Consider the following 243,672-nt stretch of genomic DNA (forward strand, 5'->3'; position numbering starts at 1 on the left):
CTACAGGGAACCACAGTCTGCAACCAAAGAACCTTCTATGTGCTCCAATTTTGCACGTGGACTTCAGATTTCTACTACCAGTTACAATTTCTTATGTTAATGAAGTTGACTTCGGGAAGGTATGATAGAATTCAGCTGGAAGAAAAGAGACTTCAAAGCTGAAACACTGAAAAGCTTTACCCATCACGCTTCTCACCTTTTCCTATGAGAGAGCCAGTTTGATGTAGTGGTTAGGAGTGCGGACTTCTAATCTGGCATGCCTGGTTTAGTTCTGCACTCGCCCACATGCAGCCAGCTGGGTGACCTTGGGCTCGCCTCAGCGTTGATAAAACTGCTCTGACCAAGCAGTGATATCAGGGCTCCCTCAGCCTCACCCACCTCGCAGGGTGCCTGTTGTGGCGAGAGGAAAGGGAAGGCGACTGTAAGCCAGTTTGAGACTCCTTCAGGTAGAGAAAAGCAGCATATAAGAACCAACTCTTCTTCTTTGCCCCAGAATGTGCACATACAGGTCTCCTTATGAAGGACTTTCTTCCCCCACGCCCAGAATTAAGAAATTGTTGCTGTTATCTGATTGTGCAGCAAGGAGATGCCCTTCTTGAAATGTCCTCAGAGAAATATATTCAAGGGAACACTGAAGGAAGCTTTCTCAGCAGTGGCCTCCAGTTTGTAGAGAAGTTGCTGGCTGTCACTTATAAAGCTACTCCTGTCACCAAAGCTTTTGTGAGACAAACCAGTATGGGTCAAAAACTTTATTTAGGATTTGAACATTCTGTCTCTATGGATCTGTGTCTCACAAGCACAATACTATAGCTAATTTGCACAGCAGTTTCTCATTTGCAGGAGGGGACTAAGTTAAAATTACACAGATAAAAACTAATGCAATATACTTATTTTGATGCTAAATTTATTTTTGTTATATCATATTTCCCCCTAAGTGGCCTTCCTACATTTTCTTGAAATCACTCTGTGTAAATCTGTGGTCCATAAGATTTCACAGATCAGATTTGTCCTTAGTGTAATGCTATTAACTTGCTTGCCACTACAGAATGGAAGAATTGTTCCAGTATAGTTGCCAATCGATACCCAGCTACCTGACCTAATGAACTTAAAAATACACAAATATAATTTTTATGTAGAGAAAGCATGCCTCAATATCATAACAGAGCTGTAATTTTGCACTAATGTGTGTTAACATTTACATTATCCATTATAAAGTACAGTATTTATTAGTTTTATGTCTCCCCTTCACACATAATAATCTTGCATGTCAGCAACAAGAAATATCATAAACTTTTTTAAAGAGTGTTTTTATAATAAGCAAACCAGGTATAAATAAGATTTTTATAACAGTTTATAAATTTTAAAGTATGCATTGAGGTTAAGTAAAGGGGGAAATGTGCCAGTTATAAAGCAAATAAGGTGTGTGTGTGTGTGTGTGGTGGGGGGTTTATACAATTCTGTGCTGTTTGTATGTCTCATGGTAAAAATATTTAAATAGTTACACTTGGAGTATATAAAATAATGCCTCAATTTGGGAACTCTTTCAGTATTCCCAAAGGTCCAAAGGCATTTAATATTATTGTTGCTTCATCTTTTAAATGTAGGGCTTTTAAAAATGTAGCCCTTCCAGAATAGAGGGGAGAGGAGCTCACACAATTCATCATGCCTGAAAATGAATTTGAAGACCGACTAGCAGCCTAAACTCCTGAACAACATACCAGTGTACTTATGTATGTGAGGGTCAACAATTTTAGCTTCTGTAACATAAATCAGGAGAGGGTAAATTTTATACCCCAAGGGCTCAGTTTTAGTTTCCTCCCACTTTTGAGGGGTCCAAGTGAGATGCCAGCTCTTCCTGTTCATGGCACCGGCAGTGCCATGTCATATCTGGAAAGTGTGAGCTGCTGGTAAGGGAGACAGACTGTTGGCTACAGCAAGCACAGACACAGGCATGGTCTTCTCTCCCACTCTGCTGTGGTTTTACAGGCTGATGTTCCTGAAAAGCAGCTTGAGGGTCTGATAATAACTTCTCCTGGAATGGATAGGTCCCCCTCAACCCAACATGATTTCTCCAGCTCTTGCATATAGTACATGTGATTTTCACTCTCCCCCCTCCCCGCTTTCCTCTTTCCCCTTAACCACTTCCCTTTTCCTGTTGTCTCTCCTTCCTGTCAACCAGCCAAACCTTTAGTTTAATACCCTATCCTACCATTAGCACCCTTTTCCCAAGAAAACTCTGTCCCAGTTGGGAGATGTTGGTTGCCAGGAAAGGCCCAGCTGTGAAGTGAGCAAACAGCAAAGGCTTCCCCGTTTCACCTTCCTTCCACAATTTCTTCTTTCCCTACAACTGGCAGCCCCCATATATTGAACCCTCTCTTATTTCTCTCTCTCTCTTTGCCACCTACCCACCCACCAACCTACCTTTTATCTTCTCCATCTTCAGCTATATTATTTACTTCATTTATAGCCCGTTTCTCTCCACAATGGAGACTCAGTGTTGGCATAGTTTAAAAATGCAAAGAAGTGTACAGCACCAAGATGCTTAAATGAATAAAATAGTTTTATAAAGAAGAGGGGGGGAAAAACTTTGTACTGAAAGAAGAGAGAACCCTGTCTACTTATTCTGTTGCCTTTGTTCAGTCTGCTGTGGAGGCAAGCAGGGAGGAAGTGTGCTCAAAGGAGCAGGAAATCTTCAAATAACTAATCAAGGAATTGGAGATTTGAAAAACATCAGGAAGTTCCTAAGCTAACTATGCTAAATATATATTTTCAATGTTCCCTGCAGGACACTCTTAGAATCATAAAATCATAGAGTGGGAAGGGTCCATACAGGGCATCTAGTCCAACCCCTGCTCAACGCAGGATCAGCCTAAAGCATCCAGAATAAGTATCTGTCCATCTGCTGCTTAAAGACCACCAGTAAGGGGACCTCACTACCTCAGTAGGCAGCTGATTCCATTGCTGAACTACTCAGACTGTTAATCTTTTCCCCTGATATCTAGCCAGTACCATTTTACACAGAGCCTCTTGTGGCGCAGAGTGGTAAGGCAGCTGTCTGAAAGCTTTGCCCATGAGGCTGGGAGTTCAATCCCAGCAGCCGGCTCAAGGTTGACTCAGCCTTCCATCCTTCCGAGGTCGGTAAAATGAGTACCCAGCTTGCTGGGGGGTAAACGGTAATGACTGGGGAAGGCACTGGCAAACCACCCCGTATTGAGTCTGCCATGAAAACGCTAGAGGGCGTCACCCCAAGGGTCAGACATGACTCGGTGCTTGCACAGGGGATACCTTTACCTTTACCTTTTTACCATTTTACACATACTTTAAAGGCATTACTGCAGGTCCTATCCTTTGCTGCCAACTGCGCCCTGCCCTCCTCCAAGTGAATATCTTTCAGATACATAAAGAGAGCAATCATTTCTCCCTCAGCCTCTTCTTCTCCATGCAGAACATCCCCAAGTCCCTCAACCTTTCCTCACAGGCCCTGGATCATCCTCATCGCTTCCTCTGCACCCTCTTAATTTTGTCCACATCCTTTTAGAGGTGAGGCCTCCAGAACTGCACAGAGTACTCCCGGTGTGGTCTGACCTATGTGATATACAGCAAGACAATGTAATCTTGCGATTTCAATGTGATTCCTCTTTCGATAAAGCCCAAGACTGTTCTTCAGATTCTAATCATGCACACAGCAGATTTGCATATTATAAAGCACCTTACTTAATTCTCCTCTCCATTTTATTCTCAGAAAAACCCTATGAGCAGAGACAGACAAAGAGTGAAAAACCCTAGGAAAAGGCTATCCCCCAGTCTGCCTTGGCCCCACTCTCAAAGAAGGGAGTGACAGAGAAAGAGTCACTATGTCTGACTCTGCCACTCCCTTCTAAAGGGGAAGATGGAGGGAGGGAGAAGCAGTCTGTCTAACCAATTGGTTGGATGATGCTTTTCCCACCTTAGGCATGTCTAGGATGGGCTGCCACCCCTTTCCTCACATCACATAGGCCAGCCATTGCCTCCTTCAACTTGGCCAAGTACCTCCTTCCCTTTGTATGGGGCTCAACTAAGCTGAACTAGGATTTGGCCAGGGACAGCATGCAGGGCTCACCCAAGCATTGTCCTAGCCTTACCTGAGGGTGGCTGACCCAGGTGAGGAAGGAAGCCATTGGCTCACTAGGATGCAGCCTGATGCAATTAATGGTCAGTGTGTCCCTGCCTGCACAGTAATTTGGGCTGAGAACTGACCCAGTGTCACCCAGTGAGTTTCAAGACCGAATGGGTATTTGAGGTTGTACTCTGACATTCTAACCACTACCCCACACTGGCTTTCAGGGGCTCACTGCTATTGAATGGTTGCTGTTTTGTTTAGTATACATTTCCCCTCCTTTTTCCTGAGACTTGTTTCACCTCCTTTTTAAGGCGAGTGACCTGACTTGAGCTCCTTGAGGGTGGGATCTACAATTTACAAATCTAGTGTCCTTGCAATTTTGAGCAAGCAAACGGTGTTTTATGTGGGAATCTGGCAAGGGATTGCAGTAAAGACTGGACCACTTCCTGTATGGATCAAAGTAACATGGCTGATGAGGGAGCTGAGGTAGTGAGTAGGGATGGGCAACTTGAATAAGCTGAAAAATACCCGAAACAATCCTGTTTCTGGTACTCCTTGGACCTATCCAAGCCAAATCACCCATTTCTGTACTTTAAACTGGATAGGAGGCTTTTAAATGGCTTCCCTCCCCCTGGCATGTCAGTTCACACATGCTTCTTTACTGCTGTGGGCACTGAAAATTTATTTTGACTTCAATATTTTTGTGAAGTTCTGCTTTTGGAGCTTAACAGTCGTTACAGCTTTAACTGGACATTTATTCTTCTAATTATACTGTAGCTGTATGATGATAAAAATCAATGCCTGATCAACGCTGTTCTGAATCGTGATTGGCTGATCAGTTTACCCACAAGTTTCTGACAAACCCTACCAACATTTTCTTCAACTCCCCCCTTCCTTCAAAGATACATGAACGAAGACAGGGTTTCCCAATGTGGTGCCCAGACTTTCACCATGTATTTCAGGAAAGGAGGCAGTCTGCCTGCCTTCACACAAATAAAGGCATTTTTCTTTTGGATCCTCCCCACCTCTCAGTGGAGAAGATCCAGGACACTATGGATCTGCTTTGAGGCAGTGGGGAACACCAGATCAGCCTTTCTTCTTTTGACCACCTCCTCATTATGTGTATTTTATTCTTCCTTTCCCCCACCAGTCATTTTACTTAGTGTGCATGTTGCCTCTCCCTTGGGCTTCTCCTCCTCGATGTATGAGTGACACATCCACTTGTGGTGGCCATTCTGTAATGGCACCCACCACCCTGCCTTAAAATAGCAAACACAGCCTTAGAAAGGCTTCTCATTCAGAAGCTCACTGCATGATCTTAGGTACTCACCATCTCTCAAGGTTTCATGCATATCTGGCTTATTTCACAGCCATGTAAAATAAGGAGGAATATCTCCATATGGTTTGACTATTGCCAGTTAGCAATTAAAGAAATTCAGCTACGGAGTTTCAGAATAATTATTTGGTCTAATAACCATTACTTTACATTTTATGTAATAAGAGGTACTCCTGAAAGCAATGTATTGAAAATGGACACAGCTAGGTTTTATTTTATAGTTGAAGTCAGTTCCCCTGCTCATCATCTACACATTTAATTTTACCTTCAGTAAACAAGCTTTGAAGATGTCCCTGTGTTTCAAAAGACTGCAAAGAAGGGGGCTACATTCAGTCAAAACAACTGACATGCACTATTTGAGAAAATTTTAGCAATAGTTTTAGCAATAGTTCTTAAGAACTATTGTCTACTCCAGACAAACAAGTTAGCCTAGCAATGCTCTGATCTGAACAATTGCATTCCACTTTCTCATCTGGCGAGGAATATTTGATTCTCAATTAGGATGTTGCTGTATTAAAGAAAAACCTAATGCCAAATCATTAATTTCCGCATTGGAATAAATTGACACATCACGTGAAAGAGGCAAACACAGGGAGTTTGAGGGCTAGCTGCTTCACTCACAAGCCTGCCCTGAGGATGGTCTGCTACGAATGATTTGTCAGCTAACAAATCAAACCAGTTTACACCCTTCTAAATCTATTAATTTCCATGGGCTTAGAGGGGTTTAATTCTTTTTAGGATAGCACTGCTAGTAAACTAAGTAATTTTGCATTGTTATATTTACCATCAGATCCATTTAAAAAATGTAGTGTAACACTTTTAAAGAAATGCCTGCTGCCAGCAACTAAGTGCTTTCCCAGCCTGCTAATTTCTTGTCATTGCTCCCCGAATCCTTGCCACTGACCCAGCTGCAAAATGTATCAGCATATACTGGCAGTTCCTGATGTGAAGTTAGAATATCTGTCTGCATAATGGATTTTTAGTCCATAGACACTCACCTCTCATGGAACATTGGTAAGGCAAACTTGTTGCACTAAAGATGCTCAAGCATCAATCATCAATTTTAAACTGCAAGCAATAAGCCATTTTGAGAACTCTTGATGAGAAAAAGTCTACTAGTTGCTATCTTTCTGCTCTCTAGTATATGTAGGTACTTTAATATGGACCTTTTAGCTCTCTTGTAACACTTGAGTTGTGCATGCAGTGTAAAAGCCTATGTATAGATGCAAAGACGATTGCTGACATTACCCAACAAAAGGGGTACAAGGGCAAGGATATTCACCAAGGAGTAATTACTAGCAACAGTCTGTCCATCTACCTAAATGGAAATCTATATTGTACTTCTGTGACAGGAACAACACACTGCAATAATAATCACACTTTTGTGCCACTTGTTAGATAATAGGCTTATATATTCGAAGAAGCAGGTGTTGGTCAAAGAATGTTAATCTTTTGCAAAAAAAAAAGAAATTGTGACAAGTTAAGAGACTGCTATAGTTATCCTTTCATACAAGTTGTATTTGGTTAGTAAATTTACAGTACTATTCTGAAGTTACACACTTCTAAACCCACGGAGGCCAAGCTTAGGATTGCCTCATTGATCAATATTTGAAAAATAATTATTCACCCACATATTATTTGATCAAGAAAATTTATCTTTTATTTAGTTTAGGTTCAGCACTTCTGAGCAACCAGCACTGAGTTTTTCAAAAACTCCCCAGAAGGAAGAGATTTCCCCAAAACTCTTGACAAGTATATTGGGGGTACTTTTAAGGTTGGAACCATTTCACATGATAGATGAGCAAACATATGAACAGGAACAATTTCACAGGACAGAGGTGTTGCAATTAAACGTCACCAGGAAGACTTGGTTCTTATATGCTGCTTTACTCTACCTGAAGGAGTCTCAAAGTGGCTTAATCACCTTCCCTTTCCTCTCTCCAACAACAGACACCCTGTGAGGTGGGTGAGGCTGAGAGAGCGCTGATATAACTGCTCAGTCAGAACAGCTTTATCAGTGCTGTGGCGAGCCCAAGGTCACCCAGCTGGCTGCATGTGGGGGAGTGCAGAATCAAACCCAACATGCCAGATTAGAAGTTCACACTCCTAACCACTACATCAAAGTGGCTGAATTTGCTTTGCATTCTACAATGAATTTGGTTAGAAACTGATAACCTTTGGATACTTCAGTGAAATTCAAGGTAAGGCAGCAGGTGTGAAGGTAAATGAGGCAAGGTGGAAGAAAAAAAGTTTGCCGTCTCAAGGCCAACTAACAGTAAACCCTATAGGTGTTCTGGAGAAGTTGGGATAAATTTCAGATGACAAGATTAAAATGTGTAACTAAAGGAAATATTAACATGAGAATATTGTATGCACTCAAGAGGTCATTCATTCCATTGATCCAATTTTTATTTAGGATAGGAATGCAGAAAGAATTTTATATTAGAAAAGGAGACTATCATTGAGGTTAAAAATTGATCTGACATTGAAATCTATGTAGAGATTTAGATGGCTAGAGTATACTCAAATAGGAATATTTCCATTTTTTTCAAATCTGGAAACTATTCTAAATATTCTAAAAACATCAGCATACAAGTTTCTTTAAATGTTTTGATGCTGTTTGAAACGTTTTTCTTGTGCTTCCAAGGCAGTGATTCCCATTTGCTAACTCCATGAAGCATTTCCCCTGGTTTTCCCTTACCTCACTAGAGATTCTTTCTTGTCATCAGGGAGCATCTCAGAAGCAGCGGCCTCCACCACACACAATACATGTCTCCCAGGGTTTTGTGCTTTGTCCCAATTCCCACGTCACCCATTTGGACATTGGATAGAATAATTTGCTAACAGAATGGGCATATCTTGGAGGAAAAAACAGCATATAGAGCAGTAATGATTCATTTGACTTCAGTTTAACATGCTATGTGTACTATATTAAATTTATCATAAATAAGAGATGCAGGATTTAGGACTTTTAAATGTATCCTTACACTAGAAGATTTTACACATTTCGATTCTTCATTCAACATGATGTAGAAGCATCCACTTTTTCCAGCCATCAAGCTGCAAACCTGCCAGCACCGAACATGCAAGATGGTATGACAGAGCCTTAAGTTCGAATGTTTTCCTCCATTATTTTTCTGTAACATCTGTCTGGCAAAGTGTTCTAATCTATAGAACTAAAAAACCTGCCATGTTCTGTATCATTTAGTTGTCTTTCTACTTCGCTTTGTAGCTTTAAACACAGGACTAAAACCACAGCAGTAGCCTTTTTGAAGCTGGATAGCTACAATGCTTATAATTCAGTCTTTGAAACTTGGTGCCTTATTATGCTATGTATTATCTGAACAAGCTGCTGTTTATATGATGGTTCACAAGCCATTGAAAATGTGGAATATTCAATGTCATAAAGTTTTAATTCTAGAATTTTATACATATACATATAACCTTTTCCCCTACTTCCCCTGTCCCTCCCATCCACTATTACCTGCTCCGTTAAACTATATTTCATTTATACCATGACTTTTTTCTCAACCCAAAACATCTTACTATCATTGTCCTCATCTACATCTACCCCACCTGAGGTTCCAAATGTGTCAACTGACCCAAGGTTACCCAGCAAACTTCCATGACAGTAGATTCAAACCTGAGCATCCTAAATCCTAGTCAGAAATTCTAGCCTCTATACTGCACTGATTTCCATGTGGCAGCTACGTTTTATAGTAAGGTGCCATTCCTGTGTGAATCAGAGTAGTATGGTATATGATAGTGAGTTTCCCTGTAGCTGCTGTCAGTCCTGGCCAATAAGCCCCCCAAACATCCAGAGTTCCACTACACCCGCTGCCCTTTACTAATGTTAACAAAGATTTAATAGCTGGTAATATTGTTGGTTACCTAGTTACACCAATTGCTACTGAGATAGGAATCCCATGTGCCTCTTTCCCTCCTTCTAGCAACCCTGAAGTGTTCTCTTTTCCTGTGCCCTTCTCTTTCTTTCTACCAAACTTTCCTTTTCCACTTAAGTCTTCAGCTGTATTATTACATGTATACCCTTGTATTACCTTAGTGGGAGCTTGAAAAAGGTACATCATCATTTCTTATATTTATATTTCTCACAGCAACCCTGAGTGGAAAGCAAGTACTAGAGCCAGGCAGGACTCTTCATCTAGCATGGGTTCTGATTGGTGTAATTAAAATGTTGTTGTCTCAGAAGCCAGTATTGGTTTCATTCTTTCACCACCCCACAACCATGTCTCTTTAAAATTAACCACCACCACACACACAGGCTTCTGTACATACAGTTCAGTCTCTTGTGGCAGCCATTTTATGGTTGCACCCACCACCCTGTACCAGAATTGCAACATGGTCAAAAAGGTTAAGGGTCCTAAACCCCCATTCTAACTACTACCCCACACTGTGCTTTCTCATGTTTGCACAAAGATCTACTTTCATCTATAGCCTGCAATTTCTCCTCAGCACTTTCAGAAAACAGATTTTTGTGCAAAACCCCTTAAGGCAGATAGTGTAGAGCAGGGGTAGTCAACCTGTGGTCCTCCAGATGTTCATGGACTACAATTCCCATGAGCCTCTGCCAGCAAATGCTGGCAGAGGCTTATGGGAATTGTAGTCCATGAACATCTGGAGGACCACAGGTTGACTACCCCTGGTGTAGAGGATGGCCAAAACCTTGACAGGAAACCAAAGAATTAAAGAAACTGCTCCAAAGAGCTATCTGAAACTCAGCAAAAAGCAAACTGCCAGGCTCAAAATATTTTATTTGTTCATTTCTTGCATTTGAAGTATTCTTCGATGACATCTTTGGCCTGAGATTCTTTGCCATAGTCCTACAACAAAATAAACTAGTATCAGTACTTCTTGAATATTTGGATACTTTACCTAGTATCCAGGTAAACTTCCTAGACAAACTATACATATACAATACTGTAGCCATTTGCTGGGACCTTAATGACTACAAAGTCTTCAAGGCTCGTACCCTGGCTTTACTATTGCCAGCATATCTTTTAGATTCTGCAAAACACTGAAAAAGTTGAGCAGATTTTAGATTACTGGCAATTAAGTCAGTACAAAAGTTAAGCATACTAAACAGTAATGAGAAATTTAATTATTGGCCCTATTACAAAAGACAGGCATTTCCTAGCTATTAGCAACTTTGTGACTTAAATTTTAATTTGCTTCAAAAAAAGTATTGAGTCAGTATTCAAGTATTCAAACAATCAATTATATTCCTCTATCTCCTAATACAAGAGCCTCTTGGACCCAGGGTGGTAAGGCAGCTGACATGCTGTCTGAAGCTGACTGTGAGGCTGGGAGTTCGATCCCAGCAGCCAGCTCAAGGTTGACTCAGCCTTCCATCCTTCCGAGGTCGGTAAAATGAGTACCCAGCTTGCTGGGGGGTTAAACGGTAATGACTGGGGAAGGGATAGCAAACCACCCTGTATTGAGTCTGCCAAGAAAATGCTAGAGCAGTGGTCCCCAACCTTTTTATCACCGGGGACCACTCAACGCCGGGGACCACTCAATGCCTTTTAATGAGGCCCGGTGGGGGGGGGGTAGTTTACTCCTCTACTCTCAACCACTGCCCTAACGCTCTCTGGTTGCTATGGTAATGTTTAAACATCCCTTCAACATAAGATACAGACACGCCACAACAATGAAGTGTGTTGTAAAGGGCCGGGGGGGGGGGGGGGGAGAAGGCGTCCTTCGGGGCCCACCTCCAATTAGTCAAAGGACCACATGTGGTCCACGGCCCACAGGTTGGGGATAGCTACGCTAGAGGACATCACCCCAAGGTTAGACATTACCTGGTGCTTGCACAGGGCATACCTTTATCTCTACCTATACCTCCTAATACAGCCATTGGACCTACCCATTTTTCATTCATTTACCACATTCAGCACTCATCTGCATCCCACTCTGAAACCACATTACTGGGTTACTCATACCTGCCCTCTTAATTTCTAGTCCAAATCATAAAGCGTGTAATGAATACCTACTCCAGGCCAGTTATAAGCAGAAGTGACCTTAAAACTGTCTTTCTCAACCAGGGTCCCGTGAAACCCTAGGGTTGCTTGACAGCCCTGGAAGGGTTTCATGAATGGGCGGAAGTTAATTTTGATGTATCTTAAATATTTATTAAGCATTTATTGGATGATACGACCATATATGGTCATGTCAACCTGCACCTCTCCTCCCAAATTGGCCAGTGATGGGCCTGGAGGGGGTGGGAGGGATCCTCAGTGGATGTGTACACAGCTATGTTTCCCAACCATATTCAGCACAATTGTGCCACTTCTGGGGTTTCTCAAATCCTGAAGGTTGTTTCATGGGTATCTCAGTGGTAAAAAAGTTGAGAAAGGCTGTCTTGAACACTTACTTTTACAACCACACAACTGCAGCCCACAACTTTGCGAGGTTTTCCTTCTCTGTCGATCTTGCAGAGACCTACCCACTCACCCAGTTTCTTGTTGTCATCAACCTGCCAAAAATATTTGAATTCTATTAGAAATGTGTTTACCGTAACTCAAATAATATACCTAAAAAAGCTGTACACTCAGATATATTGGGTAACAGTTATGGTTGCTTTCCTCAAAGATCTCAGTAGAGGGAGCCAAGTTATCATCATGGTACAGCATAAGTAGTAACAGAAACCAGCAGACCCAAACTTTGGCCTCGCAGAAATCAGCTAAGTGAAAAGGAAAGGTTCTTACCAAAATTGTAAAAGGGAGCAGGAAGTAATTTTAAGCTGATAAATTATTCTTACTCACCTTTATCAGGTTGATTTGGTGTTCAGCACAAAGTGCTTCCACAAGTTTCACATACATGGGTTCGTTACAGTTGGATGCAAGAACACAAAGGTGGGCTTGGCGTCTAAAAACAGTATCAAAGAAGACCATTCATGCAAAAGACAAAGCTATACATCTGCAAGTATAATAACGACAACCATCATTGCCTTTTAGGATCTAAGACAACACAGAATTATCACACTCGAGAATTTTTCATATTTTCCTTTTAAAATAGAACTTAATATACTAGAGGCCCTCTGACAGCAATATTTTACACCTACTTCGTCTTTGTTTTTACTACCAAGAGACCTCAGCACAACTATTTAAAACAGTGGTTCTTAACCTTCCTAATGCCATGACCCTTTAATACAGGATTCTCATGTTGTGGTGACCCCAACTATAAAATTATGCAAGTGTTCTTTCACAGAAATTAAACCAAAACTGACCAATGGTGTGAAAATCCATTGTTCATGATTGTATATACAGTATTTGCTGGCGTATAAGACTACTTTTTCCCCCTGAAAAACATGCCTCCAAGTGGGGGGGTCGTCCTATATGCCGGGTGCACTTCAGTTGGGACAGACATAGCTGCCCATAGTACTGTAATGAAATGTAACAAACTCTATATTTTGAGTGGAAATGTTGGGGGGTCGTCTTATACGCCCAGTTGTCTTATACACCGGCAAATATGGTATATTGGTTTTCTTCCAGGGTTTCTCAGTTCTGTTCTTGTCCCGCCATGCCGATCTTTTTTTTTCACTGTTCGACAAATGTTCTATCTTGATCTACCCGGCAAGGCTGTTGTGTGGATCGCACACACACACCCCTCGCCAAGCTGCTTGCCCTGCCGTGACCCCTTTTTTAAGGGTCGTTCGACCTCCAGGTTGAGAACCACCGATTTAGATCCAATCTCATATCTAAATATCTAGAGTCCAGTAGCACCTTTAAGACCAACAAAGATTTATTCAAGACGTGAGCTTTCAAGTGCAAGCACTCTTCATCAGACTCTTTGTCTGACTAAGAGTGCTTGCACTCGAAAGCTCACGCCTTGAATAAATCTTTGTTGGTCTTAAAGGTGCTACTGGACTCTGATTTGATTGTGCTACTTCAGACCGACACGGCTACCCATTTGAATCTACTGGTACTTAAAAACATCTTTAGGTTTGTCAGACTATTATTTTCACTCATAACAGGAGTGAAGGGGTATCCGACGTTTTTTTTAAACAGTCATCATTCAAACCCTGCTATTAAGGCAATATCCTAGAAAGGGTTTCTTGTAAAAATGCTGGCCTGGAAAATTAAGTTTCCTTAGTATGGAACTCCAAATAACGCTGAGAATAAACCTGTTTAGACAGTTCGTGCCTATCCTTCTTACCATAACACTATTGCACCATTTTATTTCCCCAAACCAAGTCCAAGTATGTTGGGAAAACATAAATTCTAAATTAACAAAGAATCATCTACTTCGAAGACTATCTCGTGTGATATAAAGCACAGAAGTCAAAAACCTACTCCCAATCTTACATTGTCCCCGGGTGTAAGGGGAAGGCCTGAAGGGATTCCATGTACTAACTGGAAGAACCTATATCAACACATCACTTGCAATGACCACTTACTTGTCTAAGGCTTTGGCAGCTTCACGAATTCCACGGGCTAAACCATCATGGATAAGTGCAGTCTTAAGCACTTCTTGAAGCGCGGTGTTAACGTCCATTACACCTCCAGCAGCAATGCTAGGCAATGAGGGGGAGAAAAAACAGACGTGTAAAGATTACATCTCATTTTGCTTTTAACAATGGCCAGCTCCACACCATCTTAAAACTCAAGATCTGGTACTGAGGATCTAAAACTCCCAGATGTGGAGCTTGGAATTCAACTATGATGGCTGAAGACTATACTACGGATTAGAAGAAGGGGACAACTCCAATCCACCTGGGATTAGCATAAGAATGTAACGAATTAGAAGTCTTTCTATTGCATTCTATGCATGGTGAAGAGTAACTGCACATACAAGAATGGGGAAGCCATGTTCATAAGATATCACAAGCTAAAATGTGTTGTAACAGAAAAATACACATGATGGCTCTAAAAACTTTTCTGGATAACTGCAACCTAAGTTTCAATAAAAAGCTAAATACATTTGTCTAAATGCACGACAGCATGCATTCACCTACAGTTTCATTTACTATTCTGCAGTACATTACTTAATGTAGAGAGCCTCCTGCAGCTCTTCAGTATGCTTGTGATTTTATTATCCTGATTAACTCTTTGTTTTTAACCAATTAGCAACCTGAACACTCTTAGGCAGCCACGGTAAGCACCCATGTACATTTGAAACAGAACAAAATTTGAGTCCAGTAGCTTTTTCTTTACTGTACCTTAAGAAGCGTGCTCACATGTTGAAGTTTAGACCTTGGATAAAACTTAAAAGTGCCACTGAACTCAAACTTTGTTCTAAGTATTTGCAGCCTTCAATAAGTAAGGAAACAAGGAAAGGAACTTGTTCAGTCTCTTATTTAGCTTGGAAACCAAAACCAGAATGATTAAAAAAAAGATTTAAGTTGTGAAACAGGCATCATTAATGGGAAAAAAGCATTAGTTGATGCACACTGAATATAAAGCAACACATCCCCCACAAGTTAAGGTCTAGGGAGCCATGGCGGTCTTACCGCCATCTATTTAGTAAACAAAGTGAGAGTCAAATTTGAAATCGGGCCCTCAATGATCAGCCCTGCACATATACTTAGGCCCAGCCACGTGCAGCGAGCAGGAGCCTGCGCTCACACACACACAAAATCCCGTTGGGCTGCCCGCAAGAAGAGAGCGCAAGGCAGGAGGCGGGGCGAAGACGGGGACCAGCCGCGCGGCTCGGCACAGAACGCCGCCCGGGAGCCTTGCCTCGCGGACACTTACCCTTCCTCGGCCATGGTTGATGGTGACGCTCCCGCCCGGGGTTGCTGAAAGAAAACCAAACAGCGTTATTGGCGAGGCGAAGGGGAGCGCGAGACGCGGCTCCTTCCAACCCCGCCCCGTTTCTCTCGCAAGCGCGGGGGGCGGTGGGGGAGACACACAAAAGAACTTTTTTGCAGCGCTCCTCTAAGAACTCACCTACCAGCTTCCACGAGCCAACGCTGGAAAGGAAGGGGCGGAGCGCCCCGCCCGTGTATTTAAAGCTGCAAGGACCCCCCCTTCGCGCACGCGCAACTTTCCCTGTGTATAAGCGTCTATCTTTATCGCCTGAAATTTGCGATCGGGTAGTGCGGGTTCAGGGAAGAAGGTGGGAAAACTGCGTGAAACCCTGTAGATTTTATACACAGCGGTAAATTAGCATGTATTTTTTTTAACTCAAAGAGAGCGATAGGCTAGTTTGCAGAGGTATCGGAAACGCAACTAGAGCACGGCAGGGATAGGTGTCTACCGTGTTCCCCGGCGAATGCCGGCCCACCGGAGGACGAACTTGGGCAGGCTTCTTCGCCACAAACGCGCGCCGCAAAGGGCCTTCAGACCTCGGGGGCACCTGTCACTGTTCTTGGCGGAGTAAATAGTGAAACGTCGGGGAAGACGCCTGGGAAGGCTCGGGGAAATAGATCCGCGGCACGAGTGAAGCTCTGGCTCCTCCTCGCGTGTCCTGAACAGCAGAGATTCAGCAGGCGCAGCTTCCCGTTACCACCGGCCGATGCGTCCAAAAGCATTGCCTATTGAATTTCTGCCCGGACGGATTCCTGTTATAGGCATAAAGGGACTTTTGTGGACCATGCAGAGCTTGCCACAAGCCAAGCGGCTTTTGGGGTTTTGCCACACCGGCCACTGAGCTCAACTCGCAGACAACGCGGCCCACAAAATATTCAACGACTTATATCTGAAAGCGCCTGACGATTGTTCTTGCCCGGCAAACCCAGAGATAAACTGATAGGGGAAGGGCAGAATCCATGCATTATTGGAGCCAATCCAGTGACACATAACTGTATGAGCTTTTGAGTTAATCATAACTCTACAGATGTTGAAGGTTTAGGGAAGGGAGAATAGTTGACATACTGTTAAGTTCTGTTTTTTATAAATAAAAAAATTAATTAGCACCTTTAAATATTAACAACATGTATTTCAATATGACCTTTATGAACCAGAGCACACTTATATACCGGAGATGTCATAAGCAAGTTGGCATCTATTTCCATATGTGTGTTGAACTCTGGAAAAGTATACACAGGGATAAAAATATTAAGAGCAAAAATGTTACTGGTTTTTGGTTACTGGTACACAATTGGTACATTTATTGGTACACAATTTATAACAGTTCATAAAAAACATCATGATATCTTTCTTGTATTACATTTATGAGTATCAACTAGAATGATACTAGCAAAAAATGGAAACACTGTATTCCACCAAAAAGCTATGATGTGTTATGTTAATGAATATATTTTCTATGATAAGAAATAAAACATTGAGGATTGCCGGCTTTAAGTGAGGAAATACCTGGAGATTTTAGGGGCGGAGCCTGGGGAAGGCAGGGCTTGAGAGGGGAGGGACTACAGTCAGGTACAATAGAGTCCACCCTCCATTTTCTCCAGGGGAACTCATCTCTGTTGCCTGGAGATCAATTGTAATAGTGGAAGATCCCCAGGCCCCCACCTGGAAATTGGTAGCCTTAATGAAGACAGTGTTGGAATAGGCAGTTTCTAGTGTACAAAGAAGACAAGAGGCCCTGCAGGGAGCAGCAAGAAGTCTTATCTAGGACAGTGAGGCTAGGACCATCTCTCCTGTTAAGCGGCATTCCTTGTCTGTCTTCAGATTGCTACTCTTAAGGGGCAATTTCCGGCTTCTTGGAAGCCATTGTCAGTCTCTCCCTCTCTCTCAGCTAGACATATAGTTGGCAACTATCTCTGTTTCTCCTCTGCGCTATCAAACATGGTAATTCCTGAATAAACCTTTACCTACTCTTCAGTCAGGGTGTGCAACCTCACTGCCTTATTCACTCTGCTAACAAAAATCAAACATCAATCAATGTAAAATCATTAAAACGATCAGACGAGCTAATGCCTATTGATGCTTCTGGCATCCTGCCATCAAGTCTAGCCTCCAAAGCTGCCATTTCATCCAAGGGAAGTGATCTCTGAAGTACAGAGGTCCGTTGTAATTCTGAGAGATTTCCAGGCCCCACCTGGAGGTGGGCAAGTCTAATTTGTAAAGTTTTTCTGTTTGAATTATTTGTATTGTTTGCCTTTTCTACATTTTGCTACCTTATTCCAAGGGCATTTCCTTCAGCTCATGATAAATTAAGGTATTTGCTTTCTGATATGGACCCATTTATGACACAGAGGGCCTTTCCGCACAAGGACCAATGTTGCCAATTGGTTTCACAAAGCGGAAACGCTATTTTAAATAGTGGAATCTCAGCGTTCTGCATACCTGCCTTTGTAGTGGAATCCAGTAGCGTTTCATTTGTTCCCCACAGATTTCCGATCTCTCAAAAATCGCTAAAAAGGAAGCGATTTTTTCTGTGCTTGTCCCTGCCCCTGGCCGTCAATCAAATGAACAGCCAATGGGCGGTTGTTATCATGCTCTCGAAAAGCCCCTTTCCCTTTAAGCACAGGTTTTTTAAAAAAACACACACACACAGGTTGCAACAAATATGCATTGATTCTTCCTAACGTAGAGACCCATATAGCAGGCGTGTGAGCTGGCGAGTCATCGTTACCATGCTCCCCGAGTGAAAAAAAAATCCCCCCCCCTCACGGGCGTGATTTTCAGCCAAAAATAAAGGGAACTTGCAAACGGGGCTGTGTTGTGCTTGGGGACTTAGGGGAGCTTTAAAGCACTTCGGTGGAGGGGCTGTAGCCGGAGAAGCCTTGCTGGGTGAATGAAGCCTCGCTGGTTTGTTGCTTTCCCCACTCGCTCCGAGGGGAAAAAATGGTGATCGCTTCGCCGGAAGTTCGGAGGAGAGAGCCAGGGGGAGAGATTTTGTTGCAGCCGTTACATTGAGAACGCACAGGTCTTTTTCACAAGTGTCGCAGGTTGTTGGCAGGAGTGTAGCGATTTTCTGAGGGTGAATCCACTTTTCTGGATTCACCCAAAATCGCTACAATGAAGCGATTTTAGCGCTAGTGTTGCAGGACTGTTGCAGATTCTGTGCGACGTCATGCGGAACGGCAAATTAGTAGCGTTTACCATGTGCAAGCCTTCTGCTACATTGAACTTGTGCGGAATGGCCCAGAGGATTACCACCTTTCCTTCGGCTGCAAGATTCGAGATGGTCTTGTGGCAAATACTGTGGGCTAATGAGCAGAATGTATGGGTTAACTAATTTTTATTCTTGTTAAGTGATAATCCGTGTTTGTTTTGAACAATGTTATTGTTATCTGATCTTGCAATAGCCTACGGCTTAGTGCAATAAAGTTTGACTATTGACTATACATTTTGCAACCATTCTAATAAAAAAGAAGAAACCCATAACAACTGATACTGAATTTGCTGAGGACCCTTTAGTATTTGCTTGAACTCTTATGGATCAGGAAGAGTCACCTGAAACTCAACCCCTCCAAAACGGAGGTCCTATGGCTGGGTTGGAAGGTGCAGGATCAGGAAGTGCATCTCCCATGCCTAGATGGGGTGCAACTGACATCTGCGTCCCAAGCTAGGAATTAGGATGTGACCTTAGATGCCTCACTATCCATGAAGGCTCAGGTAACGAAAGTAGCCTGGACGGCATTTTTTTCATCTACGCCAACCGCGGCTATTAGCACTCTACCTGTCTTCAGAACACTTGGCCACTGTGATCCATGCAACGGTCACTTCCAGGTTAGACTTCCAGGTAACTCGCTCTACATGGGCCTGCCCTTGTCTCTGACCCGGAAAATGCAATTGGTGCAAAATGCGGCTGCACAGGTCCACACTGTCATCTTGGAGGGCCCATGTCCAGCCACTGCTGAGACAACTACATTGGCTGCCAATTTGTTTCTGGATCAGGTTCAAGGTATTGGCTTTAAGGCTATATGTGGCTCAGGCCCTACCTTCTTGCAGGACTGCTTGCTGCCTTATGCCCCCCACAGGGTGCTTCACACTGTGGGTATAAATCTGCTGATGGTCCCCCCAAGTGGCATGCCTGGCCTCGACCAGGGCCAGGGCCCCTACCTGGTGGAATGAGCTCTCAGAAGAGCTGCAGGCCCTGGCGGAGCTCTTGAAGTTCTGCAGAGTCTGCAAAATGGATATATTATTAGAGTTGCCCACTCTGGGGTAGGAAATTCTGCCAGCCATTTGGATGAGGTTGTGTGGAGGCCCTGGAGTATATAATCGGGTCACCTCCCTCCCCTTGTGTCTGGGCCTGTTATTAGACCAGGCCTGGATGAAGAACATCTATCCCTTATCCTTTTTCCCATTTATGATGCTAGGACCCTACTGATGCCTGGGAAGAATTGGATGTTACTACCGCCATCTTGATTGTTTAATTGTTTAACTGTTAATTTTTAAATGCTGATTATATTGTTATTTTAACCGTTGTTATAGAGTTTTTATAAGGGTATGATTTTGGGGGGATTTCATTGTATGTTAGGAATGTTGAAATGTTGGAAATTTTATGGGATGTTTTTATATGATGTCAGCCGCTACATGCCAGCTTGCTGGGAGCGGTGGTATATAAATGTAACAAAAAAATAAATTTCCCTTTATCATATGGCAAGATTGTCTTTATCATATGGCAAGATTGTGTAAGCATAAGGAAGCATAGTAATATAAAATCCAGACCCAAGTTGATCACATGGGTATACAGAGAGATTGAACAATACCATTAAATACTATTATTTAAATTTTCAATTCACTCAGTTGCAGTTAGCAAAAGCGCAAAGAGCTCTGTCACATCTAAATAAATAAATAAAATAAATCTCCCTGGAAAGCACAATGGCTACATTCCTGTGACAGATGAAAAATAGCATTACAGGATTATGTTACATTCAAATATGACAAAATGTGTGTGCTATAGCACTGAAGGAAGGACATGCACATGCTTCAGAAACTGTTAAAAACTAAAGCATTTATGAAATACTATTGACAGTTTATTCATATATTTCACATTTTAAAACTGGTTCCATGTGTGCTCATGCACTTGAATAGCACAATGAGGCAATGGTCAGATTGTCAGATACTATCAAACCAAGCCATCAAATGGGTCAGGATTTGTTACCTGTGATGACACAGACACCCTGCAATAGGTCCCTATGATGTCTATGCAATCCCATTCTAAGTGGAATTCAGCTGAAGGGGGGAAAAACATTTTCCCAGTAGCAAGATGTTGGTGATTGTATCCTGGTAATTTGCATTGTTCCCAGAAATGATCCTATAAGCAAAGATGATGACACATTTTGCAACACATGTGTAATATGGTTACTCCTTAAAAAATGTCTAAGGACTGCAACTGGAATGTGGGACTATACCATATAGTTAGCTTCCCTAACCATGGGGGCTCAAACCACAAGAGTTGCATAATTGTTATTTTTCCATCTCCACCAAGCTAGACTACTAATAGTTATTTATTTATTACATTTATATACTGCCCTTCCCCGAGGTGCAGGGCAGTTCACATGAAACATAGGAACAGGTACAAACAGGGAAGTAATTAATCATGAAGCAATGGAACAATAAATAATAAAAAGTAAGAACAATAAATTCGTAACGGGAACATACTGGTGAGCCCATGAATGGCCAGTACAGGCATTACTTGCATGGGAGGGAGGCTCGGGGGGGACAGTGAAAGATGTTGGAACAAGTGGGCCGCAATCAAATGCTTGGCAGAAGAGCTCCCTTTCGCAGGCCCTGTGGAATTGTTCTCTATCTCCTCTGGGAGCTCATTCCACCAGGTGGGGGCCAGGACAGAGAAAGCTCTAGCCCTGATTGAGGTCAAGTGAGCTTCCTTGGGGCCACGGATCACCAGGCAGTTGGAGGTGGTCGAGCATAAAGCTCTCTGAGGGGTGTAGGCGGAGAGGCGATCCCTCAGGTATACTCGGCCCAGACCGTGTGTGGCAATGGAAAAATGGGCAAATGAGAACAAGATGCAATTTAATAAAGATAAGTGTAAAGTTTGCATCTGTGTCAGAAAAATGAAAAGCATGCCTACTGGATGGGGAATATGCTTCTAGGTAACACTGTGTGTGAACGAGACCTTGGGGTACTTGTGGATTGTAAGCTAAACATGAGCAGGCAGTGTAATGCAGTGGTAAAAAAGGCAAATGCCATTTTGGGCTGTATCAACAGAGGCATCACATCAAAATCACAAGATGTCATAGTCCCATTGTATACGGCACTGGTCAGACCACACCTGGAGTACTGTGTGCAGTTCTGGAGGCCTCACTTCAAGAAGGACGTAGATAAAATTGAAAGGGTACAGAGGAGAGTGACGAGGATGATCTGGGGCCAAGGGACCAAGCCCTATGAGGATAGGTTGAGGGACTTGGGAATGTTCAGCCTGGAGAAAAGGAGGTTGAGAGGGGACATGATAGCCCTCTTTAAGTATTTGAAAGGTTGTCATTTGGAGGAGGGCAGGATGCTGTTCCCATTGGCTGCAGAGGAAAAGACACGCAGTAATGGGTATGAACTACAAGTACAATGATATAGGCTATATTTCAGGGAAAATATTTTCACAGTCAGAGTAGTTCAGCAGTGGAATAGGCTGCCTAAGGAGGTGGTGAGCTCCCCCTCACTGGCAGTCTTCAAGCAAAGGTTGGATACACACTTTTCTTGGATGCTTTAGGATGGTTAGGGCTGATCCTGTGTTGAGCAGGGGTTGGACTAGATGGCCTGTATGGGCCCTTCCAACTCTATGATTCTATGATTCTAATAAAGGTGATGTCCAGAACCTTAAGTCTCATCCAGAATGCATCTGAAAGCCAGTGCAGTTGGTGGAGAATGGTCTGAATGTGGGACCTCCAAGGTGTTGCTGTGAGGATCCTTGCTACTGTGCTCTAGACCAGTGGTCCCCAACCCCCGGTCCAGAAACCGGTCCCAGTCCATGGATCAGTCGGTACTGGGCCGCGGCTCCTCCTTGTCCTCCTCCCCAGCTGCTGCCTTGGGGGCTGCCCTGCCACTCTGCCGCCATCTCAGCTTTGGTGCTCTCCAGTGGCTGCCATGGCTGGGGCTCCCCCTCGGCATGGCACTGCGCAGCTGCTGTTGGCAGCGCCCCCCAGTGGGCAGTGGGAAGTCAGGGGCGCCGGTGGGAAAGCAAGTGGAGCAGGGGCTCAGGCGGCGGCAACGTCCCTCAGCAAAAGACTATCCCCCCCCGGGCCTCAGTAAAATTGTCAAGCATTGACCGGTCCCCAGTGATAGAAAGGCTGGGGACCCCTGCTCTAGACCAGCTGTAGTTTCCAGATCAAGGTTAAGTGCAGGCTTGCATAGAGTTACAGAAGTCCAGTCTAGAGGTGACCACTGCATGGATTACTGTGGCTAGGTGTTCCTGGGCCAAGTAGTTTCGCTTGGCGAAGGTGATGCCACCCAAGCTACTTTCGTGACCTGAGCCTCCACTGAGAGGGAGGCAACAAGAATCATGCCCAGTTCCTGGTGGAGTGAGCCACTGATAGCTGTACTCTGTCCAGGTTGAGAAGACACGCTTCCTTGCTTGAGCCCTTCTTGCCCAGCTACAGGATCTCCATCTTTGAAGGACTGAGCTTCAGATGACTTTGCTTAAGCGGCCTCATCACTGCTTCCAAGCAGCTGGCTAATGCTTCTGGGGGAGAATCAGGGTGGTCAGGAGAATCAGGAGGAGGAGCTGGGTATCATCAACATAATGGTGACAACCCAGCCTGAACTTCCACACCAGTTGGGCAAGAGGTCGCATGAAGATGTTGAATAGAATAGGAGAGAGAACTGCTCCCCAAAGGACTCCACATGCAAGCTGGTGGCAGTTTGATGAACTCTCTGCTACTCTCTGCAGTCCCTGAGAAAGGAGGTCAGCCATTGAAAGGCAGTCCCCTGAATCCCAGTACTGGTGAGGCGGGGAGCTAGAAGCTCACCTATCTGATTCCAGAACACCTTGCCACAGTGATCTGTGCAATGGTAACCCCTATAAGAGATTACTGCAACTCACTCACTGTACATTTTAATATTATTTGGTATCATATTCATAAATTTGGGCTCTAATACAAATCTTATTTTTAATATCTTTTGCATCTTATCATGAATCAAATCCCAATATTTCCTAGCATTCTGACAGGTCCACCACATAGGGTAAAATGCATTTGTATCTTGACATTTCCAATATTTCCCACTATAACCCTTAGTAAATCTTGCTATATCTCAAGGAGCAATTATACCATCTATAATACATTTTATACATTTGATGCCCAGTACATTTTATCTCATTAACTCACAATGTCTCCCATTGGTCCATACTTTTATTCTCCCCGAAATTCTGAGACCATTTTATCATACAATCCTTAACTTGTTCTGTTTTGCAATCATATTGCTAGAACAACATATATTTTACCTAGCAAAAGTTTTACATCACCCATTCTCAATTCTTCATAAGCAGTTTTTTCTCTCTTAAATGACCACCTTCTTTTTAAGTTCTTTTCATTTTGAGACTCTTTAATAATAAAGTAGCCAGGATATATCCTTTCCTTATTTCTTGACAATTTGCTAGTCTTTTATTTTCCCTTCTCTATTCACCATGCTCTCACGAGTTAAGGTGTCCGTTTTCATGACTAGTATTGTGACCCAGGGTCTATACTGGCTCTGCCAGTAAACCTCCTGAGGGCATCTGGGTTTGGATCACTGCGTGGCATGTTGGACTGAATGGGATACTGGCCTGATCCACCATAACCTCGCTTCTCTTCTTAAACTCATTGCTGTTCCTTATAGGGCTGCCCGCAAAGTCTGACAAGATCACCGCTAATAAATGGGGCGAAATCCTGTCCCTTTAAATATAAAAAAAGAGGCAAACATTTCTGAGTGAGGTAATTTCCGATTGCAACTTTTAGTCAAGAAGTGAGCAATGCCTGCCCATCAGATGCCACTGAAGAGAAGTTGCTTCTTGTGGGGTACCGGAGGAATCGCCTGTCGGTGTGCCTACTGAGACATGCTCAGTAGCTGTGGCTGAAGCTGCTGTGTCGCCTTTGCCCTTTCCTGTGGAGACTCTACAACTACAGCTCCGCTTTGGAAGCAGAGGCTCTGGGACCGGGCTTCCCTCCCCTTGTTTTCTTTCCCGCTATGGGTAGTCATGAAGCTGCGGCGGTGGAAACGGACCCGTTCCCAGGTGCGTGTGAAGTGATCTCAGAGGGCATCCCGTTTTGCCATAGACGGCCGCCTTCCTTCGGAAGCTTCTCAGGGTCCCGCAGTCCGGCATGGCTCACTTCAGTGGGGCGGGGGCTGCCGAGCAGTCCGGCCGCCGAGCAGCAAGCCGCCTTGGCACCAGCTTTGCCGCTCGGGCGATAGAGCTGTCTGGAACAAGGTGGCCATCATCCACCATGTGTGGCGGGGCTGTGTTAGTGGAACAGGGCTGGGAATGGATTCTTTTGGGGGTGTCGTCTGTGAGGAGTTTCTGCCCTTAATTTGACTTTGGACGCAGTTACAAACGGTAGAGGGGCAGGTCTGCTCTCCCCCTTGGCTGTTTCTGCCTTGAAAGAGACCCTGCTTTTTGAGGAAAGCATTCGGACCGGGAAGAACCCCCGTGGGAAGAGTAGAGCCCATGCTCAGTGTGCCGGCCCCTTCTGTTCGGGTCTGGCAGGTGCCGAGGAAGACCTTTCTCCTCCCGTTGCGTGTCATGGCCGGCGGACATTGTACCTTCAAGGCTAAGTTAACTGGCCGAGAGAGGACACTTTCCTCACAGAACTGGACATATCTCTTTAAGGATAGTGGAAAGGGCTCCCGGGATAGGTTTCTCTTTCCTTGGCTGCTTGCATGTTATAGGAGATCTCAGTATTATTCTTTCTCTTGCCATTGAGAGAGGATTGCCTGTTTTGCTTTGGCTTTAGGAAAAGAATGTGCCAAGCTGTTTAATCCATTCTTTAAGGCAAAATAAATCACTTGACCAGACGCCATCATTAAGCAGATGATTTTGAAATGTTGTTTTATTTTCGCCAAAGCTTTATAAAAAGAATGTGCTAGATTTGTTTACATTAGAGCCTCTTGGATAGGGTGGATGACCAAAGATTACAAAATCTTTTACCTTCCTTGCTTACCTTATCCATTTAGCAATCCTTTCTGATTTCAAAATGGCTCTTGAACATATGTTACACCCACTGGCTTCTTGAAGATCCGGCTAAAATATAGGCTTTAATTTCTTTGATGTATGAGAAGGCACATTTTGGGATATTATTTATTATTGTGACGGGAGATTTATTGGGTTGGGCAAGGACTTATTTTAGTATACATCATTTAAAAAAATTTTTTTTCATATTTGTTGACCGCCACTCCCTGACTACGCTGACTCATGGCGGTTCACAGTAAAAATTTTAAAACCCACATAAAATGCACAAAAATACAATATAAAACAATATTTGCGGCAAACAAATTCTATAACCTTCCCCCTCCCACCCATCCCATCCCATCCCATCCCGCCCAGGGGAGGGTATCTTCTGGTAATGTCATGCCTATGGGGCCAGTACCGGGAGGTAACCCGATCTTCACCTGGCCTCAACTGAAGACCTGGTGGAAGAGCTCTATCTTATAGGCCTGCAGAACTCTGATAGCTCTTCCGGGAGCTCATTCCACCAGGTCGGGACAACCAACTGATTCACATAGAAACTGTTATTAAGTATTGTGGGATATATTATTGAGCTCTGAACAAGCAGGTAATATCTCTGTTCGGTTTCCTCTGTAGCAGAATTTATCCTGATACTTCAGTACTATTTTTACTACTTGCCTGAATTATAAAAGTTGCATTTACAAGTTGCTTGTTTCCTATTTTGAAAGTTGTTGGTCTGAAAGCTCCTTATTTTGCATGTTCTAATATAAATATTTTATTCCTAAGACAATGATAGACCAGAAGTTACCAATGAAGAATCTAGAAGGCTCAGGAAAGAACAGATTTTTGTATTGGCAGCAACAGCATCTATTAACTTCAGTTCAATGATTTGCTACTCAGTTCTGGGACCCTTTTTTCCAAAAGAGGTAAACTGAATGTAATATTGGTGTTCTAACACACAAATCTCAGTGTTAGGAACACATGATGTTTGATCTTCATCACTGGTAACCAAAAAACACATTCCTTTTTCCATTTTTTAAGTTTCCTTCCCTGGACTCTCCCCTTCATGCTATTCCGTTGAGAATATTCATCCAGCCTGACATACACAAGCAATATTATCTTCAAATTGTTTGAATATGATCTGTTATATGGAAACTAATGAAGCAGCAAATAGAACTTGATAGGGTTTGAAGAAATCAGTAACCCAACCGCTCAAGACTCTCAGTTTAACTCTGTGTGAACGTCCAGTATTTTCAGACATACTTCTTCATTCAAAAAAATTGGGTTTAGATTTTCCTCTGTATTGTGAAAAATCTCACTTAATTTTACAGTATCAAAACAGCAGGGGATGGGAACAAAGAAAATAATGTTCATATCTGTTATAAGATGCATATGATATAACTTTCTGAGTTATGCTAAGGATGATGTTACAGAAAACCAAGATTCTGTTTTTGATTGTACAGTCAACTGAATGTGGGCCATTTCATTAACTGTGGGAAGTTAGGTGGAACTGTGGCTTAAAATTAGTGTATTCTCCACAATTAGACTTAATGATATTTTGTGTAACAGACATGAACAGTCTAGCTTATTCCTTTGTGCCACCCTTATTACTATACAGACTAAGATACTAGTTGTGTTTTTGTGAGGGGAGAGTGGAGTGTTGGGAGATCAAAGGCAATGATCTGTGAGCAGCATCTTGGTTTGCCTCAGACACAGTGCATGTAGTTTAATCATGGTCATGCACTGTGTCTGAGGCAAATCAATGTGAAGGAAATAAATCCTACTATCAGAACTCAGTTTTAGCCGGTTCACACTGGGGTTCAGTTATAGAAGCTGTTCTATAACCTTCAGTTATAGAAGGAAGAGAGTGTCTGTAATTTGGAACAAGAATATACTTTCAGATCCGAAAGCACAGTTTGGAAGCAAGCCTGACCACTCAATTGAAAAGTTTATTAAGTATTTAGCACAGTTCCTGTCAGGAGGACTAACAATAATCCTTAAAAATAATTTTAGAAAAAAGAATCACAAGCCAATAAAATAACAGAGGACTTATTCTTCCTTCTACTAGCTATCTACAAAACAAGGAATCTGCCTTAGGAAGCTATCTAAAAACTTGCAGAATAGCTCTCAACATTTTCAGGAATGCTTTTTCAGAGAGTGACATCCACCCCTATCCCCTAAAAGCCTAAAGCTGGGTGGAGGAGAATGATGCAAACTGCTTTGGGTTCCCATAGGGAAAGGTTTGGTATAAATGAAATAAATATGTGCAAGAATGGAGTTGATTACTTGAGTTGCAACATGGGTCTATGTTGGGAGTAATAGTCCTTAAGGTATGTCCCAAGTTGTGAAGGGCTTTAAAGTTTTTTTTTTTTTTTTTAAGCAGCAATATTTTGAATTAACTGACATTTTCAAAATAGCTGCCAAGGCAATCCATGAAGAGCATATTATGAAAACATAGTCTTCATATTACTGTATATAATATGTATAAAGCAAATAAAGCACTAATAGGCCACCATATTAATTTGTTTTCTAACAAAAGAACAGGGTCTAACAGAGACCCTCCTGTGTGTGTGTATTAAGTGAAAAGGGAAAGGGCCTACACCAAGGCAAAATGAAAATGAAAAAAACAAACTGATGTAGAAAGAAGCATTCCTCTTAATAAAACAGTAAGGGGTGTTGGGGTGGGCTCAGTCTGTGATGAGGAAGGGCAACAATTGGTCCCCTGGACTGACAGGCGGAGGGGCCATTCGGAAGGCGCGAAGCGCCTTCCGATTGGCCCCTCACCAGGACAGACCAAAATTCCATCCAGCCAGAGTCAATCTGGAGAAATGGCTGCCAGTCTGCTCCTGACCACCAAAGGGAGAGGAGGTCAGCAGGGCTGCCAAGGGGATGAGAATGGAGGCTTGGACAGGCTGTGCCAGCCCTTTTCACCCCAAGGCTGTCCTAACTGTCATGTCCAACTGCAAATAGCCTCAGAACCCTGACAGAGCTGGCAGGAGGCTGCAGAGTGCTCCCCTTCCCCCCCTTCAGGCCTGCTGCGAAGGAGCCTCTGACAGGCCCTGACTGAGGGGAGGGAGGCCTTTCTGAGAGCAACGCAGGAGAGTCTGAGGGCCTTCCTTTTTTTGGGGGGGAGACTTTCCCTTTCTGCCAAACAGTTGCCTGACAGGGAGGTCACAGAAAAGCCCCTTCTCACTTAAAATACTGCTCTGCCCGGAGGTTAGACACAGCCAAGCCATGTGTCTTTCTTCTTTGCAACTCTCTGCAGGTTTGAGGCCACTGCACACCGTTATTCTGCAGATGAAACTGGTGTTTTTGTCTCCTGTTTCATCTGCACAACAACCCTGTGCAGTAGGCTTCAACATTCAACCCCCATGCCCTTACAGACTGGACAACTCCTCCCCTTCCTCTTCCCACTGCCAAGCTCTAGCACCCGTTGTATTCCTGGATACAACGGGCTTTGCCCCTAGTCTTTAATAATTGTATAACCCATATGTATTTCAAGCACAGTTCAGTCAGGGAAATCATATGAATTACTATATAAAAGATATATAAAACATCTTTAAAAAATACAGAACAGAGCATTCACAGCGTACAGTTCATAACTGTTAATATCTCGACAACTGAACCAGCATTCATATATTCTATCTTCATCATCATACCACATAAAATGTGAAGGGTATTTTGGACAATGTTCTGGCCCTTTGATTGGCCATCAAGGGGGAAGGCACCCCCCCCCACAGCCACTTAGAAGAGCTGGCACGCAGTTGGGAACCACCAGGGGGCCTATGACTGGCCCTCACTGGGAGACATCTCCACATATAGAATAATGGCCCTTCCCCAGTGAGGGCAAATCAGAGGTCTGCCATATCATCTGAATGCTCTTCAGACTGAGGAGGATGACCTGTCACTAAGTGAGGCCGCACCCCACCATATTCCCTTCCTGCCCTTCTGGCTTACCTCCTGACCCTGAAGGGGGGCATCAACTGCTGTCCAAACTGTGCTTTGTGCCACCTGCCTCACTCTCCCTGGCCTCATGGCCCCTGGAAAGCCACAGAAGGGTGTACAGGTGTGTTCTGTGTCACCAGACTCCTGGGCATCACAATATGCCATCCCCCCACCCTGTGCTCTCTGGTAGGGAATTTCCACAAATTAGCAAAAATAGCGTCACACCTGTGGAATGGTGAAGGGCTAAATTATATCGCGCCTCCCAGGCCCTCCTCACCTTTTTGCTGTCTTGCCTTTGTCTGTCTTCTTTTCACATGTCTTACCCTCCTCATCTGCTGCTGGAAGAGACAGAAGAGAGCAACGTGCCTGTCATTCAATTCAGGCAACCAATCCCCTTTCTCCAACAGTTTAAAGGTCCTGCATTTTTTAAAATTTATATGACTCTGTTGCAATGCCTATGCATAGGATCGTAGATGCATAGTGCTTTTTGGACCCCTTTTTGGGATCATGAGTCTTTTGATAAATTAAAAAATTATATAATTCCTGACTTTGGGGGGTGGGGGAGAAAACTTTCAAGAGGTATGCTTTGTTGAATAAAATATTCTTTTATTTCTGGCATCGTCTACACATGTGTCCACCTATTCGTTGCTCCAGGCATGTCACCATTTTAAAAAAGAAATCCCCATCCCCAGGAACAAGGGAGAGGGAGACAGGTGCAAGAGTGGGATGAAGCAGGCGACTTTACCGCAGTTGAGCCTCCATACCTTCTTTCTGCTGGTTGCCTGCTGGTTGCTCTCCTGTAGCTAGCACTTTTTAGGTTGGTGAATCCACTTTATGCGATTCCCAAATAAGCATTTTAAAATGGAGGATGTAGTGAGCTGTCAGCTGGATGTCACCCAGGGGATTGTGTGCAGGGGGCAGAATATTCAGCTTGCAGTCAACTGGCATGACACTACATTTAACAGGTGCGGAAATGCCCATAGATTTGTCAACTCTACTGCATTTGTTCTAATTCCTCAGACAGGGATTCTTCATCTGAAGGATTTGCAATATACATTCCTGGGATGACACTACCCCTGAAAGGAAGAAGCAGATTAACAAACCTAGATGTATTCTCAGAAATAACATGTAACAAGACAGGGCAAAGGAAAACAGTATTTTATTTATTTATTTATTTATCATACTTATATACCGCCCTCCCCGGAGGCTCAGGGCGGTTAGAACTCTACTAGTTGTTAACAGTGGCTCAGACCAGACCAATTCATCTTTAATGGTCCACAGCCCATCTCTCCCATATATAGGCCATAGGTAGCCTTATTTATAGGCAACTTTCTGACCTAAAACTGTTTCTTTTCTATAACAATGAGCTATCTAATGATAGCATAAACTCAAGAACCAGACTCTGCAATAAACCTAGATTCCAGGTCCTCACACGCACAGGTCCTCACACGCACACTTAAGAAACATGATCACAGAACCTAATAACATTAAATGTACTGTTCACTGGATCATCCTCCAGTGTGATGCATGCCATGAGGTGTCAACAGTGCCATTCTACTCTCTGTATTAGACAAGTAGGTCCATCCCTATGAGAAGAATAAATGGACAGTAATACGACATTTAAAAATTGTAGTATTCATAAACCAGTGGGTGAGCATTTCAATATTCTAGGCATTCTTGATTATACTAAGGAGCTCAGCTGTAGTTCTGTAACTTCCTATTTTGTCAGTTTATATCGCACTCTTTCAGACATGCTAAATGATGCAATTTCAGTTCACCTCAGTGACCATTTACAAGTGGATTTTGTCATTTCATACAGTGAAGTCCGGTTGCAAAATGCATTGAAAATGTATTATTTAATGTGCGTGGAAGTTCCAGAAATTCATTTGGTCTTCCACTAGATTCCATGTTAATCCTATTTTGCTGTATAATTTTGCTGTATAATAACAGATAAACATGGTTCCAGCCATTATGAGTGAACTGCTTACTCAGTTGGTTGAATCTGGTTTTAAACTAGCCTCTAACAGCCTAATAGATGCATACACCACACAGCTGAGCATCCAGATTCACAAAAGGTTTGGGTGGTATAAGTTCTGATAGCCTCTAAGGTAGGGGTCCCCAACTATTGTGAGCCTCTGGAATTTTGACAAGGAGCTGGAGCCAACCACAAGATGTCAGGGAGTGAGGTCGTATGTAATGCTGGAGTAGATTCTCAATGTTTTAGATAAGAAGGTCTGTTTAACGGGATGCCTTTTTAAATGAACATACTTCTTAAAAATATTTCCTTGCAGATATGCAGCTTACCTTGAATCATGCAGTAAAGATCCTTGTGTTGTTGTGGCAGGGGCAGCCAAAGCAGTCTTTTAAAAACCTGCACATCGAATCAAATGTGATGCTGGGCTAAAGCCCTACTTGAGCCCACCCTCTTTCTAAAATCTCCTTGTTGAGGACCCCTGCTTTTAAGGTGCTACTGGATTGCTGGTTTGCTTTGGCCCTAACAAAATCCCAGGCTCTTAACTAAGTTTCTTAGAGCAGGATTCACCTCCTCAAGGGCAACACATTCCTATCCAGAACAGCATGTTTGCAAATCAGCGGTGTTCCCGTCTTCCTTAGATTCAGTTTCAGCTTGTTCTCCCCCTGACCCTTGACCATGGCAGGCAAGGCACTGACACAGGGCAGAGATATGAGTCACGGCATTGGGGTGTCCGTGCCCTTTTTTGTAGCAAATTGTATGTGTAGCAGCTGTTATAGAGAACACAAAAGTTGTTGACATGGGTATACAAAAGCCTTGCTGGGACCTTTTCCACACCGGGGGGAAATGGAGCAATGGCCTTAATGCTCCATGAACTTGCCAGCATTTCACACAGAAATCATGGGATTCAGGTGCAGTGCTCCCTGTTTTTTGTGGGTTTGGGCAATACGATTCATCTGGCTTGCCTTCAGAACCCTTCTGATGCTGTTCAATAAATGTCTGGATTCTATTATAGTTGTGCCTGTTTTAATGCTTTCTGGACAACAAAACAAAATCAGAGTCCAGTGGCACCTTTAAGACCAACAAAGATTTATTCAAGGCATGAGCTTTCGAGTACAAGCACTCTTCCTCAGACTCAGAGAGTACTTGAGCTCGGAAGCTCACGCCTTGAATAAATCTTTGTTGGTCTTAAAGGTGCCACTGGACACTGATTTTGTTTTGTTGTGCTGCTTCAGACCAACATGGCTACCCACTTGAATGCTTTCTGGGTTATTATTGAATATTGCCATGTGACTTCTTTCTCTTTTCCTCCACTTATGTAGAAATCAGCTGATTTTTGTGATTGATTTGCTGTTGTATTGCAATAGGCTAGAGCAGTCTTGAATAAACTTGTGTTAAGGGGCAAGCGTAGGGTTGTATTTCTCTGGCCATATAGTAGTTTCCCACATGGCATGAGTATGCTTGTGTTCTGAGCATTTATGTCTGAAACCTTTTTCTTCCCATTATTTAGGCAGAACAGAAAGGTGCTAGTAATACAATAGTTGGATTCATTTTTGGATGCTTTGCCATATGCAACTTCTTCAGTTCCCTGATAATGGGCAAATATGTGAGTATATTCAGTTGTTTCTGTACTATACAAAATTAGATTTGTTGACTTTCTAAGGACTCACAATACTTTATTCTGGCAGAAGTTTTCATGGATTAGAACCTATTTGTCCAGATGCTATGAATATATCCTAACTATGCAGTCCCTTTTTGTAGGAAATTATTTTTCTTTCCAAACAGCAGGATCAAAGAGTCATGAAATGCAGAAAGTACAGTTTTCAATGTAACTGGGTAAACTTCAGATCTGCTTAAAAATAGAAACCATTCACTAGGTAGGTTACACTGGCTAACATCTGCAATGATGGGGAATCATAGATTTTGTTAGGATACTTGCTGTAACAGTGAGATAAAAATGCTAAAGAGGTAGTGTGAAACTTTCTAATAAATAGCAATTCAGTTGCTTCACAATGGAGTCTCCTGAAGTTATTTTGTAAAAGCAGAGAGTTTTGAATCAGAAGAACGTCCTGGTAGATTAAAATATTTTCCTACTGGTTTCTGAATATTGTAACTTTTCATGTCATGTTTGTGCCTATTTATCCTTTAATAAGGAAGGACTGAACTGCTTGTCCTATGTAGTCGGCAAAAGAACATTGTCACTGCAAGGTGACATATCACATTGAAGGCTGGACAAATGGATGAAGCTTAAGATGGTATAGTATAGTTGATAAGGAAATGTGTTCTAGAATATACAGTAATGTTTGATGTTATATATGGGCAGCCATTAGAGGTGAAACTGATCTCCAGGTAAAATTGACTGATTTTGAAGCCATGTTCCCTTGGCAGGAAAATAAACTCCACAACATGGATAGTAACTGGAATGAATACTGTAGCTCTATCATAGAATCATAGAATCATAGAGTTGGAAGGGGCCATGGAGGCCATCTAGTCCAACCCCCTGCTCAACGCAGGATCAGCCCAAAGCATCCTAAAGCATCCAAGAAAAGTGTGCATCCAACCTTTGCTTGAAGACTGCCAGTGAGGGGGAGCTCACCACCTCCTTAGGCAGCCTATTCCACTGCTGAACTACTCTGACTGAAAATTTTCCCCCCTGATATCTAGCCTATATCGTTGTACTTGTAGTTTAAACCCATTACTGCGTGTCCTTTCCTCTATCGAGCCTTCCTACAGCCTAAGAAATCTTTCCTCCTACTGAAGTTATCATTTCTGTTGCAGATAACCTGAAAGATCCCTTGGGGTTTACTAAGATTTTTTGAGCATGGTCTTGCTAGTACTGATACAGGGTGATAGTTAAATATTCACAGTTTCTCTTTGCATTGAAGGGTAAAGTATTTATTTTCATTTTCTGTAAAGCTTCTACTTTCCCTCAATTTTCAGTTTCATTTCTAAGGTTAAAATTCTAGTGTTCATGAAGATAACAGTTTCTTGAAGACTATCATAGTCCTTTTCAACCCCTTGTCTAGTTCTACAGTTTTTGAAATGGGATAATGAGCTAGATCTAAATCTGAGGAGGACCAGGGAAAATTTTTCAAGCTCTTTCTTTTTCTTCTAAAGCTCTGGTATTAGTAACATAACTTCTGACATTGTTGCTTCTGATATTGAGAGCCAGTTTGGTGTAGTGGTTAGGAGTGCGGACTTCTAATCTGGCATGCTGGGTTCGATTCTGCACTCCCCCCACATGCAACCAGCTGGGTGACCAGGCAGTGATATCAGCGCTCTCTCAGGTTCACCCACCCCACAGGGTGTCTGTTGTGGGGAGAGGAATGGGAAGGCAACTGTAAGCCGCTTTGAGCCTCCTTCGGGTAGGGAAAAGCGGCATATAAGAACCAACTCTTCTTCTTCTTCTTGCTTACCCAATACAGATTGTCCAGATTGGAGCAAAATTTATGTTTATTTCTGGAATGTTTGTGTCAGGATGTGTAACCATTCTCTTTGGGTGAGTGCATTTCATTTTCTTTTTGAATATGTTACTAATATAGGATATATTTAAAAGTAAAAGTTTTAAAACTTTGGCTTGCAGAAGTGGTGTTAAGAATGAAAACTGCTTCTGCTAAACTTTTATTCTGTTGAAAAAGACACTGAAATTCCTCCCTCTTCCTATGCTGTAAAATGGCAAAGCCTTTTCTTACCTAGAGTTCTTGTAAACCTGATATATTTGAGGTCAACATTTATTGGTTCTTTCATATTGAGAGTCGATGTGTATCGTACAACTTAAGCTTTCATGGAATAGTGCTCATTAGAAGCATGAAGTGTAACCATCACTTGGCATAAAACCAGGTGAATGTTATTACTTGCTGGGCCCTCTGGCCTCCCTTGGTGTTACATTATGAAGTTCAAATAAACAAGTTCCTGTCAGAAGTGTAGGTGCCCATCTGAGTGGTGTCAGAACATACTTGATATTTCTATGCATAATAAACTTAGGATCTGAATTAATTTTTAATTTTTACCCCCTTAGCTTGTTGGACAGAGCACCTGATGGGCCGATATTTATAGGACTATGTTTTTTGGTTCGATCAATTGATGCAGTTGGGTTTGCAGCAGCAATGACAGCTTCATTTTCTATTCTCGCAAAAACCTTTCCTAACAACATAGCTACAATTCTGGTAAGTATTGCTGCAGGGGTAACATATATGACACTTAACATTGCAGCCACCAATGTAATGATGTCATCAGGGCTTTTATTTATTTTGCTAGATGATTATTCATGTGAACTCAAGTCAGACATGAATGGTTGGATCCCATCTCCATTTTCTATGCATTGAAGTCCTTTTGTGCACAGAACAGTTTCCCTGCCTCCTGCCCACTGCAGCCCTTAATGTTCCTCCAATGCTGTTCATAGAGTTGGGGGATCCCAGGAGCAGCATAACACTATTGACAACTACTCTTTGGGTACATCATGGGGTACCTTGTAAAAAGCCTTACTAAAATCCAGGTAAACAACAACCATTGAATTTCAACAATCTAGTAAGTCTGTCACTTAGTCAAGGAAAGAAACCAGGTTGGTCCCACAAGACCTTTTGAAAACAAATCTGTGCTGACTTCCCTGAATCATCAAGTTGTCCTTCAGATGTCTGCAGATCATGCCCTTTTAATATCTGTTCCATTATCTTCCCCACAACAGAGGTCAGATTCACTGGCCTGTTGTTTCCTGGGTCATCTTTTCTCCCATTTTTGAAGATTGGGATAACATTCGCTCTCCTCCAGTCTTCTGGCACCTCTCCAGTACTCCTGTCAAGCGCACAGGAAACTCACAACAAAACTTATTCAAAAGAAAAATAGTTTTATTGATTAGCACTACACGCAATGGACTGAAAAGTCAAATCTGACTAGAAGCCAGATTTGCCTCAGCTTATCAATACATTTCTCCCGCCCAAAGCTTGACAGTTCCCAAGGGGGGGAGGTGAGTGAGAAAAGACATATGTGAAAGCAAAACAGGATTCCAAACTCCCATCCTTGAAAGAGGTGACAAACAACCCTTTCCGCCCATAACAAGATAAGGTTAACATAACATCACTATTCTATTTTATTGCTTACAAACTACAAGGCCGGGACTAGCAGGCGCCGGGCCCCATCTAGTAATATAACTGACATGGAGGAACTCAGGCTAATTTATGACAGAGATTCTACAATCCTGACATCCCTCCGCATTAAAACTAACTTCACTCCCCCACCTAGCCGGCATCAACCGGGCGAGGACAATCAGGGAATGCTCGATGGAAAGCCCGGAGAAGGCGGGGTGCCTTCACATTCCCAGCCTCAACCCACTCTTTATCCCCAGAGGGGAAATCCTTCCAATCGACCAAATATTGAAGGCGACCCTTATGCAATCGAGAGTCTAAGATTTGGTTGACTTCATAGTGGGTGTCCTTATCGATGTAAATTGGAACAGGCATAGATGGAGGAGGGTGCCACTCGTCCGGGGCTGGAGCTCTTCGCAGCAGGCTGGAATGAAAAACCGGATGCACATTCCTATAAGTTTTTGGCAAAGCTAGCTCCACAGTCACATTATTTATCAGTTTCACCACTTTAAATGGCCCCACATACTTTGGGCCAAGTTTCTTGGACTTCTGCTGACACCTTAAGTTCTTAGTAGACAGGTAGGCTAGGTCACCCACTTTCCAATCAGGAGCAGGTACCCTCTTTTTATCAGCTTGAGCCTTATAGGCATGTTTGGCTTCTTTGAGGCTAGCAACGATCTCTGGCCAGCCCATACTGATGGATGCTGCCCATTTGTTTATGTCAGGAACCTCCGTGGAGCTAAGTCCCCAGGTGGGGGCTGACATTAAATCAGTTCCGTACACCACCTTGAAAGGCGATACCCCAGTTGAGGAGTGGACTCCATTGTTATAGGCGAACTCAGCAAGTGGCAGCAAGGAAACCCAGTCATCCTGCTGGTGATTGATGAAACAGCGTAAATACTGTTCCAGGATTTGGTTTACTCTTTCGGTCTGGCCATTTGACTCCGGGTGATAGCCTGAGGTGAGGGCTTGCTCCACACCTAATAGTTTAAGAAGCTCCCTCCAGAACTTGGAAACGAACTGGGGGCCCCGATCCGTCAAAACACGTGTCGGGATCCCGTGCAGACGTACCACGTGTTTAATAAACAGAGAGGCCAGTTTTGGTGCTGAGGGCACGCCCGTACAGGGGATGAAATGAGCCTGTTTGGAAAAAGCATCCACTACTACCCATATGACAGTGTTCCCTTGGCTGGGGGGAAGGTCTGTAATAAAGTCCATAGTCACATCAGTCCATGGACGTGAGGGGGTGGGCTGTGGTTGCAAAAGTCCCTTCTTCTTGCCCCCAATTGGTTTCGAGGCAATACAAATGGGGCACCCCTGCACATATTTCTCCACATCTTTACGTAAGGATGGCCACCAATACTGTCTCCTGACCAGGTGCAGAGTTTTCACACTCTCTGCACTCTTTATTGACTTGATGTCAAGCGCACAGGAAACTCACAACAAAACTTATTCAAAAGAAAAATAGTTTTATTGATTAGCACTACACGCAATGGACTGAAAAGTCAAATCTGACTAGAAGCCAGATTTGCCTCAGCTTATCAATACATTTCTCCCGCCCAAAGCTTGACAGTTCCCAAGGGGGGGAGGTGAGTGAGAAAAGACATATGTGAAAGCAAAACAGGATTCCAAACTCCCATCCTTGAAAGAGGTGACAAACAACCCTTTCCGCCCATAACAAGATAAGGTTAACATAACATCACTATTCTATTTTATTGCTTACAAACTACAAGGCCGGGACTAGCAGGCGCCGGGCCCCATCTAGTAATATAACTGACATGGAGGAACTCAGGCTAATTTATGACAGAGATTCTACAATCCTGACATCTCCAAGAGGTCCTTAAGATGATGGACAAGGATCTGTAAGCTCTCCAGAAAGTTCTTTGAGCACTCCACTTCCAATAACAGAAGAATCTTGTAATCAGTCTGGTACTACACAGATAGAATAGAGTGTTCTCCATCTTAGATCACACATACAGGCTAGAGAATCTAATGGAAGTGTTTGTTAAGAACTGCACCACACCGGAATTGAAGCTATGTCACATTCTGATAACCTTGGTGTATTCTTAATGCACTGAAACATTTGAGAAAAAATTCAGCAAAGAGCTTATTCTTGGAGGAAGTACGCATGAAACTAATTGGACAAAGTCTTTTTTATTGAGGAGTTGTTATGGCCTATGAAATCATTAAAGTCAAATAATACACATCAGGGTGATGTTTCAGGATGTTAAATGTTTAGTAGCCTCAATACATGTGCTGTGTCATATCCGTTTCTTTAAGAAACCAGTATCTCATTATCTTGAAATGCAGACTGATTATGATTACATTTTTTAAAAAGCATTATCAAAGCTTATGAGGGCATACTTGCATTCTTATAGTTTTCAGTCAAAGGTAACTGTTCTGTTTCCATTCTTTATATTATCCAAGTGTGTCCCCTATCTGTGGTTACTTAAATCCGCAGATTTGGGCCACACTTGTACTAAACAGATTTTTCTGAAAACCTTGGGTGACCTCCCAAGTTTACAGAAAAATCTGTAATTAAAAACAACAACAACAAACATCCACGAACAAATATGGGGCTAACCCCTCCCCCTATAAAATAGTATTCTCTATGCAAGCATAGATAAAGCTCTTACTTCTTGCCTTTTGCATGCTGAAGCAGGCAAGGAAGTGGCAAAGCAGTTCAGGGGCTGCAGTGGACCTGGAGGTAGCTGCAAGAGAAGGTGGGGGCTGCAATGGTGAGGAATTGGGGGAAGTAGAGATGGGATTTTCCCCACACAAGTCTCGTGGGCCCCCACTTTTATAGTGGCAGGTGATTTCCCATGGGAAGTTATCTCTAGTCATTATTTTCTTGATTTTGAGTCAGGCTTGTAATATACTTATCATGGTGCAGGTCTCGGCATCAGGGTCCACCTCCTGAAATTCCTCCTGTTACTTCTAGTACAGTTGATTCATCCCCTCCTTTTCCCCTTCCATTTTTCTTTCTGCCCCATCTCTCCTGCCATACTCTCAGAAGAGCCGTAGGGAATCCATATGGATACATTCACTGTGATGAAAATGACAGCAATGATTGATCTCATGTATGATCTCTGGAATTCAGAGGTATGTTCCTCCAAGGAACTCGGGACACGCATATAGTCATTGTCTCCACTAGTTTTATTCCCACTATTACCCTCTGGTGTACCCAATGAGTTTCATCGAAGAGTAAGAGTCTGAATCCAAGTGTTCCCAGTCCTAGGTTGGACACAATAATGCTACACCACATTTCTGTCTCTAACATTGTGATTTTAATATATTGTTATGAATTCTTTTTTTCAGGGCAGTCTGGAAATCTTTACTGGGCTGGGACTAGTGCTGGGTCCACCTATTGGTGGCTTTTTATACCAGTCATTTGGCTATGAAGTCCCTTTCATTGTACTTGGATGTATAGTGCTGCTTATGGTGCCTCTGAACATATATCTCTTACCAAGCTATGGTGAGTTCCTATTCCTTTATGGTTTCAGGTTGGGTTGGTCAGGAGGGAAAAAGAAAGAAAACCAGATTATTTAACACGAAATTCCTTTCCTGGAGCCTGTTGTCACTCTAAATAAAAATCTGGTATTAGAAACAGATTGTAGCTCAGCTCACAGGCAATGTATAGACATCATTTGGTCACTGAGAGTATGCTTCCCTTTCTATTATATACCCCAATGCCTTCCCTGGCTTCTGGTATCCAGATGAACATATTATGGTCTATGTGTGTTCTCTTTAGAAACCAACTTCAAATCATAGCTTCAACTTCTAATTTGAATTTGGCTGGCAACCTCCAAGTTGGGCTTAGAGTTCTATGGGAATTACAGTTCTATACTACAGGTATCAGTATCCATGGAGGAAATTGCAGCTTTGGAGGCCAGACTCTGTGGCATCACATCCCTGCTGAACTCCCTCCCCAAATACCACTCCCAAATCCCCAGGCATTTATCAAGCCAAGGCTAGCAACCCTATGTTTATAGTTCTGATTGCTCTCTAGGTATGAGCCCAATAGATGCAGTGGTGACACTACCTGCATCAGCTGCTTCTGCCAAGTAGGAACTGAGAAGGATGGAGCAGAGAGAGCAGTGTTAGGAGGGTAGCAGCAGCTTAAGCTAAACACTGGCCTGGAGATCCCCAGTGGGGGAATAATTTCTCTCTTCCCATTCCTTTCTGCTACAACTGTTACGGTCAATTCCTATGGTAAGAGCCAGCATGGTGTAGTGGTTAAGAGCGGCAGCTTCTAATCCAGCGAGCCAGGTTGGATTCCCTGTTACTCCATGTGCAGCCAGCTTGGTGACCGTGGCCTCATCAGCCCTGAGAGTGCTGTTCTTACAGAGCAGTCCTGCCATGGCTCTGTCAGCCTCACCTACCTCACAGTGTGCCTGTTGTGGGGAGAGGAAGGAAAGATTATTGTAAGCCACTTTGAGACTCCCCTGGGCAGTGAAAAGTGCTAAAACCAACGTGATAAACCGTGATAAAAGTGATAAAAACCAACAGTGGGTCTTCTTCTTTGTCTAAACTATGATTTGCCCAAATTTAGGAAATTGGAGAGGAAATTGTAGCATACTGCCGGGGTAGTAAAAGGGATGGGGAGTGCTTGAGCTGACATGACCAATTCTACACTGGGAACTTCACTGCCCCAGTTCCTGTGTGAGAGCAAAAATCTGAGGTGGACAAAGTGCACCAGGCCAAATGCTCCCCCATGTGGAAGCAGGAAGAGGTGGGGCAACCTGCCCTGGCTCAAACTCCAGCCTGCAGTCCAGCATGGAGCCTCCAGTGTGGAAATGGTCTCAGTAGGTCACACCATGCTTCAACATGTATATGAATGTCAATCTCTACTTCAGTGTGCCATGTTGATGATGATGGTCACAAGCTTAAGTCCATAAAGGCATAGTATGTATGCACTGAGATCTATGCATACATAATAGGGGCATTTTTCTGTACATCCTGGCCACCCCTCAGTCCTCATCAGCAGTTCAAAGATCAATTTTCAATAATACAGGAATGGGAAGCATAACAGAAAGGCCCATTGCTTGTTGTGAGTGATGTGTGGGTTTTTTAATAGCAGCATTTGATGTATGCTAAGACTAGGGAAAGAAAATGTTTTCATAATGTTGAAGATGGCATGAAGGAAAATGTCTATGTGCATTCATCGTATTATATTTGTTAATAAGTTGTTATGTTCCAAAAATCTGAAAAACTTGTATGAATTGAGATAATGACAAGGAAGGAGAGTAAAACACAAAGTAGTCTTTAAATCAACAACATTAGATCTGTATGGCCAAGTGCAGCATTGCCATACTTACCCAAAAGGTTGTGTGGTTTACACATAGCACCATCATGGTGCTATGAAAAAGAGTTGTAAATTGACTCGCAGGCAACCTTCCGCAAAGATAACTTTTTTGTTACTGTTTTGTTGCAGATTCAACTCCTAGCAAAGATTCTTTCTGGAAGCTTATCACTATACCCAAAATTTTACTCCTCTGTTTCACTTTATTTTCACTAAGTGCATCTTTGGGCTTTCTAGATCCAACAATGTCGCTATTTCTCATGGAAAAAGTAGGTGCTACTGGGAGAAAAGCTGAAATGTTAGATAAGATTATTAGATTTTATAAGCCTTCTGGTAAAATATCTGTGGGTCATCACTGGCAGAAGCAACTCTATTGCCTCTAACGGCAGCTTCTTGTTTGGACTTTTTTTGCCTTAGGGTTGGATACAGACAAACATTTCCATGAGCGTAACCCATTTACTTTATTTCAACCTATGAAGTATGATTTCGGCCCCCCTTCCTGTGGCAGTGGACAGGGGATACCAAGAATAGTATTTTGTGAACCATTTTGGGCTGGTATGGGTAGTAAGGGTGTTGTACTCTTATGGTCACTAGTTCTTGTGCTCATAGTTCTTCTTATCTTTACAGCAATCCTGGGAGGTAGGTTAGCCTGATAAGTGGTAACTGGGCAATCAATGAAGTTCATGGCTGTGCAGAGATTTAAATCTAAGTCCACTAAGGCTTAGCCTTACATTTAAACCAATAATCCACATTGTATACAGCACCCACAATTCCCTCCAAAATGTTCCCATTCTTTTAATAATGGAACCTAGTATGTGTATGCCTTACTTTCCTTCTTCCTCTGAAAATGATTGGTGTTCTGGGATGTCCTATCAGGGTAAGAATTATGGAGTGGAGGTGATAGAATTTAGTAAGGAATCTTAAAGCATCATTCATGTGTAACAATATGCTTCTTTTCTTCTTTCTTCTTGTAGTTCCATATGCCAGTTGGTTATGTAGGATTTGCGTTTCTGGGTTTAGCTCTCTCTTATTCCTTATCTTCACCTTTGCTTGGTTTTCTGAGTGATAAAAAGCCGGTGAGTACAAAGAGCCCGAGCCTCTTGTGGCGCAGAGTGGTAAGGCAGTCATCTGAAAACTTTGCCCATGAGGCTGGGAGTTCAATCCCAGCAGCCGGTTCAAGGTTGACTCAGCCTTCCATCCTTCCGAGGTCGGTAAAATGAGTACCCAGCTTGCTGGGGGGTAAACGGTAATGACTGGGGAAGGCACTGGCAAACCACCCCGTATTGAGTCTGCCAAGAAAACGCTGGAGGGCATCACCCCAAGGGTCAGACATGACTCGGTGCTTGCACAGGGGATACCTTTACCTTTACAAAGAGCCCTGCAGCCTTGTCCTACTGCTTTTTTTTTTAACGTTGCAACTGAAGCAATTCAAAGGCTGAATGCTATCAATTCCTGTTCTGAAGGGCCGTGCTGAGGAGCAAGTGGGGGCCAATCTGGGACCTAGGTCTGAAAATAAATGCAGCAGGGAGATGGAAAAAGTACATAGAGGGAGAGACAAATTAATGAAAAAGTGGAGACGAGGGAGGGAAATTAAGGGAAAGAGAAGGAAAGTTTGTTATATCTTGCTACAATGCCTTAACTAATGCTTTGTAAGATCTGGCTAGACTAGGTACAAGGAAACGAAAAAAGAAATGCTGGAAATAGTGTAGCAGCCAACAGCCATGCTGTCTTGTCTTGACTTGCTCCAGTGCTGGCTTGATTGATGAGCATGTAAGCAGGATATGTTAGCAAGTTTAGTTCAGTCTTGGAGAAAGTCAAGTCTAGCTGGTAGCTCAAACTTCTGTGCACCACTTGTAGCTGCAGCCAAAACGGTAGTTAAAAATCAATTGAAAGATATGAGCTGACTTCAAGGGTGTTCCAGCTGACCTGTGCCCCTGATTATACCCTGGTGTGGTCCCTCCCCTCCCCAAACTCTGCCCTCTCCAGGTGATTGTATCAGAGAGTGATAGCCAGATGTAGAAGCTTCTACAGGGTGCATGCTCTCTCTGCAAACAGATAGAGATGGAAAAACAGTTGCAATATAGGTTTAAAACTGCTCCTTTAAACTCCATCTAGAATTACAAGAATGATTGGAAAGTAGAATTCTGAGGATGCCGCAGGCTTTGTAATGAACCAGGCCTCCACACACAAATGCAATCTTAAATGCCACCGTTCTTCCTTGGAATGTGGGAAGTTATATTTTTGACACTTTTATTTGATCTGAACCTATTTTGGTCAAGGTTGAGTTCCTCAGCTATCTCTTGATTCTTTGCAGTCTTCAAGGAAGTGGCTGTTGATCGTTGGAGGCTTCCTGACAGCATTATGCTATTTTCTGCTGGGACCAGCTCCTGTCTTGCACATTGAAAGGTACCAAATGCTATGGTGGTCTTGCTGACATGAAGTTATCCTGCAGTGTTTACATTTACGAAAACATCCATTCCAAATGCTTCCTGTTGGTGCCAACTAGATAATTTTTGTCACTTTGCTATTTGTGTTTTTCTCTTTTGTACTGGTTGTTGTACTTATTAGAAACATGCATTTTTAAAAGAAAAAATCTGCCAATTACTTGCACACTTGGAATTAAGTCCTGTTTAACCTGGTGTGACTTGCCTCTGAGTGAACATGCATAGAATTGTGTTGTAAGTCAAGAGATGTATTTTACCTTATTAGTTTTTTCTCCAATAAGCACATATGGGTATCTGGGGAGAGAGAGGAAATTATTCCATTTAATAGTATAAATTCAAATGGACTCATGTGAGTATGTTGCAGTAAAAGCAAAACTTATTAAAGCATAGACTATGATCGACAGCCCATTTTATCAGAAGACCAAAGTAGGGTTGCCAGACACACACACCCCGTGGAGGCGGAGCTTCCCTGCCACTATACCCTACCCCCAACCCCCGATCAGCTGACCAGCAAGAGAGGCTGACCAAGAGAACAAAGAAAGCCTGTCTCATTGCCAGCATAACACAGAAAATGATGTCATCACACCTGCGATGTCTGGGTGACATTCTAGTATTTGAGCAAAAACTCCATGGAAGAAGCCAGTTCTACCATAGAGTTTTTGCCCAAATAGCAGAGTATTGCCTGGATAGTGTGATGACATCACTTCTTGTGTGACACCTAGACCTTTCCCTTTCCCCAACAGTTGCCAGGAGGGACCTGGAAACATAGCCCAAAGTCCGCTATTGAGTTTTATGGCTGAAAAGGGATTTGAACTCAATCTTAGCCCAGCAGTCTTCACTGTAACATGCTGGTTCTCTGGCACATAGTGTCAACATTTAAGAGTCTAAAGTTACTGGTGATAAGCTGCATGAAGCAGTGGACTGTAGGTAGTTTAATTAAGACTCTAGTGAAATATTCTTGCTTCACTGTTTCATTTATTTTAAAATATTTCTTTTGTAGCAAACTGTGGCTCTTTGTGTTAATGCTAGTCATCAATGGTTTTTCCCTTGCCATGAGTGGTATTCCAGCTTTCCCGGAGATACTGTGTTGCGCATAGTAAGTAATATTCTCCTGAAACTTTTTTTTTTGCTTAGACCAGCTTTTTTAATGTCAGGATTGTTTAACTATGCAGCACTGATTACTACAGTCCAGTGCAAATTATGAGGGTGGGAAATTGTCTCTGGGGCAAGAGGTTCTATTAATTCTGTGTTAAAACATCAGCATGGTACATTCTGATTACCATCACCCATGCCTGTATGTGGGACATAGTACACCACAAACCTATTGTTTGCAGGGAGGGCAATAGAAGGAGTTGGCAGTGCCCTTTCTGCTTTAAGCAACGGGGCAACTCTGCCATAGATAATCCCTCCTTGTCGTTATATTGCTAGTTACCAAATATTGAAGCTGTTGCAAGGAATCAATTTGTAACTGTGCAAATTATCTGCTTTTTGTCTTCCCTCCTGCAGTGAGAATGGATTTGAGGAAGGATTAAGCTTGTTAGGATTGATCTCAGGACTCTTTAGTGCAATATGGTCACTTGGGTATGTCATGTCATCTGTCCTGATTATTTGCAGTAAGCTTATCAAGTATGATCAGCATGGAAGAAGTTCACTTCTTTTCCATGCTGCACTTGGAGCTACTAGCTCTTGCTCAGCAGCTGGAGAAAGAAGAGCTGGTTGTCCTGAGCTGAATTTGTCCTGTGATGCATTCTGTGTAGTCATGGAGCATCTGCAAGACATCAGTCAAGTCTTGAGAGTAGCTGAAGAATATTTATCTCCCAATGATACAAAGCAAGCAAAGAACAAATTTAGGTCACTTCTACATGGGCTTACATTATTTGGATGCAGGTGATCAGGAAGGGAGGAGGAGCTTCATGTCCAGTCTCCTTTTTCCTACCATGATTCAGCTGGACAAGCAAATTATGGAGGTGGAACATGGATGAAAAACTACAGAGCAGAGCCTCCTAGCTCTGGGATTCAGAATTTGACTGCCTCTGAACATGACTAACAGCCACTGTTAGATTTCGCTTCCATGAAGCTATCCTTTTTAAAATGTGTCTATGCCTGTGGCCATCATTCTTTGGCAGTGAGTTCTAGATTTTTATTCACTTGTGGTGATTTCATCTAGAAGAAGAAGAGGAAAAAGAAGAGTTGGTTCTTATATGTAACTTTTCTCTATGTGCAGAAAAAGGGCATATAGTTTTGTCTTTGAGTCTGCTAGGAGCAACAGAACACTTTATTCATCAGACTCTTATCTTTGGCTTTCATGAGCTAGTAGTGTGAAGGAGAAAAAATAAATTGATATGTGCGTGGAATGTATTTTTATTTTTTTAAGTTGTATAAAGTATGAAAAAAGATTTGATGCTGCCCACTTAGTAATAAAGAATCCTCTCTCCCACATTCAGCTGTGCCATTTTCTAGATTTCTGTCTGTTAGAGACATGGAGTACAGTACAAGGACTACTGATACTGTTCTTTGGATCCCAAGCAATGTAAATGGATTTTCTCACTCCTGTAGTCAATTCAGCAGTTTTATTCTGTTCTTTTTAGGTCTTTTGTAGGACCAACACTTGGTGGATTCCTAAATGACAAGCTAGGTTTTGAGTCAGCTGCAGCCATACAAGGTGCATGGCCACTATTGAGTGTAAGTAGATCGATATTCTTGACTTGAACTTTTTACTGTGAATCTGAGATGGTTCAAGTGTACTAACAGGCTGTTTTCTATTAAGGGGCTGACTATTGGAGTTTACTATATCTACGAGTCCTCAAGTAGAAAAAGAAGGTACAGTGAATCTTTAAATTATAATCTATTTCTGGACTCATGTTTTGATTTTTTTTTCATATTGCCCACCAGTATCTAATACCAAATGGTTCAATTTATTCTGCTGATTTCTGAAATTTTATTTGGCTTTATTCAAATGCAAACTGAACATGCTGAAATAGCATCATGATTCACTCCAGCCCCACTATTCCTCAAGCTCTGTATTTGCTAGGAGAGGTTGTATATGGGATGGACCCAAAACATTGCTGAAAAAATATTTTTTAATCCTTAATTTATATTGTTTTGAAGCATATGCCTGGCGGCTGGAAGCATCCTACTCTCTAGTCCCCTGTGGGAGGATGATACCATTCGCTAGAGTTTTGCAGGATCCAGGACTCAGTTCAGGTTGTAGGAAAGAGTGATCAGCTCCCTATATAAGCCTTCATTTGATCTCAGGGCTTGGCTCTCCAACCTAACTCACGCTAAGCTTTGGACAGCTCCTTGGAACAAAACTGCTGCTCCAACACAGTCGTTCAGATCCAGCTTGGCCTGTGATAAGAAACCCCATGCCTTCTTGCCTGGCAGACCAGATAGTGAATGAGAAAACCTGTAATGTCATCACATCAAATAACATGCTGTCAATAAAACCATATGTCATCATCACCCAAAATAGCAACATTAATAAATCAGGTAAAGGCAAAAGAGTAAGGCCAAACAATGAAAAATGGCCCTAAGAACAGCACTGTAACAATGCAGGTACTTTTGCCACAAATGCCAAATATCACTGAACTTTGCTTTTCTGAATCCATAAAACATGGCTGAGTGCCATGATGTTGTTTGTGAGCTACCGTCTGTCCATGTCCATGCCCCGCCCATGCCCTTTGGTCAATAACACACATTCAGCTTTGTTAAAGAGTAATGATGAGGATAAAATGGGCATGGATGCTGAGGTCCTGGGGGGATGATGGGTATAAAAATGTATCTGTATTTTTTTCTGTTTTAATAGAGTATGCAAAAACACACTGAAAATCCTGCCAATTTTTTATCTTTTATTGTTTTTAATTCTACATAGATCCTCTCCACAAGATGATCTAGGCACAGAGCAAGAAAGAACTCATCTTTTATCTACTGAAACATAGTTGGAAATATTCCCCATCAGCAGTTTACATCTAATTTTGTGAGGCCTAGAAGCATAACTCACTCATAAAGGGCAGCAAATATCTTTCAGTGTGGAAACCCTGCAAAGAATTTTGAAGCCTATATAACTGTAATGTACTGTTCCATCATTAAAATAACTAATGCCCTTTCTATTTTGGGCATTCCTATGGTGAGTTATTTAAAATGGCTATATCTGGGAGTATTTGTACTGAAGAAATATTTTATACAATGTCTAATTAATATATAGCACAATGTTCCATATGTTTCATAATAATTTACTTTTGTACTTAACACTACCATTGTGCAATTTTTTTTCTAATCTGCTGGTCCAGCTTTTTCAGAACTATAATTTATTCTAGTAAATTTTGTTAATACCTTTTACAGAATACTATGCTGATGATCTAAAGCTATGCATATAATTTAAACACTATATTGAATAAATAAAAATGCTTTTCTCTTTATCTCTCCCCCCTAATTCTGACTCAAACAGCATTTTTTATAGTGGCACTTGTATAATACACCCTAGTTCTTATACTGCATATGCACTCTGATCCAGTACTCTGTGTACTCAGATGTGTGCACACAGTCCTTTCGTTCACTTAGGTAAAAAGGACAGCTCAACACATACATCCCTTTTATATATGTTTTGAACATTTCCCTTCACTTAAATGTGTTGCTTTCTGCTTCTGAGTTGCACTTGTTGAAATGAATTGTGGAGCTTTATCTGCATATGTCTCTGTGATTCAAGAGATGCTGGATAAGTCCTATGAATATTAGAAGACAAGTCTATGGTGAATAGATTAGGAGATTCACAGATTCAGCACTGCTGGTGGAACTCCTGATGGTACATGGGCTTTGGCCCCCACTGTGTAACACTATGTTGGACTCGATGGGCTATTGGCCTGATCTAACATGACTTCTCTTATGACTGGATTTAGCCAGGCCTCTTCTAAGCCATGACTATCCCAAAATGTAGCAACTTTTCACTGCAGCAGTTAGGATATCGTGGTTGGGTAGAGGTTAAATTTTCTGATTGGTTTGGAGAAAAATATAGTTAAAGCAGAAATATTTCCCATTGAAACCAATGGTGGAAGCAACTGAATATCAACACATGTATAATACTTTAAAGGATTTAAAAAAAAAACCTACAACAAATGCTTGGAAAAATTCAGCAAGAAAAAAAAAATGGTTTCCTCTCAAGAATTCTCTCCCCCCCCCCTAAATTTTCTGACAGAAAAATTGAGTGTAGCACTGAGGGGAGGGGAAACTCTTGTAAGCGGATTTCTCTGTAAAAGTATGAAGTTTTTTTTTATTTTTCATAAGGGAAAACCCCCGCAAGTTTTACTTTTTGGAAAAATTGAAATGTTTCTCAAGGCAATGCTTTACTCAAAATACATATTACAAAAATGCATATGTAAACTAATCTACAGGATTGAGTAATAATGTGTGGGGACTGGGGGTATGCAAAAAAATGTATTTTTCAGGTTTAGGTATTTTCAAATATTCCTGAGTCCCAATAACAGTATGGTTTTTAGATTTCTTAAATATTTGGGAATGCTAAATTTGTTTAGCTCCATGAGTACAAGCGCCTGAGATTCCTTTAAATGCTTGTTTTCTCTCCAAAGTAATGGGTTAGAGTGAACTCTAAGGCATTTAAAGTGTGGTGTTGTTAAGAGAGGGTGACTGTAATCTGGAGAACTGGATTTGATCCCCCCTTCCTCCACATGTGGCCAGCTGGGTGACCTTGTGCAAGTCACAGCTCTCTCAGCCTCATCTACCTCATAGGGTGTCTGTTGTGGGGACAGGAAGGGTAGATGACTGCAAGCTGCTTTGAGACTCCTTTGGGTGATAAAAAGTGGGGTACAAAAAAAAGCTTTAAATGCCTTCTGCAAATTGACAGTTCACCCAGAAGGCATTTAAAGGGACTTCAATAACTTTAAATGCCTTTAATCTCCCATTTCCCTGCAAAATCCCTCATATTGCCAGTTTTTTATGGTTCGGGTACTTTAGTAGGAAGACTAGGCCGAGGCATGCCTTGTCAGCGATGCAGTGATGTTACTTCTGAAATGCACTGGAAGTCATATTATAGGGTATCTAGGCATGCAGGGATCCTCTGGTATTTGGACCCAAACTCAGCAGTAATAATGATTTCTACCCTAAAGATTTTGTATAAATACCACTGCATCCCTGTATTCTGGTATCTAGTTGGAGAGGTGACAGCACATGAGTAGCTTCATCTATGTAAATAGTATGACCACAGCTAGATTAGAGCCCAGTAACACTTTAGAGATCAACCAGATTTTTGAGAATCAGTGCACTCTTGCACAGATATCTGCATTAACTCTTGAAAACTCTGACTCTCACTAGTTTATCCTCTGAACATGGTGTTGGTCTCTGAAATGCTCCTGGACTCCAATCTAGTTCTACTGTAGACCAAAACAGCTGCCCTTTAGGAATACCAGGGGGAGCTGTAGTGTATTCTCATTATTTTTCAGGACCTACTGAATGCCTCCCTTGCTCTCTCCACCGTACTCCCGCTTGTGCTTTCTTCTTGCCTGCCAGTTCTTACATTTTGAAGGTCTCTGTTTTTCAAAAGGTCTACAGTTAATTAGTGCTTTTTGAAAATCCTGTTGTTGCAGCAACCTTTATTGTAAGCAACTCTACATATGTGGGAATGGATTATTTCCCTGACTCTGTTAACAACTGGGATAGTGAGGCATTAAATTAATATACTGAAGAGTAGGATTTTATATGTTGACTAATTTATGCAATTAATAATTTAAGTTTTGACATGAAATTATGTATTGCTTCTATTTCAATTCTTCCCAACATTTTTGCCTCCAAAACAAACAATAGAAAAAAGTTTTTTTTCTCATGGCTTCATAATTTCCAGAAATGTCACACCTCGAACAGTGTTTTTAAAAAGAGCCAAACAAAATGTCTGTTCATGTGCCTAGAAATCTACTTCTGTATAACTTCAGAATCATTGCAAAGGTATTTCATCCTATGGCACCTTATTATGAACTTGTAAAGTTTTCATCATTAGGCAGGGTGAATGGGTGATCTCAAGAGGAGGTCACAGTAACTACACACTCTCAGGGCAGTAAACAGGGCTGTCCCCACTGCAATGTGGTTCACCAACCAACATTTTCCCCTTTGGAAGTAACCAGTAGCCATTGGCTTTTGTGGTATGTCCCTATCCCACCCACCCCCAACTTTAAATTCATTCCAGCACACACAGATTCCCAGGCATTTAAAAAAATAGTTAGACCAGCCCAGCATTTGTAGTTAATCCATTATGTCACCTGAGCACTCTAGTACACCTTGTTCAGCCTGTCGGATATAAGCTGTGTTTCATCTGTGACACAGTCCCTTTTAGATACACACATACCAGTGTTAGGACATACCTTCATACTCTTATGCAAGCTCTTGGTTAAGGGAGTACACTTTGCTAGGGTTTCATCATAATGAACTTCCTGGAAATGCAACTTTGTTTCATGATATGGGAATTCCCTAAAGCAACTCAATCAGTACTTACTATTTCAGCATCCCAAGAAAGCCTGAGATTTGTCTCAGTCATAGTTCAGACTCAGTAAGGATGGGTCACTTTCAGCTATCCATTTGCACCATTGTTCTGGTTGGAGTTGTCCTCAAGGCTTCCACCTTGGAAAAGTACACTGCTGCAGTCTATGAGCATGATGTTATACTGACAGGAGCAGTTCCAAAACTTGTCACCCGAGAAGAGGCTCTGCAGCACATGAACAAAAATCTGGATGTTTTAGAAGAAGCCATCAAAACAGCTGCTGCACTGGTAATATGCATTGGTAGTATCCAGCAATGTTTAGATGACAGTATTGGTTCTGGTGGATGATGTGTTCGCGTTGGTATCCTTACAGGGCTCCCACATTATTGTGTTGCCTGAGGATGGCATTTATGGCTGGGTTTTCAAGAGAGAAACTCTATATCCTTATCTTGAAGACATACCAGATCCTCAAGTAAACTGGATTCCATGCACTGACCCCCAAAGGTATTTTCTTTCATCCCTTATGTTTAGTGTGATAATTTTAAGAACTTGGGTGCCTACTCAAAATGATATAATGTGGTTAAATTTATTTGCTATTAATCGCATACATGTATTTTCACGTACTTAACATGGAAATGTAAGGGTTTCTTTCTTGCTACTTTACATACAGGTTATACATTACTGTATAAACATTATGGTGCATCCATGCCTCTGGCATGGTGGAAGCTACCTTTAAGTGAAATGTGGGGCATGTTACAGACATAATTGACTAGATGTTGTTTTGCAAAGCAGGTTTCAGTGGTCCAGAATGAATTATGAAGCCTGTTCTGCATGCAACACCACCTAATTCAATTACATTGGCAACACACCCTGTATTTATTTTCCAGTGAGTAAGGGCTTCTCTACCATGCACTAAAACATTCCCCTTCTTGCAGAGAAAAGGTTAGGTTGCCAGATAAGTGTAGTTTCATGCTCTGGAATTCCACACTTCCTAGATGTGCTTGATCTTGACTTGGGTCAGGACTGTTGTGTACAAAGAGACCACCTCTTAGGGTTGCCAGCTTCCAAGTGAGACACAAAACCCGCACTAAACCATGAGCTAGTGCCTGTTACATTACAGCATGAAACAGGCTTTACTACTAGTTGTTGATTATTTGTAAAGGCAAGTGGAGAAATGATCAGATATCCTGTCACTATGACCCCACCTCTAGGCTGAGAGCAGGATATTCTGTGCTTAAAGCATCCTTTATGATAGAGAGGAGGGCTAAGACTATCTAGAATCCATGTATGTGTCACTTCTCTGAAGTACATAGGGCTAGAGTAAAAAATAAATATTTAAGGGACCTGAACAGTATGATCTGCAACTGTCAGTTCTTAAATATTAAATAGGTATGGGTTGGGAATACAGAAATAATGCAACTGTTTTTAGTTATATAGAACTCTTCATTTTTCATTGAGAAATGCGGCTGGCAGCAGACAGAAATGCTCCCCCCTCCCCCCACTGCTGTTGACGAGGTGGCTGGGCTGGCATGAAGAGGACGCACTGCATCCTCGATCGGCAGGTGGACGGGGCGGGGAACATGTGCGCTGGAGGAAGGTGGCGGATACGTACCCATGGTACCTTATTTTAGGTGCAGGGCAAGCTCAAGCCTAGTTTGGGGCCAACATTTATTGTGTGCAAATAAAGCTGTGGCCATGTTCAAGCTATTAATTAGTTTGCATCCTTCTTGCCTATAAGGCCCTCCTGCAAGTCAAATGTTTAGTATCTAGTGTTGGACTACCTCACAGGGTTGGCTTGAAGATAAATGAAAGAAAGGAAAATCGTGAGCTCTTCGCTGGGAGAGCATGAAAATGAACTAACTAGATAAATAGATTGATTAGAATGAGTTACTATTTTTTTCTCCACTGCTCAAAATCTGCATCATGCATTCCTAAAGTATACCTTCTGAGTGATGATAACTCTTGGAATATATTTTCATTGGTTTGTGTGACAGCAGCTAATGTGATGATCTTTACATGGCATTTCTATTAATTAGTATTTTATTTATTTCATTACATTTGTATACTGCTCATGGTATACTATGCCAGCCGCATAGAACGTAACAGAACAATACATTAAACTGACTGATTACAATATTATAAAGATAACAATAGTAATAACAATAATCCGAGAATAACATTCTAACAGTCAACAATCTAAGAGGTCCATGGTTGGTCAGATCTGTTGTAGGGGTTCAAGGGAGAGAGGATTGGGGGGCCTGTAGGTATTGTTTGATTTTGGTCGACCTCAACCAAATGCCTGGTGGAGGATCTCCCTTTTGCAAGCCCTGTGGAACTGCTTTAGTTCCATCAGGGCCCTGATTGCCTCTGGGAGCTTGTTCTAATGGGCAGGGGCCAGGACAGAGAAGACTCTGGCTCTGGTTGAGGCCAAGCAAACTTTCTTGGGGGCAGGGATCACTAGCCGGTTGGAGGTGGTGGAGCGCAGGGCTCTATCAGAACAGGAAAGTAAATAACCCAAGCCATACTTATCGCAACTTTCACTCCACAAAATTAGTTTTCCTCTTTGTATCAACATGCTTAGAGTTTCCTGCCATGAGTAGGCAAATAAGAACTCTGTTAGTTTCATTATCCCCCGCCCCCAAGAATTTTCATTGCCTACTACTGCTAGGCCAGGTAAATCACCTATTATTGTTGTTGTTATTATTACCTGCCGCTCCCAGCAAGCTGGCTTGCAGCATGTTACAATATTAAAACCCCTCAATAAAATATAAACCATCCTCAACTTAAAACCATTCTACATTCAATGGCAAAATAAACCATCTCCCCCACCCCATCTGTTTGACAACTTCCCCGTCCAGCGCCTCAGGGGAGAATACATAATAGAAGGAGAGCCTGATGTCCCAGCTAAACTGAGGAGGAATTTCCAATCTTATCACCACCTGATCTCAACCAAATGCCCAGTGGAAGAGCTTTATCTTGCAGGCCCTGTAGAACAGCACAAGCTCGGTCAGGGCCCTTAGCTCTTCCGGGAGCTCATTCAACCAGGTTGGGGCCAGGACCGAAAAGGCCTTGGCCCTGGCCTACAAGAATCTCTGATGGTTAACCTTTCTGGCTATTCCTTGAATCCTCAGCGCAGGACAGGATAGGATTTTCTGCAGCCATGTCCTCCTCCTCACCCTTCTACTATCTTAACATCCTGGCTTAGTATCTCTAGATAGGCTTGAGAAACATACAGGTGAGTCCTCCTCAGTCTCTTAAATAGTCATTTACAGGCCTTCCATCCCCTCACTCACTTATTGAAGGACAGCTGCTCCTTCCACACTTGACCGCTGAAGGGCTGGCAACTGGCCCATTGTGGCTGTGAGAGAAACAGATAGTCGCTAGGGCATTGAGCCCATTGATCATGTTTGGCAGCAGCAGGTGGTATGCCTCTGCATTTTGCTCCATGTTGGGAGCCCTTTCTTGATGGGCCAAGCTTTCCCAGTGCTCTCCCATGCAACCCTGAAGGCCTGAGGCTTCATGGGTATCAAACCCCTGACACGATTTAACACCATTTATTTATATGTGTATGTTAGATTTGGATCAACGGAAGTGCAAGAAAGACTCAGCTGCATGGCAAGAAATTACTCTATCTACGTGGTTGCTAATATGGGGGACAAAAAGTCATGCAATTCAACTGATCCAAAGTGCCCCAAAGATGGGCACTATCAGTACAACACAGATGTTGTCTATGATCCAGAAGGAAAATTTTTGGCACGTTACCACAAGGTAAAAATGAACAGGTTGGTTTGGTAACTGGGTCCTCTGAACAAGCATTGGAAATAATATACATTCATATCATTACTTTTATTTTCAAAATTTGTAAAAGTGGCTAACAGCTAAAACAAAAAACCCACTTAAAAGTCAAATGTAAATACATATGAAAATCACATAAAATAATAATCAAGATAGTGATAAGGGAGTAGGCCATCCTTCAATATGGTATTAGTGCTGGTCCCTGGCCGTTAAGTCTTTTAAAGCCAACACCAGAATCTTGAATTGGGTTTGGAGACAAATTGGGAGCCTGTGTAGATGGGCCAAGTCTGGAATGATATGGTCCGTGTGACCCTCTCCAGTCAACATCCTGGCTGCAGCATTCTGTACTAATTGAAGCTTTCAACCAGTTTTCAAAGTCAGCCCCATGGACAGGGCAATTCAGTAATATCCAGAGATAATCAGGGCAGATGCAGCACAGGGACCAGATCTTTTCTGCCCACACCATGTCACTGCAAATTCTTTGGTAACTCCCACCTCTTTGCACTTACTTTCTATTGCGGGGAGGGGGAATAGAAAAGAACGGGGCAGGAAAAACAAGGTTTTCCAATTGAAATTACAATCTATGTGTGTCTCTTGCGTTATCATGAAAAGGAAGCAACAGTGCCCTTTTGTGCCAATTAAAACATGTGCTCCTAAACAGAGTAAACTTGACTCTGTTATTTAATTCTGCCATCAAACTTCAGAACAGATTCTCTCTCTTACCTGAGGAGATGATGTAACAGAAGGGGTTTTGGCTGGTCAAGACTTTTAGGCAAGTAACTTTAATCAGATTAATGGACAGCTATTTCCTTTCCAAAACTCAAGCCAAGATTGCACTACGGTGGCATGGAAAGTCTTACATGAGAGGGCATTTTGACTTGAGAAGGAGCATCTGTGCATTTCTTAGTGGCATATAACTGTCTCCTCACTTAACAAAGTCCTTGTGGGCAGATGGTATACTGAAGATGGTGTACTGCATCATCACTGGAGAAGGACACAGGAAATGAGAGTTGCAATCAATTCTTGCTTTTACACCTTTGTAAAGAAAAGCTAGGACACGTGACATTCTGCCAGAAAATAACACAATGCAAAGTATTGAGATTGATTTTTTCCTGATCACAACTGAACCATTTTCTTCAAAGAATATTTCTTTGTCTTATAAACAGTACAACCTTTTTGAGGTGGAAACCCCCTACTTTGATTTTGCCAAGGACCCACAGTTTGTCAACTTCAACACGTCCTTTGGGAGATTTGGCATTATCACTTGTGCTGATATACTTAATTTCCGTGAACCTGCCATATCACTTGTTGAAGTCTTCAAGGTGGACACCATCCTCTTCCCAACTGCTTGGACAAATGGACTCCCACTGTTGTCTGCTATCCAGTTTCATTCAGCTTGGGCTATGGGAATGCGTGTCAATCTTCTTTCAGCGAATATACACAAGCCTTCCTTGGATCTTACTGGTAATCAGAACCTTAAATGAAAACCTCTAGACTAAGGCCTACATCTGCCAATGCTAACATGAGAATGGGGGAGCAGTGAAAAAATATGGATTTATAGTGTGAGTTTTGAAAAGTCAGAAATTATTTTTGTTAAACCCTCCCAAACCACATTATTGATTTGTATTAGCAATCCAATACAGACAATTTACTTCTTTCATCTCCTTCAGTCTGTCACCTGTATGACAAGACTTTGAGACACATGCCATTGTGACAAGATTTTGAGCCTTGTTTGTACTGCTTGTGGGCTTATATGGATTTTAAAGCAAAGGTGAAAGCAATTTACAACACTAAGACTTTTTGTATTATGTAACAAGATTTATGATAGTGTCAGACAAGTGAGTAAATAGCTTAAAATAAAATTAATTAAAATTAAACTAATTTGGCAAGACAAATGACAGGACAAATGACAGGAAAAATAGCCAAAGGACAAAATAGAATGACTTTTCTTAATGTGTAACATTAATTACCAATTTCACGCTAAATTTGGGACAGAAAGCTGTTATCAGCTTCTGTTGTTTATTTCAATATAAAATCAGCTCAAAATATACTAATTTCAGTAAATATATTTAACAACGTCATTATGATTCATTATGATTCAGCCTTGATTAAAAACTTCACCATCTGCATACGTATGCTGCATGCCCTCATACAAACTTTTGCAGTGTAGTGTGTTATTTTTGAAGAAAGATCAGAGAGAAGCAGAGAGCTTGTAGAGCTGCTCTAATCTTCCTGGGGAGCTTGCTAAGACTAGTGTGATATATTGTGAGTGAATGTCATTATAGTAAGAGCAGTGCAATAGCACTCTCAGTCTTTGACAGGGACAGGGACACACCCATGATGAATGTTGCCAGAGTAACTAACATAGGAATGGTGTACAACCTAATTAAATAGTAGATAAATGATTGTTTAGGAATTAATATACTCAATAGGAAAGAGGGGAGAGAGAGATAACTCTCGATAATATACTCGATAGGAAATAATATGCTTGATAGGAAAGAGATGAGAGAGAGAGGGTAAGACTGAGAGTGGCCCTTCCAAGGAGAAGGAGGAAATTGCCCTGAGAGTAGCAATCTGGAGACCAAAAAGGGATGACACTTAACAGGAAAGAAGATACTGACTTCATTATCCTATCTATTTGTCTTCTTGCAGGGTCTTCTTCTTTGTATACCAGATATTGCCTTTTCCAACAGTGAATAAGTAATACAAATGTATCTGTCTTCCAAACTGGAGGAGGACAGGGCATTGAAGCATGCCAAAGTGTATATCTGTAAACTGCTCAAGGAGCAGTATAAATAATTCGCTAAGGTTAAGGCTAATTCGCTAAGGCTAAGGGGGGTGGGCTGAGTCCAGGATAGGAAACAGGGGCCATTGGCCCCTTGGCCTCAGATTGACAATTGGAGGGGCCAATCCGATGGCACTTTGCGCCTTCTTATTGGGCCCTCACCAGGACAGACCAGAGTTCCATCCAGTCTGGAGGCGCCACACAGCCCAGCCAGGGGCAATCTGGAGATATCACTGCCAGTCTGCTCCTGACCACCGCAGGGAGAGGAGGTCAGTAGGGCTGCCAAGGGGGATGAGAACAGAGGCTGCGCCAGCCCTTTTCGCCCCAAGGCTGTCCTAACTGTCATGTCCAAATGTAAATTGCCTCAGAACCCTGACAGAGCTGGCAGGAGGCTGGAGAGTGCTCTCCCTCCCTCCCCCTCCCTTCAGGCCTGCTGCAAAGCAGCCTCGGACAGCCCCTGACTGAGGGGAGGGAGGCATTTCTGAGAGCAACGCAGGGGAGCCTCAGGGTATGTGGGTGGCCATTCCTTTTTTTTTGGGGGGGGGGAAATTTCTCCTTCTGCCAAATGGCTGACAGGGAGGCCACAGAAAAGCCCCTTCTCACTTAAAATACTGCTCTGGCTGGGGGTTAGACATAGCCAAGACATGTGTCTTTCTTCTTTGCATCTCTCTGCAGATTTGAGGCCACTGCACAGCGTTATTCTGCAGACAAAACTGGATGCTGTTGCAGAGGTACTTTTGTCTCCTGTTTCATCTGCACAACAACCCTGTGCAGTAAGTCTTTCAATTCAAGAAGAACCTGTGTGGAAGGCCTTAAATGTTTTCAGTAAGATATGTTACAGTGGGATGTTGCTGCAGCCTGGCCCTACCAGTCTGAAGGGTCCGGTCCCAAATCCAAATCCATTGTTTAAGTATTCCTTTGGCTGTCTGAAAGCCTAGCTGTATCATGGCTAAAGAGGAGAAACCATACTCTTGCAATTTTTCAATTTGAAGTTGGACAGAATGCTGTAATTATATGTGGCTGCTGTTCAGTGGAGTAAAAATTTCCTGCTTATGGAACAGTGAAACTGAAGGCATTGGACCAGGAGTGTAAATCTATAGAATACAGTGGCTAAAAGAACAAGAGTAATCAAGAGAAAACAGATAAGCTATATGATTCTTCTAATATACAAAAAGAGACAAAGGTGTGAAGTTAGTCTCGGAAGGTAGCCATGTTGGTCTGCATTAGAACAGCTGGAATCCAATCCCTATAGCACCTTAGAGACCAACAACATTTTTGGCAGCATGAGTTTTCAAGAGTCAAAGCTAAGATGGATAAAGAAAGAAGAAAGTGGGTAAATATAATGATGGTGTCCCAAAGTAACTGGAACCTGTTTTATCCCCTAAGACAACTGGTACCAACTAGATATGCCTGATAAAATGTACAGCAGCCTCACAAAGCTACTGCTCTCATGATTCTTTCAGAGTTGCCATTGTCAAGCTATTATAAAATCAATGGCTGACACAGGTGTTCCCAAAGGGAACTATACGCTAGATTACTGCAATTGTGACCTTGCCATAAGCATGTTTGTTTGTTTGTTTTTTGTCACAAGCCATTGCTGTTACCAAGCTAAAAATGTGGTCTTCCTATATTCATATGTTCTGTAAGTAGGAGAAATGAGGAAGGGGAAGATGCAATGATGTGGCATTTTCCTGTGCAATCTGACTACTGCTAGTGGGGAAACTTCCTTTCTCAGCAGAATGTGATTTAAGCTTAGTGCTGTGAGCCATCTGGAGCTGTTTTACCGTAAGCACTTCTTGTGGTAGCTGTAATTAGTTTTGTCAGTGGTGAAAGCTGGTAGAAGAATAATCTTGTTTTCTGTAGAAGCATGGCCAGATTTTTTGTGTTCTGCTTTTCTTGGGGAAATATTTTTAGCTATGCAACAAACCTCTGTTTAAAGTTGGTTGGCAAGAGAAAGTTCTTGCCCAAATTCAATTAAGTTTCAAGGAGAGCATGTTTTTTCCATGTTAGAATGTAACACTAGTCACTATGTGACACTGTTCAGATCATTTCAGAGTCTATAAGGTGTCTTTGCCAGCATCCAGTGCCAAATTGCTCAGCTGCTGTTATATATGTACACTTGCTGAGGACCTGAACTTGAGGTCCGAACCAGGATTGTAATCCTGCAGCCACAACTGGCCAATGTGCGGTCGGATCCAATTACTGGGTCCAGTCAGTTCACAGTGAAACTGACCAACAGCCTGCACTAGCAGGAATCTACCATTGTTCACTGGTGTATATATGTTGGTACTGGGAGGGGGGGGGGGTTCCAGGTCAGTTTTAGTTCTCTGTACATTAGAGCTGGGGTCAATAAAGAGCTGAAATGAATTTATAGCATCCATGTTTTCTCAACCCACGGATTTAACAGCTGAAATCCTGGGAAACTCCCTTGTAAATCTACCCTAAGACTCAGTTGACTTGCCTTAAAGCAAATTAGGGATGGGCACAAACTGACTCATGAACCTTTCTTTGTGATGAATCTTGGCTGGTTCATGGTTCACAGCTTGGCCACAAAACTTCACAAACTTTTAAAGCAGTTCATGAAGGTTCATAGGGAGCAAAAGGCCACCAAAACAGCTGAACGGGATACTCCTGGACACTGAGCTGTTTAGATCAGAAACAGCTGAACCATGGAAGGTACAGCAGCTTTGAGCTCTATATAGCCAAGTCTTATTTTGTGGTTCAGCTGTTTAAAGGAGCTTTCTTGGGCAGCCAGTCCCTGCCTAAGAAAGTCCCTTTAAACAGCTGGGCTGCATGGAACAAACTGCTCAGCGTGGCTCCGCTGTAAAGGGGGCGATCTGGGATCCAGCTCTGGGCCATTTACCACTGCTTTCTGCTCTCCATGGGTCCATACCCCAATTTAGAAAAATACTGAGAGTATATGTTTAGCTCAACCTGAATTAATCATGCCAAGAATGAAGCAGTAGCTTTTCTTTAAGCAGCATAGAGCAATGCCAGCAAATGAGAGGGGGAGCCTCCGGGGAGGGCGGTAGATAAGTATGATAAATAAAATAAATAATAAATAAATAAATAAAACCTGGGTAATCTAATCATTCCTTCAGGGAAGGGTACTGAAGCATATTCAAAGGTGGTCCACAGATGACTTGTAGGAAAAGGCCTTATCATCAAGGGGTCTTCCTTCAGATGAGCACCTGAAAGACAGGAAATGAGGGAAATTAAGTATTGTAATGGATGGGATGAGGTCCCTTTCCTCTGTCCATCTCCTAGGTTGCTCACTAAAATCTTAAGGTGTATTAGAAATAAATATGCAGAACTATAATTCTCACTAATTCAGTCTCAAACCACCGCTTATATCACTGTCTTCTTAGCAATTTCATCCTGTTTGCTTAACTCAGAGTGTCTGGATTTCCTCATTCTGGGAAATCAGACATTATCTACATTGTTTCTTGCCTGTTAAGTTTTGACATAACAGCAGAACATTTCACTTTTCAGGCCTACTTTGAGAAAAATAGTTTCTAGAGAAAATGTATTTTTGTTGGTTTAGGCCTTCTGTAGTCTAACACACCCTTCTCCTCTCTGCAGCTTTTCATGGAGAGCAGAAAATAGGGGGTTAAATAGCTTGGTGTTATTTAAACCTCCACTTTCTGCTCCATACAAAAAGTGGAAGGGAGCAGAAAAGAGGTCACAAAACCATATGAGCTAGTTTGGTTTACAAACCAACCTCCCAGTTCATATAGGTTCATGGTTCAGCAATAAGCCATAAACCTATCTGTAAAAATGTGGTTTGTGTCCATCCCCAAACCAGATTTGATTCCAATCTGTTTCTGTCTGTCATCTGCAGGAAGTGGCATCTTTACACCAAATGGAGCCAAGATATATCACTTTGATATGGAAACTCCGAAAGGTCGTCTCCTCGTTGCAGAAGTTGACGCACATCCCCATCAGTCCCCCACGTATCCTCCCTCTGTTAACTGGAGCTTATATGCTTCAAATCCCAAGCACTTCTTTCCGCAAGCTGAAGTATTCACTGGAGCCATTTATTTTGATAATTTCACCTTCACTGGACTTTCTCAAGAGGCAGGAAATCATACCGTTTGTCAAAATGGCCTCTGTTGCCACTTGAGCTACAAGATGGCTGAGAAATGCAATGATGAAGTTTATGCATTTGGGGCTTTTGATGGGCTTCACGTGATTGAAGGAGAATATTATTTGCAGGTAAAAAAATTGGTGAGATGTAAGCATGGGATGGAAGGCTGCATGGTGTATAGCCCGATATCATCAGATTTTTGGAAGCTAACCAGACTTGGTTCTTGGATGGGAGACCAAGCAAGCAAGACTGAAGAGAAAGGCCTTTGCTTCCCAATTGCCATGATAGCCCCTTGCTGGGCTTGCCATAAATTTGTTGTTTCATTTTGTTAGTCACAGCTTAATATTTTACCTTCCTAATATTATTTGAAGAATAAAGATGATACTGAAATGACCTGTTTATGTGAATTTAATAGTTCCACTGTGTGATCTCAACATAATAAGTATTGGTGTTTTGGAGTTTTTTTTAATCAAGGAAAGAATGTAATCCTTTGTATAGACAAAAAGTTGCCTCATCCTTGTATTTATTCAGAGAGTAATCCCTATGGCTCCTGACTAAGGCAGCACAATACTCATTTTTGTAGAAAGAATTGCCCGCTATTTCCTTAGATGTATTTAAAACTGGAACTTAAAACTGAACAGTTTACTGAAAATAATAGGATCCCACTGGCTCTATAGAAGTATGTCAAGCATTTTTGCCATATCATGTGGATGAGACTATATTTCTTCTTAAAGATTTGTTAAATATTCCCTTTCCCTCTTTTTTACCCACAGATATGTACACTAGTGAAGTGTAACACCACGGACTTGAAATCATGTGGTCAGGGAGTGGATACTGCTCGTACCAAGTTTGACTATTTTTCTCTCAGTGGCACATTTAATACTAGTTATGTGTTTCCAGAAGTCTTGCTGACAGGAACTCAGCTAGCCCCAGGAGAATTTGAGGTAAGAGAAGAACTACAGCTAATTCACCACTAGAGGATTGTTATTCAATTATATGCCAAAGTACAAAAATAAGTTTGTTCCTAAATTTTCAGTATCTGTGTCTTTGTACTTTGTGTCTGGAAAGCCTCTTGCTGTAGTGGGATGTGGTCTCTCTCTCTAGTAGCTTCTAGAGGTAGGTCTGCATTCAGATGCCCTGGTTTGAGAAACAGGTAGCCTGCCATGGTGGCTAGCAAACCAACTGTAGTTCTGCACACCAGTAGAATAATCTTGTGTTTTTAGCATCACATTCCTATTTTTGTAATGTATTTTAATTCCAAAGAAAGAAATCTATGCGAACAGCAACAAAGAAGGAATAAGAGTGCCTTACTTAAGAAGACGGCATTGCTTCTGCATCACGGGTTTCCAAATGGACTCAGGTTGCTGCGTATCATTCCCATTCCTCAAATCAGGCAATTTTATCAGTTGATAAATCTCCAGACATTTTGGGGTCTGTTCTCGAATTGACAGGGTTGTTTCCAGTGTCTCACAAACACAATTCTAGCCGCCATGATGAGGTATAGCATCAAAGAACACAGGGATTGGGGAACATTTAGCATGTAATTGGGCAACAAGGCCTCAGCTGACAATTAGCAGCCGCAAATAAGTGCAGCTGCCCCTGGTGCTGTGACGGGCGCCAATGAAGGGCGATGGCATGCTCGTTGCATGCTGCAGCAGGTCCTGACAGCACACAGAGGAGGGGGGGCATGGCTTTCTATTTATAGGTGCCACGTGCTCCTGCTCTCGGCCTCTCTGCGCCTCATGCTGCCCGAACAGCTTCCCTCCCTCCCACTCTTTGTTCAATGGTTTATTCATCTTGTTTCATTTTGTTTCTGTCCTTGCAGCTGTGGCATAGGCATAGTAAGGAGCCTGTTGGCAGGGAGTCCAGTCTGCAACTGAAGCCACTGAACCTTTTTGAATATATAAAGTGATGTAGTGGTTAAGAGCAGCGGCTTCTAAAATGGCAAGCTGGGTTTGATTCTGTGCTACTCCAAATGTAGCCAGCTGGTGACCTTGGGCTCATCACAGCCCTGAGAGTGCTGTTCTGACCAAGCAGTCTGGTCAGAGCTTTTACAGCCTCACCTACCCTATAGGGTGTCTGTTGTGGGGAGAGGAAGGCAATTGTAAGCCACTTTGAAACCCCTTCAGCCAATGAAAAACAGGATATAAAAATTAACTCTTCTTCTTCTATTCTGAGTCAGACCGTTGATCCATCTAGGTCACTGTTGTCTACTCTGACTGCCAGTAGGTTAGCAGGGTCTCAGGTAAAGAGGTCTTCTCCCAGTTCCTCGCCCTGAGAACTGCCAGAGATTATACCTCGGAGCATGGCCCTGTCCTGAGCAGATCCAAGGGCACTAATGGTTGTCTTTACTTTCATAAAAACTTGCTTCCCCATATACAATTTTCACGTCCTCCTTCTGTTCCCCAGGTATTGTCTGATGGACGTCTGATAAGCAGCCGCGGCCTGTCAAAGCCAGTCTTATCTGTGGCTCTTTTTGGGAGGTGGTTTGAAAAGGACCCACCACATGTGCAGAGTGCCTCCTCATGAGAGATTCCTGTGCTACTTTACTCCCTTTTCATATTATCTGCTTTCATCCAGATATTTGTGTTAAGTCTCTGGTTTCTGACTTCTGGGAGGTTTGTGTGCCAAAAGTAGTAAAGAACAATATCTTTATTCCATTGTCAGACAAAGTAGACTTGTTGTAGAAACATGTGTCAATTATGAAATTTACTCAAAGGGTCTATCCATAGAGCCATTTCTCAGTTCACTCAGTTCAAGCACTTCCATAGGTCCCTGTGTGACAGCTGCCATCTTCACACAGCCATCTGTTGGCTATCCTACCACTAAGGATGGCCTGTCTGGAAATGACCGGAGCCCCCAGGCCTTTTCCATTGTGGCTCCTTCTCTGTAGAATGGGCTCTCTGAAGAGGTGAGGGGAGCCCCCTCCACAGAGGTCTTCAGAAGGCTCTACAAGGCCTCATTGTTTGCCACAGCTTCTGTGGGTCTTGAATGGACAGGTAACTTTTAAGGGGGGATTTGTATTTGATCTCACTTTTGGTTTTAACTGGACATGTTTTTAACTATTTTTTCAAGTTGGTAGCTGTGTTTGTCTGAAGCAGTAGAACAAAATTGGAGTCCAGTGGCACCTTTAAGACCAACAAAGCTTAATTCTGGCTATAAGCTTTCACGGGCATACACACTTCACGTTCTTTAACTATTGTCATAAGCCACCTTGAACCACAAGGAAAGATGGTATATAAATGTTTTAATAACTAAATTAAGATGCACAATGAAGAAAAACTCTTGCATCTCATTATGAATAGGGCTGTAGTCATTTACAAATGAGACCTCCAGTTTAAAACTGGGAAAAATATCTGTTAGCGTCGCCCAAATTCCTGTTTGGTCCTTGAATCTGTTAAACACCTTCATTATGCTGGATGCTAATTTACTGCTCACCCTCAATCTATGTGTATGGACTGGTAACTTCCATTTCATTGTATCTCAAAAAGTGTGTTTGCACATGATAGTTTATACCTTGAATAAAACTTTGTTGGACTTATAGGTACATATTCGAACTCTGCTATCACTCTGAAGAGTCATGGGGACCTCCTTGGAAGTCTTCAAAAGGCTCTAAAAGGCACTTCATCTTCTTTCACTATTTTTGTAAGCCAAAAAAAAGGTGAGATATAAATGCATACACCAATGAAGAAAAATACTATGACTGGGACTGTAGACTGTTACCAGAAACACACTTATGCTTGTGTTCTGTGACACGTGTATATTCAGTAGTGGGGAATGTGCTTAGCAAGAGGTGGTAACATAGTGAAATGAATAGTTTGCCAATGTTTACGAGGTGATTACACTCTCAAGAACTCAAGGCAGACACAAATAGTTATAGTAAAAATAGTAACAATCTGTATTAGAAGGAAAATAATAAAATAGGCAAAATATATCTAGCATACTAGCAATCAGTCATATTGAGAAAAATAGAGTGGGAAAAGAAGTTTCAATATAATTACCGGTCTTAGAAAGTAGAGAGGTAGAGAGCAGCAACACTATCTAGCGTGAAGTATGTTTCTAATGGATCTGAATCAGGTGGCTTTGTGAAGCTGCTGCTTATGTATATATTTTTGGAGAGGGGCTACATGTAACCCAGGTGAGTACATGATGGAATTTTCCATGGAGCAGGACATTGGGCAATGCCTTGGCCACGTCCAGAGATGGGTGCTGATAGGCTTAGACAAAGGAATTAATGGGTCTAAGAAATTGAACCATTATATCGCAATGGGTCTAGCTGCTGAGGTTGAAGAAGAGATTTCCCTCTGGCAGAGGGTCCTGGCATGAGTCATATGTGTGAGACAAAGAAGTTTGTCTAGGGGACCCTGGGCAAACACGTTTTAGCCAGGCCACTGAATCAGCCATACAATGGAGTGGAGGAGAAGGAGGAGAGCAATACATGAGGCAGTACCTTTGATTCCCGACTTATAGTGAAGGACAAGCTGAAGAGGGGGGTCCAAGATGGAGTTAGTCCTAACAGTCTCTTGTCAGGTTTTTACAGGGTCTGGCTTTGGCACAAGCCTAGACTATTGAGCAGTGCTACTGATTGTGGAAAGAACAGTGTGCCAGCCTGAGAGGCAGGGGTCCTGCCATATATAACAAGACATTTACAAATGCCTCCTCCAGTTTATTTATCTGTTAATATTACCCAGATTCCTGTTTGGTGCTTCAGTCTGTTATGCATCTATGTATGGCCTGGTGTAACTTCCATTTCATTGTATCTGAAGAAGTTTGTGTGTACACAAAACTTATAAATTGAATAAAACTGGATTCAAACTTCATTCTGTCACCCAAACTGTATTTCATCAGGTAACTTCCTTGCTTATCAAAAGGAGTCTGACATTTCTCTGCTGATAGAAACTGCACTTTCCAAGTTTAATTGCTAGCAGTCTGGAGGGAAAATGTCCTGCCATCTAGTAGAGGTTTTATATGTGTAAATGGGCAGTTGAAGCTTTTCATGGGCAGTTGAAGCTTTTCATGTGTTAGTTTGGTCACAGCAGCCTTGGGCCTTTCTGTTCTGCCACTGAGTCATCTTCATCTTCATCTCTATTGGCTGTGGAAAGTGATAGCCCAAACACCAGGCAAGCCTAGGCAGTTGCCTAGGGCACCAGAAGGTTAGATGATGAAGGTACACCAAAAGAAACTTGAGCTCCCAGTCCATTTCTCTCTTTCCTGCTCTCATGGAGGAGGGAAGAAGAGCAGATGTTACCAATGGCAACAGACTTTGGATTGTTGCTTCTGACAACAGACCTCATCGTTGGACTGGAATGGCAGCCTTGTACCTCTACTATCAAGACTCTGGGCACTCACTTTGGCCTAGGCAAAGCAAAGTCAGGCCAGTAGCACAATGCACTCTGAAGAGAGCAACTCACCTCTCTCTCACAAACTCTGCATCCTTGTACTGACTGGGAAGCATGTATGCATCTTTGCTCTTCAAAGTGCATCCTCCTTCCTGGCATTCCCCTCTGCCAGCCATTGCTTTGCTAACATTGGAACATCTTCAGAAGTTACATTCTGACTTCAAGAACCCCCTTCCTGCCCCCACCATCATGCCAGCCTGCCAAGAGTTTTATTGCTCTATTCACCTACATATTAGAATTTCAACCTAGATTCAAAGCTTCCCACCATTCCCCTCTTTGATCACTTTGATCTTTGCCATTCTAGATCAATCAAATATTTTTCAAAAGGGCAACTGCACCTTTGGTTAACAGCCCAACTCAGCCTACATGATTTTTTACCATGTACTTGGCTAGGAAAAGCGTAGAAAAACCTTTCATTTGGGCTCCCCAAGCACCTCTCTGGTGACCAGTCCCCTGCTATGGATCCGCGCCAGACATGTGTTGCTCTTATTCCTTCCATCCACATGCCAACTTCTCAACTGGTAATTGTATAACCCTTGCTGCCCACCTTTCCCCCAAACCGCAGTCATTTCCTACCTTATTTCTCTGCATACATGAGTTAGTGTAATTGCATTGTGTTTGTCATGTGTTGTACTTGTTAATGTAGCTACATTCTGTATTTTTGTACTTGTTATCTGCTTTGGGTTCCTCAAAGGGTGTAATCACCTTGTAAAACACTGGCAAAATAGTCTTTGCTAGTCCCCCCCCCCCCTGTATAGCCAAGTCCCCATACTTTTATGGAGCAGTTGGAGTAACACAAAAGGCCACGGCCACTAACATCACTGTCACTGGGATTCCTCACTCACAATGGCCAGGGACACAAATATGCCTGGTTGGCCTAGCAGTGTGTGTGTGTGTGTGTGTGTGTGTGGAATGGGGTTGCCTGTGCAACCTGGCAGGGGTGCAATGGGCTGCCTCACCTCAGGTGCCAAAAGCCTTTAACCAGCCCAAACTGTAGAAAATACAGCCATCATGATTGTGTGTCCACAGGGCCTGCATGGTGCAGAGCAGCCTTTCTCAGCCTTTTTACTGTTGAGAAACCCCTACAACATTCCTCAGGCTTTGAGATAACCCAGAAGTGATGTCAGCAGGCTGTAGTTTCCTGCCATGTCCCCGGAAGACAAATGTCACCAGAATGCTGTTCTTCACCAAAGGGAACCTACAGTGAGCAGGTCTATGCTACTCCATTGCCTCCACCCACGCACGTGCACACACACACACACACACACACACACACACACACCATGCAAGAAACAGGGCTGGGGCAGGTCTCTGCCACTCCATTGCCTCTACCATCCAATGCGAAAAACTGGGCCTGAGAAGGGCCATGCCACTCTGCCCTCCCTCACACACAATTAAGTTAAAATGAGAGTACTTACCTCTATGGCCTCCAGTCACTAATATGGGTGACAAGCCTTGGCCAACAAGTATTTGCATGACTGAGGGCCCTCCCCTTCCCACTCCTTCCAGGCTTATCATTGGCCATTCTGGAAGGGGAGAGCAGGGCAAGTCGACATGTCCTTATATAGTCATATCACACAATAAATGTTTCAAACATTTAAAAGTGTATTAAAAATCAATTAACTCCCACCCAATCAGTGAAATCCTTCTGTGGCCATCACAAAAGCCTGGCCTATACTCTGAAAACTGTGTTGGTCTCAAAGGTGCTACTGGACTCCAATCTAGTTTTATTGCAGACCAAAACAGCTACTCTTTAAAATTGGAAGATAGTCCATTATTGTTCATTTTAGTTTTGTAATTCTAAATAGAAACATAAGATAGGAAGAAACAAATAAGGGTTTTAAAATCAGAAAAGAAACAAATTGAGAACTTTTGCAAATGATTTCATTCTAATGTTAAAAGAACCACTAAATGGGGTTAGAGGTATTAATGGCTAAGTTAAATGAAAAAGATGAAACAAAAATGTTGGTTAAAAACATAAGTATACAAGACCAATTAAAAGTAATGCAAAAAAACTAATTTTAAATTGGAAAGTAAGGTAAAAAATTTGAGTATTACTTTGACAAAGAAAAATGGTATGCTTTCCCAAAATAATTATATAAGAGTAGGGAATGAAATAAAAACAAGACTTGTTAAAATTAAAGAAATTGAGACTTTCCTTGTGGGGGAGAATTGTGGTGATTAAAATTAATGTATTACTGAAAATGTTATTTTTATTCCCGGCTATACCTTTAGTAGCATTGGAAGTACCTTGTAAACAATGGCAAAATCATTTATCAAAATGAATATGGCAAATGAAAACCTGGGTGAAATTTACAGGATGCTCAAGAAAGAGGGGGTTTAGCCCTACCAGATAATATTATGAAGCATTACAAAAGAGAGAAGATCTTGCCCTCTTCAGGAACAGTTTCTCACTGTAACATCACCCTCGAGGGACTTGTTGGATCTGGCAGACCAGGGAGGGAGGGGTGATGGGGGTTAGGATTTGTGGAGGTTATGGGATTGTATAATTTGTGATTGTTTTATTGTGAGTTTTTATTGTCATTTGCCTCCACAAGACAGCAGATCTGTGAGTGGCAGCATATAAATAAATAAAATTTGATATGGTTAAAAGATTGGATAATGTTGAGATTTCAAAGGTTAGAACTGGGTCATGATGTGAAATTTAGATGGCATGAATAGTTATGGTATAATAAAGTCAAAATGAATGTTGAATCTAAGAATCATTTTGTTAGATGTGCCTTGCTGAGAATTTGGAAGGTTTTATATCAATACTCCACTATGGATCTCTATACAAGAAGCCTTCTTTAGAAGAGAAATTATCCTGAAAAACAAGTGGTTAACTTGACAAGATATTTTATATTTTCACAAGGAGAATGTAATATGAAACTAAGAGAAATGTTAAGAAAAAATGTTATGATGGTCAGTGGTTCTTCTATATATAATGAACAGAAAGATTCAAAATGGATAAGAAAATGTATGGTTTGAGCAATGCTAAAAATGTATTTGAAACTGACTTGCATGCAAATTATGATCATGTAATTACAAAAATGTACAATATTTTATTGAAATATGAAACAGAAGATGAACCAGTAAAAGACTGTATAGTTAAATGGTATAGAAATGTTAGTTATAAAAATGCCTACTCTGTGCGTGGGGCCGTGGCAGGAATATAAAGGAAATTTTGGGCCACTACTGCGGCGTGTCATTCAGGAACTGGCAGTACTTTACCAAAAAGGAACTTTACTTGTGGGTCTGGTCGAGCCTGCAAATACATGCTACAAATTTAGGAGTTTGGAAATGCCTCCAGTGGGTCCCTTACCATTAATGGACTTATTAATTGTGCTACCAAATGCTTAATTTATGGTATCTTATGTTTGTGTCAACTTTCATATGTGGGCATGACATCTAGGCCCCTTAAGGTGAGAATCCTTGAGCACTTGTCCTGTTAAAAACTTCACATGAGACGTGCCATTGCAAAGCCACATTGAGGATAAATTGCATGACCTAGAGCAGTGGTCCGCAACCTTTTACAGGCTGTGGACCAGTGGCAGCAGGGAGGGCAATTGCCCAGTCGCGCATGCCATGCATGCGCAGAAGTGCCACATGTGCATTTTCAGCCGTGCATGGCACATGTGTGCATGCATGGCACATGCACACATGCGCAGCCCTGCTTCCCTCTCCCCCCCCTCCCACAGTAAGAAGCTTGCCGGGCCACAAGCTTGTGGCCTGGGAAGTTTCTTACTGCAGCGGGGGGGGGGGGGGGAGGGAGCCGTGGCCCGGTGCCAGGGCCTTCACAGCCCGGCATCGGGCCACAGCCCGGAGGTTGGGGACCACCAACCTAGAGGACCTGAGTTTTTGGGGGGATTGAAGCTATAACCATGATTTTGAATTGGAAAATAGATGTTAGCAAACTGTTGCAATGTGAGAGCTTTTATATTTTTACTCTGGATACATTGATGCCCAATGGTCTGAATGCTAACTGGGATCTTTCTTGTCATCTGTAACACTGTCTCTAAATTATTTACTGCCAGCACATGTGGCATTTAGCACTGCGGTTAAATGGTAGATCATACGGTGAATAGTTGGGGATTTTGCCATCGAGCCTCCAGGAATGTTGATATTTGGTATGTTTGATATTTGGTCAATGATAGCCCTTTCAACTATTTTCCTCAGAAATGCTAAGTGTGAGATGGGTTTGTAGTTGTCAGGCTTTTGTGAGTCAGCAACATGCATACCACTGCCTCTTTTAGCCCTTCCGGAAATTCTCCCATTGAGAGAGAGAGGTTGATTATTTCCTAGAGGGAAATTCTTGTATTCTTGTTGTTTTTAGTAGCCACAATGGGCAGGGATCTAGTGGACAAGTGGTTGGCCATGCTGCAGTTAGCATTCTGTCCACTTCACTTAGTGTGAGTCATCTGAAGTTACTCAAGTCCATTCCGCACGACTTAAATATAGCAGAAGTCTTACCTTTGGTAAGCGCTACAAATTCAAGGTTCCGCATGACATCACACACAATCTGCAACACTCCTGCAACATTCCCACAAAAAGCGCTTCACTGTAGTGCTTTTCGGGGAATTGGGGAAAAGTGGATTCCCCCTGAAAAAACCAGTACACTTCTGCGCACAAGCTGCAACAAACCAGCGAAAGACATGTGTGTTCTCAATGTAGCAGTAGAAAGAAAGTCCCTCCCCCACTCTTGCCCTGAACTTCAGGAGAAGTGATCGCCATTTTTTTCCCCTTAGACCTGCGAAAGCAACAAACGAGCGAGGCTTCTCTGGCTAAAGTCCCTCCACAGAAGTGATTTAAAGTAAAACAAAGCTCCCTAAGTTCCCAAGCACAACACAGCCCCCTGTTCGGCACTGCCCTTAATTTCAGCCACAAATTGCGCCCGTGGGGGGGGGATTTTTTTTTCTACTTGAGGAGTGTAAACAATTAATCGCCAGCTCCTACGCCAGCAAAAAGGTCTTTCCGGTGCAATTATTGAACACAGATTCGTTGCAACGGGTGTGTTTGGTTTTTAAAAAAACAGTTCTTAAAGGGAAAGGGGCTTTTGGGGAGCATGAACACAACAGCCCATTGGCTGTTCCGTTTGATTGACGGCCAGGGGCGGGAAGAAGCACAGAAAAAAATCACTTCCTTTGTTGCGATTCCAGCGAGACCAGAAACCTGTGGGGAATGAATGAAACGCTACTGGGACTTCTATATTCCACTAAAAAAAGGTATGCGGAATGACTAAATTCCACTATTTAATACAGCGTTTCTGCATTCTGTGAACAATTGGCAACATTTGTCCTTGTGCAGAATGGCCTTCTGTGTTCCCTCCAGAGATGGACAAGTGGCCTCTAGTTTGGTGTCTAAGGTTAGAGGGGAGGGGGTCATGGCAGACTGCTGAGATTTTGTCTGTGAAATGACTCACAAATTCTTCACAGCTGATATCTGATTGACTATTATTTCGGTGCCCTTCTTATAGGGCAGTGAGAGACTGAACTATCCTTAACAATTATGCTGGGTGTGAGTTAGCAGACATGATGGGAATCGAGTAAAAGTTACATTTTACTGATTTCACTGCCATCTCATAAGCTTTCATCTGCATTCTATAAGATGTTCTCGATGCTTCATTGTATGTCTTTCTCCAAACTCGCTGTAGTCATCTCAGTTCCCATTTCTTATCTTGGAGCTCCTTGGTATACCAGGGGCTTTCTTGAGATGGGGGCAGAGAGCACATCAGGGAGCCATCTCATCAATGGCAGCCAGCATTCTGTCATTCCAGTCACTGACCAGTCCATTTAGAGAAGTGCTGGGAGGCATTGGGTCCTGCAGAGCTTTCAGGGATTCAGTTGGATCCATAAGTCTTTGCGGGCAAACTAAAATCTGCTTGGTGCCCAACTGGGAGGTGGGGTGGTAGCCTTAGCTGAGCCATCTGGTCATAGTGGTCTGATCATGGCATGGCATTTGCCAACACAAGATCCACGGACAACCCTGTGTTGAAAATGAGGTCCACGGTGTGACCAGCCTGATGAGTACGGCCAATAACAAATTGTGAGAGCCCTAGTATTGCCATGGCTAACACCCGGTCCAAACCATTTTCAGAAGGTGATAGCTCAACATAGACATTAAAGTCCCCCAGAATTTGTATTCTAGGGCAGGGGTAGTCAACCTGTGGTCCTCCAGATGTTCATGGACTACAATTCCCATGAGAAAATACTGGCATCTGGAGGACCACAGGTTGGCTACCCCTGGTCTAGGGAATTGTAATGTCCAGGCTGCCACAGTCTCCAGTAGGGCTGGCAGGGCATCTGGTGGTGTGTTGGGCAAAGGGTATACCTGTGCTGCCATGCTCTCGATTGTACCTCACCCAAGACCAACACATTAAATTCCTGGTATTGATGGTTCAGGGATTACTCTGAAGGAGAAATCCTCATGGATTAGGACTGCCACCCTTCCTTCCCACCCTGCAGTCTGAGACTAATGGAGGATGGAGAACCCAGATTAAGATTTGAACACAGAGAGCATTTAGTCCATATGAATTCTAGAGAAAATTGTAGTACATTCTCGCTATTTTTTAAATACTACAGAATGCTTACCTTCTCGTTCTGCACACATTGGATAATGTATTTTCAATGCACTTTTGAAATGGATTTCCCTTTTTTTGCACAGGAAAATCTAGCTGCAAAAGCACATTGGAAGTGCATATCCAACATGTGTGGAGTTTCCCTCCCCCATTGTGCTTCTCCTTTGCCTGTAAGTTAGTTCTTACATTTAATTAATGCTTTTTGTAAATCCTATTGTTCCAACAACTTTGATTGAAAGCAATATGGGAAAGGATGATTTCCCTGACTCTGGTAACAAAATTGGGATATGCCAAAGGGTAAGATTTTATATGCTAACTAATTTATTCATTTTATCGTCACAACCCTGAGGGGCAGTTCCAAAAACCCTTTAACCTAACACACAGGAGTTCCAGGCATTGGGGGGAAAAAACATAAATCAGTCTTTATTTGGGGGAAGGCAGCATCTACAGGAGAATCAGGAGCAGATAAACATTGTTAAAAACAATGAACAAAAGAAAGCTTGACTAGTTATAATCTTGGACACAACCACCCCCTCCCCCAAACCCACATTCAGGTGGGAAATTCAACATAGTGCCCATGTTGGATCTCATGGGGTGCAAAACAGGAGACAACCAGTCTAAGTAACATGCAGGTGTTAGCTCCACTAGCTAGAGTCTTTCAATAGTGTAGAACAAGGAGAAAAGGGGTGCCACATCAAAGGGGACTCCATCGACCAATTCAACTCTAGGTCAGGATAAACAACTCAGCTGGCATGGGCCAGGGGTGGCACATGACATTTATAATTTAAGTTTTGATAGGAAATTAAGGATTGCTTCTATTTCAATTTTCCCCAAAATTTTTGTTCCCACTACAAACCATTGAAAAAAAAAATTCCCCTCCTGGCTTCATAATTTCCAGAAATGTTACACCTCAAAAAATGAATTTTAAAAGAGCCAAACAAAATGTCTGTTCATGCCCCTAGAAATCAACTTCCATATAACTTCAGAAATATTACAAAACAAAATTTATTGTTGGCTTAAAGGTGCCACTGTACTCTGATTTTGTTTTGTTGTGCTGCTTCAGACCAACACAGCCACCCACTTGAATGTTTCGGAATCATTGCAAAGGTATTTCATCCTATGGCACCTTATTATGAACTTGTAAAGTTTCATCCTTAGGCTGGGTGAATGGGTGATCTCAAGAGGAGGTCACAGTAACTACACACTCTCAGGGGCAGTAAACAGGGCTGTCCCCAATGCAATGTGGTCCACCAACCAACATTTTGCCCTTTGGAAGTAACCAGTAGCCATTGGCTTTTGTGGCATGTCCCCATCCCACACACCCCCAACTTTAGAAGAAGAAGAATTGGTTCTTATATGCCACAAAGCGGCTCACAGTCACCTTCCCTTTCCTCTCCCCACAACAGACACTGTGAGGTGGGTGAGGCTGAGAGACCCCTGATATTACTGCTCAGTCAGTGCCATGGTGAGCCCAAGGTCACCCAACTGGCTGTATGTGGAGGAGTGCAGAATTGAACCCGGCTCACCAGATTAGAAGTCTGCACTTCTAACCACTACACCAAGCTGGCTCTAACACCAAGCTGGCTCTTATTCCAGCACACAAAGATCCCCAGGTATATTAAGAATTAGATCAGCCCAGCATTGGTAGTTAATCCACGCTATCCATTTTGTCACCCAAGCACTCTAGTGCACCTTGTTCAGTCTGTCTGTTTCTAGGTTGACATAAGCTGCATTTCATCTGTGACACAGTCTCTTTTAGATACACAAATGTCAGTGTTAGGACATATGCAAGCTCTTATGCAAGCTCTTGGTTAAGGGAGAACACTTTGCTAGGGTTTCATCATAATGAACTTCCTGGAAATGCGACTTTGTTTCATGACCTCTGAATTCTCTAAAGTAACTCAATCAATTCTTACCATTTCGGTAACCCAGGAAAGCCTGTGATTTTTCTCAGTCATAGTTACAGACTCAGTAAGGATGGGTCATTTTCAGCTTTCCATTTGCACCATTGTTCTGGTTGGAGTTGTCCTCAAGGCTTCCGCCTTGGAAAAGTACACTGCTGCAGTCTATGAGCATGATGTTATACTGATAGAAGGATTTCCAAAACTTGTCACCCGAGAGGAGGCTCTGCAGCACATGAACAAAAATCTGGATGTTTTAGAAGAAGCCATCAAAACAGCTGCTGCACTGGTAATATGCATTGGTAGTATCCAGCAATATTTAGATGACAGTATTGGTTCTGGTGGATGATGTGTTCGCGTTGGTATCCTTACAGGGCTCCCACATTATTGTGTTGCCCGAGTTTGGCATTTATGGCTCAGTTTTCAAGAGAGAAACTATATATCCTTATCTTGAGGACATACCAGATCCTCAAGTAAACTGGATTCCATGCACTGACCCCCAAAGGTATTTTCTTTCATCCCTTATGTTTAGTGAGAGAACATAAGATCTTCTTGTGTGCAGACTCAACATTATGTAATCTGGCTTAATTTTTTAACTGTGTTAATCACTTATATGTACTTATCATGGAATTGTAGATAATTTTTTCTTGCTACTTTTCTTACAGGGTTTATGTTACTGTAATACTCATTACTGTACATCCATACCCAAAGAGTGGTATTTCTCCTAGGCTATCATATTAAAAGAAAATGCACACCAATAGTATGACTGGTAACTGTCAAAAGACATTGCGAAATCCTTACCACTCACTAAGCATTTCTGGTAGATTGGCCATGCATTTTTTAAAAGTTTCTTTTTTTAAATTAAGTGCAGAGTTCTTCCAGGAGTCACAGAATTTTGGAGGGAGAGACTGGAAATCTTCCTGCATCCCAAATAAGCTCATAGGGATTGAGCTACCCAGTTTTCCATCTCCCTCTGCTCTTCTTTAGGTGATTGTCAACAGTTTGAGGCAATAAGCATGCCCAATCATGATCAGGGTTTTTCTTTTTTTTTGGGGGGGGGGAGTCTTTTACAATTCATAGAATCATAGAATCATAGAACCATAGAGTTGGAAGGGGCCACACAGGCCATCCAGTCCAACCCCCTGCTCAACGCAGGATCAGCCCTAAGCATCCTAAAGCATCCAAGAAAAGTATGTATCCAACCTTTGCTTGAACACTGCCACTGAAGAAGAAGAAGAAGAAGAAGAGTTGGTTCTTATATGCCACTTTTCCCTACCCGAAGGAGGCTCAAAGCGGCTTACAGTCGCCTTCCCATTCCTCCCCCCACAACAGACACCCTGTGGGGTGGGTGAGGCTGAGAGAGCCCTGATATCACTGCCCGGTCAGAACAGTTTTATCAGTGCCGTGGCGAGCCCAAGGTCACCCAGCTGGCTGCATGTGGGGAAGCGCAGAATCGAACCCAGCTCGCCAGATTAGAAGTCCGCACTCCTAACCACTACACCAAACTGAAGGGGAGCTCACCACCTCCTTAGGCAGCCTATTCCACTGCTGAACTACTCTGACTGTGAAAAATTTTTTCCTGATATCTAGCCTATATCGTTGTACTTGAAATTTAAACCCATTACTGTGTGTCCTCTCCAGCCAACAGAAACAGCATCCTTCCCTCCTCCAAGTGACAACCTTTCAAATACTTAAAGAGTATCATGTCCCCTCTCAACCTCCTTTTCTCCAGGCTGAACATTCCCAAGTCCCTCAACCTATCTTCATAGGGCTTGGTCCTTTGGCCCCAGATCATCTTCGTCGCTCTCCTCTGTACCCTTTCAATTTTATCTACGTCCTTCTTGAAGTGAGGCCTCCAGAACTGCACACAGTACTCCAGGTGTGGTCTGACCAGTGCCGTATACAATGGGACTATGACATCTTGTGATTTCGATGTGATGCCCCTGTTGATACAGCCCAAAATGGCATTTGCCTTTTTTACCGCTGCATCACACTGCCTGCTCATGTTTAGCTTACAATCCACAAGTACCCCAAGGTCTTGTTAACACACAGTGTTACCTAGAAGCGTATCCCCCATCCAGTAGGCATGCTTTTCATTTTTCTGACCCAGATGCAGAACTTTACACTTATCTTTATTAAATTGCATCTTGTTCTCATTTGCCCATTTTTCCATTGTGTTCAGATCTCGTTGAACTCTGTCTCTATCTTCCGGGGTATTTGCCAGTCCTCCCAGTTTGGTGTCATCTGCAAACTTGATGAGTAGTCCCTCCACCCCCTCATCTATCTAGATCATTAATAAATATGTTAAAAAGTACCGGGCCGAGCACCGAGCTCTGAGGTACCCCGCTACTCACCTCTCTCCAGTCTGATGAAACACCATTGACAACAGCTCTTTGAGTGCGGTTCTCTAACCAATTCCCTATCCACTTAACTATCTGAAAATCCAGATTGCAGTCCTTCAATTTATCCATCAGAACATCATGGGGAACCTTGTCAAAAGCTTTACTAAAATCCAAGTAAATGACATCAACCGAATTTCCCCGATCCAGCAAACCTGTTACTTGGTCAAAAAAGGAAACTAGGTTGGTCCGGCAGGACCTGTTGGAGACAAATCCATGCTGACTTCCTTGGATCACCAATTTGTCCTCCAGATGTTTGCAGATCGCTCCCTTTAATATCTGCTCCATTATCTTCCCCACAACAGAGGTCAGACTCACTAGTTTGTAGTTTCCCGGGTCATCCTTCCTCCCTTTTTTGAAGATCGGAATAAGGTTTGCTCTCTTCCAGTCCTCCGGGACATCTCCAGTCCTTAAAAAGGTCCCGAAGATGATGGACAAGGGTTCTGCAAGTTCTCTGGAAAGTTCTTTGAGTACTCTCGGGTGCATTTCATCCGGACCAGGGGATTTGAACTCATCCAGTGCAGCTAAATGCCTCTCGACAACCTCTCTATCCATGTTAACCTGCCACCCAGACACTATCCTTTGGCTACAACCATCTCTAGATGTGCCTAAACACTCTGACCTGTGGGGAAAAACAGATGTAAAATAGGCACTAAGCCTTTCTGCTTTCTCAATTGCCAAAATATATTTTTCTGCATATCTAGGGAGTCTCCTAACTATACAGAAACCCCAATAGGTAGGCCACTTCCACTGTTGCTGTTAGCATAGGTGATACTGAAATAAGTGGGGCAGGCCTTGCTTGAAATGTTGGAATATGTCTTCAAAGAAGAAGAGAAGATCTTGCATAACGGAGCAGGCTCTAGCTAGGCTGGACTATAGAGAAGGAATTTCTATCTAAAGGGGTTTCTCTTTATCTAGATCAGGGGTAGTCAAACTGCGGCCCTCCAGATGTCCATGGACTACAATTCCCAGGAGCCCCTGCCAGCATCCATGGACATCTGGAGGGCCGCAGTTTGACTACCCCTGGTCTAGATATTCCCAGGGTAGAGGCTTTCCCTTGCTATTTGCACACAATTTGAACTTATTGGTTCTCATTGGCAGAGTGCTCTAACCCTATTGGCAGCTTACCCCTAGAGAGGGCCAATCAGGTAGGGAGTGAACTGGCTGCGCACAACTTCAACTTTATAAGATGTTTAGTGATTACTGATTAGTGATGGGATGATTAGTGATAGTGATTACTGATAAGCTTTCGAGTGCAAGCTCAGTTCTTCAAATACAGTTACTACTACTATCAGGTACTGCAATAAGCAATAGATCTGTTTGCAGATCTCAGTCAGTAGATGGCAGTGTAAGGACAACTTTTCCATATTTAGTGTCTCAATGGCCAGCCTAAATTATAGCGATTGGGTGGCTTTTTCAACTCAGTTCTTTGTTAAAAAAAATCACAATAGTTATATTTTGTATGTGTTGACATATCCCTATAAATACAGTATTACTAAAAATATACCATTATGAAAGGTGTCAAAGATGGTTATTTGATTAAAGGTTATATAAATGGGTTAATATCTACTCAATCTAGTTTTCTTGAGGGGTTTTTACAAGTTCATTTGCTGGATCTGTTTCAACCAGGTGTTAATACAAATGAATCCAGGTACATAAGTCCAAAACCAATTTGTTGAAATTTTCAGATTAATTGGATTTTAGTATCCTGTGTGCACAGCTGCAATACTGATTGGGATTTATTAGCGACCAGTTTATAGAAATGCTAGCCTCCAGGTGGGACCTGGGGATCCCTGGAAATTACAGTTCATTCTCCAGACTACAGAGATCAGATACTTTGGAGAAAAATGATGCTTTGGAGGATGGACTGCATGGCACTATACCTCACTGATATCCCTGTCCACCTCACTTTCCACGCCCAAATTTCTAAGAGTTTTGCAACTTGGATCTGGCAACCTTCAATCAGTTAAGTTACAAACCAAAATATGGTCTCATCTACTTACTGGAAGTTCTGACCATAGAGTTTCTGTCAATTCCTAGAGCCATGTTTGATATGCCTCTAGATTTTGCTCCAGGTTCAGAGCTGTTTCTTGATGGGCTAAACAAACAGTCACCCCCCCCCCCATGTTACCCTGAAGGCCTGGGACTTCATGGATACCAAACCCTTCACGCTATTTAACACCATTTATTTATATGTGTATGTTAGATTTGGATCAACGGAAGTGCAAGAAAGATTCAGCTGCATGGCAAGAAATTACTCTATCTACGTGGTTGCTAATATGGGGGACAAGAAGTCATGCAATTCAACTGATCCAAAGTGCCCCAAAGATGGGCACTATCAGTACAACACAAATGTTGTCTATGATCCAGAAGGCAAATTTTTGGCACGTTACCACAAGGTAAAAATGAACAGGTTGGTTTGGTAACTGGGTCCTCTGAACAAGCACTGGAAGTAATATATACTCATATTATTTTTATTTTTTTTAGAAACATAAAAACCTAAAAACAATTGAAACCCAAATATATTATATTAGAAGCATAAAAAAGAGTAATTGGGACAAAGTGATAAGGGAGTAGGCCATCATTCTGGTAGGCTATTAATGCTGGTTCCAATCCATGTAGGTCTTTTCTCCAAGGCTAGGGACAGAGGGTAATGCTAAGGGAGAGAACTTCCCAGTGGTGTACTCTGCTATGTGAGGTGTTGCAGGGAGTGGTTATCGCCCTGATGTTATTTAACATCTACATGTGTCTCCTCATTCAACTGATCTGGAGTTTCCAGCTTGGGTAATACCAATATGTTGATGATACCCGGCTGTATGTGCTGATGGACAGCCTTCTGTCAATACCCCCAGATACTCTGGCCAAATGTTTGGGGGCTATGATAAATTGACTCAAGTGGAATTGACTGAAACTGAATTAGACCGAAGTTCTCTGGCTGGGCTGGCATGCTTTAGATATAATTCCCAGTACTTGACAGTGCCCAGTTAACACCGTCAGTAATGGTCTAGAATGGAGCATGATTCTAGACCCCTCCTGGATCTATTCCGCATTGAATGATTCTTCCTGCATTCATTCTTACCGATCTCCGTTTGATTTGGGCCCAGACATAATAAGTGATCTGCAACAAACAGTTTCCCCAAACCGAAACAGCCTTCAGTCACTTTTGCCCATCTGCATCTGGGTGGGCTCCCCTACCCGACTCTAGCCTTCCTTAGTGCTTCTTGATCACACCACCCCTCCCCCTGTTTGTGGTGGGCTGCCAGGAAATTTAGCACTCACCCCACCACTTTAAAGCACCCTTGCGCTTCTGGGCCCCCATCCCTCCCTTCCCCCCATGCTCATGGAGGGCCTGCCAGGAAACTGAGTGCTCACTGCACCACTTTAAAGCAACCTTGCGCTTATCGCCCCCCCCATGTGCATAGCAAGATGTAAGGGCCCCAGGGCAGAGTGAGCCTTTGAAATCCATGGCTGAGGCCAAAGGGGGAGGGGGAGTTTGCAAGTATCGCTGAGCTGGAGCGCAGAGGAGAGATCACCAAAAAACTGAGTTTCCATTTAGATAAAGAATATATTATGCCTCAAGTCCCTTAAATAATTTTTTAAAGAAAAAAAGTCTTCATAAAATGTATGTTCAGATTAGTGAGCAAAGAGTGGAGAGTAGCTTAAAACAGTGAATAATGGAATGATATCAATCTCTCAACAATCCCAAGCAAAGGATCCAAAGGATAGCCCTTTCTTTTTGAGTCCGCAACTTGACCAGTCAGCAAGAAACAACTGTGCTACGTCAGCATTGTAAACATGTTTACAGCATTGTAAAAAAGTGTGCGTGTGTGTGTGGGGGGGAGGAGTGCTAGTTAATCCAAAGCCACGGACATCTACACTTCCATCTATTGGGCTTCTGGAGTGCTTTAGTTGTATATCCTGGAAAATAAGCGCTCCCTGATATTCCCGTGAAAATGTAGGTTCAATGTGGGTTGAGGCATGGAGGTTGCAAATGGAAAATTTCCATCGACCAAAATCAAAATGGAAATCGATTTCAGTGCAGATGGAAGGAATTTAATTGATCTGGGATTGCAATAAATGCTTCATGCAGATTCAGCCCTAGTCTGTGGTGGCCCAGGTCACGAATGTTGCACACCTGGTGTTATACCATCTCTGCCAGCCATGACAGCTAGTGCCCTATCTATTGATGTCCAACCTAGTCATTGTGATCCATGCAATGGTCACCTCCAGATTAGATGATTGCAATTCAGTCTACTCAGGGCTACACTTGAAGCTGCTATGGAAATCCTAACTGGCCCAGAATGTGGTCACATGAGTCCTTTTTGGAACATTATAAATGGCACATATACGACCTGTGCTCTTGCAGCTGCCCTGTCTCCAGATTGGAGACTGAATCAAATTCAGGTTTCTGGTTATGACCTTTAAAGCCCTAAATGGTCTGGAACCATCATACCTCTGAGGCTGTTTCTTTCCAAATAACCCCCCAAAGGACATTACAAGCAAGCAGAATTTGCTTAGGGTCCCCGGCCCCAGGGAAATTAAATTGACCTGAGTCACAGCCAGGGCCTGATCTCGCAAGTGAGATCAGAACCCTTTGGGACCTCAAATGGTTCAGCAGGGCTTGTAAAATGAAGCTGTTCCACAAAGTTTATGGTTGAGGTCCAATAAGAACCAATGGATAAAGCTGGCCTCCCTGTCTAAGCCCCATTAATCCATCTGGAACTGTTAAAATCTCTGTCGTCTCCCCTTCTGATGCTGAAAGATGAGAAATAGGCATCAAAGTATAAAAGTGTTTAGCTGTTTTAGAGTTTGTTTATTCTAGATTGTTTTTGTATTTCTATATCTTTAATCGTGTAATGTTGTGTGATGTAACCCTCCCTGAGAAAGGGTAGATAACAATAACAATACAAAAAGCTAGGAGACAAATTGGGAGCCAGTATAAATGGGCCAAGTCTGGATTGATATGGTCCCTGTGACCCTCTCTAGTCAACATCCTGGCTTTCAAAACATTTTTGAAAGCTTCAATTAGTACAGCCCCATGGGCAATTGCAGTAATATCTAGAGATAATCAGGGCAGATGCAGCACAGGGACCAGATCTGCCCACAACATGTCACTGCAAATTCTTTGGTTACACCCACCTCTTTGCATTTACTTTCTATTGCGGGGAGGGAGAATAGAAAAAGAACAGGGCATGAAAAACACTGGAGAAGGACACAGGAAATGACAGTTGCAATCAATTCTTGCTTTTACACCTTTGTAAAGAAAAGCTAGGACACGTGACATTCTGCCAAGAAATAACACAATGCAAAGTATTGAGATTGATTTTTTCCTGATCACAACTGAACCATTTTCTTCAAAGAATATTTCTTTGTCTTATGAACAGTACAACCTTTTTGAGACGGAAACTCCCTACTTTGATTTTGCCAAGGACCCACAGTTTGTCAACTTCAACACGTCCTTTGGGAGATTTGGCATTTTCACTTGTGCTGATATGCTTAATTTCCGTGAACCTGCCATATCACTTGTTGAAGTCTTCAAGGTGGACACCATCCTCTTCCCAACTGCTTGGACTAATGATCTCCCACTGTTGTCTGCTATCCAGTTTCATTCAGCTTGGGCTATGGGAATGCGTGTCAATCTTCTTTCAGCGAATATACACAAGCCTTTCTTCGATCTTACTGGTAATCAGAACCTTAACTGAAAACTTCTAGGTTAAGGCCTACATCTGCCAATGCTAACATGAGAATGGGGGAGCAGTGAAATGAAACCTTTGTGAATTGATGATTAAAATTTGGATTTATAGTGTGAGTTTTGAAAAGTCAGAAATTATTTTTGTTAAACCCCCCAAACCACATTATTTATTTGTGTTAGCAATCCAACCCAAACAATTTGTTTGTACTACTTGTGGGTTTACGTGGATTTTAATACAAGGGGAAAAATCACAGAGAACCAATTTTAAACTAATTCACACTCCAAACACTAGAAGCGTTGCTGTGTTATGTCACAAAATGCTTGAGATACTGAATTTTGTCAATTCAATTTTGTCAGTGAATTGCTTAAAATAAATTAAGATTTAAAGTAGACCAATTTGGCAAGTTAAGATTTTGATTATTACTTAGAAAATAGATAATAGGAAAAATAGCCAGAGTACAGAATGCAATGGTTGTTATTAATTACCAAATTACATTCTAAATATGAGGCAGAAAGTTGTAAGGATATATGGCCCTTGTTCAGTTGGATAATAATTGGGGCAATAACCCACATATGGAACAGTGAATCTGAAAACACTGGACTGAGAGTATAAAACTATGGAATCCAATGGCTAAAAGAACAAAAGAAAGAGAAAGCAGACAAGCAGTATGATAATTTTACAATACAAAAAAGAGATAAAGGTGTGAAGTTGATCTCAGAGGGTAGCCATGTTGATCTGCACTAGAACAGCTAGAATCCAGTCCCTGACCTTATCTGATCACTTATCCAGTGATGGGGCAAATTCCTGGTTCCACGTGAAATCATTGCTGGGCCTGGTTCCACATCAAAAATGCCCCAGGTGGCACAGCATGGCAGAGATGCCTGGAGCATTTTTTAAAAAGAATGTGGTATTGCGTTGTTACATAATACCACATTCTTCAAGCAACAACAACAACAAAAAAATGTCCCTGCCACTCTGCAGTATGGTGGAACTTCATCACCATGGTGTCCTCATCTGGAGGCACAAATCTAGGGGTGGATCAGGTGCAGCAGGGAAAATGCTCCCCTGTCTGGGTCCAGAAAGAGGCGGGCCAACCTGCCCTGGGGTCAGCCCAGCACAGTGCCACCAGTATGGAATAGGCCCCTGTAGCACCTTAGAGACCAGCAACATTTGGGTCAGCATGAGATTTCAAGAGTCAAGGCTGCCCTCGTCTGGTGTGAAGCTGATATGGATAATGAAAGAAGAAAGTGGGTAAATGTAATGATAGTGTCCCATAGTAATTGTAACATGTTTTATTCCCTGAACACTGGTCCTTCCCATACCCCACGACAACAGGTACCAACTAGATATGACTGATTAAATGTTCAGCACTCTCATAAAACTACAGTTGCCATGATTCTTTCAAAATTGTCATGGTAAAATATATGTCTAACTGAGACATACCTAAAGGGAGCTATGGACTAGATTACTGCAGTTATGACTTTGCCATACATTTTTCTTTTTGCCACAGGTTGTGACCATTGATGTTATCAAGTGTGGTCCTCCTGTATTCATAAGTTCTGTAGGTAGGAGAAAAGAGGAAGGAGAAAAGGTACAATGATGCAGGATTTTCCTGTGTGATCCCACTGTTGTTACTAGTGTGGAAGCTTCCTTTCCCAGCAGAATATGATTTAAGCATACTGCCATGAGTCCTCTGGACCTGTTTTACCATAAGCATGTCTTGTGCTAGTTGTGATTAGTTTTCTTGGGGAGGGGGGAGCTAGCAGACAAATTTCACTCATTTCTTGTGTGTGTCCTGCCCTTCTCAGTGAAACATTTTTAGCCATGCAATAAACCTCTGCTTAAAATTAGTTGGCAGTAGGAAGGTCTTGCTCAAATTCTGTTGAATTTCTTGGAGACCTGGATGTTGCCATGGTAGAAGCTAACACTAGTTATTTATTTTATTTTATTTTTATTTCTATATCGCCCTTCCGTATGGCTCAGGGCGGTTTACATACAACATGGGGGATACATAGTTGCCGCGTGACACTGTTTGGATCATTTCAGATTCTATAAAGTGCCTTTGCCAGTATCCAGGGCCAAATTGGCTGAAATCCTGGGAAACTCCCTTGTATATCAACCCTAAGACTCAGCTCATTTGCAAAGATGATAAGCATCAAATCAGTTTCGGGATGGGCACCAACCCGCTCATGATGATTCCTGGCTGGTTTATGTTTCACAGCCTGGACAAAACCTCCTCAAACGTTTGAGGCATTTTATTGAGGTTCATGGGGAAATTCACTTAAACAGCTGTGAAAGTCACTTAAACAGTCCTGGCTGTTCAGCTGTTTATATCAGAAACAGTTGAACCATTTCAATCTTAAAGTGTATTAGATTTAAGTAAGCAAAAATACAATTCTTATTATTTCATTCTCAAATGACTATCTTTTTAGCAATTTCATCCCATTTGCATAGCTCAGAGTGTCTGGATTTCCTCATTCTGAGAGATCAGCCACTATCTACATTATTTCTTGCCAGTTAAGCTTTGACATACCAGCAGAACATTTCTTTTGTCTCTTTAGGCCTACTTTGAGAGAAATGGCTTCTACAGAAAATGGATTTTTGTTGGTTTAGGCCTTCTGTAGTCTAACATACTGCTTTCTGATCTCCACAGCTTTCCAGGGTTTAAATGGTTCAGAGAAGGAAGCAAAAAGGTTGGGTGATGGACACTTACAAACGAGTTTGGTTCATAAAGCAAGCTCCCAGTTCATATAGGATCATGGTTCAGCAATAAGCCACAAACCTAACTGTAAAAATGTGGTTTGAGTCCATCCCCAAACCAGATTTGATTCCAATCTGTTTCTGTCCGTCATCTGCAGGAAGTGGCATCTTTACACCAAATGGAGCCAAGATATATCACTTTGATATGGAAACACCGAAAGGTCGTCTCCTCGTTGCAGAAGTTGACGCACATCCCCATCAGTCCCCCACGTATCCTCCCTCTGTTAACTGGAGCTTATATGCTTCAAATCCCAAGCACTTCTTTCCGCAAGCTGAAGTATTCACTGGAGCCATTTATTTTGATAATTTCACCTTCACTGGACTTTCTCAAGAGGCAGGAAATCATACCGTTTGTCAAAATGGCCTCTGTTGCCACTTGAGCTACAAGATGGCTGAGAAATGCAATGATGAAGTTTATGCATTTGGGGCTTTTGATGGGCTTCACGTGATTGAAGGAGAATATTATTTGCAGGTAAAAAAATTGGTGAGATGTAAGCATGGGATGAAAGGCTGCATGGTGTATAGCCCGATATCATCAGATTTTTGGAAGCTAACCAGACTTGGTTCTTGGATGGGAGACCAAGCAAGCAAGACTGAAGAGAAAGGCCTTTGCTTCCCAATCGCCATGATAGCCCCTTGCTGGGCTTGCCATAAGTTTATTATAACTTGATAGCACTTATAAACATAATGGACAAATATAACTGCATGAATTAATAATGCTGTACCTGCTATCCCTATGGCAAAGTCTTCCTGTGTGACGAATAGGAAGGTGTTGCTTCCTTGGCATTTTCTGAAATCTTATATCACCTTTGGATTTGTTATAGAATTACCTATAGAGCCATGTATGGTACCTTTTGTAGAACATGTTTTGTTTTGTTAGTCACAGCTTAAAGCAGCCTTTCTCAATCTTTTTTACCATTGAGAAAGGCCTAAAACATTCTTCAGGCTTTGAGAAACCCTGGAAGAGGCATGATTGTGCATGATATAGTTGGGAAGCAGAGCTGTGTACAGGGTCCCACCCCTTCCCACCCCCTCCAGGCCCACCTTTGGCCATTTTGGGATGGTGGTGGGTAGGTCAACAGGACCATATATAGTCTTATCACTCAATAAATATTTAACAAATTTAAAATATATATAAATTAATTTTCTTCCACTCATTTGGGAAACCCTTCCAAGACCGTCAAGAAACCCCAGGGTTTCATAAAACCCTGGTTGAGAAAGCCTGGCTTAAAGGATATCAATAATATTTTAGCTTCCTAACAATATCTGAATATAAAGGTGATGCTGTAATGGCCTGTTTAGGTCAATTTAATAGTCCATAGTGCTACCGTATTGTCTCAATATAGTAAATATATATTTTTAAAAATCAGGCAAAGTGCTATGCAAATATTACAACAATATTACACGTCATACCATGTACATGCCATACCATGTAAATGAGGCTATATTTCTTCTTCTAAAGATGTATTAAATGTTTCCTTTTTTACCCACAGATATGTACACTACTGAAGTGTAACACCAAAGAGTTGGAATCATGTGGTCAGGGAGTGGATACTGCTCAAACCAAGTTTGACTATTTGTCTCTCAGTGGCACATTTAATACTAGTTATGTGTTTCCAGAAGTCTTGCTGACAGGATCTCAGCTGGCCCCAGGAGAATTTGAGGTAAGAGAAGAACTAAAACTACTTTAAACTTCAGTGGAGGATTGTCATTTTTGTAATTTATCTTATTTTAATTTCAAAGAAAAAATTCTATAAAAGCAATAGCAACAAAGAAGTACCTTTCTTAACAAAGTGGCATTGCTTCTGCATTACAGGTTTTCAAATGGAATCAGATTGCTGTGGATCTTTCCCTTTCCTCAAATCAGTCAATTTTATCAATTGACAACTCTCCAGACATTTTTGTGCCCATTCTTGAACTGATAAGGCTGTCCTTTATTCCAGTGTTTCAGAAACACAATTTGAGATGCCATTATGAGGTGTAGGAAACATTTGGCTGAGGGTTTCCAGCTCTGGGTTAGGAAATACCTGGGGATTTTGGTGGGCAAGGAACAGCCCTAACAAGGCTTCAGCTGATACCACTTTGTTTCAAGCAAATAAACTAGGCAGCCTGTTACTCCTGGAAAAAAGCAGTTATAAGAATGAACTCCTTTTCCATGTGTGCACTGCAGAGTATAAAGGCTCACATAGAACTTCATGCATATTTGTGGTATCTTAGATACTTTGCAGGGAGGAAGCTAAGCAGCAGCTGATTTCAAGCCATTGAACTTACTTGAATATATGAAACTTCTTCTATTCTGAGTCAGACCATTGATCCATCTAGGTCACTGTTGTCTACTCTGACTGCCAGTAGGTTAGCAGGGTCTCAGGTAAAGAGGTCTTCTCCCAGTTCCTCTCCCTGAGAACTGCCAGAGATTATACCTCGGAGCATGGCCCTGTCCTGAGGAGATCCAAGGGCACTAATGGTTGTCTTTACTTTCATAAAAACTTGCTTCCCCATATACAATTTTCACGTCCTCCTTCTGTTCCCCAGGTATTGTCTGATGGACGTCTGATAAGCAGCCGCGGCCTGTCAAAGCCAGTCTTATCTGTGGCTCTTTTTGGGAGGTGGTTTGAAAAGGACCCACCACATGTGCAGAGTGCCTCCCCATGAGAGATTCCTGTGCTACTTTACTCCCTTTTCATATTATCTGCTTTCATCCAGATATTTGTGTTAAGTCTCTGGTTTCTGACTTCTGGGAGGTTTGTGTGCCAAAAGTAGTAAAGAACAATATCTTTATTCCATTGTCAGACAAAGTAGACTTGTTGTAGAAACATGTGTCAATTATGAAATTTACTCAAAGGGTCTATCCATAGAGCCATTTCTCAGGCTCTCAGTTCACTGCTCATAAGTAAGCACTTCCATGTGTGACAGCTGCCATCTTCACACAGCCATCTGTTGGCTATCCTACCACTAAGGATGGCCTGTCTGGAAATGACCGGAGCCCCCAGGCCTTTTCCATTGTGGCTCTTACGGTTGCCAGCTCTGGGTTGGGAAATATCTGGATACTTTGGGGGTAAAGCCAGGATTGGGTGGGATTTGGGTCTGGGGAGAGACCACAATAGAGTCCACCCTCCAAAGCAGCCATTTTCTCCTGGGAAACAGGTATCTGTCCCCTAGAGCAGTGGTCCCCAACCTTTTTATCACTGAGGACCAGTCAACGCTTTACAATTTTACTGAGGCCTGGGGGGGGGGCTAGTCTTTTGCCGAGGGATGTCGCCGCCACCGCCCGAGCTCCTGCTCCACTTGCTTTCCTGTCAGTGCCCCTGAATTCCTGCCGCCTGCTGGGGGGTGCTGCCAGCAGCAGCTGTGCAGTGCCATGCTGAGGGGGAGCCCCAGCTATGGCAGCTGCTGGAGAGCACTAAAGGTGAGCTGGCGACAGAGTGGCAGAGCAGCCCCCGAGGCAGCAGTCAGGGAGGAAGATGAGGAGCAGCCATAGCTCGTTAACAAGTGATATACGGACCGGTACCAGTCTCCAGACTGGGGGTTGTGGACTGCTGCCTTAGAAATGAATTGTAAAACCAGGGGATCCCCCATTTCCCCCTACTGACTGGAATCCCTAGGTGTAGAATGGGCTCTCTGTGTTGGCAGTTTGAATATACAGAGAGGGCAGAGCACCAGACTGCTTAAAGAATAAAACTGCCATTTCCTGCAACACTCAGCAACCTATTGAAGGCAACTTCCTGATTTGAACAAAATAATGACTGCAACTAGCTAGATAATTAGGTCTCATTTCTCCTCTTTCTATACATAGTTGTTCCTCTTCTAAATAAAACTATTTTATTGTCTTAAGCAGCCTGGTTCTCAACCTTCGTATTCAAAGTCTGCCACACTTTGAAGAGGCAATGGGAGCTCCCCCCTTGGAGGTCTTCAGAAGGGTGTAAAAGGCCTGCTTGTTTGCCTTCTTTTGAGGGGGCTTGAATAGGCAGGCATCTTTTAAAGCTGGGGGGGGGCTGGGCTTTGCTATTTTATTTCTGGTTTTAATTAGGCAAGTTTTTAACTATTGTTTCAAGTTGGTAGCTGTGTTGGTCTGAAGCAATAGCGCTATAGGTATTTACAAATGCAACCTACAGTTTAAAACCGGGGAAAAGATTTATCTGTTGACTTGCAGTAGGGCCTTTTTAGCTGGGATAAGATGTTACACACCAAATGTTGAGTATAAACAACGCCACAGCTTTATTACCTACCCAAGAGAGGGTTGGCACAGCATGGGAGAGGGAGGCTGACCAAGCAGACAGAGGACTGCACCACAACCCAAGGAGTCCAGAGGCGCCCTGGCAATTCGCATTCTTCTCCACTGAGAGAGCAGAGCCCTTTGCCTACTGGAGTCCACTGCTAAGGGAAGCAACCTGCGTGGGGGAGCCAGTTGGGCACAAACCTCAGTTGGTTGTCCTTCAGATCACCTGGCAACAAGGCCCTGACTGCCTTGTTTACATGCCACCTCAAATACCATGGAGGCCTCAAACCCCAGGGAGTCCGATTGCGCATCTGACTCCCTGCCAACAGGCTCCATCCCATGCAAACCCGCCACAGAATGAGGCCATATGGCCCTGTTCCCGCCAACCCTCCAAGCCTATGCCATTCCAGCAGGGTAACCGGAGTCCAGTGCACCCAGTTGCACCCTGGTCTAATTAATGGACCCATCCCTTGAGACCAATGCCTGCAAGTGGACCAAATACTGTGAACCTGCTGTTTACCTTCCAGCCAAAAACTGGGTCCCTTCGCTCCAATGTTTCAGGTAGACATTGCCACAAAAAAACTTTAGGTCTTCTGCCATAATACACAAGGGAACACGAGGCATCACCACTGAAGCAATGTTGTTCGGCTAAACTAAAGTAGCCGTGGGGGACCAGCCCATTAATCAACCTGCCGGGCAGTGCTAAGAGACCGACCGTCTCATGCTGCAATGTCCCAAACAAGGAACACGGATCCAGACCCTGAGACCTGGTGACACCCCCCATACAAGCCCCCTCAGATAAATAGTGTTCAACCACTTGAACCAATAACACATGTCCTAGGAGGTTGTCCAGTGGAGCAATCGGGGAAGCCAAAAGGGGTGTCTGCAGCCCATTGCCTTTGATCATCAAAGGGGGGGGCACCTTTATGAAAAGCCTCCCTCAGAACAGTGACTTGTAGCGTGAGCCGCTTCTTGCTGCAACCTCCTGCCAGGCAACTGAATGTGGTCTCCAAGACCTGGTGGACATCACAGCCTAAGCTTGCAGCATACTCACCTCCTCTAGAACACAATGCCCTGCCCTGTGACCAGCATTGGCAGCTCTGTTGATGACCAACATGGAACCATTCAGAGGAAGAGGCTGACATCAGACTCACATACTATCTCTAAGCCATTGAACACCAACCCCCAAACCTCTGGTCCACTGAAAGAATCATCCTCAAGCTCTAGAGATGCAGCCGTGAGATGGCAACTATATAGCTCGTGAAGTTTGCCTGGATGCTGACTGCCAGGTCAGTTGGGGACCCAGACTGAGTAATCTCACATCCACCACCTGATGAGTATAAGAAACCCACTATGTGTTAATACACCAACCAAGGACCATGAGCCTTCCAGCCATCTGCCTCTAACAGCTCCCCACAACTATCAAAGCAAAGGCTGTCACAGCCCATGTTCATGCCTGAAAGCAGGCAGGGCATGGCTTGAAACTGCACCAGGAGATTTGTAAACTGCCATGATATCATGGGCACCGATGGTAATCTCTACCACCCTGACAAGCTGGAGACATGGACAATACCATGGCTCCAGGCTCCCCATGATGGATAAACTGTGCAAGGCACATAAAAGTGCTCTGACATGCCTCTGCATTGTCCCCTGGAGCGATTGGCACACATAAGCCACTGCTGCACGGGAGGGTTTGACACAACCCGACTGCCCTGCAGCATGTACTTGGCTGCATGAGCTATTATCCAGGAGCCCTTGAATCTATTAGCCTGGCTGCCAGCAGCTAGAATCACCAGCACACAAGGAAGTCACCTACATACCATGACATCCCCTCACAGCCCTTTACCCATTCAGGCCAGGTACCACAGTACATTGAGAAAGCTATCCAGTGATTGAGGGAGGGGGGTCACGAGAAACTCACAGTGAATGGAGGCCGGGACCCTGGATGTTGGATGAAGGGACCAGCCATTTTTAGCTATGGGCTGTGAAACCACCAGTCCCAATCAACCACCACATGAAGCTGAGTGACGGTTGCTGTGCCAACCCATTCCCTGGGTATGACACTAGTTAGAGCAATATACAGCCCCGGAATCCAGAGGCACACCACTTATTCCACCCGGGAGGTGTTCCTAGGCTGACTCACCTTCCATCCCATACCACCCTGCCTGTCTCCTTATCCCCGCCAGAGGACTCACCAGAGGATGGGGTGCCTCACATTATGCGCTGGTGCTTATAGCCAGTCATCTATGGTTACCTCTTTCAGACTCTGACCCAAATTCTCATTATGAGGGGTCCCTGCAGCACCCTTTCCATCCCGGAGGGGATCATCTGCTCAGCAAGGGGCCTATAACAAAATCCCATTAATGTCCCAACCTCCCAAAAGCCACCCTCTGAGAGTGTCCTCGTCAAAAAATTGCTGTGTCCCAGTCAAGAGCCAGCTGTGGGTGCTGAAGACATGCTGGCATAGTGTCTGTTAACTATCAGTGCCACTTAAGTGGGGACCAGGTTCAGTCTTCTAGGTGCAGCTTATTTAGACTCTGCCAACAAGAAGGACCCCAACATGATATAATACCATACAGTCCACCTTCCAAAGTAGTCATTCTTTCCAGAAGAACTGCTTTCTGTAAACTGGAGATTAATTCCAGGAGATCTTCTTCGACCATCTGGATGTTGCAAGGAAGGCAAGTTGGTTCTTTATGTACCATCTGGATGTTGACAACTCTATCCATTAGAGAAAGATTTCCCCCTTAAATGGCAGTTGAATACATTGTTTTTCTTTTATTGAATATATTGTTGTTCTTTTAATCAAAGTTATATTTATTACGTGGCCTGAGAAAATAAGCAGAATTGCACCAATACCAAGCAGCAGAAGAAAAAAGAACACAGAATCTGCTTTTAAAAAGAAAGGGGGAGGGGAGTCTTTTGACAAGAAAAGGAAGGATCAGTCCTGCAACTGCAGTCTAGCACTAGTTCATGAGGTATTCTTTAAAATGCACAAAAGGAAATTTAGATAAGCATAGGCAGAAAAGCCAAAGGCCCACGTTATCATGATGACTATCAGAGAGTGAGAGAAAGAGCACCCAGGGATAGTGTTCTAAAACAGAAAGGAATTGGGGAAAGTTTGCTCTAGGATATTTGTTTATCATCCAACTAATATGTCAAATTGCAACCAGAGTTCCCTCCCCCCACCCTTTCTGAAGCTAGATGTGAAAGCTAGATGTGCCCTTAGGACTTTCAACCCAGGTTGAACATTATTAGATTATCTTTTACACTGCCTTTCAGGGAACATATGAGTGTTTAAGCAGTTCCTGTATATAGACTGGCTCAGGTAAAGTAATGGTGCATATTGTACTTGTTACTTGTTTTTAATAAGTTCATTTTAAGAGCTTGTTCTATGAACAAGACATAGAGCAACCAAGATTATTAGGAGTTTATACTTGCTAAAAGTCTGTGTTTCCATGTCTATTTTTATGATTGATGAACAGTTATTTGGGGGATGGGGTGCTAATTTTGTTTGGTTTAGATATAGTTGTTTTTAATAGAAATAGGACTATGTTTCATTAATATAATAGGGCTATTAAGTTTCTCATTTTATAGGGTTTGCCTTTATTGTTTCCATGCTGATTTTTAAAGTATTATGGTCCTTTAAATACATATGTATATTCTGAATGGTTTCATGAAATATGCTAAGTAAATTAAATAAATATTAAATAAACTGGTGCACTGAGGTCCTAATAATAATCTGAGATCTGAGGATTTCTCTTAGGAAGAAATTAAAGTAAATCATTTTACTTGTTTGTTTGTTTTACTTTGTAAGATGCCTTGATCAGGCTCCCTAGAGAGATATTTAGATATTTATTTAAATAAATAAATAATGGAAATCATAGGTAGTTTCATTAGAATGCATTTGTAGCTGCTGAAACTGATTTGAAGAGGGAAACCTGCTTGTGAGAGAGGAGGAGCTTTGTATCCCTTGACCATCATATTATTTTCCTGGTAAAACTGCTATCTCCAAATTAATTTTCTCTCCAGTTGGTAAAAAGTACATTTAAGAATTAGTTTTGCCCTCTGAAGTAAAAGTTTGGTAGGTATGAGCTCTCTGAGTGAAAAGTGCACAAGGGGAAAGATTAATTATATTAATCTCCCCCCTCACCCTTTCAAATTACAGTACCAGTGGTTGTACATTCTACTGAAACCCCAACAACATTCTGGAAAAGAGCCACAGAACTGCACAGATTACATAGCTCTACCTCAGTTTATCAGATGGGTTAGATGGATGAGAGCCAGCTTGGTGTAGTGGTTAGGAGTGCGGCCTTCTAATCTAGCATGCTGGGTTTGATTCTGCGCTCCCCCACATGCAGCCAGCTGGGTGACCTTGGGCATACCACAGCACTGATAAAGCTGTTCTGACAGAGCAGTAATATCTGGGCTCTCTCAGCCTCACCCACCTCACAGGGTGTCTGTTGTGGGGAGAGGAAAGGGAAAGTGATTATAAGCTGCTTTGAAACTCCTTTGGGTAGAGAAAAGCGGCATATAAGAACCAACTCTTCTTCTTAGGTAAATAAAACAAACCCTAATGGTGTGAAAATCCATAAACATGAGATGATTTTCTCATGCGTGGATGAAGGGAAACAAATGACTTCAGAAAATAATTATTTGCTTCATGACAAACCCGTTAAACATCTGTCTGGATGTACTGATGGATGATGGTCAAACTCCTGCATGGTGATGTAGCCTTGTAAAAGATGTTAACATAGGCTGGAAATTTCACAAACCAGCAAGCTTCATGAAGTACTTAAAAAAATTTCAAGACTGCTCATCTGGGTTTAAATTGATTCTTCTTCATTTTGTACCCATCTACAAAGAATCTTCCTCTCTAAAAAGACCCAGTTGCTACAAACTGCAGCCTCAGAATGCTGTACAAAGCTACCAGACAAAAGGGTTGTGTCGGTTTCATAATACCTGAAGATTCTATTGCACGGCCAGACCCCAAGATCCCACTGTATTAATGTCACACCAAACAAAAGAGTCAAGGAGAGAGGCTTCTGGAGTGTTACCTGCTTTTTTACAACCTGGCCCTTTAAGGTGTCACAATCTGGTGACTCACTGTTGTTCTTGGCTCATCTGCAAATAGCAAGCCTGTTTAGATAGGTGCTTATGTTTAGGTGTAAGCCAAATGACTCTTCCCCTGTAGCTCACAGAAAACATTGAACCCTGGTTGTGAACAGCTGCATGTGGAGAGAAGCTGAGCCTGGGCCACCATTTTATAGAGGAGAGTCAGTAGGGGATATACCTTTCCGTTGCCTGTTGTACATCAGGTAAGAGCTCGCTGTCCTTGTGTTTTTGCTTGCTCAGAGCCAAGTGGGACCTGGGCTGAATCTGGACAGCGCTTTTATTCCAATCCCTGCTGTCTACACTGAATGCAATTTCCATTTTGATTTTGGGTGATTTAAATTTTTCATTTGCAACAAGCATGATTTATCTGGAGTGACCCTACCTTTCCCCCATGATATACTGGAGTGGATATAACCCTTGATATTTGAAAAATCTGCATGAGTAAAGGTGCAGCTCCCTGCTTTTCCCAAACTAACTTGCTGCCTCAAGCCTCCAACAAAGCCCTGATTGGCCAGGATGTAAGTTCAAAGCCTTCCTTGTTCCCAGGTTGCAAGGCTTTTCTTAAAGGGGAAGCCCTAACTTCGCTCGGCAGACGCTCCAGAAACTCTAACTTTTCCCGGTAGAGATTTGCCTCTTGGATTTATTCCCCCTCCTCTGCTGTCTCCAATCTTCTCCTCCCCCACTTCAAGTAAAGAAAGAAAGAGGCTCCTGCTGAGCTTGGCTCCCCCCTCCCCTTCTGAGCTTCCCTAACCACGTGCAGAACACTTTTCTGTTTCAATGAAGGGGGAGGGAATAGAAGAAGTTGTTGTTAGGTGTGAAATCATGTCTGACCCATCATGACCCCCATGGGCAATGATCCTCCAGGCCTTCCTGTCCTCTACCATTCCTCAAAGTCCATTTAAGTTTGCACCAACTGCTTCAGTGACCCCATCCAGCCACCTCATTCTCTGTCGTCCCCTTCTTCTTTTGCCCTCAGTCGCTCCCAGCATTAGGCTCTTCTCCAGGGAGTCCTTCCTTCTCATGAGGTGGCCAAAGTATTTGAGTTTCATCTTCAGGATCTGGCCTTCTAAGGAGCAGTCAGGGCTGATCTCCTCTAGGACTGACCAATTTGTTCGCTCTGCAGTCCAATAGAGGAAGACCCAAGTTCAAATCAATCTGAATTCAGCAGGATTCACAATGGAATAAACAAAGTAAGTGCAGAATCAGCCCTGGTTTCTGGACTTGGAAAACAGGCATCTAGATTGCTTGTCTTTAAGTTTGGTTATGTGTCTCACCTGCTGGGGGAGCTGAAAGGGGGGGGTGTTGTATCACATAAATATGGTGTGGTTAGGGGGAGATATAGTGGTAGGAGAAGAACAGGCCAGGCAAAAAGACATTTGTGTGTGGCTGCTCTTTCAGATTCTTCTTTCAAACAAGGTTATGCTAGTGACCATCTCACCATCATTCTGGGCTATAATAAGAGGGTAAGTCAAAAGGTACTCTACTAGGGTTCCAGTTCCTATGTGCATGGGTTTATTCCAAACAGCGTTTATTCTAAACAAAACATTTATTCCAAACAAAATCATTTTTTCACAAAGGACACAGGACAATCAAAGGGACTTATTATGAAGAAATGTAAAGAAAATTGAAAACTGCATCAATGAGAAAAAGGCCAGGAAAGTTGTACTGAGGAATTTTTTCTAGGTTGTGTTAGGATTTAATTTACTTCTTCCTTCAGATCTCTTCCATGCAAGTCACCCCTTAGTCATCCCCATCTCTTTTTCCTTTAGCTTTCTTGCCAAGAAAGAATATTTTTTCCTGTAATCCAGTGGTTCTCAACCTTTTCAGTGCCGCAACTCCAACTTCGGTGGAGGTGGTATATGCATGCGTGTGGGCAGGCATGCAGCATGTGCGGGCATGCGCGCACATGCACACAACAATCGAGGTGGCCAGTGCCACGACTCCACCGCCTCCACCTGCTGCCTGCTCCAGCCCACCACCGCCACCACCTGCCTCCACCCACTGCTGCTGCCCACCGCCACTGCGGCCAGCAACAGGGTGACCCCGCAGAATGGGCCAAGCGACCCCAATTGGGGTTGCAACCCCAAGGTTGAGAATCACTGCATCCTTTTCTAACCTTTAACACCCTCCTTTATTTTTATAAGGTTTATTACCTTGACTCTGCTAAAAACAGCTCTGTCTTTATGCACCTTGCATTCCTAAGGGAGAGGAGTGGTGGCATTGAAACTACCCAGGGTTTTCTTTTAGTCATTTATGGTTAAATAGAAACAGAGATGGAGAGCAAATGAAGGTGAAAGGGAACACGAACCTGCCAAATGGCACTGTCCTTTTTGCCTTTGGAAGACTTTCCTCTCCCCTACAGCTACTGGGTTGAAAGTCTGTGGGTGTAACACAGGGATGACCCAGCCTTTCCTCCTAACCCTTTCTTTCCCAGTTTGTTTTTGGCATCATGGGAGGCACATAAATTATGCAACTATGTGCCTTGGATGGAGACTGCATTGTGGAGGGGAAAGATTATCCAGTAAAGTGCTCCTTTTCCTTTTCAAATCTAGGCTAAGCCAAACTGGTGCCATCTGCTGGATAAAAATATCAAAGTACAATTTTGTCAGCCAATTTCTTTGCAGGTCTCTGAACAACTCATTTGTTTTCAAAACTACAAAATCACCAGGAGCCCCTCTCAGCAGGCAACAGCAGTGAACTTTGATTATACTTTTTCTTTTCTTACTTTACTTTCTTGGTTCTCATTTGTTTCTGGTTTTCCTTTTCCCATCAGGCAGAGTGCTACCAATGATCTCTTTTCAGTCTTTGCTACTTCAGTCTATTTTTGGGGTCACAATGATCCTAAAAAGCTCTGCTTTGGACAAATACATTGCAGCAGTCTATGAGCATTCAGTCTTATTGCCGGAGGCTACCCAAAAGCCTGTTTCTTCTGAAGATGCCTTCAAATTGATGAACAAAAACATGGATATTTTGGAAGACGTGATCAAAACAGCAGCAGCTCAGGTAGTGATAATTATTTTATGATTTTGTATGTTTGTCAAGATGTGGCAGGAAGAGCTTTAATTCTTCTTTTCTTGATAGGGTGCACACATCATTGTGACTCCCGAAGATGGCATCTATGGCTTTCGTTTTACCCGAGAAACTCTTTATCCTTATCTTGAAGACATTCCAGATCCAGAAGTTAATTGGATCCCATGTAATGACTCACAAAGGTATTTAATTTTTTTATGGGATTGCTAAACAACGATAAAACAAAGAACTGTGCAGGGCTCTGGTTTCATAGACTCCTGTGGTTCAGTACTAATTTTTGGAACATGCAGTATATAAAGGGTCTTTGAGCTGATACTTTTCAGTTAGAAGCTCTGGGGTGGATCCATACTAAATTTGTTTATATGATGGCCCTCTCCGGATAGATTTGGGTGGCTTACATCAGCGAATACAAACTCATACAGCATGAAATTTAAAATACATTAAAACCAACACATCCTAACTCCAGCACCCGTATGAACCTGGCCGTTAGGGTATCCTATTAGTGGCCAGGCACAGAATGGAGACAAATGTAAGCTGCTTTGAGACTCCTTCAGGTAGAGAAAAGCAGCATATAAGAACCAACTCTTCTTCTAATCCCTGGACTCAACAATCTAACAATACCAGCAGCGCCAACCCACCTCGGTCCAGCTGTCTCTGGAGGACATCTGTCAGAGCAACCAGTGCTGTTTCCACCCCATGGCTGGGCTGAAAGCTGGACTAGAATGGATTCAGTACCAAAGCTTCCTCTAGGTACTCCTTTAAGTGGTACACAGCTGCCCACTTCACCACCTTCCCCAGGACCTGGCATTTCTTAAAGGACCTGGCATTGACCTAAAATGTGGGAACATCTCACATATCACCGAGCATCTGCTATACTTTCTATTCACTTTCTCAATTCCTCTACCAAGATACTACTGAGTAGGATTCGCATTATGTCTTAACTTCAAAGCTGTTATAAACTGTCTTTCAAAAAAATCTATTTCTACCCACAATCCAGCTGCTACTAATAACATCATCTTTAAACATCTCCATTCTGCTACCTAAACAGACTAATGACATCCATATTTCAAATTCCAAATCCCTATAATCTCAAGACCTTGGTAATTTAACGTATGCTTTATGCCATGTACTATTTTCATCAATCTCCTGTCCTTCATCCTGTATCCTCTTCCATAAATCTGGTACCTCTTCTGGAATTCCTTCAAATTCTATCTGTAACTCCTTATACTTATCCTGCACTTTCCCAGTTCTACACACTTCTTGCATCATATCATCATCCACGTGAGCTATTCTATGGAGTCTAGTCAATCTCATCCTAGGCACAACCTTTTCCAAACAAGCTATTCTAAGACCTCCATCTCACAAGTGACATTAAAATAAACCATTGGTTGCCAACTCTGGCAAATCATCTCTTTAAACAGAATTCTGTCATCAAGATGGTCTTGCTTATCTCAACATGATTTGAGAAACACAGTATTCTAGGAATAACCAAATCTTTCACTTCTACTACCTTCTGTCCAGGCTTTTTTTCTCCTCCCTCCCCCAAGCCACAAGTTTTGTTTCTGATTAAAGTTAGATCTCTGTGTGTGTTTGTGTGTCTCTCTCTCCCCATGTGTCTCAGTGTGCCTCACAGCAGGAGGCATAGCAGGTGATTAGGAGGGAAGGAGGGCTGGTGTGCAGTTTGCGGCAGCTCTCTCTGTCTGTCCCTCTCTCCCTCCATTGCAGCAGGGGCGGCTCTCTCTGTGTTGCTGTCAGCAGCTTGGGGCAGCTCTCTCTGTGTCTCTCTCTGCCTCCCTCACAGTAACAGCGATAGGAGGGAATGAGGGCTCGTGTTTGGTCTGGCAGGGCTTTGTGTGTCTCTCTCTGTCTTTGGCATGTCTAAGAGGAATGTGGCTAGCGTCCAGGGATGGAGGGTGGGACAGCCGGACACGTCCCACCCCCCAGGCTGTTTCACAAATATAAAGAGGAACCATGGATAAGGATATATATATATAGGACAGGAAGGCCTGGAGGATCATTGTCCATGGGGTCACGATGGGTCAGACACAACTTCGCACCTAATAACAACAACATATATCTATATCCGCCCCACCCCGGTTTATCTTGCAATGTATCCCATAAGCAAATGAGCAGGAAATGGGCTGAAATAATCCACTTAACAATGAGGGGTTTGTTAGAAGAATTTTTCAGTTGGCATAAACATATTAGAGGAAATATTCCGGTTGGCAGGTAAGGAAAAAGGAAAAATACAGATTCTTGTTCTTTCTTTGGCATTAAAAAAAAACACCCAATTCAGAAATATTAATTAACCTAGGATGTAAATGTAAAATATTTGGCTGTGATTTCATAACAACATAACATAGACTTCTTAGATAAAATTAGCCTTTGTAATGATAATGCTGCAGGATTTTTTTCCCTATATAAAAGCTAAATACAATGGGAAAGGTGGATGTTAGTTCTTATGGTACTTGTAATGTCACCCAGCCTGTTTTCTACTTTGTGTAATTTATAATTTAAGAAAAGGGGCCTGGTCTGTAACATAAGTTGTCACATATATTGTGGCCTACAGCTGCTAATAGTCTTCCATCTCTGTTATTTTTTATTCTATAAATTAGATTTGGATATGCCCCAGTGCAAGAACGACTCAGCTGTCTGGCAAGAGACAATGCTATCTATGTGGTTGCTAATATTGGGGACAAGAAGCCATGTAATCTGGTGGATCCCAAGTGTCCTAATGATGGCCGTTATCAATACAACACAAATGTTGTCTTTGATCCAGATGGGAAACTGGTGGCACGCTACCATAAGGTAAACATAAGCTGAAGATGGATCCAAAGGGCCATGACAGGTGCTGGTCCACCAACATGAAGAAAGATGCAGACCTTCAACTTTGAGGGCCCCAGGTTGTGAAAAGCTTTAAAGCTGAGCAACATCACCATGAAGTAGACTCCAAAATGAATCAGCAGCCAGCAAGGGAGTAATATTGTAATGTTCATTAGCCCCAGATACCTTTCATCAAAAGTCTCATACCACTGATGGTAGGAAGAGCAATCCCATCTAAATCAGTGGCCCATCCAGCCAGCAGAAGCTTCAGTTGGGTTTTAGCTTTCAGGCACCTCATTACCATATTCATTGGCCAGAGCTCATTGCACCAAATCATAAAGTGCTAGCTAGAGATGGCTGGTGCATAGGTATTTTATACTATAAAAGTATTTTTATACTGTAAAAATAGGTGCAAGTATAGAGAGGGTCCAAATGGTAAAGAAAATAACAGTATATGTGTCATGACTTACATGCAATCCCTATCAGAGTAGGTGAGGCCCATAAATGCACATAGTAAGGTAGTAGAAATACTTAATAGGGAGGGAATTTAAAACTTTTTTTAAAAAATTAACTTGCAGAAATCTTTGCTGTGCACCTTTAATTTCTGTGTTTTCACTGAAATGCCTTCATGTTTCCAACATCTGTTATCTTTCAACAGTTCAATCTCTTTATGTCAGAAACCCAGTTTGACATTCCTAAAGAGCCTGAACTTGTAACCTTCAACACTTCATTTGGGAAGTTTGGTATATTCACATGCTTTGACATACTGTTCCATGACCCTGCCGTGAGCCTGGTGAGCAAACTCAAGGTGGACACAATTCTCTTCCCTACTGCTTGGATGAATGTTCTTCCACATTTAACTGCTATTGAATTTCATTCCGCATGGGCTATGGGCTTGCAAGTCAATTTGCTGTCATCCAATACTCATAAAACTGAATTGAAAATGACAGGTAATAGACATATCTTTCTAATTCCACCAATCAAACTGAAAACAATTGGAGGCTGACATTCTAAGTGCCTTTCTTACCATGTATGCAAGCCAGAGTTAGGAGAGTAGGGTGTCTTTGTACTTAAACTGAAGTGACTGCATAAGAACCGTACTGTGTGCAGTTCGGAAGGCCTCACTTCAAAAAGGATGTGGACAAAATTAAGAGGATTCAGAGGGGAGCTATGAGAATGATCTGGGGCCTGGGGACCAAGCCTTATGAGGAAAGACTGAGGGATTTGGGAATGTTCAGCCTGGAGAAGATGTTGAGAGGGGAAATAATTGTTCTCTTTAAGTATGTGAAAGGTTGTAACTTGGGGGAGAGCAGGGAAAATTTCCTGTTGGCAGCAGAGAATAGCACCCACAGTAATGGTTTTAAGCTATGTGAAGAATGATATCTTGGCTAGATATCAGGGGGAAAAAAATAACATAGTGGTTCAGCAGTGGAATTGACTGCCAAAAGAGGTGGTGAGCTCCCCCTCACCGGCAGTCTTTAAACAGTGGCTGGACAAATACTTACCTTGGATGCAGACTGATCCTGCATTGAGCAGGGGGTTGGACTAGATGGCCTTTATGGGTACTTCCAACTCTATTGCGCCATAAGAATCCTGCTAGTGTGTCCTCCTCATAACCACTACAGGCATCCATTGGCTTCTTTTTAATAGTAAGTAGAATATTCGTAGGGGCCTCTTGTGATGCAGAGTGGTAAGGCAGCCGTCTGAAAGCTTTGCCCATGAGGCTGGGAGTTCAATCCCAGCAGTCGGCTCAAGGTTGACTCAGCCTTCCATCCTTCCGAGGTCGGTAAAATGAGTACCCAGCTTGCTGGGGGGTAAACGGTAATGACTGGGGAAGGCACTGGCAAACCACCCCGTATTGAGTCTGCCATGAAAACACTAGAGGGCGTCACCCCAAGGGTCAGACATGACTCAGTGCTTGCACAGGGGATACCTTTACCTTTATCTAGAATATTCTTCCTTGTGATTGTGACAAATATGCATACAGAACCCTAGCTGCTTGACCTTCCCCTCTACATTCCTTCAGTGACCCCCTACTCTATGTCCAGAGGAAGGCAAAAATCCTCCAGGATCCCTGGTCAATCTTGCCTGGAGGAAAATTCCTTCCTGACCCCAAGTGGCAGTCAGCATTACCAATCATACATGTGTTTGCATTTCTGTGTCTACTTTTAATATATTTATCAGTGTATACTGAGACTTAATGCAATGGGGAAGGTTCCTGCAAAGTCATTCAAAGGTAGAGAAAATTGTGAAATAACTATTGGTTATTGATAGAATGAAGTTTTAAAAGGACATCATTGGGGACATGGTTTTGATAACTGCTTCCCACAACTACCTCTTATATTGAGTGGTCCTTGCTAATAATGTAATGGCATGTGTCTAAAATAATCACAGGACACCACATGTTTCTTTCTGTTCTCTTTCCACTTTAGGAAGTGGTATCTATGCCCCAGATGGATCACAGACATATCATTATGATGCGGAATCTGAGAATGGCCAGCTTCTGGTTGCAGAACTCCATTCCCGCCCTTCTGTCTCTCCTACTTACCTTCCTACAGTTAACTGGAGCTTGTATGCAGCAACCATCAAGCCATTCCCTGAGAATGATAATTTCAAAGGACTCATTTTCTTTGATGAATTCACTTTCTCTAAGCTCAACAGCCAAACTGGCAATCTGACAGTGTGCCAGAAGGATCTCTGCTGCCATTTGAGCTATAGGATGATGGAACAGCGAGAAGACGAAGCTTATGTATTAGGTGCATTTGATGGCCTTCATGTGGTCGAAGGAGAATATTACTTACAGGTCTCAATTTTTTCAGGGGGTGGGAGATTGCTCATTATGGTAGAAGGTGGAAATGAGAAAACAATTCTAGATATCTTGCCCTATTTTTTATGCAATCAATATCATAAAAGGAGTGCACATGAAATTATAAGCAAGGAAAGAAAATACAAAATTCTATGTGATATTTATTTAATTTCAATTTATTTATTATGCTGTCCTTCCCTTGTGGGATCAGGGCAGTTTTCAACAAATGCTATAAAATCATAATCACAACTAAAACAATTTCTTAGTTATAAAAGTCAAAAAAATTGTTACAATTTTACTGTTTAAGTATGTGCATTTCTGGTGGTAATTTGGGCTCACATTAGGAGCTTGATCCCGCCCTGGGAGGAGGAGGGGGAGAGAATAAAGAGCCAATGCAATGTTTTAAGTCAACTGCTGTTATTCATTTACCTCTCAGTAACAGCTCAGTGTGTGTAGGAAGCATAGTACCTTTGGTGATACATGGGCTTCAACCACAGGCCTGGTGGAATGACTCTGGTAATAACTCTAGAATCATAGAGTTGGAAGGGGCCATCCAGGCCATCTAGTCCAACCCCCTGCTCAACGCAGGATCAGCCCAAAGCATCCTAAAACATCCAAGAAAAGTGTGTATCCAACCTTTGATTGAAGACTGCCAGTGAGGGGGAGCTCACCACCTCCTTAAGCAGCCTATTCCATTGCTGAACTACTCTGACTGTGAATTTTTTTTCCTGATATCTAGCCTATATCGTTGTACTTGAAGTTTAAACCCATTACTGTGCATCCTTTCCTCTGCAGCCAATGGGAACAGCATCCTGCCCTCCTCCAAGTAACAACCTTTCAAATACTTAAAGAGGACTATCATGTCCCCTCTCAACCTCCTTTTCTCCAGGCTGAACATTCCCAAGTCCCTCAACCTATCTTCATAGGGCTTGGTCCCTTGGCCCCAGATCATCCTCGTTGCTCTCCTCTGTACCCTTTCAATTTTATCTACGTCCTTCTTGAAGTGAGACCTTCAGAACTGCACACAGTACTCCAGGTGTGGTCTGACTAGTGCCATATACAATGGGACTATGACATCTTGTGATTTTGATGTGATGCCCCTGTTGATACAGCCAAAAATGGCATTTGCCTTTTTTACCGCTGCATCACACTGCCTGCTCATGTTTAGCTTACAATCCACAAGTCCCCCAAGGTCTCGTTCACACACAGTGTTACCTAGAAGCATATCCCCCATCCAGTAGGCATGCTTTTCTGTGTGAGGGGGTGGATGTAAGTTAGTTGGAGAGAATACTGCTCCCTGAGCACACAGTAGGGCACACTACAGGGTGGTGCTCTCCCCTGCTGTTGCCCTCTGTTCCCAACCCTGGAGAAAGGACTGTAGCCACTTCCTATATACCTGTGTTGGCTATCATTACATGCTCCAGCGGAGCAGTATAAATAAAAGCCTAAGGGCTAAGTGGGAGGAGAGTGGGCGGGCGCTGTCCATGATAAGACTCGGAGTAACGAATCAGGAGCCGTGAAGCGGCTCCTGATTCATTTCTCCGAGTGGCACTCCAGGGCCAAGTGGCCAATTGGGAGGCACGCAAAGCACGCCTCCCTATTGGGTACTTGGTCCACTCTTGGAACAGCGTGCCGCCGACTCGCCAGTCCTCCCAGGCAGCCATCCTCACTGCTGCAGCCTCCGAACGGTGAGTCTCTGCTGGGAAAAGAGCAGGGACGCTGCATGTTCGACGGACTTTCCCCGCCGTGCACCGACGGACTTCGGCTGGGTACGGGGATGGCTGCCGGGGAGGAGGGTCGCCCCATGCCACTACGTCTAGGGAAAGCAGCAGGACCGCTACGTTGAAGACGCGGTGCCCCTGCTGCTTTCCCTCTGCCCAGTGGCAGCCCTTGCCCGGGGAGGGACCTCCTTGCTACCCTCGCTGCCGCGAACACCGGCCCCCCTCAAAAACGACACCCTGCCCACTGCCGCACGCACGCAACGTATCCCCACCAACGCCCAACGATGCTCGGCTGACTCGACATGCCTCACATCCTCTCTCGCTGCTGCCCACCCTGCCACATCGCCTGCACGGCCACAGCCTGCCTCTCCAGCCGCCCACCCTGACCTCGCCCGTCCCTTTGGGGTCCTGCCGAACCTTCTCCCAGCCCCTACTTACACTTCTCCAAATCAGCCGCTTTGCCGCCTGTTCCCTCCACTCACAGCCAGCCCCACGCGGCCGCTACTGCGAGCCCAGCCGCAACCATGCATGCACAGAGTCCCGCACCTGCATGGTTGCTCCCGCCATCACACCACCGCCCGCGCTGCCAACCCCCCCCCCCCCGCGGCACTGCCTGCAATGGAGGGAATGGCCGGCAATATGTCCACATCACTTCCACGTCATCTGCCCAATTTTATAAATGGGCTTTACTTCTAGTATACTATAAATCATAAACATTAACTGCCTAATTTGTTCATATGAACACCCTGTTTTATTCTGTCTAAAGAATTCAAATCTGCAAAATCCCACTGTATTGCTGGTGTCATGTCAAGCCTCCAGTAAATGCACTTTTTTAATGCTCCTAAAAAATGCACTTTTTAAAAAGTTAAGCTTTTTTTGTTCCATTAATTTCAATTTGAAAGATTAACACACTACAGATTAAATTACTGGGAATTATATGTGTGGGTAGCCTGACCTAGATGGCCCAGTCTAGCCAGTTCTGATTAAATCTTGGAAGTTGGGCAGGGTTGGCCCCGACAGTATTTGAGTGGGAGGCCACCAAGAAAGTACAGGGTTGTTATGTACAAGCAGGCAATGACAAACTACCTCTCCATGTATTTTGTCTTGAAAATCCTACAGAGCTGTCATAAATCAGCTGTGACTTGCTGGGAGCCCTTTTAGCTGAACCAAAGTAAATTAAGTTCTGCACCAAGAAAGAGAAACCCATTCACTGATTCTAATAGCTTGGTTTTGTGGATGTTCACTTAGAAATAATTCCATTGATTTCAATATTCCCAAGTAAGTCTACATAGGATTACCTTAACATGAGTTCCCCACCACCATGAAAACAACCATTGATTACAGTAAGGTTGATAGTACAATTCTAATCTAAAGAATTCAATGGATTTAGAAGGGTGTAACTGTTGAGCCCTGACTGCTCTTTAGAAGGCCAGATCCTGAAGATGAAACTCAAATACTTTGGCCACCACATGAGAAGGAAGGACTCCCTGGAGAAGAGCCTAATGCTGGGAGCAATTGAGGGCAAAAGAAGAAGGGGATGACAGAGAATGAGGTGGTTGGATGGAGTCACTGAAGCAGTGGTGTGAACTTAAATGGACTCCGGGGAATGGTAGAGGACAGGAAGACCTGGAAGATCATTGCCCATGGGGTCGCGATGGGTCAGACATGACTTTGTAACTAACAACAATTGTTGAGGACAACACTGCAGAATTGCTTTTTTGTTTGCTATTTTATTTGTCTCCTGATGAATGTGACACGGGCTTAGATAATACATTTGGCAATTATTCTGCAACCATTTATGGAAATGTGTGGATTCACTACTTGAGTGGGCACCACAGTGGCCCATTATGTACGGCCGCCGAAATGGCGATTTCGGGTCACATGGAAAACGCGGAGGGGGAAGATGCGAAGCATACCGATTATGCACGGTGCGAGACGGCAGAAAAACCCAGAGTAACCGATTATGCACGCGGCGATCCCGGCACTGCTTCTGGTTGTGCCCCGGTTGCGCTTTCTTCCGCGTTTTGCTAATGTGGCTTTTTCGGTGGCATGCACCGAAGCTGCAGTCGGTTGCAGCTGGCACCGTGTGTTATCGGTGATTTTAGTCGCCACCATTCCACCCTGAATGTGCGTTATTCCCCCCGTGCATATTGGGTCAGTGAGATGCTGATAGTATGAACCAACTATAATATGATGATGTCCACTGTATGTACAATCATGGCTGGCCTTTTTTCAAACAGTCACTTTTCTGTAAATAGCAAGGATCAGTAAATAGTATGAGCCCAGCTGTGAGTTTTTTGTGGATGATCTCATCCCCTAGTCCCCTAGGAGCAATATTTCAGTGGCTGGGCTGGTTATAGTATTGACTCCCACATCATAATGTGAAGAACAACAGTATAACCATACCAACTTGGATGCAAACTATTGTTTGTGGAAACAAATTATTTTTCTCCAAAAGTTCCATTTTGCTAGTGGAATCTTGTTCTGATGCAAGAAGTCTTTCCTGGTAGTGAGGCATTCCTTTTCAGCTGAGTCAAGACTTTTTGAACTGAATCTTTGGAACCAAACCAGTGAGAATATGGAAGCTAATTTTTGATCTGTTAAAAACCCTGCTTTTTTATTATTTTTATTTTTTATTATATTCTTTCAATTGTTCGTTTGTTTTTTCTTTAGATATGCACATTGCTGAAATGCAGAAGTACTGACTTGCAAACATGTGGTGAGCCAGTGACTACTGCTCAAACCCACTTTCGATACTTTTCTCTCAGTGGCACCTTTAGCACTAAATACGTCTTTCCAGAAGTTTTGCTTAATGGAGTTCAGCTGGCGCCTGGAGAGTTTCAGGTAGGGTAATATTTCAGGGGCCGATTTGCTTGCGGCCTGGCGAGCTTCTCGCTGCAGGGGGAGCGGGGAGAGGGAGCCACGGCCTGGTGCTGAGGCCTTCGCAGCCCATGGGTTGGGGACCACTGCTCTATATGGCAGCCTTTTAAATACTTGAAGATGGTTATCAGATCCCCTCTCAGTCGTCTCCTCTCTAGGCTAAACCGACCAAGCTGCCCCAACCTTTCTTCATACGACTTGGTCTCCAGACCCCTCACCATTTTTGTTGCCCTCCTCTGGATACGCTCCAGTTTGTCTACATCCCTCTCCAACTGGGGTGCCCAAAACTGAACACAGTACTCCAAGTGAGGCCGAACCAGAGCAGAGTACAGTGGTACCATCACCTTCCGTGATCTGGACACGATACTCCATTTGATACAGCCTAAAATCCCATTTGCCTTTTTAGCCACCGAGTCACACTGTTGACTCATGTTCAATGTGTGGTCTATTAAGACTTCTACAACCTTTTTGCACATGCTATAATAGGATATGTATGAAATGTATGCTGTGGTGCAATACATAAACATCTGATGCGAACACCTCAAACTTGCAGGCCCCACCCCCACTGAAGATAAAATCTGTTTTGATACACCAAATAGGCGTGCTGTACAGCAGGCTAGCCCCTGCCCCCGCCATGCAGTCTGCAGGCCTCTGCATTATTTCACAGAAGGCTGCTGACTTTTGAGCATGCACAAAGTGTTTCCCCCAAACAATTTTTTTTACCAAAAAAAATGGACAAAAGACATTTGGCTGAGTATGCAAAAATGCCCCATTCAGAATAAAATCTTCTTGTGAAAAGTTTTACAGACAGCCAAGAGATAGCAAGGAGAACTGTATCCCAGAGGCGTTTTTTCTGCTTCTTTCCTGGCACCTCGTAAACGGAGAAAGCCTGGTGGGCATGGACAACAGTGCCTGTGCCTTGTGTGGAACCCCAGCTCCTCTTTTCCTGCCTCCCACCCTCCCGGGACTCTTCCTGGCCTCCTTCCAGATCTTACCTGTTCCAGGGCATCCAGAGGCCCCACCAGTCCGCCCCTCAGATTCGCAAGGTTTCCTGAAAAACCATCCCCTCTCAGGAGAGAGAACTGCTTTTTATCTCTCTCTATATGCAATCTTTAATACTTAGCTGTATAAATATTTGCACAGAGCCATCCTGGGTGGATCTGGTCCTAACCTCTTTTCCCGGCAGCATTCAGACTCTGAATGATGCGAGTGCGCCAGTGTGCTTCTTGCCCAGTTTGTTGGGGGTGGGTGCAAGTAGGGGCTGGCCCAATCTGGACATGCATAGCTTCGTTTGTCCTGATTGACCTGTAACATTCCAGGGATCGGAAGCAGAGGCCAGCTGGCTCTGCCCAGGAGTGCTTTGTGCAGATAGTTATACAACTAAGTGTTAAAGATTAACTAAACCATCCAGGAAACCCTTCCAGGGCCATCAAGAAGCCCCAGGGTTTCATGAAACTTTAGTTGAGAAAGCTTGGTATGGATGCTGGATTGGATATTTATCTCATCTCATGCTTTCCTTTATTCCTTTGCTTACATATAGTAAAATTACGTCTTCAGTAAGTATGCAACACTTGTACCTTGTGCACTGTTAACTGAATTTGTGTCAACATTTTCCTTCTTCAGGTTTTGAGTGATGGGCAGCTGATTAGTCAGAATGGTACATCAAAGCCAGTATTAACGGTGACACTGTTTGGAAGGTGGTATGAAAGAGATCCACCACGTCCAGAACAGGTTTGTCTGAGATGTTCTGGAGTAAACATTTCAGCATTATCATACAACATTTTCTTATCATTTTATTTCTTCATATTATACTTTAATTCATAAGTTCTGTGTCATCTTGAAAAAAACAATTATTGCTTTTTCCTGATTGTGACAGAGTCAGAGTTTTCCATCCTACAGAACTGATCACATTCATACCACTTTAGTGTTACCTATCAAGTCCAAAATAACATGCCCTAGAAGTTCATTCTCATACAAAAGAAACAATTTTGTTGACCTGATTTTTTAGGTTCTGAGCTTTCATTTTCTCATTTTTATGTGGTTCCTTTTCAGTTTTGTTATAGGGCAAGTCTATCTCATTGGGTAATCAGACAAGGACTAGTCAGAATCATCTTCAGATGATACAGAATTAGGATATGAAACCGTGTTATACTTCATGCTTGATGTTGGATTCTGATTGGAAACATATTGTTTAGCTAGCTTAGATCAGTTAGGTGGTTAGAATGGTTGTTGATTTGCTCAAAATAGAAAATAACATTTGTAGATGGAAGTCAATGGAAACATTTATTTCCCTACTACAGAAACACATCAAGCTATGTGAAAGAGTTTCAACTATCTTGAAGGCCTGTATATAGTTAAGCTGTGATTCTATCTACAGTATACACTGTATGACTTGATCATCAGTATCAACAAGCCAACATTACACTCTTATGATCTTTTCCATTATCTGGATCTTCTAGAAACATTGGAAACATTTCCCATAAAATGCAGTAATTTGGCTACTTTTTGGTATCTTCTACAATATAAGAAATGTTATTGGAACATGAACAGTGCCAGCTTGGATCTCCTGTCTCAGTGGGCCACATAACTTATCACACAATTACAGCCTCCAGCATCCTTGTTTGAAGGTCTAATAGTTCAGTTTTGTATAGTTTGCAGAAAACCAGGAGAGTGGGAGTTTTCCTGACCTTCTTGGGCAGATCACACCATAACGGACAAAGCACATGTAGGGACACTTGTTGGTTTTGTTCGTTTTCAGGTTAACATCTGCAGAATCCCCTGCTGTCTTGAGTGAAGTTGTCATAGGAGATCATAGGAAGAGAGACACTCCCACAAATAAGAGGATTCTAGGCCATGAAAGGTTTTGTAATTTCCCTATGTGGGGGTGGGTAACCTCACTTGCTTATCTGAATACTCCAGAGCCTACTGAGAGGGACATTACAGCAAACCACACAACAAGATATAAGTAACAGAGGCTAACAAGGTCGGACTCTTGGACAGAGCAGATGTGTTAAGTTAGTGTCTATCTGTCTTTTGAGGTGAGCAGCCTTGTTAGTTTCTCTCTTGATGAACATAGGCAAATTATAAAAAGTCTGTCTTGAAGGAAGAGCAGTAGGGGTAAATAAGAACCCCTGTATATAAATGTGTCTAATCAGTCCTTCAAAAAGATGGAGACGGGAAAATGTTTAGACTGTAGGAGTCTGATAGAAATAAGTGGTTCAATGAGAAGTTCCTGAGCAATTCTTCCATGAAAAATTTTTCAATGGTCCTCGACCGTCATGAAACCCCTGGTTCCTCCCCCACACACCCTCTTCTTAGGCCGCTAATTTCCCAACCTTCCCGAAAGCTCCTGCCTGGCTCTGGCATCACACTGGAGCACAGGAGAACCTACCTCCTCTCCTCGCCTCAGCTATGCATTTCAAAGACTCAGTTGGCTCCAGCGCCCATCCAATCTCGCTTTCAAGGTTGATTCCTTTGGTTAGGCTAAATAACAGCTGCAGGAAAGCGCCTTTGCACCTTCCCTCTATCAAAGGATATCAAAGACTTTTGTGAATCTTGTTTTCCTGTGTGAATGCCTGGTTCTTTCCCAAGTACTTTATTGCCCTTTTCTCATGGCCCAGGTATAAAGGTTGGCCACCCTGTTCCCTGGTGTCTCTGTCAAAGACTGTATCTGTGAGCATATACAAAGTACGGACTCTGAATGCTGACTTCTTCAATAAAAGACTTCCACTTAAAGCTTCAACCTGAAGCCCGGCAGTGATATCTTGGATGTGAGTTTGCTGGGTCTCAGCGTCTTGGTTCTTGACATCGACTTCCTTTGGAAATTCTGGTGACTGGTCACCCTTGCTTCTGCAGGGGAATGTCATAGAAGAAAAATCCAGATGATATTCGATGACTTGTGGTTTTAGAAATTAAAGTAAAATAATTGTTGAAATTATGTCAACATAATTTAGTTACATGGATGTTAAATGATAAATCTGAATTAGTAAGTAATGATTTAGGCACATCGATTGGAAGCTTTAAAAGTTATTGTAATAAAGATTATATATATCAGTTCTTTGTTTTCTCATTTTTTCTTATCTGTATTTCATATCCTTAATAAAATAAAATTTAAAAAATCATTCACTTTAGATCTTTGTGAACTGTTGAGTTAAACTATAAGGTTTCTGACAGCTTCACTGTAAACTGTGAAGAAGAAAATGTTCACCTAAACCCAGGCTAGAATGTTACTTGGTTTTCTAATCTGTTCAACATAACTGTGACTACTTAAGCTTTTGAGCCATTTTGATAGGAACAATAAAACACTTACTGTTCTTTAAAAAAATAATTCTACCTCAAGGGTCTCTGTATTCTGAAAGAAAAATAAAACCTTTGCTGGAATAACAAACATCCACATAAGATGAAAAACATAAATAAATACCAAAAGATTCTTTTATTTTATTATTGGATTTATATCCTGCCATTCTTCAGGGTCTTGGAAAGCGGCAGGATTATACTATACAAATTATATTATACAGATCTAAGTTTGTCCCTTCCACAATGACAAACAGCGACTGTTTACCCTCAATATGTTCCCATATACATCAGCAAATGTACAAAAAGAAGAGGTGGTTCTTATATGCCGCTTTTCTCTACCCAAAGGAGTTTCAAAACAGCTTATAATCGCCTTCCCTTTCCTCTCGCCACAACAGACACCCTGTGAGGTAGGGCTGAGAGAGCCCTGATAGTACTGCTCAGTTAGAACAGCTTTATCAGTGCTGTGGTGAGTCCAAGGTCACCCAGCTGGCTGCATGTGGGGGGAGCACAGAATCAAACCCGGCTCGCCAGATTAGAAGTCCGCGCTCACCACTATACTAAGCTAGCAAGTTTGAAGATCCCTTTCACATAACACTGATTTCATTGTAATGAACTTAGGGCTGCATCTTGAATTTAGATCTGTCAAATAATCCTGAATAGCAGCTCTTTGGACCCAAAAGTCCGGACAGTCTAATACAATACAGATTAATGTGTCTGGGACTTCATATCTATTTAGATAATACCTTTCTGATGCAGGGACTTGGTGGAACATTCCCCATGCCACATTTGAAATTTTAAAAAGTTTATTTTTGCTAGTAAAATGGCCCTTTTTGATAGGAGTTCAGCGAATATAGATATGCTGGTAAAACTTTATATCCCAGAACAAAGGAGAGCAGGTGTTACATGGGGTAGAGTTCAAAATTTGAATTTCCATGTCCTCTAATCTCTGTGAAATTGTCTTAAATATATATTTTTCATCCTGACCCAAAAGCCACACAATATCTAAACCAATATTTTTAAGCTTGGATAGAATTATATAGTACCAAGTAGAGATAAATATATCGCTTAGTAAGTCACAAATGAAGTTTCCCAAATTGGCCAAGAAGTGGATATTCAACCAATACTTTAAGGTTAATAGCCAAGCTTTTAAAGCCAAATGTTGCTGACCTAGTTCAGTGAGAATGGTATGACTGGCAAGGTTTCTGGGTACCGCAAGTAAAGATCTTAAAAACATGAAATGGAGAGACTCCAATTTATTATTAAAATCCAAGACCCAGATTTGAATATCATATAACATTTGAGGAATGAGCTTCATCAAATACATTTTTAACAGAGCAAAAATATTTTTATTTCCCTTTTGATGGTAAAATTTGGATAACAAAACCAAAGGATCTTTCGTAGCCTTGACAATCTGCTTTCTGTGAACAGCCCATTTGGTGTTATAACTTAGGGTGAGGCTAAGGTATTTGAAATGATTTACTTGTTCAATACAAGGACTTCTAACAGTCCAAGAATATTTGTACCAGGCTTTTGCAAAAACAAATTTCTTTGCTCATAATTTATTTCCAATTGGTTACTGTGGCAATAATCCATGAAGCCATGCAGGTAGCATGGAAGGCCAATATATGTTCTTGATAAGATGACAGTATTATCTGCATAAAGTAGCAATGGGGTGGTGTTTTACCCCCATATAGGCTGATGGCCTCTTATTGTCTGGAGAAAACCAGGAAGACCACTTAGATAAAGGATGACCGGCACCCTCGTTTAACCCTGATGTTAATAGAAATTTTTTTCCCGTTATTACCAGTAGCTAGTTTAACCTGACAAGTTGCTTTGAAGTACATTTCTTAAGAAAAGTAGAAGGCATGGATCAAAATGCAGACCTCCTAATTTATCCCATAGTTTGCCTCTGTGGATAGAATCAAAGGCCATCTTTAGATCTAAAAAAGCTGTGAAACATTTGCCACACCTGTGAGGTAGGTGAGGCTGAGAAAGCTCTAAGAGAACTGTGACTGGCCCAAGGTCACCCAGCTGGCTGCATGTGGAGGAGGAGTGGGAGTTAAACCTGGTTCTCCACGTTAGATGTTGCCACTCTTAATCACTACGCCAAGTTGGCTCTGAAGTTGCAGGCACAGAAACTGTCTAACATGTTCTCTTTCCCACACCTCTTTTTTATGATGAAGAACTTGTAGAAAAAGCTTGTCATATTTTGATTGGTCCTAATAAAAAGGTGCTCTGACCTGGATGGCCAAGGCTAGCATGTATTCATCAGATCTCGAAAGCTAAGTAGGACTGGCTGGTTGCTATTTGGATGGAAAACCACCAAGGAAGTCCTAGGTTGCCAGGCAGAGGCAGCCACTTGTCTTGAAAGCCCTAAGGGGCTGCCGGAAGTCACCTAGGGCTTGAGGGCACCTTTCATCATCACAAATAAAAAAGTACTTTTACTTTGGGGAGTTTTCTACGGACCAATGTGTTTTTATTTTAAAAACTGTCACTTATCTGAGTGTCTGAAGAAACAGGATAACCTACAGTGGCCTTGAATAAAAGTGGGAGGTTGTATTAATTTTCATTTCAGTTGTTTTCAGTACAAAACATATTTCAGCTAAATTGGTTTTGGTTTTCCATCCAATTAGGATGAAGTTCTTAGGAATTTTACTGTTTACCTGAGCAATCCTGCCTGCCAAATTTCATATAAACTGAAGAAAATAATTCATTTTCCAGGCAGCTGTAATCAAAACACCCCAGAATTAAAAATTATGTTTTGAGTGCTTCCTTGAGTGTTGATCTCTCCTTATTCTCTCTCCCTTTCTGTCCCTCTTCCTCTCTGACCACAGGTACTATTACAAACTTTTAAATTACTTTGGGGATGAAAGGGTGAATGTCTGCAAAACCTGTCTAAATTTGATGGACAACAAAGAAGTTACGGTAAACAAAAGTTCTTCCCACTGAAACAAATGGAAACTGGATTTCCATTCATATTTGTTTCAAAACTAATGAAAATGGGTGGACGTTTCTGAGTTTGTTGGAAAAAAATGGTTTTGGAATATAAATGTACTTCTTTCTATGATGAAATGAATGCATAAGTCCCTGTCCATGAGTAGGAGGGAAAAGAAGAAATTTCTTGAAAGAAAATTTGCTCCATGAAATATTGCATGTGAAATAGGAATGTCAACAATGAATGTGATTTGTATAGCCAGCTGAGTCCAGTCTCTAAACGCAGCTCCGTATGAGATCATAATGAATCATGAATATGAAGATAATTTACTATAGCTGTTTTCTAGCTGGAATAAATCTGCTTTCCTCTTGTCAATATCCTCCCTTAACAACCTTGGGATGTTACCAAGACAAACAAGGCACACCTGTCCATGATACTTGTGCTCCTTCTACAAAGCTAGAGCTTTCAAAAGTGTTTTTTTCCCCAGCCTTTCCCAAAAAAGCCTTTGGATGTTAAGCTGAAAATGCAAACAGTGTTAAAATGGTAGAGGAAGCTTTGCAAATGTTCCCTGTGAAATCTCATTAAATCAAATTATTTTTTACTATCTGCGTAAATGCTAATGACAGTTAATGTTTTTAACTCTTGCAATCTCGTTGTATGTAAACTGATTCTGTAACATCATGAACAAAATTACTAAATCCTCATAATAGCCTATAACATTTTTTAAAGCATTTAATTCATCTGCTTGACATCCTTCAGTGTTGAAAGACATGATTTACTCAAGTATTTACAATGAGTGATGAGCGATAAAGCTATGTTAGAGATTAGACAATAGAAAGAGAGTTATATATGTCCTGACAGCAAACATTTCTGGGCTTCCTGGACCTGTCCAAAATGTACACAGGTTCACTGCCTTTCTAAGCTCTGACCTATCCCAAGAAACACAGGGGGAAGGCTAAGGTAACTAACCTGCCTCTGGCATTGATGTGTAATGCCAGATCCATCAACAATAAGACCTCAACTCTACAATCATATTTTGTAGAGCATAAGGTCAATCTGGTATGCTTAACTGCGACCAGGGTGAAAGAGGGTGAAACCATTGACCTCAAAGAGCTTGCTCCCCTAAGGTTCTCAGTCCTACATCAGCCATGGACTGTGGGACAGGAGTGTTGGCTATCCTGGTCCAGGAGGAGTCCACCTTCTGGGTAGTCCTCACCCCAACAATCCCAGAAGTTGAGTGTGTTGGCCTCGGGTGGAACCTGGTTAAGAGCTTGGACATCTGGTTGGTGCACCATCTACGTACTAGTAGACACTCTGTTGGACTGCTAGAGGTGGCTGCTGTGAGGGCACTATGTTACCCCCAGACATATTCTTTCTTTTTTTTTTATAAGATTTTTATTTTTATTTTCCAGGATTAAAGATAATGAAATACATGCAATCTACATTGTTAATACAGAAAAAAGAAAGGTTATGCTCTTCATTTAATACATTTAGTTCCCCGTTTCAATCCCCTTTTATATTATTTTCTTAAATAGTTCGGGTAAGGGCCCCATTGTTCTCGAAAGGCCTCTTCTGTTCTTCCGTTCACTATCAGTGTCAGTTTAGCCATCTTGGCAAAATCAGCTAATTTATTCAGCCAGTCTTCTATCGAGGGTAGTTCTTGCGTTTTCCATTTCTTGGCCAATTCTAGTCTTGCTGCCATCGTCGCATAGAAGAATAAACTTTGTGTGTGGGTTGGGAGGCACTGCGGAGGAACACTTAATAACATAGCTTCAGCTTTCATAGGAAATCTAAGACCCCACATTTTCTGCATAATAATATGTATTTTTGCCCAGAACTTATAAACTTTTTCACATCACCACATATGAAAAAAAGAGCCTACTTTATCATCACATTTCCAGCATTTATTATTACAGTTTTTGGCAATTTTGGCGATCACTTTTGGTGTTACATATCACCTGTAAAACATTTTATACCAATTTTCTTTAAGTATTTGACTATTAGTATACTTTGGTATTCTAGATCATACTAGCTCCCATTGTCACATTAGTCTCAATATTTTGCATCCATTTGATCATACATGGCTTAACCTGTTCCATTTCTGTCTCATACCTTAATAACAATTTGTATATTTGACCCTGTAAGTGTGGTTTGTCTTGGATTACTAAATTTTCAAACTCTGGTATTGGAGCCTCTAGATTTAACGGTTGCTGAAACTCTGCTTTAAATCTAGATATTAGTTGGTTGTACTCTAACCATTGAATTTCTACTCCTTCTTTCTTTATTGTTTGTATATCCTTGAACTTGCCGGTCTTTGATATTAAGTCTTTGTACTGGAGACAAGTCAGCCTTTTCTGTTGAGCTTTCCCAAAATATGCCTCAATTGGCGATTTCAATATTGATGGTGCTGGGGATAGTCTCTTATTATATCTAGACCATACCCCCAGACATATTCTTGAGGATTTATATGTCCACATGGAGATATCGGCCTCTGGATTGGACCCAGACCTGGTCGCATCCATGGCCACAATAGGGCTCTCACAGTTTGTTGCCGGTCTTTCCCATAAAGCAGGCCACACTGTGGACTTGAGGCAACCAGGCAAGTGACATTCAAAGGTGGTTAGAGGTGGAGCTGATAGCAGCTAATGCAGTGCCTTGGGCAGACTATGCCCTGAGGCCCAATTGTGGATTCCCCATCCTCCCCCCAGAGGCAGAGGGCAGATTTTCACTTGCCCATAGAGACTTATGGATCAAGAAAACTCTGCAGGACCCAAAGCCTCCAAAAACTCTTTAGATGAGATATCGGATGACAGGCACAACTGGAGGTCAGCTACCATCAATGAGATTGCTCCCCAACACCCTCTCTCCATCAGCTCTAAGCTGGCCCCTTGATACACAGAGGAGCTACATAAAAAGAATTGGGAGCTGAAATCACTAGAATGAAGTTGTAGGCAAACTTGCAATGAAGTGGCAAGAACATCTTATTTTATCTATCTATTTATTTACTTACTTACTTTATATGTATTTATATAATTTATTCTTTGATGAATAAATTAAATAGCAGATGAAAAATATTTTTGCACATTAAATGAATGGAAAAGATAAATGTTCAAAATCATATCAAACTTTTTATTTGCCTATCAACAATTGTAACAGAATGATATTTTGTACCCAGGGTGCATGTTCGTAAGTGAAATGGTAAACTTGTGTCTTTAAATAAAGGCAAATGTTTATAACCATTTCCTTTATATACATGCTCATTTTTCCATGCTCTTGTGATCTGGCAGTTAGCCCTCTTTCTTCATCTGTGCTGTGAGTCTGTGGTTGGAAAGATTTATCATCTGCTTCTCTTGTCTGAATATTTAATATTTACGTCAGCACATTGGTTAAGACTTTGTAACAGGCTGTGAATGAAAATCAGACTTGGATGGACACAGTTTCAACCATTTGGATTTGAATGGACTCCTAAATTGTGACCAAAGTTTGTATCTGGCGATGAACCAGAATTTCTGATGGATTGAAACTACAGAGAGCTACTGTTACAGCTCATGTTTTTTAAAGGTAAGGTTTGTGGTGGGAAATTTGTAAAAATGCTGGGAACCATATACTAATGACTTTTGTCAGATATTTCACTAATTCACACAGCAATAGAAATATCACCTCTTTAGCTACTACTTTAAAGGACTATAAAGCGGGACATTTTTCTTATGGCAAAAATTCTCTGTCAGGATTTCTGAGAATGTATTCTGAGAATGTATCTCCAATGCCCTCTTCAAAGTTTTCTCAGTACCTGGACAGGATAAAATGATGCAGGATTAGGCATAACTTTTCTAATGACTTTTATTTAGAAACTGAAATGGCTATTTGTTCATTTTGCACTTAATTTTGTAAACACACACCTCTATATCTAAACCATCTATCACTGCTAGTGACCTTTTAGTATGTTTTACCTGTCTTTCTTGTAATTACTTTATTCCAACTGGAATAAATATTAGCTTTGCATTTAAATTAAGGTTGAAATATTGTCTGGAGTTTTAAAATAAGTTAGAACATTTGAAGTAAGACTAGTGCTTTGAAATTATTACTTGCCCTCCACCTGAATAGCCCAAAGAAATTGTTTAATTGGGGGAGGGGGCACATATTGTTTCTTTACTGAAATCAAAACAGAGGAAATTGTCTATTGGAATGTTCCCAGGCTGAATGTCTTTTCACAGGGCCTAGATCTAATAAAAACCAATTAATTCATATCTTGTTTGCAGCTAATTGATTTCCAGTTATATGCAGTAGCCCCAGTCCAGCGACTCTGTCTGTTGACGCTATAAAGAGGCAAAGTTCCCTTGTATGCCAGGTCTTCCCATTCACTTCAATGATGGGGCAGCTTCACAGAGCATACCACTGTATGCAGAGTTCTTCCAACACTGGGATGAATGGTTAAGCCCAAGATGGACAAGGAGATATGTGTTTGTTCACTCTGGAGGACTAAGGCAAAACTGCTAGATATTTGTCTGTTTTATGTCCATTGAATAATTAACACCTGTTTCTTTAAAAACATAGAAATAAATGCCATACATTCTGAAGTTTTTGTAGAACCCAACCAGGATGCCTTTACCAATAAAAACACAGTTTTATTTAGTAAGATGTACTTTTTTTAATGTTATTAACCAGGGGTAGTCAAACTGCGGCCCTCCAGATGTCCGTGGACTACAATTCCCAGTAGCCCCTGCAAGCATTTGCTGGCAGGGGCTCCTGGGAATTGTAGTCCACGGACATCTGGAGGGCCGCAGTTTGACTACCCCTGTTATAAACTCTCGGGATTGCCAAGAGATGGACATGACTGAATGGCTGACAACAGCAACGATGTTCTAAACACTCTCCCCGAACTTCCTGATTTTCCGGAATAAAACAGTAGCAATTAAGATGGGGGCAGTTATTTTGGGGTGGTAACAAGACTATTTATATCCTAGAATGAATGATCCACCAAGGTGAAACTTGCTCACCTTTATTAACCAAATACCTTGCTGATGTTTTCAGTTGGAAATGCAGCTAACATTTAAAAAATAGAAATATTTGCACTTGAGCACTGAGCTCTTGGATGCCTATACCTATGGCTAGAGACACAGGTCAGGTTCTAATTATGCTTGGCAGCTTTTGCATTATTTGCCATTCCCACAGTATGGTGGTTGCAATGCTATTGAAACTTATAGTACCATTCTAGGCAGTACTACACCCTTCGAAGTTCATTGAAATAGGCTTAGGATGTCACTGCCTTTTGAGAGGAAGTCTCTTAATTAGTGGGGCAAAACATGGCTAGGATCCAGGCAGCTACATGAAATAACGGGCTGGGGTAAAGAGAAGCAGGTGGAAGAGAAATACCCTCACTCCCTGGTTCCATGTGCAAATTTAAACAAAATCTGGGGGGGGGGACTGAGATTTGGAAGACAGTGGCCATTTCCAAACAGATTGTTTGTTCACAGTCAATGCTGTTGGAAAAGGTCCCCCCTCCTCATTCCCAAAGCATCACGGTTTATTCACACACTTCATGGTGATTCTCTGGGTTTTCTCTCATCTTTCCTAAACCTACTTTGCTCCAAATCTGGGGGAAATGTTGCAACAAAGTCTGTTGCATATATGAAGTAGAGTTGCCAGATGCTCTTGGCAACTTACGGGAGGCTTTAGCAGTGACATAATGTTGCTAGTAATGTACTGACGTCACTCCACATGCCCCTGGAAGTGATGGCAGCACATCTCCAGGGGATGCCAGAGATGCCCTAGCTTTTGCTCTAGTATATGATTAGACCACAGTTTTGCCCAAATTCCAAAGTGCCCCCAGGCACTTCAATTTCTCGCTATTTTAATCACCACTGGCCAGCTAAGCTGTGGTGGAACACCCCCCCCCCCACCACCATCAGCAAGGGCTTGACAAGCCCAGTGGGCAGGACAGTTAAGATTTTCTTGACCCTGTCCACATGGCTACTATTTTTCCCAGCACACCCATTTCCTCCCCCTGCCATGGGGGAACTTTTTAAAAGCCAGCACTTAATATTGTTATATCATATAATGTTATAACAATATGTGTAGAGGGTTGAATTCCCTAGCTGAATTCCCAGCTTCAGCTGCACATTTCCACAAATTAAATCTCTGTGAAGAGGACAAGACATTTTTCTTCAGGCATCTTGGCAACACTATATACATCCAGGCCTGGAGATTTACAACACACAATTGTTTTTAAATTTTAATTGTTGTTTTATGTCTGATGCTTTACTCTGGATTTAGTTAGAATTTTAAAATATTTGCTTATACGGTATTGCTACTACGAGCATCTTGCACCAATGGAAGTTTCCCTTTGTCAGCGTAAAATTCCTTAACTAGTGAAAAGGACCATCCATTTCCTCTTTTCTTTTCATTCATACTATGAGGTGGATCCTACCCATCTCCTACCACTTCACTAAGCAAAGTTTATTTATGTCTTTCTATATTATAATATATATTTATAGCCTGCATTTCCTTCTGGATCAAGTTTGAAGCCTTCCATTAGAAGAACAGCCACATAAGTCCCAGGAAAGTTCCTTAGCCTGGAGGAAAATCTACTTAGTGGATGTATTCGTTAAATCTGCCCTATTATCTCAGAACCAAATGACACGTTCCCTTTCTTCCACATAATTTCCCGTGCCTTCGCGTGTTGCTTGCAGCCATATATCAGCTTCAGGGAAGTCTAAAACTGGGCCTGGAACAGCACCACATGGGAGGAAGGGCTCCTGCCTCCCTTTCCCCCCAAACAGTTTTCTTGTGCAATAGCTGTGCTGGTGGGAGTTATTTTGCTGATTTTGCTGCTCTACATGGTATATACAAAGCAAAAATTAAAAAAAAATCAGTAAAATAACTCTCACAAGCCTGTTCCAAGCCTGTTTGGGCTGTCCTTTTTTTCTTTTCAACACTGTTCCCTGCAGCTGGTATGTGGCTGTGGGGAACATTTGAAGCACATGAAAACATGTGTAAAAGTAACATGCAGTTTGTGTCTTATTATGTGCTTCCGATGTTACAATTTCTTGTGATTCTTTGAAGAGCTGAGAGCCAGGAAAACAAGACAAATCAGTAAGTGAGAAAAACTCTTCTTTCATACTTCCTTTTATAAACTGAGAAATGCAGCTATTTCCAAAGCAACACTGTTTACATTTCTGAACTAGCAAAATACTCAAATATCAGAGATAAGTAATGCAAAAGCAACTGTTGAAACATTTGGCTGAAATCTAAGAAGGAACTTTGTTTGACATATTAGAAAAATAACTGGGCAAATGTATTCTTTGGATCAGTTCCTAGGCTATGGAATAAGTTTGATGTAGACCTCAGAGAAAGGAGAGACAAAAATGTATTATTAGTTTAAGTTTGTATATCCTGACTATCAACTCATAGTGCTCTTGAAGCAAGAAAACAATTTGTTAGTATTGGGTAGGGGTAGTTCTGGTGCTACTCATAATATTTAGTGCAATTTATTTTTAGTGTTTTTATTTGCTATATTAAACAGCACCTTGAATAACTGAAGGATTCTGGTATGTGGTGAGCTTTTATCAGGGTGCTGGCTCTCCTCTCACTGTGCAATTACCCATTGCTAAAATGTAAGAATTCAAGATTATGCCAGACATTATTCTTCATTTCTCATCTCAGAGGGTAACAGGCACCAGGGGATAGTCAAATATCTTAACTTAAAAGGTTTGTCACTACAGAACACTATAAGAAGAGCTATGGTCAGGTCTGTGGTCCATCTAGTCTAGCATCCTGTCTCACTCAGTAACCAGGAGAGCCAACAAACAGGACATAAAAGCCAAGACTTCCTGACATGGTAATTCCATGTTTTGCAGCCACTGATGCACCTATCTGTCATGAACGTGTCTAATCCCCTTTTATAGCCCAATGGTAATGCTTGTAACCATCTCTGCCTTCTAGCTGTGAATTCTGTCATTTAATTACTCATCAAGTAAAGAAATATGTTGTTGGGTTTTTTTGCCCTGTCAACCTATTGTCTATCAAGTTCATTGGGCGACTCCAAGTGGAATTAAATACAACCATTATTTCTGCAATTGAGAGCTACAGCTGCATTTTTATCAGATCTTTGAAGGAATTCTGGGTGTCATATGGTAGGTGTATCATTGTATCCTCACAACAAATCCATAAGGGAGGTTAATATAAGCAACAGTTATTGGCCCATAGATAGCCAACAGTTTCAAGTATCAAGATTCATGATTCCATAAGGGGTGGCGTTCAGAAAGCACTATGCATCTATAATTAGATACATACATGTTTAAATGGAGAAGTATGAATTAAAAAAATTAGTGGGCATCATGAGACCTTTAAAACATGGGAAAACGGGATTGGTTGCCTGGATTGATTGACAGGTGGAAGAGAGTTGCGTATAAAGCATATTGCTCTCTTCCTCCATTACCAGCAGAACTTGTGGAGAATGAGAAGTGCAAAAAGTCAGCAGTCAAGAGCGAGACAGCAAAAAGATGAGGACTGGCTGGGAGGCACGATAATATTTAGCGCTACACCATTCAGCTGGCATAACGCTATTTTTACTGATATGCGGAAATGTCCCATGTGTTTGAGATTGTTGTCAGACATTCAGTCGAGTCCAAATCTTGGTAATCCCATAGCAGGAAAATATGATAGATCTAACTAATATACATTTGGTGGTCAGGCTTATATCCTTGCTTTCCCGTGTTCGGTTCAAGCTCATAATTGCAGAGTGACCCAGAGCAATTCAGCATTTTATTTCCATACTGCAATCACCACTCACATTATTTTGTGATCCAAGAAAAATGAATTCTTGAACACATTTGATCTCTTCACCATCAATTGTTATTGTAACATGTCTGTTTTTTGCAGTGGGCACTATTTTTGTCGTTTTAGAGTTTCAGACTGAAAACCAATGAATAATTATCATGACTCGACTCAGGAAAAACAGCTAATGACGTGAATGTATTCATATATTTTAAAGTAGTCAGTACATGAGAATGCTCATTTTAGTATATGCGAATTAAGATAATTGTTTGCTCCTTTTAAAAAAGAAATGGGACCTATTATATCTGAAATATTGCAATGTCACACACTATTTCTTATATGACTGTGATTGTTGAAACTAGTCCTTTCCATTTCAGTTGTACAAGCAATAAATATTGTTCATCAGTAGCTCTTAACACTGCTGGTAATTGGCAATCACTGTGTATATTCAACACATCTAGTAGTTCTGTTTTGCAGGCAAATAGTAACTGATTAGTCTGTAGGATTAGGCCTGTTTGCACAACAGAGTAAGCAAAGCTAGGCCATTGAGAGTCATTCACGGTACACAGCAAGTCCATTGAAAGGCAACACACAAAAAGCTATTGTGAGGGAGCTGCCTTTATGTGTTTTATTACCGATTTAGAAGCTTGCGCAAGGCAGATGACATACTGTATGATATATGGCTCCTTTGGTTAGTTATGTGGTTTTTAGTGTTTAGTTAAATAGTAGCAGTAAAGATTTACCTTAACTGTACCAACTGATTGCAGCATTATCCTTTTGACTGGCATGGTGAGAGAGCATGAAATAAAGAGCTTGCCTGGATCTCTATTCATTCTAACAATTGTTTCCCAGATATTGTGGCTTGTAACCATCTTCCTGGTGGTGATATGGTTCTTACGTGGATCTGGCATATTTCAGAAGTATGCTTTCTTTCTGTTGTCATGCGGCAGCAGCTTGGAAGCTAGCTGGGCTCTTATTTGAAGACTTGAAAACTAAGAAATATTCAGAGCAAAAGACTCACAGACTGAGGATACAGTTGAATTTCTTCCTGCCAAAAACAAACAGAAGGTAGGAACATGAGACTTAAAAATCCTATAGAGTTCTATTTAGCAATCATTGGTATCTTCCTGCTGCAAAGTAAATGAAGGGACCAAAATATGGCAACATTTCAGATTTCAGCAGAGTGGGAAAGGGGAATAAGGCAAAAGTTTCTAGCAAGGGAATATACTAGTTCTGTGGATCTTTTTCTTGGGAATGCAAATGGGAATACAGTGGAAGGTACCAGCAATGTGTGTTTCATTGGTTAAACACACCACCTGAATTATGCTAGAAAAATAGTCTGTTGAGTGTCTTGTGAAGTTTGCTATTAAAAGTCAATGCTCTTGGGAATTTAATTTTATTCACTTCCCACTTCCTAGTTTGTAACACACTGCTGCATTCTGCACTAGCAGAAAGCTCTTGAGAGTGTAAAATAGGCATGAATTTTCTTTGCTTTCTTTCTGCGGCCACTTGCAAACTTGTAGAACATATTGCTATTTTTGTTTAAGTTTCTGCACCATTCAACTGGAAAACTAAAAGAAGTTTAGAATTGTTTTATAGATTAAAACAGTGATATGATTTACAGTTTACCTTTTGCTGTCAACCATAATTTGTCAAACCTAAGAAGAGTTTGTTTTAAAGTATCTGAACATAAACATTTCTGAGTTTTGCACCATGAGATGTATGATGGAAAGATCACTGCTTACATGAGCATAGATTACAATGTTTCTGATGCTAGTAGGAATGTATCTGTGGATCAGCAAAGCATGTATGAATGAAGTATTTTGCACATTATGGTAACAAATTGTCAATAGCAATAGATACAAATTAAATCTCTTAAAGTTTCATAAATAACTAGACTTGTTTTTCTTTAACCATGGATATGTGGGGTGATGCATAGACTGCAAGAGTTACAGTGGACCATGGCTGACAGTGCAGGCATAAACAGAATCCTAATCAGGTCTATTCTATGGGGTATACACCAAGGAAAGCATTATTATGTTTGCACTGTAAGATTATGTGCTATAATCCTGGAAATTCAAGCTTTATCTCATAGCCCCTAAATCATTACATGAAGCTTTATTAGGCATCACTAGCCTAATAAAGACTCTAACACTGATCTTAGTTTGGTGTATCCAGGCCACAGCTTTTTAATTAAGCAAACCAGGAGTGCTGCATTGGCATGGGGGGGGGGGGGCTGTGGCAGTGGTCAGCTGACCACACCTTCCCCATTTACTGATCCCAGTGGCCCCCAAAGGAAATACCTCCCCATCTCCCAGCTAGGAGCATGGGCTCCTTTGCCACCAGGATCCCTGTAAGGGAAGTATACCCACCCCAAGGTATCTCTGATGGCACACACCACCATCGATCCAACTTGAGCCACCTGGCTGTATAAGCCTGGCACCGTCTCCATGGGTCAGAATGCTCATACCCAGCCACCTCTTAGGAGGCCCCAAAACCTGGGAGTCCGGGACACAGGCCAGACCTCCCTCCAAAACACAGGCTCCCCCTCTGCCATCCCACCATGTTGTGACAAATATTTCATAACACAGATCAGTAATAAAACCCTCATAATATTACAATCATGACCAAGTTGGTCAAACATTAACATAATTCCGGGGTGGACGAGCGGGCAGGAAGAACAGTCTTTTGTAGCAGTCTAGATGAAAGAGGCTGGGCTTGGGCACATGGTGCTATATAGACCGGGCCTTTCGCCCCTTCTCCTTGCCTGATGCACTTACATCAGGCCACTTCTGGCGCGCTTGCTGCACATCCCTATCCCGTTCTTTTTTCTTCGGCCTGTGCCACTGCCCATCAATTGGCGGCTCTGGTAAGTCAGGGCTTTTATTTGTTATTACAGCCTTGCTCAAGCTTAGTTTCACTAAATGTTCATTTTCTGAGTTAGTGAATTAGGAGTAATGGGTAGAAGGTGGGGGAGGTAGGGTCTTATAAGTGCATCTTATAGGGATAATCAGCATCTCCAACTATAGTTCTTCAGCCACAATCCCTGGTAGGCAAGATTCTAGGATTTACTAGAACTCTGTCTTAATCACATAATTTGGGGTGAATGCTAGAGTATCACCTTGTGTGATATGATCACTTTCAGGATGTGCTAAAAACAATGTTGTCATGTCAGGGACCCTAGTCACTCCCCCCCCCCCTTTTCCACCCTCTTATCACCTAGCTGGATATTTGTGGGAGATCTTCCATAACCAGCAGGTAATGAGACAACTGTATTGGGGGTGGGCATCACCCAACTTTCACTATGTGCAGTAGTCTGTTAGCCTGTCCTGCCACATATTTTAGTTTTTGCATACCTCCCTTCAGCACTCAGATTCCCCCCTCCCCCATGTGCGTCAGAGAAGATACTGATTGACAGCTTCTCATAGGTATGGAAATATAGAAGACATAGCTGGCTGATCAGCTGAATGCATAGTTAATCAATTATACTTTCCTTATTAGGTTGGCAGCCCTACTTTCTTCTCCTCTACACTATTTGAATCTAATTTTGGTGCTGTTAGTGAACCAACTGAAATTACAGTCATTACATGTCAGTAATTAGGCTTAAATTCAGATTAGGCTTATTACATTTCCCTTGCCTAGTCGTTTCTGCACCTTAATATACAATGGCATTGATTTGCAAATAAGTTCCGATGCCATGTTTATATAACTTGCCTTGACTCCTCTAAATCACTGGGTTCATTAAGTGCTGCCTCCTTCATTCTGGAATGTTGCCACCAATGCGTAGAGTCCATTCAAAATATACAGCATGGTTTATGGTGGTGACTCACAATTTCTGTTTAAGTATACAAACTTTCAATTTGAAGTCTATCAAAATGAGTTTGTATATGAGGTTAATTCAGAGATTAGTAAAATAGTATGAGTTTTATCATACTTTAATTCAGGCTGAGTTTTCATGGGATTTATTTCACTTCTGTTTACAGAATGTGAATTTATCTTCATACAATTTGACAAGGACGGCTGCTATCTGACATGCATGGTGCTAATACGGGAAGTATTTTTTTATGATACCCAATGAAGTGTTTCTTCCAAGAGGGGTACGTTGGAGGTGGATGCTATGTTCTTTTCCTGTTACAATTCTATGGGGGTCATGAGAGTTAAGTAGCTGGTTGATTTCTATCAAATGTTTCCATTTTCTTCATAGAAGAGTTTTCTGTGCAACAAATGGAATATGCTTCTACCAGACCATTAAGGTATGGTGGACTAAGCAATCTAAGTTCAAAACCATACTCAAATTGGGGAAGTCATTATATATCAACCAAATCTGCTTCTCAATGTTACTGGGAGAGCAAAATGGGATGACCTACATTATACAGAAAACCAATATGAATAAACCTCATTAGGGATGCCTAATCAGCATAAGCAGAATGTACATCTCTGGAAAACTATGGTGGTCCACGGACTGATGACATGGGTCGAAAGACCCATTCAGGCTTTGCTGAAGAGTTAGCTGCCATAAATGTGGGCTATGTAGATGTGGGCTTGCGACCACAAGACGAAATTAGATTAGGTCTAATATATACAGTGCCACAAACTTTGTTAGACTGAATAATTTTAAAAGGGGTAGATCAATTGCTTTTACACTAAAAAATTATGCTTATTTATATTTCAGTATTAATGACCCATAGCAACTTTATGCTTAGATGCTATGAATATACACCAGAATTTCCTGCAATGCATTAGAAAACATGCAACGTCATAGTGAGTAAGAAAAGCACAGTGCTTCAGTATCCCTAACAACAACAAATATAGAAGATTCTGCAATCTACACCTATAAAATGCAGAAGTGATAACAGACAGAGCTTTATGGCAACATCTCTTTTGAAAACACCTGGCACACCTCACTCAGAAAACATTATGAATGAACCTTAAGCAATACTCATAGCCGAAGTGAAGCAGCATTTATTTATTTAGCGCATTTTCATTTCACTCCTTTTTTGAGGAGCTCAAGGCAGGTTACACCATTCATTATATGCTACTAACAGTAAAAAAAATAGTTGGAAATATATCTCTTAGTTAACCAATTTATCTAGTTAATTACTTATTTGATTTTGTTATTCTTCAAATACAGTTAAGGAAACTGGGGGAGCTTCTTATTGATTTAATGCAATTACTTATACATTTCTGTAACTGAAGAACATAAACAATTGTTGATTTTGTATGAGATTTGATTAGCCAATTGAAGCAGAGTCTCATCTACTTCCTTGAGCAATAAAGATATACAGATAATTCAGGAAACTATCAGAAGGAGAATCAAAATGAAATATGCAAAAAGGACAACACTGGGAAGTGGTGTGCACCTAAATGTCTACTGCTAAAGACACTAGAGCTGGAATAGTTTAATCAGTGAGGTCCTTCAACAAGTTGGGACAAACAAGAGACTTCACTGCTTAGATAAACAATAAGTACTTATTCCTTATGCCATCATGACAATTTTAGTTGTTGCACATTTTCTGTCTACCAGGCCCTGTTCAGGATTGCCAGTGTGCATTTGGGTTTGGAAATCCCTGGATATTTGAGAACACAACCTGGAAAGGGTGGAATTTAGGGAAGGAAGTGAGTCCATCAAGGATGTGGTACCAGAGTGTGAAACACGGTCTAGACCAGTCTATCATAAAACCACTGTCTAATAGTGATCCAAAATAAGAAAATCCCTTGGTGATTAGTTGTGTTGATTGAATAAAATCTTCTGAATCAGGTGGTTTTCCCCACCGAAGTCAATAGGCTTAGTGCCTCTAAATGTGAAGAGATCTTCCATAACTCCTCAGTAACCATGGCTAGTAACCACTGGTGGGATTGTCGGCAGAGTAATTAACACAGCAACAAGGCACAATCTGATTAGACATTTATTCATGAATTTTCTTTGCTATCAAGTATGGTAATTCAGGGACAGAAATAGCTTCCTAACTACACCTCTAGCTGAGAGGGAGGCTAAGGCTGAGTGTGGCACTTCGGAGAAGAGGGGGGAAATTGCCCTAAGAGTAGCAATCCGGAGACAGACACTATGGAGAATGACACGATCGTATCTAATTATCTTCTTGCAGGGTATTCTTTCTTCTTCTTCTTCTTTGTACACCAGATATTGTCTTTTCAACACTATCCTCCATGAATCTATCCAATCCCCGTTTAAAGCTGTTCATGCTTTTGGCCATCAATACATTCTCTGACAGCGAATTTCAAATTTAATCACTCTCTGTGTAAAGAAGTAAAAGAACTGTAAAATGTAACAACTGTTAGATTTTAGTTTCCAGATCATATTAGTGATGCAGTTTGTGAGGACAATATGAAAAGTATTTGGTTCTCAGGAAAAAGCAGCCGTTTATTTATTAGGTGAATTACTTGTTTTAAGCCTTTCTGCAGTGCAGTATCTTTCTGCAGTTTTTTATCCAAAGAGCAGGCACAGGGACTGCCTGGCTTCAAATAGAACATTTTCCCTCTGCAACTTCATTAATTGCTGGTGGTGTGTGTGTTACCCAAACATGTATATGTGTTATCAGAGCCTTAACAAGCAAAGGCTGTATCTGAACAAGCTCAACCTCTTGCCCCTAGCCTCTTGCTGGCATGTGTTTGGGGTACATCAATACTTTAATATCTTAGCCTGTGTATAACAAAGTCCACATTCAAATCAACACTCACACTCACAAAAATGAGAGGGGAAAATATGGGTTTTTATGTTATAAAGGCAGGAGAAACCAAATTAATTTATGCAAAAAGCAGAACAAAATGAAAGTTACAGGGTGAAAAAGCCCCAAACAACAAATAAAGCACAAAAACCATTCCCTAGAGAACCTGCCAGTCTAAAAGAGGGAATAAGCCTATAAAAAGAAAGAGACATAGCAGCCTGTTCTCAAAGAGAAATGGGGGGTTGGGGGAGGAATGTTCTGAACAGTGAAGAAGCAGCAACTGACCAAGTAGGGGAGGGAAGTGCAGTGCAAGCTCCATGGAGTGAAGAGCTGAGGTCAGAGAGATGAGGAGCCAGCCATTAGGCTGGGTTAACAGGATAAGTCCAAAACAAAATTGAGGCTGAAGGGGGAACTTTTTATACCTTTTTGCCTGGGATTGGGAAGTGAAGGGCTGTTGGCCCTGAAACATAAAAATCCAATCTTTTGAAGATTAGCGATCCTGAAATGAAAGCCTTTGTCTAGATGGCTAAGAGAGGAGTTTTCCCTTTGTGCAAGAGAAGTTTTTAAAATGTTCTTTTGGAGAGACTGGGAAATTAGGCCTATGGCAGAGTAATTTTTGTGATTAAAGATGGACTGGAAACTTCCTGTCTGGTTGTTTAGATACTGAGTAAATTGCTGGAACTGGCTTGTTTCTTATTGTTTTGGAAATCTGGATCATTAGTTAGGATCAAATTATCTTGAAGGATGCTCTGAGGTCTTGGGAAAATGGCCTTTGATTGAATCCCTCTTAAGGTGGATGTTTGCATGATAGACGCCCTGCATACCATCCCTTCTTTGTAATAACTTTGGCTTAAGCTTTTAATATCGCTTTAATTCAGGTTCTTTCTATCCATTCTAGGCCTGCATTGAGGGGCAAACATGCACAAAAATGGGGAAAGGCTGTGGCAAAAATGTGGATCCCCTGGGGTTGAGAGTCTCAGGGACATCAGGTGGGGTGGGAAAGAGATTGCTGATAGTTTTTCCACTAGAAGTCAGCAATTGGCAACACTTGGTTGAGCTTGGTCAGATACAGCCTGCACCTATATGTTTAACCCCTGACCTTTTGTCTCTGTTTCTTGTTGAAAGGGACTGTGCAGCTGGGTGCAGGTCATAGCTGATGATTCCTTGAGGAGAAGGAAAGTTTCAGCTGCCTTGAAGGAAGCAGCTGTAAATCTGATCTTGAAGTTCTTATTGATAATACCTATTCCATCCCTTCCACCAGACTTGATACTCTTGGACCGGATACAACATCCTAACCCCCCCCCCCTTTCAGGCTGAAAAAGGTACTATGGAACCTCTTCTTCAACTCTTGACCCGGGCACTTTTGTGTATGCCATCATGCTACCCCTATGCTCTTGCAGGACTGCATTATCTCACTAGAACTCAGGGGGCTTTCTAGCCTCTATAGATGCATCCCACATCTGCTTCCTGCTGAGACATCCAGAGGTGCAGCCAATCAGCTTCTATAACACCTCTTTAAACATGAAATCCTCCATCCCTTAACACACTTATGGGTCAAGGTGCTTGAAATTTGGTATTCATTCATTCATTCATTCATTCATTCATTCATTCATTCATTCAATTTATATACTGACCGCCCCGGATGCTCAGGGCGGTTTACATAAAATGTAGAAATGATTCAAGAAACAATCCATAACATATAAATAACCATAACATTAATACTACTAACTGATCATTGTAACAGTGGTAACAGTACAAACAGGTCCAAGAGCAGAATGCATAGATGGATTTCTGGGAGGGAGGAAGCAGGGGCCTTGCAGATGCCTGGTCTCAACCAAGAGCTCCCTTTTGCAGGCCCTGCGGAACTGTTTTCCTTAGAAAATCTGGGCTCAGGCTGGTTATTTAAAAATATATTTATTGGCCACTCAATTAAGCTTTAGAGAGGGCTTCCAAAATCCACTGAATCATTAAAAAGCATAAACATCAACCATTATTTATAGATTTATTATTTTTATATATAATAGATTATGTAGATAGTCTTTTATCTAGTTTCCAGCTTTGTTTCAGAAATGACCTATCTAGATGTAATATCACAAACTGAAGGGTGCTACTTCCCCCTGTGCCTAAATCCTGAATAAAACAATTAAAAATACTGATCAAAACACAGCTAACAACAACAAAAACCCAGTAAAACATCCCAGTCTCATTACACTACTCCTGGACAGAGTACTTTCTTCAAACACTTATATTATTATTTTAATTAATATTTTGCTTTGCATTTTATGCTACCAGTTGTTTTTATACTATTGTACTGATTTTGTATTTTTCAATTGCTGATTCTAGAATACTGATTATGATGCATGATAAACATTTTAATAAATATAAAAAATTATTGTTTTACTTCTCTTGGCAGATACTTTGCTTTCATTGGATGGCAAAAGACCAAGTAATTTCTGTTTTGACTGTAAAAGAAGAATCGCCCAAGCATTACCATTCAGACTAAGTCTATTGTGCTTGCATGAATCCAAGTCTTCTGGAAGTATGCAGTTTTGCTGTGAATTCATAAATGGTTCCTGCACAAGGAGCAGCTGGTCAATTCATGTCCGGGTCTCCATGTACATCTTCATGGTGTGTGTGATCCTTGCTACCATTGCTGGCAATCTAACTGTTATCATCTCAATATCACACTTCAAGCAGCTTCATACCCCTACTAATTTCCTCATTCTCTCCATGGCCACTGTGGACTTTCTCCTGGGATGTTTTGTCATGCCTTACAGTATGGTAAGATCAGTTGAGAACTGTTGGTATTTTGGAGACTTCTTCTGCAAACTCCACACCAGCATGGACATCATGCTGAGTACGGCTTCCATCTTCCATCTATCATTTATCTCTATTGACCGTTACTACGCTGTCTGTGATCCACTGAGATACAAATCAAAAATAAATACTTGCGTGATATTAATCATGATCTTCATAAGCTGGACATTCCCTGCGCTATTTGGCTTTGGGATGATCTTTCTGGAGCTAAACATGATAGGAGCAGAAGAGAAGTTCTACAAACTCATCTATTGTGTGGGAGGCTGCTTTGTATTCTTCAATGAAACTTCAGGGGTAGTGGCCTCCATGGTTTCTTTTTACATCCCTGGATTTGTCATGCTATGTGTCTATGGGAAGATATATGTTATAGCCCAAAGACAGGCCAGATCCATTAGGGATGCTATGAGCCAAATGCAAATAAGGTTTGAAGTGAGGCATCATATTTCACCCAGTGGAGAAAGAAAAGCAGCAAAGACTTTAGGTACAGTGATGGGTGTTTTCCTCATCTGCTGGTTCCCATTCTTTTTCTGCACAGCCACTGATCCCTTTATGAATTATACAACACCCCCTGTTCTCATTGATGCAATGGTTTGGTTTGGCTACTTGAATTCAACATTTAACCCCATTGTTTATGCGTTTTTTTATCTGTGGTTTCGAAGGGCGCTGAAGATGATCATATTGGGAAAGATTTTTCAGCAGGATTCGTCCAGAACACAGCTGTATATGGAGTGAAATGTGACCCTTCGTTTCTCAGTATTTTGCCAGACACCACTGTGTTCAACATGGAAGTTGAAAGTGAGATTACAGCTGTTGTGAGGTCACTTGACAGATGACCTGAGAATAGATTGCAGCATTGCTACAATGACTTGGAAGGAACCAGAGCTTGCTTTACATATATAAGCATATGGAAAATCAGAGTATAAATATTTTACATAAAATAAAAAGGGTTATTTAATAGTCATTAATCCCAGGACCGGGATTCAGGGGACTGTTCTTCAGTGGCTGTGTTCCTTTCTCTGGAACTGGACATAGAGGGCGGCAGTGAGGGGAGAATGATCACATCCCTTTCAACTCCCTTGTGTAGTTCCACAAGGGGCATTACTCTTCGCCACTTTGTTTAACATCTTCATTTACCCTCTGGCCCAGCTGCTATGGAGTTATGGGCTAGGTTGCCACCAATATGTGGATGATACCCAGCTCTATCTCCTCATAGACAGCTACCTGGATTTCCACTCAGAGACATTCACCAGATGTTTGGTAGTCATTGCTGGATGGTTAGAGCAGAGTTCCCTGAGTTGACCCCTACAAGACAGTAGCCTGGGGCTGAGCAGGAAAGGGGCAGGACAGGAAGCACATCTCCCCACCTTTACTGGGGCATGACTTAACATCTCATCCACAGCAAGGAATCTGGGGGTGATTTTGGCTGCCTCTTTATTGATCAAGACCCAGGTCACAGGAGTAGGATGCATGGCATTTTTCCACCTGTGCCAGGCATGGCTGCTAGTGCCCTACATACCTATACATGCTTGGCTACAGTGATTCATGCAACTGTCACCTCCAGATTAGATTTATTTAGCATGTGCTATGCAAGCCTATCCTTGTCCCAGACCTAGAAATTGCAGCTGGTACAGAATGTGGCTGCTAGGGTACTCACAGTACATCTTGGAGGGCCCATATCCAGCCAGTGCTTAGGCAGCTGCATTGGTTACCAGTTGCACCCCAAATCAGGTTGAGGTTTCTGACTTTAACCTTCAAGGCTATACATGGCCAGGGTCGCATATACCTGAAAAACCACTTGCACCCTTTACTTTGTAGGTGCAAATTTGTTGGAAGTCCCTGGCTTGGAAGTTCAACTGGCCTTGACTCAATGGAACAGGCTTCCTTAGGAGGTGGTGGGTTCTCCATATTTGGAAATTTTTTAACAGAGGCTAGATAACCATCTGGGAGAGGCTGATTCTGTGAAGGCAAAGGGGTGGCAGGTTACAGTAGATGAGCGATAGGGATGTGAGTGTCCTGCATAGTGCAGGGGGTTGGACTAGATGACCCATTAGGTCCCTTCCAACTCTATTATTCTACGATTATATGATTCTCTTTATAATGGAAGAAAGATTGTGGCAAAAAGTCTGAAATACTGGAGGAATTCCTGAAGGAAGAAGGATGCATCTTTGTATGTGCTTTGGCATTCCATATTCCTCAGGTAATGCTACATTAAATCCATTTTCATCAAATACTTTTAATGAAGCCATTACACCAAATTCAGCATTTTCCTAAAAGTCCTGGAATGTTGAAAAGTGTAAATAAGGTACAAACTGGCTAAAGAAATTTGAATTTACAAGCAGCTGCAGTGTGAATCCAAGAGTTATACCTGAGGATTCCTTAGGGTTGGATGGAGAATTTTGAGATATTCCTCATGCACTGGTTCCTACATTCACTGCCCCATGCAATCTAAGAAGTGCACAGAAATGCTGGAGTACACTTATTGGATTATATTTATCTGAGATGTGTTTAAACTGTTATCATACTGAGTACATTTAAATCATTTTAACAGTCTAGTACAGGGGTAGTCAAACTGCGGCCCTCCAGATGTCCATGGACCACAATTCCCATGAGCCCCTACCAGCATTTGCTGGCAGGGGCTTCTGGGAATTGTAGTCCATGGACATCTGGAGGGCCGCAGTTTGACTACCCCTGGTCTAGTATTACTGAGAAGTTGGATATGTTGCTAGGGTTATACAGTTCAACCTAGCTTTGATTGTGAAACTACAGAAGAGATTGTTATCATAGCTCCCTCCATTAAACCTGGAAAGTAATATGAAGGTTCTGGATGTTCTTAGTAAAATTTCAAATGGAAGGTACCCTGTGTAGATATTTGTGAATCCCAGGTACATTGGCTTATAACACACATATCCCAAGAGTTCCAATGTTGCATCCTGAAAATGAACAAAGGTAAGTCATTATTGCCTGGATCTGGATAGCCTGAGCTAGCTCAATCTCTTCAGATCTTGAAAGTTAAGCAAGGAAGCTAAGCAGGGTTGGCCTTGGGAGACCACCAAGGAAGACCATGGTCACTACAGAGAGGTAGGCAGGCAATGGCAAACCATCTCTAAATTGGTTGGTTGGGTTGGACGGTGTATTTGTTTTTGTAGGATGTTTTTATGTATTAGGGGTTTTATGGGTTTTTATATGTTGTTACTTGCCACGAGCCTTAGGGGAGTGGCGGGCTATAAATCGAAGCAATAAATAAATAAATATCTCATGCCTTGAAAATCCTACAGGGTTGCAATAAGTCAGCTGCAACTTGATAAAAAAATAGGTAATTATTAAAGGTAATTAAATTAAAAAGCTTCCTTCAGTCTTGATCATGTGTTTTATTCAGTAGATGAAAACTATTTTGCTACAAATATAATCTTTAAAGTAACTTTGGAGTCACCAAAAATGACTAATATGTGCATTAGCCCAGCTGTCCTCAACCCTCGGTCCGGGGACTGGTACCAGTCCATAGATCAGTCGGTACCGAGCTGCGGCTCCTACTCATCCTCCTCCCTGGCTGCTGACTCGGGGGCTGCCCTGCCACTCTGCCACCGTCTCACCTTTGGGCAGCAGGAAGTCAGGGGTGTCGGCGGGAAAGCAAGTGGAGCAGGGGCTCAGGCAGCAGCAACGTCCCTTGGCAAAAGACTACCCCCCCCCCCAGGTCTCAGTAAAATTGTCAAGGGTTGACCGGTCCCCAGTGATAAAAAGGTTGGGGACCACTGCATTAGCCAATGGCAATGAAAAGTATTTGTTGAGAAATGCAATGTGTCTGCTAGACATGACTATGGTGAAATGAAAATTATGGTTATCAGAATAACTGAGTTTACTGAGTTGCTGAAAGTCTAGGGGATCCAACATTTATAGCAGGGTCTTCGCAAATTCCTACTCTGCTGGAATATATTCCACATAATACATTTCTGATAAGGGATTGGAGGAGGAGTGTGTTTCATGGCTAAAGTGCCACTCAGCGCTTAACACCCACTCAGGGAGGCTGTCCCACCTATGAGTGCCTCCTCCTCCTCCAACCAGTATGCCTATCTGTCCAGTGGCCAGCCAATCGCCTTCCATCCCCCACCCCTGACCACCATCTCCCCCTTCCACTTCCCTCTGAGGCTCAGATTCTGCTGGTGAGTTCCCTAACAGCTGCCTACAGCCTTTCCAGATCCTGGGGGGGAAGGAGAGTTCTGCAGAGTTCTTCCATCCCCACCCCCAATCTATCACCCATTGTATTCCTGAATGCAACAGGCTTGTCCCCTAGTACTATATATTTCATTGCCCAGTTTCACATAATTTGTGACCACTGGCAGGTGAAACATATTATACAAGAGTATCACAGCACAGGTATGTGTTGCCGCAAGTTATGAATGATAGGAAGAAAACTCATCAACCTGACAATGCCATTTTGGTGACAGCTGATCCCTTCCAAACTGACACATTCAAAGCCAAACTTATTTGGGCCTCCTATCCTGGCACATGGTTATGACATACATATACTGCATGTTCTTCGTCCCACCAACTGCCCATTGGAGAGTCTATTGTCAATGGCTAAATCAACCTAAGTCTAGAAAGCTTTATATAATAAACAACATATTTCAAATGTGCAAATAATAATAGGATAAAGCACTGGTCCCCAACTTTTTTATCACCAGGGACCAGTCAACGCTTGACAATTTTACTGAGGCCCGGGGGGGGGGGTAGGTTTTGATGAGGCACATTGCCACTGTTGCCTGAGCCCCTGCTCCACTTCCTTTCCCACTGGTGCCCCTGACTTCCTGCCGCCTGCTGGAGGGCACTGCCAGCGGCAGCTGCGCAGTGCCGTGCCGAGGGGGAGCCCCAGCCATGGCAGTCACTGGAGAGCACCAAAGGTGAGCCGGTGGCAGAATGGCAGAGCAGCCCCTGAGGGACTACTCATCAAGTTTGCAGATGACACCAAATTGGGAGGACTGGCAAATACTCCGGAAGATAGAGACGAGATCTGAACACAATGGAAAAATGGGCAAATGAGAACAAGATGCAATTTAATAAAGATAAGTGTAAAGTATTGCATCTGGGACAGAAAAATGAAAAGCATACCTACTGGATGAGGGATACGCTTTTAGGTAACACTGTGTGTGAATGAGACCTTGGGGTACTTGTGGATTGTAAACTAAACATGAGCAGGCAGTGTGATGCAGCGGTAAAAAAGGCAAATGCCATTTTGGGCTGTATCAACAGGGGCATCACATCAAAATCACAAGATGTCGTAGTCCCATGGTATACGGCACTGGTCAGACCACACCTGGAGTACTGTGTGCAGTTCTGGAGGCCTCACTTCAAGAAGGACGTAGATAAAATTGAAAGGGTACAGAGGAGAGCGACAAGGATAATCTGGGGCCAAGGGACCAAGCCCTATGAAGATAGGTTGAGGGACTTGGGAATGTTCAGCGTGGAGAAAAGGAGGTTGAGAGGGGACATGATGGCCCTCTTTAAGTATTTGAAAGGTTGTCACTTGGAGGAGGGCAGGATGCTGTTTCCGTTGGCTGCAGAGGAAAGGACGTGCAGTAATGGGTTTAAACTACAAGTACAATGTTATAGGCTAGATATCAGGACACAAATTTTCACAGAGTAGTTCAGCAGTGGAATAGGCTGCCTAAGGAGGTGGTGAGCTCCCCCTCACTGGCAGTCTTCAAGCAAAGGTTGGATAAACACTTCTCTTGGATGCTTTAGGATGCTTAGGGCTGATCCTGCATTGGTGATCCGGGGAAGTCAGCATGGATTTTGGTGACAGACCTGTCAGACCAACCTGGTTTCCTTTTTTGACCAAGTGACAGGTTTGCTGGATCGTGGAAATTCGGATGATGTCATTTACTTGGATTTTAGTAAAGCTTTTGATAAGGTTCCCCATGATGTTCTGATGGATAAATTGAAGGACTGCAATCTGGATTTTCAGATAGATGGAATTGGTTAGAGAACCACACTCAAAGAGTTGTTGTCAATGGTGTTTCATCAGACTGGAGGGAGGTGAGTAGCGGGGTACCTCAGGGCTCGGGGCTCGGGGCTCGGCCGGTACTTTTTAACATATTTATTAATGATCTAGATGAGGGGGGTGGAGGGACTGCTCATTAAGTTTGCAGATGACACCAAATTGGGAGGACTGGCAAATACTCCAGAAGATAGAGACAGAGTTCAACGAGATCTGAACACAATGGAAAAATGGGAAAATGAGAACAGGATGCAATTTAATAAAGATAAGTGTAAAGTTCTGCATCTGGGTCAGAAAACAGAAAAGCATGCCTACTGGATGGGGGATATGCTTCTAGGTAATACTGATGAGATCTTGAGGTACTTGTGATTGTAAGCTAAACATGAGCAGGCAGTTGGACTTTTTTCAAGTGTTTTCCTAATAGCTCACAATTAGATGTGATGTCCCTTAATGCTTTTGTATGATGCTGTCACACCATTTAATGGTGTGGCCCAAATAACTCAGAAATAGTACTTCCTCTGATGCCTGATTAAAGTTAGAAATTTCCCAAAGAGCATTGATGCCTTCTGTTTTCAAACTATATAGTCTCATAAGGGAGAATTGCATTTTGTAAAAGTCCAGTAATATATGGCTTCATTAGTACCTAATTAGCTCTGTTGTACCATTCTTGCTCATTAAGACTGAGAAAGGCAACAGAGGTGTGTTGATGAGGTCTCTTGGTTCTGTTTAAACTCAACAACATAGCAAATGGGAGAAGAACGAGATAAATGTTTTGTGCTTTTTGTCTGATAATATTATAGATTAAAGTTAGCCTGTGAGAATGCAGACAAGTATGTCTTAAATTGTTTGCCATAAATTTGTTATTAACACATTTAATTGCCAATCTCATTAAAAAGTTCCCCGGTGGTACCTGCAGTCTCCTTTGTTTTGTAAATGATCTTTAGTGGTGATCTCATAAGTTTAACTTTCTTGAAAACTTAAACAAAATGCTTTATTAGTTAATAATAAACTGGAAAGCTGAGGATATAGTTGTGATCACAGTTATGTTCTTCTGTCTTTTGCTGTAGCCTTCTTCTCATTCCTGTAGGTCACTCTCCTTTCTGCTCCCTTTCATCAGAACCACTTACACTGCAGGTGGTTTCACTATCACTAGCACATATTGAGTTTTTGCATTAACTGTGAAACTTGTTTTACTCAATTAAATTATTCCTTGGTATTATAAACAGAGAGTTGTATAACTATTTATTGATAATACAAACACTATCCGTGGAGTAAAATGAAGCTTGGTAAATATCTTTGCATGTGTTCCATTCTCCCCCACCCCTTTCCCATGTTCTCATCTCAACTGCATTATTTTGTGAGATTAAAATATTTTATTAATTTATTTATAACATTTTAGGTTGCCTGTCTACACAATCAGATTCCACAAGACAGCAAACATTAAAAAACATAAAACATTAAAATACAGCTAAAATGATAAAATAATTCAATCAAAACACATTAAATGTATGTATTATATAACTACATAAAATTACATAAAATACAGAAAATCAGCCAGTAACTAAGAGTTTGCCAAATGAAACAAAAGAATCTTCACCTGCTGCTTGAAGACACTGATGTGTCCAAAATCAGAGTCCAATAGCACCTTTAAGACCAACAAAAATTTATTCAAGGTGTGAGCTTTCGAGTGCAAGGGAGGAGACAGGCAAATATCCCTGAGGAAGGGATTCCAGGGTTTTGGTGCTATAAACAAGAAGACCCTTCTTGGGTTGCCACCCATTTAGACTCAAATGGTGGGGACAACCAAAGCGAGGCCTCTGAAGATGACCATAAAACACAGGTAGGTTTATATGGGAGGAGGCCTTCCTTAAGGTATGTTGGTTCCTGGCGTCCAACCCATTCCAGTCAACACTCTGGCTGCAGCATTATGTTCTACATGCAGCTTCTGGACAGTCCTCAAGGGCAGCCCGATGTAAACTGTATTGCAGAGATCGAATATACACATTTATAGAGTATGCACCACATTGGCAAGATCTTTTCTGCACAGGAACAGCCACAACTCACCTATGAGCCAAAGCTGGTGAATGGCAATTCTGGTCACTGTTTGATATATTTATCCATAGATTTACTGTATTTATCTTTCTTCATCCATACTTCATTTAGCTGTAGTTGTATCACTTAGCATCCAGTACTTTGAACTGGAGATGTCAGGAATTGAACATAGGACTTTTTACATGCCAAGCAAATGCTGTACTACTGAGCCTTAATTCCCTTTCAAGCTCTGTCATTTTTGGCAAATCTCAAACAGGCCTGGATGAGGCCTATTCTTGAACTCTTTCCCTGACACATTAGCTTTTAGAAAAATACAAACCTCTCAATATGTTCTCATTTCATTTCACTGAGCTGCTCTTTGTGTAATCATTGTGGAGTTAGAGCTAAACTGGAGTAGTGGCAGCCGGAATAAGTTCAGGGGCAGGAGAATGGCCAAGAATGAGAGATGTGGGAGTTGTGGGGGTGGCGGCCCCGTCACAGGAATGGGGTTCAGAGAGGGACAGGAATAGGATTTCCTGTGTAGGAAAAAGATAATGTGCCCTAACTGCAAAGGATTTGGCCATGTTTCTTCTACATCTTCAAAAATATTACACACAATAGTATGCTGTTAGAATTGCATAGGCCTTAGCTAGGTGCAGGGATATAGTACATGATTAGGAGGCCTATCTCCTTCACAGGGTGGGAGAAGATTTGTATCAGGATCATGGCACTAAATGGCAAACTGCATATTACAATTTGTATCGTGTGATGCCTGAGTTTCCCTGACTGAACCAGACTAATTCAGTCACACTTATTAACTTTGAGGATACTTGTACAGCTATGGGGCTCCAGTTTGAGCTGGAAGTGTAGGGTGAGAGGGAGAAGAAGAGGGAGATGCCTTCCTGCCCATGCCATTTTCCCGACTCAGATTTTTCTGGAGGGGTAATGCTTACTCTGTTGGGCTGCTGCATCCGCATAGATGAGCTAAACATGCAGCCCCCAAAACAGCACAAACAACACTTTCTCAAGGGCATTTTAGGGTTGGGAAAATCACATGGGGAAACAGAATTCCCTTCTCCCTCAGGTCTGTGGTTAATCAGAGCTCTGTGTGCCTCAGAAACAAGTTCCTCTACAGCTGATTGTCTGACTCAAAGTCAGGTCAGGGAGACTTCAGATACACCACACTAAACCTTAATCCTAAAATGAGCAGTCTGTTTTCCCTACTGGGGATTTATATAGTTCACAGTCACTGGTTTCTCCTGGACAAATAGTTTCAGGTGAAGGGTTTTATTCCCTGATCCAAAGTGGAACTCTCAGTTGCTACTATTTGAGAAAACTCAATGTGTTAGATGACCCATGCATGAATTTCCCGTGACTCTTTCCAGTGGAGATGTCAGCTGCCTAACAAAAATTCCACTTTGTTGCCGATGTCAATTCTGTTTTCACTGTATATCCAACCAATACTCTGAGGTCAGTATTAACTAAGCAAATGTAATGTACTAAGTCTTTGTTGTTGTTATGCTAGTATAGCACAAATTAGAATGTAGAATTCACTCCCAGAAAATGTTGTGACAGCCATGGGCATAGATGGTTTTAAGTGGGGGTTAAACAGACTCATGGAGGTTAGGACTCCCAGTGGCTATTAGCCATGGTGACTAAAAGGAGCCTTGCATTTAGAGATAGTAAACCTCTGAATGCCAGTGCCAGGAGGCAACATCAGGGTAAGGCCTCAGGCTCTAAATGTTGTTGGACCTCCAGAGGAACTGGTTGGCCACTGTGTGAGACAGGATGCTGGACTAGATGGACCTCTGATCTGAACCACCAGGGCACTTTTTATGTTCTTATGGTGGTGTGTTAATGAGAAAAAGTCATAATTTGCAAATTTTATGTTACTGTAAAAATTATATTTCTAAAATTTCTAGAGACCAACTATCCCCTAATCTAAAATGCAAAGCCATATCTGTAATTTGATTTGTTCTCTTCTAAAAAAGGGCATTTCAGGATAGGGAGAGAATTTGACAGAGAATTTGGGGATGGGAATTGGGGGGGAGTGACATCAGCTGAACCTTTTCCGTTGCTTGAAATTCTCTTGAAATCTGTCTGCATTGTCATAAAAGCACAGCTTCCTGATATCCTAGTTTATTTTAGAAAAGGCCACGAGGAGGAATAACTGGACCTGGCATCTAATTCAACATGACAATTTAAATGACCATGTTACAGCAACAGTGAATAGAAGAAAGAAGGGCAAAATTGAATAAAATGTGTTTTCACTTCTTGATAAAATTCTAAGGTTAGATTTCAGCAGATCCTGATTAACAGTATTTTGCTGCAAATTTCTGAAGGATGTGACCTAGAGGACCAATTTGCTGGCTATCTCCAGGTACCACCTAGAGGTTGGCAACCATGAGGGGCATTTACTTAGAAAATATGTTGTCTGCAGATCTATACAATTGCACGAGATTGTTGGGGAACTAAGTTGGTTATGCATCCTTCCAAACATTCATTTGATTGGCTTATTTCTAAAAGTTCAAAATTAGAAAAGCAAGATTAAAGTAATGTCATAATTGAAATAAACTAGAGTTTCTTTTAATATAGGTGACATAAAAAAAACAGAAGAATCTAAAGAACATAGCTTGATTCCTGCGTGGCTATACTGAGTAGTGAGTAGATTCTATTTACTCAATATCATTGAAAAACTACTATGGGTGATTAAAGAGATTAGTACTTTGGACTTTTATTTATGGGTTTTCATATGGACCAGCCTCTGTTCACTGCCTCCTTTGAGGTAAGTGTACATTTGTATTGGAGTCCTAATAGACTGCCTCAAAACATACCTGAAATAAGAAGATTATCACATTACCATTCTAAACCAGATGTTATTCATTGCTGGCCTCATTCTGAGTTAAAGCAATGCAGGGATTGGGGTTTCATACAGCAAATTCTCTGAAGTGATATAATCATGTCAAACAGTGCTGCTCCCCCTCCTTTTGCCATACAAGCTTCCTCTGAGGAGTGGCGCTATTGGGACTGCATTTTTGTTTTTATCTTATTTTGATTCTCATTGATCCAAAACTAACCTTTGTGTGATTGTGAACTTGGGGCTTTTCTTTTAGATAATGCTGCATGTAAGCAATTGTCCCCATGTTTATTTTTATAAAGCCTTCTTCAGAGTCTTCAGACTAAACATAAAATGTACTTTATGAAGAAATTGTTTTTTCTACCCTGCCTTTCACTGCCCGAAGGAGTCTAAAAGCGGCTTATAATCACCTGGGGCTCAGAGAGCTCTGACATGACTGCTCTGCGGAAACAGCACTATCAGGTCTGTGGCGAGCCCAGGTTCACGCAGCTGGCTGCACGTGGAGGAGTGGGAAATCAAACCCATCTCACCAGATTAAAAGCTGCTGCTCTTAATCACTATACCAAGCTGGCTTCCAGCCTTGCAGTTGAAAGAGAGATGTAAAAAGTCTATACGCATATACACACACGCGCGTCATCTAAAACTAATGATCATTTTTCTCACATTCAGGATGATGGCTACCCTTAACTTCTCTGAGAATGTCATTGACTGTTCTCAATATGGAAACAGATCCTGTCCTGAAAGCCTCACATCAGCAGGTGTTCGAAGAGTCATGTACATATCCATGAGCGGAGTCATCGTCATCACAGTGTGTGGCAATTTAGCCATCATAATTTCCATTTCCTATTTCAAACAGCTGCACTCCCCAACTAATTTCCTTACCCTCTCCATGGCAGTCACCGATTTTCTCCTGGGCTTCTTCATAATGCCCTATAGCATGATCCGATCTGTGGAAAACTGCTGGTACTTTGGGATCACCTTCTGTAAAGTCCACTACAGCTTTGACCTGATGCTGTGTTTGGTTTCCATCTTCCATTTATGCTCCATTGCCGTTGATCGTTTCTGTGCCATCTGTTATCCTCTGCATTACTCACGCAAAATCACTATCCCAGTGGTTAGGCAACTGATAGTCCTTTGCTGGCTGGCACCAGCCATTTTTGCTTTTGGAATTGTATTTTCAGAAGTCTATGCTTCTGGCATAGAAGGTTATGCAACTTTAGTTGCATGTTCTAGTTCCTGTCCAGTTATGTTTAATAAACTGTGGGGGACAGTTCTGTTCTCATTTGGCTTCTTTGTTCCTGGCTCTGCGATGATCGGGATTTATGCGAAAATTTTCGAGGTATCCAAAAAGCATTTGAAAGCCATGAAAAACAAGTCCCAAAATCCCCGTGATGTTAAACAGTTTTCCACAAGTAAAGACAGGAAAGCTGCAAAAACCTTGAGTATAGTGATGGGGTTTTTCCTTTTCTGTTGGTTTCCATGTTTCTTTGTAATTTTAATTGACCCTTTTGTAGGTTTTTCAACCCCTGCAGTATTATTCGATGCTTTAACATGGTTTGGCTACTTTAACTCTACTTGTAACCCATTAATATATGGCTTTTTTTACCCATGGTTTCAAAAAGCACTTAGATATATCCTCTTAGGAAAAATATTCCATCGACATTTCTGTACTGCTAATCTGTTCTCTGGAAATCAATAAACAAACTCATTTATCAAGACAAGGCATTTAGTGGTTTCTCAAGCATAAATGGTATCTTTTGTTTGGTGTCGACTTGCTTAAGTAAATTGAAATGTATTTCCCCGTGACTGAAAGTCAGGAAATAATTACTAGGCTGATTTTGGCAGATGGAACCATGGTATTATTAGCCTTGGACAAAAGATGGAATCACCTATCAGGCAGGTGACAAACGGTTTATAAACTAAGAGGTGTCAGAGGTCAGGATTACTGAACTGTTCAAGATGTCTGAAAACCAACAGGTCCATGTACAGATGGTTCTAATCATTATAAAATCAGAGTCCAATAGCACCTTTAAGACCAACAAAGATTTATTCAAGGCATGAGCTTTTGAGTGCAAGCACTCTTTGTCAGACTAAGAACTGACCATCATAACAGTAGGAATATTTATTTATTTAGATTTCTATACCGCCCATTTCTTTGCAACTCTGGGCGGTTTACACAGAACATTATAACTTAAGGTAAAGGTAAAGGTATCCCCTGTGCAAGCACCGGGTCATGTCTGACCCTTGGGGTGACGCCCTCCAGCGTTTTCATGGCAGACTCAATACGGGGTGGTTTGCCAGTGCCTTCCCCAGTCATTACCGTTTACCCCCCAGCAAGCTGGGTACTCATTTTACCGACCTCGGAAGGATGGAAGGCTGAGTCAACCTTGAGCCGGCTGCTGGGATTGAACTCCCAGCCTCATGGGCAAAGCTTTCAGACAGCTGCCTTACCACTCTGCGCCACAAGAGGCTCTTATAACTTATAACTTACATGAATATATAAACAAAAGTTAATCTTGCTACATTAGTAAACTGTGTCATAGCATCCAAACACAGCCATATGATAACTCTCTGCCAAACCAGCCAATCAAACCCCTCGAACCCATTTGTAGTTCACACGGAGATATTAGAAATAAAACTGTCAAAGCCAAGTGACCCATAGCTCACACCTTGCTATTTACTGCCGGCCCCATCTGTCTCCATACCAGTGTGAAACTTTCTTACAAGTAGAAGCTAAGCTGGCAGCTATCTTGTCCTGGGACCAGAAAGTAGAATTCAAAATTACATTACATATTACTAGTCACATAATCCCAATTAAACTAAATTGTGAGGAATGTGGATACACAAATTATATAAGGTTAGCATGCATAGTGAGATAAAACACCTTTTGTCCTTGTTGAGTCCAGGGTATGTCAAAGTACTGAGTGTTGTAATAACTTGAATTTCTGCAGTCTCCCTTTCTAGCCTGTTCTTGAAGTTTCTTTGTAATAAAACAGCTACTTTCAGGTCCCTTATAGAATGTCCTGGAAGATTCTAATCATTAGCTCACAACCACTTGTGTGTGTCAAGTCACAGCTGATTTAAGCTAACCACAGCAAGGGGCTCTCAAGGCAAATGAGAAGCAGGGTTAGTTTGCCATTCTTTTCATCTGTAGTCTTCTTGTAGGTTTCCCTTCCAGGTACTAATTCTGTTTGGTTTGCCACATCTGATCACATTGGGCTATACCATATTGCCTTCCCTCCCACTGCCTCTTTTTATAGAATCAGTATTCCTTTCTGGATTATAATGGATTATGAGAGGAATGTTCAAAGTCATGGTATAACACTGGACAAGTTATTGGTATTCTTCTGATATGAACTTCTCAGACAGACCTTTATTGGTCGGTAGCAGGTGTCATTCTACACATAACAGATGAAAATCTTTGTTTCTCAGATCAGACCTAAACTGTCTTGGAGCACTCAGGCTCTAGTGAAATGGAACTATTGGATTCTACTCCAAAAGTTTTTGGCACAGATGCCCAATTTCCAGAACTGAGAGGAGCATTGAAAGTGTTTAGAAATACTTTCTCAAGATAAGTGCGGAGGTTGTTTTACACACCAGAGGCCTTGGAGGAGATTAGTGGAGGCCTCAAACAGCTGGAAGGACTTCTGTAGATATCAATCTCTCAACTAGCACCAGCCTGATCAATAGGCAAATCTAGATGACAGTCTTGGGTGACAAATTTATATGGTCACCCAAAAGGCAAGAGGAGGTTCTTCTATTGCCTTGACAGGAAGTGCTGGCTTCTATAATAACTATATGTGTTGACTCTGGACTTCTACAGCAGTCATGATGGACTAGGGAAAATTTTCAAGAGCCTAACAATTTTTACATTTTAATAATTTTGAATGGCCAGTAAATAAAATGTTCATTCTAGAACATTTTTTAAAATCTCTGTCAAAGTACTGGGGTGGGGGTGGGAATTCATAGCACATCTAGGATGCCAGGAAAACTTGGGCAAATCCTACTCTTCTCCAAAGCCTCTGGCTCACTAAACAAACTTGGATATATCCTACCTAGTGCACTTAGAAACCTTGGAGCAAACAAGGGAGGACTAAAAAAGCCCTCAGTCATATAATAGGGTGCGGTCCTCTCCCCCACGTTATTCAACATCTTTATGCGCCCTCTGGCCCAACTGGTACGGAGTTTTGGTGGCTGGGTTGCCACCAGTACGCTGATGACACCCAGCTCTATCTCCTCATGGACGGCCGCCCAGACTCCCCCCTGGAACCATTCGCCAGATGTTTGGAATCAGTGACTGAATGGTTCGAGCAGAGTCACCAGAAACTCAACCCCTCCAAGATGGAGGTCCTGTGGCTGGGAGGCAGAGGGCAGGACCAGGCAGCGCGCTTACCCACCCTGGCAGGAACGCAACTTACTATCGCGCCCCAGGCCAGGAATCTGGGGGTGACCATCGATACCTCCCTGACTATGGAGGCTCAGGTCAAGAGAGTAGCGGGCCAGGCATTTTCTATCTTTGCCAGGCCCGACTACTAGCGCCCTACCCGTCCCCTGACCACTTGGCTACAGTGATCCATGTGACAGTCACCTCCAGAATAGATTTCTGTAACTCGCTCTACGCCGGCCTCTGTCTCTGATCCGGAAACTCCAGCTAGTGCAAAACGCAGCTGCTCGGGTCCTCACTGGTACACCTTGGAGGGCCCATATCCAGCCTGTGCTGAGGCAGCTGCATTGGTTGCCAATTGCTGCCCGGATCAGGTTCAAGGTTCTGGTTTTGACCTTTAAGGCTATACGCGGGTTGGGACCCACATACCTGAGGGACCGCCTACCACCCTATATCCCCCACAGGGCTTTACGCTCAGTGGGGGAGAATCTCCTGATCGTTCCTGGCCCTAGAGAAGCGCGCCTGGCCTCGACCAGGGCCAGGGCCTTTTCGGTCCTGGCCCCTACCTGGTGGAACGAGCTCCTGGGTGAGCTGCGGGCCCTGCGGGATTTACCAGCTTTCCGCAGGGCCTGCAAGACGGAGCTCTTCCGCCGGGTTTTTGGTTGAGGCCGGGGTCAGCGAGTGAGTGCCAACATTCCCCCCCCCCGGACCTAGTAAGTTAGATCTCTTCCCCACCCTCCCTGCCGCTCTAATAGCAGGGGTGGGATTAATGAGAGCTTCCGCCATGTTCGGATTGTTTTTAAAGTTTTTAATGGGTATTTTAATGGGGATAGGATTGTTGTGACCCGCCACGAGCCTACGGGGAGTGGCGAGAAATAAATCTAATTAATAATAATAATAATAATAATAATAATAATAATAATAATAATAATAATAATAATAATAAAAAGTAGATGTGGCTGAGAGGCTTCATGTACAATAGCTTTAACACAACTGAAAGAAGGAACAGAGATTGTCATACATGATCTGCTAATAGAAGACCCATGCTTTGCAAATCAGGATAGGCACAAACTGAGAAAACATAATTTATATTGTAGTTTGTGGTGTGCCTGGTTCACAAGCCATGAACTGTCACAAACATTTAGGAGCTAAAGGTCACAGTTTGGTTCAGAGGTTCATGATAGAACCCCCCCCCCCCGGATTCTAGAAATATCAAACTTGCAGGGGATCAGGCCAAAGCTGAGAGTGAGCTAAGATCGGCCAGGGAAGCCCATTGTAACAAGAAAAGATTTTTCAGTTATGTGAGGAGCCAACGTAAAGTAAAGGAGGCAATAGGCCCACTGTTGGGTACAGATGGACAAACTCTAATGGAAAATGCAGAGAAAGCAGAAGGGCTTAGCGCCTATTTTACGTCTGTTTTTTCCCACAGGTCAAAGGGTTTAGGCACATCTAGAAATGGCAGTACCCAAAGTATAGTGTCTGGGTGGCAGGTTGACATGGATAGAGAGGTTGTTGAGAGGCATTTAGCTGCACTGAATGAGTTCAAATCCCCTGGGCTGGATGAAATGCACCCGAGAGTGCTCAAAGAACTTTCCGGAGAACTTGCAGAACCCTTGTCCATCATCTTCGGGACCTCTTTAAGGACTGGGGATGTCCCGGAGGACTGGAAGAGAGCAAATGTTATTCCGATCTTCAAAAAAGGGAGGAAGGATGACCTGGGAAACTGCAGACCAGTGAGTCTGACCTCTGTTGTGGGGAAGATAATGGAGCAGATATTAAAGGGAGTGATCTGCAAACATCTGGAGGACAATTTGGTGATCCAAGGAAGTCAGCATGGATTTGTCTCCAACAGGTCCTGTCAGACCAACCTGGTTTCCTTTTTTGATCAAGTAACAGGTTTGCTGGATCGTGGAAATTCAGTAGATGTCGTTTACTTGGATTTTAGTAAAGCTTTTGATAAGGTTCCCCATGATGTTCTGATGGATAAATTGAAGGAATGCAATCTGGATTTTCAGATAGGTGGATAGGGAATTGGTTAGAGAACCGCACTCAAAGAGTTGTTGTTTCATCAGTCTGGTGTTTCATCAGACTGGAGGGAGGTGAGTAGCGGGGTACCTCAGGACTCGGTGCTTGGCCTAGTACTTTTTAACATATTTATTAATGATGTAGATGAGGGGGTGGAGGGACTACTCATCAAGTTTGCAGATGACACCAAATTGGGAGGACTGGCAAATACTCCAAAAGATAGAGACAGAATTCAATGAGATCTGAACACAATGGAAAAATGGGCAAATGTGATCAAGATCCAATTTAATAAAGATAAGTGTAAAGTTCTGCATCTGGGTCAGAAAAATGAAAAGCATACCTACTGGATGGGGGATACACTTCTAGGTAACACTGTGTGTGAATGAGACCTTGGGGTACTTGTGGATTGTAAGCTAAACATGAACAGGCAGTGTGATGCAGCGGTAAAAAAGGCGAATGCCATTTTGGACTGTATCAACAGGGATATCACATCAAAATCATAAGATGTCATAGTCCCATTGTATACGGCACTGGTCAGACCACACCTGTAGTACTGTGTGCAGTTCTGAGGCCTCAGTTCAAGAAGGACGTAGATAAAATTGAAAGGGTACAGAGGAGAGCGACGAAGATGATCTGGGGCCAAGGGACCAAGCCCTATGAAGATAGGTTGAGGGACTTGGGAATGTTCAGCCTGGAGAAAAGGAGGTTGAGAGGGGACATGATAGCCCTCTTTAAGTATTTGAAAGGGTGTCACTTGGAGGAGGGCAGGATGCTGTTTCCGTTGGCTGCAGAGGAGAGTAATGAGTTTAAACTACAACGATATAGGCTAGATATCAGGAAAAAAAATTTCACAGAGTAGTTCAGCAGTGGAATAGGCTGCCTAAGGAGGTGGTGAGCTCCCCCTCACTGGCAGTCTTCAAGCAAAGGTTGGATACACACTTTTCTTGGATGCTTTAGGATGCTTAGGGCTGATCCTGCGTTGAGCAGGGGGTTGGACTAAATGGCCTGTATGCCCCCTTCCAACTCTATGAATCTATGATTCTATCTAGGATATGATAAATTTGATTTTAAAATGTCTAGATTGTATCGGGACACATACTCAGGCTACCAATCCAAACTGGAATAGTATATAAAAAAGGTGAGCTCCTGTGAAGGGAAAAAATGCCTCAAAATTGCCAGTGTACTCTTGGCTTTCAAAGCTATCTGTTTAGTGCTGAAAGCCCAAGAAAGTGAACGCTGGAATGTACTTCTCAAATATTTATATAATTGGACTTCTTCCATAATGTGACCTGAGATATTCCAGCATCATAATTTTGTTCTACAACAGTGGTCCCCAACCTTTTTATCACTAGGGACCACTCAATGCTTGACAATTTTACTGAGGTCCGGTGGAGGGGGGGGGTAGTTTACTCCTCTACTCTCAACCATTGCCCTAACGCTCTCTGATCGCTATGGTAATGTTTAAACATCCCTTCAAAATAAGATACAGACACGCCACAACAATGAACATAAGGAACATTTTATTTTCATGGAAATTTTAACTCATGACAATGACAAATCAATGGAAACCCTGAGCTTGCAACGAGATAGTCCCATCTGGGAGTGATGGGAGACAATGACACCCGAAGTGCGTTGTAAAAGGCCGGGGGGATGAAGTAAGGGGCCGGGGGTGGTGGTGGTGGAGTGTCAGACGTTGCAAGCACTCACAACAAACTTCTTTGAATAGAAAGTTTTTATTGAGAAGTACTTCATACACCTAGACTAGAGAAGTCAAATCTGCCTGAGGACAGATTTGCTTCTCCTTATCAATACAGTTCTCCCGCCCAAAACTTGAAAGTTCCCAAGGGAGGGGAGGAAGGAAGAGGAGACAGGTACAATTAAAAACAGTGTTACTTTCACATGTCCTTGGCTGTCTTCAGGCTCAGATAAGGTGTTATGGTTACCAGATGCAGGCCCAGCCGAGAGGCTTCAAAGGAAAGAACATTCACAGCTTCCAGAGATAATGGCTACATAAACATAGTTTCGATTTTAAGCAACCATGCATAATATATGGGCCTGGAGCTCCCAGGCACAAAGCTAAAAAGGTCAATCTAACTGTCATGGAGAAACTCAGGCTAATTTATGACAGGGTTTTCTAACAATCCTGACATGGAGAAGGCGTCCTTCGCAGCCCACCTCCAATTAGTCGACGGACCACATGTGGTCCGCAGCCCACAGGTTGGGGAACGCTATCCTACAAGATCTCGCAAAAACTAAAATCTTGAATTTTTAAAAGTTCATTATCAGACGTTCTTCAGTATGATAGTGAATGAAGATCTCAATTGTTTGAAGCAATCCCACTGCGGTTATGGATACCAGAGCTGTGTTGTCTGCATATACCAAGACTGGAACCATATGGGGGTGGTGGATGCAAATATAGCATTTTCTGTCTGGGCTGTAAAGCATTAATATAAAGATTAAACAAATTAGGAACAAGAATAAGCCTTATCTTAGGCCCCTCCTAACTTCTATGGGAGCAGATAAACAGCCATTTATACCATAAAGCAGGGGTAATCAACCTGTGGTCCTCCAGATGTTCATGGACTACAATTCCCAAGAGCGCCTGCCAGCAAACGCTGGCAAGGGCTCATGGGAATTGTAGTCCATGAACATCTGGAGGACCACAGGTTGACTACCCCTGCCATAAAGGACACTTCCATTGTCAGGGACCAAGTAATATCTCTGTGTTTATCTTATCATCATCGTTGTCGTCACTGGATTTATTCCCCGGACTCCCAGACTAGCTGGCTCATGGTGGGTTACAAGATAAAAAATAAACACAATAAAAACCACAATAAACCCAATCATTGCAATCCCCACAGGCAGCTTGGTCTCTGGATGCTGCAAACCTGAAGCTGGCTGTGGCTGCCACTTGTGATAACATGACTCCCAATGGCCACCTAGCATAAACATCTGCAGCCTTCCTTTTGAGGCTGGTATTAGTGTGGGCTGACCCCAATACATGCCAGTCCCATGCCCCACCTTCCCAACAGCAGAGATTAATTGAGTGCTCGCTGCCCTCATTGGGGCAGTGGGATGTTGGCTGCTGTGTGGTGAAATGGCTTGCAGGTGGATGTTTTTCTGTGGAGGCTCTGCTTCCTGGCCCTCTCATCACCAAAACCTGTCTACTTGCTTGCCCCAGGCATCAAATATGGTAGGTACACTACTGCTACCTCCTTCTATAATGGCACTCATTCGAACATTTCTCAGAGTTATTGGGGTTGTGGGCTCATTCACACGCTGCCACCATTTATTCATATCTTAAACATGGATTGGGCAAGATCTTTACTGGGTGTGTATATGGGTTTGTTTCCACCCCTGAGACACACAGTCCCACAGTGTTAAACAATACAAGAAGTTATCTTTTATTCATGGTATGGACATAGCACTGACTAAAGTAACGTAGAAGTTCTGTTTCATTTCCATTGGCCTTTTGAACTGTTCCAATATTCCAGCATTTTGAATCTCTTTCTCATCAGCTACTTTTTATGCTTATCTTTGCCTCCACTTCACTCAATCAGACAAATTGTTTATCTCTCATTCCTTAAAGGACAACTCCCCACTACCATCTTAACTGCTGTTTTCCAGATGTCTCTCCTCGACATTCCATTACCTGTTATTGGTTACTTTTAGGGAGAGGCAGAACCTTCCCTGTCAGTCACACTATTATTCCTGTAGGACCCCCTTCCTGCTCTAGGCTTTATTTACTGTTTCTCTGTGCTTTTAAATAGAAGAAGAAGACGAGTTGGTTCTTATATGCCACTTTTCCCTACCCAAAGGAGTCTCAAAGCAGCTTACAGTCACCTTCCTTTCCTCTCCCCACAACAGACACCCTATGAGGTGGGTGAGGCTGAGAGAGCCCTGATATTCCTGCTCGGTCAGAACAGCTTTATCAGTGCTGTGGCCAGACCAAGGTCACCCATCTGGCTGCATGTGGGGGAGTGCAGAATCGAACCCGGCATGCCAGATTAGAAGTCCGCACTCCTAACCACTGCATCAGACTGGCAGTTTAATTTTGATTTCAGTTGTTTTTATGGTCAGCTTTAATAATTATTATATAATAATTACAGTTCTATGATTCTATGATTCTATAATAACATATCATGTCTTTCCACATTGCTCCGGGTGAGTAATAATATTTAAAACATAAAGTTTTAAATCTTCAAAAATTATAATTTTTCTGATACCTCCAGCTAAAACTTCCAGGCAGGGTTTTTTTCTAAGGAGCCAAACTTCCACCTTACTCCTCCTCTAGCGGTGAGGCCAGCCTTTATTGCTGGGTGTTATTTTAGCCCTCAGCCATAAACCTGGTGGAACAGCTCTGTCTTGTAGGCCCTGCAGAGCTGATTTAGGTATTAGGCGTGCATTTCACTAGGCTGGAGTCAAGGCCAGAAAGGCTCTCGTCCTGGTTGAAGCCAACCACCTCTTTTTGGTTGGGGACTGTTAGGCTGCTTTGATGGCCATAGTGTGGCAGAAAGGCATGGTACAAATTTTGTAAATCAAATAATGAAAAATGACTGAATGAATAAATGAAAAAAAAAACGCTTAGGATATAGATCATAGTCGTGTTAACATTGCATGCACAGTGGCTGAAAGTACAATTCTAACAGTTGTTGGGTATTTGGAATGCTGCACCAATGTTTAAATCATGCCTAAGAAGGGCAAAGGAAGGTAGTTTGTATAAAGGAGAAAGGTTCCTAGGAAGGTGGCTGTAGTAAAGGGTAGTGACAGAGGCAGACGGGGAGTTTAAAATGACTGCAGAAGCAGGCCTCTCCATGCCCTACGTGGAGGTGTGACCCAGCAATGCAGGGCCACTCAACACATACCCATCTACAGGACCAGCAATAGGCACCAGATCTATCAAGCCATCACCTTATTCCACAAGCTGCCACTGATTATCGTTGCTGAGACAGAGCTGAGTGGTAGCCCCTGAAGAGTTGGCTCACAGCACTAGATGGGGCATTAAGACTGGTTTGCTCTTGCTTATTCCTTGCTGTCAGTTGCCCTCTAGGGCAGTAGTCCACAGAGAACTTTCCTGGTATGTTAAATGGCCAATCCATCCCTGAGTAGGGAGACAGTTGTATAAATGAAGGGCTTAGGAGGACTGTTTTGCAAAAGGATAGGTACTAATGGATGCCATCTTTACTCGGATGGAAGATATAATCTGAAAAGATTTCACTGTAAGTTATCCTTGGAGCCATGAATGTTCCCATTCACTTATGACAGAATGAAAAGTTGCAGAGTTGGAACCAAAAACCAGGTGTGGTTATGAGAAACTTATGAATCTCATTAGAGGCACATCCCTGACTTTTTTTGTCTCTGTGTATTAGGAATATTTCAGCACCACAATTATTATTGCATGCAAAAAGCTTTAATATGTATATTTGTTGTCTGTAGGAAACCATATGTGGAAGGAACCATGCAGGAAGAACAAACACAACATTCACCTTTTTTAAACTAATGAGGGGGGGGGATCCAGTCAAAATATTGTTTCCTGGGAAAATCTGAAATGCAAAAGTGATCAGGTAGAGATTTAACCTAATGACTGACACAACAAAATATGTTCTGGAGGGTTTCCCCCATTTTTTGAGGTGTGGTGGTATCTGCATTATAGTGATACTTGTATCTCACACCTACCAGTTTATTATTTATGTCTGTTAATACATTTTATTAAAAATATAGAAGATTTGCAATGTAATCCTAAGCAGCGTTCCCAGTCAATGGACTCAGAAGGATGAAACTCTTATTAGAATTGCCCTGCTAAAAATTGTACTAAAATATACATTTCCATATTTTTCTTCTTACTGGTCTCTGGAGTTCATATTTTATTCTCAGAAGCAGCCCATAGATCATAATTTGTTTTTCTAACTGCAGTACACAAATGGTATCATTTGAGGTCATAGATCTGCTTTGGATCAAATCTTTGAATCCTAAAATAAAAAAGCCGTGTTCCACAAGCAAATGATCTTGGCATTGTTTCTGTGGGATTCCATGCATCTTTGAGTCATTTCTGGCATCACCTTTTTCGGACACCCATTCCCCATTTTTAAAACATTTTATTATGCTTATTCATCTACAAATAACATCACCACTGAACAAAAAACAACATAAACACGCACACAAATAATACAAACATCTCTTTTCAGCCTAAGACTTGACTTCCCACATAGCTCACCCTCCTGGAGAAATAAACTCTCTTTCTGTGCTAAGAAAAACTAAGAATTCTCTGCTGCTTCATTTTATGTTTTATGTTTTGTTCCCCATTTGACAAGTCTACGTAATAATGCAGAAATGGCTGAGCATCTTTTATAAAAAGTTTACCCCGGGTGTATACATGGACCACGAAGCAGCTGTGAGTTTCAGTGATCTGGAGCTCTCTCCCATATACAGTGAAAATCGTTCTTCAAAATTATAATTTTAGTGGTTCATAAAGCAGCACTGGAACATGTGCCTCTTTCTCTTTCCAGTGAAATCAGTCTTACCAGAATTATTTATATACAAATATTGGAAAATTGTCTTTACACTATGAAATTGTTGAACTGCACATGGTGGGGCGAGGGACTGTCCCATCCTTTGCAAAACCTTAACAATATTACTGTATTTACCAAGGTTATTACCAGTACCCTCTAATAATAACTTGGCTTACATTATAAATAAGCTATTTGTTATACTTTCCTTGATTCACTTTCAGAATGCATTGACATCTGTCTGTACTGTTATATATTCAGTGGTGAGGACTATGTAAAGAGATTTTCATTGGGATAGTTCATCCAGAAAAGCTTCACTCCCCATTTTAAATAATATGGAATCACAGATTCATTAGAGGTATAATTGTTCAAGTAGCTCTTCACTTTGAACCAGGACAGAACCAGAATATAATGCCTTTCACAATCTATTCATATTAGCATAGCGTGCTCCAAACTGCAGAAGGACAAAATGGCACATCAACTTAGCAAATCACAGGGCAATGTCTCAGTGGCTGAAAGTCGCTGATAACATCATAATGTTTCTTTTCCTTTGATCAAATATTGCTTTTTAACCGTTCATAAATTGTATTAAGAAATAGCATGATGTTGAATTGCTTCCATAATAAAATAGTTAATATGGGGTTCTATCAACAGTGTTCTCTTTTGTCCCAGTCACACCTGTGGATTTTTTAATGCTTTCTTCTGCTAACAAATTGTATTGCCAGACCATAATTATGTATTAGGGGTATTGCATTTCTTTTAATCCTAACCAACTGTGTGCTCAGAGCAAGCTGCTGAGTAGAATATCACTAACAGGAATTTCTTTGCCTGTATAAATCAACTGAACTCTTGCCTGATGAAGTCAAGAAAGAAGTAGAGTCCATCAAAGCTCATTGTAGTTCAGTTTGTAAAGGTGTTATATCTCTGAGTAATCATATTAGCCATTGATTCAGGGGCTCTAATATATAGCCAGTATCACTAGGAACAACAATCAGAAAACAGGACATTGGAGCATATGCCAGATCCACAGGCCGACCCTAACAAAGCTGTCATTCCATGATCACTTGTACTGATCACCTGAGAAGATTAAAAGCAGCACAAGAAAATAATCAATTTATATTGTATTATTATATCAAGTTATGGAAGTAATGAACAAGCCCAACTCCTCAAAGCCCACTGAAGTCATTCAAGGGCACAACTCCAGGTAGGACTGCACTGTGAGGGTGAGTATTCGGAGAGATAAGATGGGTCATCTTAGCAGCTACTACCTAGATAAGCAACAAGAAGCAAGAGGATAAGGTATAAATGTTTACCTGAGACCAGGCAAAGTAAGCAGTGGGGTCACCCAGTGAATCTGTGTTGGCATAAATTTCATTTCACAAAGCAGGCTGTTCACCTCTAAAGTGTCACTAGATACGTTTTGTTTTTTATTGGTACAAATATTCAGACTATGCATATATGTTGATAGGGGAGAAATGTGCAGTGAAAAGCCAGAAAACAGGTCTTGGGGTTATGGCAAGTAGTCAAGTGAAAACACTGGCTCATTGTTTAGTGGCAGTAAAAAAATGCAGTTTCATATTAGGGTTGATTAGGAAAGGGGCTTTGAGAACAAAGCAGCCAGCAACGCAATGGCTTTATTTTAAACCCACAGTGCAGTAGTTTGGGAATACTATATATGGTGAGTGTGTGTTTGTGTGTAAAGCAGCCATCTTTTCTCAGAAAAAATTATCATAGTGCTGGAACAGGGCAACCCCCAAAAATCATAAATGTAAAGAATCTCCCCTGTCAAAGTTTCTGAAGCTTTTTTATTTTAGGTGTAAAGACAAGATAAATGTTGAATTATTCATGGTATGGGAAAGGTAGAGAGTGTAATTTATGATCCTGTAGACTAAAGTCACCCAATGAAATAATTTCCTGAAGAAAGAATCTTGTTACTTGTTATATAATTAGATATTTGCTGCCACAAATATGTCCTAACCAATGTATTTTCCCTTCCATGGATGTACTAGTTGCTCTTCCAGATAAGTATAATATCTGGTATAATAAGTATATTGGTTACATTGATATACTTAAATAAATATAAGAAATAATGTTATTTCATTTTTTTAAAATAGAAACTGCCATTTTTTAAGGAAGAGTTCTTCATCAAAGGCGCTAAATCATGAACTCAACCACATTCTGGAGCACACAGGGTGTGCAATACTGCTTTGAACTTGTGAATAATTCATGTCCCAAAAACCTGAGGTCTCCAATCAGCCTTTTTGTTATGTATCTCTTTATGTTGGGGGCCATACTGGTCACCCTATGTGGAAATATGTTTGTGATTATCTCCATCCTACATTTCAAACAGCTCCATTCGCCGACCAACATTCTCATCTGCTCCATGGCAACCACAGACTTTTTGCTCAGCTTCATGGTGATGCCATACAGTATGGCTAGGTCAATAGACTCATGCTGGTACTTTGGTGACCTTTTTTGCAAAGTCCATACCTGTTGTGATATCATGCTGTGTACCACTTCCATTTTCCATTTGTGCTTTATCTCTATTGACCGCTACTATGCTGTGTGTGCTCCCCTTCATTACGTTACCAAGATAACAATTCCCGTGGTTGAACTTTTTTTATTAATTAGTTGGTCTGTCCCAATTCTGTTTGCATTTGGCCTAGTTTTCTCAGAACTCAATATTGATGGCATAGAAGACTATGTGGACTCTCTATATTGCTATGGGTTTTGTTCGCTGATATTTAATAAGTTGTGGGGTGTAATGGCTTCATTAATAGCATTCTTTCTTCCTGGAACAATCATGGTGGGCATTTACTTACACATATTTAAAGTGGCAAACAAGCATGCCACACAAATCGCTCAGATTCTGCGATCATCAAAATCTGAGTCAGACAAAAAAGGGAAAATTTCTACTAAAAAAGAAAGCAAAGCTACCAAGACATTAAGTATAGTAATGGGAGCATTTGTTCTTTGCTGGTTACCTTTTTTTGTTCTTACTATAACAGACCCTTATATTGGCTTCTCAACCCCTGAGGATTTGTACAATGCCTTTCTCTGGCTGGGCTATTTCAACTCTATGTGTAACCCCATAATTTATGGCTTATTTTACCCTTGGTTTCGCAAAGCATTTAAAATGATTGTGACAGGCACTATCTTCAGAAGAGATTCTTCTGTAGCCAATCTCTTTGGGAGAAATGTTTAAATATTTTTAATTGTCAGAGGGAACTCACTGCATACCATGTTCAGTCTTTTAGTGGGCTTCTATTGGTTTCATCAGATGCTGTTTTAAACACTTTTAACTGCATTTTCCTTTGGTCTTACTTCAGTTCCTACTCTTAGCTTATTGCTTTAGAGAAGAGTTGTTTTAATACCCTGCTCCACACTACCTGAAGAAGTCCCAAGGCTGCTTACAAACCTTTGTGTCCCCAGAACAGACACCCTGTGAGGTAGCTGGGGCTGAGAGAACTCTGAGAGAACTGAGACTAGCCCAAGGTCACCCAGCTGCCTGCATGTGGAGGAGTAGGGAATCATTGCTTATGTTGAAAGAAATCTTGTATATAGGTCCCCAGCATGCATGAGGCTTCATGCATCCTTAAAGCTCCAGAAAAGACCTCATCTGCCTGCCCTCTAACAGCAGTCTCCTGTTCAAGACCCCTGAGTGGACACATTCAGATGCAGCATCTCATCCAGAAACACAGAAGTTGGAGGGACAAAGCAGAAGGCTGGATCAAGTGAAGAAGCACACAAGAAACAGCTTGAAGCTCTCAAATTTTTGGCTCACTCAAGCAGCAGGCAGAAGTCATGAGATCCTGGCGGGAACAAGGACTTCTCTCTGGCTACAGGAAAAGGAGGTATGAGTTGAGCTCCAGACTCTGCTGGTTTATCACCACCAACAAAATCAGCTTGTGCTTTGGTCCAGGCAGCTTCCTCCTGTCAGGCTACAGGACCTCTTGTGGAGATTCTTGGTCTCCAGTGATGGCTAGTTTTTGTTCTGCTTTTTGTTGTCTCTGTGTAACCACTTTGGTCAATTTTAATCAGCTCTGATGTAGTCTTCCCTTGAAAGTCAACATCTGTCCACCATTATCCATCCTCTGACTATAACCAGGTTTGCTTGCTACAGTACAGTGTGTATGGGGCTGCCTTTGAGGATGGTTTGGAAACCTGACTTGGGACAAAAACCAGCAACAAGATTTCTGGTTGAAGTAAATTACAGGGAACATATCTTGATGGTCTTGAAGGAACTATAGTGGCTGTGATTTACTTCTGCACCCAATTCAAAGTGCTGGTAATTACCTTTAAGGCCTTAAATGGTGTCAGGATATTTAAGAGACTCCTTGCTCCATTAGAGCCTGTATGCTAGGTAACATTACTTATGGCTCCCACCTTCTGAAGTAAAGCTCCCATCTACTGAGTTCCTACTTTTTAAGTTCCAACTTTCTGAAAGACTGGGGAAATGCAATTGGGTCCTCCCCTATCCTTGTGTAATCAGTACCCCCACCCCTGGGGCCGACATTACCCCCTGGGCTAACATCAGCAAGTGATATTAGAGGATTCACAACTGGCAGCGGAAGTCGTGAGGTGTTTAGGATTAAGTTAGAGATAGGTTTGGTTGCTGCCTTCTATGTTGCAGTGTTGGCTAGATGGTATAGTCGTGCCAGCTGTACGGGGATATGTACTTTGATTTGCTGTGTAGTAGTGAATATTCTGATGGGTTTATTGTTTTAATCTTTTACTATTGGTTCTTTTAACTTATGATTGGATGTCACTCTGCTGAGTCACTTTCTTCCATCGCTGGCCTCCAATTTTCCTTCCTGATCTCATGCAAATTAAGACTCATCCAGTAAGTTACCAGCTATTTCCAAGGGATTCTGGAAATTATCAATTATAATGTTTAGCATTAAGAGGCAGAATATTAAATATATAAGATAAAAGATGGACATTAGTTGAGTTTTAATTTCCAAGCAAACATTATATGTTTTAGGAACTGTGGTTTTCAATATTTGTGCTTGGCAGATATTTTTTCATCTACAATTCACATATATTTATACACTCACACTTGAAGTCAAAATAAATTTTGTTGTGACTCCAAGAGACCCAGAATATTCAAACTCTCTTGAATATGATAGATGGCATTCATTCCACACCCCTTATATATTTGAAATAATATCTCAACTTAAAGTCTGTGGTTTACAGTTATACAATGAACAGTAAACAGAGCTCTTCAGGGAGCTGGACTAAAATAATTGCTTGGATTTGACTCATAAGAGACAGCAAAATAGCTAAATATAATCAAAGTATTAGCTATTGAAAGTAGCTTTTATGTCCCTGTGACCTTTTTATATCATTTTACTGGACCTTTCTGGACATTTCACTTAATGATGTCCCATAACAACCACCTCAGCCTCTTCTGTTTTATACTTGTTTACTTGTTGCAGTATTTATATATTGCCTTTCAAATTTATTTGGGGTGATGTCCAACAACTGACAAATGACATTAATCATATAATAAAACATAAAAATGGATTACATCCAACCTGGGGAAAATACATACAGTGGACAATTGGGAAAGATATGCATCAGCAAAAACTGGAAGTATCCCACCCCTTCAAAGCCATAATCTAGCACAAAAATAACAAAACATTATCAGAATAAAAAGTAAACAAAGCCCAAACTAAAAGCAGGAACCACAGATGCATGGCAGTGTCCTTGCACTACCAATGTTATAATGTGTACCATAAATCATGACCAGTCACCCATATCATATTTCCCATGTTTTGTTGTCCAGTGGCAGGTCAGGTAGAGCTTTGTCCAAATGAAACTGGAGGCAAAACGGAATGTCAGTCCCTATGCATGCCTCATGCTTCTGCATTAAAACCCCACCTCAAATTTCCAAGCTGCCTTTCATTGTTGGTACCCAAATCAGTAAGGGTGGACACTGCTGCATCCCCCTTTTTAAAAAATCTGCATTTTTAATCACAATATAACAAACTTTTGTGGTACACCTGGACCTCCCCCAATCTAGACTCCTCCCAACCCCTCAATCTCGACACAGTTCCTTATCAGAGGGCCAGACAGAGCACCTGGGAATTGACTGCTCCTTTGCTGAAGACCCCAAACGATGCCAAGACTCCCTAATACTTGGCTTCCTAGATCCCAAGGTCATAGAGAAGCCTTTTTCAACCTTTTGACTGTGGTCAAAAGTATTTTTCAGGCTTTGAGACAACCTGGAAGTGATGTCAGCTGGCCACACCTCCCTGTCACACCCCCAGACGTGACATGTCACCGGAAGTGATGTGTCATTCCTCACTCTCTCCCTCCAACCTACCCACCCATACCCCCCCCCCAATCAACCACAAGAGAACTCACCTGACTGGAGTGTGGAGGCCAGCTCTGCCCACTGCTGGGACTAAAATGCTAGACCGCATTAAAGTGGACCAGTGGCCTAATGCTGGGTAGACCCCCTTATTTCAAAAAAACATCTCCAAACCATCCCCCACCCAACCAACTCTAAGTTGACTCAATGCATAGACTCCAGCCACTACCAACAGGTTGATTGCAACACATGAACCTGGCAAAAGTTTGTATGGTCAGGGACCCTCCCTTTCCTATCCCTTCCAAGGCTATCATTGGCCATTTTGGGAGGGGGCAGGTTTGACCTACACAAATAAGGTGAAAACTGCCCTGTGTCCTTTTTAAAATCTTTAAAATATTTTAATTAAGTTTGCCCCCACAAACTGGTGTAATGCCTCAGGGGCTCTGGTGTAAACCTGGGGTTATGTGTAACCCTGGTTGTGAAATGCTAACTTAGAGGGTTGGACAGGGCTGGGACATACCTTCTCTCCCCAGGTCTTCCTCATCACCACCACATCCATAATTCCTAGCAGAAGCAGAGCCCATTGAGCTTCTTGTACGACAAGGCCCCAGAAATGTCACATAGGATGGGAAGGGCTGCTTCCCTCTAAAACAGTGTATTTAACCTTTCTTCTTGGCTGGGATCTTTGCTAATTCATCAGTGTGTGTCTCTGATCCAGTTTGTTGGTAGCACCTCCCCATATTGCTTTTCCAGTTCTGGTGATGATTAAAGCAATTGATTAGCAGGGTGGCAGTTCTGCCAATGAAGTCACAACTCACTTTTGGCATAAATATGGGCACAGCCATTTATTGCTATGCCACCTTCTAAAGTGTTGGCCCTGCCCAATTAGTAGCCTGACCCCTCCGCCATCTGGCTGCTTGACCCACGGATTCATGGATGCCTTGGAACCCATGCCATCCCAGCTGGGAAAGCAGGTCCTGTGTCCGGAATCCCTCACCAGGAAGCGACCCTAATGAGGCCCACCAGACATCCACCTCACTTTGGTGCCCTGTAGGTCACTTCACTATGAGCCCCTGGCCTCCCAGCCGGGTAGGCCGCACTCATATATCTACCAGTTTTGTTGAGGAGATCCCCAGCCTCCAGGAAGTACACAAACTGGACTCTCTGCCAATAGGCTCCTACCATGCCTAAACCGACTGCTACAGATAACACAACTAAACAGAAACTCAGAACACGTGACCCAGGTACATAAGGAGGGAGGGAAGCAGTTCGGCTGCCAAGGCACAAGAGGGAGAGGCAGATGCATGTGGTGCCTATATAGGCACTCACATCCCTGCCTCTGATGCATGCCACACTGCACCATGCAACCAGACACTGTCTGCTCACCTGGTCTTCTAGCTGCCACCTGCAGCATCAATGGCAGCCGTGATAAGTCATGGCCGCTAATTACTCAAATAGGTGCCCTGAACTTGTGTCCTGTATCAGGAATTCAGTTTTTAAAAAATCTTAAAGTCCCCTGTAGCATTGGTTCTCTCTGGCTGATCTATGAACATGTGACATCCTTAATAGAAATAATTTAATTGGCCAGTCTGAGAACAGCAAATCATGCATGTTTAAGGTTTGACCATGCTACAGCAAGTAAATCTAAGCTTCAGTCCCAGACTTTCTAGAGGTAACCTGCGGTGCATATTTTAAATCATGGGTTGAATCCTATGCATTGCATGCATAAAGCTCTGGTACACATTGATCCTTACCTTTCTCCACCTTACCTTTCTTCCAGCAGCTGCCTGTGAGTACTGTAAAGGGTCGTGGGATATGCTGTGTGACCTCAGTGAGGAGGAGAAAGTGGCCAAAATCCATTTGCATGCCTTTTCTGCCAGTGTGTTTCTTGCTCTAAGTGGATAGCTTCCTATGATCCCACACAATGTCTATGTATGGAATGTATTTTAAAAGTCATATTTAATGGATGAAATTTACACTGGATACTAAAACATATCATTGCTCCCACAGCAGAAAATGAAAACAATCCTAAGATGCTTGGAGTTATAGCTTTCTTGCTGACGTAGTAATAGCAAAATCCTTATTTAGGCCGAGAGGAGGGGTGAAACACATTGAACAAGAGGAATAAAGTCAGAACAGTTTGGAAGTTTAGATCTATTATATTGCAGAGATTCATAGCCCATTAATGACCCAACTGTTAACATTTAAAAAAAAATCAAGTGGGCCTGTTTGTGAGCTTCTGGTCTCTAAAGCAAGTAGTGATGAACACGTATGCTTTGTGGCCACACCCTTCAAACACACTGTCCATTAGAGGCGACTGTTTGTTCAAGCTATATAAAGGATTGGATCAGTTGGTTATCTACTTCCCAGACATTGAATGAAGACATTATTAGAAGAGAATCCTGGAGGCCAGTGTAGAAGACACCAGCAGGTACGGGGAACTGAGTATTTATATGACCAAAAATGGGGAGCTTTTTGCCAGTATTCTGAGCATTTTACTAAACATTTTTAAAATGTTTGGTTCTGTCTCAGTGAAAGAAATGTCTCTCCTCAGATGATACAAGCTGATTGTTGGATTGGGGGGAGAGAGGGAGACAAAACAATCTTGGAAATTTCCATCATTATACATGCTATGCATATCACTGTGCAATTTTTTTTCATTCTACTTTATTTGCTTTGTAAAGTAGTTGTTTAAATATTAAACAGTGACACCAGCCTGTAAGTCAATAGCCACACAATTAATTATGAAATGAACTGGACAAGAAATTCTCACTTCTCTGATATTCTGTTTATTCAGCTACAATGTCTAAATGTGAGGGAAACAATTTCATCCTTCATTTTTTAAAAATAACAGAACCTGAAATTAGGAACTTACTATTGAGAATCTGGCATTGAAAGAGTACAAACAAGAACACCATTTCCTGCCCTGGCAGCTTACAGTAGAAAAGGTTTTTCAGAAAGGATTGCTTCTTGCATTGTGAAGAACTCTGTTGTGCTCTTTTCCCTCTAAATGATTAACTATTAACTACATTAATAAGATGTACACCAAAACGGAGCCACTGTTCTATGAAATTCATCTGTGAATATTCATGAATGGCTCTGGATGTACACTGATCTTCAGCGGACATTTATTGTACATGAAATACTAATATCTCTATAAAAAAGCCATATCTGTTTTATACATTTATACACACTCTGCAACAGAAAATAAGGTTATCAAATGCACATCAACATGTGCAAGTGATTTTCATAGTACAATACCTGCTTACATTCCTTAAACATTTGACATGAACAACAGCTGTTTTCAAGACTTCCTAAATATACAGTGTTGTTTCCCTGGTCAAAAGCAGTGAGTAGCCTCACTTCCTGCATGTAACCACTGACTATCAGAGTTTCTGCTTCTGTGGTGCATGAATACCATCCAAGGAGGTTCTTCAGTGCAAGGTTGATGGAAAAGATTCCCACTTCAAAATTGTTGTGCCCCAATATGGCCTGTGTTGTGAGATACTTCCAAATTATTCCTCATCCCATTTGCTGAAGTTTCCAGGTGTGTCCTCCTATTCTACCCTTTCTATGAAGAAGATGCAGAAGAGTTGGTTCTTACATGCCGTTTTTCTCTACCAGGAAGAATCTCAAAATGGCTTACAGTTACAGTAGGTGAGTCTGAGAGAGCCCTGATATTACTGCTTATTCAGAAGAGCTTTATCAGTGCTGTGACAAGCCCAAGGCCAACCAGCTGGCTGCATATGGAGAAAGAGCAGGGAATCAAACCCGGCAACCAGATTAGAAGTCGGCGCTCCTAACCACTACACCACCACTACACTATCTCCTAGAATAACAGAGTTGGAAGGGTCTTCCTGGGTCATCTAGTCCAACCCCCTGCACTATGCAGGACACTCACATCCCTATCGCTCATCAACTGTAACCTGCCACCCCCTTGAACCTTCACAGAATCAGCATCTCTGTCAGATGGCTATCCAGCCTCTGTTTAAAAATTTCCAAAGATGGAGAACCCACCACCACCTGAGGAAGACTGTTCCACTGAAAACCCACCCGAGGAAGCCTGTTCTACTGTTCTAACTGTTAGGAACTTCATCTGGATGCATAGACGGAATTTCTTTTGAATTAATTGGTTCTGGTCCGTCCTCAGGGGCAAGAGAGAACAAGTATGCTCCATCCTCAATATGGCAACCTTTTAAATACTTGAAGATGGTTATCAGATCCCCTCTCAGTCATCTCCTCTAAACAGACCAAGCTCCCCTCATATCACTAACCACTACTCAAGAGCATCTGTGCATTGATAAAGCAGTACAAGGAAGGAATCCTGATACAATCATACGAAGAATTGATTGCATGATTTGACATGAAATTTTCTCAGTAGGCTATTGCAAACCACCTTAGAATATTGTGGGATGTGTTTTAAAAAAATAAATAAATGGGTGTACATGCTTCATAAAGCTATTTCAAGATCCTGCATATAGACATGTCAAAATGCCTTTCCTTGCATGTTTTTTTTTAATCAGTGCAGATATAATGTTCATACTAGGGGTAAAGCTCATTGTATTTTTAAATACAATGGGCACTAGCATGGGTGCTGGTGGGGCCAGGGGGCTCGCAGGGCTTCTTGCGGACGCCTCCGCCATGGCATCCCTGCTGCCCCCTCTCCTCAACCCCCCTCTGCCCTGATGTCCTGGCTACGGCATGACGAGAGGAGCAGGCCTGGCGTGTCTCACACGTGTCGGGCCTGCTCTTCTCGCCATGGCGAGGGCTTCTCCCCCTTCCTTCCTATCTCCTCCTCCCTCCCCCCTCCCCCTGATGTCCCGGATTCGGCGTGGCGAATGGAGCAGGGCCACTGCGCCTCTGGCCGCCAACCCCCTCCCACCCTAGGTCCCGGGCTCGCTGCCCGGAAAGGAGCAGGCCTGCCTCATCTTCGACACGGTGGCCCTGCTCCTTTCCCGGCGGTAAAGCCTCTTCCCCCGGCCCCCTAACCTCAGAGTCCAGGACGGGCCAAATGGCCAATGGGGAGCTGCATTGTGCACGGCTCCCAATTGGCCACTTGGCCCCGGAGTGGCACTCAGACGGGCCAATCGGGAGCCGCTTCACAGCTCCCGATTGGCCCCTTTGAGTTTTTATCACAGACTCGCCCAACCCCTTTCTCCTCCCACCTAACCCTTACTGTTTTATTTTTACCACTCTGCAGGAGCGGTTTACAGATAAGAAGATGGGGGAGATACATAAATGATCTGAAAATATTGCAATATTGTGGCAAACTGTGCATCCTCCAAGTTCCATGACAATTTTAGAAATTCTCCTGGTTAAACATCAAGAAGAGTGAAATGCAGGCAGCATAGAATTACAGAACATGGACATAATCCACTTATGTTTACTGGTAGTTTCAAGTATTTGTATTGTTATTGTACTGGAAAGTCGTGTAAGATACTGGAACAATCCTCACAGTTTGGTGAAGTCAGAGATTGTGCTGTTCAGTCATTGTACCATTTTGGAAGAAATTAAAAGGATAGTTTTGAAGTACCCCCCCCCCCGATGACAGTGAAGCAGGAAGGGAGTATACTGTGTAACCTCCCACTAAAATTCACAATGGTCCAGAATGCATTGAGTTTGCTGCTAGGGTTGGCAATTCTGGGTTGGGGAATTCCTGGTGATTTGGGGACTGGAAAGGGTGGGATTTGAGGAGGGGAGTGGCCCTCAGCAAGGTAGAATACCATAAATTCCACCCCCCCCCAAAGCAACCATTTTCTTCAGGGGAACTCATCTCTGTCTTCTGGAGATCAGTTGTAATTCCTGGAGATCTCCCTGTCCTACCTGGAGGCTGGCAACCCTACCTAGAGTGCCCTGAAAATTGTCCAAAGCAGGCACCTCACATAGGAATAGAGCCCCAGACTTTCCTCACGGCCAGTCTTTTGTCCCTTTGCAGCCTGGCTAGCAGCTCTGAGGCTGCACTGTTCCCCACTGGTAGCCTGCTGCTCAAGACAGGGAAGCTTCCTGAGAATCTGAGGAGTGGACTCAGCTGCCTTTGATATCAGTGGCTCCTTAAAGGAGCTAAAAGGTGGCCTTGGAGTCATCGGTGGGGCACAGTATAGCCTTGGAGCTGTCAGAAAGGTGCAGCATAGCTTTGGAACTACCAGTGGGGCCATAAATGGCTCTAGAGATTGGCTATGAGATATGTCCAGGGACTCCATTCCTTGGAGAGGGCCTGGCTCTGACAATTTCCAATTCTTTTCTTCCTATCTGTTAGCCCACAACCCCAGAGATAATTAAAACACTTCTCAAAATAGGATTATCTTCTGAACAATTATTAGAATTGGGATATAGGCGAGCAAAACAATTGCTTTACCAATGACTGATGGATATTGAGCTGCAAAATGAGATGGTCCTACTTCCAAGCCCATATAGGCAATTAAAGTCTTTGGGGTGGGGGTGGTTCTACCGCTCCATATTTAACACATGTCACCCTTGTTAAATTCCAGTGGGCTTTTTCAAGAGCTTGTTTCAGTGCATTTCAATGTAGAAAGCCAATGGGTGTGTGATCACCCTGTCACATTCACATCATTCAGCTCGATATAAAGAGAGGCCTATGTAACAATCTTTGCACATACGATCTATTCCTTACCTTCTAACTGACTCAATATTTTTTTCAGATGAAGACTGCTGTCTGTGAGCTATTTAATGCAGGCTGAATTGGAAAAGAAGGATGAGCTCTGTTGTGGAAGGTGCAACTCTAAGCCCACTGTGCTTTGAGATAAATGGCTCTTGCTACAGAACTCTGCACTCCTTTGGAATCCAGTTGGCAATCTACCTAGTCTGTGCCATGGGGATGTTCCTCACAGTGCTAGGGAACCTGCTGGTGGTGATTTCTGTCTCCCACTTCAAAACACTCCACACCCCCACTAATTTCTTACTACTTTCACTTGCCCTGGCAGATCTCCTCCTAGGCTTGACAGTGCTGCCTTTCAGCACTATCCGTTCAGTGGAAGGCTGCTGGTATTTTGGGGAAGACTTCTGCTGGTTCCATACCTTTCTGGACACACTCTTTTGCTTGACCTCAATATTCCATCTCTGCTTTATATCCATTGATCGCCATTGTGCCATTTGTGATCCTCTGCTGTACCCTACCAAGTTCACCACCCGGGTTGCTTGCATTTATATAGTAATAGGATGGGGCGTGCCTGTGGTTTATACTTCCGTATTTCTGTATACCAAAGCAATTGAGGAAGGATTAGCACAGTTCTTACAGGATGTGCCTTGCACTGGTAACTGCCAGCTGCTCTTCAATAAACTCTGGGGATGGATTAACTTTCCAGTTTTTTTCTTCCCATGCCTCATAATGATAGGGCTGTATGTTAAGATATTTATTGTGGCAACCAGACAAGCTAGGCAGATAAATAACATGAATAAGATACTTGGGTCTGAGTCCCACTTAGGAGCAACAAAAAAGGAAAGGAAGGCTGCTAAAACACTTGGAATGGCTGTAGGAATCTATCTCCTGTGCTGGTTGCCTTTTACAGTAGACACCATGGTGGACAGCCTGGTAAATTTTATTACTCCTCCTGTTGTGTTTGATGTTCTTATTTGGTTTGCTTATTTTAATTCGGCCTGCAACCCCTTGATTTATGTGTTTTCCTACCGATGGTTCAGGAAAGCTATAAAGCTAGTCTTAACACGTCAGGTCTTTTATGCAAGAACATCTACCATTGACTTGTTCCAGGAATGATCTATTGACAAGAGAGGTGGATAGGAAGTTGCATTTTTGTGGATCTAGTTTGGTGGCAATATATCAAGGAGCCCAAGTTGGTCACTCCCAATTATGACTTTTTTGAGGCATTCCCTACACTGTTGTGATGTAATCTGTGATAATGTAGAATAAACTGAAATGATACAAGCAAAGTGATTCCTTCAGTGTGAAGAAAACAATTCATTTTTGTTATGGACTGAAGGGCTACCAAAAGAAAATAGAAAGGCACCCTCAGAACAGGATAGACACTGACATATTTGGAGTAGTAAGCTAGAGATGTGATTTGTAACAAGTAGCTGGTTTGTTGGTAAGATCCAATTTTAATTTGTGAGGTCAAATTTCATGACATGACAAAGTAAAAAACTTGCATTTATTAAATAATAAAGTATCATGGCTCTGTATCCCACCAACCCACTCAAAAAAGTTCACCAAAAGAAGAGCAGTTTAAGCTATTGGAACGCTTTTGAGGCTTGAGGAGGACTTTAAACTTTGATCGGTAGGGTGACGGGACAGGCCATTGTTCTAAAAGGATGCTTTTATTGAACTTTGAAAATGCGTATGTCCAGCTCAGTTTAATCAAGTCACTTCAAAAGGAGATTATCAATTAACTATGGAGAAATCCTACAGAAGGCTACCTAAGAAAATGCGCTATTGAACAAAGTTACCTCAGTGACCATACATGAAGAATGCATTGCAAAACAAGGTTCTTGAAAAAGATAAAATGGTGTCAAATGTGTGGGTATTGTATGGTTTTTCTCCTACAACTATAAATGCTAATCACTAGATCCTCTCTTATCAATTGCATATGTGATTGCATCCACAAAGCCTATCATTAGGTATTGCGACCATTACTTGATAATTATTATTACTTGGTGATTCTTCTGTTAAGATTGTTTGCTTATAATGAATGAAACCTCTTTCTGAGAATAGATTGTCCTCCCAGTCCCTTCTGACACAAAGGAGAAGGTAAATAGCAGGAAACTCTGGCTGTGATCAGCTTCAGCTTTAATTACATAAACAGGAAAAAGTGAGATATTTTATCAGCTGCAAGCCCACTCTTTGCTCTATAGCATTTTTTACACTGATGTAACTCTGAAAGATCTTCCATTCTTAGTGGTATATGGGGGCATCCCATAGGATGGCAGACTCTCCCCCTTCTTCTGCTATCACATATGAATATCTTCCATCCCTTTCATTAACTGTGGTTCAGTTAGATTTCAGTCCAGAAGTACCTTAACAAGAGTTTTTCATACGACAGTTTGCAACCCCACTTCTTACCATGACAGCAAACTTCAGCAGCAAAATTGAAAGCATATAGGGCTTCTAACTGGACTGGAAAATTCCTGAAGATTTGGGGCTGGGGCGAGGAGGTCTTGTGGATGAGAAAGATTTAAATGGTGCATAATGTCACAGTGTCCATCCTCCAAAGTAGCTGTTTTCTCCAAGGGAACTGACATCTGTCAGTAATTATAATTCTGGGAGATCACCAGGCCCCACTTGGAGGCTAGCAATTCTGCATTATACACAAACAAGGGAGAGAAGAGAAAAAGGTGTTCAGAGAGAAGTTCTCATTTACCAGTCAATGGTTAGAAGATAGAGAGCCTTGATTCTTGTTCCTTAAAAAGAGCCGTTTTATCATTATATAGTAATACTTTTCTTCCTTATTATATTCAGATTCAAGCACACTGAAAGCTTGTTCCTTACAGACCTATGTCTTTTCCTTTAATGCTTCTTAGCTATTGAAATTATTGAACTAGCTAGTTGTCATTTGAAATGTGAAAGGAGAGCTTGCAGAATGAGCTATAGTGAAATGCACTGTATAAACAGCAATAAATAAAACCAATCTACACACTTGTCTCTTCTAATTTATTTATTTTTACCTGTATCTGTAAAGTGCCATCAAATCACAGCTGATTTATGGCAACTTGGCAGGGTATTCAAGGCAAATGATTATACAGTGCTGGTTTGTAACATCTTTCATGATCTCCCATCCAAGTTCAACCCTGCTTAGCTTCCCAGCTCTGATGAAATCAAGCTATACTATATCATTCTACCTGATAAACAACTATTAGCCTATTAATCATGATAAGAGCATGTGATATGATTGGTTCTCATATGATGTTTGGTATGAGTTTAAATGGTGTGTTGAGGAAACCTAAAGGGAATTCTGTCTGCAGTCTATGCAGCACTGTGTAAAAATGTGTTCTAAAATTACAATAGCCATATTTTAAATGTTGGAGAAAGGATCTACATTTCCATTGGCCTGTTAGTCGACAGGATCCTTATGCTGGTAAGGAAGGCACTTGAAGGTTCCATATAGAAGGATGAGGCAATGGGAAGGGAGCAGCCTTTCTCAATCTTTTTACCATTGAGAACCCCCTGAAACCTTCAGGCTCCAAGAATCCCTGGAAGTGATGTCACAGGCCACACCTTCCTGTCACACCCCTGGAAGTCACAGTGACATTACTCAGGCACTCCCACAGCACAGGAAATAACAGCACAGAAATATTTTCAGATGATTTGTGAACAAAACAACACCTGCACTCTGAGCTGGCCACCACTTTGTTCTTCACCAAAGACAGCCTGCAGTGGGAACTTGCAGAAACAGGGCCAGAGCAAGCCTATGCCACTCTATCACCTCTACCCTCCCAAAGCCAGAAACAGGGCCAAAACAGGCCTATGCTATGACACCCACACCCCAATGTCAGAAACAGGGCCAAACATCCCTATGACAACCTCACCCCAATGCCACAAACAAGGTCATGGCATGCTCTGCCCCTCCCACTGTAATTAAGTTAAATTACCTCTCTGGACTCCAGTTGCTACCATCGCTATCACTTATAAAGTTGGCCTGCAGCCAACTCACTCCTTATCTGATTGATCCTGAGGTGTGCTGCCAATAGGGAGATACAACTCTGCCAATTAGGGTCAAGCAGTGCAGATTGCACTCTGTCATTGAGGACCGATCAGTTCAAATTGCACTGTACCAGTTAGGCCCAAGCAGTGCAAATTGTACTATGCAGTGCAGATTGCACTCTGTCATTGGGAACCAATCAGTTCACATTGCAATCTGCCAATGAGGGCCAATTAATTCAAAATGCATTTTGTCAATGACAGCCAACCAGTTCAAATCTGCCAATGAGGGCCAGTTAGTTTAAACTGCATAAAAACAATGCACTCCCTGCCTGATTGGCCCTTCCTGGGGGTGTGCTGCCAATAGGGAGGGAACACTCTTCCAATGAGGGCCAATTGTGGGGCTTCTCTGTTCTCTTCTTCCTGATTGCTGGGTGGAAGATGTGTTGGCCAGTCTGAAAAGCTCTACTACTGGTAAGTTGCTTCATTTGCAGCCTCTTCCAATCCTCCATCTCGTCCAGGCAAAGGAGGGAAGGCAGCTCTTTTTTTGCCTCCTGTGTTGGTCTCAGGTTTCAGCTCTCTGCTGGAAGGAAACACAGATGAGCTTGAAGGCAGGCAGAGCTAATCAGACAGACAGAATGCAATGAATGTCTTAACTCGGTCCAGTGAGTCAAGGGTTCCTTCAGGCAGCCCAAGGGCATCAGCAGAAAGTCACAGGTTGTGTCCATAACCCAGGCCTCCTAGCCTCAAGTTAATAATGGCTTTCAGCAGCTTCTCAGTTCTCACTCTGTGATGACTCCCAATATTCTGCAGTCAGCAAATGTCTTGCTAACATTGTGTGGTGCCTTTTAGACTGAAGCTCTCTTCCAGCACATAGCAGGCATTGCTTAATTGGCTCAGGTGAGTCAGGTGGGCTGACAAGGAAGGGAGCTGCAGTTGGACGATGGGCATACAAATGAGGAGTTCCTGCAACAATTTTGGAATCTAAGCCCTAGTTTGTCTGCAGCTCCATTCCATCCTGCTGTTCAGAGCTCTCTGTTTGTTGAATATTTGGCTGGACTAAACTCTCATCCAGCTTAGTCTCAAGTTAAGCTGGAGCTTCTGGCAAGGTATTTCCTCTGAGGAGTCCTCCTTAATGGGACCTGGACTCACAACACCTTCCCATGACCCTACAGCGGGCCACCAGAGTGCTCTTTACTTTCCTGCACCTTCCATCTACCCAGAGGGGCTGTGGAATCCAGCAGCCTTCCCCACCCAGCCTGGCCCATGGGAGATATGGGGGGATGGGAAGGAGGCATCCCCCCACAGCTTTACCTATCCAGTCTGTCCTTTGGGAGATGTGGGGGGTGAGAAGGAGGCACCTCTTCCATGGCATTCCCTACCCAGCTTGGCCCAGCCTCAGGAAGATGTGTGGGGAAGGGGCAGGAAGGAGGAATTCTACTCACCACAACCTTCCCTATCTGGCCTGGCCCAGCCTTTGGGAGATGTGGGGTGGGTGGGAAAGAGGCAGACCCCTCACAGCCTTCCCTTTAGGAGATAGGGATGGGTCAGAACATGTCCTTTCTGGAACAGCCAGGCCTTTTGGAGAGATGGGGGTGGGTGGGAAAGAGGCAGCCCCCCATAGCCTTGCCCACCCAGCCTGGCCTTTGGGAGATGTAGAGGAAGGGGCAGGAAGGAGGCCTTCCTTGCCTGGCCCAGCCTTTGGGGAATGTGGAGGGGCAGTAAGGTAGCACCCCCCCCACACACACACACAGCTGTTCTGACCTGGCCTGTGTAAGATGTGGGGGGTGGGAACGTGGCAGCTTACCCTTCCATAGATTGCCTGGCTGGCCTTGGAAAGATGTGGGGTTGGATGGGAATGTGGGGACTTCTACAGACACTGTTGTATGGGTTTGGGGGCAGAAGGGCCAATGCCCCTCCTAAGTAGCTGTTTTCTTCAGGAGAACTGATGCCTTCCCCATCTTCCTCCTCCCCCTCCTCTTCCTCTCTCTGGCTCTTTCTCTCTCTTTCATTCTGCTTTTTTCTCTTTCATCTTCCTGAAGGCTCCCAGCCCCCACCCCAGAATATGGCAGCCTAGCTTACTACATTTGTAGGTTGAGTCAGGAATCAAATTCAGCTCTTGAGATTGGAGTCCATTACTGTTTAACCACCATGCTGGATCTCAAGATTGGGTGGGGAGCATGGGGAGGAGGGCCAGAACCAATCAAGGTCACAGTGCATGTGTCTGTTCTAGTGCCCATTGTATTCCTGGGTACAATGGACTTTGATCCTAGTGTGCAATGAACCTCAGCCAGCAAGGATTTGTATGGCCGCAGAACCTCCCCTTCCCAGCCCTCCAAGCCCATCTTTAGCCATTTTGGGAGGGGGGCATGTCATAACTATAATTATTTCAATTAACAAAAACATATAAAATTAATTAATTTCCACACAATTGGTGATACCCTTCAGGGGCCATTGCAAAATCCCAGGGTTTTCTGAAACCCCGGTTGAGAATGCCTGGTCTGGAGAATCCTGTACTCCTTCTATTCTCATTCTGCTTTAATCAAATTTTGTGCTGTCCAGTAGCCATTTTAGCAAACATGAACAGTGCTTCTTTTCACAGTCTATGCAGGTATCTTGTGCACACATTCACGTGCTACCTATTTTGGCTGCCTCACCATTGTGACTTTGTTGGGTTCTGGACCTCAGACACCTACATAGCAGGAGCCCTCTCCACTCCCCCCACCCCCCCAAGCCAGCACTCTGGTACTGTGTGAACAGAAATGGGAACACCCCCCCCCCCAACACACACACACACATACACCACCAACAATTTCTGTAGCCTTTCTAGGTGCCAGCTTCCAACTGAAGGTGTGAGCTGACTATTTCAGCAGGAAGTTCATTAGCATTTCTAAAGCTCTGGTGGTTAGTATTTGTGGGAGGCTTGAGATCAATGGACTTCCCTCCTTCTGCCTATCCTCTCCTTGGAGAAAGAAAACCTTTTTAAAACTAAGTATGAAGGATTTTGTGCAGCCCAGACCTCCAAATTAGAATGTATTTCTCCACAGTGTGCCAGCTGGAACGATATATGCAAGTAGATGTTGTAATTGTAAATGTTTAACCACTTATTAGGATTTCTTTTTTAAAAGAAATCTTCTTTTTAAAAAGAAATCCTCTACAAATTAAATAAGGAACAAAATCATAAACGGTTGTAAAGCAGCTTATAGAAAAGCCTTGATATTGGCTCCCACTTGTGGCTGACTCAGATTTTGCATGACTAGGCCTTGGCTACCCTTTCAGCCACCTGCTGTTAGATCATACTTTTCATATTTTCTAGTAACTAGTTCTGTCTGCAGCAATGTTCTGTGACATCACAATTTTGTACACAACATAAATGACCATATATGAACCTGCAGGTCAGAATCATAGAATCATAGAGTTGGAAGGGGCCATACAGGCCATCTAGTCCAACCCCCTGCTCAACGCAGGATCAGCCCGAAGCATCCTAAAGCACCCAAGAAAAGTGTGTATCCAACCTTTGCTTGAAGACTGCCAAATTCTCACTGTTCAGAAATATGCACTTTAAAAACCTGTCACAACAGGAAGATGAATGGGAAATCTGGATTCTGAGTTGACAGACTCCCTTTTCATTTCTTAGGATCATAGAATTATAGGGTTGGAAGGGACCTCCTGGGTCATCTAGTCCAACCTCTGCACTATGCAGGACACCCACAACCCTATCACTCATCCACTGTAACCTGCCACCCACTTGAAACTTCACAGGATCAGCCTTCACAGAATCTTAGTCTCAATGATGGTGCAAAATGACACTGATATTATTAATTAGGTATAATATTATTATTATTATTTATTAGATTTATTTCCCGCCACTCCCGTAGGCTCGTGGCGGGTCACAATAGTCTTATCCCCATTAAAATACCCATTAAAAGGCTTTAAAAACAATCCCAACATGATGGAAGCTCTCACTATTCCTATCCCCTGCTATCAGAGTGGCAGGGAGGGTGGGGAGCAGATCTGACTTACTAGGTCCGGGGGGGGGGGGGGAAATGCTGGCACTCATTCGCAGACCCCGGCCTCAACCCGAAACCTGGCGGAAGAGCTCCGCCTTGCAGGCCCTGCGGAAAGCTGGTAAATCCCGCAGGGCCCGCAGCTCACCCGGGAGCTCATTCCACCAGGTAGGGGCCAGGACCGAAAAGGCCCTGGCCCTGGTCGAGGCCAGGCGCGCTTCTCTAGGGCCAGGAACGATCAGGAGATTCTCCCCCACTGAGCGTAAAGCCCTGCGGGGGATATAGGGTGGTAGGCGGTCCCTCAGGTATGTGGGTCCCAAACCGCGTATAGCCTTAAAGGTCAAAACCAGAACCTTGTGAGGTAGGTGAGGCTGAGAGCCCTGATATCACTGCCCGGTCATAACAGCTTTATCAGTGCTGTGGGGAACCCAAGGTCACCCAGCTGGCTGCATGTGGGAGAGCGATGAATCAGACCTGGCTCGCCAGATTAGAAATCCACAATCCTAACCACTACACCAAGCTGGCTCTATGGGTTAATTGGAGGGCATGATGGGGCAAACCATCTCCTTCACAGCCCAATAGCTCTCATTGGCCAGGTGGTCTATGACTCATAGGGCTCCACAAGGTAAGCCCCCACCATCATAGCCACCAAGTCCTGCCTCATGGGCTTACCACTCTCAACCGGGCTGAGGAGTCATCTGATGTATACCTCAGAGGTCTTTGCAGCAGAGGCCACAAGAGAGACTTTGCCTAGCAGGGGAGGTGGGGGATAAACAACAGCAGAGCTGCTTTTGCTCCCCTCTTCCTCAGCTCATAGCAATGTAACCTTCTTGGCCTACATGAGCTCCACTTGCTGGGGTGACATATCTCTACAACAGATGAGCTTGTCAACCTGCTTGGTGATCTTGCCCTTGATGTGCAGGTCCCCAAAAGGTAGGCCTTCTGCTGTGTGAGAAGCTGAATTTAGAACTTGGATCCATCTTGCAGCTTTGCTACCAGCATGTGCATGGCTGAAACCAAGTCAACACATCCAGCAGCTGGCCCCAGCTGGCCTTAAAAGGGCTTAAGAACTGACAGGCAGGCAGCCACTCCTTGTGGGCGAGCTGACTCTCTTCCCCAATGACCCTGGTCTCAGAGATTAGGGCAGTCAGGACTCTCTTCTCCACCAAGCACTTTTGCATGGCACAGGTGGAGTTCCAGTGAGTGCAAATGTCAGTGATCAGGCAGTGCTCTGGCATGCCTGTCAGTGTCTGCTTCTTGTGCAGAAGATGGTTGTCCCTTGTACTGAGAGAGAAGTGACCCATGATGTGCTGGAATTTTTGGAGATGCCAGAACACATGGGTCTCAGCATCCAACCTGGGCTTCTCTGCAGAACTGAGCCCCAGGGCATCCTTACCCATGAAGGGGAGAAGGTGGGCTATACAGGGAATGTGCCCCAGGCCCAAGTCCTGTGCTGCTGACTTCATGTCACCAAAACCAAAAAAGGAACACAACCCAACCTTTACAAGTGGGAACTCAGAAGTTGAGCTGTACAATAAAATATTATAAAAACAATAATTATTTATTGTGGCGCACAATTTAAAAATGGAATAAAAACTACATAAAAACTATACAGAACTAACTGCACATAAGACCAAACGCGTTTTGACCCTACTGGGTCTGCTTCAGTGGTCAGAATTATAACAATGCACTCTATATACAAAGTCTGAACTAATTATAAAGTGTAGCTGAGTGGGATCTATACATTATGGCTCCAACCAATATGTAATTTTTTAAAAACTTTTTGGAGACCACCTCCTATGGCATATGCCTAGGCTCACCACTCTTCGCTGTCATATAATTCTGTGCTGAGAGTGTATCTCATGTGCGTTAGAAAATAAAGCCATTGGCCTCAATTACCCCCACAACCTACCACCTACCCCAAGCCCAGTTGAACCAGTTGAAGTCTTCTCCAGCAATGGTCAGAAGTCCACAGCAGGTCTCCCAGACCAGGCAGCACTGAGTCAGGCTCAGGGCAGCAGTGAGCTAAAACTACAGTCACACATTCCCCAAAATGAGTGATATGCCAATAAGACTCTGTAGAACTGATTCACCCAGTACAAACCAGGTTAATAACCTGATCTTGTCAGATCACAGAAACTAAGCAGAGGTGACCCTGGTTAGAATTTGGAAGGGAGGCCACTGAGGAATACCATGGTTGTGATGCAGAGGCAGGCAATGGCACCCCTGAACCTCTCTTGCTTTGAAAACCACACAGGGTCACCGTAAGTCAGCTGTGACTTGAAGCCCCCTCCAAAAAAATCCAGTATACAGTGATTCTGTTTAAAGTGTGGGGCTTTTTGCACGCCTTCAAAATCGCACAATGGTTGCCAATTGAAAACGCTACTGATTTGCCATTATGCACAACGTCGTTGACAATCTGCCACACACCTGAAACCGATCCGCAAAAAGCGATTCCTTGTAGCGCTTTCAGGGAAATCCCCAAAAGTGGATTCACCCTCCGGAAAGCGCTACACTCCTGCAACCAATCTGCAACACTAGCGGGAAAGTTCTGTGCATTACCATTGTTGTGGTTTCTACAAAGTCCCTCCCCCTGGCTCTCTCCTCTGATCTTCCGGCGAAGCGATTGCCATTTTTTTTTCTCCGAGCGAGCCTCTGTTTAGAGGCTTCCCCGGCTTCAGTCCCTCTTCAGAGCTGTTTAGTCACTAAAGCACAAACAACAGAGAAGCCTGTTTGCTGATGTATTTTCCCTTTATGTTTTACACTGTTTTCGGCCGAAAATCGGGCCCGTGAGGGGGGGGGGGATTTTTTTTTTTCACTCGGGAGGAGCGTGGCAACGATGAAACGACAGCTCAAACACACCTGCCAGCTGGATGGGTCTCTCCGTTGCAACGAATCAACACAGATTCGTTGCAATGGGTGTGTTTAAAAAAAAAAAAAAACCTTTCTTAAAGGGAAAGGGGCTGTTTGGGAGCATGCTAACGGCTGCCCATTGGTTGCTTGACGGCCAGGGGCGGGACGAGCTTGGCAATAGTGCTTCCTTTCTAGCGATTTTTGCTGAGACCGGAAGCCTTTGGGAAACGATAGAAACGCAACTGGATTCCACTACAAAGTCAGGTATGCATAATGACGAATTCCACTATTTTAAATGGCGATTTTTCCTTCAGCAAACAATTTGCTATAAGGATCCCGGTGCGGAAATTCTCTGTGTTTTGCTCTTCACCACACTGAAGGAAATATGGAGATAAATTTGAATTGTTGGCGTTATTTTGTCAATGTGAATGAAATTAGATATCGCACTGAAATCTCTGAACTTTGGCTCCCACTTGTGGCTGATTCAGATTTTGCATGAGGTTATTATAGGCCTTTTGTGGTTTCTACCACTGGGCACTTCATTGTATTTTTCATCTTTTGTAAGAACTGCTCCTGTGGGGCACAGCCCGCAACAAGGCAGCTTTGCCACCACCTAGAAAGACTTTTATATAAGTGTGTCAGGCTGTACTCCATGCCCTAGTAGGGGGCTACCTTCTTCACCCACAGCACCTGTCCATCCCCCCACCCCCAGTCTTGACCCAGCTGCTGCTTCAAAGAAGTGCATGATGAGGCTCAAGAATAAGTTTTACTCATTTGTTCTAAGGAATGTAACAATGTAATGAATAAAGTAAATGTTTAGGAAGGTTCACTTTTAGTGTGAAGTGAGTGGGGAGAATGGGGGAGAACAAGGGAGGGGGACAGCAGTTCACAGAACGCAGGATATTTATCTGTAGTGCTGTGGTAACTGTATCATTTTACCAAATATTTGCAAAAAAAAAAAGAGCAAATGATATGACGGGAGTTCTTGTGAAATCCTGAGGCAAACATGGAGCATAAACACCAACAAGGAAAAAGAAAAAAAGGGGGGGGGGAATAAAGGAAAAGGCACAACTGTGGAGTGTCTATAGCCAATTCAATTAATCCATTGAGGATTCAACACGGTGAAAAAAGAATAGATTCAAATGAGTAGCTGTGTTTGTTTGTTTATTTTATTACTAGGGGCAAAGCCCGTTGTATCCAAGAATACAATGGGTGCTAGAGCTTGGCAGTGGGAAGAGGAAGAAGAGGAGTTGTCCAGTCTGTAAGGGCATGGGGTTGAATGTGTGTGTTGTGTGGGAGGTTGTGGTGGCGTGGTGGCAAATGAGGGCATGGGTGTGGAGATATGGGTGTCAAGACCCTGTGGTGTGGAATGTTCGTTGAGTGTGGGAGAGGACTGACCTTTGGGAATTTTGGCATAGTGGTTACAGATGAGCTTTCCAGAGCCATGTCCTCAGATATGTGAAGGGAAAATCAGACTGGCATCCAATTCCTCCCAGTTATGCGTCATTTCCCTTCTTGTGTGAATTAGGCCACATTCACCGAAATGCCCCTCTGCCCTAATACACATGGGGTAGTCACAGTACACAGTGTCCACCCTGTTCCTTCTGTCTCCCATGTTTTCACTGTTGGTTAAATGTTATGTGCCCACATGCTTCTTTCATGGTTGCTCCTTAGAAGAACGGATTTTTGTACCCTATTGCTTACTACCCAAAGGAGTCTCAAAGCGGTTTACAAACACCTTTTCCATTCATCTCTTCAAAATAGTCAACCTGTGAGGTATGTGGGGTTGTGAGAGATCTGAGAGAACTGGGAATGGGCCGCAGTGACCCAGCAGGCCTCAGGTGTCTCAAAGCATTTTCCAATCATCTTCACTTTCTCTCCTCATAGCAGACTCCACATGAGGGAGGTGGGGTAGCGAGCCTCACAGGGAAACTGGCAACGCTAAGAGGATGACTCTCTGTGCACAGCAGTCTTGACCTTAGTAAGGTTTTTAGACTGTTTTTTATTTGACAGGCCATTATTTGCCAGGCCAATAAGTCATTTCAGTTACTATGTGTCTCCAGACATTTACTTGTTCTCTATTTACAGTTTCAGGCTGTAAATATTTATTTAGATCTTCCTGCACTTTCCAGACTCACAGGACCTATGCTGGTCTGCCTGTCTGCACCCCAGAATACAAACAGTTGCTGGTAAGGGCTGGCCATAACCCAAAGGCCAGGAGGGACACTCCTGCACCACTCTCTACCAACTACAGGCAAAAATGGCTCATTTGAAGGCTGGTCTCTGAGTCATTGTATGATTTTGAAGTCCCACCTCCAAACCTCCAGGAATATTTCCAACCCAGGGATAGCCAACCTCCAGGTATGGCCTGGAGAGTTCCTGGATTTACAGCTCACCGGCAGAGTATAAAGATCAGCTCCCCAGGCAGAAAGGGCTACTTTGGACAGGGTTGTGGTAGAGAAGAAACATTTAAGGCTTCCCACACAGGTTGTTGTTGAATTGAAAGACTTGAGGCCTACTGCACAGGGTTGTTGTGCAGATGAAACAGGAGACAAAAGAGCCAGTTTCCTCTGCAGAATAACGCTGTGCAGTGGCCTCCAATCTACAGAGAGTTGCAAAGAAGAAAGACACATGGCTTGGCTGTGTCTAACCTCCGGACAGAGCAGTATTTCAAGTGAGAAGGGGCTTTTCTGTGGCCTCCCTGTCAGCCAACTGTTTGGCAGAAGGGGAAAGCCCCCCCTCCTAAAAAGGAAGGCCCTCAGGCTCCCCTGCATTGCTCTCTGAAGGAAAAGGCCTCCCTCCCCTCAGTCAGGGCCTGTCAGAGGCTCCTTCGCAGCAGGCCTGAAGGGGGGGAGGAGGAGGGGGAGCACTCTGCAGCCTCCTGCCAGCTCTGTCAGGGTTCTGAGGCAATTTGCAGTTGGACATGACAATTAGGACAGCCTTGGGGCAAAAAGGGCTGGCGCAGCCTCTGTTCTCATCCCCCATGGCAGCCCTACTGACCTCCTCTCCCTGCGGTGGTCAGGAGCAGACTGGCAGCCAGACTGGGCTGGGTGAATGGAATTTTGGTCTGTCCTGGTGAGGGGCCAATATATAAATAAATATAAATAAATACATAAATATAAACTGCAAGCAGAAAACTGAATCCCTACCTGATTGGCCATCCCTGGGAGTGTGCAGCCAATAGGGAAATAACACACTGTCAATGCTGGCAATCAGTTCAAATTGCACTCTGCCAGTGAGGGGCAATCAACACAAATTGCATGAAGACAATTCACTCCCTACCAGATTGGCCCTTCCTCTGGGGTGCCACCAACAGGGAGGGAGAACTCTTGCAATGAGGGCCAATCGTGGGGCTTATCTGTCCTTCCTTTTCCTGATGCTTGCTGGGTAGAAGAGGTGCTGGCTTGTCTGGAAGGCCCCACTGCTTGTAAGTTGTTGCATTTTCAGCATCTTCCCACCCTCCATCTCCCCCAGAAAAGGGAGGGAAGCCAGCTTCTTCGTTTGCCTCCTGTGTTGGTCTCAGGTTTCAGCTCTCTGCTGGAAGGAAGCACAGATGAGTGTCAAGGCAGGCAGAGATAATCAGATAGACAGAATGCAATGAATGTCTTAATTTTGTCCAGTGAGTCAAGCATTCCTTCAGGCAGTCCATCAGCATAAAGAGAAGGGCACAGCCTCTGGTTCACAACCCCGGCTTCCTAGCGTCAAGTCTTCTGTGAGGACTCTCACTCTTCTGGAGTCAGCAAATGTCTTGCTAACATGGTACAGTGTCTTTTAGATTGTAGCTCTCTTGAAGCACATAGCTGGCATTGCTTAATTGGCTCAGATGAGCCAGGTGGACTGACAAGGCAGGGAGCTGCAGCTGGAGGATGGGCAGAGGAATGAAGAGCTCCTGTAACACCTTTGGAATCTAAGCCCTGGTTTGTCTACAGCTCCATTCCCTCCTGCTGATCAGTGCTCTCTGTCTGTTGAACATCTGGCTGGGCTAAGCTCTTATCCAGCTGAGGCTCAAGTGAAGCTGGGAGCTCCTGTCAAGGTTTATCCTCTGAGGAGTCCTCCCTAATGGGACCTAGGCTCACAATACTTCCCCCTGGCCCTGCACCTGGTCATCAGAGTGCTCTTTGCTTTCCCCCAGCCTCTATCTTATCAGAGAGGCTGGTGGGATATAGCAGGCTTCCCCACTCAGCCTGACCTGTGGGAGATGTGAGGAGATGGGAAGGAGATATCCCCCCCAGTCTTACCTGTCCTCCCTGTAATTTGGGAGGTGTGGTAAGTGGAGAGGAGGCTGCCCAGCCCCTCAGCCTTCCCTACCTAGCCTGGCCCAGCCTCTGGAAGATTGGGGGGGGGGGAGGAAGGAGGCAAACTACCCCTCACAGCCATCCCTACCTGGTCTGGCCCAGCCTTGGGAGATGGGGATGGATGGGAAGGAGGGCAGCCCATCCACTATGGTCTTCTTGAAGCAGCCTGGCCTTGGGGAGAGGTGGATGTGGATGGGAAAGAGGCAGTCTCCCTTTGCCTTCCCCACCCAGCCTGGCCTTTGGGAGAGGTGGATATGGGTGGGAAAGAGGCAGTCCTCCTTTGCCTTGCCCACCCAGCCTGGCCTTTGGGAGATGTGGAGGAAGGGCCAGGAAGGAGGCAGCCCCCCTACGGCCTTCCCTCCCTGGCCCAGACTTTGGGAAATGTGGAGGGGGAGTAAGGTGGCAGGGCCTCCTGCAGCCATTCTGGCCTGGCCTGTGCAAGATATGGGGGGGTGGGAACAGTGGTGACCTAGATAGACACTATTGTATTGGGGGGGGGGGTACAAGGGCCAGTTCCCTTCCAAAGCATCTGTTTTCTTTAGAACTGATGCCTTCCTTCTCTCCCCCCTTCCCTTCCCTTCCCCTTCCTTCTCTCTCTCTCTCTTTCTCTCTCTTTCCTCCTGTCTTTCTCTCTTTCATCTTCCTGAAGGCTCCCACCTGGAAGTTGACACCTAGCTGCATATGGAGGAGGAGTCAGGAATCAAACCCAGCTCTTGAGATTGGAGTCCGTTACTCTTTAACCACTTCACCACACTGGATCTCAAGATCCTGTGCGGAGCATGGGGAGAAGGGCCAGAACCCAGTAAGGTCACAGTGCTAGTATATGTGCTAGCAGCCATTGTATTCCTGGGTGCAGTGGGCTCTGACCCTCGTCATTACGAAATAAATGATCATTACAGTGAATACCACTGAACAACATAGTAATAACTAAACCAAGGCTATTGTATCTTGGTCACATTATGATAAAAAAAAGAGAGTCACCGGCTGTTCCACAAGTTGGGAGCCCCAACAGAGAATGTGTGGACATATCACAATATCCAGGTTTCCTGCTACATCCTAGTTATTCATTTATGTATTTTTAATTGTAGACTGCGTGATCCACCAGGGCTGCCACACAATGTATTTTTCCTGAGAAAGGTTTTGACAACTGCACAACGAACAACAATTCAACCAGTTTTTCCGGTCATAGATAAGGACAAGGAGTGCAGAAAGGAAGTTGCTTCCTCAGATTACTGAGCCCTCTATGCTGATGCCTGACTCAAAAGCCTGTTTGTTGGTTGGCTGCCTCCATGTTTCACACTGTCAACTTCGGCATTAACGCCCACCAAACCACAGTTGCTTTTCTGCCTTACACTGACATGGAAGTTGGAATGATGGCAATCCAAGGGGAACATTCAGTATCTCACTGTAAAAATCTTTCTCTTCCTTGAACTTTCTTCCTACATGTTAAATGCTTACAATCCAAACTTCCCAGAGCTTCATAAGCTTCAAGACAGATTCTGAAGGTGAACTGACTGAGCAAAAGGCAGATGTAGATTATTCAAAATGGAACTTCATAAAAATACTGTATTTTCACACTGCAGGATAAAACTACCACCCTATTGCAGCTTCTCTGTAGCAATTCTGTGCACTGACCTGGATGGCCCAGGCTAGACTCATCTCATTGGAAGTTAAGCAAGGCTAGCCTTAGTTAGCATTTGGATGGGAAAAGAAAACATGTATCACGTTTCACCATCAAATCACATGTTCTAGCCATGCCCACAGAGTAAACCACAGAAATATGGGTCTGTTATAGGGTGGCCAATCTCCGGGTAATGGACAGAGATCTCCTTACAACTAATCTCCAGGCAATAGAGGTTAATTTACCTGGAAAAAATGGCTGTTTTGGAAGGTGGACTCTGTGGCCCTGAATCTCATTGAAGCTCCTCCTTTCCCCAAGCCCCTTCTTTCTCAGGCTCTAGTCCCTCAAATCTCCAGCTTTTTCCCAACCTGGAGCTGGCAACCTCAGTCCACTACTTTGTGGCACCACCATGGCACAAAAGCCATACTAAACGATATGGATCCTCACAGAAAGGACCCTTATCCCCTGTGCCAAGGGCTCCACCAAAGCCCACTGCCAATGCCCATGGACTGGACCACCAAAACCAGCTTTGTGGTTCTGTCATGGCATGTTTCTGGGAAGCCCCTCCCCTCTTTAACTCAGAGTCAGGAAATCCACAGATTCTCATCCTGGACTCACCCTAATTGACTGTTCTGCCAGCTAAAACTCAAACATCTTCTGCACTTGTGCTGAGGCTGCTAACTCAGCTTTTCTTTCTCTGGGGCTTTGGGGCATTTGCCACACAAGAGCAACGCTCCACTCTCTTACACTATATTTCCCTTGGGATCTTTAGACGTTCTGCCCCTCCTCTCAACATGTGGGGCAAAAAAAAGACAACACACTGGAAGTTAAGATGAATTTGGTATCTTGGGACTTGCAACTTCAGAGAAAAAAGTATAGAGTTGACGGCAATATTTCTGTCTTTAAGGTAAAGGTATCCTCTGTGCAAGCACCAAGTCACGTCTGACCCTTGGGGTGACGCCCTCCAGCATTTTCATGGCAGACTCAATACTGGGTGGCCTTGCCAGTGCCTTCCCCAGTCATTACCGTTTACCCCCCAGCAAGCTGTTTTCTGTCTTTAGACATGTATTTTGGGGGCTGATAGCAGAGGCCTTTCAAATGCTGAAAGGTAAGGTGATTTTGGTAACCCAAGACTTACAGTTTTAGAGAAAAGAAATGGAAGAGATGGGAATATTTATCTCTAGCCTTTTCTCTCTCTCTGTGTGCACAGGGTAAGGCGGGAAGAAATAAAGCTGGTGCTCCAAATATGGAAAGTGAAATGATTCTGCTGTCCCGGACACCCTTCAATCAAATAAATGTTCCAATATTTTCCAATAAGGGTATCTGAGAATCACTGAGCTGTATTGAAGATATGAAACAGTATATGAGTGGTATGTTACAGTATTGGTCAACGATGGGGGAAATCAGAGTTTAAACCCTCACTTAGCCACAAAGCACATTATGTGTTAAGTTGCACCCCAGCCCAGGTAGATAGGCACACTTCCTGACTTGGCCCCCTCCCATCCGGCCACAGGACCTCTGCCTATGAGGGGGTTGAGTTTCAGGTGATTCCATTCCGACCATCCAGTCACTGCTTCCAAACATATGGGAAATGTATGGGGGGGGGGCTTCCATGATAAGTCTAAGGCTGTGTGTGTGTGAGAGAGAGATTAGGAATACAATTTTTGATCATGGGTGGAAAATTTGATTTTATCCCCCCCACACACACACCTCAAATTTAACAAGATCTAAGTATGTCATATTTTGGGCCCTCCCAAGGCCTAACAGAATGGACAGGGATGTTTGAGGATGGTGGAGAAGATCTGCATAGATTGGGCCTTTACTTTTTCTTTTCAGGGACAGAACCAAACATAGATTTATTCTGCATAGCTGCAGCATCACATCCTGGTTTGGGTGCTGGACTAGGATCTGGGAGACCCACATTTGAAGTTTGCTGCCACACACATGCTTTTAGCCTAATCAACCTCACAGGTTTGTTGTGAGGATGAAAGACAAATAATATTGCAAGTCACTTTGAATCTCCACCAGGGAGACAAGTGAGCCCTAAATAAAGTAAATAAATAAACAAACCCTTCACGTTTACTTGGAAGCAAATCCCAAAGAACTCATTGGGACTTACTTCCGGGGGAAAGGATGACAGAGAGGATGGGTCTGTCATTTCAACAGAAACAAGGCCATCGCGGTCCTTGACGTCTCCCCACGTATCTCACTGACTTGTCAGCGGGACCGTCGGCTGACCCACCCAAGAGCTTTCGTCGGAAATCCTCGCCCTCCCGAGCAGTTTTCCTCACGCTTTGGCAACTCCTCTTTCCCGGCTTCGCCCTATAGATAGATGCACAACTGAGAGGCGAGCCGGAGCCAGCGTCCAGGAAGCAGAGAGGAGGAGGAGCCGGAGCCAGTGGCCCGCCCCCATTTTCCGGGGAGCCTCTTTCTAGGGCAGCTGGGCCGGCCGGAGGGGAGTGTCCGCCCCGGCTCAGAGTCAGCTGAGCGGCCGAGTGCGGAAGCTCGGAGGGGCAGGAGCTGCTGCCTGTTGGGGTAAGGCGCAAGGCGGGCTTTGGGCAGGGGGCGCCGAGGCCTTGGGGGCCGTCTGTTCCTTGCTGCTTGGTTTGCGTGGCGCGGCTCAGGTGGCCGCCGCCCTGGCCCCGAGTTGCTGCAGCCGCGCCGAAGGGCAGGGCTGGCCGGGGTCGGGCCAGGAGCCCCTCGGGCAGAGGGAGGCTCGGCTTCCCCCTCTGCCAGGATGCCCGCGCCGGCCTGCGGGAGACAATCCCGCGCTGGCCGGAGCGGGGCCTCGGGCTGAGCTCGCCTTGGGTCCGTGACAGCGGCCAGCGTTGGAATCCGCGCCCGACTCGGAAGTCGCTGCCGGGTGGTCTTTGGCCGGCCTCCCTTCCTCCGCGCCTGAACTGTTTGAGCTCCGTCTCCCCGGGGTCCGAGGGGGGTGGGGGGGGGGGTCCGGGCTGTGTCATCCTTTCCTTCCCGGTCGGCGGGGGAAGGGCCGAGGGGTGGAGCGCCGCAAGAAGGACTCGGGGTGTGCCGACCGGCGGCGTTGTGGGATGATGGAGGCACAGGAGAAAGCCCAGGCATTCCCGGCTTGCCTTCCCATAGCGCCTCCCTCCTGGGTGGAATAGTCATGTGAGGGTAATAAGGAGCCACGGGCCTTCTCTCCCCAGAGGGAGAAGGCAGGAGGCCTACATTTCGTGGCTGCGGTTATGCCAGGAGCTCCTCTGTGTGGCCGACTGCAGCAGGTTCTCTGTGGAAGTCCGTTCAGGGAACAAGATGTTGCGTTGCTGGAATGGGCAGGTTGAATTGCTATCACTGTCTTTGCCATTGAACAGACTGGGACCCTGGTGTCTACCGGACAACTCTTCTGCTATGCCCCCCAAAGAGCATTGAGATCAAGAACTTGCTCAGTCATGCAAAACTTGACAGTAGTGGCCAGAGGGAACAAAAGTTGCTGTTCTGTGTTCAAACTTGCAATCTCCAGACTTTAGCCTGGGTCTGAGGTCCTTGGGGTTTCATGTGATAAATAACCTGTTCAGCACCAAACATTTGCAGAAGAAGACACAAGGATGTGTGGCATTAGTAATTATGAGTCTCTCTAGTGAATAGTTGCAGAGTCATTCTGGATTAACATGACATTCATTTGAAGGCTCCTTAGTGGGGTGTGTAGAGAACGCTGCAGAGTTTGTAGAGAAGGAACTGAAACACGCCAGTTCAATTAAGCCCATATCACTGTTACTTATTATTTAGGAAGTTCACCACTCACTGAAGCAAAAGCTGAAAGTTAAAAACCACCTATCTTTCACAATGTGTTTTGTGACCATTTTTACATTTGAATGCTTTCTGGCTCCAGAAATCTTACTAATGAAATATTATAAGATATATATACTTAAGACGTCTGTTTTAAACTCACCTTCTAATTTTAAATAGAGCTTAAATGACTAACTGCACAAACATCTGCTGTGTTGTATAATTGCTGTTTGGATTAATAATAAAAGATACAGTCTTGTAACTAGCTGTCCTATAATTGCTCTGAAATTGACTTGTTTATCTTGCAGAAGTCACCCTTGTTTATATGCTGTCCCAACAAATCTTCAGTCCTAATGAACGTTGTGTGGCTGAGCTGGCCCCAGTGAAAAAGCCTGACTGACACCAAGAATCCACCAATGCTGTACTTTGGCCATTGATGTTTAGCAGGGCCTATGGGAGAAAGTATTTATTTACTTCACTGAGATAGTCCATTCTTTTCACTGAAACTCAAGGCAAATCACAACATGTAAAAAACAGTTCAGTCAAGCAAAGCTAGGCTCCCCCGCCCATTAAGGTAAGATATCAGTAGAATTAGTGTAACAGCCCTGGTCTTCCTTGGTGGTCTCCCATCCAAGAACCAATCAGGGCCGACTCTGTTATGTCCTGAGATCTGATGAGATCAAGCTAAGCCTGAGCTATCCAGGTCCAGGACTTGGCTTACAGAATTAGAAAACAAGCAAACAATACTGCAAGTGGTTTACAAATGTAGAAAGTAAGACAGTAAAGACAATGTGAAAACACAATGTTGCAATGGATTTCAGTCCCATTATAAAAGTATCTGTTTGGACTTGGAGGGTGCTGCATTCTCCTTGGCAGGAAGTTTTTAGAAGGAGATTGAATGAGCACCTATCAGGAGCGTGTGATTTTTAAATCCCCGAGAAGGTAGACGGCTGAACTGGATGGATGGCCTTTTGTGGTCTCTTCCAGCTGTGTGATTTGGTTTCTCTTTGCTTATACTATTGTTCCGTTGCTTTTATAAAAAATAAAAATGGCTTCCTGAGTATTTCTGTTTTGCACAGTTGCCTTAGTTCATGTAAGGTTGCAAACCAGTTATTGCTTTGTATTCCATATCTGGAGTTTGGCATTTCCCATGCTTGCTGCCTCCCTCCCCCTCCCCCCCACGGCAGTGATACAGACTTTATTGATGGCCAAAGCTGTGAAGGTGAAGGAGATAGGGTACAATATTCTATGCTGGCTTGGAGGATATCAGTATTCTTTTTCTAATAATTCATCTTATATGTGTTGCCCTGAATACGAGAGGATCCCAAATGTAGGGTGAAGGAGATAATGGAAATCTGCAACTAAAGAGTCCCCTGATGGCCATAGTGCTTAGTCTCACAGAGCTTTATGTCAAAAGTCAACTTGCAGAAAACATTGCAATTGAAAGAGGAAGTACTACTAGCTGTGACTTTTTTGTGAAAGGAATTGAAAGAATACTAAAAACAGCATTGTAGTTTGAAGCATGAAATCTGTATTGCGAGAAGTACCAACCTAACAGTGACCCAGAGGTGTATTATCCAGAGTGTAGGATTCTTACTATAACTTAATGTAAAGTTGGTTGTCTCTGCATACTTGGGTAGAGGACTGCATAGGAAAGACAACCAGGGAAGTCTACTGATCTCTAACTTTGGGGATTGGTTTGACCCTTGTTCTTGAGTTTCTTCAGAAAGTGAAGATGGAAGGGACAAGCAAATGTGAATACTGATTGCACAATTGGATTGGAGCCCAAAATTAGAGTTGTAATGCTGTATGTATGTTGTTGGGAGTAGCTCCCATTCAATTTTTTGGGAATCACTTCTAAGGACTGGGCTGCCCTTGCAACAGTTCTATATCCCAAAAAGAGTGGAAACGGGCTCTATGAAGACAGTCCTTTTGTCGTGTAAATCTTAATTGTAAGGGACTGAAACTGTTGAACGCTAGCTTGGTGCAGTGGTTAAGAGCTGTGCCCTCCAATCTGAAGAATTGGGTTTGATTCCCCACCCCACCACATGCAGCTGGGGTGACCTTGGACCAGTCACAGAGCACCTTCAGCCTTACCTACCTCACAGGGAGAGGAAGGATAGACAATTGTAAGCTGCTTTGAGACTCCTTTGGATACTAAAAAGCAGGGTACAAAAAACATGCTTATTGGTTACACTTGTTCCTTTCATGTCACCAAGGGTCTCAGAAGAGTGTACATTCTTCCCCTTGGTCTGGTTCACTGATGAGCTGCCATTTTGAATGGGGAGTTGGAATCTGGATTTTGTTTTTGACCGATGCTATGTACAATGCTACATGACAGGCATTTTCACAGAAAGCACTTTACTGAGGCACCTTCTTTGGGGGAAGGGCCTAACTTTGTCCCAGTAAATCCAATCCTCACCAAACTTGGAGGGTAGGTAGAAGAGAGTCAGCTGGTGATCCTCTGTAAGTTTGGTGTATCTAGCTTGGGGGAGAGGAAAGTGTTCTAATGAGTTTGTTTGGCCCCTAAAACATCGTGTTGAATCATGGTTTGCAAACCAGGCATGTAACAAACTGAATTGCATTTTCCCAGTTGGTGCCCATCTCTAATCACATGCCTCTCTGTGCAAATGTCTCTAATAGAACCTCATCTTTATTTTCTACAATTTACCAGTTATGCCAGACTAGGTATCCAGCTTCATGGATTGAATGTCCAGGAAATAGATTCAGATTGGTAGCCATGAACACAAAATTGTGCTTCAGGCATGGGAAATCACAACCTGCGAATGTCCACATGATACATTTTTGTGGCTGACATATTTAATTGCATCACTGTATGATTATGTTATCATATATATGCAAGTTAAAAAAAGGTGGGCTTGCCTGGAGATGGTGCCACCCACTCTTCCGAAGAAAATGCTGAACACATTTGGTGCATTAAATCTGAGCTTTGATGGAAGAAAACCACAAATGCAGAATGCCAAGTGCAATATTGGATTATGAATTTAGCATCCAACAACTCTGAACTGTGGAAATGGTCCCAATGGCACCTTTAAGGCCAACAAAATGTAATTCTGGGTATAAGCTATCTGAAGAAGTATGCATGCACATGAAAGCTAGTCTTTGAAATTAATATACTAGTACTAGAGAAAAGACTTGGATGAAGCCGGTTTGACTCTGATTAGTGACAGTGTAATTCTTCATACTATTTTAAAATTAAATTTATATTTATATTCAGGTGGTGCTAACTGCTGAATCGACTCGTCTGTCATATTCAGTGAACATTGGAATCAGCCATGGCATACAATGAAGGACTCAGTGGGGACCCTAATCAACTAGCACAGCGTATAACTTCCAATATCCAGAAAATCACACAATGTTGTAAGTTATATTTCAAGCTAACTGTCACATGTTTCTGTACCTTTTTCAGTTGGCAGCTGTGATACTGTGAAAAGCTATGTTTAAAACTGATAACATATTAATGTTTCATAGAAATAGTGTTAAACTTTGAGGTCTCTACACTCATCCTTAGGTCATGTGTTTGACTTGCACTAAAGTATTATTATTTATTAAATTCCTGTACCACCCTCCCATGATAGCTCAGGGCAGCTTACATAATACAAACAAAAATTAATAACAGATTAAAAACAACATGACAAATGACAACATTAACAATATAAAGGCTATGCGCTATATAAAGGCTATACCTTTAAGGCTACACGCAGCCTGGATCCCACCTATCTGAAGGACTGCTTGTCTGGTTATGCCCCTCGCAGGGCCCTTCACTCTGCAGGTATGAATTTGCTGGTTGCCCCAGGCCCCCAGGATGCCTGCCTGGCCTCAACTAGGGCCAGGGCCTTTTCGGCCCTGGCCCCAGCCGGGTGGAATGAACTCCTGAAAGAGCTGAGGGCTCTGACGGAGTTCTGCAGGGTCTGTAAGGCAGAGCTGTTCCTCCAGGCATTTGGTTGAAGCCAGGACGGTGACCAGAGTTTTGATCTGTGGATTCCCCCTATTTCTAATTTTTAACAAGCAAGACCCCCGGTTCATCTTGCTTGGGATCTTCAGCTGGTTCCATTGTCTGAAACAGCAGAGCTGGGTGCAGATTTTAATTTTCCACCATCTTTTGTTGTATATATTATTGTATGGAGTTTTATGAGGATTTTATATTGCAATTTTAATACTTGTTTGTGAACCACCACAAGACGAGTAGTCATGAATGGCGGTATATAAATAGAAACATAAATAAATAAAACATATAAAAAACATAAATAACAATTCATCCGCATTTAGGTCTTACCTGCATCCAGATTATTCACTTCCCATAAATCTCCAGACTAGATACCTCTAGTCTATGGGGGTGTTTTTGTAGGGAAGGGTCATAGATGTTATTTAGTCATTAGCCCCAACCAAAAACTTGGTGGAAGAGCTCCGTCTTGCAGGCTCTGTGGAACTGTACCAGCTCCAGCAGGACCTGGATCTCTTACAGGAGCTCATTTCAGCAATTAGGGGCCAGGACTGAAAACCTCTTAGCCCTGGTTGAGGCCAAACATACTTCCCTAGGACCAGGGACCACCAGCCGGTTGAAATTTGCCGAGATGTGTGCTGTTCAGGAGACATAGGCAGAGAGGTGGTGCCTCAGCTGATCTCCCCTGTGTTTTCCACTTTTTTCTGATTTCCTGTAAGGCTGGGATGCAACACAGCATTTCCTGTACAAGCCAAACAGCCATAAAGAGCATGTTGAATTACCAGTTCCCTGATTGTGACTGCTGATCCCAATAGGAACTCAACCAGTGGACATGTGTGCATCCCAGTTCAAATGAGAGGTGGGTCAATTTTGAAACTCTGGAGGAAAATTTTCAGGCAGTATGCAATTCCAGAGTCTCTGAGAAAAGGCAATAATGCTAGGAAAAGTTGAGGGCAGCTGGAAAAACAAGACCCAACATGAGATAGATTGACTCAATCAAAGAAGCCATGGGCCTCAATTTGCAAGACCTGAGCAAGGCTCTTAGTGAATAAAATGTTTTGGAGGTCATTAATTCATAGTGTTGCCATAAGTTGGAAGCAAATTGACGGCACACATGCAATTAGACTTGTTTGACTTGTAGAGGTTTTTGGGCTCCTTGCCACAATTTATTCCTCCTGATAATATTATCATGTTGTACTTTTTCTAAGCAGTGAAAGGTTTGAATTAAGAGTAGTGGACTCACCTTACCCAGTGTTCTTATACTGGGATGGCACTGTGCAAAAGTGGAAGTGGAAAGATAGGCCCTCAATAATCAGTTTGCATTTCTTATATGATCTTCAGGAGTCCTGTCAAAGTTACCTCTGATAGAGGACTTTGACAGATGGCTGTACAAAATGTGGCAGCATGCTTACTGGGCTGAAAAAAGACCCAACATGAGATCGATTGACTCAATAAAGGAAGTTGTTTGTATCAAACCTGGGATACTGATAATTAAAAGAATGATTGTATAATGTTTATTTTAAAGAGGTAGGCTTCAAGTTCTGTTGTAGCAGAAACAATCTTGTGGTACCTGTTCTGGAGCAAAGTTTTATGATGACAACTTTTTGTGGGCTGGAGTCAACAACATTTCGTTGCTCTATGGAAGGTGAAAAACAATCTGTGGGACTAGAAAAAAAACAAGCTTTGAATGTGCATCTTGAAACTCAGTTTTGTCTGCTGAACATCTTCAGATTCTGGGTGGCTTTACCAATGTATGTTGGCTTATTCTTATAGAACTACCAGGATGCATGAAACCAATTTTGCCCCCTTAATTGGTAGTAGGATTGATTGCACTGTTTGCTGCTTTCATACATTATTTTGACCTTTATATTAATGTGTCTGATGGCTGAAGTGCCATTGTGGTGTTAAATGTATAAACCACACTGATTTTTTTTTAACTTAGAGCATCCACTGTAGGTATTCTGATCACTTAATAGACTTCTATTTGCCGTCTTAGAATATTATTTTGATAGATGGAGGCATATCTCCTGAACATCCCCTTTAGTTAAATAGAGCTAATTGTTCTTAATTTGAGGCTTTGAGAGGACAAATGTGAGGTGACCATTTTAAAGGTTCCTATATGGTTGTCCCTTCTTGCAGTTAATCTTTAGGGTCATATTCCTCTGTGTACATGTCTGACAATTTAGTAACTTAAGCTACCAACAAGACATCATTTCCTAGAGCAGGCATCCCCATGGACACCATGGCACCCATCAAGTTTTCCTGGTGGCCCACCAAGCAAGGGTATTTAAATAGTGGTTGGGACCAAGAGGTGGTTCAGAATCAGAATCACAGACACATAGAGTTGGAAGGGGCCATGCAGGCCATCTAGTCTAACCCCCTGCTCAACGCAGGATCAGCCTAAAGCAGATTCTGTTGGGCAAGTCTTCTGCTTGGCCATTGGTGAATAGACTGGTTGTGCAAATGTTTTAATGTTGCTCTGGCAGCCTCACCATCACTACACCAGCATCTTTATTCTGTGACTAAAGGTAAGCTGCAGTAGCAGTGATGTAACTGACTCTGCCTTTCACAGTACCCATTTTTGCCAGCTATTTTCTGTCTGGGCCTACCACTCTGTGCCAGAATTTCAGTTTCTCACATGTTCAGAAAGCTTGGGGAACCATGGTTCCCCACAACATGGCCTGATTTCCTTTTGGTGTCCTGTTGTTGATTTAGCATGTTGTGGAGCCCTCTGATTTAGCCACAGCTGACTTCCTATAGAGATCATGCTTCTTTGAGCATGACAGTGAAAAGAAGGGTGTTCTGCCACAATTGCTGACCAGCTGTTTTTAAGTGTAAATCATTACCCTGAATACTAATTCTGTGCTCTCATTAATTGTGGGATTGAGCACATGTCTATGTGTGTTAATGTGGCATCTGCATGAATAGGGTTTTAAGATTTACATTTTCTGTATGAAGATTTAGACTGGTACCCGCTTACCCCCAACCCATTACTCCCAACCCATCCCCCACTCTTAGAAAACTGTATTCTGATGTTGTGTGTGTATGAAAGCAGCTGAACATCAGTGTATGGCCTTTGTATAACTATTGGGAGTGCTGTATTCTGGTAGAAAGCTATATCATTGCCCATATCCAGCCAGTGCTGAGGCAGCTGCACTGGTTGCCAATTGCTGCCCGGATCCGGTTCAAGGTTTTGGTTTTAACCTTCAAGGCTCTACGCGAGTTGGGACCCACATACCTGAGGGACCGCTTATCGCCCTATGCCCCCCGTAGAGCTTTACGTTCTGCGGGAGAAAATCTATTGGTCGTCCCCGGCCCTAGGGAAGCACGCCTGGCCTCGACCAGGGCCAGGGCCTTCTCGGTCCTGGCCCCTGCCTGGTGGAATGAGCTCCCGGGAGAACTGCGGGCCCTGCGGGACCTTCCATCGTGTTCCGCAGGGCCTGCAAGACGGAGCTCTTCCGCCAGGTTTACGGTTGAGACCAGGCTTAACACCTACGCCCCCCCGGGACCTGAGGATTGGGATTAGACATGAGTACCATCAGTATCCCCTCTCCACTTGCTAAGGGGGAATGGGTAGTTGATTAGCCGCTCTTGCCAGGTAGTCATTAATATTGACATGTTAATTGGTTTTAATGTATTTTATGGGGTTTATACTGTTGTAACCCGCCATGAGCCGCAAGGGAGTGGCGGGAAATAAATTCAATAATAATAATAATAATAATAATAATCAGAAAACACTACCAGTTTGAGGTGCTTGGCTTTATACTGTGTAGCATGATGTATGAAGGGAGGCATTACTTGGGAACTTGAAGACTTGGATAGCATGTAGAAATGTTGAGGAATGGAAGATGGTAGCTTCAGGAATATGTGGCTTACTGCTTCATCTCCTCTTAGGCCTCCCACATAACACATGAGAATTCTCTCACTGAACCACTAACGCTATAGCCATACACATTTTAAAGTGCATTTCTATATAATGCATCTGATTCAGTTTGCAGTTTGCTTTTGTAGTGTATTGGTCTGCAATGCCGCTCAAAAAAACATGCTTAATATGTATCAGTAACATTTTGGAGTCTGTATCTTCCTGTTGGCAGTCATGTACCCACTGCGGTGCTAACCTGTTAGAACAGAGGCCTCCAGGTAAGGAGACTGGATAACCACAGGCCACAGTCCTTTGTGGCACCCTAGGTACATCTGACACCAAATTCAGATTTGCTGCTGGCTTCCTCATGTATATACATATATATCTCACTAAACATGCTGGATATGCCAGTTCCTGAATCATACAGTTGGCAAAAAAAAAAAAAAACCCTGCACAATGCAGGGACTCACAACTACCTGTCTACCCACAGTGAACCCAATTTCATGCCCAAATGATCCCCCTCCCTATTGGAGACAACACTATTTTTGTATTTCAGGTGGGAGGGGGGCAAGTGTATCACTGAAGACTTACCTCTTTCTGGAATACCAAGTTTGCACAGAGAATTCTGGTATCAAGGACTTTCATATCTCCTACTGAACTAGGAGGTGCAGGCTGCTCCATTTGCTTTGTACAGGTGCTTCTAGATGGTGTTTGCAGACTCGGACTTTGTCCTGTAGTAGTTTTGCAAGGAACTGTAGAAACAGCAGTCACAGTGCTGGGTTCTCTCAATCAGTGATTCTTTAAGAAGGTATATTTGATGGCTATCCAGTCACCATAATACAGTTCCATTCAATTTGATGACATCTGTGGAACTTATCTTCTCTCTCAGCTCTGCATGCGGTACCAATAAACTCAAAGAAACTCTCTATATATACACACACATATATATGCAGCTCAGTGTCTTATGTAGCTAGTCACCCTTTGTAAAAATATTTACACTAAGTTCATGTATTAGAAAGGCTGCTGGAAGAGGGTGTCTTTCTTGCCATCTGCTTTAGTTCTAGTTGTGTTAAGCATGCAGAAAGCATTTAATAGTAGGGGAACCTGATACTAGGGAAAGTGCTATTTAGAAAAAAATACCTAATAAAGCCTTTCTGTGAGTGTGTAAATGTTCATTTTACTTGAGAACCTTATATAAAGAAAACCAGGTAGGGGCTGCCTCACAGACAGACTGGCTTTCCACAGGCAGGGAGTTTTGATATGGTGAGTGTTTGATTTTATTCATCCTTATATTATTCTGATCCCTTGGGGGTGGTAGTCTGGTTCTTTTGGGTGGCACACCTCTTGGATGTTGTGTACACCAGTAGGGGAGATTAACCATATATAACTACTTAACTAGGTTGGTATGGGAGGAAGTGCAGAGGCAGCAGTGACCGTGTCAGTGAAGATAAATACCTGTAAAGAGCAACCTTTGTGTTCCACAACATAAAATGATTCTGCTATATCAGCATTATGCTGTTGCTGAGTTGGTGCCTAATAATGATCCATCCATCTGTCCACATAATGTATAATGGAGCCAACTGGCTTATGTCCAGATGTAGAGACAGGGAGAGCTATTAAAATGTATGTTCAAGGGGCTGATGACACTGTAAGGATGGATGGGAAGAACTCTGTTTAGTAGAGAGCTTTGTATTTCTTTCTCTTATTCCAACTTATTGGAACTGGAGAATTCTCCTGCAGGTTTGCATGGCATGGAAAACTCTCCTCCTCAGGCTTTCCTCAGTCCACTTGCTCTCATAATAGTACTCAAGCTAATGCCATCTGCTTTGTGCTTTTTCCTGTGCTTCCGATTCTCCAGTATTTCATTTCCCTGCTCTGTCCCTGCTCTAGACACTTCAGAAGGGAAGAAGGCCTTAAAAGAAAATGAACGATGGCCAGAAACTGAGGAGATCACTTAGTCATTAGAACAAGCTCTGGTTCTTGAGCTTATGAATCTGTGCTAAATGTTACCTTTTAGGATCCATTTATGAAGTACTGCCATGCCGGCTGTGGGTGTAATCTCTGTATAGTTACTTTCAAGTAACCATGCATTGGAAGCAAGCCTTCAAAACAATCCTTCACTGCTTATTGTTTGGATAACTCTGATCAGATCTGATACAGATGTAGACTGCACTTAAGAAGCCCTAGGCATCTAGCTAGTTTTTCTAGACCATATCATTCAGGTTTTGGCCAGTGGTATACTAGACAGTGTTTTTAGTTCATTGTGGGTATAGTACACAAGTGATACTATTGGAGAATCTTTGCTTCCATTTTATTTTATTATGTCACTATTTGCAACTTTAACATTAACTCATTAAAAAAAGGTGCCTCCCATTATTAAAATAGCAATTACCAGAGTCCATTAAAATATCTTACTCAAAGAAAAATAGGTCACAAGGATGGAACCTCTTCTTCAGACCATATTTATAAGTTCTTGAACTGGTCTCCCAATAGTTAGTTGTCTCACTTATAAGGGTGCACATTCTTGCCTAACTGATTTCTCATATACCGTAACTTTATGCACCACATGAAACTATCTGTACTTGAATCTTTCTTATAAAATGTATTAATTTATTATAAATGTCTGTTAGCCCTCAATCAATACACACCGTTACTTGTGTGAATTTACTTTTGTCATTCTCAGACACTTCTTGCAGCAGTGCCCTAAATCAGATTATCCACTGATTGTTTATTTGTTATTGTGTCAATGCATTTATTTCTTATTCCTCTCCAAGGCTATGCTATTCTGGGTCCCTGGACTTCTTGCTTAGCATGTTCAGCTGAGCCATTAGGCTGGCTCTGGTTTTGGCCTGCAGAAACGTCCTCCATGCTCCTTTTAGTCAAGACCAGCAATCATTCACTCTGTTCCTTTCCATCTCTTTGACAATATTTACCCTTCTGTGAGGTCCATTACACAACGTTATTTCTGAGGAAGTCCTGCTCCAAGCAGCCTTATGCTGCTAGGTGGAGGCTGGAGCTGGGTAAAGTGTTTTTGAGAGAGTCCCAGTACCAGAGTGGCTTGGGGGATGTAACCCCCCTCCCACACACACACATCTTACATGTACATGGCATCTGCTTTGGGGCCACTATTGCCTATTTCACCAACATGCTTCCCATCGCACAAGAAGACTCTGATTTGTGTTTGAGAAGGATGTGGTGAGGTTACTGTAAGTACTCACTGCTTGGGTGGATACTGAGGAAGGAAATTGGCTAAGGTTGTAGCTGAGAGAAGAGAACCATCATTGTTCATTTCAATAATGCATTTGGACTAGGCCAAACTGCTTTTTCAAGCAGGAGATTCCCATGCTAGTGAAAACATGCCTGCCATTTCTCCACTGCCATTTTCTCATTAAAATAAATGGCTCCCCCAAGCTGCTTTAGCCCACATTAGGTGCAGTTTGGTGGCTTCTTTCAGCAGTGAAATGATGAGGAAGGGGAAAAGGGGTCATTTCTCTCTGGCTGCATTTATAAACCTAAAGGTCTGTTGAGGATGGAGCAGAGTCTGGGCTGAATGCTGTAATTTCCTGATGTGTTTTCTAGACTCACAGCTAGCCAGGGACAGAGCAACCTCATCCCATTTGAGATTTCCCATCCTGCCTAGTCAGCATCCCATTAGCCATAGTGGCTCCAGCAGACCTATTGTCGTGCCCGGGAGCAAGTGGCAGGCAACTCTACTGGAGGCTCGGTAATAAGGAGGACAATCTTCTCCTGCTCTTGACCAAGAGGCCCCATGTCCAAAGAGAAAGACGTAGTTGTTGGCAGGCTACATATAATGGGAGGAAGGGACATGGTGTACTGCCTTTCTGCTGGGGGTGGGGGGAGTCCAGCATGGTTGAGAAGAGCTGGTGGCATGACACACTTTCTCCTTCATCCTGCTGTTACTACTTTACCTATGACAAACTGGACCTTCTCTTGCTTTACCTTGTTGCCCAGAAGCCATCAGTCTGTTTTTGCTTGGCAGTGGCTGCAGATGAGCCATTAGGTATACCGCCTCCCTGCCCCAAGTTTGGCATCATAAAATCTTAGAGTTGGAAGGGACTTCCAGGGTCAAATGTGCAGCCTGATCATTCACTTTTGAGAGATCCTTGACTCTATGTTAGGATGCACCTTGCAGATTAGGAACTGCTGGATAATCTGTGAAACCTCAATAATATAACATATTTTTGTGTTTGTAGCTCTTCTGCTATAAATATATAATGATTGATGGTTCTTGCTGGGTCACAAAAAGGCAAAGTTAATGGAGTGTGGAAGCTGGTCTTTTTAGAGACATTGCTATCATATCCAAACTAGATTCTTGTAATTATGTCAGGTTGTGAATGCTTACTCTTCAATGACACAAACAAGTTCTAATTGCTCAGGTAAAGGAAACAAGTTGAACAACATTTATGTACATGTTATTTTATTATATAGCTAGAAAGGGGCGTGACAAAGGCATTTTATTTTCAGCTGGGAATATTTACAAAGAACATTTTTATGTTGCTTCTCCAGGAATTTTTATAAAAGAAAAATAAAGAATCAAAACTTTGAAATACATTAAAATCCAGCATTTAAAAAGCATCAGCCAACACAAAAACTTAGATCATATAAGCAGACCGCAGATACCAAGTTTCTGAGTATATGAAGCATGAAGTTCTTACCATCCTGCAGTCAATAGATTGTGTGTTTCTCTCCTGACATTATTTTAAATTCTATAAACAGTATTTTCTTATGATCTGATGCTTTGATGTGTGTGTTGATCCATAGAGTTCTAGATTTGGGAGGGTTTTTGAGGCCTATGTGAGCCAACCTTCTAGATCAATCCAGGAAATCCAAAATTGGAAGTTGGCTGGCCAAACTCAGCTTGAAGACCTCCATTGGAGTTTGTCTTTTCCTCCCCATGTCTAAATAGTTATCAAATCAAAGAAGGAAACATCACATCTAGTCAGTTTCAGCAGAACTGAGGAAGGAAATTGACTAAGGTTGTAGCTGAGTGAAGAGAATCTTCATTAATTTGAAGTGTTTTTCCCTTGACAAGGCATTTGGACTGGACAAAACTACTTGTTTAAGCAGGAGAATCCCCATGGTTGCTTTGCATGATTTTGGTTTGTGAGCCCTGTTTCACCTTGCCTGTCCCCTTTAGTAGTAGTGGTGGTGGTGGTGGTGGAGGAGGAGGATAAGGATCAAAGTGGCTCACAATCACCTTCCCTTTCCTCTCCCCACAACAGACACCCTGTGAGGTGGGTGAGGCTGAGAAAGTGCTGATATCACTGCCCGGTCAGAACAGTTTTATCAGTGCTGTTGCGAGCCCAAGGTCACCCAGCTGGCTGCATGTGGGGAAGTGCGGAATTGGCATGCCAGATTAGAAGTCTGCATTCCTAACCACTATACCAAACTGGCTGATTACCAACTCCAGGAGAGCTACAAAAGTTATTCTCTGGGTAATAACAGCCACCACTTGGCTGATGTACAGGGCTGCTGGGAGGACCAGAGCTCCTAGCTGCCCCTTTCACTTCCAAGGCCTTCCCTCTGTGTCTCCCACAGCCCAGCATGTGAGCACCATTGGGACAATTTACTGTTGGGTACACCCCCCCCCCAGCTGCTTGCCAAGCTCCTTTCCCTGATGCTGGGTCTTCCCTTTTTCCCGTGCTAGCATTCCCAAGATGGGGGAGCTCAATGTGATCAGAGAACCACTGGTAGCTTCAAATTTATAAAGGCTTTATTCAAAGAGCAAGGTTCATAAGCATGTCTTTAACACAGCGCAGCGTTAAGCAAAAGAGTAAAAAGAAATTGGGTAAAATGCAATCCTTCTGACTCTCTGCTAAAATATACCTTATCTGATATGAAATAGATGATAGGCACCTTTACTTAAGGGGTTCCAAGTTCTTATGGTATGTTTCTCACTGCTTACCTAGCAGCCATGTTGTCCATGATGGCTGCTTACCTCTTCTCCAACTCAGAGCAAGTTCTTACTTTGATGGTCAGCAGGCAAAAAAACAACCACCCTGGTCAGCAGCACATATAACTCTCTGTCCCCTCCCACAGGAATCTAGAAGAAGAACTTTTCCCCCTCCCTCCGGGTACATGATTCCTGGCTAGGCTAGTAAGCATTTGAAAGTGAGCAAGAGATTAGTGAGCAAGTAATTAGTCAAACGTCCCTTTTCTTCACAGCACAGAGGGAAAGCTTGTATCTTTTTGGAATAACAAGAGGGGAATTTTACCACAATGTGAAAACACTCCACTGCCATTTTCTCATTAAAAATGGCTGCCACAATCTGCTTAGGACCGTCCCCTAAAAAAAAAAAACCACTTCGGCGTTTTTGAAAAATCCTAGATGCTAATGCCAGTGAAGTATCTGGATCTGAGATTTTTGGAAATCACAAAGATTTTCGGGCCCATTAGACTTAAGGTAAAAAGGGCAGGGGGGGGACCTGGGAACAGCAAAGCCACAAAATATAGCTTAGCGGTGGCCCCTACCTGTTAGCTGTTTCTCTGATTTTTTTCAGTAGACCTTTTAAATAAGCCTGCTTTAATTGGGCTGCAGAAGAAAAGGGGCTAGGGCTGATAGGCCAGGAGTAGTTTCCCAGCCTCTCAGCTGTTTTCCAGATCTTTTCTGCAGTCCCTTTAAACAAGCCTGGTTTAAAGGAACTGCAGAAGAAGTGGGGCGGGGGGGGTGTCAGGATTGTAGAATCTCTGTCATAAATTAGCTTGAGTTCCTCCATGTCAGTTATATTGCTTTATATTGGTTGGCGCCTGCTTGCCCCAGGCCATGTAGTTTGTTAGCTATAAAAGTGAATAGTGTTGTTATGTTAACCTTATCTTGTTGTGGGCTCTTGGGAGTGTTGTCACCTCTTCAAGGTTGTGAGAATGAAATTTTACAGAGCAAGGAGAGGGTCTGGATTGGGACCTCTCCCAGGGCGACGGGGCCGGTGCGGGCCCGTACAACTCGGGCATGCTCAGGGCCGTGGAGGGAGCGACTCCTGGGCCTGCCGACTTTTTGGAAAGGCACATCACCGAGCGCAGGCGTTTATCGAAGTATGATCGTCCAGCAGGGGATGAGCAGTGGCCGGATCAACTAGGAATGCCTAGCTATGGGCTGGAGCCCGCCGGTGAGACGCAGGACCTGCAGTACAAATTGGACAGGGTGACCAATTGGCTACAGGACCTCTCGGGTCGGCTGGATCCGGAGGAGCAACGCGAGACACAACGCCTGCTGCGGGAGGTGCACGGCGGTGCACGCGAGCCTAGTGGCCGGAGATCGGGAGGTCTGCCCACCCTGCGGGAACGCGAGGAGGCGGCGATGTAGGCAGCAATGCAGGCGGCAGCGGAGGCCGAGGCAGCAGCTTTGGCAAGAGCGCAAAGGGAGGCCGAAGACGGTGGTCGCGAGGGCGCAGGAGGCGCGGGTGAGGCGGAAGGTGCCGGGGCGGCGGAAGGCACTGGAGCAGCGGACGGAGCGGCGGCGGCAGCGGCGAACGTTGCGGGAGCGGAGGCGGCGGCGGCAGCAGCAGCGCGAGCAGCGGAGGCGGCGCGGGCCGCAGCGGAGGCGAGAGCGGCGGCAGGTGTGGGTCGAGGCATCGGCCGTGGAGCGAGAATCCCGGCCCCGGCGGATTGGGGCCAGGGAAGACTGCCTCCTCACCTCCGGGGAGTGGAAATGCGGAGCACCTACAAATTCAAGGCTAAATTCTCGGGGGATCCCGCAACTTTTCCTTCGTTTCTGGTGCACCTCCAGGCCTACATGATGGACATGGGGTTCACTTTTCATGATGATGCCGAGCGCATGCGCTTCGTAGGGGAGGCCCTGGAAGGAAAGGCAGCAAAATGGTTCATGGACTTGTACCGTTACAACCCAAGGGCCATCCGCAATTACAATCACTTCCTGAGATCCATGCGCCAGATGTACGTGGAACCGTTCGAAAGGGAGACAGCGGAGAAGAAGCTCAAGGCCCTGAAGCAAGGGAAACTGTCGGTGGCTGAATATGCCAGGGAATTCAAAGAGCTTTCCTCATCGGTGCCGGACTGGACCGAGCCCCAACGTGTGCTCGCGTTCGTGGGGGGTCTCTCCGGGGACTTGTCTAGCAAGTGCCTCCTTTTGGACGACCCCCTCACTGTGGCCGGATGGGTCCAGCTGGCTGGGGAGATGGAGAATCGTCTGGAAAGGGCCGCGGTGTTCCAAGGGCTGGCAGGGAAGGCAGGAGCAAAAACCTCTACGCCAGTAAAAACCAAGCCGAAAGCGAAGTTGGAGCCGACCGAGCGTACCCGGCGCATGGAAAAGGGGCTGTGCTTGGGTTGTGGCCAGGCTGGTCACTTCCTCGCGCAATGCCCTTCGAAGGCAGTGGCCGGTGCAAAAGCAACGGGCAGCACTCCGCCGAAAGCTTCGCCCGCCAAGAAAGCCGTCCCGAAGAAAAGTGCCAAGTCTCTGCTGGTACCGGCCGGCGCAGCAACCATTGTGGAAGACTCGGAGGAGGGCAGTGGCCAAGATGGCGAAGATCAAGCGGAGGAGCAGTCGGGAAACGAAGACGGTCTGCTGTAAAGGCGCCCCGCCAGCAGGCCTCCGACAGGGGCAAACGCGTGGTGAGTGATTCCCCCCTGATACTCCTACCCGCAACCCTCTCCAATCCCAAATCCGGGAAGAAGGTGGGAGTCCGCTGCATTGTGGACTCAGGGTGCACCCAAACTTTAGTAAGCCCAGCACTGGCCGAGACTCTGGGGGTGGGCAAGGTACCTTTGGGTGAGCCCCTACCGATCACCCAGCTGGATGGGAAGTGCGCTCCCGGGGGGGAAGCCACCGTAAAGACGCGCCCGATGGACCTGGATGTAAAGAAACATTGGGAGCAGATTCAACCCCTCGTAGCACCCCACTCGGCGTTCCCATGCGTCCTGGGGCTGGATTGGTTGAGGGAACATGACCCTACGGTAAAGTGGAAAGAGGGAACAGTGGAGTTTTCCTCTCCCGGTTGCAAGCAGCACGCTCGGCCCCAACCCCCCCTAAACGATCGGGTTGTGGCTGCGGTGGGGTCCATGGGGGAAGTGACTATCCCTCTGGAGTATCGAGACTTTGCAGATGTGTTTGCGGAGGCTGAGTGCAACCAGCTTCCCCCTCACCGTAAAACTGACTGTGCCATCGAGTTAAAGAAAGGGGAGCCCCTCCCAAAAGCCAAACTTTACTCAATGAGCCCAAGGGAGATGGCAGAACTCAGGGAATTTTTGGACAAAAACTTAGCCCGAGGGTTCATCAGACCCGCTACTTCACCCCTGGCGGCCCCGGTTTTGTTCGTGAAAAAAAAAGACGGGTCGCTACGCCTCTGCACGGACTACCGAGGGCTGAATGCTGTTTCTACATGTAATGCCTACCCGTTGCCGTTAATCAAAGACTTGCTTGGTCACTTGGGGAAGGCACGGATTTTTACAAAACTTGACTTGAGGGAAGCCTACTACCGGGTCCGGATAAAAAAGGGGCATGAATATTTAACTGCTTTTAACACCCCCTTGGGCCAGTTTGAATACATCGTTATGCCGTTCGGCCTCGCCGGCGCTCCGGACGTGTTCATGAACATGATAAATGAAATTATGCATGATTTATTGTATCAGGGGGTGTTGGTGTACATTGATGATATTTTGGTGTATTCTGAGGATGTGGGCAAGCATGCTGAGTTGGTCCGCGAGGTGCTCCGCCGCCTGCGGAAGCATCAGTTGTTTGCTAAACTTTCAAAGTGTGAGTTTCACCGAGGTGCGGTGGAGTTTCTGGGTTTCCGGGTCTCCCAAGCAGGGATTGAGATGGACCCAGGCAAAGTGCGGGATTTGTTGGCTTGGGAACCTCCCCGCACGAGGAGGCAGTTGCAAAGTTTCTTAGGATTTGCAAACTTTTATAGAACCTTCATCCCCAGTTTCGCCAAGGTGGCACTGCCTCTCACTGACTTGTTAAAGACAAAACAGGGGGGAAAGTCGGCAAGCCGTCCCGGCGCCCCACTCCAGTGGACCCCCCAGTGTCAGGACGCTTTTGAGAAGCTGAAACTGTTGTTTACCTCTGAACCGGTGCTAGCCCATGCCGACCCCACCAGGCAATTCACCGTGCAAGTAGATTCTTCGGACGTAGCAATGGGGGCCGTGATCCTACAAGAGGGGGAGGATGGGAAATTGCACCCGCTGGCCTATTTGTCAAAGAAATTTTCCGGGGCTGAAAGAAACTGGGTGATTTGGGAGAAAGAGGCGGCCGCAGTTAAACTAGCTTTATCCACCTGGAGACATTGGTTGGAAGGGTCCGCAGTACCCTTCGTAGTGTGGACAGACCATAAAAATCTGCAGGCGCTCAAGCAGCCCCGCTCGCTCTCCGCGAAGCAAATGAGGTGGGCGGAGTTTTTCTCTAGGTTCAACTTCTCTCTCAAGCACCTGCCAGGCAAAATGAACTTTTTGGCGGACGCCCTTTCGCGCTTGCCCCAGTACAATAGCAAGCGTGACCCATTGGTGGATACTGTTTTTACCCCCGCCCAACTGGGAATGGCCGCGGTGACGCGCAGCCACACTAAGCGGGGAACGTCAATCCCGGGTGGGTGGGTTCAGAAGGAGGTGTTACAAGACTCTGAATTTAACTCCCTCCGCCCCGACCTGACTGAAAAGGGGGGTCTGTTTTTCAAGGGGGAGCGGCTCTATGTCCCGGGGGGAGCGCGCGGAGACGTTTTGAAACTCTGCCACGATGCAAAAACCGCTGGACATTTTGGGTTTGTGAAAACTCTGCACCTGGTCCGGAGACATTATTGGTGGCCAACTTTGCGTGGTGATGTGGAAAAATACGTGCAAGGATGCCCCACGTGCATCGTCTCCAAACCTGCCAGTGGGAAGAAAAAGGGATTATTGCAGCCCCAGCCCACCCCCTCCCGCCCGTGGACCGATGTCACCATGGATTTTATCACGGACTTACCTCCCAGCCAAGGGAAAACTGTCATTTGGGTAGTAGTGGATGCATTTTCCAAGCAAGCCCATTCCGTCCCTTGTGCTGGCCTGCCCTCGGCGGCCAAATTGGCCTCGATGTTCGTGACCCACATAATACGCCTACATGGGATCCCGGGGCGCGTGCTCATGGATCGGGGCCCCCAGTTCGTTGCCAAGTTCTGGCGGGAGCTCTTGAAACTGTTGGGGGTGGAGCAAGCCTTAACTTCGGGCTACCACCCGGAATCGAATGGCCAGACTGAAAGAGTGAACCAAATCCTTGAACAATACCTGCGCTGTTTTATTAACCACCAGCAAAATGATTGGGTTGTCCTGCTGCCACTGGCTGAATTTGCCTATAATAACGGGGCCCATGCCTCCACGGGTGTGTCACCTTTTAAGGTGGTGTACGGTACTGACTTGGTGGCGGCCCCCACCTGGGAGTTGAGCTCATCCGAGGCCCCTGAAGTCACCAAATGGGCAGAGACTATTAGTGCCGGGTGGCCAGTGATCGTTACAAGCCTAAAAGACGCAAAACAGGCTTATAAAACCCAGGCAGATAAGAAACGGGCACCTGCGCCTGCGTGGAAAGTGGGGGACTTGGCTTATTTGTCTACAAAGAACTTACGTTGCCAACAAAAGTCCAAGAAACTCGGCCCCAGATATGTGGGGCCCTTCCCGGTTGTGAAACTTATTAATGCTGTAACTGTAGAACTGTCTTTGCCAAAAACTTACAGGAATGTGCATCCGGTTTTTCATTCCAGCCTGCTGCGGAGAGCCCCTGCCCCGGACGTGTGGCACCCCCCACCAGCTACACCGGTGCTAATTTACATCGATAAAGACACCCACTATGAAGTCAACCAGATTTTGGACTCTCGTGTGCACAAGGGTCGTCTCCAATATTTGGTTGATTGGAAGGATTTCCCCTCAGGGGACAAGGAGTGGGTTGAGGCTGCAAATGTTAAAGCACCCCGTCTTCTCCGGGCGTTCCACCGAGCATTCCCCGACTGCCCTCGCCCTGTCGATGCGGGCTAGAAGAGGGAGGGGAGTTTTTTTTAATGTGGAGGGATGTCAGGATTGTAGAATCTCTGTCATAAATTAGCTTGAGTTCCTCCATGTCAGTTATATTGCTTTATATTGGTTGGCGCCTGCTTGCCCCAGGCCATGTAGTTTGTTAGCTATAAAAGTGAATAGTGTTGTTATGTTAACCTTATCTTGTTGCGGGCTCTTGGGAGTGTTGTCACCTCTTCAAGGTTGTGAGAATGAAATCCTGTTTTCTTTACACATATGTCTTTTCTCTTGCTCCCCCCTCCCTTGGGAACTGTCAAGCTTTGGGCGGGAGAAATGTATTGATAAGCTGAGGCAAATCTGAACTCTGGTCAGATTTGACTTTTCAGTCCCTTGCGTATAGTACTTTTCAATAAAGCTTTCTTTTATTTAGAAGCCTGTTGTGAGTTTCCTGTACGTTTGACAGGGGGAACAGCAGAGATGCAGGGAGCCCATCCTCTCAGCTGTTTCCCTGGTCTTCCTAGTTCTCAGAAACGAGGGGGTGGGGGTTGGAGAGGGTTTTTTTTTTTTTTTCCCAGATTATTTTGGGATGCTGAAATATACACAAAAATACCAACAGAGTATTTTGAGGGTATATTTTCCGCTTAGTAAAGTCTGAATACATACCTTTAGTATTCAACTAGAATGGGTAATACATGGGAAGATAAACAGCTGATTGCTTGACATAGGGAAAGAAGAAGACAGAGAAAATTGGGTGATAGTTTGTAATAGTGTACATTTTTAATTAATTTAACTAACTTTTATATTGTATTTTATCCTATTTATGTATTTTCTTTTGTTGTTACCACCCTAAGTCCCCAGAGAGGGGGTGGGTAATAAATATAAATAAAAGGCTGTTTGCCAAAAAATGAAGGTTTTAGTGGTAAGATTTCTATTGCAGCTAGATTCCACATCTCCCAGATGACAGAAACTTAAAAAAAACAAAACAGGAATACCATCAAAATGTAGAATGCAAATTAAATAGTTCTGAGTTGAAATTGTTTTATCACAGGTTAGTGTCAATTATCTGAAATCATTGAAAGGATGACCCCTAACTATATTTTTTTGAAGTCAGACTTTAATTATGTAATCAATTTATTATAGGAACAAAGAGAAAGAAACTATTTCAATGGAAGAAAATCTATCAAAGAAAATCTTTCAGTCTAGATTTGTCCAATATTAAAATTTCCTACTAAATCAAATAGCCTTGTTTTTCCTCTGTAGGGTATTAATCTTTTCTGTTAATATGTTGTCACTACAGCACAGCCCTGACTGAAAGAACCAAGAGCACTGCAGGAGGCTGCGGTGTTATGATTAGTCCTTCCATGAGCCATGATGAATGGGAAAGACATGCAGGATCATCTATTAAGTACAGCATCTGGGTACTGAAGCATAGCTTGTGCATCCCAGGTGCTTTTAATTACTCTTCTGTTTCCACTGTGGAAGCTACCTTTTCCCGGCCCCCTTTGTTGAATTAGGACGCTAGTGTCTTTTAAACTGGCCAGCAGGTGACACTGTATTATAAAATGTGCTAACTATCTGTACCACAGTCTTCAACACATTTCTTTGGAGTTCCTTCTGTCATAATGTGAACAAATCATTTACCCGGATGAGTAAATTGTGCATAATAAAATCCAAGAAATTAAGATTTGGCCTCTAATCTATTCATGATCAAGACATGCTTATGATCACTCTCTAAATTTATACTTGTTGCATATCCTACAAAATACTGCATTCTTTTTTTCTTTTCTTTTTCCAACTGTTTTGGTATTAGGTTGCTAGTCTCCTTTCCTGTGGAGTCAGAGTAAATGATTAGTGTAAGCAGGAAACAGTCTAACCAAGGTAGAATAGAAATATAAAACTTTTACCCATACTGCTGGATTCTAGTTTAAACAAATTTGACTCTGCCAGTACAAGCCTGGTGGAACACAACATACACACAGTTCCCCACACCGAGAAGGGCTTTGGACTCCTGTAACTTGAATATCAAATAGTTTTTGAAATGTGGGATAGCTTCAAGAGTACCTTATAAAATGACATTATAGGTAAATTTCCGCATGTGTACTGAGCTGTTAGGTTTGTATTCTCTAAGTTAGCTTCTGATTTTCATTGTACATTATACTAACAACACTGAAACTGTATGTGGGGAGGGGCTTACTGATCTGCAATCATGGATTTTTGGGGGGTGGAGGAATCATTTTGATAAGACCTTGGTGCATAAATAGCTTAGCATTTAAAAAAAACAATTTCTTACTAGTTTTGATTATAGCGTGATGTTAAAGAATCTCAGGTGAGCTGTGGAGGTAGCACTGCTCTCGGGCATGAAAGTGCCTCTGAGAATGCACAGAGAGCCTATACCAATGCCAGCTCTACCATTCTGCAGCTGAAAGGCAGAACTCTCCTCTGGTTATTGATGGGTGCTGCTGCTCTCATTCCCCTTTAAAACACAAAAGTCCAGCATTTCTCTGCCCAATGCAATGAAATCACTGTGTAGTTCAGGGGGACAGATCCTGAAAGTCACAGATTAGAACAGTGGTTCTCAACCTTCCTAATGTCGTGACCTTTTAATACAGTTCTTCATGTTGTGGTGACCCCCAACCATAAAATTATGCAAGTGTTCTTTCACAGAAATTAAACCAATACTGACCAATGGCATGAAGATCCATTGTTCATGATTGTATATACATTGGTTTTTTTTCTGAGGTTTCTCTCTTTTCCACTGCTCCAGACAGACAAATGCTCTATCTCAATCTACCCCGGCCAAGCTGCTCACCCTGCCGCAACCCCTGTGAAAGGGTTGTTCGACCCCCAAAGGGACCCTGACCCCCAGGTTGAGAACCACTGGATTAGAACGATCTGGATCTGAATTGCAAGGAAAGGCAGTAGGTGGATAAAACAGTTTTCAAGCTTGCACCAAGACTTTGGTACACAAGTTGTGTTTGCAGACATGGCTTTAACAAGTTTACGCTGATAGGAGAAGTGCAGCAGAAGTTTTAATTAACCAGTCTTGAATTTTTGGAACAAATTTCATGAAATATTTGTATCCTACCTTTTCCTACAGATTCAAGGCTAAGAAATGCTAACAGACATAAAATATAATATGTTCTGGGAGTGGGGGGAGTTGTAATAAAAACATGAGCCAGTCTTGGAACAGTACAGTAAAATGCTATATTAATTCCACCATATCACCCAATAAATGTTTAACACATTTTTAAATCAGAGAAAAATTAATTCCCACTTATTCGGGAAACCCTTCCACAGCTGTCCCAGGGCTTCACAAGACCCTGATTAAGAAAGCCTGCTTTAAAGTTATGACATGGGGAAGTGGGTGAGTAGCCACCTTCCAAAAGCAAAGGGGATATGGGTGTTCCACATCCAGAAACCATGTCCATGACCCAGTCAGGGAGCGCCATAGTGAACTTTACATCTCTAGCACACCGGGAGACAGCCCACCACATAATTAACTGAATTGGTCCATGAACACAACAGGATTCATGTACGTTCGAGGCTTGTGCCACCCCTCGACCTGCGAACCTTCACAAGCCTCAATTATTCAGGTTCATGCCAACCGTTAATTTGCACCAGTTGCTTGGATCATAGAATCATAGAGTTGGAAGGGGCCATACAGGCCATCTAGTCCAACCCCCTGCTCAACGCAGGACTAGCCCTAAGCTTGTGCTATCAGCATTATATGGATTATATGGATTGTGCTATCAGCATTATATACTTCTGGACTACCAGTGGTTTAGTTGCCTGTGTAGGTACAGTCTCCTTGAGGGGTTGAATATGTGCATTAGGAATTGCCCTTTGAATGTCTAGTCTACCAAAATGACTGATTGTATTTGGGGAGTACAATGAAGTTGTTTTCCATATTCTTGAATCTTTCTTTCTGTTAAGTGTGTATGATTGGTTAAATAGTATTCATTTTTGCAACATGTTACTTTAAGCTGTTTAAAATTTTAAACAAAATATGGCTTAAGTGTTGGCTGTAGATGGTTCTAGCTGCCTCAGTGTCAGGGTTTTAGAGGGGGGGCGGTATTGACCTACCACAGCTCTGTCAACTGGTGTGCATTTCTGAACAGTCAATTAGAAATGCGTGAAATGGCAGCGGAAATGTATCATTAACATTTCTTTTTTGCAAACAGCTGCAGAAATACAAAGAGTACTGAATCAACTTGGAACACCACAAGACACACATGAATTGCGGCAGCAGCTGTAAGTGCTTCATATGGCGACCTTTCATTTAACTGCATTGTGAATACCACCTCTGTGTGTGTGGATGATGTTTAACCAAAATGCTTTGCATCTTTCAAGAGCCTGAGAATAGGAAAGGAGGGGGAAAGCAATACTTATCTGCTCATTGACTCATTAACCTGACTATTTTTGGCACTATTAAACATCCAGGTGGTATTTGAAGTAAGATAATGCAGAGGTACCAAAAGTTACTAAGTTTATATTTCTCTTCCTGCCTTCTGGATGTAGGCTTTCAAGAGGGGAGCAACAAGTCGGATCTGATAGGTTAATGCAAAAGTATAGTTTGAGAAATACAGCCCAATGTACTATAGAGGGGGAGAAATATAAAACTATGTGGGAAAGGTTTGCTTCAGGAAGGGCTGGCATCTGTTCAGCTGCTCTGTCTAGTGCATACAATGGCTGTGCAGGTATGTTGCTAAGTTGGGAAAAATTTGACTAAGGTACAGAATTATATGTATTGCGTCATGGATTTTTCAGTACAAATGGGTTTCGTACCCTGCTTCTGTTGTACCAGAAACCACCCTCCCCATGAAGCTGAAATGAAAGAAGGAAGTGAAAGTGGTTATGTCACTTCAGAGGCTCTAAGTGGCCTGATGGCTAACTTTTACTGTGTAGTGGTCATTGAGGGCCTTATTTTAATGCATGAAGCATGCCCTTCTTAAGCCATGGACCGGCTTCCTCTATGGTAGACCCAGGAGAGATACATGATCATCATGTATGATCACCATTCCAAATTAAACTATTGCATTCTCCATGAAACAATATATTGTTATAATATATAATATAATATTCATACAGGAAATAGAAACTTCTTTGTCTTGCTTTTCTTCTAAGGGGGAATCTGTAAACCTTTCTAAAGTTCTTGTTTCACATACAATGGGGAACTTTTTTCAGTTGAATACCGTCCTTTTCCTTCCCCTTTGACACAATCAATATTTTAAATTGTAAATGACAGCCCACTTCTTCTACAGCTGATCATTTTCAAGGACTGCAATATTCAAGTCTGACCCAACCCTTCATTTGTAAAGGCAGTAAAGGCAGTAAAACTGATAAATATTATTTAGTTAATTGTCCCTCTTCTGAACTTTATCTGCTAGGGAATAGTAATGTGAATGTGTTGCAGGTAAGCTAGTAGCTAAATTATTAATTTTACATTTTAGACAACAGAAACAACAATATACAAACCAACTTGCCAAAGAGACTGACAAATATATTAAAGAGTTTGGATCTCTGCCTTCAGTAAATGAACAGGTATAAAACTGCTTTTTAAAAATCAATTAAAATTACAAAGTTTTTCAATGATGTCTTCAGATAACTAATCATAGCTAATTGTTGGAATCTGATGCTGTTTCATATAATTCAGAGACAAAGCATTTCTGAGCCACTAGGATTATAGGATGGTACAGGCATATGGCTTATGATCATTTAACTATGTTGACTGCTATCCAGTGCACAGTAAGGTAATCCTATTGACTGTGGTAGGATTTAAGGAGCTTAACTCATTGTGCAGGACTGCAGCCTTTTCTGTACTTGAAACATATTATTGGTCACAAAACACAATGAAAGTACTTTCCAAACACCCCTTAAAATTGTTTTGCTCAAACCAGCCAACCCAACTGTACTTCGGGGTATATGTGTTTTTTTAGAATAAGAGATAAACGGAAGATTTCGAAGAAATCCAGATCTTTGGCACTTGCTCCAGATCTGCCCATTTGTTCTGGGGCCTCCTTAGTGCTCCTTCTATTCCATGTTTGCTCAGTGGGATTTGAAAGTAACAGTAGATATTTGTCAAGTGACTATTGATATTGGTCCTAGCAACTTACAGTAGCGATCCCCAACCTGTGGGCTGCGGACCACATGTGGTCCTTCGACTAATTGGAGGTGGGCCCCGAAAGATGCCTTCTCCCCCCCCCCCGGCCCTTTACTTCATCCCCCCAGCCCTTTACAACATACTTCATTGTTGTGGCGTGTCTGTATCTTATTTTGAAGGGATGTTTAAGCATTACCATAGCGATCAGAGAGCGTTAGGGCAGTGGTTGAGAGTAGAGGAATAAACTACCCCCCCCCCGCACCGGGCCTCAGTAAAAGGCGTTGAGTGGTCCCTGGCGATAAAAAGGTTGGGGACCACTGACTTACAGCTTGAAATTTGGTCCTTTGGGTAAAGGTGCAGAAGGCCATAGCTGTGTTCTGTATCCTCCCATCCATCCAGTCTAGTAACCAGACTGATGCAAACATGTTCTTTCTAGTATGTTCTGAAAACTGAACAGGAGCATGCTTATGTTCCCTTTACTTGCAATTTTCAGCTGAAAATAGGAGCCCATTCACTCAGCAGTGATTCATATTTCATTATGAATCATTTCCTGTTGGTTCCATGCCTTCCTGAAAGACCAGGTTGGGTGGTGGCAAGATTTTGGAGATGTGGAGATCCCAAAGTTCAAATCCTTGCTTGTTTTGTGGCCTTGGAGAAGTCACTGATCTTCCTGCCTGCATATTATCGTAATCCATCACTGTGGGTGGCTGCAAAATGTATAGGATACAAAGCCACCAAGTTGGTGTCAGCTCTGCTGTGATCAGCCATGTTCATAATCACTCATTGTTCTCTTCCACTTTATTAGATTTTCACTATGATCCATTCACGGTGAATTATGCTGATGTGCAACACCTTGATATGTTCAGAAAGAGGAGCATTGATGATATGTAGTTCTGGCAAGATGTCTCTCATAATGTTTTCATTTATGAGGCACTACTCATTCATGTGGTCTCCAGGGAAATAAAGGGCATCTATAACTTTTTAAATATAAATTTGCTGTTTCGGCTGCACTGAACCCTGAAGGGTTGGTAATCCTCAGACCAAAGCTCCAAAGAATTATTTATAATTTCTCCTGATTCAGTAGATTCTTCCCCCCCCCTTGCTATTTAGCGTCAAAGAAAAATACAGAAGGACCGACTTGTGAATGAGTTTACTACAGCACTTACCAACTTCCAACGAGTCCAACGTCAAGCTGCTGAGAGAGAGAGGGAATTTGTAGCAAGAGTACGAGCAAGTTCCAGGGTATCGGTAAGCATAGCCTGAAATGTTACCAGTGGTAGAAAAAAGGGCAAAGATATTCATATATGTTTCGGACAGCTTTTCACAACAGCCATTTACATTTGGGGGATGGGGAAGGGCAGAATAATGTACACCATTTGTGAAATGCAATGGTTTTTGTGTCTGTAGCAACAAGCGCTGTGGGATTTTTGTGAAATACCAACTGGCTAATTATTTGGTCCTGTTTTAGCTAGTTTCCCTTTGTAATGCTCACAGGGATAGCTGAATTGAGCAGGGCAGGGGAACAAAATAGGGGCTGTGCCATGTGAAAAGGGAATGCATGGTCCAGGAGTTGTGCTCAAATACATATTGCCAGAAGATCCATTTCGCTGTTTGTACGTACACAAATCCCTTATGCTCATAAGTTGGTTTTAATTTAGAAACTGATTTGCCTGATTTGTTATAGAAGCTGTAAAGCTATTTTCTTCTTAATTTTTCAGGGGGGTGCTACTGAGGAGAGTAACAGAGAAGGAACACTAGTATCTTGGGAGAGGTAAAGTGTGCAAGAAAGCCTGACAATGAGCTTTGTTAAATTATATATATAATTCTTTGTGTGGCAGAGAAGAGGGGCTAGTGGCAACTCTAAAAAGTTTGTAGGCCACTGGTAGCCAATTTATTCTTTTTTTAAAAGGGAATATTGGCATTCTTGGCAGCCTGACTTCCTGCTTTAAATACTTAATGTACAGTTTAAGAAGATAGATGCTCATACCGAACTTTGTATTTCTCACATGCCATCACTGATGTTTTGGAAAGCAAAAATGCTAAAGCATGGAGAGTTTGGCTGCAGCAATCACATTGCCACCTATGGAAATTGCCCATGAAAACTCACTGTGCTCCATTTTTTATACTTCATGTGATTGTGGGTTTATAGAGACTTGTGTTTTATACATTCTATTTTTCCATTTCATTTTTTTGGGGGGAGGGCTGTTGAAATGCATTGGTTTACAGTAAAAGTTAAAACATGAAAGCCAACACAGAATAACTTATTGGGCTATTCTTTGTCATAATGTGCATCCAAAAGACGTCAGCATTGGTTAAATCCAGAAATCATAGTTTCCTAAAGAGAAGTGATAGGCATATGAAGACTTCATGGACAGAAGGACAGTAGAGAAACAGGGAAAGATCTCCCACCAGGGATATGTGTTTCAAAAAGTGCAGCTGGAGCAGAGCTTTGTTTTCTACATTTTGGCTCATTGCATCCTATGTTCTGCTGGGATAGCACTGAAAGTAGCATGGCAAAGGAATGAAATTCCACCTCCAGTTGAGAGCAGTCTGTGTGAGCTCCACACATCATAGAGAGGCCCCATTTGCCTGAGGGTGGGAAAAAATCACCCCAGTGGTCTATTTCAGCTTCACCCCAACTGACTCTGTGGGACTGGGAAAAAGAAGTAGACAACATTTACCAGTTAAAATTGCTATTGACTTCCATGTTAGCCCCTACTCCTACCCATCTAATGCCATGCAGCTGCGGGTTTTAAGTATTACCTCACTTATTCAGTGTCAGAACTTTAATGACCGGGGGTGGGGGGAGCTGGCTCACGACTTGATCAAGATTTATAAAAAAGGGACACATGAAGCTCCCTTACCCTGAGTCAGAACACTGATGTTTCAAGGTCAGTATCCGGTACTCTAGCAGCAGATCTTCAGGGCCTCAGGTCTTTCACATCACTTATCTGATCTTTTTACTGGTGATGCCAGATTATTGAACCTAGCACATTCTGCATACAAAGAACATTCTTTGCCACTGAGCCATGTTCCCTATAATGTTGGCGATCTCCCCCTGCTCACTTCCCCAATTGCTAGGTTGTCTATGTGGTCTGTCGTATTGCATGTAAAGCAATTTACCCATAGGAGAACTGAGCATTTTATGTATACGCTTACAGCCAAACTCAAAGTCAAGTGCTAGATGAAGAAATCACAGAAGATGATCTTCGTCTCATTGAGGAGAGAGAAACCGCCATCAGGCAGCTTGAGGTAAGCCTCCCAACAACAGTGATGTCAAAAATACTTTTTCTTCCTTTTTCTAGGAGAAAAATTCTAGTCTGTGGTTTTTTGTGCTGCTTGCCCTTATCTTCCTGGCTGGATTGAATCTATCTGTACAGCTTGTTTTGGACAGCAGGTGGCAATGCTTGCATTTTACAGAGTGGAAAATGGAGAGCTGCTTCCCCCAGTGTTCAGTGTGTTGAGTTCTTTTAAAAATGCCTAGTGGCCTATCAGCTTCCCTCTCAAGTAGGAGGGAAGAAAAAGTCCAACATATAAATGAATAGATAAGTTTCAATGCTCTGTAAATAGAGCCCCCCAGCCTTACATGCATTTTTCAGCAACAAACCTGTGGATATCCCTGAAGTGTATGCACAACAGGAAACTGTTAGCTGTTTTCTGAATGTGACTTTAGTATGTGGATGTCTTCTAAAAAACACTGGTCAAAACCTAGATTAGAGATGTACTACAAAAAAATGTATGAGCCTCTTGTGGCGCAGAGTGGTAAGGCAGCCGTCTGAAAACTTTGCCCAAGAGGCTGGGAGTTCAATCCCAGCAGCCGGCTCAAGGTTGACTCAGCCTTCCATCCTTCCGAGGTTGGTAAAATGAGTACCCAGCTTGCTGGGGGGTAAACGGTAATGACTGGGGAAGGCACTGGCAAACCACCCTGTACTGAGTCTGCCATGAAAACGCTAGAGGGCGTCACCCCAAGGGTCAGACATGACTCGGTGCTTGCACAGGGGATACCTTTACCTTTACCTTACAAAAAAATGTAATTCTCTCTTTATTCTTTATTGTATGGAATGTGTAGAATGTAGCCAGGAGCACCTAAGATTGTCTGGCCGCCAGGCAAGAGATGTTCAGAGGGGGGTTGCCGTGGCCTGCCCCATGTCATTCCTTGGAGGTTGGTCTTCCAGGTGCTCACCAGTGTCAACCCTGCTTAGCTTCTGAGATGTGATGGGATTGTGCTTGCCTGGGCTATCCAGGTTGGGTTTTCTAGTTAGATATGTTCAGGGTGGTGAAAGGAAGTGGAAATGCCACCTGTCTCTGCGTCTCTCATGCTCTTCCGAAAGGGCCAGCCTGCTAGCCAGCTGAGGTACGTGCATCATGTCCAATGTGAAGTGCCCCTTCACAGACCTGCTGTTGGTGGTGTCTGTCTCTTGTAATCTCTGGCTCTGTAGGTAGTCATCCATCTTCCTCTTGCCACCTGTCCTATCTCCTTTCTCCATTCAACAACTTTGAAGACTGTTTTTCTATCTGTGCAAAGAACGGGTGGGTCTTGTATAAAACATATCTTCTGTATTTACAGGCAGATATTATGGATATCAATGAAATTTTTAAAGACCTGGGGATGATGATTCATGAACAGGGAGACATAATAGGTAAGCAGAGATCAGTGTTGGAGGGGGCAGCATGTCAACGTTTCTCATATGTCCACCCAATACTTTGGATACTCTGATTTTGCAGTCGCAGCAATCTGGCTACCAGCAATCTAGTAAGATCAAGTGTTGTTTACCAAGAATCTGAGTGCCTTGACTCTATATATGTTCCAGATTCTATGAGTTGAACACCAGGCTACAAAAAAGAGAAAATAATATTGCTGTTTCTTGAGCATGCTTTTGTTTCATTAGGGGATAGCCTGGCTTCATTTAGGGTTCTTCCACTGAAACTTGTCAGTGATCATGTTATGCCCACATTTCAGGATTTGAGGGAACTGTGTCAACTTCAGAGGACTTTTGCAGCATGTTTAGATGGAAGCAGTGGGGTGCGTAGGGAAAAGCTATAATGAAATACCCCATACAGGGTGAGGACTAATATCAGAGTAGGACTGGGGAGACCCAGATTCAGGTCTTTACTCAGCCATTGAAGTCCCCTGGGTGATCTTGGGCTAGCTGCACACTCTGGACTGTACATCTCACAGAGCTGTTGAGACTAGTAGAAAAGATCTTTTCCTGAAAGACATCTCAAGGAAGAGAACACTTCTCAGGAACTTCAAAACACAAAATTAAATTTAGTGTGCAGAGTTAGTGAGCAAGAAGTGTGTTGGGACCGCCACAATACTATATTGTAATAACTTTAGTCCAGAAAACAGGATCATCTTAATTTGGAGGAGGGGTTCTGTTTAGGGGCTCAGTTAGGTATTACAGCATGCATTTGTGGATCCCCCTCCCCCAGCATTGACCTGTGTATCCCCCAACTCCATCCCTGGAGACTGTTTTGGCATTTGAAAAGAGCTGGTGGTGAGGTGGAGTCAAGAGCACCAATTGCCCCCGTGTCTCCTAGCGGTATTTTCAAGTAGCTCAAGTTCAGCTATAAAGTAATGGTCAGATTTTGGCTGCTGTGAATTCTCCTTGTCCAGTGTTATTTCATTTGGAGTTGCAGAATAATAAATCTGACTTGCCAGATGTCCGAATAAGGGTGGAACTGTACTCTGTGAAGAAGACAGAGCCACTACTGAAAAGAGCTGGCCTGTGATGCTCTCTTCCTCAGCAATATCTAGTTCAACTGTTTTCATGTTCTGATGTTGGCCCTGGCCAACAGTGATTGGGTAGGACCTACACCTCTTTGCACACCCCACCCCTGTTTCCTAAGGGCTAGTTCAGTGATTCTGGGGCCCTGGGCAAAAATCAAAGATGAGTGTCCCCCTCCATCTCCATTTGTACCATTATGTATCTGTGAATTCTTTGCAGTGGAAGCAGCACTGGGTGGAGTTCATTGTGAGGACAGCTGCTGTATGGGCTGTGGGCGAGCATTTGTGTGCTTACTGCCTTCTTCCCACACAGCTGCCAACTGATCATACAGCAACGGAGGCTGGCTTAGACACATGCGCTTTACCATCAAGGCAAGGCTGGGTTACGGAAGGCAGAGTGCTGCACGACATCACCTCCACCCTTTGTATCGCTTCAGGGCAGCTACAGGGTAGCTAGGCCCATCCAGAGCACACAGTAGGGGGTTTTGAGAGGGGGGGGGCGGTCTCTCCTCCTTGCTGTGGCCTATCAAACTGAGATAGCATGGGCTCCCAACGGGGAAAGCCGCTTGTGGGCTCCTTAAACCTCCCCCCCTCACCCTTGCAGGCGGCAGGAAGAAAGCTACCTGCTGCCTGTTGCATTCCATCATGCCACAGCCTTCACTGCTAGTTACAGTATAAATTGGTCATGTTGTTCTCATGAAAGTCCCAGAATAGTGCATTTCTTTTCCAGAGGGTTTATCATCTGGCTTCAGACAGATTTTAATATTCTTTTTCCCTCCCCAAAGATAGCATAGAGGCCAACGTAGAAACAGCCGAAGTCCATGTCCAGCAAGCAAATCAGCAGTTGTCTAGAGCAGCAGACTACCAGGTAAATATTATTGCAGGCAGCAGGATGGTGTTGCAGCACTTCCATCAGATGTATTAAAAGTGGAAGCTCTCTCAGTTTTAGATGTGGGGGAAGGGGGCTAATTTTCAGGATCCTCTTCTAGGCCATTGTTCTAATGGAGGTATTTGCCAGTAGTAACAAGGTTTGGATCATATCGTAGAAAATGACTATCTACCAAAAGTCAGCAAATATTTCATTAATAGCACTCTGCCACTTTTATTTTCATTTATCAAGCCCCGTGTTCTTAGCTGCATTTTGGTTATTTGGTGGATTCATTTTTGTGTCCCATGGCATTGTTGGCAGTAAGGGTTTTTTAAATTTTCCATCAAGTTTGCATGAAATTTTCAAGGATTGTATCATTCCAGGTATGAGTTGTGCAAAGCCTAATTCATGAAATCAGCAGTGGACCCTATTAAAAGACATAAATGAAACACACTGTTTAAAGGAAGTCACTGCTTCTTTGCAAAAAGTAGCTCTGAACATTAATAAATCTAGTTTACTTTAAATATCAGTCTCCTCAGAATTTAAGGCCTATCTATTTAAAAAATTAAATTAAAGTAACCTTAGCTGATAGTACTGAAATAAAAAGGAGCATTCTCTGAAACAGCTTAAGTTGGAATTATAAGTGCAAAGTCATTTAATGGCTTTTAACTGTAGTGTAATTGGGATTGAAGTCAAGATGCATGCTGGGTAAATGCTAACCTGCTTGACTGTCCTGGGCTCAGTAATGTCAGTACTTGATGTTATGAACGCTGTGGATCGCTCATAAAGCCATCTTGAAATGGGCTCCCCGAAAGGAACTCTGATGGTCAACCTCTCATTTATATTTATTAGTTAGATTTATGGACCTCAGCTCCTAGCAAGCTGGCTCACAGTGGTTCACAGAATTAATATAAAAACATAGAAACAAATCTCCCATAAAAACACCCAAATATTAACATCCTCCCCAATATATCTTCAACTATTCAATATTCAATCCTTACATTAAACACTAATTCAGTACATATTTTATTCTTTTTACTCCAACTTCCTTTTGATTTCCCAATAGTGAGCTTATTCTTTGATAGAGGAAGGAGAGTAAGGAATGTGGGTTTTAAATAATAGTGGATAGCTTTAACATTAAAATAGCATGATTCCTAATAGTTCCCCCATTAATAAGAATATGTTTGATCTTCAATTAAAAGTAAAACTTTATCTTTTCAGTTTTTCCAATCAGTTTAAATTATGACAAAGTTTTTCTTTAATATAGAACAAACTATGTGGATATTGCATTGGTCTTTATTGCACTGATATGAAGTGTGATGGAGCCTTCTTGTACTGGTGGTCAGTGCATTGGTGCATGCATAACTGCTCTGTAGTCTGGTCTGTTTTATGCATATGCTGCCTCTTCTTCCCCATCTGCAACAATTTGTACTGTCTCCAGACTCAAGACTAGGATTTATTTTTTTAGCTTCTTAACTGAGTCTCAAAGTGGATTATAAGATTAGGAAACAACAAATTTGAGGACCCATCTTCCCACACTAAACCCCAGCCTTTCCTCCATTTTGCCATCCTCATCACTTACTACTTTGTATTCTTTCCCCCAGCTGCTGCTGTTTCCCTAAAATTTCCTTTCATGACAAGATTGCCTGGAGCTAGGTCCAGATTCCTATAACCTTGTTGCCCCCCCCCCCCGCAGTGATTGTGACCTCGTGAAATTTTGCAAGTTAACTGCTGACCTTTTAAGACAAATTTTTGTTTTTTTTCTGCCCCAGAGTCTGTAGAAAAGTCCCCTCAGTCAAGTTTTGTGCATATTTTTTTGAACTTTTTGGGGCACTGTATTGAAAATTAAATTCATAACAGCCATAGAAGCAATGTAATATAGACCAGTGGTCCCCAACCTTTCTGAGGTTGGGGACCGGCAGGGCATCGGGGCGCGGCCCGCATCGGCCGCGCCCGCGGGACGCGCATCGGGCCGCGCCCGTGGGCCGTGCCCACGCATCGGGCCGCGCCCATCCATCGGGCCGCACCCGCGTGCTGCGCCAACGCATCGGGCCCCGCCCCGCGGGCCGCGCCCACGCATCGGGCCCTGCCCGCGTGCCACGCCCACGCATCGGGCCCCGCCCGCGTGCTGCGCCCACGCATCGGGCCCCGCCCGCACGGGCGCAGCCGGCCCTGATTCCCTCTCCCCGCCCTCCCACAGTAAGAAGCTTCCCAGGCTGCAAGCTTGCGGCCGGGGAAGTTTTTTACTGCGGGGGGGGGTGGGGAGAGGGAGCCGCGGCCCGGCGCCATAGCCTTCGCGGCCCGGCACCGGGCCGCGGCCCGCAGGTTGGGGACCACAATAAAAACATATAGGGGACTTCCTAAATGTTTTTAGAGACATTAAAATGACAACCTGGTTTCCTTTATAGAAAAAAATGTCTTCCTGAACAATTGGCCAAATGCCAAGATAGCAGTCACAGGAAATATATGCTCCTGGTTTCTCTCTCTCTCTCTCTCTTTTTTTCCTAGAGGAGAAACAGGAAAGGAAGAAGAGTGCTTTTCCCCACCCCTCCCAATTTTTCTGTTATCCCTCTTCCAGTTCAGTGTGTTACTTCTTGGAGAAAACGGTATAAATCAGTCATGTGCAATGGGGTACATCAGGGCTGCTGCAGACAACATTGTGTTAATGGGATGCTGCCTTTATGGTATAGTAGCCATTCCATATTTGATGCTGCAGGCCTAGCTGTTATCAACAGCATATGAGGTGGTAGACTAGTCTCTGGACCGGAGCAGCTGAAAACTAGGTGAGGGCTCACTTGACTGAATGGTTAATACTTGTTTTAAAAGAAATCCTTCTTTCACTGCAGTTGGAAACTGGAGGTCAGGGGGAAGGATAATATAGTGAATACTAAGCCTGGACACTTTGTGAGACCGCTCTCCAGACCCAAGTTCACCACTTCATATGCTCGGTGGGAGAACTAAGCCGAGGTTGGCAAGTGCTGGTATGTTTTGTGTTCAGGTCCCAACTACTCCATGCTAACAATTTCCTTCTTTTTTTGCCTCTGCAGCGCAAGTCCCGTAAGAAAATGTGTATCTTAATTATTGTACTCACCGTAGGAATAACCATCCTTGGCCTAATCATATGGGGAGCAGTAAAATCAAGTTAAGCAGGAGAATTTCTACAGTTGTCTCATTGTGAAGCTGTTCAGTAAATGATGGATCCATCTTTATCACTTCTGCTTTTCTACAGAATGCATTAAAAAAAATCAAGCCATGCTTCCCCTTCTCCTTTCAGCTTGCACAGTAAAGTTTACTGAATTTATTGCACCATTGAATGCAGCGGCGTACCTTGCCAGCACTTAACCTGGGGGGGGGGGGCTACTTCTTGTCCATACCTGCCATATCTGTCGTCTTTTCCTTTTGCCTCCAGGCCAAGTTGCGATGGTTATGTGATACCCAGCTGTTATGGTGCAGGGATGAACTTTTGCTCAAATGGTGCGAGCTTGCAGACACGGATATGCATAGTCTTGCACACTTTAAAGGCTTTGAGCAAGGCTGTTCAGTTGTGTCTTTCGAAGGTCTCACTGAGGAGCTTAAAAAGCAATGTGAAGGGTCTAAATTGTAATAATTCAGCATCCAGCCAATTCCTAACCTATAGCTTCAACAGCTCAACTTGATTTCTTGTAACAAATCATGAATTACTCTGTATATGTATATGTAGTCTGAAACTTTTAATATCTTACCTACTTTAAGCAGTTGAGTATGCTTCTCTAACAATTCCTTTCATGCACAAGGTCTGTCCACCCCTATTTGTATGTACAGTTCAAATCTGATAGGTTGCTGGCAGCTATATTCTCTTTCTAATATTGCTGAAACTTTTTGATTAATTCAGCTGTTTTTGTTTTTCACTCTTTTCATATTTTGATATAAATCAGGTTTTGGATCTTTGGCAAGGTCGAATCTGATAACGGGCTTGGTTGTTATGCTTATCTTTAAGACTTTGGGACATATTTAAAGTTAGTATACGTAACTTATGCATCCATCAGATGTTTGATGGCTATGGGCAAGACTAATACCTGTGAAATGGCTAATAACAAATGTGACTTTTTGGGACTCTTTAATTTGAGCTGCCAAATAATGTGTATCTAATGGTTTTAAATAATTTTCTCTGATCTTTGTACATGGTGGTGGTTTTGCTAACATCCTAAACCTAATTCTGATTGAATGTCAGAAAGCCCTAGCCTATACACATAATAAAACCAGTGGGGAAGTTGAGTTTTTAATAAGAAATTAATTCTCTTTCCCCTTGGTGTATAAGCACGAAGTCCTGAACAACTTTTCGGAAGTTCTGTCTTCCAAACAATTACATTCAATTTAATTATCTCAAATCTTGGAGGTATTAAGAACTTGGGCCTTATGCCATTTTGTACTAACACATGTTGGGAAAGTAATATGAAGGTATTTGCCAGCTAATCGGTTTTGCCTTTTTTTAAAAAAATGTTATTGAACAACTATTTACTATATAAATATTACTTATGTCTTATGAATTTTGTACAGCAGTTTGATAAAGAAGCAGCATTTACATGATAAGCTCTGAGACTGGTGATTTGGGAAGGACTAAAACTCTACAGGCTAATTTAGATGGCACAATCAAAATAAAGATAGTTTGAAGGTGAATATTTTCTCTTGCTTCATTTCTTTATTTGCAACTAATGCCTTGAGGTTTCAAGGGGATGAATTTATAGACTGCAGTGCTGGAAACTAATCTACAGACTGTATGTATTGGCTGAAGCCCTGAGCCATGGGGTTTTTGGAAATCTTTCCAAAACCTTTCCCCCACTCTCCCTTGATCATTAGCACATAAGCTATTTGAAATGAACATGGGGATGGGGAACATCAGACTGCAGACAGGCTAAATCGTTCCATGGCTTTGATGATGTGAAATGCCCAGCCTGCCCATGATGATACATGTCTTGAGTCTGCTGCTGATTTACTTGGTCAGTTGCTACAGATTCATTAAATATATTCTCTCCCCACTGTGTCCCCCCACCCACCCACCAACCCAAGTGCCCTCTTGTCCTTAGATGTATATGAGAATAATTTGCTCACATTATTTTTTTCCCCATGGGATCATTATTCACGGTCCTAAGAATAACAAATTGTGTCAGCTGTAATACTGGGGTTAAGAGTTAGAGAGGTCTAATTCTTTTCTATGTCACTGTAGGGCAATTATACACTCAAAGTGGATGAGGGGGAGTATGAAACCTCATGAGTAGGCTTGTTCCTGTTTCTTCTCACAGATATGTTTCCTAGGGGGAAAGGTGTGTTTAAATTTTGCAGCTAAGTTTTTAAAAATTAATTCTAGATTGATTGAGTTTAGTGGCTACTAGCTTTGTGGCTAAGTGTGTCTGATGAGAGAGATTTGGTTATGGACCTGGTACTATGGGGAGGATGGCATCCATCTCAGTCCTTTGTGTACGGGGGAACTGTGGTTTGGGGAAAGCAAACTCTATTCTAGAGTGGTCAGTCTTCACTGCTTCCCCCCAATGCTGGGTTAGCCACTCATATATTCATATCAAAAATAAGAGGTACAGTGCCCTGCATAGACATGGTTGGAAAAGGTGGGAAGAGGTCTGCGAGATTAACTCCCACAAGTTAAACCTGAGTTGGCAGAGGTAGTTTTGGATGTCATATTTAGTATGCCAGGATTAGTAATACAAGGACATTTCAGCTTTCACTGTGAGGCCTTAAGACGGACAACTCAAATGTTTGGCTTCTACAAGTTTGTCCTGTATACATACATTTCCCTCTGCATTAAGGAATTTTGGAAATGCTATTTCAAGTACTACAGCCATCTGAAGTCAGACTAATATCTGCCACAAACAATATTTTTGCATAATTTCACCTATGTGGTTGAATTTCCTCTCCAGGTAAATTTAAGACTGTGTTTATATATTTTATTTCTAATGACTTTATTTTTTGATCTTTGAGACTCTTGCAGTCAAAAAAGAGCCAGTAAGTATAAATGCTCATAAAGGGACTTGTTGTACAAAGACTTCTTTTTTTCTATGACAAAATGTATAAATTGGGGCTGTAACCCTATTCTGCTTATCTAGTTTGAAAAACTAATACCTGGCTTTTCAATACCAGAAGGAATCTCAAAGTGGCTTACAATTCCCCACCCTCTCCCCACAACAGACATCCTGTGAAATAGGTAGGACTGAGAGCTCGGAAAGAACTGAATGGCTAAAGATCACCCGGCTGGCTGTTTATTTGATTGTTTGATTTTATATACCACTGCGCTTCACATGGACTTGGGGTGGTTCACACAATAAAACCCCATAAAATCCATGTATGTAGAGGGCTGGGGAGTCTAACCCAATTTTCCAGACGAGAGGCAGCTGCTCTTAACCACTACACCATGCTGGTTCTCAAGCTTGGTCCAAGAACTGCCCAACCCCATTCAGAGCAACAATGTTATACTTTAAGGTCTAATGTTTCAATGACTGGAAACATGGCATTTATATAGATTGCCTTTTGGTTCCAACTCAGTTAATGTAGCACCATTGCCTACTCAAAGTCTGGCCTTTCAGCAAATTAGTTTCAGTGAGTAGATATTGTTCAAGTATTTTCATTGGGTGGGAAGAAAATGTTGTTATTCTGGAATTATTTAATGCATTCGTCTGTTGGAAGTGAAATAGCAAAGTGATAATCCATAGGCCCCCTTTGCACATGCTAAACTGATCAAAATGTCACAAATGGTGTATGTGTTCCATCCAGCGATTTCAGTGACCTGTGCAGCTGAAGTTCAGTTGTCAGTATGATGTATTGCAGTATGTTCTTGAGGCTCCTGGTATTGTCATTATTGTGCTTTCCCATGGGCAAATGTTATTTTCACATCATTCCAAACATTAATTGTTAATTTTTGGAATGATGTGGGATGTTAATATAGAACACAGGAAAGAGATGTTGAAAACTGGATACAGGTATGTGTCCTCAGAACCTTCATGGCTGAACGTGGATTTAACCCAGAGTCTGACCTCATCTAACCACTACATTGTAATATGCAGATGTTGTTTCCCAAAAGTATCTTCTTTCCTATAATACATTCCATTAATTCCTCATTCAAATGGTCTGACTTTCACTGTTACTTCCTTTCCGCTGCTGTGTGACATGATAGCAGAATTGCTCGTCATCCGTAGATGGTTTTGGTGTTTGTTTCACTGCCAGCTTTTAGTAGACAAGGCCATTTTTTAAAACTAGTTTAGATATCTATACACATTTTGGGTTTAAAAGATTTTTTTTTAAGCCCTGTTTTAATTCAAGTACAATATAAAAGCAAACCTATGTATGACAACTAGGTTCCCTAAGAATAATGTGTACCAATTTGCTTTCATTGCTTAGACATAAAGCATCTAGGGCTTTATGTCTAGCATCTATGGTCAGAATGCATAGTTGGATGTAGTAAGCCGCTAGCATTTACAAAGTTAATCTTCAAGCTTCCCATTAAGCTCTCTTTAAATAGCTCTGTTTTATAGTGTGCCTCAACAATTCAGGGAGACTGTTCCACAACAGTGCATCAGCAACAAAAAAGGCCTAGGCCCAGGCTGTAATGCATGGTGCTTTTGAGATTGAGGGAGACTACTTACTAGGAGACACAGGTGAGAAGAGCACCAATGCTGCATGGGTTCCCATCAAAGAAGCCCTAAAGGCAAGCACTAATATCTTAGGGTTGACAACCTCTAGGTAGTAGCTAGAGAGGTCCTGGGGTTACAACTGATTTCCATGTGACAAAGATTAGTTCCCCAGGAGAAAATGGCAGCTTTGGAAGGTGGACTCTATGGCTGTGTTAAATCCTTTCCCTCCTCAAGCCTCTACCCCCAAAATCTCTAGTAATTTCCCTGCCCAGACCTGGCAACCCTACTTGAATTTAACCTTGGAACAAACAGGCAGCCAGCAAGAAAACTTTGGGATAGGTATAATATGGGTGGTATCCAGTAACAAATGAGCTACTGTATTTTGCTTCAGTAGAAGTTTCCAGATCTTCAAGAACAACTCCAGAAGTATGGCTCATATACAAAGAACTATTAAATGAACAGAAGATGGAAAGACTGAATTTAAACTAAAATCATTAGATCAAGGTAAATTAAAAGACTGGTGGCTTTTTGCCCAATTAAAAGACAGATTCATTACAGACAATAAAGAATTTGGATTTGAAAGTAAACCTACTCTATTGTTAAGTCAGCTAATGAAAAGTAATGAACATCTGCTAAGTAGAGTATATGAAGAATGTCTGAGTTTGGATTCTGAGACTGAAATTATTAAGGATTTTATGTTAACTCGAGCCAAGAATATAGGACATGAGATTCAATATGATGACTGGCAATTTGTTTCTAAATTCTCAAATAGTTATTATATACAAGAAAATATTTACAAAATGCATTATTGATGGTATTTGACACCATCTAAAATCACAAAGATGAGTAAGAAGGCAAACAAATGCTGGAAATGCCATGAAGAGCCAGGTACATTTTATCACCAATGGTGGAACTGTCAAAAAGCTAAACAATTTTGGAGGGGAATTCATGGGGAAATTTCAAAAAATGTGGAGAAAATGGTTAAATTTAAACCAGAAGCCTATTTATTAGGCATTTTAGAGGCTTCTTTAAAAGTTGAACCAGGAAAAAAAAAAGGATACCTCTCTGTTGCAGCGAGAATTATATGGGCAAAAAAAATGGAAGTCAGAAGAAATACCTACAATTCATGAATGGCAATGTAAAGTTGAGGAGCTAGCCAGTTTTGAAAAATTAACTATCAGTGTAGAAGACAAATGTACCTCAGACTTTGACATAGAATGGAAGCAATGGAAAATTTATATTGAAAAAAAATTCAAAATAAAGATATGATTATAAATATTAAGGATGGCTCCATATTTCATAGAATAACTTGAGATATTTGATATTGTGATATAACAAAAGTTTATATATGGGTAAATAAGATTAAGAATTTTTTTTCTTTGTAAGTAGAGTTGGAAGTCTTTTTTAAATTACAAGATACTCTTTTTCTTTTCTTTTTTTCTTTCTTACTATTTTTCTCCCTATATGTAATTGCTGCTCTGTAATTTGTAACTTCTTTCTGTATTAATAAAACTTTTTTAAAAAATTAACCAAAAAAAAAGAACAACTCCAGTAGAGTTCATGTGGCCTTGTATGAATCAGCATGGCAAAATAGGATGTCTGCAGAAACAGGTACAGCTTTCAGCCTGGCCCCTTCCTGGTAGAATAAACTCCTAGAAGAACTAAGAGCCCTGTTAGAGCTATCACAGTCCCTCAGGGCCTGCAAGACGGAGCTCATCCATCAGGTGTTTGGTTCAGGCCAGGATGAGGAACACCTGTTGGGTCCCTCCTTTGAGCATCCCTCTGAGGCATTGGGCTGGTATGGTCCACTGAGTCTGACAGAAGCAGAGAAGGGTTGGGGGAGGGGTTAAGGTCTGTGGGTATGATGAGTTTTGTATGTTAAACTATCGATGTAAACTGCTGTGAGCTGGCTGGACTGATAGCAGTGGTCACAAATATAATAAACATTGAATAAAAATGCAGCTGAAAAACAAGTATTTTTGCAATTTGATTTACCTGCTTTTTTCCTATCAGGGCTCCTGGATTCAGTAGAGTTCCCAAACTTTACTGAATTCATTAATGGAGAATTGTATCCTATCTGTATCTAGTAGAACCACTACCATGGCTGTCCTATCTGAATTGGGGGGGGGGGGCGTGTTCTCCCTCAGCTGCTGTCTGACTTCCTACCTTCCTCTTTCAAGGATCTTGGAAAAATTCCTCCAGTAAAGGATTCACAATGGACCAGGGATCTCATTAGCCCACAACAAGGTTTTATAAGAAGAGCTAGTTTATAGACCCTGCTTTTCTCTACCTCAAGGAGTCCCAAAGCAGTTTACAAACACCTTTCCCTTCCTGTCCCCACAGCAGACACCCTCTGAGGTAAGTGGCACTAAGAGCTCTGCCAGAACTGTTCTGTGACTAGTTGACACTCACCGAGCTGGCTGCATGGGGAGGAATGGGAAATCAAACCCAGTTCTTCAGATTAGAGTCCGCCACTTTTAACTAATACACCATGCTGGCTCTAGATCCATAATGGGCATGGCTCTCGATTCCATGTTTTGGCTTTCACCCTCCCCAGGATCTGGCCAGTATTATTCCGGGAAACTGAACTGATTTGCTCAATAGCCATTTGATTGTGTGACAGATAGTTCTAACACCTGGTTATTAAGTTATTTCAAGGCAGAGCTTTGAAATACAAATGGGTTCAAGGTGTCTAATTGGCTGGTTTGTTAGGGAGTTACCATGTGGCTGTGTGTGGATGCTGTGACACAGTTTACTAATGTAACGGGATTAACTTTTGTTTATATATTCCTACTGTTATGATGGTCAATTCTTAGTCTGACGAAGAGTGCTTGCACTCAAAAGCTCAAGGCACAGCTGTAAGGTTTTCTCAGCAACAAATACAAAAATGTCACAACTAAATGTCACACTGTCACACTGACATTGAAACAGTCTCTCCTAGGAATAGTCAAACAATGGATTACAGAACTGTGCTAGATGTGATTCATTCGAGGCAATGATAGTGGAAAAGTTAAATAGTAACATTTCTTCACCTCTTGCCACCACCTCAATAGCCTCTGCCATATTCTCTAAAGCAGGGGGAGTCAACCTGTGGTCCTCCAGCTGTTCATGGACTACAATCCCCATGAGCCCTTCCAGTAAATGCTGGCAGCGGCTCATGGGAATTGTAGTCCATGGACATCTGGAGGAACACAGGTTGAAGGATGTTTTATGTAATTTGCCCTGAATTGTCCACCACTCTTACCTGCCAGCCCCTTCTAAAGTATCCAGCTCTGGAGTAAACAAAGGAGCTCAGGCTGAATTACAGCCAGTTTGGTGTAGCGGTTAAGAGTGACCGCTTCTAATCTGGCAAGCCGGTTTTGATTCCCTGCTCACATACAGCCAGCTGGGTGGTCTTGGGCCAATCACAGTCCTGATAAAGCTGTTCTCACATAGCAGTGATATCAGGGCTCTCTCAGCCCCACCTACCTCTGTTGTGGTGAGAGAAAAGGGAAGGTGATTGTAAGCCACATTGAGACTCCTGTTAGAGAAAAGCAGGGTGTAAAAACCAACTCTTCTTATACAAGCTAGCATAGAAAGTCTGTGGTGATCCTCAACATGGATTCTGAGGCTGTCATGGTGCTTGCTGATCCGTGTCCTGGTGAACCCTGGAGCTAAAATCTAAAGACTAGTGAACAAGGAAAACTGGGAATTTCAAGTTCTTCCTCACCAGCTGGCTGATAACCTGCTGAATTCATCCTGGATAAAAGCATCACTGCCACAGACCCTTGTTTTGGGCAGAGCTGAAGGTTTTCTTGTACTGCAGCAGAGGGATCAAGCCCTAACCTTTCTTTCAACGCTGAAACCAAACAGCCTCATTTCACTAGAGCAAAGAACCAATCCCAGATTTCCTTGGAAACTCAAGTGCAGGAGGTGCTTCAGGAGAGCCCAGGAGGCATCATCTTCCCATCTGCATAGAGTGCCCATTCAGAAGCCTTCATCACAGGAGGACTTTGGGCTTGGGATCTCTCAACCTCTACACTTTCTCTAAGTTCCAAAAGTGTCCACAGGCTAAGCAGTGTTGAGATCCCCCACTCCCAAATGTATGTAGTCCTCAAAGGCACATGATGTTTTCAGTGTACATGCAGGCAGTAGAATCTTTGACCTTTTACAGAAGCAACTCTTCCTTTTTTTTTTTTAACCAAAAATGTGTAGCAGTTTGACTTTTTGACAATGGGAGCTGATGCAGCCAACAATATTTCCAAAGAGCTGCATGCTCACATCTTGCCTCTCTGCATATGCAAAGCTTGCTTGAAGCATGCCAAGGGTGGAGTGAGATAAAAATTTAAGCAAGTTTGGGCTGCTCTTTTTAAAGTACACAGCCCGTCAATCTCAACCCATGCCCCCAAAGCACTGTGCAGTGCCATGAAGTTAAGGCATGCCAGAGATTAACATCAATCAGCAGAATGGGTTGGAGCCCATGATCTAGCATCAGCAATCACTGACAGTAGCCTGCAATCCTGGCTTTCCTCTTCCTCCCAAGCAGCCATTTACGAGCTAGGGAAGGATTATTTGTGGGATTATGGAGGTCAGGATCCTGCCAGTAGGGAGAGGGTGCAATCATTCCCTCCTCCTTGCCTGACTGGTGCCCCAATGATGGAAGAGGAAGAAACAAGCAATTCCACCCATGTGGCTATTAGGGCATGTGAGTCCTGTGAATCTGGGGAGAACCATTCCTGTGATTGGAAGCGGTTAGTGCAAGGATGGGGAAGTGAGGGAGGTTAGGGATCTTTCTGTGGACTCTGACCTAATATATTGAAGTTACAGAACATTCAGCTTTGGCACACTTGGAACTGATTGTAGGAAGCGTTTGGATATGGGAGCTGATCTGTTTTGGAGTAAACGGCCCAGAGAAAGATTTCAAGGATGCCAAAATAGAACTCTGATACTGTAGGTTTAGGATGCCCTTTGTTGTGGTGTGTGTCCTTAGGTGACCCAATAACTGACCTTCTTTTCAGAGAGTCTCCTTGATTTTTTAGATCTTGTACAGAAGAACATATCAGGGCTTCCATAGTCAAGAATGGCTCCTAGATTATTCAGTTGCCTATCAGAATGGGGATATTGACCCTAATTCAATAGAGTTGTAAAGATTTCCTTATTTAGATCAATCCTTCATAGTTCTCAATAGTTGCTGCATAACCCTCCAGTATTTTCTTTTGTTGGTGTCTTTGGAGTGGATTTATTTTAATTGTGGTTCACCGCCTTAAGAACTGTTTTTTAATGTACACTTACTCTCTTAAATAAATTAGTCGGAAACAGCTATTTTGCTAGGGCTAAGTTGCTAGGACTTTAGCACAGGGGTTGTATTCTTTGGGTACGGAGCAATTAAGATAACCAGGCAGGCTTGTTTTCAAGACAAATGTTCCATTTGTGTAATGGGTTGCTGGTGAAAGGACAAAAAGATGTTTGAGAGACAAATACTTTTTATGGGTTACTCACAAACAAAACATATAGTTGTGGGGGAGGGCTGGTATAGAAAGGGTGTTGAACAAGTTTCTTACTGAACACCATTGCTTTTTAAGAACCCTTGCATGAGGTAAGCCCTATGAATTTCCTGGGTGTATCAGTCTCCTGCTGCACATAATAGGAGAACAATTAATGTTGTCTAGGTATGCAGTTGTGTAGTGTAGCAGTTTGTAAATGATAAACTGCTCTGCAGTTACTGTGTTCTGCTGTGTGATCTTTCTTGGTGAGTGGGCTGTCCCATTCCAGCTTGTCAAGACATGCCCTTAAGTGATAACGTATCAACGCTTTCACTGTGAATAGGACAGGTCAGGGCAAAGCCAGATGTCGTTACAGCATCTCTTGATGCTTGTATAACCTCTTGATGCTTTGAAGAAAAAAATGAAAAGCAGCTTGGGGGAGAGAGAAATTGCTGAGGAGAAATGATGTCTTCCCCCTTCCTCCAAATCAGTCATTTTTCTACTGAAAATCAACCACAGTCCCATTGGCTGGATTTTGGAGGAAGCGGGAATTCTTGGCTATTCTCTACTCCCAACTGAACTCTCCTCCAACTGCTTTTCATTGGGAAGGGAGGAGAGACGGTTACACAAGCTTCTCTGGCAATGTCGAGCTTGGCCCTAGCAGCAATTTGCTTTTGCTTTGCCATTCCCAGTGAGTTTCCTTACATAAAGAAGGACAGGAATGTCCTTAGGGCATAAAATACGTTTTAAAGTGCTACTGCAAATAGCTTTGATAAATTGCTGCTGAAAAACAGGAGGCCTTCCTCCCCCTCCAGGGTGTGAACAGTTTTGCAGTTTCCCCACTCCCATTAGCTCTGGGGTCAAGGATCTACCTTGATATTTTTAACATAGTCTTGTCAATCCCAAATGCACTGAGATAATGGAGACTGTAGGGCCAGGCACTTAACGTTTTAGAACCCTGCAAATGTGTGGTTGGAGTATTGGGGAGAAGGGGCAGACAGACCAAAGAAACAGAAGAAGAAACAGCACTGAGCTAGCTCTCTTTTTGAGCTGCTTCTCATTTTGTTAAAGTATTTGGACTCTGTTACATGTACAAACATGTTGTTATATGCTAGACTTCCATGCAGCTGCCGGGGTTCAAGAGCCTGTCAAGGTGAGTCATCTTTCTCATACAAGTAGAGGTGGGGAGCAATTGCTAAGTTTAGCTAATTGCCTGTGCCTGAGTAATCTTCAAGATGTTATCTCCACCAGCCAGACATCACCTACCAAAGAACAACCCTACCCTGATGGAATTGCTTTTTACCTCACCATGTTGAACACTTTTGTCCTAATCCCATTAACGGGCTTGTTAAACACTGGTATCAGTCATAATGTTAACAGCGCAAGGGGAGAAGTTATTGGTGATATAAAGTACATATTGCGTGATTATTGGAACTACCCCAAAAAATGTAGCTGGGGACTTACCACACCAAGCCACTATTGATGAAGTGGCTGGGGCAGGCAGGAGGAAGAGAAGGAGAAGGAGAAGAGCTGGTTCTTATATGCTGCTTTTCTCTACCCAAAGGAGGCTCAAAGCGGCTTACAGTCGCCTTCCCTTTCCTTTGGAGCCAGTTTGGTGTAGTGGTTAGGAGTGCGGACTTCTAATCTGGCGTGCCGGGTTCGATTCTGCGCTTCCCCACATGCAACCAGCTGGGTGACCTTGGGCTCGCCACGGCACTGATAAAACTGTTCTGACCGGGCAGTGATATCAGGGCTCTCTCAGCCTCACCCACCCCACAGGGTGTCTGTTGTGGGGAGAGGAAAGGGAAGGCGACTGTAAGCCGCTTTGAGCCTCCTTCGGGTAGGGAAAAGCGGCATATAAGAACCAACTCTTCTTCTTCTTCTTCTTCTTCTTCTTCTTCTTTCCCCACAACAGATACTTTGTGGGGTAGGTGAGGCTAAGAGAGCCCTGATATCACTGCCCGGTCAGAACAGCTTTATCATGGCTGTGGTGAGCCCAAGGTCACCCAGCTGGCTGCATGTGCAGAATCAAACCCGGCATGCCAGATTAGAAGTCTGCACTCCTAACCACTACACCAAACTGGCTCAAAAGGAGGGGGAAAGAGGGAAATGTGTGCAGGGCCAGAGATGGCAGACGCCTGACTGTGGCACCTATTTAAGGCACGGACTGCGTCACGCCACTCTCTTTCCCCTCCAGCCCGAGCTGTGAGCTGTCAGCTCCCACCAGCCCACCCTGTCAGGAATGTGGTTGATGATTTGTCAAATTTACATGTTGGTATTGTTATGGATTTTATTTTCCTGGGCTCCAAGATCACTGCAGATGGGGACTGCAGCAAAGAAATTAAAAGACGCTTGCTCCTGGGGAGGAAAGCTATGGCAAATCTAGACAGCATCCTAAAAAGCAGAGACATCACCTTGCCAACAAAAGTGCGTTTAGTTAAGGCTATGGTATTCCCAGCTGCAATGTATGGCTGCGAAAGTTGGACCATAAGGAAGGCCGAGCGTCAAAGAATTGAGGCTTTTGAACTCTGGTGCTGGAGAAGACTCTTGCGAGTCCCTTGGACTGCAAGGCGAACAAACCGGTCAGTCCTAGAGGAGATCAGCCCTGACTGCTCTTTAGAAGGCCAGATCCTGAAGATGAAACTCAAATACTTTGGCCACCTCATGAGAAGGAAGGACTCCCTGGAGAAGAGCCTAATGCTGGGAGCGATTGAGGGCAAAAGAAGAAGGGGACGACAGAGAATGAGGTGGCTGGATGGAGTCACTGAAGCAGTAGGTGCAAGCTTAAATGGACTCCGGGGAATGGTAGAGGACAGGAAGGCCTGGAGGATCATTGTCCATGGGGTTGCGATGGGTCGGACACGACTTCACACATAACAACAAAAATTGTTATGGAAACAAAGGAAACAACAAAGGAAAGATTTCAGGGGGTGCTTGCCCATAAAGATACTACTAGTTTCCACTGTCATATCAAAAAGGCACTGAATTTGAAGCTGACTGATGTTTTAAGATTTAAAAAGTGCAGTGCCTGGAAGTTGGAAATAATTCTAGTTTGGAAAGAGGAAGTTCCTTTAAAGACATTTTGACATAAGGGAATATCTGTTTGTGCATGTTTGTGTGACAGCAAGAGACTGAAGAGCTGGTTACTTCTCTCTGATCTTTCCTCCCCACAACTTAAACTTGGAAGGGGGATGTTTCTAACATGAACTAGGGCTTGAATTCAATTGCCTCACAAATGGAGGATAAGTGTTTGTTTCACCCGTGGAATTGGAATATATAAACATCCAGCCACTCTAACACTAATTGCAGTACAAGTGCTGCCTTTACCTGTAAAGGGATTGTTTTGGGATTTGTTGCTTTCAAAAAACAGAAAGATTGGCCTTCATTAAAAAAAAAGAAAAGCTCATGACATGTACCCATGCTTAGATTCAATTGTGGGATTGCATGGAATGATTTGCAGGACTTAATTTGGAAGTCTCTTTGTGTGACTTTAGAAGAGGTAAATCCACCCAGAGATATTTTATTTGTTGTCCTTCTTATGTTCCTCTTCCTGCTTATTTGCAGTAGATTTTCTGAATTTATCATTTCATCTACATTTTAAATATGTCCTGCCACACACATAATTTTAAACAGCCACAGTAATCATTAATAATTTTTACGTTGCTTTCAGATATACTTCACATTGCTCTGGTCACATACAGCATACATTCTGAGAAGGAACAGTGCCATGAGCAGTTTACCGAGGGTTGCCAATTCTGGTTTGGGAAATGCCTAAATATTTGGGACTCATACCTGGTGTTTGGGAAGGGAAGAGATTTCAAAGAGGTGTAAGGCCATAGAGTCTAAGAACCAAAGTAGCCATTTTCTCCAGCGGAACTGGTCTCTGTAATCTACAGATAAATTGTAATTCTGGGAGATCTCCACACCCCATTTGTAGGATAACAGCCCTATATGTGCCCTGCTGAAAAACCTTTTTTTCAATGCCCACTCTTATTTTTAATTATCTCACTCATTTTTATATTGTTATGAATATCAGAACATAGCACTTAAACTCCCATGTGTGGCAGTACCTCTAGGTGAATTAGCTGGTTTCCCTTCTCTGTAGAGTTTGTGATGTCCTCCGATAATTTTTTTCCCCTCAGAGCAATTACATACAAATGACATTGCAGATTATGGGAATGGGGGATCAGTTGCTAGTCTACATGGACTAGGAGAACTGGATGTGAATTAGAACTACTGCTGGGCCCAAACCATCCATAAAAGTAGCTCAAAACTCCAACAACATGGTTACTTCAGAGGTGGTTGTTTTATTGGCTGTAAATGAAGAGATTCCTCTGGCACACTATACAAGGGCTGGACATCTCATTAAACTGTGCTGCAACCCATGTGCAGCAGCTGCACAGACACCCATCATTCATAACACTTGCTAATATTGTGCTGCAGCGCAGACTAAGCACATAGGACTACATTGCATGGTTGCAGTATGATATCAATGAGACGCTGAGCCTGTGTAAAGTTTGCCAGAATCTCTTTTCATTCAGACCTAAAATATATATGGGATTGGGTTTTGCCCCACAGCCACCCTTTGACAACTCAGTTATGCATTTTTTAAAAGGACTACTACTGTTGCATCCCAAGCTAATTATGGGGGAAATCCAAGTCCCAATATTCAGTACAGCCCTGAACATAATCACAATTTATACTTGGTTATAAGGATAAGGACAAGAAGAGTGAACTCATTCAGGAACAATGAGGCTCAGATTTTATGAATCACATCTGTTGGACATGTTAAAGTGAATGTGCCTCCCAAATGGCCGAGCTATGGATCACCTAGACACAACAGCATGGACTGTGACTCTGCTAATCACCCGTATTTCCTTCCTTCCATGTGCACAAGACAAGACATCACCAAACTGCCCTTTTTAGTTTTCTAAGTAAGAAAATATTCTGTAGGCCATCCTCCTGCAACACTAGAGGAATGTGCCATTGTCTTGGGCTGAAACTGATGAGAGCTCAACAATGCTGAAATATTCTGGAAAATTTTATATGACAGAATAATTACATGTTTGTTTTTATAATCAGTTGGCAAGACGGCATCTGTCAGTGCTGTCTCCAGGCTACAGTATTTATGCAGCTGTCTTCTAAACATTGCACATATTTATTAACAGTTGTGTCCTCTTTTTTAAAAGAATTGAAACAAAACTGTTTTTTTGCAATGAACCTAACTATATAAACAAGTGGCGTGTATACATGATCCTTTCCCTGTGGAATGTTTTTAGCACGTTTCCACAGTAGCATAATTCCCTTTAGCCTACTAAATTCAATGTTTCTGAAAATCTGGGGAGTTAGATTTTATTAATTCCTCTTCCAGGTATTATATATTTGTCACTGTGTTTAAGATAGTTGTGGATCAGGTTCATTCTGCTATAGGAATAAGTACTGGAAGCTTTACAGCTGGAAGAAATAGTTATTCAGGTTTCCAAATACATTTTGTAATTAAAAGCAAAAGTGATTCCTAACTGACTGTCAATATGACACTGATGGCCACTAATGGGTATCCGCAGTACAAGAACTATGTTCTTCACATGGTGGAGGTTGTTTGAAAAAAACGTTGTGCATCATCTTGCTTGCATTAAAGTTACTGAAGTACATTTCACAATATGGCTTTTGTGTAGTCTAACAAATATCACTAAGCTTGGATCAAACAGAATATTACATTTGTACCTGCGATCATTCTGTCCATAATTAATTCATCCCTACCTCAGTGAT

General features: G+C 43.0%; 10 protein-coding genes, 1 long non-coding RNA gene and 3 other non-coding genes across 24 annotated transcripts; 9 read left to right on the plus strand and 5 right to left on the minus strand.

Moving 5' to 3' along the window:
* Nucleotides 1-10,187: 10,187 nt before the first annotated feature.
* RPS12 (ribosomal protein S12) lies at nt 10,188-15,444 on the minus strand. Its single transcript, XM_077352539.1, has 6 exons — nt 15,344-15,444; nt 15,149-15,192; nt 13,852-13,968; nt 12,218-12,320; nt 11,827-11,928; nt 10,188-10,276 (listed from the first exon to the last, which is right to left on the minus strand). The coding sequence occupies exons 2-6, from the start codon at nt 15,160-15,162 to the stop codon at nt 10,214-10,216; spliced, it is 399 nt and encodes a 132-aa protein (XP_077208654.1). The 5' UTR covers nt 15,163-15,192; nt 15,344-15,444; the 3' UTR covers nt 10,188-10,213.
* On the minus strand, nt 10,372-10,505 carry LOC143828222 (small nucleolar RNA SNORA33). Its single transcript, XR_013227565.1, has one exon. It is a non-coding gene; the product is annotated as a small nucleolar RNA SNORA33 (small nucleolar RNA).
* On the minus strand, nt 11,995-12,083 carry LOC143828227 (small nucleolar RNA SNORD100). Its single transcript, XR_013227566.1, has one exon. It is a non-coding gene; the product is annotated as a small nucleolar RNA SNORD100 (small nucleolar RNA).
* LOC143828140 (small nucleolar RNA SNORD101) lies at nt 13,397-13,475 on the minus strand. The gene has a single exon (XR_013227525.1). It is a non-coding gene; the product is annotated as a small nucleolar RNA SNORD101 (small nucleolar RNA).
* Nucleotides 15,445-24,177: 8,733 nt separating the features above from the next.
* On the plus strand, nt 24,178-48,515 carry SLC18B1 (solute carrier family 18 member B1). Of its 4 annotated transcripts, XM_077352565.1 has the most exons (15): nt 24,178-24,470; nt 26,187-26,326; nt 29,697-29,759; nt 32,828-32,923; nt 34,743-34,816; nt 35,336-35,483; nt 39,717-39,873; nt 41,833-41,969; nt 42,675-42,776; nt 44,015-44,106; nt 45,145-45,240; nt 45,651-45,725; nt 46,733-46,826; nt 46,912-46,964; nt 48,016-48,515. In XM_077352565.1, exons 1-15 carry the CDS (start codon nt 24,425-24,427, stop codon nt 48,080-48,082), a joined length of 1,440 nt encoding a protein of 479 aa, XP_077208680.1. In that variant the 5' UTR covers nt 24,178-24,424; the 3' UTR covers nt 48,083-48,515. The 4 variants fall into 4 exon arrangements, with proteins under 4 accessions (XP_077208680.1, XP_077208691.1, XP_077208697.1 ...); XM_077352576.1 differs by lacking the exon at nt 29,697-29,759; XM_077352582.1 differs by lacking the exons at nt 26,187-26,326; nt 29,697-29,759.
* A 3,029-nt stretch (nt 48,516-51,544) lies between these two features.
* LOC143844837 (pantetheinase-like) lies at nt 51,545-67,111 on the plus strand. The gene is made up of 7 exons (XM_077352553.1): nt 51,545-51,912; nt 51,998-52,128; nt 55,200-55,392; nt 56,586-56,883; nt 62,046-62,419; nt 63,065-63,235; nt 64,701-67,111. Exons 1-7 carry the CDS (start codon nt 51,700-51,702, stop codon nt 64,818-64,820), a joined length of 1,500 nt encoding a protein of 499 aa, XP_077208668.1. The 5' UTR covers nt 51,545-51,699; the 3' UTR covers nt 64,821-67,111.
* Nucleotides 67,112-76,118: 9,007 nt separating this feature from the next.
* LOC143844859 (pantetheinase-like) lies at nt 76,119-89,795 on the plus strand. The gene is made up of 7 exons (XM_077352604.1): nt 76,119-76,454; nt 76,540-76,670; nt 80,771-80,963; nt 83,949-84,246; nt 87,116-87,489; nt 88,511-88,681; nt 89,550-89,795. Exons 1-7 carry the CDS (start codon nt 76,242-76,244, stop codon nt 89,667-89,669), a joined length of 1,500 nt encoding a protein of 499 aa, XP_077208719.1. The 5' UTR covers nt 76,119-76,241; the 3' UTR covers nt 89,670-89,795.
* Nucleotides 89,796-94,445: 4,650 nt separating this feature from the next.
* LOC143844865 (pantetheinase-like) lies at nt 94,446-116,875 on the plus strand. 5 transcript variants are annotated; one of them, XM_077352617.1, is made up of 10 exons: nt 94,446-94,561; nt 96,428-96,551; nt 99,126-99,351; nt 99,430-99,560; nt 101,994-102,186; nt 102,860-103,151; nt 104,634-105,004; nt 109,402-109,572; nt 111,232-111,339; nt 116,739-116,875. In XM_077352617.1, the coding sequence occupies exons 2-10, from the start codon at nt 96,466-96,468 to the stop codon at nt 116,772-116,774; spliced, it is 1,614 nt and encodes a 537-aa protein (XP_077208732.1). In that variant the 5' UTR covers nt 94,446-94,561; nt 96,428-96,465; the 3' UTR covers nt 116,775-116,875. The 5 variants fall into 5 exon arrangements, with proteins under 5 accessions (XP_077208732.1, XP_077208741.1, XP_077208760.1 ...); XM_077352626.1 differs by lacking the exon at nt 116,739-116,875 and adding an exon at nt 113,229-113,661; XM_077352636.1 differs by having other exon boundaries at nt 94,546-94,561; nt 99,122-99,351.
* A 3,396-nt stretch (nt 116,876-120,271) lies between these two features.
* On the plus strand, nt 120,272-137,670 carry LOC143844885 (trace amine-associated receptor 1-like). 3 transcript variants are annotated; one of them, XM_077352674.1, is made up of 3 exons: nt 121,616-126,682; nt 129,598-133,619; nt 134,711-137,670. In XM_077352674.1, exon 3 carries the CDS (start codon nt 134,839-134,841, stop codon nt 135,844-135,846), a length of 1,008 nt encoding a protein of 335 aa, XP_077208789.1. In that variant the 5' UTR covers nt 121,616-126,682; nt 129,598-133,619; nt 134,711-134,838; the 3' UTR covers nt 135,847-137,670. The 3 variants fall into 3 exon arrangements, with proteins under 3 accessions (XP_077208780.1, XP_077208789.1, XP_077208793.1); XM_077352665.1 differs by lacking the exons at nt 121,616-126,682; nt 129,598-133,619 and adding an exon at nt 120,272-120,400; XM_077352678.1 differs by lacking the exon at nt 129,598-133,619 and having other exon boundaries at nt 121,616-123,931.
* A 7,921-nt stretch (nt 137,671-145,591) lies between these two features.
* On the plus strand, nt 145,592-147,697 carry LOC143841284 (trace amine-associated receptor 2-like). The gene is made up of 2 exons (XM_077345437.1): nt 145,592-145,797; nt 146,664-147,697. The coding sequence occupies exon 2, from the start codon at nt 146,665-146,667 to the stop codon at nt 147,691-147,693; it is 1,029 nt and encodes a 342-aa protein (XP_077201552.1). The 5' UTR covers nt 145,592-145,797; nt 146,664; the 3' UTR covers nt 147,694-147,697.
* A 13,373-nt stretch (nt 147,698-161,070) lies between these two features.
* Nucleotides 161,071-162,114, plus strand: LOC143824542 (trace amine-associated receptor 4-like). The gene has a single exon (XM_077311969.1). The coding sequence runs from the start codon at nt 161,071-161,073 to the stop codon at nt 162,112-162,114; it is 1,044 nt and encodes a 347-aa protein (XP_077168084.1).
* A 9,576-nt stretch (nt 162,115-171,690) lies between these two features.
* LOC143841344 (trace amine-associated receptor 5-like) lies at nt 171,691-174,679 on the plus strand. Its single transcript, XM_077345563.1, has one exon. The coding sequence runs from the start codon at nt 171,938-171,940 to the stop codon at nt 172,955-172,957; it is 1,020 nt and encodes a 339-aa protein (XP_077201678.1). The 5' UTR covers nt 171,691-171,937; the 3' UTR covers nt 172,958-174,679.
* A 918-nt stretch (nt 174,680-175,597) lies between these two features.
* LOC143844907 (uncharacterized) lies at nt 175,598-190,978 on the minus strand. The gene is made up of 3 exons (XR_013234190.1): nt 190,850-190,978; nt 185,841-186,225; nt 175,598-176,411 (listed from the first exon to the last, which is right to left on the minus strand). It is a non-coding gene; the product is annotated as an uncharacterized LOC143844907 (long non-coding RNA).
* Nucleotides 190,979-190,981: 3 nt separating this feature from the next.
* Nucleotides 190,982-229,481, plus strand: STX7 (syntaxin 7). Of its 2 annotated transcripts, XM_077352718.1 has the most exons (11): nt 190,982-191,142; nt 192,663-192,928; nt 195,593-195,735; nt 216,311-216,380; nt 217,580-217,670; nt 219,340-219,477; nt 219,948-220,000; nt 221,391-221,481; nt 222,797-222,869; nt 224,743-224,825; nt 227,873-229,481. In XM_077352718.1, the coding sequence occupies exons 3-11, from the start codon at nt 195,651-195,653 to the stop codon at nt 227,969-227,971; spliced, it is 783 nt and encodes a 260-aa protein (XP_077208833.1). In that variant the 5' UTR covers nt 190,982-191,142; nt 192,663-192,928; nt 195,593-195,650; the 3' UTR covers nt 227,972-229,481. The 2 variants fall into 2 exon arrangements, with proteins under 2 accessions (XP_077208833.1, XP_077208822.1); XM_077352707.1 differs by lacking the exon at nt 192,663-192,928 and having other exon boundaries at nt 190,992-191,142.
* The last annotated feature ends 14,191 nt before the right edge of the window (nt 229,482-243,672 follow it).

This window comes from Paroedura picta, chromosome 1, assembly GCF_049243985.1.
Source record: "Paroedura picta isolate Pp20150507F chromosome 1, Ppicta_v3.0, whole genome shotgun sequence".
In the NCBI taxonomy this organism is placed as follows: Eukaryota; Metazoa; Chordata; class Lepidosauria; order Squamata; family Gekkonidae; genus Paroedura; species Paroedura picta.

What these genes read in the sequence shown, in the direction of transcription:
- STX7 (XM_077352718.1), top strand. Translation starts at nt 195,651, where the DNA reads ATGGCATACAATGAAGGACTCAGTGGGGACCCTAATCAACTAGCACAG. An exon ending in CCAGAAAATCACACAATGTT is followed by an intron (nt 195,736 to 216,310) that starts GTAAGTTATATT and finishes TTTTGCAAACAG; the next exon opens with CTGCAGAAATACAAAGAGTA. An exon ending in TGCCTTCAGTAAATGAACAG is followed by an intron (nt 217,671 to 219,339) that starts GTATAAAACTGC and finishes CTTGCTATTTAG; the next exon opens with CGTCAAAGAAAAATACAGAA.
- LOC143844837 (XM_077352553.1), top strand. Translation starts at nt 51,700, where the DNA reads ATGGGTCACTTTCAGCTATCCATTTGCACCATTGTTCTGGTTGGAGTT. An exon ending in TCAAAACAGCTGCTGCACTG is followed by an intron (nt 51,913 to 51,997) that starts GTAATATGCATT and finishes GTATCCTTACAG; the next exon opens with GGCTCCCACATTATTGTGTT. An exon ending in TAGCCCCAGGAGAATTTGAG is followed by an intron (nt 63,236 to 64,700) that starts GTAAGAGAAGAA and finishes TCTGTTCCCCAG; the next exon opens with GTATTGTCTGATGGACGTCT.
- LOC143824542 (XM_077311969.1), top strand. Translation starts at nt 161,071, where the DNA reads ATGAACTCAACCACATTCTGGAGCACACAGGGTGTGCAATACTGCTTT.
- LOC143844859 (XM_077352604.1), top strand. Translation starts at nt 76,242, where the DNA reads ATGGGTCATTTTCAGCTTTCCATTTGCACCATTGTTCTGGTTGGAGTT. An exon ending in TTTTGGCACGTTACCACAAG is followed by an intron (nt 80,964 to 83,948) that starts GTAAAAATGAAC and finishes TCTTATGAACAG; the next exon opens with TACAACCTTTTTGAGACGGA. An exon ending in GCCTTTCTTCGATCTTACTG is followed by an intron (nt 84,247 to 87,115) that starts GTAATCAGAACC and finishes CGTCATCTGCAG; the next exon opens with GAAGTGGCATCTTTACACCA.
- SLC18B1 (XM_077352565.1), top strand. Translation starts at nt 24,425, where the DNA reads ATGGGTAGTCATGAAGCTGCGGCGGTGGAAACGGACCCGTTCCCAG. An exon ending in GGAAACGGACCCGTTCCCAG is followed by an intron (nt 24,471 to 26,186) that starts GTGCGTGTGAAG and finishes TTTATTCCTAAG; the next exon opens with ACAATGATAGACCAGAAGTT. An exon ending in CTTTCTCCAACAGTTTAAAG is followed by an intron (nt 29,760 to 32,827) that starts GTCCTGCATTTT and finishes CCCATTATTTAG; the next exon opens with GCAGAACAGAAAGGTGCTAG.
- LOC143841284 (XM_077345437.1), top strand. Translation starts at nt 146,665, where the DNA reads ATGATGGCTACCCTTAACTTCTCTGAGAATGTCATTGACTGTTCTCAA.
- LOC143844865 (XM_077352617.1), top strand. Translation starts at nt 96,466, where the DNA reads ATGTGGAGAGAAGCTGAGCCTGGGCCACCATTTTATAGAGGAGAGTCA. An exon ending in CGTTGCCTGTTGTACATCAG is followed by an intron (nt 96,552 to 99,125) that starts GTAAGAGCTCGC and finishes CCCATCAGGCAG; the next exon opens with AGTGCTACCAATGATCTCTT. An exon ending in TGGCGCCTGGAGAGTTTCAG is followed by an intron (nt 109,573 to 111,231) that starts GTAGGGTAATAT and finishes TTCCTTCTTCAG; the next exon opens with GTTTTGAGTGATGGGCAGCT.
- RPS12 (XM_077352539.1), bottom strand. An exon ending in GCTGCCAAAGCCTTAGACAA is followed by an intron (nt 12,321 to 13,851) that starts GTAAGTGGTCAT and finishes TACTGTTTTTAG; the next exon opens with ACGCCAAGCCCACCTTTGTG. An exon ending in ACCAAATCAACCTGATAAAG is followed by an intron (nt 11,929 to 12,217) that starts GTGAGTAAGAAT and finishes TATTTTTGGCAG; the next exon opens with GTTGATGACAACAAGAAACT.
- LOC143841344 (XM_077345563.1), top strand. Translation starts at nt 171,938, where the DNA reads ATGAGCTCTGTTGTGGAAGGTGCAACTCTAAGCCCACTGTGCTTTGAG.